This window comes from Prionailurus viverrinus, chromosome D3 (assembly GCF_022837055.1).
Source record: "Prionailurus viverrinus isolate Anna chromosome D3, UM_Priviv_1.0, whole genome shotgun sequence".
In the NCBI taxonomy this organism is placed as follows: domain Eukaryota; kingdom Metazoa; phylum Chordata; class Mammalia; order Carnivora; family Felidae; genus Prionailurus; species Prionailurus viverrinus.
The window spans coordinates 32,932,424-33,217,600 of record NC_062572.1 but is presented as its reverse complement, the minus strand read 5'-3'; the positions used below and the strand labels follow the sequence as shown (position 1 = coordinate 33,217,600).

Below are 285,177 nucleotides of genomic sequence, written 5' to 3'. Positions count from 1 at the left end.
CGACTCAAACCAATAAGCCTTTTTTGGCTAGACCAAGGATGCAAGAGGCACCACAAAAGACATAACCCTCACAAGATCTAGAAAATTCACTCCCAGACTTAGACTGAGAAAGCAAAGGACTTAATTGCACAGGTAGTAAGGATAGTGTAGTGAAAACAGTGTCTCCAGTTTTCCACAAGAATGTAAGACACCTCCAGTCACCCTGCCAATTTGTGACACCAGGCAGGTACTACTGGAATGGCACTAATGAGATAATGAAGGTTGAGACAGAAAAAAGACCACCTTACATGCTGGGACCCTTTATATCAATGTCCCCTAAGAGCTGGCATAGTCAAAGAGAGCATAGCTTGTGACTTCATGTCTGGGAAACCCAGTCTATTCAACTGGCCACCAAGATGTGGTACCCTTGTAAATGCACCTTCCAGCTGACAGAGACCAGAGAGAATATTCTCACTGGTCAAAAAGTCAAGCTCTTAGGACATAGAATAAGACAACAAGAAAAACCTCATCTGGTTTTTACTTAGGGGACCCACAGTAAAGTTTGTCTAGTATAGTGAGAACCATGAACTCACCAGTCTATGAGTCTGACTTGAACAGCAGGTTTATAGGGCATATGCCTGTGGTCTGCCCTATGGTTTTTCCTCCCTAAGACAAACAACACAATGGACAGAGACAAAGGAAAACAGCAACCATCTTTGGGTGGGAAAGGATCAGTAAAACCAGGAGTACTCATAGCAAATCTTTAGCAGGGTTGCTATACCCAAGGAAATAGTTCCACAAATATTTTCTCTTGCTAATCTAAATTTAGAAAAATAAAAAAGATTCTCACCACTCTCACTTCCACCTGACCCTGAAGGTAGAGATCCAGGAGACTAATGTGGTAGGAATTTTTATCCTCTCTGGCACTTGTCAGAGGCCCCAGGATCTCTCTGCTGTGGCAGTGAGCAGTGTCCAGCCAGCAAAATATCCTGCCAGCTGTACCAACTGTCGGGGAGGGAAAAAATTTTATTATGCCCTTATAGGTTCTTTGGCTGGTCTAATAATCAAGTTAACATGAAACAGATTGACAGGAGAAAACCAAATTTGATTACATACTTTTGGGAGATCCACAATATGACACTCACAGACCAGCCTGGCAATTGAGGTTTATATGCCATCTTGAGCTAAAGAATGGGATAGGGGTCTGGGCTTCAAAGGGGAGGAGGTGATTCACAGGATGGTAAAAAGAGCAGACGTTTGGTAATTCAATGTTTGTCCTGCCAGACAGATAAAAAAGTTATCTCTTGGGGATAGTTTTCTTTCTGGACCATGCCTCCTACCCAAATTATTTTAGGGAGTTTAAGGGAGAGGTAAAAGTTTTTCTTGAGTCTGCTGGGTCTTGAGTGCCTTCAGCTGAAAATAGTCCATAGCCAAAGTGGTACATTTTGGGGAGGCTTGTTCTGAACCTCTTCAGCATTAACCAGCTCATCAGGTTGCTTTCCAATCTGAAAATATATGCTGTTCTATAAGGAAAGGAAACACATTTGCCCACTTAAATCAACTCATTTTCTTCAAGGTTGGCAATATTGGGGTATTTCTACAAAAGGAAGAGCATCTTGATCTAAAAGCAACAATTCTGTCACCAGATTTTTACCACCCTTTTGGAACTCACTTGTCAACCTCCCTAGTTGGGGAAGTAGTGCTTGCCCCTCTGACAGTCAGCCCATGTTGCTGAGAGCAGCTAACGTTCTAAGGCAGTAGATCTCACCAGCATTATCAACTGTGAGCTTGTTAGAAGTGCAAATTTCAAGCACCAGCCCAGCCTACTGAATCAAAATATCTGGTGATGGAGTCCAGGAAGTTGTTTTAACAAGCTCTCCAGGAGACTCTTACACATGTTGAAGTTTGAAAACTATTGCTCTAGAAGAATAGGTGTACAAGGCTTTCCTAAAGCTCAGAGATGAAAAGAAAACAAGAGAGTAACTTGTTTCTAGATATTCTGTGTACAGAGTATGGCTTGTTCTCTGGCATATAATGCCCAAGTCAACCAGGTCTTACCTTGCCAATTCCAGGACTGCACCTAGATCTTTGCCCAGCCTAAAGTTGAGATCAGAAGTTTTCAAGATTTGGGGTACCTGGATGGCTCAGTCAGTTGAGCATCTGACTCTTGATTTTGGCTCAGGTCAAGATCTCAGGATCCTGAGATTGAGCCCCAAGTCACACTCAGCTCAGAGTACAGAGCCTGCTTGATATTCTTTTTCTCTCCCTCCCCCTCGGCCCCTCCCAGCTGTTGTGCAGGTACTCTCTCTCAAAATAAATAAAGAAAGGGGCGCCTGGGTGGCGCAGTCGGTTAAGCGTCCGACTTCAGCCAGGTCACGATCTCGCGGTCCGTGAGTTCGAGCCCCGCGTCGGGCTCTGGGCTGATGGCTCAGAGCCTGGAGCCTGTTTCCGATTCTGTGTCTCCCTCTCTGCCCCTCCCCCGTTCATGCTCTGTCTCTCTCTATCCCAAAAATAAATAAACGTTGAAAAAAAAATTAAAAAAAAATAAAGAAAGAAAATGTTTTAAAAATGCCATTCTTTAAGAAAAAAAGAAGTTTCCAAGATTTTAAAGTTAACTAAGTATCCTTAGCTTCTAAATTGTTGAAGTCTCCTTGACAGTAGCTATACTTTTATGTACATAGTTTTATGTATTTAAGAAAATACACAGTGAACAAAATCTGTTAATTTAAAAATTCTTTTTAAAATAAATTTCAATTGGGATACCTGGGTGGCTCAGTCGGTTGAGCGTCCAACTTTCACTCAGGTCATGATCTTGCAATTCATGAGTTCAAGCCCAGTGTCAGGCTGTGGGCTGACAGCTCAGAGCCTGGAGCCTGCTTCAGAGTCTGTGTCTCCCTCTCTCTCTTCCCCTCCCCTGCTCGCACTCTGTCTGTCTCTCTCTCAAAAATAAATAAACATTAAAAATTTTTTAAATAAATTTAAATTTAAAAAAGCAGCCATGTGTATTTTCAGATCTATCAATCTATTTATTCATTTTACAGATAATGTTTGATGGAGTGTACACTTGAACCCATAGTAATGTCTTGCCCCCTTCAGCTTCTGCTGCCACAGATTGGGAACCACTGGCCTAGACCAAAGAAATGAAGCATAACAAGAATTTAGAGTCCCTTCTTTTACTGGACTAAGGCCTACCTTCTGAATTTCAGTTTCCTCTCTAAGAAGTTCCTCTTCCTCCAATTAACATAAGAAATTTATACCCCCTTCAGGGCAAATGTACCTACTACCTTTAGTAGGGACAAACATATCAAAATATAACTCAAAAATTTATTGTCTGTACAGAAGATATACATTTACAGAACTGGGCAGACATTTGTTGTGTTGCATAGTTTCCAGTGAGAATGGAACTTCAATTTAGTGTGTGTATATATTCGTATATTTTTAAATGTTTAGTTATTTTTGAGAGATAAAAAGAGCGCAAGTGGGGGAGGTGCAGAGAGACAGGGGACAGAAGATCCAAAGTGGGCTCTGCACTGACAGCAGAGAGTCCAATGTGGGGCTCGAACTCACAAACTTTGAGATGAAGACCTGAGCTGAAGTCAGACACTTAACCAACTGAGCCACACAGATGCCCCCTACATACATATTTTTACAATAAAACATTTATCAGAAAAATTTAAGTCCAAAATGGAGTCACTTGTGCTAGGCTCTATGTCAGTAGACCAAGACCTCACACCTGACCTACTTACAGTTTCAGCTTCTCGCAGGAATGTAACCTCTAACCAACCAATCTGGAATCACCTGGTCAGCATTAGTGAGGTAACTCACTTGGTAGGCCCCTTCCCCAATAGGAAGGTGAGCTTGTCTGAAACAATCTACTCTGTTAGAATAACTTCCTTGCCATGTCTTCTTCTGCCTATAAAAGTCTAACATTCTGTACAGCTCCTCGGAGCTCCTTTCTTCTTGCTAGATGGGATACTGCCCAATTCATGGGTTGTTGAATATAGCCAATTTGATCTTCAAATTTACTCAGTTGAATTTCATCTTTTAACAATATATATATATGGGAATAGACACAAGTCATAAATGTGTAACTTGTGAGATTTTTCACAGTGAACACAGCTGTTACCGACACTCAGGTTAGGAGCAGGAACTCTAGCTGTCCTCCAGAAACTCCCTCTCACCCCGTCCTAGATACCGCATTCACCCTGGGTAACCAGCACACTGCCCTTTAACACCGCTGATTAGTTTTACTCTTTTTGTACTTTATTATACAGAGAATACTTTTTGGTGTCTAATTTCTTTGGCTCAACATGTTTGTGAGATTTTTCCATATTGTTGCATGTAGAAATAGTTCACTCATTCCCATTGCTAAAAAGTATTCAATTGTTTGATTATTCCACAATGTATTTATTTATTCTAAATTTGGTTGTTTTCAGTTTGGGGTTATCATGAAGAATACTGTTATGAATATTCTTGTACTTATCTTTCGGTGGATATATACACTCATTTCTCTTGGGCATATATCTAGGAGTAGGGTGATGGATCATAGTGTATGTGCGTGTTCAAGTTTACTATATATTGTAGAACAGATTTCTGAGTGGTTTTGCTCCCCTCCAATTGGACATGGGACAATGGTGCCCACTATTATCACTTATGTTCAATGTTTTATAGCCATAACAACAACAGAGAAAAATTAAGAAATGGTACAATGAATGCAAAATATGGAACAAAGTTAATATTACTACAGCCAATATATTATACAAACAGAAAATCCGAACTATATATATTATATAAACAGAAAATCCGAACTACAACCAAACTATTAGATTAATAAGTGAATTTAGCAATGTCACTGAATACAAAGTCAATATTTACAAAAATCAGATTGTAATTTTATCTAATAACAAATGGAAAATAAAAATTTTTATAATATAAATCATTTGGGAGAATATTTAACAGAATAGCAAAACTTCTAGGCCGAAAACCACAAACTACTACTGAGAGAAACAAAAGAACTACATAAATGGAAGGATATATGATGCTCATGCCTTGAAAACTTTAGTGTTATAAAGTTACCAATGCTTCCCAAAGTGAGTATGGATTCAGTTTAATCTTAGTTAAAATTCTGCCAGATCTTATTTGGTGGTGTTAAAAGAAAACTTTCTACAGATGATTTACTGATCTAGTAGGCTTTTTTTTCAGCAATTCATGACATGGGTAGTACCCACTCTAGAACATAGAGAGGTGCTCTGAAGAGCCATACAAGGTGAAAGATTTGTATAGACAAAAGTGAGCAAAAGACTTTTTTTTTTTACACTTATTATTTTTTTTAATCTGGTGCAAAAGGAAATTATACTGGGCATTTGCTGATTGGTTAAAGTGGAGTTATTTTCCTTGTATAAAGGAAAGAGAAAGAGAAGTCTTGGCTGTGGATCAGACAACTTGCGCTGAGTGGGCAAGTACTAACTGCTTGACCTAGGCCTTCCTATTCTGGGAGAGCCAAGGCGAGAAACTTGGGTGAGTTCTGTGGAGCTCAGCAGGAGCAAGTCCATTTTAGGACTAGGCTGGACACTTCCATAGCATAAATTGACTAGCTGAATCTAACATTTATGTAAAAATGCCAGGGGCCAAAAATAGCCAAAATAATCTTAAGGAAGAGGAAACTAGAGGTTTTTCTCTGCCAGATATTAATACATACTCTAAAACTACAATAATTAAAACAGAGCAAAGATAGACAAATAGAATGAAACAGAATAGAATCCAGAAACAAACTGTAGGTTCCAAGAGTAGACAAGAAGAAGAATGGATCTGGAGAACTTCATCCCCCCAGATATCAATATCTATTATAAAGACAGTGTGATATTAATGCAAAGGTTGACAAGCTGACCAGTAGAACTAAATACAAAGTCCAAAAACGGGCTCACGCGTACACAGTTGTGTGTGTGTGTGTGCGCGCCTCATAGAGGCAGACACTGGTACAATGGGGGAAATGATGGTGTCTTCAAATGGTGCTGGTTCCAAAAAAGTATATACTATATGTTTCCATTTATATGAAGTTCAAACATAGGCAGCAGACATTTAAATAAAGATGATATAAAGTTTGAGAAGAGACAACAGAATAGTGTTTACCAATGGGGCAACAATGGTGTGATGGGGATGTTGATTGTGAAGGAGCATGAGAGTACTTTCTGGGATCTGGAAATATTCTATATATTAATCTGGATTATACATAATATACACATATTTGTGTATCTGTGTATAAAAATTTATTGAACCTTACATTTAAGATTTTTGTACTTTATTGTATGTATGCTAACCTTAATAAAAATTTAAAATTTTAAATAAATAAAAGTAAGTGATGCTTTCATTTTCTTTGGGTAAATACCCGGTAGTGGAATTATTGGTTCATATGGTATTTCTATTTTTAACTTTTTGAGGAACTTCCTTACTGTTTTCCACAGTGGCTGTACTGATTTATTTACATACCCCCCAACAGTACATGAGGGTTCCTTTTTCTCCACATCCTCACCAGCACATGTCATTCTTGTTTTCTGTTTGTGTGTGTGTGTTTTGAGATGATATATACACCTCTCTGTTTATTGCAGCATTACTTACAATAGCCAAGTTATGGAAGCAGCCAAGTGTCCCTTGATAGATGAATGGATAAAGAAAATGTAAGATATATATGTAATGAAATATTACTCAGCCATAAAAAGGATGTGATCTTGGGGTGCCTGGGTGGCTCAGTTGGTTGGGCATCTGACTTTGGCTCAGGTCATGATCTCACGGTTTGTAAGTTTGAGCCCCACATTGGGCTCTTGCTGACAGCTCAGAGCCTGGATCCTGCTTTAGATTCTGTGTCTCCCTCTCTCTCTCTGCCTTTCCCCTGCTCACACACACTCTCTCTCTCTCAAAACTAAATAAACATTTTTTTAAATTTTTTTTTCAACGTTTATTTATTTTGGGGACAGCGAGAGACAGAGCATGAACGGGGGAGGGGCAGAGAGAGAGGGAGACACAGAATCGGAAACAGGCTCCAGGCTCTGAGCCATCAGCCCAGAGCCTGACGCGGGGCTCGAACTCCCGGACCGCGAGATCGTGACCTGGCTGAAGTCGGACGCTTAACCGACTGCGCCACTCAGGCGCCCCAATAAACATTTTTAAAAATTTAAAAAAAAAAAGGATGTAATCTTGCCACTTGTGACAACATGGATGGACCTAGAAGGTTTTATGCTAAATGCAGTAAGTCAGACAGAGAAAGACAAATACCATTTGATTTCACTTATGTGTGTAATCTAATCAAACAAAACAAATGAATAAACACATAGCAGAATCAGACCTATATATACAGGGAACAAACTGATGGTTGCCAGAGGGGAGCAGGGTCAAGGAATGGGAAAAATGGGTGCAGTGGAATGGGAGATACAGGCGTTCAGTTATGGAATGAACAAGTCAGGGGAAGAAAAGGCACGGCATAGGAAATATAGTGAATGGTATTATAATACCATTGTATGGTGATAGGTGGTAACTATGCTTGTGGTAAACACGGCATAATTTATAGAGTTGTTGAATCACTATGTTGTATATTGAAACTGATGTAACATAGTATATCGACTATACTCAAATTTTTAAAAAAGTAAATGGTGCAGTTATTTAGAAATAAAAATAGCACACAGGATCTCACATGATATTTAACAGGCTTATGACATCCAGTGAATATAGCAAGAGACTATACACAGTTCCAAAGCCACACAATGCACCTAGATTTTCTCAAATTGCCAGTATCAATAAGGTATAGATATGAAGATCAAGGGATTGAGATGAGAATTCACCCATTCCATATTCTGGAGCCATAAACTATACCTGCTGCCTGAGTTTGTACCAAATACAATCAATATATCTAACAAAAATGCTAATACTTACTCAGCTTTATGTACCACCTCCAAAATGGCTTTGGTACAAGCCCAAATAAGTTATAGCTTCAAAGAAACAACAGGTGTTGGCAAGGATGTGGAGAAAGGGGAGCCCTCTTGCACTGTTGGTGGGAATGCAAACTGGTGCAGCCACTTTGGAAAACAGTAGGGAGGATCCTCAAGAAGTTAAAAATGGAACTACCCTACGTCCCAGCAATTGCACTACTAGATATTTACCCAAAGTATACAAAAATACTAACTCAAAGGATGAGTGCACCCCAATGTTTATTGCAGCATTATTTGCAATAGTTAAATTATTGAAACAGCCCAAGTGTCTGTCGATAGATGAATGGATAAAGATGTGGCATCTATATACAATGGAATATTAGTCAGCCATAAAAAGAATGAAATCTTGCCATTTGCAATGATGTGGATGGAGCTAGAGAGTATCATGCTAAGTGAAGTAAGTCAGAGAAAGACAAATACCATGTTTCACTCATATGTGGAATTTAAGAAACCAAACAAACAGCAAAGGGGAAAAAAGGGAGAGGCAAACCAAGAAACAGACTCTTGCCATCTAGCTGCCATCTTGTGTCCCCATGTGTATGCAACTAATCTCAGCTGGTCCACCTGAGCCCCCTTGAGCACCAACCCTAGTCCTCTGCATGGTCTCATTTCCACTCCAACAAAATGAAAGAAACTGTCATGAACCAGGAGAAACTTGCCAAACTGCAAGCACCAGTGCATATTGGTGGGAAAGGAACTGCTGGCCGAAAGAAGGTGGTTCATAGAATGGCTACACAGATGATAAAAAAAACTTTCAGTTCTCCTTAAAGAATCTGTGGACGGAAAAGCACCACTCCTCAGGGGTGCCTGGGTGGCTCAGTCAGTTGAGCATCTGAGTCCAGCTCAGATCATGATCTTCTGGCCCGTGAGTTCCAGATCCACGTCGGGCTCTGTGCTGACAGCTCAGAGCCTGGAGCCTGCTTCAGATTCTGTCTCTCTGTCTCTCTGTCTCTCTGTCTCTCTCTCTCTCTCAAAAATAAATAAAAACAGTTTTTTAAAAAAAAGAAAAAAGCACCACTTGAGAGAGAATGATGATGATGAAGTTCCAGATCTTGTGGAGAATTTTGATGAAGCTTCCAAGAATGAAGCAAACTGAACTGAATCAACTTCTGAAGAAGATAAAACTTGGAGAGTTACTGGGAGCTGCTATTTTATATTATGATTGCTTTTAAAAATTTTGTTCATGGATCTGATACAATCTAGATCTCTAATATTTTTAAGCCCTAGCTCCTTGGACACTGTAACTCTTTCTGTTTTTGCTTATTCACAATTCTTCTTTGCAGCTAATTAACCTGAAAAGCCTGGGGATACAGTTTAAAACAAGGTTAATGAAGTTCTTTGCCTACAGGGAAGGGAAGGGAAGGGAAGGGAAGGGAAGGGAAGGGAAGGGAAGGGAAGGGAAGGGAAGGGAAGGGAAGGGAAGGGAAGGGAAGGGAAGGGAAGGGAAGGGAAGGGAAGGGAAGGGAAGGGAAGGGAAGGGAAGGGAAGGGAAGGGAAGGGAAGGGAAGGGAAGGGAAGGGAAGGGAAGGGAAGGGAAGGGAAGGGAAGGGAAGGGAAGGGAAGGGAAGGGAAGGGAAGGGAAGGGAAGGGAAGGGAAGGGAAGGGAAGGGAAGGGAAGGGAAGGGAAGGGAAGGGAAGGGAAGGGAAGGGAAGGGAAGGGAAGGGAAGGGAAGGGAAGGGAGGAGAAAACAGACTCTTAATTATAGAGAACTGATGGTTACCAGAGGGGAGGGAGGCAGGGGGAGGATTAAATAGGTGATGAAGATTGAGTGCACTTGTGATGAGCACCAGGTGTTGTATGGAAGTGTTGAATCACTATACTGTACACCTGAAACTAATATTACACTGTATGTTCACTAGCTGGAACTTAAATAAAAACTTTAAAAATTTTTCAAAACTAACTACATAGCTCAGCTACACGGCATAAGTGGTAGACTTCCAAATGAACTTTCATGATATTTGAGTATGCTGGTTATCAATTTACTGCCTTTAAGCTCCAAAGTCTCCATTCTGGTCTTCTCTGTGAAAATAGATCTGGGCTCTTTAAACATTTTCCCTCTGCCAGCTGACACAATGTTAAATTTTATTGAGATCAGTGAAGAGACATTGCAAGAGAAAAGGATTTGCTTCCTGGCTCCTGTGTGCTTGCTCAGCAGTCTTCTACAGCTCAGGAGGCTTCTCCAGCACTAAGCCTGCAGCATCCTGTTCCTTGGGTGGTTTTGTAGCAGAGTGCCTTCCATGAGACATCTCACATGAACAGCTTTCCTGTGCATCCTAGACAGCTATTTCCAGCAGTGAAAGCAGTGTAGTGGGTTGAATGGTGGCCTTCCGAAAATATGTCTCCTCCAAACCTGTGAGTGTGGCCCTGTGCAGAAAAAGGATCTTTGTGGATATATGAGTCTCGCAACGAGGTCCTTCCAGATTACCTGGATAGGGCCTAAATCCAATGACAAGTGTCCTTACAAGGGACTTGATGGGGCGCCTGGGTGGCCCAGTTGGTTAAGTGTCCGACTCTTGATTTCAGCTCAGGTCATGATCTCATGGTGCCTGAGATCAAGCCCCATATAGGGTTCCATGCTGACAATGTGGAGCCTGCTTGGGATTCTCTGCATCCCTCTCTCTCTGCCCCTCCCCTGCTCACTCTCTCTCTCTCTCAAAATAAATAAATAAGACATTTTTTGAAAAGCAGGACAGAGAGATATTGAGACAGGAAGCAGCAATGTGAAGGTGGAGATGGAGATTGGAGTGATGGAACCACAGGAACACCTGCAGCCACCAGAAGCTGGCAGAGGCAAGGTAAGAGTCCCTCCTGGTGCCTTCAGAGGGAGCACAGCCCAGCAGAAACCTTGATTTCTGACTTCTGGCCTCCAGAACTGGAAAAGAATGAATTGCTGTTGTCTTAAGCCACCGAGGTTGTGGTGATTTATTATGGCAGCTGGGTTGTGCAGGATTTCCAGCAAGTTCCCCTGCTGCAGTGCAGCACCATAGGGACTTCTCTGCCATTCAGTATATCAGGGGCATGACTCCTCAAGGAGGTCTGGCTCTCAGCCCCAAAAGGGTGTCTGTGGTAGGAGGTGAATAGAAGCAGGGGGTGCTTTTTCTTGGACACTATCTCAGCTAGAAGAGGAGATGGCTGTTTCTTATACCTACTACTCTTATATTTAGAGTTCCATGTACTTTTTCTAGTAAATCCCTTGTTTCTGCAACATCCTGTTATAGTTAATAAATCTTTACATTAAATTTTCTTTGTTCAAATTATTGTGTGATTTCTCTCTTCTGATTAGACCCAGACTGATACTCTGAGAAATAAGAAGACTCAAAAAATTATGTTTCTAAATTTAACTTCTTAAATGAAGAAAAAGGTACACTTTCTTCTTGATAGTTGGATATAACATTTAATTTCTTAATGAATGAATGAATGAATGAATGAATGAAGAATGATACACATATCTATGGAATTCACCTACCCTGCCTTATGTGCTGCCTACCCTAATGAATAATCATGTCAAAAAGGAGGGGAAAAAAACATAAAATAAATGAGGCTAGGTCATTGAATAAGCATACAGAAAAATTAATCTTGACCTACTGCAGACCATTCACAATGAGCAATTCTGATAGACTAGAGACCTAAACATGGAAGATAAAATAATAAAGCCTTCAGGAAAAAAAGACCTATAAAAAGACACAGAAAGCGCTAAATGTAACAAAGACAAAAATATAAATTGAGCTACTTTAGATTAAGAACTTCTGTTCAGCAAAAGACAGCATTAAGAAAGGGAAATGGTGAGCCACAGACTGGAGAAGTGTCGCAATGGATAGATCTAACAGATGACTCAGGTCCAGAATGCATAAAGAATGGCTACAGATCGGTATGTAAAAGACAACTCAATATGAAAATGGGCAAGAGATATGAATAGGCATTTTGTGAAAAGGATATTCAGATGGTCAATAAACATTTGAAAAGGTCACTAGAGAATGCAATGTCAATCTGCAGACAAAATTCCTCATCCCCACCAGAATGGCGAGAGCAGGAGTGACCACAGTCCTTCCACCTGCTGAATAAGTACATTTGGACTGGGAGGAAGTAAGGTTCTAGCAAGTCGAGCCACACTGAACCATTCCAGAGGACAAAAGGTGGCATGAAAATCTGTTAAAAGAGAAGTTGCCTGAGGGGAATAAATATGTAACTTGCCACATCATTTTGTCTTGAGCAATCTTGGAAGGAAGTATAAATAATGGGTAAGGAAGGCAAAAACTAGGTAATGGTGACCAGGATTCTAAAATGATTCACTTTTAATACTTTATTACAACCATATTCTCTTGTGTCAGATGGTTCTTTTTTCTTTTTTAAGTTTGTTTGTTTGTTTGTTTATTTATTTATTTTGAGAGAGAGCATGCATGCAAGTGGGGAAGGGGCAGGGAGAGAGAGAGAGGGAGAGAGAAAAACCCAAGCCGGCTCCACACCACCAGTGCAGAACCTGATGCAGGGCTCACGAACAGCAAGATATGACTTGAGCTGAAGTTGGACACTTAACCCACTGAGCCACCCAGGCACTCCTGTGCCAGATGGTTCTTAAATCTCCTCAATTCTTGGAATTTAGGACGTATCCATTGATATCCTAGGAAGAAATAGTTGGTACACTCAAAAGGGTAATTAAAGAGTGTTGAAGAACAAGACAATTCACAAAGTTGTGACCAATATTAAAGGAAATCAGTAAAGCAGGGTGACACACTTTAGGTTAGCAATAGTGGAGAAATCTTAGCATGTATGGGTCTGAAGGTACAAAGGAAGGGAGCAGTTACCAAACCCAGACAGTGGCCAGGAGAGGGCTGCCAGATGGGCACAGTGACCTTCTTTAGAAGAACACAGCCACCACAATCCAATGACTTCAGCAGGAAGACACACCGTATTAGTCTCCTATTGCTGCTGTAACAAGTTACCACAAACTTTGCGGATTAAAACAAATTTATTTATATTAAAGTTTTACCAGTATAAATTCAAGGTATTGGTGGAGGCTCAAGGAGAAAAATCTGCTCCTTGGCTCTTCCAGCTTCTAAAGGCTTCCCACATCATTCCAGCAATGGCAACACTCTAACCTCAGCACACATTGTCACATTGGCTCTTGTATTCTGCCGTTTCACTAACCTCTTTCATCTTTCAAGGCTCCTTGTGTTTTCATGGGACACACCCAGGTCATCTCCCCATCTTGAGATCTTTAACTTAACCACATCTGCAAAGTCCTTTTTGCCTGGTGTTAGAGATTAGGACATGGACATTTGCAGGGGACCATCATTCTCTCTGCTACACATACCCTTTCTCTCTCCTGCCCCTGATATCCTGCTGGTGTCTCTAACTGCTGAGAAACAGGTAGCCAGAGGCAAGGAAGCCACTGATGTGTATAGAAGTCAACCTCTGGGGCACACAAGAAGGAGAGAAGGGTGGAGTACAGATCTGTAGTTGCAAATGCCAACTATCAGGCACAAAGGCAATTAAGGATTTTATACATACTGGGGGCACCTGGGTGGCTCTGTCGGTTAAACATTCAGCTTCAGCTCGGGTCATGATCTCACTGTTCCTAGTTTCAAGCCCCACATGAGGCTCTGCTCTCAGAGCAGAGCCTGCTTTGGATCCTCTAACTCCCTCTCCCTTTGCCCCTTCCCCACTCAAGCTCTCTCTCTCTCTGTCTCAAAAATAAAAATAAACATTAAAAAAAGGATTTATACATACTGACAAGTAACCTCTTTGTTCTGATTAAGAAAGTAGGGGCACCTGGGTGACTCTGTAGGTTAAGCATCCAACTTTGGTCATGATCAAGTTCAAGCCCCTCGTGGGGCTCTGCGCTGATAGCTTGGAGCCTAGAGTCTGCTTCAGATTCTGTGTCTCCCTCTCTCTCTTTGCCCCTCCCCCACTAGTGCATGTTTGCACTCTCTCTCTCTCATTCTCTCAAATAAATAAACAAACATTTAAAAAAAGAAACTAATATATGTGCAGCTGATCGGACCAGAGATAGATGCCAAACTCCAGCTGATCCAATTAGAACCTCTCCCAAAAATTTAGCACTGAGCCTATCAGTTTGTCTCAGTAGGTTAATGGAATGAAAATACTACACCATTATTTCACCATTAAGGCCAAAGAAGCAGAGGAAGCATGTATCTATGAAGAATGAGGGGCTCCTGGGTAGCTGAGTGGGTTAAGCATCCGACTTTCGGTTTCTCCTCAGGTCATGATCTCATGAGCTCTTGAGTTCAAGCTTGGGATTCTCTCTCTCCCTCTCTCTCTGCTCCTGCACACTGTCTCTGTCTCTCTCAAAATAAATAAATAATGGGCATTGAAGAGGGCATCTTTTGGGATGAGCACTGGGTGTTGTATGGAAACTAATTTGACAATAAATTTCTTATAATAAAAAAAATTGCAAATAAATAAATAAATAAACTTAAAAAAAAAAAAACAAATGGCATACCCTTGTAGAAGGGAGCAGAGATTTTGGAACTCTCAATCAGTGTTTGAGTTAGAATGTATTTTCAGACATGCCAAAATATATGCATATATGTTATATATAAAAATTAAAAATGATCCAATTATCTACAGAAAAATATTAATGTCAGAAAAAGGAAATAGCTTCTTTTCCTGCATTCTCTATCCCAGTTAATGGCTCATTCAAGCCACATAACCGGAAGTTATCTCCAATATCTCACTGTCCTTTATCTTCTGTTTTTAATGGGTCACTTGGTTCGGTTGATTCTTGCTTTCTAAGAAATCTCCCAAATCTATCTATACTCTACTCTCTACCTTATTCTGTTACTATCTTTGTCAGGTTTCATCATTTTCCTGTTTGTCTCCTGTCCTATCCAATTATATGACATTTCATTTGGATATCCTGAGTGCCAGCCTAGTTCCTGGAATATAATAGATGCAGAATATATGTGGTTGAGAGAATGACTGAATGTATCTTTGTTGGACATTTAGATTGTTTCTAATTTTCCTATCATATAAAAATATTGTAGTATCTGTTTTGGATCTAACTAGTTCCTCTTTTTATAAGGACTATTTATCTTAGATAAACACCAAGAATGAGAATTATTGGCAAAAAAAAAAAAAAGTATTGCTACTATCTGCATTTAGATTTTCCCAGAAGCAAGCCCTGCAGTGGAGATTTGAGTATAAGACTGCCATGTGGGAGGGGATGCCAGGAAACACTGGCAAGAGAATGTGGAAGGGAGGCAAGGCAAGGATGGAAGCTAATAAAGGGTTTGCTAACAACCAGTTACCACCATAGGCAACTGGATCTCAATCCCACTGGGGAACTCCGAGAGGAAGTATGGAGCATACTGTTGAATTATTCAAACTGAAGGGCAAGGAAGCTGGGGTATTATCCACTACCAACTCCCCAATTTGAAGAATGCTTCTAGAGGTTATTAGGCCTCTGGCACTTCTAGTTTGATCTGTGTGAGCTAAGTATGTTCCTGCTATAGACTGAATGTGTCCCCACTAAATTCATATGTTGAAATCTTAACCCCCAAGGTGATGGTATTAGGAGATGGCAACTTTGGGAGTGATTAGGCCATGATGTGGATCCCTCAAGAATGGGATTAGTGCCCTCATAAAAGAGACCGCAGAAAGCCCTCTTGCTCCTTTTCCACCATGTGAGGACACAACGAGAAGACAGAAGATAGCCATCTATGAACCAGAAAGCTGTCTCCTCCCAGACATTAAAGCTGCTGGCACCATGATCTTGGACTTCCCAGCCTCCAGAACTGTGAGAAATAAACGTTGTTTAAACCATTCAGACTATGATATTTTTGTTAAAGCAGCCTAAATAGACTAAGACAGTGCCCATGGCTAGAATATCTTTAAGCAGAAAATAGCCTCTGAGAGTGGAGGTGAATGTTGAGAGGTTATGGGCAGGGCACCTAGAGCATCTACTAAGGTGTTTTTACAGCTTTTGAAATGCATTGCTAGGGTACCTGGGTGGCTCAGTCATTAAGTATCTGACTCTGGCTCAGGTCATGATCTCATGAGTTTGGGTTCTACATTGGGTGAACTCAAGCCCCACTTCAGGTGAGTATGAGCCTTGCTTTGGGTGAGCCCCACTTCTCTCTCTCTCTCTCTCTCTCTCTCTCCCTCTCCCCCCCCATTTGTCTCTCTTGTGGGATTCTCTCTCTCTCTCTCTCTCTCTGCCCCTCACTCACTTGCACCCTCTCTTTCTCACTCAACAAAAAAAAAAAAAAAAAGAAGAAGAAGAAGAAGAGAAGAAAAAAAAAAGAAACACACTGCTAAATTGCTTTATGAAAGAATAGAACCAACATATACTACAGGTAGAAATCTAAAATCATACAAGTTTACCCACATCCTTACTAACATTAGTAATCATAATTCCTTTTAGCAAACTTAGATATTTGAGTGCATTATGTTGTTTTCCTTTTGCCTTCTTTTTATCTATAATTCTCCCACTTCCTACTATTTTATGCTTGTGTGTAAATTGGGCTGCTTCTTTTTTTTTTTTAAATATATGAAGTTTATTGTCAAATTGGTTTCCATACAACACCCAGTGCTCATCCCAACAGGTGGCCTCCTCCATACCCATCACCCACCCTACCCTCCCTCCCATCCCCCATCAGCCCTCAGTTTGTTCTCAGTTTTTAAGAGTCTCTTATGCTTTGGCTCTCTCTAAATTGGGCTGCTTCTAAAGGGAGTTACAACTAGGGGCACCTGAGTGGCTCAGTCAGTTGCCTGTCCAACTCCTGGTTTCAGCTCAAGTCATGATCTCATGTTCTGTGATTTCAAGCCCCACATTGGGCTCCGTGCTGACAGTGCAAAGCCTGCTTGGGATTCTCACTCCCCTCTTACTCTCTGCCCTCCCCCACTCATGCTCTCTCTCACTCTCTCAAAAAAGTAAATAAGCTTAAAAAAAATAAGGTGAGTTACAACTAAATTAATATAAAATCACAAAGAATTAGTGCTTGTTGCAAAAACACTTTTACTCCTAAGTGGGACAGAAACTCTAGACAGTTTTAATGAATATTTTTATTAGAAAAATTCAAGTGAAATATATTCTTGCTACCAGATATACATTCAAATGCCCGAATCTTAGTCAGTTGCACTCAGCATCATAGCAGTGTGAATTCTATCTCTGAACACGTTTTACTTCCTGATGCTGTAGCATGGCAGACCCTAAAGAACCCACTATTCATCCAAACATGCATAACTCAGAATTGCAGGGAAGTTAGCACCAGTGGGACCACCCTTGACGAATGATGATCTCTTCTTTCATCCTTCAGGCACACAATTCTGAATATATTTCTTAAGGTTTCTTATGAGATGCAGGTAGGAATGGGCACCATCTGTCCCTAGAGATGGCCAATATGATAGGGCGTTTTCCTCCTACTAGCTCTTTCTCCTTACCTGTTCCACTCCCCCATTCTACACCATTGCTCTTTAGAAGCACTTTTGCGGGTAATGCACCTGCACATAAGCCCTTGTCTCAGACTCTGCTTTCAGGGTATTCAGACTAACTCAGAAGTTGCTGTAGATAGCAGACTCTCTGGATGGGATTTTGGAGCTGTGTTACACAGTAAGAAGGAACCCATTGCTGGAGGTAAGTGCATGCAGTAACATCACAATTGCTAAGGATCTGACCTGTGGTGGCTTGGGCTGAGGTGCAAGTGGAAGGTGAAACAGTGGATATGTGGTAGTCCTAGCATCTAAATGGTATTGAGGCAAGGGTTAATTTTAAAGATTTTGGCCTTTTCAAATGCTTTGGAAGCCTTGAACAAAGTAAAAGACAGGTTTTGGTCACCGTCTATCAAGTTGAGTCAGGTTATAGAAGCAAGGGGGCTTGATGGCAGTGTTCAAGGTGACAGCTTCTTAGTCACAGATTGTGTTGAATGAAAATCAGGCACAAAACCTTGTTATGAGGAAAACAGAGGGGCGCCTGGGTGGCTCAGTCGGTTAAGCCTCCGACTTCAGCTCAGGTCATGATCTCACAGTTCGTGGGCTCGAGCCCCATGTCGGGCTCTGGGCTGACAGCTCAGAGCCTGGAGCCTGCTTCCAATTCTGTGTCTCCCACTCTGTCCCTCCCCTGCTCATGCTCTGTCTCTCAAAAATAAATAAATGTTAAAAATTAAAAAAAAAGGAAAACAGAGATGCAAAGGAGATTAAATGCATATCCATAAAAGATCTCTTCACCAAAATCAAACCATTAGGACCATTGGATGGATAAGCCTGGGAATTTTGCAACTCTAGTGTCTTTTGGACCCTGCAGGCACCAGATGTACACCCTCATTCTTGCTAGCCTTATTAAAGACCTCACCTGAAGAGGTGTCCAAAATGACGCTTCTATGTCTCAAGATTTACCCTTGCCACCACTCATTACCTCTTGACTGATAATCAGGGTGCACTCTCAGCACAGCTTGAGTGGGGGAAAACAATTCATTCTACAAGAAGAAAGTATATACAATCAAAAGAATTTTAAGACCTGGCCAATATGGACAAATAGGAAGAAGAAGAAAATGGGCAACTGTGAAGATGTTGCATGAAGGAGAAGGCAAATATAAAGATGTGTAGAAAAGGATTTATTGATATAGGAACACACTCCAATGATTTGGAAGCCCTAGTGAAAGCACCTGAATCCACTCTGATTCACTGCTGAGATAGCTTCTTGAAACATGGACAGGATCATGACCTACAATGAATGAGGTGAAGATGTTTGAATTTCCTGGGCAGAGTTCTAGAAAAATTCAAGGAGGTTGGATGTTAGAATGGATTCACTACGTGAAAGCCAAGAGCTCAGCATCCTGACCATGTTCCTTAGGAGAACTCAGAAGAGACACTCTTCACAAAGCACAAAGACAACACTGGTGAGGGAGGTACGGGCATCTTTGAGAAGCATGGTAGGGCGTGAGCTGACCTGGGGGAGATACTGCCAATGGGCTGCCAAGCATCAGTGTGCATGGTGGGATTCTGAACTAGTAGAGGGGAGGCACAGCACAAGGAGGATGAAATTACTGTAATGGGCAGCAAGGCCAGAATGGCAATTGGAGTGCAGAGATCAGTAGTGATGACTAATAAATCATGGAGCTCTGTCCCAATAGGTGAGCTAGAATGAATATGCCAGCCAACTAAGGTGTATTTTGACATGGATAATTTTAAAAAAGAAAACATGGAGTATTAGAAAGATGAAGTTTGAAATTAACCACAGTAATGGAAAATCACAATCCCTTACTCAATTTCCAAAGCTAAATCAATCCACAGACGTAAAAGCACATTGATTGAAGGGAAGGCTGCCAATTCTCCTTGATTAAGGACTCTGCAACACTGCTAAAAGCAGAAATGATAAATATTACCCCAATAATTCCCCCCAAGGAAATCTAGAGCCATATAATAGCACAATGGTGCCTAAGGAAATGGGTAGAAAATTTGGGTTGACACAGATACCACAGGACCTGAAATACCATTATGTCCCTCCAGTTTGAGTTGGGGCTTATGAAGGGCAGATGATACATGCAGCTTGATTCAAGTACACCCTACAATGGATCCACTGGGTCCATCGACCAGCCTGGTGGTTGCTTTCCCAGTTCCTACATGTGTAATAGGAATACTTAGTAATTTGCAGAACGCTTTCAATGATTTCTTGACATGTAGAATAAGAGACATAGAGAAAAGTCACTGAAACTGCCCCAAACCAGCCAAAGTAAAAAATAGAAGCAATCCTAGGAAGAATTACAGAATTAGCACCACTATTAGCACCTCGAGAGACTTCGAGGATGTAGTGTGGTGGTCCCCATCAATTTACCTGACTGGCTTTTACAAAACTCAGGTGGATCATGGTAGACAAGAGTGGACGACTTCAAACTTAACAGTGTAGTAGCCCCAATTACAGGTGCTATACTCCATGTAGTATGAACTGAACAATCAACACAGTTTCCAGAACTTGTTATGTGGCTATTGAGCTGTTAGTGTTCTTCTTCTCAATATCCATTACAGAAAATAATCAAAAGTAATTAGCTTTTACTTGGAATGAACAACAATACACATTCACTATTGCCCTGGGACTCTACTTTCTGCTACAATGTAGTCCGCTGGGATCTTGGTCTGTTTGGCATCTGTGGAATATCAGACTGGCTCACTATTTCAGCTGTTCATTCCAAGTAAAAACTAACTCATTTTTTAAAGGTTTTTATTTATTTATTTATTCATTTATTTATTGAGAGAGACAGAGAGACAGAGAGAGAGAGAGAGAGAGAGAGAGAGAGAGCATATGCACACAGGCAGAGAGAGAGGAACAGAGAGAAAGAATCCCAAGCAGGCTCTGCACTGTGCAGAGCCCAACGCAGGGCTTTAACTCACGAACCTTAAGATTATGATCTGAGCTAAAGTCAGACACTTAACCAACTGAGCCACCTAAGCACCCCAAAAGCTAGCTACTTTTGATCCTTTTTACTGATGGCCTCTTTGTTTACATAGGTGGTCTTTGGAACATGAGAATCATTCGTGTATGTTTTCTTGGGGCCCCATTTGAAATTAGGACATCAGTTTAATTTTGTAATTGGTAATATTTAATTCTTAAAATTTATATTAAATAAAATATGACACAATGTTAATATTTGTTCATTCCAGGTGGTAGCTATAGGGGTATCTGACTTTTTTTTCCCTTTTGGTATTTATTTTTTTTCTATTATAGTAAAATACACAAAATTGAAAAAAATTAAACTAAAAAAACTAAATTTTAAAAAACTAGAAGCTTAAAAAAACACAAAAATTACCGCTTCAATGTGTACAATTCAGAGATGTAATTCTCAATGTTATACAACCAATACCACTATTTCCAGAATTTTTCATTGCCATGGCTGAAAAACCCATACCTTAGATTATATTTAAATATTTTTTAAATTATAGGGGTGCTTCAGTAGTTCAGTCAGTTAAGCATCTGACTCTTGACTTTGGCTTAATTCATGATCTCACAGTTCATGAGATTGAGCCCTGTGTTGGGCTCTGCACTGACAGTGCAGAGCCTGCTTGGGTTTCTCTATTTCCCTCTTTCTCTACCTCTTTCCTATCCATTCTCTCTCTCTCTCTCTCTCTCTCTCTCTCAATAAATAAATAAATAAATAAATAAATAACATTTTAAAAATTTAAAAACAATTTTAAAAACTAAAACCAGAACAGAATTTTTCTTCAGGGGTGTTAACAGGGTGGCAATCATGATCATGCAATGCTCAGCAGAGAAGTGCAGTGGGCAAGGACACCACAGTGTGGACCTGCATGATCTTCACCATGCAGTCACTACAATGACTACCTGTAATCTGAGCCCTTGAATGAATTCCCTCTTCTTCCCATCCCATGGCTACTCCATCCATCCATTGTTTCCTCTGGGAATTCTTTCCTGTTCCTTAAGACTAAACTGTATTTCCTCCTTTGTTGAGAACAGTGCAGGTGTTATCTCGTAGCATCTATCACTCTATCATAAATTCCTGTTCATTCATCTCATCTCCTAGATTGTCAGCTTCTTAAGGACAGAGACTATGTGGAATCCATCTTTACGGCTCCCACCCAGCACAGTTCCCAGCCCTGAGGACATGCTTCATTCATTTCTGCTGCATCCCATAGATTCTTGGACAAGACAGTGTGCTGGAAAGGGAATCTATGCTGCCAGAAGGCATAATGGAGATGCCAGTAGGAAATATTCAACACAACCACCTACTGGAAATTGTATTGCTTTATGCTGATTCTCAGGAAAGGAAAGTAAACTCACTTCTTTTTTTTTTTTTTTTTTTTTTTTTGTGTAGATTTCATGCCCAGCATGTAGCCCAACTCAGGGCTTGAACTCATGACTCTGAGATCAAGACCTGAGCTGAGATCAAGAGTCAGACGCTTAACTGACTAAGCCACCCAGGCGCCCCAAACTCAATTTTAATTAAAAATGTAACAGTTGATCTTCAGGTGTCATTTTCATTTTAACAGTTCCATTTAAATGTCTCACTACAATTGATTTAATCAATCCTCTATTGTTGGACATTTAGATTGTTCCAACTTTTCACTATTATAAATAAGATTAAAATAAAAAGCATTTTGACGCATGTTGCCAAATTTCCCTCTAGAGAAGCTATACTAATTCGCTTCCCGTCAGAAGTGTGCTCTGTGTGACTGAGGCACATTAGCCTGGAAATATGAATATATTTCCTCCAACTGTGTCTTTTCTAGATCCTTTCAGGTTGTAATAACTGTACTCCTAGAATGTGATCTCTTTCAATGATTACCCACTGTGCTTGCCATGCCTAACACCAGGTGGGATGAGGGCCCAACCAGAGGTGCCCATGGACTGACTGAGCAGCTCATCCTGAAGGACTTAAGACTGACCAGATAAAATAAGACATCATAACATTGATTGGGTACAAGAGAGAACATCAACTTGAAGGTCTTATTGGGGTCTGATAGCAAAGGCCACACAAGCCCTCAGAAGAGCTGACATATGGACTGGTGTCTGCAGAGGGGCCAAAGTTACAACTTTGTGTACTGGAAGGGGTGCATATGGTAAAGATACCTACTGCCAGCCCTGCTTCCCTCAGGTGCTGTTGATTGACTGCAGTCAGAATCCAATCTAGATGGGCCATGTGGGTTCACACACACAGACTAGTAGCAACTCAGAGCCCTGAACTTGCCATGTGCCAAAGGTGATTGAGAGTTACCAAAACCAATGTGTTAGCACCACGGTGGTGACCCAATCTCTCAGATTCTGTGAAAGAAACACTATACCAGTAAAAGGTTGTGATCTACTCATGATCCTTCAGGAACTTCCTTGGCCATAAGGCCTGAAACTACCCCATCAAAAGAGAGTCCTCAGTTTCACTCCCTACCTTCCACTCCTGGCTAGATCATTTTCAGGGGGAACAGAGAGTCAGGATGCACCCTAAAGGAGAGAAATGGGTTCCAAGCTTCTGAGGTATCTGGTCTGGGACCAGAGTGGCCACCCAGAGAGCCTAGCCTCAGAGGGAAACAGAAAATATTGAGAAAGGCAGTACACAATGGACTTCTGGCCCTAAATTCCAAGAACATCACCCACAGCAATGACTGAACGATTGCTTTTGAAGTATATTCACAGAGAGTGAAGATTATTTTTGTTGTCACTGTGGGTGGTAAGTGTAATATCAGTATCAAGCAAATGTGGAAAGTCTTATGCCCTCCAGCCAGGGGCACCCCAGTGCTCGTTAGCCAGATTGTTGGCAAATGTACAGGACTGGTTTATAGAATAGAGGAGGGAAAGTATGGGAACACATAGTTCTCATCAACTAAAAATAACTTTTCATGCTTATTTATTTATTTTTTTTAGTAATACTCTTTCAGCTATAAATGTGCTTTGTAGGCTATTGGATCCTCTACTCTCCTTAGCTAAGCTCAGAGACTAACTTTTGTTAAAGTGTTATTGCAAGGCAGGCTAATGTTTTCATAGAGCTTGCCAAAATAGATAGGAATGACTTTTTAAAAAAAACAGTTCCAGGAAATATGTAATGACTTTTTTTAAACAAAGAACTCAGATTCTGGTTTTGTGTAAAACTCTGTATTGATGCCCCTATAACATTTTTGGGATCTTTAAAAGCAGAAATAATAGTTTAATTAACAAAAATGTGTGTTTTGAAGGACTGTTTGTGGAGTTGTTGAAATTTTTTAAAATGAATTTTTGGCCTTTTATAGGCTGGTAAGGTCTTTTCTATGTATTATGAGAGTGAATAATAATTGTTTCTTCATTGTACAGACCTTAAACATAATAAAAATTTTAGTCTTTAACCATCCTGTATTCTTTTTTTTTAATGTTTATTTATTAATTTTGAGAGAGAGAGGTAGGGGCTGAGAGAGAGGGAGAGAGAGAATCCCAAGTAGGCTCCATCCTGACAGCACAGAATCCAACGTGGGGCTTGATCCCATGAACAGTGAGATCATAACCTGAGCTGAAATCAAGAGTCAGATGCCTCACTGACTGAGCCCCCTGGGGGGCCCCTACCATATTGTGTTCTTTAGGCTCTAGCCTCAGCTTTCCCATGAAAACTTAACATAAGCAGTTCTGCCCTTTTGATTTTCTTCCATGGAAAATAGAAGAGAAGAAGGAAAAGGAAGGAGGGAGGAAAGAAAGAAGGGGGAGGGGCACCTGGGTGGGTCAGTCGGTTGAGCATCCGACTTCAGCTCAGGTCTTGATCTCGCAGCTCGTGAGTTCGAGCCCCGCGTCGGGCTCTGTGCTGACAGCTCAGAGCCTGGAGCTTGTTTCAGATTCTGTGTCTCCCTCTCCCTCTCTCTCTGTCCCAACCCACTCGCATTCTGTCTCTGTCTCTCTCTAAAAAGAAAATAAACATTAAAAAAAATTTTAAATAAAAAAAAAGAAAGAAAGAAGGGGGAGAGAGAGAGAGAGAAGGAGAGAGAGAGAAGGAGGTACAGAGGGGGGAGGGAGGGAGGAAGGAAAGAAAGAGAGAGGCAAAATAGAACATTCTGGATTCACAGTTAATGAACCATCAATCTAATGACACCCATGTTATGGTTGTGTTTGAAGGCCATTACCAGCAGATGTCCCTTCAACCTGAATTCTCAGCAATGCCCCCTTAATAAGACTGCTTGTTGTATTTCTCTCTGGTCCACATGACTAGGTTGTTTGGGGGAAGGCAGGAATTGATGAGAATTATTTTGGAAAACTGACTTCTCTCAATCAGACATAGCTTTTCCGGAGCAGAGTATTTTCAGAGCATTTACTGGCAGCATAACATAGATGATATCACAGAAGTAATTCCCGCACTGCTGAGCTGCCTAATTCCCCAGTTAAACACTGCTCTGATGTCAACAGCCTCACGGCCAAGAAGACTGCCAAAGTCATGTTGCTTTTAAAAAGACTTCTTACCACCCCAGGGATGCCACTTTCCACTAATATTAATTTCAAATAATAAGTTATTCTTTTTCCTAATCAATATTTGATTTATTTTAGATATACAGATTTAGACATACTTTAGTTGGTTGTAGAGATGTGAAATTTTTAAACAAAATGTAAAAATTTCAAATGATTGAGCCTGATCCTATCACTACACCAACAACATGCAGAGTGAGGGATATGAAAAAACATGAATTTGTAGATTTGCATGTTTGCTACACCTTTGTCCCAGGTAATACATTATGTAAAAATATGGAAGAATCAAGGATATTGGCATTTTGAGACACCTGGGTGTCTCAGTCAGTTAAGCATCTGACTTTGGCTCAGGTCATGATCTCACGGTCTGTGGGTTTGAGCCCCAAGTTGGGCTCTGTGCTGACTGCTTGGAACCTGGAGCCTGCTTCGGATTCTGTGTCTCCCTCTCTCTCTGCCCCTCCCCTGCTCGTGCTCTGTCTCTCTCTTGCTCTCTCAAAAATGAATAAACATTTAAAAAAAAAAGAATATTGGCATTTTGTAGGAATGCAGATTCCCTGACAACAGAAAGACATCTAACAAGATATCTAATCCCCTTAAATGTCTAGCCCCAAGTTTCAACATCTGTAAGATATAAAATGACATTTTTGTAGATAACCTCTGTGGTCCTTATTATTCTAAGAATCCATAGTTTCATCCCTTGCTTGAGCAAAGGAGATAATTTAGTGGCCAAGATAGACCTTCACTACTAATAACCGTCTTGTTCACATTATGTTGTAACTCAACCCGGAGATGGGTGAGTATCTTGTCTGAGAAGGTACTCTGCTATTACAAGGTTGAAGGGTACCAGTTCAGTTTCAGCTAATCAAATTCCAGAAAGGATCATATACATGTCTTCATCAATCATAGAACAGAAGGCATCCATGGCTGGAATTTTAAGGAGGAGTTAATGTGGGGACTATTTTCAGAGCTGTGGGCAGGGTTCAGGGCACCCACAAGGGATATTGAGGTACCCAGGGCTAGTAATAGCAGAAGATTGTGTTACAGGAACCCTGTGAGACTTGGCCCCATCCATGGCACAGCCCACAAGGCTGGGACTGACACTTTTCACCCAGGGAGAACCAATACACCAGCTCAGCTAAAGCCAGTCAGGTATTCTTAAGAAATTGAACTCAGTAGCCAGAGATCAAGCCAGTCATATGACATAAGACCCTCCAGCTCTAAGCTCCAGTGGAACTGCAGGCAGTCAGTAAAAGCCATGTGAAAGCAGAAATTAAGAGCATCACAGAGGAGTCTGGTCTGAAGAGAGAAGGGGATAGATACAGAAGATGTAGGAATTAAAGCCCAGGTAGCCCCAGAAACATAGACAGAGAGATGGCCTCTCTAATATCTTTAAATCCCCAGTGCAGCCCAGCTAAGTTCATTTCAGTCCTTAGTCATCAATGACTCACAGCACTTAACACCATTTGGTTACCCTGGCCTGGAGCAACTCAAATTTTCCTGAGACACCATTAAGTATTCAACTAGTTTGTAACCACTGTAGCATAGTCCACTTCATGAAATAAACAAACCATAGTTTATTTATAAATCTCCCCATTTCCAACATTTTGCATTATAAACATCCTTGTAATCTGAATACATATATCATTTTTTTTCTAGAGATAAATTCCAAGAAATAGAATTGCTGGGCTATCTCGATAGTTTGATGTATATTGTTTATTGCCTTTGGTTGGGCTAATTTATACTTGGCAAACAGTGCATGGCAACGCCTATTTCAACCTATTATCTAAATACTGTCATTTTATCTTTTCACATATGCCAATATGTTAGGTTGAAAACAAGTATTTCATTGCTAATTTTTATTTTATTGATTGAACTTTTTCTCAAATATTGATGGGCACTTATATTTGTGTGTGTGTGTGTGTGTGTGTGTGTGTATGTGTGTGTGTATCTTGAGTTTACGACCTTTGCTTTCTATCCACCGCTGTAGTCAATTTTTCTTATTGATTTGTAAGAGACTTGAATTAACCACCCATTATCTGTTACCATGCTTAAATATTTTTCTGGTTTATTGTTTGATTTTAAAATTCTGTTTGTGGTTTTTGAACACATAGAAATCTTACAAATTTTCTCCTGAAGAGATGGTCCCTCTTCCTCTATAGGCATTGTCATGTCTGGATTTAGTGCCTAGAAATGTAGCCATGTTGTGATTTTGAGAACATCTGAGGACAGGGCACCTGGGTGGCTCAGCCAGTTGAGCATCTGACTTTGGCTCATGTCATGATCTCGCAGTTCATGAGCCCGAGACCCTCACTGGGCTCTGTGCTGACAGCTCAAAGCCTGGAGCCTGCTTCAGATTCTGTGTCTCCCTCTCTCTCTGCCCCTTCCCCACCTGTGCTTTTTTTCTCTCTCTCTCTCTCTCAAGAATAAATAAACCAACAACAACAAAAAAGAATAAATAAACCAATTTGACAATAAATTTAATATTAAAAAAGAATAAATAAACATTAAAAAAATTAACAGAACATCTGAAGCCATATGCTTGTCCTTTAAGGCAGACAGCATGGAAAGAAACCTCAGGACTGGCTAACATTGCTAAGTAGCTCGATCAATCAAGGTAAAATCCGGTTACCTCTTGAGTTTTTGTAATGTGAAATAAAACATTTCATTTAATCTAAAACACCACTGGTTATAAGATACAACATTATTTTATGTGCCACTAAGAAAAGAAAATGCTGCCAATTAAACCACAACAGCCATCAGTGAGAAGAATTGTCCTGATTTCAGAGATTTTAAAATGTAAAAGCCTGGATTTTAGAGTTGATTACACATGATCACACATTTCTTCAAGTCAAATGAGTCAAGATATTTCTGTTACTTGCAGTTGTAAGTATCATATCTAATACATCCAAAAACTTCTCTACTTCTCACAGGTGTACTAGCGTATGTACATGAAGACATATGACAAGAAAATTCACAAAACATTATTTGTAGAAGAAAAATACTGACAAAAATTAAATGTAAATCATTGGGAACAGATTACATAAATTACGGAAAAACACGTAATGAATACTGAGCATACATTTAAAAAATAAAGAAGAGGGGCGCCTGGGTGGCTCAGTGGGTTAAGCGTCCGACTTTCAGCTCAGGTCATGACCTCACAGTTTGTGAGTTTGAACCCCGTGTCAGGCTCTGTGCTGACAGCTCAGAGCCTGGAGCCTGCTTCAGATTCTGTGTCTCCCTCTCTCTCTGACCCTCTCCCACTCACACTCTGTCTCTGTCTGTCTCTCAGAATAAATAAACATTAAAAAAATTAAAAAATAAATAAAAAATGAAGAAGAAAAGCCAAATGTTGTGGAGAACAACTTTCTAAGATTTATTATGAAGTGAAAATATAAGCATGCTTTATGTGTTTGGAGAAGTGTGTATGGTATGCTACTATATTTTTGATATATATTTGAATATATGTGTATACTTAATACACACACATATACAGACACACATATATTTGTTAATCATATCTTTGCTTCAAATGGTACTGAAGAACTAGTAAACATAGTTGCTTCTTAGGGAAAAAACCCAGGAGCTGGGAGATTAGGAAGGGAGAACTTTTTCTTATACACACCTTTCTGCTATTTGATTTTCAAAATATAAGCATGTGTTTTTATACAAAATTACATATATTAATGAGAGAAGCTCTTCCTCATGCCAGGAATATATAATATTTTTATTTTGTGATATTATACGTTCCTGGTTTTCTTCCAGTTTCAATACTATTCTTTTTCAATCTATAAATCCCCTCAAGGCCAGTTTGGAGCCCTGTTTTCATCTCTGTCTATACTTAACCCCTTAGTGATTTCATTTAAATGCATGTCTGTAAATATTATTTATACTACTAAAATACTATTTTAAAGAGATTTAATCATTTTTCTTTTTCTTTTTATTTATATTCAAATTAGTTAACATACAGTGTACTCTTGGCTTCAGGAGTAGAACCCCGTGATTCATCTCTTACATATGACACCCAGTGCTCATCCCAAAAAGTGCCCCCCTTAAAGCCCATCACCCACTAACCCATCCTTCTACCCACTCACCACCTACAGCAACCCTCAGTTTGTTCTCTGTATTTAAGAGTCTCTTACGGTTTGCCTCGCTCTGTGTTTTTATCTTATTTTTCCTTCCCTTCCCCTATGTTCATCTGTTGAGTTTCTCAAATTCCACAAATGAGTGAAATCATATATCTGCTTTTCTCTAACTGACTTATTTCACGTAGCATGATACCCTCCAGTTCCATGCACACTATTGCAAAGGGCAAGATTTCATTCTTTTTCATCACTGAGTAGTATTGCATTGTGTGTATATATATATATATATATATATATATATATACCACATCTTCTTTATCCATTCATCAGTTGATGAACATTTGGGCTCTTTTCATAATTTGGCTATTGTTGATAGCACTGCTATAAACATCGGGGTGCGTGTGCCCCTTCAAATCAACATTTTATTATCCTTTGGATAAATTCCATAGTGCAATTGCTGGGTCATGGGGTAGTTCTATTTTTAATTTTTTGAGGAATCTCCATACTGTTTTCCAGAGTGGCTGCACCAGTTTGCATTCCCACAAAGAGTGGAAAAGGGTTCCCCTTTCTCCATATCCTCACCAATATCTGTTGTTTCCCAAGTTGTTAATTTTAGTCATTCCGACCAGTGTGAGGTGGTATCTCATTGTTGTTTTGATTTGTATTTCCCTAATGATTAATGATGTTGAGCATCTTCTCATGTGTCTGTTTGCCATCTGGATGTCTTTTTTGGAAAAGTGTCTGTTCATGTCTCCTTCCCATTTCTTCACTGGATTATTTGTTTTTCGGGTGTTGAGTGTGGTGAGTTCTTTATAGATTTTGGATACTAACTCTTTATCTGACATGTCATTTGCAAATATCTTCTCTCATTTCATTGGTTGCCTTTTAGTTTTGTTGATTGTTTCCTTGGCTGTGCAGAAGCTTTTTATTTTGATAAGGTCCCAATAGTTCATTTTTGCTTTTATTTCCCTTGCCTCCAGAGACACGTCAAGTAAGAAGTTGCTGTGGCCAAGGTCAAAGAGGTTGCTGCCTGTTTTCTTCTCTAGGGTTTTGAGGTTTCCTGCCTCACATTTAGGTCTTTCATACATTTTGAATTTATTTTTGTGTATGGTGTAAGCAGTCCACTTTCATTCGTCTGCATGTTGCTGTCCAGTTCTCCCAGCACCATTTGCTAAAGAGACTGTCTTTTCCATTGGATACTCCTTCCTGCTTTGTTGAAGATTAGTTGGTCATATATTTGTAGGTCCATTTCTGGTTTCTCTATTCTATTCCATTGATCTATGTGTCTATTTTCGTGCCAATACCATACTGTCTTGATGATTACAGCTTTGTAATACAGGTTAAAGTCTGGGATTGTGATGCCTCCAGCTTTGGTTTTCTTTTTCTTTTTAATTTTTTTTAATGTTTATTTATTTTTGGGAGAGAAACAGAGGGTGAGCAGGGGAGGAGCAGAGAGAGAGGGAGACACAAAATCTGAAGCAAGCTCCAGGCTCTGAGCTGTCAGCACAGAGCCTGATGCGGGGTTGGAACTCACAGACCGCGAGATCATGACCTGAGCTGTAGTTGGACACTCAACCAACTGAGCCACCCAGGTGCCCCTGGTTTTCTTTTTTGACATTACTTTGGCTGTTCGTGGTCTTTTGTGGTTCCACACAAATTTTAAGATTGTTTGTTCTAGCTCTATGAAGAATGCTGGTGTTATTTTGATAGGGATTGCCTTGAATGTGTAGATTGCTTTGTGTAGAATTGACATTTTAACAATACTTGTTCTTCCAATCCATAAGCATGGAATGTTTTTCCATTTCTTTGTGTCTTTTTCAATTTCTTTCATAAGCTTCCTATAGTTTTCAGCGTGCAGATCTTTTATCTCTTTGGTTAAGTTTATTCCTAGGTGTTTTATGGTTTTTGCTGCAATTGTAAATGGTATCAATTTCTTGATATCTTTTTCTGTTGCTTCATTATTGGTGTATGGAAATGCAGCTGATTTCTGTACATTGATTTTATATCCTGCAACTTTGCTGAATTCATGTATCAGCTCTAGCAGTTTTTTGGTGGTGTCTTTCCGTTTTTCTGTGTAGAGTAACAGGTCATCTGCGAAGAGTGAAAGTTTGACTTCTTTGCCAATTTGGATGCCTTTTTTGTTTTGTCATCTGATTGCTGAAGCTGGTATTTCCAACACTATGTTGAACAACAGTGGTAAAAGTGGACATCCCTGTCGTGTTCTTGATCTCAGGGGGAAGGCTCTCAGTTTTTCCCCATTGAAGCTGATATTAGCTGTGGGCCTTTCATATATGGATTTTATGATGTTAAGGTATGTTCCTTCTATCCTGACTTTCTTGAGGGTTTTTATTAAGAAAGGATGCCGTATTTTGTCAAATGCTTTTTCTGCATCTATTGACAGCATCATATGGCTCTTATCCTTCCTTCTCTTAATGTGGTGTATCACATTGATTGATTTGTGAATATTGAACCATCCCTGCATCCATGTTCATCAGGGATTTTGGCCTGTAATTTTCCTTTTTAGTGGGGTCTTTGTCTGGTTTTGGAATCAAGGTAATGCTGGCTTTATAGAATGAGTCTGGAAGCTTTTCTTCCATTTCTATTTTTTTAGAACAGTTTGAGAAGAATAAGTATTAGCTCTGCTTTAAGTATCTGGTAGAATTTCCTAGGGAAGCCTTCTGTCCCAGGACTCTTATTTGTTGGAAGGTTTTTGATAACCGATTCAATTTCTTTGTTGGTTATGGATCTGTTCAAATTTTCTATTTCTTCATGTTTGAGTTTTGGTAGTGTGTGAGTGTCCAGGAATTTGTCCATTTCTTCCAGGTTTTCCAGTTTGTTGGCATATAATTTTTCGTAGCATTCTTTTATAATTGTTTGTATTTCTGTGGTATTGGTTGTGATCTCTCCTCTTTTACTCATGATTTTATCTATTTAGGTCCTCTCTTTTCTCTTTTTTAGAAGTCTGGATAGAGATTTATCAATTTTCTTTATTCTTTCAAAAAACCAGCTCTTAGTTTCATTGATCTGGTCTACTGGGTTTTTTTTGGATTCTTTATTGTTTGTTTCTGCTCTAATCTGTATTATTTCCCTTCTGCTACTGGCTTTGGGCTTATTTTCTGCTCTTTTTTCCTTTAAAAAATTTTTAACATTTTATTTATTTTTGAGAGACAGAGACAGAGTGCAAGTGAGGGAGGGGCAGAGAACAAGGGAGACACAGAATCTAAAGCAGGTTCCAGGCTCTGAGCTGTCAGCACAGAGCCTGACATAGGGCTTGAACTCATGAACTGTGAGATCATGGCCTGAGCCAAAAACCAGATGCTTAACTGACTGATCCACCCAGGCACCCCTTTCTGCTCCTTTTCTAGCTCCTTTAGATGTAAGGTTAGGTTGTGTATTTGGGACCTTTCTTGCTTCTTCAGATAGGCTTGAATTGCAATGTATTTTCCTCTTAGCACTGCCTTTACTGCATCCCAAAGGAATTGGATTGTTGTGTTTTCATTTTCATTTGCTTCCATGTACTTTTTAACTTCTCCTTAATTTCTTTGTTAACCCATTCATTCTTTAGTAGGATGTTCTTTAACCTCCATGTATTTGGGGACTTTCCAAATTTTTTCTTGTGGTTGATTTCAATTTTCATAGCATTGTGATCTGAAAATATGCATGGTATGCTATCAATCTTTTTGTACCTGTTGAGGGCTGTTTTGTGACCTATTTTATGTTATGTGATCTATTTTAGAGAATGTTCCATGTGCCCTCAAGAAGAATGTATATTCTGCCGCTTTAGGATAAAATGTTCTTAATATATGTTAACCCCATCTGGGCTAATGTGTCATTCAGAGCCATTGTTTCCTTGTTGATTTTCTGCCTACATTACCTGTCCATAGCTGTAAGTGTAGCATTAAAGTCTCCTACAATTATGGTATTATTATCCAAAAGTTTGCTTATGTTTGTGATTAATTGATTTATATATTTGGTGTCCATGTTCAGGCCATAAATAATTACAATTGTTAGCTCTTCTTGGTGGATAGACCCCTTAATCATGATATAATGCCCTCCTTCATCTCTTGTTACAGTTTTTGTTTTAAAATCTATTTTGTCTGATATAAGTATGGCAACTCCAGCTTTCTTTTGACGTCATTAGCATGATAGTTGGTTCTCCATTTGTTCACTTTCAATTTGCAGGTGTCCTTGGATCCAAAATGAGTCTCTTATAGGCAACATGTAGATGGATCTTGTTTTTCTATCCATTCTGATACCCTATGTCTTTTGATTGGGGCATTTAGTCCATTTACATTCAAAGTGATTATTGAAAGATGGATTTAGTACCATTGTGTTATCTGTAAATTTCATGTTTATTGTGGTGTTCTCTCATCCTTTGTAGTCTTTGCTTTAAGTCTTTCCACTCACAGAGTCTCCCTTAGGATCTCTTGCAGGGCTGGTTTAGTGGTCACAAACTCCTTTAGTTTTTGTTTGTCTGGGAGTCTTTATCTCTTCTTCTATTCTGAATGACAGCCTTGCTGGATAAAGGATTCTTGGCTGCATATTTTTCTTATTGAGCACTTTGAATATTTCCTGCCACTCTCTTTTGGCCTGCCAAATTTCAGTGCACAGGTCTGCTACTAAGCTTATGTGTCTACCCTTGTAGGTTAAGGACCTTTTTTCCATGGCTGCTTTCAGAATTCTCTCTTTGTATTTTGCCAGTTTCACCATGATATTTCATGATGTTGACCTGTTTTTGTTGATTTTGAAGGGAGTTCTCTTTGCCTCTTGGACTTGGATTCCTATTTCCTTCCCCAGATTAGGGAAGTTCTCAGCTATAATTTGGTCAAATAAACTTTCTGCCTCTCTCTCACTCTGTTCTTCTGAGACTTCTATAATATGGATATTGTTTCATTTCATGGAATCATTTAATTCTCTAATTCTCCCCTTGTGATCTAGTAATTTCCTTTGCCTCTTTTTTTCAGCTTCATTATTTTCCATAATTTTATCTTCTATTTTTCCTCTGCTTCTTCCATCTTCACTGTCACTGTATCTAGTTTATTTTGCATCCCAGTTATAGCATTTTTAAATCCATCATGACTAGTTCTTAGGTCTTTGATCTCTGCAGCAAGAGTTTCTGTGCTTTTTTCAAGCCCAGTTATTAGTCTTATGACAGTTATTATAGTATTTATTTTTTTAATGTTTATTTTTTATTGAGACAGAGACAGAGCACAAGTGGGGGAGGGACAGAGAGAGAGAGGGAGACACAGAATCCAAAGCAGGCTTCAGGCTCTGAGCTGTCAGCACAGAGCCCAACGTGGGGCTAAAACCCACAAACCATGAGATCATGACCTAAGCCAAAGTTGGACACCCAATTGACTGAGCCACCCAGGCACCCCATTACTGTCATTCTAAATTATTGCTCAGATATATTGTTTATATCTGTTTTGAGCAATTCTCTGGTTGTAGTTTTTTCTTACCTTTCTTTTGGGGAGAATTTCTCCATTTTGTCATTTTGGCTAAGTTTCTGTCTTTTTCATGTTTTAAAAGCTTGTTACGTGTCCTGCACCTGAGAGTACTACTATATAAAAAAGGGGTCATACACTGTCCAGGACCTGGCACTCTAGGAAGTATTTTTGGTGCATGTTGCATTTTGGCTGTTCTATCCCACTGGTTAGTCTTATGCAGAGCTTCTCCTTGCTTGTAGTGGTGGAGTGTTTGGACCTTCAACCAGGTGTGCTTTGATTTGTTTGTTAAAGTAACTTTGGGAAAAAAAAAAAAAGAAAGGTGGAGAAAGCCTGATCCCATAAAAAAAAGAAAAATGAAATTGGTGAAAAGAAAACTAAAGAGAGAATCAAAAAACTATAAGTCTAATTCCAGAGAAAGAGAAAGGAAAATAAAGAAGAAGAAAGAGAAAAGATGGAAAAAGAATAGAATGAAATGCCTGATTACAAATATATATATATGTATATATAAAACATATCATAATTATATATTATACAATTATACAAATAATATGTGTATATATAAATATATATAAATAAATATATTATATAATAATATATAATATATATAAAATAAGAATGATCAAAAACATATCAGAAACTATGAGCCTGATTCCAAAAGAAAAAAAGAAGAGGGAGGATAGAAAAGAAAAGAGAGGAAAAAAAAGGAAACAATTGTCTCTTGGTGCCTGGGACTCATGACTGTGCTGGTCTGGGGGAGAAGCCAGCTGCCTGGGGTCAGTCAGTCTTGCTCCTGTAGGTGAGCAGTTGCCAGGCATGGAGGAGCAGGGTTTGGTGTAAGCGGGTCTCACCTCCATGGGGGCCGCTGTGCTACTCTCCGAAGTCCCACGTGTTGTTATTGGGGGTAAAATGGCGACATCCCAATCTCTACTTCCTGGACAGGGTATCTCAACCCATGCTGTTCAGGCACCCCTCAAGGAATAGTGAGGGCAGTCAACTTGCCCTGCTCCACAGTTTTCTTGCACATTCTGGGAACTTGGCTGGGATTCAAAACCCTAAGTCTTAAAGGACCCAGCTCGGTGCTGGTCCTTCCCCGTTTTCAGAGTAGAGTCTTTCCACTCTGCTATAAAAGGCCTTTGGCTGGCATCAAAGTCTGTCCTTGGGGAGGGAATAAACCCTATTCTGAATGTACTCTGGCAAAGGGACCGTTCTCTTCCAGTGCACCCCGAGGGTTGCTACACTGCGCTGTGTACTCTGGGGCCAGCTCCCTCTAACCCAGGAATGCGCGCCTTGTCTCCCAGCTCCTCTCCAGAGAAAGTCACGCACTCCCGAGACCTCGAGTTTCAGCTCCAAAGCCTGTTTGTAAAAAAGAAACTGGAACTCTCGGTATTTCTTGTTCCCCAGTCCATGGACCAAAAGGATTTCCTCTTGTGCGATGTCAATGCCACACTTTAACAGCCCACTCTCCTTCTTTCCCATTGTCTCTCCATAGAAAGTGTTCCCTCTCCTCTGTGCCTATGTCATTCTCTCTCCCCCAATTCAAATACACCCACCTTGATCCTGCCAAGCTGTCTCCCTTCAACTGTAGAAATCATTCTGCCACTCTGCAGATCAATTTCCTGCATTTTCCAAGTGATCTGGCCTCAATACAACTGTGTTTGAGAGGCAAGGAAAATCCTGGTCCCCCAAATTCTCCACCATCTTAATCCTATTTTTTTTTTTAATTTTATTTATATACTTTGAAAGGGAGAGAGAGAAAGCATGAGTAGGGGAGGGGCAGAGAGAGAGGAGAGAGCAAGAATTGGGCAGCACAGAGCCCAATGCAGGTCTCGAACTCACAAACCAGTAAGATCAGGATCTGAGCCAAAGTCAGACACTTAACCAGCTGAGCCACCCAGGTGCCCCTACTAAAATACTGTTTATCACTTAAATAATATCTATACTATGCACTCAAGTTTCTATCTCCTACAACTACCCTCTCTTTTGGACTTCAGACTCAAATATCCAACTGTCTCATTGACATTTCCATCCAGTTATCCAAAAGACATCTCAAACTTAACATGTCTGAATCAAATGGAATGCTTTGAGCTCCGTGTAATATAACTTGGATTCCAGGATTTGTTGGAAAAGTCCTGTGGTAGATTGTAGACCAGCAGTTTTTCAATGAACAGCATGACTTCACTCTTAGCACTGCCCTCCTGTGAGGCTTCATCCTCAAGCTGGATTCAAGATGATTGCCACAGTACCAGCCTCACTTCTACCTACTATGGCATCCAGAGGAAGAATAGACATTATTTTTTTGGTGGATGGCTCTTTAAAAAGAATAATCTTTGTTCTCATAAAGCCCCATGAAACCCCTCACTTGAACCCATTCCTAAACCTTCCCTCTGGCCAATGGAATGCCTTACAATGATTGGCTTAGGCCAACTCCTTAATTAGTCAATAACCAGGAGAGATAAAATTACCTTTAGACCAAATAGGCCAACTCTGGAGAAGAAGGTGAAGCCAGCTTTTCCTAAATCTCTTGGGTATATGAAAAACTGGTAAGTAAAATGGTGCTGGGAGAACTGGACAGCAACATGCAGAAGATTGAAACTAGACCACTTTCTCACACCGTTCACAAAAATAAACTCAAAATGGGGGCGCCTGGGTGGCGCAGTCGGTTAAGCGTCCGACTTCAGCCAGGTCACGATCTCGTGGTCCGCGAGTTCGAGCCCCGCGTCAGGCTCTGGGCTGATGGCTCGGAGCCTGGAGCCTGTTTCCGATTCTGTGTCTCCCTCTCTCTCTGCCCCTCCCCCGTTCATGCTCTGTCTCTCTCTGTCCCAAAAATAAATAAACGTTGAAAAAAAAAATTAAAAAAAAAAAATAAACTCAAAATGGATAAAGGACCTGAATGTGAGACAGGAAACCATCAAAACCCTAGAGGAGAAAGCAGGAAAAGACCTCTCTGACCTTAGCCGTAGCAATCTCTTACTTGACACATCCCCAAAGGCAAGGGAATTAAAAGCAAAAATGAACTACTGGGACCTTATGAAGATAAAAAGCTTCTGCACAGCAAAGGAAACAACCAACAAAACTAAAAGGCAACCAACAGAATGGGAAAAGATATTTGCAAATGACATATCAGACAAAGGGCTAGTATCCAAAATCTATAAAGAGCTCACCAAACTCCACACCCGAAAACAAATAACCCAGTGGAGAAATGGGCAGAAAACATGAATAGACACTTCTCTAAAGAAGACATCCGGATGGCCAACAGGCACATGAAAAGATGCTCAACGTCACTCCTCATCAGGGAAATACAAATCAAAACCACACTCAGATATCACCTCACGCCAGTCAGAGTGGCCAAAATGAACAAATCAGGAGACTATAGATGCTGGAGAGGATGTGGAGAAACGGGAACCCTCTTGCACTATTGGTGGGAATGCAAATTGGTGCAGCCACTCTGGAAAACAGTGTGGAGGTTCCTCAAAAAATTAAAAATAGACCTACCCTATGACCCAGCAATAGCACTCCTAGGAATTTACCCAAGGGATACAGGAGTACTGATGCATAGGGGGCACTTGTACCCCAATGTTTATAGCAGCACTCTCAACAATAGCCAAATTATGGAAAGAGCCTAAATGTCCATCAGCTGAAGAATGGATAAAGAAATTGTGGTTTATATACTCAATGGAGTACTATGTGGCAATGAGAAAGAATGAAATATGGCCCTTTGTAGCAACGTGGATGGAACTGGAGAGTGTGATGCTAAGTGAAATAAGTCATACAGAGAAAGACAGATACCATATGTTTTCACTCTTAGGTGGATTCTGAGAAACTTAACAGAAACCCATGGGGGAAGGGGAAGGAAAAAAAAAAAGAGGTTAGAGTGGAAGGGAGCCAAAGCATAAGAGACTCTTAAAAACTGAGAACAGAGGCACCTGGGTGGCTCAGTCAGTTAAGCGGCCGACTTCTGCTCAGGTCATGATCTCACGGTCCGTGAGTTCGAGCCCTGCGTCGGGCTCTGTGCTGACAGCTCAGAGCCTGGAGCTCGTTTCAGATTCTGTGTCTCCCTCTCTCTCTGACCCTCCCCTGCTCATGCTCTGTCTCTCTCTGTCTCAAAACTAAATAAACGTAAAAAAAAAAATTAAAAAAAAAACTGAGAACAAACTGAGGGTTGATGGGGGGTGGGAGGGAGGGGAGAGTGGATGATGGGTATAGAGGAGGGCACCTTTTGGGATGAGCACTGGGTGTTGTATGGAAACCAATTTGACAATAAATTTCATATATTGAAAAAAAAGCTGGTAAGTACATGAAAGAAAATCAGAATATTATTAGGCAGGGTGAAATGGACACTGACCAGAAAAGTCAACCATGTCCAAATGAGATTTTTTTTTTAATTCCCCCCCCCAATCAATTTCTTCTTAGTTCTCCCAACCTTAGTAAATGGCACTGCCATAATCACAACTATCTAGGACAAAACTCTAGGAGTCATATTTCATTCTTCCAGTTATCCACCTATTACTGACATACATTTTATTTCTATTTTATCTCATAAAAGCCATGATATATTGTTATTATTTTTCCTTAAGCAGTAAATTGATTTTTGAATAAATTAAGGAAAGAGAAAAATATATTTTATGTTTTACACATTTCTTTACTATTTTCTAGCACTCTTCATGTCTTTGTATAGATCTGGGTTTCCATCTGATATAATTTCCCTTCAGCTTTTGCTTAATTGAAAATATCTTTATTGTACCTAGGTTTTTTGAAGGATATTCTTAACTGCATATGGAATTCTAAGTTGACAGGCTTTTTTTTTTTCTTTCTGTACTTTAAGAATGTCATCTGAAGGAGCCTCGGTGGCTCAGTTGCTCAGGTGTCTGACTCTTGATTTAGGCTCAGGTTCATGGGTTCAAGCCCTGCGTCTGGCTCTGTGCACTGACAGTGCAGAGTCTGCTTGGGATTCTCTCTCTCCCTCTCTCTCTCTACCCCTCCTGTGCATGTTCTCTCTCTCTCTCAAAATAAATAAACCTAAAAAATAAAAATGTCATCTCATTGTCTTTATCTTACCTTATTTCCAATGAGAACTCAGCTATCATTTTTGTCATTGTTCTCATGTAATCTGTCTTTTTTTCTCTGGCCACTCTTAAGATTTTCTCTTTATCTTTGGCTTTCAGCAATTAGACTATGATGTGTCTAGGTGTGGTTTTATTTATATTTTTTTCTGCTGGGGTTGTTTGTGTTTTTGAATCTATGCTTAATGTTTATTACCAAAATTGAGAGATTTATAACCATTATTTATTCAAAATATTTTCTGGCCCATTCTTTTTTTTCTCCCTTTCTGGAACACCAATTACATGTATGTTGGACTGATCCATATTGTCCCAGAGGTCACTGATGATCTTTTTATTTACTTATTTTTTTCAATTATATTCTCTCTCTTGCTTCAGCCTGAATAATTTCTAATGAATTCAAGTTCACTGAATCTTTCTTCTGTTGTATCAACCTGATGTTAAATGTACCCAATGAATTTTAAATTTATGTATACATATCTATATCTATATCTATATCTATATAGATAGATATACATAGAATAAAATTTAAATAGAATTTCCATTTGGTTTTTTAAAGGTTTCTATTTCCCTTTTGAAACACACATCTCTTCATATATATAACATATATATATTATTTATGTGTGTCTATCTTTTAACATATTTATCATAGTTTTTTTTTTAAGTTCTTGTTTGCTAATTCCAATAATGAGTTATCTGTGGATCTGCTTCTATTGACTATCCTTTCTATTGATTATGGGTCATATTTTCTTTTTTCTTCATGTGCATCATTTTTGTTTGTTTTATTCTTTACATAGTGCAAAAAAGAACAGTGGAGACTAAAGTATAGATTTTGTGTTTGTATTTAGTTTATTTCCAAAAAAAAAAAAAATACAAGTAATTTCCTTTGTCTGGTACTTAAGGTGGAGAACTGATCATTTATAATTCTCATAGAGCTAGATTGAGTTGGTGTTGGGCCACAACTTCAATTAGACCCTGCAACTTTAGGGTTTTTTTTTTAAATGTTTATTTATTTTTGAGAGAGAGAGAGACAGAGAGAGACAAAGCTCCAGTTGGGGAAGGGCAGAGAGAGAGGCAAACAGAATCTGAAGCAGGCTGCAGGCTCTGAGCTGTCAGCACAGACCCCAAGGCAGGGCTCAATCTCACAAACCGTGAGATCATGACCTGAGCTGAAGTTGGACACTTAACCGACTGAGCCACCCAGGTGCAACTTTAGGTACTTTTGATTCACCTTTGGATTAAATTCCATCAGGATACCAGAATCCAAAAGCTCTGAGGAATGCATGGGACTATTTGATTATTCTCTGCTTACCAGCTCCTCTTCCACTACCCCTTTTCAAAATGTGGAGGCAAGATGGGGGATTATTCAGCCAAGTGTTTTTGCACGGGCATTTGCTTTGTACTTCTGGATTCTAATCAATCCTGCTAATCCTCACTTTCATCTAAGGCTTAGCCAGTCCCTCCTCTTTAAGTCTTAATTGATTGCAGGCTTGTTACTCCTGCCCATTCGTGCTTGCCTCCAGATATGAAAGCTGGTGCAACTCTATTCACCTGTAAAGGTCTCCTGTGGGAAATAGATTTAAGAATTCTCTAGCTTACACCAACGGGTTAAGATTTAGGGCAGAAAAGTACGGCAGGGTGAAGACACCCAAGTCTAGTCGTTAAGTAAAATAAATTATAGGGCAGAAAGCTGCCACAAGGCTGGGCAGAAAGCCGCCATAGGGCAGGGTGAAAGACTCTAAGGTTAGCTAGCAAGAGTGACTATAGGTTGTTATCCTTAAAGCTGCATGCTCCATCAAAAACTTTAGAGATGCAAAAAAACATTACCATCTGGCACCAGTATATCATTGTGCTTTGTTCACAACTTCAGACCCCACTTTCCCCCCACACTCTTTCCTTCTTACACAAACAAGTTAATGGCTACTATCTGATTGTTTTCTTCTGCAAGTTCATCAAATATGTAAGATCTTGAGAGCTCAATAAATATGGAGAGAAACCCCTGTTCGGGGCTCTTAGCCTCTCTCATTTTCATTTTTGCGTCCTCTCTCTTGCTGGACAAGAGAGAAATCCAAACTCAAAGTGCGACAGTTTCCTTTCTCTTTAAATTCATTTTATTGAAGCTTATTTCCCCAACTATTTATTAGGTCTATAGAAATGTATGATTATTATTTTATTCAGGTTTTTCTTGTTATTATGAGAGGGAAGAATTTTCATTCTCACATCCTAACTGGAATCAGACTTTAGGATATCTTAAATTTCCTTGATTTCTTTTCTTTTCTTTACTCCTCATATCCAACTTCTCTGCAAATTCTGACAGCTACATCAGCAATACACATTCTGAATCCATCCACTATGCTGTCTCCAGTGATTCTACTGAAGTTAGCATCACTCATGTGCGTTACTGGAGTAGCCTACTAACTCATCTCCATGCTGTATTCTTTAAAATTTTTTTTTTCAACATTTTTTATTTATTTTTGGGACAGAGAGAGACAGAGCATGAACGGGGGAGGGGCAGAGAGAGAGGGAGACACAGAATCGGAAACAGGCTCCAGGCTCCGAGCCATCAGCCCAGAGCCCGACGCGGGGCTCGAACTCACGGACCGCGAGATCGTGACCTGGCTGAAGTCGGACGCTTAACCGACTGCGCCACCCAGGCGCCCCATCTCCATGCTGTATTCTTGATAACCTCTATATTCCATTCTCCAAAGAGAAACCAGAATGCTCATTTAAATGAAAAATCAGATTCTCTTTCTCAAAATCAATCAGTTGTTTTTATTTTATCTGGACTAAAATCCAAATTCCTTATCACCACCCACAGTGCTCTACAACATGTGAATATTGCTTACTTCTTTACTTGCATCTCATACCACACTTTTTCTTACTGACCAAACATCCACCCACACTGATTTCCTTACTTTCCTATCACACCCCAAGATCTGTTTTTCTTTTTGCTTCCCACTTACTAGCCTTTGCATTGCTATTACTTGCCAGGAAAGTTCTCACAACTTTTGGCTGTCAGATATGTTCTTCACTGATCCTGTCTGCATTGCATGGTACCCAAATCTGCAAACACATTTCCTGAGATCCCCTTGCCTACTAGGTTTTGGCTAGGTTCCACCAGAGAAAGGCACTACCAGAGGTTAAACAGTAGCAGGAGGGGAGTGATTATGGTATTCCCCTCACCTATCTGTGAAGAAATATCTTCAGTAGTGATTGCATCTTCTCTGTGGTTCCAGCTCTGGCCTGGCAGCTCCTGCCATGGTTATGGTAACACTACCTCCTTTGTATTACTTCCATAGTACTAGGAGTGGATTCCCTTCCTGCTCATCTCTGGGTTGTCTTACCACATCCTTTTTTTTTTTTTTTTTTAAGTTTATTTATTCATTTTGAGAGAGAGAGAGAGAGAGAGAGAGAGAGCACAAGCAGGGGAAGAGCAGAGAAAGAAGGAGCGGGAGGGTCCCAAGCAGGCCTGTCAGCACAGAGCCTGACTCAGCAGCAGGGCTTAATCCCAGAACTGTGAGATCATGACTTGAGCTGAAACAGTGGGATGCTTAACTGACCAAGCCACTCAGATGCCCCACCACACCTTGTAGACTTAACAAGTCTTCCAACACCCATATTAAGTGACTTGTATTTAGCTACCTGTTGTAATTGTTTTGTTTTGGTTTTATTTCTGATATAATTTGGCTGATGTGTTTAGCTATATGTTATCACTCAATTCTGAGCTCACATAATATCTCTTCAAAAAACTATTCCCTGACAATCCTATGTATAATAGTATCCTAGTAACTCTCATAATATCACCCTTTTTACTTCATTGCCCATCTTCTCCCGATAGCACACAGACTTTAAGAGAGTACAGGCCTCATTAGTCTTACTTAGTTCTGTCTCCCTGTGTCTAGAATGGTGTCTAAAACACAGTAGCACCTCAATAAATATTTGTGGAATAAATGAAAAACAATTTCTAGTACCTTTACAATTTTAAACTTCATGTTTACATTTTAATTCATCTTAAATTTATTTTTGTATATGATGTATAGATATAATTTTTGTGTTATATAGCCATTAGCATAAACCCATTTATTAAAAAAGTATTCCTTTGGGGTGCCTGGGTGGCTCAGTTGATTAAGCACCCAACTCTTGATGTCAGCTCAGGTCTTGATCTCAGGGTCCTGATCTCAGGGTTGTGAGTTCAAGCCCTGCATTGGACTCCATGCTGAGTGTGGAGCCTACTTTAAAAAAAAAAAAAAAAAAGCCCCATATTGAAAAACTATACCTTCTGCGCTGTTTCATACTGTATTACCCTTTATATACTGTATCTTTATATATATTGAGCTTATATGTGTTACTAGACTTTCTAATCTGTTTCATTGTTCAACCCCTGAAAGCAATACAATATTTAATATATTGTAATACATTGTAGTAACTGGTGGGCCAAAATCTCCCCTCTTTCTAAAAAAATTGTAGCAAAAATATATCATTTTTATTGATCTGGATGTACTTGAGAATAAAATTTAGAGGCCTACAAACATCTTACTCGTGTTTGTTGAAACTGTTTTAAATATATGGATTATTCTGAGGGAAAAATGACTTTATAGTATTGACTCTTCCCATATAGAAAAACAGTATTTCTTGACATTTTTTTTCAAATCACTTATGTATAGTACAGCACTTTAGTAAAATTTTACAATTCTTCTTGTATAAATCCTGCATAATTTTTCTTCTTAATATTAACAGCAAATATTTATTGAGCTCTGACTATGTGTCAGGAACTGTTTTAACTACTTTAAATGTATTAATATAATTTAATGTGCATAATCATATAGATATTTACATCTACTACCATTATTCCTAAATAATTTATATTTTTGTTTTTATGTTGAATGGAATGATTTTCTTTTGCATTTTCTAACACTTTATCTCTGTCTGTCTGTCTCTCTCTCCCTATATATATATATATATATATATATATATATATATATGAAAGCTATTGATTTTTATAAATATATTTTGTAACTGGGGCATGTCTGGTTTTTTAAAAAAAGAGTTAAAGAAATTACCAGTTTAACATGCACTTGAGAATGCTGCTCTATGATAGATAACATATGATTATGCACGTCCACATTCACATAAAAATTTTATTATACTTTATTTAAATATTTGTCATTAATTATATTTAACAATTAGAATTACTACTATCTAAGAAGATCCCATTCTGTGACAAACACTATGCTTGACACTTTATATATATGATCTCTTTGAATCCTTGGCACAACATTCTATAGTAGGAATTATTATACCCATTTTACAGATGAGAAAACTGAGGCTCAGAGAAAATAAATAGTTTCCCCAAGTTCACATATTTTTATTTTTATTTTTTTAATTTTTTTTCAATATATGAAATTTATTGTCAAATTGGTTTCCATACAACACTCAGTGCTCATCCCAAAAGGTGCCCTCCTCAATACCCATCACCCACCCTCCCCTCCCTCCCACCCCCCATCAACCCTCAGTTTGTTCTCAGTTTTTAAGAGTCTCTTATGCTTTGGCTCTCTCCCACTCTAACCTCTTTTTTTTTTTTTTTTCCTTCCCCTCCTCCACAGGTTTCTGTTAAGTTTCTCAGGATCCACCTAAGAGTGAAAACATATGGTATCTGTCTTTCTCTGTATGGCTTATTTCACTTAGCATCACACTCTCCTGTTCCATCCACATTGCTACAAAGGGCCATATTTTGTTCTTTCTCATTGCCATGTAGTACTCCATTGTGTATATAAACCACAATTTCTTTATCCATTCATCACTTGATGGACATTTAGGCTCTTTCCATAATTTGGCTATTGTTAAGGGTGCTGCTATAAACATTGGGGTACAAGTGCCCCTATGCATCAGTACTCCTGTATCCCTTGGGTTTGCTGCTTTAAATAAATAAACAGTTGTTATAACAACTGTTTTCATTTTTATTTTTTATTTTTATTTACATGTTTATTTTTTAAATATTATTTTATTTTCGAGAAAGAAAGAAAGAGTGTGAGTGGAGGAGAGGGGCAGAGGAAGAGAGAGAGAGAGATAAAAAGAGAGAGAGAGAGAGAGAGAAAGAAAGAATCCTAAACAGGCTCCACATTCAACGAGGAGCTTGGCAGTGGGGCTCAATCCATGACCTTGGAATCATGACCTGAGCAGAAATCAAGAGTTGGACGCCCAACCAACTGAGCCACTCAGGCATCCTTGTTTACATTTTTAAAAGTGAATTATATAAAAGTATAATTAGATTTTGTAGTAAAAGATGAAAATAAATGAGAAGAGTAAAAAATGGTATAAATTTCAGTAGCACTGCACTCTTTAATTTTTTATTTTGGAGTGAGGGTCTTTATCCCTTTGTGTAATTTTACTATAGTTTGAGGCATGGAGGTGTGATGTTGTCTGATTCTATACCCCTATGAATGTTTTGTTTGATTCTCAAAAAGCTTTAATTTCTCAGCGTAGTGAGAAAAAAAATTTCAAAAGAAAATTATGTATAATAAAGATACCTAGAAGTACTGAACCAAAGAGGGGAAAGACCTGTACTCTGAAACTATAAAACATTGATGAAAGAAATTGAAAATGACACAAAGAAATGGAAATATATTCCATACTCATGGATTGGAAGAACAAATATTATTAAAATGTCCATATTAGCAAGGCAATCTGCAGATTTAATACATCCCTATCAAAATACCAACCTCATTTTTCACAGAACTAGAACAAAACATCCTGATATTTATATGGAGCCACAAAAGACCCCAAATAGCCAAAGCAACTATGAAAAAGAAAAACAAAGCTGGAAGTATCACAATTCCAGACTTCAAGTTTTACTAGAAAGCTGTAGTAAACAAAGCAGTATGGTGCTGGCACAAAAATAGATAATAGATCAATAGAACCAAATAGGGAGCCCAGAAATAAACCCTCAATTATATGCAATTAATCTTCTACAAAGGAGGAAAGAATATCCAATGGGAAAAAGACAAGCAAATGGTGTTGGGAAAACTAGTCAGCTGCATGCAAAAGAATGAAACTGGACCAGTTTCTTACACCATACACAAAAATATACTCAAAATAGGTTAAAGACCAGGGTACCTGGGTGGCTCAGTTGGTTCAGCCATGGACTCTTGATTTCGGTTTAGGTCATGATCTCACGGTTTGTGAGTTCAAGCCTGCCATTAGGCTCTTTGCTGTTAGCATGGAAGCTGCTTGGGATTCTCTCTCCCTCCCTCTCTCTCTGTCCCTCCCCCATGCACGCATGCTCTCTTCCTCTCTCTCTCTAAATAAATAAATGTTATCTAACTAACTAAATAAATAGGTAGAGACCTAAAACCATAAAAATCAGGAAGAGAGCACAGGCAATAATTTATCTTATATGGGCCATAGAAACATTTTTCTAGATACGTCTCCTGAGGCAAGGGAAATAGAAGCAAAAATAAATTATTGAGCCCACATCAAAATAAGAAGCTTCTGTACAGTGAAGGAATCAACAAAACTGAAAGGAATCCGGAATGGGAGAAGATATTTTCAAATGACATATCTGATAAAGGGTTAGTATCTAAAATATATAAAGAACTTTTAAAACTCAAGATCCAAAAAAACCAAATAATCTAATTTAAAAGTGGGCAGAAGACATGAACAGACATTTCTCCAAAAGAGACCTAAAGATGGCCAATAGACACATGAAAAGATGTTCGACATCAGGGAAATGCAAATCAAAACCATGAGATATCACCTCACACCTGTTAGAATGGCTAAAATTTAAAAAAGACAAGAAACAACAAATGTTAGTGAGGCTATTGAGGAAAAGGAACCCTCTTGTACTGTTGGTGGAATTATGAACTGATGCAGCCTCTGTGGAAAACAGTATGAAGATTCTTCAAAAAGTTAAAAATAGAACTACCCTACAATCCAGTAATCACACTACTGGGTATTTACTCAAAAAATACAAAAACACTGATTCAAAAAGATATATGCACCTCTACATTTATAGCAACATTACTTACAATAGCCAAATTATGAAAGCAGCCCAAGTGTTCATTGACAGATGCACAAAGAAGATGTGTTATACATCTATAACAGAATATTACTTCAACCATAAAAAAGACTGAAATCCTGCCATTTGCAACAACATGGATGGAACTACAGAGTATTATGCTAAGTGAAATAAGTCAAAGGAAGACAAATACCATATGATTTCATTCATATGTGGAATTTAAGAAAAAAACAAATGAGCAAAGGGTTAAAAGAGAGAGGCAAAAAGGGTTAAAAGAGAGAGAGAGAGGCAAATCAAGAAACCCAGACTCTTAACTATAGAGAACAAACTAATGGTTACCAGAGGGGAAGTGGGGCGGGGGGGTGGGGGGGAGGGTGTTAAATAGATGATGGGGATTAAAGGGTGCACTTGTGATGAGCACCAAGTGATGTATGGAAGTGTTGAATCACTATATTTTACACCTGATACTAATATAACACTGTATGTTAACTATACTGGAATTTAAAATTAAATTTAGCTTTAAACAAGAAAGAAAATTATGTGGATCACTCCCCAGCCCCCAAAGTATTTGCCCTTACTTTTAAGGTCTACTTTAAGTTGTACAAAGGCTTTACTTCAAGCTATCTCATACACTTTACCTTTCTCCTTAATTTATTTTGCTCAATTTGAATTAACTCACTAAAACCATTATCAATGCCACCATTAAGTTCTTCTACTCTCTTGAACCTGCCAACACTCAGACTGAAATTATGACAATGCTGTGAGGTTATTCTGTTTCTGGTACACATTGCTTGGTGTTTCTCTTTCTCCATCTAATCCAACACTTGTAGAAATTTTCATTTCTTTCTTGCTTATAATGGAATATCTAACTCCCATTTTTCATTGCATGCCAGGCATGTAACTAAAAAAATGTCTTTTTCCTTCTGCTTGGAAATTATAATCTCTTATGATTTACATACCTTTATGATAGTCTCAACTCAAAATTGCCCTTATATTAGAAAGAAGCCTAACACTACTAATCGCCAAGGAAATGCAGATCATAACTATAATGAGACATCATCTCAAGCCATTAGGGTGGTTACTATATTAAAAAACAGAAAACAAGTATTAGCAAGGATGTGGAGAAATTGGAACCCTTTTGTACTGTTGGTGGCAATGTAATATGGTATAGCTATTATGGGAAACAGTATGGAGGTTTCTCCTCAAAAAATTAAAAATAATATTACCATATGACCCAGAAATTCCACTTCTGGGTATATACTTACAAGAATCAAAAGCAGGGTCTTGAATAGATATTTGTGCACCCATATTCATAGCAGCATTATCCCCAACACTAAAACATGGAAGCAACCCAAGTGCCCGTCAACCAATGAATGGATTATCAAAATGTGGCAAACTCACACAAGTAATATTATTCAGTCTTAAGGAAGGAAATTCTGCAATATGCTATAATATGGATGAATCTGGAGGACATAACACTGAGTGAAATAAGCCAGTCACAAAGACTCAAATACTGTATGATTCCACTTGCATGAAATACTTAAGCAGTCAAAATAAAAAAGACAGAAGGTGTAATTGTGGTTGCCAGGGTCTGGGGAGGAGGGGAGAATGGGCAGTTGTTGTTTAATGGGTATAGAGTTTCAGATTTACAAGATGAAAAGAGTATGGGGTTGGACCGTGGTGATAGCTGCAGAAGAATATGAATGTATTTAAAACCACTGAATTGTTACCTTAAAAATGGTTAAGATAAGCAAGCAGAGTGTGGCAGTCGAAGCACACTGGGCCCATAACCTAGAGGTTGATGGATCGAAAAATAGTTAAGATGGTAAATGTTGTTATGTATATTTTAAAACAATAGAAATTTAAAAAAAAAGAATTAGAGTCCATCAGTATATGACTGAGTTAAAAGTTAAAGTTATTTGACTTTATGTAGATACATAGCAAAGGTTGATTTTACTGAATTCAAGCAGGCCATTTGGTATGGATAGAAAACCTGAGTCTAGTCAATGATATTTCCAATATACCTTTGTTGATGTGAGAAATAGTCCATCAATCCAATCAAAAGAGGGATGCAGAGACTCTGAGCACAGTGAAGTGAGACTTTAATCAATGTTCTTGCAAGAGTGGGTGTCTGATGGACAGGCACACTTGAGGGCAGTTACAGTGGACAATTTATCTCCTAGTGTGCAAGTCCCTCTCCTGGTTCCTCATTGGCTGAGTAGTACAGATGTTACAGCCTTACCTGGATGTCGCCGATGCCCATGTAAGGCCAAAAAGTAGTCTGATCGGAACAAATTACATTCCCTGAGGTGATGCAGAGAATTTCAGTCCCTCCTCCCTTTGTTCTTTGGCACAGGCTCATTAGAAATCTTGTGAAAATAAGCCTGCAAAATGGAGAGAGAAAGAAGAACCAGGAAGTGAAGTGTCTAAAGGTTTGGAACTCTATTGTTGGGGCGGGGGGGGGGGGGGATCATATGTATTTCCAATAGGTTGTAAACCTACTGTTAACTAGACAGCACAGCTTTTATTTGGTTGGTATTTCTGAAAATGCATCCTCTCCTTTACTTCTCACAGTTGAGAAAGAGTTAATAGCCTTCAGCATGATAAATGCTTGTAAAATTTATTAGTTTCAGATAAATAACTTTTAACTCCTTGGTTTTGGAAATTCACACACACATTATTAATAGAGAGAAAGGACAATGCCTATGGTTTTGTAAAATGTTACATTAATGAATCTTTATTAGAAAAAAGAATCATTATTTTATTAATTTACTGGCTTTTCATAAAAGCTCCTGAGATCACTCAGACTCCTTCATAATGAAAGAGGTGTTGTGTCCCTCATTCCCACTTGAAAGCGTTGTGCCAAACTAAATGTTAAGAAGAACCGTAAAGAAAAGTTTCACTGCCAAACCACAAACTGCGCTCTGAAAGTGCAAAACAGCAAAGAAGTAAAAAGTCAAACAAAAACAAACAAGCCTGGGGCTCTATGAAGCCAGAATAAACCACAAACCAAAGAAAAACACTTTCCTTTCCATGGCCTCAGTATCACCATAGTGGAAGAGTGTCGTGAGCAGGGATGTTTGGGTGGAGGCAGCTGCCATCCTGGGGCCTCAACCCCATCATTTCCCCTCTCAGTGGATGCTAAATGAGGACAGAATATATGCATGGTTTTGAGTGGTCTCTGTTGCCTCTCCTCTCCACATTGGCACCCAGAGAGTCTTCCTGTTGGCTGCAGCGATCTGTGTATTGTCGAGAAAGATCATCCAAAGTAACTAACTCCTCAAGCAACTTTGCCAAATCACATTCATGAGGCACTTGATGCATAACAAGCTTATTATTTTCCAAGTGGGTAGCATTGATTAGGAAAGGAGGAAGAGACTCCATTTGTACCATCAACTTGCCCCTTTTAGACTAATCTCTTAAACATTTAAACAGCAAAATAGGCAGGTATTTACCAAAAAGCTCCTGTAAGCATGTGAAATTCCAAATTTTAGCTGCTTAAGAAAAAGATATTTAACCACGGGACACTTCCATGAAAATATAAATATTTTGTTTTAATGACTAGTTTGCATCATGGAAAGGAATGAAGTTTGGCATTAAACAGCTTGGGATCATATTCAAAGATCTATAATAAATTTTCCTCTAATGAGAAACAGTTTGTCAACAGCTTAGTAAAGAAGCATTCATTGAAAAAAACACACATCTAGAAAACAAATTTTAAAAAATTCGGATTCATTATTCAGGAAATATAAACTGTTCTTTTAGCTACAGTAGGGTCTGAGTAACTCAAAAAGTAATAGGGACCTAAAATGAAATCTCAAGAAACATCACACTGTCTAGAAAACAGGTGGGATATTTCAACTGTAGTTGAGAACAAACTTCCAGGTGTTTGGTGAAATATTTATCAACTATTTAAAACATTTATCAAATTTTCAATCAAATGTTTACCAAATATTTCATACATTCATATCAAATATTTATAAAATATTTTAAACATATTTATCAAACATTTGGCATGCCTACTTGGATTAAAGCACCTTACTCAATCAAATTTATTGTTTTACTGCCCTAATGGTCCAATGTCCATACTCATATCTTCACTCATCCCTCAAAAGTGATAGATGAGGTCATGGTGGGGCCGGGTCAATGCAAACCCATGTCCAAGCGCAGAGAAATAACAGAAGTCGTTCCCACTGTTCAGACAAGTGGTCCATTCAATCACATTTGCATATGCACAGCAACATTGTTATTGAAAACTGCTAAATTGCTAGTATTCTATTCTCTTTTGTGGAAAGGAGAGAAATAAAAGCCTTGTCTTTCTCTTAAATTGCGGATGGTCTGGCATCAAGTAAATCAAACACATATGAAACAACATGAGGAGAAACTACAAATCAATGTAGAAACAACTGGTAAATACTAGAATGGAAATTCAGGAGGATCATAAATCTTTAGAATGAGAAAATAGATGGTCCAGTTGCTTTATTTTGCAGGAAAGCCAACTGAGACCCAGAAAGGGCCAACATGTAACAGCCAGATCTCAAACTCATAGAGATACATAAATGGATGCAACAAGGTGGAAGAACAAGTTATTTAAAAAAAATTTTTTTTCGGGGCGCCTGGGTGGCTCAGTTGGCTGAGCATCTGACTTTGGCTCAGGTCATGATCTCAGTTTGTGAGTTGGAGCCCTGTGTCAGGCTATGTGCCGTTAGCTCAGAGCCTGGAGCCTGCTTCATATTCTGTGTCTTCCTCCCTCTCTCTGCTCCTCCCCCACTCGTGCCATGTCTCTGTCTCTCAAAAATAAATAAACATTAAAAAATTAAAAAAAAAATTTTTTTAATGTTTATTTATTTTTTAGAGAGAGAAAGAGTGTGAGCAAAGGAGGGGCGCAGTGAGAGGGAAACACATAATCTGAAGCCAGCCTTGGGCTCAGAGCCCGACATGGGGCTTGATCTCGCAACTGTGAGATCATGACCTCAGCTGAGGTTGGATGCTTAACTGACTGATCCACCCAGGCGCCCCACAGAGTAACAAGTTATTTTAACAGATAGTGTCACCAGCTAGACCCCAAGACCAGCCCTTTACTGCCTGGCTGCTTATACCCACTGACCTTTGTCCCACATTTTTCCTTAAGCTCTTTTTCTAGTTTATCTCTTAACTCAGGCAAAAGACCCAAAGGGCATAACTTCCGGTGGTGGAAACTGAAACTACTCCTCAAACAATAACAACTGCCCATATGAAGAGCTCTGGTGGCCCAGACCACCTAGACCAATTTGATTTCAACCCCCGACTCATGCCTGTGTAGATGGACCATGGACTGACCAATTTATAATATTAAATTCTTCACCCAAGGAGGAACCTCAGCCTCAGTTACATAATATACTGTGTATGTATAGGCATATTTCCTTCAGGTGAATGCGTGATCTATGCCCACCCTTACATACAGTGACAAGGTTTCCCTATCTAAATATTCATCCTAATTCTAAATAAAAGGAACCCATTCACTCTCTCTGAGGGAGTCAGAGCTTTGGAAATCATTCCCTTTGATCTCCTTATTTGCTGCAAATAAAGTTTTCTTTGTGGGACAGCTCAACTTAGTGTAATTTCTATCTGTGACTCACCAACAAGCAAACTTTTGTTAGTTTGGTTCAAGAAGTCTTTGGGTAACAGTGAGACCTAAACACATGGTCTACAGGAGGGAGGAGAACAAAGTAGTTAGATGGTCTCTCTAAGAAGTGAACAGGAATTTCAAAAACAAAACTTTAATTTTAGAATAGTTTTAGATTTGCAAAATAATTGGAAGGATAGTGCAAAAAGTTCCCACGTACCACATACCCAGCTTTTCCTCTATTATCAATATCCTACATTTGTATTGTGCATTTGTCACAACTAATGAGCCAATATTGACCCATTATTATTAGGGTCCATACTTTACTCAGATTTCTTCAGTTTCATTAAAAAACAAATTCAACTGAGTGAACTCTGAAAATCCTATTGGCTTTATTCAGTGATTTACGAATCAGGCACTGTCCCACCTCGAAGACAGAAAGGAGCTCAGAAGAGCTGAACAAAATGGAGACTACTATAGACAGAAGGGGGCAGGGGCAAGGAAGGAGATTACCTCATCTTTCTTTGGGGGTCAAAAATGGTCTGTCAGATGGGTTACCTCACTAGTACTGATCAAGTGATTCCAGATTGACTGCTTACAGGTTACATTCCTGGGAAAGGTTGAAACTGTAATTAGGTCAGATATTAAGTCTTGGTTTGCTGATGTGGGGTTTAGCACAAGCGATTCCATTTTGGGCCTATTGTATCTTTTTTAATTTTTTTAATTTTTTTTTTTTTTTAATTTTTTTTTTCAACGTTTATTTATTTTTGGGACAGAGAGAGACAGAGCATGAACGGGGGAGGGGCAGAGAGAGAGGGAGACACAGAATTGGAAACAGGCTCCAGGCTCTGAGCCATCAGCCCAGAGCCCGACGCGGGGCTCGAACTCCCGGACTGTGAGATCGTGACCTGGCTGAAGTCGGACGCTTAACCGACTGCGCCACCCAGGCGCCCCTATTGTATCTTTTTTTAAATAACAACTTTTATCTATTATCATTTTTCCTATCCAGGAAACTACATTCCATTTGGTCCTCATGTCTCCTTAGGTACCTTGGCTGTGAAAATTTCTCAGAGTTTATGTGCTTGTGATGATCTTAACAGTTTTGAGGGATACTTATCAGGTATTCTGTAGAATATCCCTCTGGAGGTTTATCTGACATATTTCTCATGAGTAGACTGGGGTTACGTGTTGGGTGGGGAGGGAAGACCACAGAGACCGTCTCATCACATCATAACAAGGCAACATGCTGTCAACATGACTTATCATTGTTGATGTTGACTTTGATCACCTGGCTGAGGTCCTGTTTGTCAGGGTTTTCTGCTATTTAATTACTCTTTTTCCTCCTGGATATATGTACTCTTTAAAGAAGTCACCATGTACAGCCCACAATTAAGGATTAGAAAGTGATGCTCCACCTTCACCTACATAAATTATGTGGAATTCTGCATGGGAGGGCTGTCTATTCTTTCTCATTTATTTTTCAATTGTTTATTTTTGTTTGTTTGTTTTGAGAGAAAGTGAGAGAGTGAGCATGAGTGGGGGAGGGGCAGAGGGAGAGAGAATCTCTAGCAGGTTCCACACCCAGGGCCGAGCCCAACATGGGGCTCAATCTCATGACCATGGGATCATAATCTGAGCCATAATCAAGAGTCAGATGCTTGGGGCACGTGGGTGGCTCTGTTGGTTAAGCATCTGACTTCCGCTCAGGTCGTGATCTCACAGTTTGTGAGTTCAAGCCCCACATCGGCTCTCTGCTGTCAGCACAGAGCCTGCTTAGGATCCTCTGTTCCCTTCTCTCTCTGCCCTTACCCTGCTTGGTGCTCTCTCTCTCAATCTCTCTCAAAAACAAATAACCATTAAAAAAGAAATGCTTAACTGACTGAGCCACCCAGGTGCCCCCAATTGTTTATTAATATTGGTTTAGATGCATGGATTTTATACTTTGGGTTATAATCTAATACTACTTTATTTGCTTAGTTGCTCAAATTGTTCCAGTGTTGGCCATGGGAGTTCTTTCACTTAGCTATTGTGTCCTTTAAACTGATACCAGAAACCAAGATGTGTGTACTATATGTGCTTATTGCTACTGGGCAGTTGTTGCCCCCACATGACAGAACAAGGAAATATATGTGTGTTTGCTAATATCTAGAAATATTTCTATGTGTAACCATTTGTACCTATATTAAACTAACAAGGAGTTCATACTGGTATCTCCAACTCTACTTCATTATCATATGGATCATTGTAGCTTTTCTCTTTTTCTTATCTGTGACCTCCTATGTCAATGGTGAGAAACCTGTTTACCCCATATATCATCCATTTACTAAATTGTTCAATATAAGTGTAGCAGTTTCAGAATTGTTAACCCCTACCCCTTGAAAGGAATTAAAAAAAAATTTTTTTAACATTTATTCATTTTTGAGAGACAGAGAGAGACAGAGCATGAGTGGGGAAGGGGCAGGGAGAAGGAGACGCAGAATCTGAAACAGGCTCCAGGCTCTGAGGTGTCAGAACAGAGCCTGATGTGGGTCTCGAACTCACAAACTGCGAGATCCTGACCTGAGTCAAAGTCAGACACTCAACTGACTGCTCTACTCAGGTGCCCCGAAGGAATTTTGAAGTAGAGTAGAGCAACTAGAGAAAGGAGAGAAGGTTGGGGAAGACCCAAAGAGGCCATCAGTATGGTGGAAGTTGTAAGTGGGCAGTAAGGAACCAGAAAAAAATTTCTGGTGACAGAATGCCAGATTTATAAGAGAAAAGAGTTCTTTAACACATGTGGAGAGTTGTACAATCTCACTTACAAATAGAGATATGTAGAGTTAAGCAATAAGGCCATTGTTATTTATCACATGGGGAAAAATAAAAAACTTGATAATATCCCAGTATTGTCTGGTGACATGAGGATGCTGTTGGGGAAGTTGTGAACTGATAATCTGTCAGTGCTATCACTTACGGTTTACATGCTCTTTGACCCAGCAATTTCATAGTAATCTACTTTGCTGCCCTGTGTGTAATAGCAACAAACTGGAACTAAATGTCCATCAATAGGAGACTGGTTAAAAAGCCTGTCACATAGTAAATGCTCACTAAATGTTTATTGAATGAATGCATGCATATGCAAATTTATAAAATGAAACCTATATAGCAGCCTATTTTATATATATATATATATATATATATATATACATACACACACACACACACACACACATGCACACCTATATACATGTATATAAAGAGGGCCAAGATAAAATGATGAGTGAAAAAAGCAAATCACAAAATAATCTTATTTATAATAGGAGCCAATTTTTGGAAATAATGTTTGTATATGCATAACAAATTTCTGGGAGGATACATAAAAAACAATTCTGGCTATTTCTGGAGAGTAGAAATGGTAGAGGAGAAAGTGCTAAAGAACTATTTACCTTTGCCTTCATTGTTTGAATTTTTAAATGAGGAGTGTTTATTACATTTACAACAAAAAGAACAAATGATCTCATTTCTAGGTCACTTCCTTTGTGTTTATATGGCAATTTCTGTTGCTATTTAAACTGTTCATGTGAAGGTTCGACAAAGAACAGGTCCTCTATTCAATTTTAAGTGGTATTTCTATGATGTAAATGTCCTCCATAACTCCAAACCTTCGTTAAACTTTGCCACTCATTTAAATGCTTTGTGTGTATTTATTTTAGGGAAATCAAGGAAAAAGGGTTATGATTTAATCAACATAGCAAAAGGAACACACCAAAGGAAGTGGGTGTAAGAGAGGTTGAGAATCCAATGGAGCGAGAAACTTGGAAATAAGGTGACTAGAAGAAATGTTTGCTTCTGGGGAACACTGAGACACATCGGAAGCTTCCAGGTTAGATGTATCAGCCATCCTAAAAGGGGTCTTTGTTGGAGCTATATTTTATTTACATCTGAAAGAAAGAATGAGCCCAGTTGAGACTTAGGTTGCAAATTAAAAACCACATGCTGTTCTTTGGGCCACAGTAGAGATATGCACCAAGGCTTCTGGGAGCACCCAGGAGTGTGTGGCTGGCACCTCTGTCCATATAGCTAGGAAAACTTCACAAAGGACAAGTCGTCAAGACTGAATCATATAAAGGGAATAAGGAAGTTTGGTAGAAGAAGGGGTGTTAGGGGAACACTTCAGGAATAGGAAAAATCACGTGGTGGTAGACATTAATAGTGCCCACTGACTTCTGGTGACTGTACTTCCTGGCAACCTTGTAGTTAACCAGAGGACCAGTTCTGTCCAATGAGCCATGAAAGAAAGTGATGTGCGTCAGTTGCAGACTGAAGCAGTGAAAAGTCCCCGTAGAGCCCTCCAGCTTTCTCTTGTCTTGCTGAGGTTGCCTGGAAGCCGTGTATTGATGTGACAGAGCCATGGGATGTAAGTGGACGGAATTCCTGAGTCCCTACATGGGAAAGAGCTGTCCTGGAGAGGCGAGGAAGACTGAATAAGCAAAAAATATATACTGCAGTATTCATCCACAGATATTGCAGATTTAAAGTGTGACTGCAGCATAACCCTGATTAATAGACACGTGCTATCTTTCCAGGCTTTGCCTCCTCATTGTATGATACACAGCCAAAGCTGCTTTGTGTGGATCAGACCACTCCTATGGTGTGATCTTTGCTACAGTTTCTGTTGCCTCCAAAATTCCGTAGGTTCCCACCTATTTTCTAAGTCATATCCTCCAGCCTCCTGTTCATTCTGTGAGCCCCAGTAACTCTCCAATAAATCTTCCCCATGTTTGAGATCGCAACCAAGAAATCTGATGGATATGTATATTAAATGTGGTAAAAACAAATTCACTGTATACCAGATTTCATTTACAGCAAGCAGTACTATTTTTCATTTCCAGTGTAATAATAAAGGTATCGCTTTTGAATTAGTTTGGTCATTTGCTGGTATACCAAATCTCACTTCATCCCATAAGTAGTTTGGAAATAAAATGAAATCTCCTCACTTCATATGGATGTCAGAATGGAGCTCAGTAATTAGGAAGGCTTCTGGAAGATCAGAGGCTTCAACGAAGAGAGAGGTCCCAAATATTTTACAACATGAATATATGTACACCAATGACAGTAAGTACAATGCACGAGGTTGCTGGTAGACCTATTGATTTAGTTGTAGTGGAGCAGCCAAGTAGGACAACAAACAAAGAAAGTTGCAGAGACACAGAGGTCAAAGGCAAGTGGAGGAGAATTCTTTTCCATGTGGCTTAGGACATAAATAAGTACTAGGAAACCCAACAGATAGTGCTATTCAAAATCGGGCCTGAAGAAGAGAAATGGCAGGGGAAATAATTACATGCAATAGCGTTACACTCCCCAAAATACTGTCATCTAAGTTGTCTGTATTTAATCTTCAAAGTAACCTTATGAGGTATGCATTTATCACACCATTTTGAAAATGGGGAAGCAAGCCTCAATCAAGGGAATGTATTCCTTTTTGTCTGGAAGGTCCAAAAAATAGACCCTAGGGCAAAGGCTAAGTCCTTTCTTTTATTAAGGACTGCACTTCTGACGAATAGTAGTACAGGCCCAGAGGAACCAAACAGGAGGAAGAGGAGTCAATCTGAGATCATGGTTTTTGAGGTGGCACTGCTGAGTGCAGGCATGGTCTGTGGGACAGTCCTGGGAGCTGCTGTACAGCTGACTGTAGGAACAGCCAGGGGAAGCAAATATTCACCAGTTCCTGTATCCTGTTGGATGGAACTTTACCTCACAGGGAGTTAACGCCCCATGCTTCCAACGCCCCATGCACTTCTGTGCATGTGTGAGCACTCTTGCCACGCCTCCTTATCAACTGAGGGCCCTGGGCAAGATGCAAGAGGGACAGACAAAGGCAAAGTGCTATAAGGGTGCATCTGCAGGAGCTCAGTTGGAACCATGTGCAGCTGATCCCTGCAGAGGCACCTGGAACCAGAGACAAGCATGTGGAGAAGACCAGAGGTGTCTGGCAGCTATTGAACTGGAGCCGAAGTTTGTTCCCGGTCTTCTGTAATGTGCAGAGAATGGGTGAGTATGAAAAAGTAAAGGAGGTGGCAGCTCAGTTAAATCCTAGGCCATAGATAGCTCAAGATCCTAGAAAGCTTGTTTAGCTCATGAGAATCCCAGGATTAGCTTTGGTATGATGCAGGACTTTCCATTAGTCTTAAAGTCACTGTCCTACAGTCAGAAACTGTATAAATTGTTTACATATATGAGTGCAAAAAAAAATTTAGCATGAAATAATATACAAAGTTGACTTTCATTCATTTATGATTTGAACAAATACACTTGCCAAATGTACTAATCATACCTTCTAGTCAGACAAAACTACAATGTAGGTACTATGAGTAATGAAAAACTTCAGCAGAAATTGCCTTCATGTTTCCCAGGGATGGGAAAATTGTTTCTAGGTGGGAGTTCCTGATTCCAAACCTCTTATCTGGAAGTAAACTGCCATGGAGGAGAAAAGTATTCCTTCTCACACCTATCTTCTACCCATAGTATAAATAGGGCTCCCACATTAAAAAACACTCTTGATGTAATGTGAGAAGTGGAATCAATATGCCAATGGATGAATCACAAAAATACATGTAGACTGAGGTTTATTTTTGAATTGAATTTCATTGCTATTGCAGATTATTCAATGGATATTGAGTTATTATTAGCAAGTTCTATCAGTTGCCTGGAAAACATCCATCACCAGGCAGAACAGCCACTAACCGGCAGAAATAGATGCTGTGCAGAAGAATCCATTACGTTCTCCCACATCACTGGAGAAAAATGACTATATGGTAATTCATTGCAAAGGCCTGCACTCTACAAGGACTTTATAAATAACAATGTCAGCATATCCATTCATCACATATAGTGGCCAATACGTATTTTTCATGCAATTTTCTAAGAATTAGAATTTACTCAGAAAAATATCTGTCATTTATTTTGGTTGGCATTCTAGTTCATAAGCATGAAAACCAATGACTTAATTTGAATTTACTTGCCCCTCTTACCATCACCTAAAGCATTATTAAATGAAACTAAATGATATGCTCCTCTTCATCTCTAAGTGGAACTTCACATTCAATTTATTTTAAAACATTTAGCAAAGCAACATCACTTTCGGAAAACACTTAATAATTGCCTGGCAAGTTATTCTCTGATGGCCCAGTACTATTCTTGTCGTAGTCAGGAGCATCTTGACGCAGGAAAACCTCAGGGGACTGAATAAGCAACGGCCTCCCTGCTGTAAGGTTGGGCCTGAGGGAAAGAAGCCCAGATTCCTAACTCTCTCCACAAACTGAGACATTAAATTAGCTCAGTCTAGCCATCCTGGCTCTCCATCTGCTCCCGTCTCTCTGCTGCACACAGAGCCTGTCCCTGCAGCATAGATACAGGCACAGGCAGGCAGGTGGAGAGCAGGGCACCAGCTGCAGGTGCATCCTGGGTTTCAGTATTGCCTGCAAACCTGTGCTCAGTGCGACATCCCTGGTTCTACACAGAGGCTGCTTGCACTTCTGCATCCCCAGCCTAGGGGAGATATTAAAAACATGGAAGGGCCAGGACAGCAAGGGCACTGACAAACAGAACAGATGTGCATCACCAGGCTGAACTGGGGCTTCCCAGCTAATGGTCAACCCTGCTCGAACCTGCAACATGCCTCCTTAGCCCTCCATTCGCCTGGCCCCCAGACGACGTTTCTAGGTACAACAGAGTACCAGAACACTTCAGAGGACATAGCCTTGGGAAAGAAATGTGAGAGCAGTATTCTAATTTGGACAAATAACAAGGTTGGAAGAGCCTCAAGGAAGATGGCAGGAGAAAAAAGAAAGGACAGAGAAAGGAGACAAAAAAGAGACAAGGGGGCATCTGGATGGCTCAGTCGGTTGAGGGGCTGACTCTTGATTTCGACTCAGGTCATGATCCCAGAGCCCGATGCAAGGCTCCACACTGGGCATGGAGCCTGCTCTCTCTCTCTCTCTCTCTCTCTCTCTCCCTCTCACTTTCTCCCCATCTGCCCCTCTCCTCTGCTCATGCTCTCTCTCTCTCTCAAATAAAATAAAATAAAATAAAATAAAATAAAATAAAATAGGGGCACCTGGGTGGCGCAGTCGGTTAAGCGTCCGACTTCAGCCAGGTCGCGATCTCGCGGTTGGTGAGTTCGAGCCCCACGTCGGGCTCTGGGCTGATGGCTCAGAGCCTGGAGCCTGTTTCCGATTCTGTGTCTCCCTCTCTCTCTGCCCCTCCCCCGTTCATGCTCTGTCTCTCTCTGTCCCAAAAATAAAACGTTGAAAAAAAAAATTTTTTTTTAAATAATAAAATAAAATAAAATAAAATAAAATAAAATAAAATAAAAAGACAAGGACACACACACACACAGCCCACTGACACACACTGGTGGGACAGGCCCTCAGGGGGTCCCAGGACCTGGTCGAGGTCCTGCCAGGTAGCTGGGAGTTGGTCTCTGCCTCCCCTGGCCAGCAGTGAACAGGCAGGAAGAGCTGGATTCTTCTGCACATCTGCAGCTGGCAGGCACAGTCTCTGGGAGTGGTCAGGAGGGGTGAAGAGGGGGTAAGACCCCCTCAGAGCATCCAGGGTGTCCTTCCCATGCCTGACAACATTGTCTTCTGCGAGGGGGTTTTAGCTGGCAATAGCATGTCCCCAGGAGGATTCTGAGGAGAACCGTCACATCCAGCTGGGAGGACACCACATTATTTCTTCCTCTGTGTAGTCCTTTCAGTGTGGAAACGTTTCTGTGTCCTTTGCTTTTAGAGAAACCTAATGCTTTTTTACTTTGCATCTTTTTGTCAATTTTGTGTGTTGTGACACCAATACACATGTTTACACATTTGAAGGTAGATTCCAGAATAATGTAATCTACAGGCCATGACAGTACCCTACTCCATGCCAGAAAACACATTTTCTCCATCATTTCTTATTTCCTCCAGTTAGGAATCAGGCCTACTCACTGCCAGAGCTCTTGACAAAGGTTAGGATAAGATGTTTTCTGGCACTACAACCTTCTTATCACCTGCAGTTTATTCTGCTGTTTTCCCCTACTTGATCCTGGGAAAGGAGGAGCAGTCTACAGAAAACTAATTGGTTTGGCTGATTAGTGAGGCTTACCCTTGGAGTGTGTACCTGGCAGAAAGCCAACTTCTACATGATTTTTGTTCAGAGGTCAGCAGTGCATGATGATGACTACTGAAAATGGAGCCCTGTGGCTAGTTGATTCACTAAAACAGTGTAGCCCTTGGCCATTCAGAGTGTGGCCCATGGGTCAGTATCAGTATCACCTGGATGGTCATCCATCGAAAATATAAAAACTTGGCCCCCACCAGACCTACTGAGTCAAAATCTGCATTTTAACAGATCCTCCAGGGTATGTAGATTCAAGTTTGACAAGCTCCTGTGTAGGTGTAAGGCCCTGGGCTTGGACTTGGAAATTTTTTTAAATTTTTTTTTTAATGTTTTATTTTTGAGAGAGAGAGACAGACAGACAGACAGACAGAGCTTGAGTGGGAAGGTGCAGAGAGAGAGGGAGACACAGAATCTGAAGCAGGCTCCGGGCTCTGAGCTGTCAGCACAGAGCCTGACCAGGGGCCCGAACCCATGAACCGCAAGATCATGACCTGAGCTGAAGTCGGATACTTAACCAACTGAGCCACCCAGTGCCCCTAGACTTGGAAAATTTGACTTCTTGTGACAGGCCTAAGTTTTTCCAACTGTGTGGCCTCTGAGGCTAAGCTTCTTTATCCACAAACTGGGGATGATTGTCCTTTCCACTCCTTCCTCACAAGACTGTGATAAGTTTATCTAACATAAATATGTAAAAGCACTTGTAAACCGTACATCACTCTGACCAAAGCACCATGATAATAAGGCCATGCTGCTTTTAATGTGGATTCAATGTTAACTAAACTTATTGGGACCATTTCACAACATATATACCAAATCATTATGTTGTATACCTCAAACTTGTACAATGTTATATGTCAATTATATCTCAATAAAACTGGGGGAAATTAAATTGAATTTTAATTTTAAAAAATTCATAATAAAATAACATAAAAATGAGTTACGTCAAACATGGATTAAATTCCTGTGTTGATCTATTAGCTAGATCTGTGTGTTGTCACAGGCTTAAACAGTTGCCATGCAGACACGAGCCTCAATACCCCCAAAAAACAGGTATGAGAGTGAGCTGGTTTAGTACTACTGAATAGTTGACATACCCAGTGCCAATCTCAGTCCTGAAACTGCATTTGGAAAACCTGCAATGCTAGACTCTGTGTTACTGCCAGCCAACACTGCCCTCCCTACATCTCCTTCCTCCTATTCCCTTCCCTTATTAACCGGGGACAATCTGAAGGACAAGGAGTTAACAAAACAAATACATAGTGGAGATATTATTTTTGAGGTGTTCCTTATATATGTAGAGTATTATAGCCATCCCCTCCTCCCACACTGGTCTTTTATACAGGGCACAGTATTTACTGGTGACTTGAAAAACTTGCCTAAAATAGAATATCGACTATAAGTATGAGAAATTTTATTTCAATTTTTTTAAAGATTTTTTTTTAAGTAATCTCTACAACCAGGGTGGGGCTTGAACTCACAACCCCCAGATCAGAAGTCGCAAGCTCTTCTGAGCCAGCCAGGCACCCCCTGAGTATGAGAAATTTTAAAAGGAAAGCCTGATAGTGTCCTGAAGGTGCCATAATCCATGCATGCGGTGTCAGTTACCAGATTAACGGTTCTGCATTTGATCTCCTTTAGTTATTGTACTCTTCATGGTTCTATGAATAATTCTACTTTAGAGGTAAGAAAATGAGGTACACAAGCTATGAAGTGACTGGTAAAGTGATTAAACAAAGAGGCCATTAGACTGGGGTAACTCTAACGCCTTGGCAGCCCAAATAAAGAAACCAAAACCAAAGCCTGTGTCAATGCACTCTGATCCGAGAGAATGAAACTTCAGAAAAACCAATCACAGACAGACAACTGGCTTTCTCAAATAGGGCCACCTCTTAAGCTTCAGCCAATCAAATCGTTTCCTTGCTTTGCTTCAGTGTCTTCTCTGTAAAAACCTTTCCCTTGGCTCCTCCTTTGGAGCACTCATACCCCATTGGCTTGGTGCTGCCACATTTAGATTCATGTACAAACTGCTGAAAATTTTAATGTGCCTCATTTTCTCTTTTAACATGACTCACCAAAGTTCATGTGGCAGGCAACTGTTTAAGCCACGTCAACACCAGGCAGTGCTGATTCCAAACCCTGCATGGTGAACCTGATTTTGTCCTCCAAAGAAAAAAAGGAAATAAGTACTAGTCAGTGGTCTCAACCTTGGTTGCATCTTGGAATCACACTAAGGTCACATAGACTAGGAAAAACTGTTCATGGTTTATTTATCTGACAAAAGCATTGTATCCAGAATATACAAAGAATTCTCACACATGAATAATAAAAAGACAAACAATCTAGTGTCTAAAAATAGTCAAAAGACTTGAACAGATGCTTTACAAAAGTAGACACATGAATGGCCAAAAAGCACATGGAAAGGTGTTCAACATCATTAGTAACAAAAGGATTGAAAATAAGATGACCATGAGATGCCCTTTCACACCCACCAGAGTGGCTACCATCAAAAAGAAAAAAACCAAATGTTGGCAAATATGTAGAGCAACTGAAACTCTCATGTGTAGCTGTTCATTGGGTGTGTAAACTAATACGACCACATTGAAGAGCTTTGGCAAAATGTGGAAATAAAGTAAAAAACACATTTACTCTTCAACCTAGCAATTCTATCTGACATAATGACAGAAATGGACAGAAATGAATGGTTTCCCAAAAAAGACTTCTCCAAGAGTGCTCATTGTAGCATCATTCCAGTTATCCAGTATGACTAAAAAACCACCCCAAAGTTAATGGCATACAACCAACCATTTTTCATACTCAGAATCTACGGTCAGGAACTGAGGAAGGACACAGTAGAGAAGCTTCTTTCTGCCCCACCATGGCCATTCCCAGATGGCTTGTTCACTCATATCTAACCTCTGGCTGGGATGGTTGAAGTCTGGACTTAGCTGGGACTTTCAGCAACAGTGTCTACAATAGCCTTTTAGCATGGTGAGCTCAGGGTAGTCAGACTTCTTCCACGGCAGCTCAGGGCTCTAAGGCAGGTATTTCCAGAGAACTTCCCAGCTTTGGGGAGTTGCATGGCCTTTTATATTATAGCCTCAGAAATAATGTAAAGTTTATATTAGTCTGCTAGGGTTGCCATAACCCTAGCATTGCCAAATACCACAGGCTTAAACAAGAGACATTTATTTTCTCATAGTTCTGGAGGCTGGAAAGTCTAAGATTAAGGGTTGGTGTTTGGTTAGGCCTCTCTTCCTGGCTTGCAGATGGCCACCTTCTCACTGTGTCCTCACATGGCCTTTCTTCTGTGTGTATGCAGGGAGAGAGAACCCTGGCCTCTTTTCCTTTTTTTTATTTTTTTTTTATTTTTTAAATTGTTTATTTATATTTGAGAGAGAGGCAGAGACAGAGAGAGGCAGAGACAGAGTGAGCAGGGGAGGGGCAGAAAGAGAGGGAGACACAGAATCTGAAGCAGGTTCCAGGCTCTGAGCTGTCAGCACAGAGCCTGATGCAGGGCTCAAACTCACGTACCTGTGTGAGAACCATGTGAGATCATGACCTGAGCCACAGTGAGACACTTCACCAACTGAGCTACCCAGGTGCCTCCTGTTTTCCTGTTTTTATAGGGACACAAGCCCTATCAGGTTAGGGCCTTTGTCTTTTGACCTTATTTAACCTTAATTGCTCCCTACAGGCCCCATCTCCAAATTTAGTCATACTGGGGTGTTAGGGTTCAACATAGGACTTTTAGGGCCACAATTCAGTCCAGAACAGTGTCTTTTACACTATCCCTACTAGTTGAAGCAGTCACAAGCCTACACAGCTTTAGCAGCAAGAGGTAAGAAGACCATTTTCGATGAAGGAGTGGCAAAAATTTTGTTGCCATGTTTTAAAATCAGTACGTAGCCTTACTCATAACAACCCACAACTGTAAACAACAGTAAAATCCAACAACCTCCAAATGGATAAATTACAATATATTCATATAACCAAATACTAATCAGCAATAAAAAGTAATATACAAGCACATGGATGAATATCAAAAACATTATTTTGAAGAAGCCAGACCCAGGCAAGGTCTGGCAAAAGTCACCTATAGTAATAGAAGTCACAAAGTGGTTCCCTATTGGAGGTGGAGGGTGGTCAGAATTCACTGCAAAGGGGCATGTAACTTTCTCTTGCAGTAGAAATGTCTTGTATATTATTTTGGGCAGTGGTTACATAGGTATATACAACTATGGAAACTCTTTGAACTGAACACCTAAGATATGGACATTTATTGTCATGTGGACTATTTCTCTATTAATAATAATAATAATAATAATAATAATAATGCTGTCTGGGTGCTACTCCCAGAGATTGTGATTCAATTATTCTGGGGTGTATCCTGGGTAAAAGGAGCTTCAAAAGGTTGCCACACGGGGCATCTGGGTGGCCCAGTTGGTTAAGCGTCCAACTTTGGCTCAGGTCATTATCTCACAGTTCATGAATTCAAGCCCCACATTGGGCTCTGTGCTGAGCGCTCAGAGCCTGGAGTCTGCTTTGGATTTTGTCTCCCTCTCTCTCTGCATCTCCCCCACTCACACTCTATCTCTCTCAAAAATAAGTAAACATTAAAAAAAAAAGTTTTGCCATGTGATTCCAATATGAAGCATAGGTTGAGGCCCTCTGCACCAGGCCAAATTCCTTGGTGAGGGAAGAAGCCTATGTGATAATCAAGAACCCAGTGCTTGCTGTGTATATGTGTTCCAACTGCCCCTATAACAAATGACAACAAATTTAGTAGTTTAAAACAACCCGAGTTTACATCTCTTGCTGTTCTTGAGGTCAGTAGGCTCAAAATGAGCCTTAAGAGGCTAAAATCTGGGCTATGCTCCTCCTGGAAGCTCCAGAAGGGACATGTCCCTTGCCCCTTGCAGCCTCTAGAGACTGTCCGCATTCTTTGGCTTGAATCCCTGTTTCCCATCACATCACCTTTTCCTGTGACTCTGGTCCTCCTGCATCCCACCCACGTAATCCAGGGTCATCTCTGTCTCCTGACCCTTAACTTAATCACATATGCCCAGTTTCTTTACCATGTGAAGTAACCTATTCATGGGTCCGGGGATTAGGATGTGGGCATATCTGGGGGGCACTGTTCAAAATGCGATTATTTAGGGTCATTTGGCTGGTTCAGCATGCAGTTCTTGATCTCGGGGTCATGAGTTTGAGTCCCACACTGGGGATAGAGATTACTTAAAAAAAAATTTTTTTTCTTGGAGCACCTGGGTTGCTCAGTCAGTTAAGTGTCCAACTCTTAGTTTCAGCTCAGGTCATGGATCTCAGGGTTTCGTGGGTTTGAGCCCCACATCAGGCGCTTCCATGATGACAGTTCAGAGCCTGCTTGGGATTCTCTGTCTCCCTCTCTCTTGCCCCTCTGACACTCACGCTGTCTCTCTCAAAATAAATGAATAGGGGCACCTGGGTGGCTCAGTCGGTTGAGCATCCGACTTCGACTCAGGTCATGATCTCATGGTCTGTGGGTTCGAGCCCTGCGACCGGCTCTGTGCTGACTGCTCAGAGCCTAGAGCCTGCTTCCGACCCTGTGTCTCCCTCTCTCTCTGCCTCTCCCCCATTCTCACTTTGTCTCACTCTGTCTCTCAAAAATAAATAAATGTAAAAATTTTTTTTCTTTAAATGCAGTTTTTTCAGATGTCAGAGCGAGAACTGACTCCTCACCTAGAATGTTGGAACCCAAAGGGCTGAGGAACGTCCCACAGCCATCTCAAACTACTTTTTCAAAGTGACCTGCAAAAATTTTCCTTTATCTCTCTTTGACTATATAGCATTGCATGGCAGCTGTCCCAGATAAGCAGGCCCTGGGGTAGTGATCTCATTAGCAGAAAACTCAATTTCCTTTCTCAGGTCCCAAGACAACAAGCCCCATTAAGATGTGAGAATGGGAACAAAAGAAGAGTAACTGCCCTCTATTGTGAAGCAAGAAGAAGTGCAAACATGAGTCAAAGTGCAGTGAGGAATATTTGTAGAGGCATATACTCCCACCTATACTGTGATGGTAGGTTTGTAGAAAGCTGATTTTGAGAACCATGTATGATAGTAGAACCAATTGTGAGACATTGTCTCTCTCTCTCTCTCTCTCTCTCTCTCTCTTTGTCTTTCTCTCTCTGTTTCCTCACAAATATTTTTGAGGGCTTGCCATGTGCCAGGTGACAAATGTTCCAAAAGAAGCTGTTCTTCCTTGCCCGCTTTCATTCTTCCAGTTTCCTCTGGAGGCATGAGCATTCCTAAGACACCACTCTTCTCTGCTGGTGGAGCACTCATAGCTCAATTCCTGCCTAGAGGATGAAGACCGGGGTCTCTGTCTGGCACTTGGGGGCACTTGTCCTGCCTATGCAACATTCTCCCCAGCACTCACAAAATGAACTTTGCACTCCAGCAGAACCAATCTAAATAGAGATACTTAACTCTTTTTTTATTTTGTCACTCAAAGTCTTGACACAAAACATCATAAAGGATTCTTCCTGCATGTTTCAGTTGAGGATACTAAGGCTGCTGGATTCTGCCACTGTACCCTGTGGCCGTTTCCAGACACCCACAGTGCATGGTGCCTAATTCTTCATCCTGCTCAAGGCCACTACCTCCCACCTGGTCACCCCAGCCATACCAGGCACACCAGACCAATCTCTCCTTGCCCAAACTCCTGAGACCTGTCTATTCTATTTGATCCCCGGTCAAAAGACAAACATCCAGGGGGTCAAACGTGTCATACTAGGAGAGGGTTGGACCACTGAAACCTATATATAAAGGTTTGACGAGTCCTAGGAGCTCAGTCAAGAAACTCTTAGAGGGGCACCTGGTGGCTCAGTCCGTTGAGCTTTTGACTCTTGATTTCAGCTCAGGGTATGATCCCAGGGTCGTGGGATCGAGGGTCCTGTACTTTTACTCCTAATTTTACTCGTGTCTTTTTAATATATGATATTAACTATGGTAGGAAGTACAGATCCCAGGGAAGTGACCATGGAAAATTTGTGCTTCCATTATACCTACGATCACAGGCATCCTTGCCCTGAAACACAGACCTTTGCTGGCAGTTCAATCCAACTGCCCTGTGAACCCTTTGAAGGAAAGAGATTGAATCCTTCATCCCAGCCTCAAAAGCTATTGCTTGTACACTGGGAGATAGAGGCTAGAATAGCAAGGGTTTCTCTCTAAAACCTAACCAGTGTTCCAGAAACAGTCTCTATTCTCACGAAGCCTTTGTTGGACCTACATAGGAAGGTGGCCCTCCTGGGCTCTTACCATCTTCCTCTGCCTTTCTTAGTGTGGCTTCTGCCTCTACTGGAGCTGCAAATGCATCGCCTTTTCTCTCTTCTTCTGCCCAAATCAGAAAGGAAAATGTGTCCCTCGGCTCTCTGCATCTGGTTTAGATCAGCTCCCCATTCCAAATGTCAGGAGCAAAGCACCAAAGATCTCTTCTCCATAACCCATTGGAAGGAGATAAGAGGGAGAATGCCACCTTCTCCAGTCCTCAGGAGGGGAACACCACGGAAGGCCACATACCCAGGCTGGTCTCCTTCCCTTCCAAGATCACAGTCTTTTACCCCTGAGGACCGACAACAGTGCTCAGAACCATCTTCTCATTTCTAGAGGTGCACCTCTTTCTCCATCAAATCTTCCAGTGGAAGAGGACCTCCCTCACCCTCTGCAATCCTCCTTTCACAAGATGATTCTCCATGGGTCTCTCATTTTCTGCATGTCCTTCAAGCAAGGCACTGGCTTCTCTGCCCTGGATTATCTTTTCAAGAAAGTTTGTATGGCACACCTGGGTGGTTCAGTCAGTTAAACATCTGAGTCTTGGTTTCAGCTCAGGTCATGATCTCATGGGTTGTGAGTTCAAGCCCCAAGTTGGACTCTGCAGCTGGCAGAGTGGAGCCTGCTAGGGATTCTCTCTCTCTCCCTCTTTCTCTGCTCCTACCCCACTAGCGCCATCGGTCTCTCTCAAAGTAAATAAATAAACTTAAAAAAAAAAAAAAAGAACATTTGTATAGTGAACAGACCTTCTCCAGAGCAAAGGCCAGTTTGCTTACACCAGGAGTAGCTAGAGTGTCTTCCTCAGGAACAAAAGGGTAGGTGGGTTTGCTGCCCATTACCACATATTCAGAGTCCTTACACTCAGAGGTCCTTCTGAATTGCAATCACTTGAGTGTGCTGGTATCATCTGGGTTGGTCATGTTGGAGCTCAGGAAAATGATGCAAGAAAATGTGTGCTGGGGTATTTCTTTTGTCATGAGTAGTCCTGTCAGCCTCCACGAGACTGGGACAGCCTCACTTGTTTGCTTGCAAGTAGGGTGAAATCTCAGACCCGTTCCAGGTGTGGACACTTCCTAGTGTTGGATTCAGGGCAAATTGCCCCTCCCACCCCAAACCCAGGCCTCTAGCCTATTCTGTCAAGGCCTTTGAGTCCTCAGCACTTCACATTGATTGAGTCAATTAGCACTGAATTTAAGAATGTAAAGATTTCATTTCTAATTTTATGATATGTTGTCTTCTCTGTTATAGATGCTGGAAAATTTTGGACATTGCAGTTACAAGGCATTCCTAAATTCTATCTACGTAAGATGTTCTAGTGCCACCTACAGGCCACTGTCTAATGAGGAATTCTAGATCACACAAGTGGCCCAATTCTGCAGTCTGTCCACAATGCCGACAATGGAGGGACTTATGCAAAGCAGAAATGAATCGCACAAATATAATGTGGAGCAAAAGAAGCTAGATAGAAGAAGGATGTATTGTGCCATTTATAGCAAGTGCAAAACCAAGTGAAACTAAGTGTGTCACAGTTTTCCAGAGAAACAGAACAAATAGAATATATATTACTTAAATTCCTACAATCTCCCTTATACAAAATAATATATAATAATTTATATAAATTAAATCCATATATGTTCAGGGAGATAAGAGGGAGAATGCCAACATTTATATTTAGGGATTTATTTTGAGGAATTGGCTCATGTGATTGTGAGGGCTGGCAAGTCTGAAATCTGTAGGTCATGCTGGCAGGCTGGAAACTCAGGCAGGATTTCTGTGTTACAGTCTTAAGGCAGATTTTTTTCTTTTCCCCTGTGAAATCTCAGTCTTTGATGGTAAGCTTTTCAGCTGAATAGATGAGACCCATCTCTATCATCAAGGGTAATTTTTACTTAAAGTCAAGTGATTATAGACATTAATCACATCTACAAAGTACCTTTATGGCAACATCTAGACTGGTATTTGACTGTACAACTAGGTACTATAGTCTGGCCACATAAAATTAACCACTGAAGTCAATGCCTTGTCAACTTGGTACCTATAATCATTTCCTTAAGCCATAACTATTTTCCAAATAAACACAATAACAAGGTCATAATTCTATCTAGCATGATACAACTATCCTTCAGGCAACTGAAAAGTGCACCAATCCTTTCCCTAGGAGAGGATGCCAAGTCCTTGAGTGACATTTACTTTTCTCCTTAAATATTGTGATATAAAAGTCTAAATACTATAATGTAAAGTTAATACATCTTATGTTACATAATAAGGGAATAAGAAGGGAAGAAGACAAAGATATTTTACCGCGCACACACACGCACATACACACACACACACATTTGTAACAAAATAAGAAAAAAATATTTATTATAATCACCATCCCCATTTCTGTAACTGATCATGTGGTCATAGTTTTTATTTATAACTACCTTCTTCCACTGCTTATTCTGTATTTCCTTTGCCTTTAGCAAGCGTCTCAGTTGGTCATTATTCTTTACCTGGTGTGGTAACCCAAACCTTCATTCCTGCCATTAGTAGTCCTGCCTGAATTGGGTTGTTGAAATTTTCCATTGATCTAATGGATCTAATGTGATAATACTAAGAGACACCCAAAGGGATCTCCAGTATTCCAGACATGTTCTTCCTTACCTCCACTATAGAAGAGTAGCAGCCCAATTTCCCCTTACTAGTCATGACCAATCACCCCAGTCAGCATAGTAACCCCTTCTCTGCTGAGTCAGAGACAAGAGGAGCCTACAGTGGCCAGATAATAGTTTTAATTTCCAATTCAATGGAGTCATTTTTGTGTCTCTGTGTGGAAGCACTCCTCCCTTTAAAACTAAAATTTCTAGATTAGAAGGAAATAAGCATTTTGCTAATGGGTCACTAGGGGCAAAAGCCAGTGGTACCCCTCTCATTCCCACTTCTGGATTCCTGGTTATGGGAAAAACAGCACCATATATTAGATACTGATTCAGAGCAATACAGCCTCTTAGACAACATTGCCTCAGCCCTGCAAGGTATTGCTGTCTAGCTCACCACCTAGTCATTCACTGTAACTGAGTCTTCAAAGGCCATTCTACCATTCTATCATGACTACTGCTTCTGGATATTGGATATAGTAACATCAGCTAATCCCATGAGCATAGGCTTATTACCACTCTTCATTCACTATTAAGTGAATTCCTTGATCAGAAGCAATGCTGTGTGAAGTATCATTATGATGAAGAAGACATTCTGTAAGTTCACAGATGGTAGTTTGGGCAGAAGCACTGCATGCAGGGAAGGCAAATCCATATCCAGAGTGTCTCTTCCAGTGAGAATGAAACACTGACTCTTCCATGATGGAAGTGGTCCATTGTAATCAGTTTATCACTAGATAGTTGGCTGATCACCCAGGGGAATGGTGCCAAACTGGGGGCTCAATGTTGGCTTCAGCTGCTGGCAGATTGGGCATTCAGCAGTGGCTATAGTCAGGTCAACCTTGGTGAGTGGAAATCCACATTGATGAGCCCCTACATAACCTCCATCCCAGCCACCATAGCCATATTCATGAGTCTACTGGGCAATAACAGGTTGGTTGAGACAGAGGCTAACTGGTGTCCACAGAACATGCCATCCTATCCATTAGAATATTAAAATCCTTCTCTGCTGAGGTCACCCTTTGGTGAACATTCATATGGGACACAAATATCTTCATGATTTATTTTCCCACTCAGAAAGATCTATCTACACATCTCTTCCTTAAGTTTCCTTGTCACCAATTTTCCAATCATGTTCCTTCCAAATCCCTGACCATCAAGTCACAGATTATGAATTGTTATACAATTTTATTTCTGGCCATTTCTCTTATCAAGCAAAATGAACAACCAGGTGTACTGCTGAAATTTCTGCATACTGGGAGGATTTCCCTTCATCACTGCCCTTCAAGGATGTCCCAGAAAAGGGTGGTAGTGCTGTGGCAGTCTGCTTTTGGTTAGTGCCTGCATAATAGGCAAAACCTCTGTGTACATGATCCCAAGTTTTGTCTTCCTCAGTCAACTGGTTATAGGCAACTCTCTATGAGTCCATAGGTGGTAGCTGCAACAGAGAAGGTAGTATAGCAAGAGTGGGAGCCAAGGGCCCTACTCAAATGTAGTAACTTTTTGGGTCACTCAGTAAACAGGCCAGAATGGCACACCCAGATAAAGAATACATTGCCTCCAAAGTCCAAAAAGGCCCATTGCATGTTGTATCTCTTTTTTGGTTGTAGGAGGACATAGATGCAACAATGTATCCTTCACCTTATAAGAGAAAACTGCATATGTCTGAGGCCCTGGACCCTATAAATTTCTCTAAGGTGCAAGTCCCCTGAATTTTTGTCATATTTATTTCCTATCCTCTGACACAAAATATCTTACCAATAAATCTAGAGTAGTTGCTGCTTCTCACGCACTAGGTCCAATCAACATGTCATCAATGTAATAGACGAATGTAGTATCTTATGGGAGAGAGAAGCAATCAAGATCCCTTGTGAACTCAAATTTTCCAAGATAAACATGTTTCCAACATCAGGAATCCTTCCTATGTAAATTTTGGCAAGATAGTTGAAACATAGTGCATACAGGAAATGTAGTTTGGTTAGGAAAATCTCAAAATAAGATATTTGGTTAGCTTTACTGCATTTTAATTGTTATAGCCAATAACTACAGATTATAATGAAGTTACTTTATTTAATTTTTTAATGTTTATTTATTTTTGAGAGAAAGAGATAGAGGGAGAGAGAGAGTGAACAGAGGAGGGGCAGAGAGAGAGGGAGACAAAGAATCTGAAACAGGCTCCAGGCTCTGAGCTGTCAGCACAGAACCTGACATGGGGCTTGAACTCACTAAATGCGAGATTATGACCTGAGTGGAAGTTGGAGGCTTAACCGACTGAACCACCCAGGTGTCCCATAAAGTTACTTTACTTAAAAAAATCCCTGTGGGGGCGCCTAGCTGGCTCAGTTTGTTAAGCCTCGGATTTCCGTTCAGGTAATGATCTCACAGTTTGTAGGTTCGAGCCCTGCCACCTTGATGGTGGCACTATTCTCTGCGATCCCAGGAATATAATATTGCTTTTGGTGTACTATTTCCCTACGTAGAGGCAGTTCTAGTGGCTTCCACTTGTACTCCCTCTACTGGTCAGAAAACCTAGGTGAAGATTCTGCCAGTTGCTGAGTATGTCTATCCCAATTATGTATTCCAGAACTGAGGAAATAACCACAGGATGGGTTGGGGGACCCCACTGGACCCAATGTGAGATGAACTTTAGCTAAAACTCCTCTGGTCTACCTGATCTTCATAAGCCCCTACTCTAAATGGTAGACCACAGTGATATTTTGGGTCTCCTGGAATTGGTGTCAGTTCAGAGCTAGTGTTTAGTAATTCCTGAAAAGTCTAATTATTTCCTTTGCCCAACACATAAACACTATGGTCAAAGGCTGTAGGTCCCTGAGCAAGGCTGAGAGAAATAATAACTGTACATATTTTTGACAGTCTAGCATAGTCCTTCCTCAAGTGGATTTGGCCTCCCCTTTAATTCAAGGGTTTTTGGGTCTGTAAACTGGGTCAAGTCAGGAATTCATTGAAAGATTGTGCCTCTTGGTTTTATGACACAAGTTAGGATTTTTTTGTGCGTGACCTAGGACTCTTCCATTTTTAGAGAACAAGTAAGAATTTGATAGACTGCCTATCTATTTTCTTCCAGAGACACCATGATCAACTAGCCAATGCCATAGGTCTCTGTCAATAAAACTATTCTGATTACTGCTTTGAATCTGTTGTCTGTTGTGGCAACTAATTCCACTTTGTCTTTGGCAATTATTCTGATATCCTGGGATTCAATTATTACCATTGCATTTAAGGATCCCAGTTTAGAGGCAGCAGTTCCTAATCTTCCTTCCTTCCTCTCTCCCTCCCTCCCTCCCTCCCTCCCTCCCTTCCTTTCTTCCTTCCTTCTTTCCTTCCTTCCTTCCTTCCTTCCTTCCTTCCTTCCTTCCTTCCTCTCTTTCTTTATTTTTTGTTTGAATTCCAGTTAGTTAATATACGTGTTATATTAGTTTCAAGTGTACGATACACTTCCATACACTTCCATACACTTCCATACACTTCCATACACCACCCGGTGCTCATCACAAGTCACTCCTTAATACCCATCACCTATTTAACCCAACCCTCTGCTCTCCTCCCCTCTGGTAACCATCAGGTTGTTCTCAACAGTTAGGAGTGTGTGTTTCTTGGTTTGCCTCTCTCTTTTTTCCCTTATGATCATTTGTTTTGTTTTTTAATTTCCACATAAAAGTAAAGTCTTATGGTATTTGTCTTTCTCTGACTGACTTATTTTGCTTAGCATAATGCTCTCTAACCTCATCCATGTCATTGCAAATGGCAAGATTTCATTCATTTTGAGCTCTTCCCTTAAGTTGGCTATAGTTGATAATGCTGTTATAAATGCCAGGGTGCATGTATCCCTTTGAATTAGTATTTTTGTATCCTCTGGATAAATACCTAGTAGTGCAATTGCTGGATCCTGGGGTAGTTCTATTTTTAACCTTTTGAGGAACCTCCATACTGTTTTCCAGAGTGGCTGCACCAGTTTGCATTCCTACCAGCAGTGCAAAAGAGATCCTCTTTCTCTGCATCCTCACCAACATCTGTTGTTGCCTGAGTTGTTAATTTTAGCCATTCTGACTAGTTTGAGGTGGTATCTCATTGTGGTTTTAACTTGATGAGTGATGTTGAGCATTTTTTTTTCATGTAACTGTTAGCCATCTGGATGTCTTCATTGAAGAAGTGTCTATTCATGTCTTTTGCCTATTTCTTCACTGGATTATTTTTTTGGGTGTTGAGTTTGATAAGTTCTTTACAGATTTTGGATACTAATCCTTTATCTGATATGTCGTTTGCAAATATCTTCTCCCATTATGTCGGTTGCCTTTTAGTTTTGCTGATTGTTTCCTTCGCTGTGCAGAAGCTTTTTTATTTTGATGAGGTCACAATAGTCCGTTTTTGCTTTTGTTTCCCTTGCCTCTGGAGATGTGTTGAGTAAGAAATTGCTGCAGCCCAGGTCAAAGAGGTTTTTGCCTGCTTTCTCCTCTAGGATTTTGATGGCTTCCTGTCTTACATTGAGGTCTTTCATCCATTTTGAGTTTATTTTTGTGTATGGTGTAAGAAAGTGGTCCAGGTTCATTTTTCTGCATGTCGCTGTCCAATTTTTCCAGCACCATTTGCTGAAGGGACTGTCTTTATTCCATTGGATATTCTTTTTTTATTTTTATTTTTGAGACAGAGAGAGACAGAGCATGAACGGGGGAGGGGCAGAGAGAGAGGGAGACACAGAATCGGAAGCAGGCTCCAGGCTCTGAGCCATCAGTCCAGAGCCCGACGCGGGGCTCGAACTCACAGACCGCGACTTCGTGACCTGAGCTGAAGTCAGCCGCTTAACCGACTGAGCCACCCAGGTGCCCCTCCATTAGATATTCTTTCCTGCTTTGTCAAAGATTAGTTGGCCATATGTTTGTGGGCCCATTTCTGGGTTTTCTATTCTGTTCCATTGATCTGAGTGTCTGTTCTTGTGCCGGTACCATATTGTCTTGATGATTACAGCTTTGTAATACATCTTGAAGTCTGGGATTGTGATGCCTCCAGCCTTGGTTTTCTTTTTCAGGATTGCTTTGGCTATTCAGGGTCATTTCTGGCTCCATACAAATTTTAGGATTGTTTGTTCTAGCTCTGTGAAGAATGCTGGTGTTATTTTGATAGGGATTGCATTGAATATGTAGATTGATTTGGATAGTATCAACATTTTAACAATATATATTCTTCCAATCCAAGAGCATGGAATATTTTTCCTTTTTTTGTGTGTATCTTCTTCAATTTCTTTCATAAGCTTTCTATAGTTTTCAGTGTATAGATTTTTCACTTCTTTGGTTAGGTTTATTCCTAGGTATTTTATGGTTTTTGGTGCAGAGGGTAATTTCTTTTACTTTAATTCAAGTGATTACAGATGTTAATCACACCTACAAAATACCTTCACAGCAACATCCAGTGTTTGAACAAACAACTGGGCACCATAACTTAGGCAAGTTGACATATAATAAAGTTACCCATCACACTAACTTATGCCATTAGAAATGAGGATAGTGGTTACCATTGGGTCAGGGACATAATGCCCAGAAGGGTGCATAAGGAGGGCTTCTGCTGGTCTTGTACTGTTTCTTGATCCAATTATGGTTGCATGGATGTGTTCACTTTGGAAAATTCAGCAAGCTGTTCACTTACAATTATGTGTACATTTTGGAATGTATGTTTTACTTCATTAAAAAAGAGTAAAATGTTAAGAAAAAAAAGAAATAAGATAAAAACAATGGAAACAAGAAAAAAAGCATTACATCAATTATGGAGCTTTTTTAATTATAAGAAATTACCAGATGTGGGACACCTGGGTGGCTCAGTCAGTCAAGTGTTGGATTCTTAATTTCGGCTCAGGCCATGATCTCCAGGTCATGAGATCAACCTCCATGTTGGGCTCCATGTGGAGCATGGAGCCTACTTAAGATTCTTTCCCTCTCCCCTTCTACCAATCATGCTCTGTCTCTCTAAGGAAAATAAAATAAAAACTTAAAAACTTAAAAAAATTTTTTAATTTAAAAAATTAAGAAATTACCAGATGTAATAAATATCTCAGTGAAATGATTGATTTTTAAAGGAAACTAATGATCAAAATTGACTTGGAAAGGTGAAAAATCTAAAGACACCAATAGTTTTTTAAAAATTTAAGGTAATTAAAATCAACAGCTCCCTCACTACCAAAGGTATCAGGCCTGTACAATTTTGTGAGTGTCATCTACAAAACCTTTGTATAATAGTAATTCCTATGTTACTTTTTAAAAGTTTATTTATTTATATATTTTGAGAGGGGGGAGGCGTGAGCAGGGAGGGGAGGGGCAGAGAGAGAGAATTTCAAGCAGGTTCTGCACTGTCAGCATGGAGCCCAATGCGGGGCTTGAACTCATGAACTGCAAGATCATGACCTGAGCGAAACTAAGAGTCACATGCTTAACTGACTGAACCACCTAGGGATCCCAGTTCCTATGTTATTTAAACTAGTCCAGAGCAGAAAAATATGAAAGCTTCCTGACTTATTGTTGGTTAATACAATTTAGAGACCATAAAAGGACAAGAACACCATGCATGTGTGCATGCAAAGTACACACAAACTATCTGCCTATATTCCTTTTAAATACAGAGTCAAAAATCCTAAATTAAATATTAGTGAATTACCAGCCACGCATTAGAAACATAATGGTTCGGCATTAGGAAATGTATCAATGTACTAATCAGAAAAGATGATAAAACACTAATTCCTAATGAAGATTCCTCAGAAGCTTGAAATAGAAATTCATTCTTTAAAGAAATTCTACCACATTAAGAACAGTTTCATTTACATTAGAAACAAGATATGTATGACCATAGCTCTTATTCAACAGTATGTTAGAATTAGCACTGGATTTATTATCCTATCCTTCTTTCTTTCCATAATACAGGAAACTGAAACCTCTGTTAGTTTCCCCAGACTCTTCACCAACTCTCCCTAGTCAGGTTCTTCCTACTAGAGACACTGGTAGGAGATTGGAATGCGAGAGAAAGGAGGAAGGCTTTTTTCCTTTTCTGTGGAGGCATCTCAGATGCTTGCAGCAAAGGTATAAGATGGTGGCAAAGGGCAAGGGTGACTTCCTGCTTACGAGTGGGATTTTAACGGAAATAGTAGGAGCAGCACCCTGCTCTGGCTCCTGCAGTTGGGGCAGCGGCTCCAGGAACCTCTGCTGTGCAGGGCTTGTGGCCTTCGTTCCTTTGGCTGTGGCTACTGTTGGACACCTGCAGAGTCATCTGGAGAGTTAGCTCCAGGCTTCCTGCCTGTTGTTGATGTTCCAACATCAGCAGCCTGAGGGGCAGTGATGTCAGGCTCTATTTTCTCTTTCACTCTTCCTGCCCTATGGGTGGGATTAGTTTCCTGCAGTTATTAATCTCTAGGTAACCACACGTTTTTCCTTTTTTGCTCTTAATTTATGCTTCCAATATATTTATAACTAGTTTTCTGTGTTGAATTCTCTGTTTCAAATAATTTGAATGGATACTGTTTTTGTGATTAAATACTTACTGACACAAAGTACCTATAACTCATTATTTATAGCTGGTGTGATTTTTTTTTAACCTATATACCCAAGAGATTCAATGTAGAAGCTAAATGAGCTAAGAATGCAATAAGGGATCAAATACAAAATAAACACACAAAATTTAATAGCTCTCTTATAAACAATATAGAAAAAGAGTCTGTCCCCCCAAAGAGCCCATTCACAACAGTATAAGAAATTGTTAAAAGATTTAATAAACCTAACAAGAAATGTGTACAATTATATGAAGAAAATCTTTAGAACTATAGTGCAGCACATATAATTAAACTTATATGAATGAAGAAATAAAGCATGCCTATGGTGATCTTCACATGTTGGTACATTAGCAGGGGGATGGCTAAATAAACCACAATTCATCCATATTTTGGAATGCATAGGTTACAAGACTGAAGGAATGAACTGGGCCCATGTAGAAAGATATCCAAGACATATTGGATATTTTTTAAAAAGCAAAAATCGGTATAGTATTTGTAAATTTATTTTCAAAAACCCAAACAAACTTTCTGATGCTTGGTACACATATATGTTTTATGTTCTGTAAATCCATAGAAAATGGGTAACACAGTAATAATCATATTCTTTGGGCAGGGAGATTAGACTGTGGGGTGAAAGGAAACTTTAACTTTTTATTCTATATATTCTTGTATTTTCAAACATTTCTTACAGCAAATAGTCTTGATAATTATGTAACGTTAAGAAATGGCGAAGAGTAAGAAGATAAGTCACAAAATGGGAGAAAATATTTGCAAAAGACACATCTGATAAAGGATTGTTATCCAAACATACAAAGAACTTTAAAACTCAGAAATAAAACAAAAACCTGGTAAAAAAGAAGAGGGCAAAAGACTTGAGCAGACACCTCATCAAAGAGGATATCAAATGAACATAAGAAAAGATGCTCCATATCATATGCCATCAGGGAAATGGAAATTAAAAGAATAATGAGATACCACTACACACCTATTAAAATGATGAAAATCCAAAACGCAACACCAAATACCGGTGACGATGTGGAGTAATAGCAACTCTCACTCATTGCTCGTAGGAACGCAAAATAGTACAGCCAGTCTGGAAGACAGTTTGGTGGTTTCTTACAAAACTAAACATACTCTTACCATATGATACCTAAATCACAGTCTTTGGTGTATATATACCCAAAGAGTTGAAAATTTATGTCCACACAAAACCTGCACATGGATATTTATAGCAGCTTTATTCATAATTGCCAAAACTTGAAAGCAACCAAGATGTCCTTCAATAGGTGAATGGATTGATAAACTGTGGTACATCCAGACAACGGAATATTATTCAGCACTTCAACTATACTTCCAAAAGAAAAAAGTCATCTATACATCAATTAAAAAACATTATTCAGTGCTAAAAAAAAAAAAAAGAGCTATCAAGCCCTGAAAAGACATGGAAGAATCTTAAATGTACATTACTAAGTGAAAAAAGCTGATCTGAAAAAGCTATATACTTAATGATTTCAACTTTATGATGTTCTGGAAAAGGCAAAAATTTGGTGACAGTTGAAAGATCAGTAGATGTCAGGGATTGTGGAGAGGGTGGGATGAATTTGCAGATCACAGAGAATCTGTAAAACAGTGAAACTCTTCTGTACAATACTATAATGGTGGGCATATGTCACTATCCATTTGTCAAAACCCATAGAATGTGTAACACCCAGAGTGAACCCCAAGGTAAACTATGGACTTTGGTTGATAGTGATGGTGGTGAGTCAACATAGGCTCATCAATTCTAATAATTGTACCACTGGGGGAGGTGGTGGGGGAGACTGTGTGTGGGGAGAGGAGGCATGTATATGAGAACTCTATGTATTTTCTGCTCAATTTTACCATGAACCTAAAACTGGTCTAATAAAAGTCCTGAAAATGAAAATCCCCTGTACTTCACTTATGCAACTCTCCACCTGGATAATCTTGGCAAATATTGATCTGTTTAAAATGTTTTTTATTTATTTTCAACTTTTATTTATTTTTATTTTTTAATGTTTATTTTTGAGAGGATGCATGTGCACATGTGCAAGTGGGGGAGGGGCAAGAGAGAGGGGGACAGAGGATCTGAGGTGGGGCAGCAGAAAACTCAATGTGGGGCTTGAACCCATATAATCTGAGATCATGACCTGAACCAAAGTCGGATGCTTAACTGAGTCACCCAGGCACCCCTGTTTGAAATTTTTTAATTTTAAAAATATTGTTAAAAAGTTTTAGAGCTATAGGTGGCACCTGGCTTAGTTGGAAAAGCATACAACTCTTGATCTCAGGGCTGTGAGTTGGAGCCCCATGTTTGGTGTAGAGATTACTTAAACCTTAAGAAAAAAGTTTTAGAGTTTTATAAATTGATTGGACTTTTATAGATAGTAGGTAATTTTGTTAAGAAATGAGTGTCTTCGACCTTAAAGCAGTTACATTTGTTATTAGTAATCATACCTGCAACTCACAGATGTGGAACCTATTAAAGTACCAGTAACATCTCAGTTTGTAGTGGGGGAAAAAAAGGCAAGTGAAGAAAAATCCAGAAAGGCTAAGTCATTTCTCCACTTGCCTCTGCATGTTTCTGTGCAATCCATCAGGGGACAGCTGGGATTAATTATTTTGAAAACTTTCTAGCTTTCTAATCACACCATGCCCTACATTCTTGTCAATTCTGGCCAGAATCAAAAATATAAACCCTTTCTTGCAGGCTCATTTAAAAACATTTTTTTTTCTCTTTTCATTCCCCCAACCTAATATTCTGGTTTCCCATCCTAACTTTACCACTAAGCCCTCTGGAATGCCTGATAAACAAAATACCCTAAATCAGTAAACTGAATACAGGTATCCTTTGCTTTTTGAAAGTTGATGTTACACCACTTTGCTTTTACGCAAGACCTACATTAGTACCTGTTTTTGCTAACAGAAAAAAAAAATCTAAAGCGGTTTTTCACTTTTCAGAAAGCGGTGAAGAGCAAAACTATCAGTGTTTATTTTGCAGCTGGCTGTTTTAGAAGTGGCACTAAAGGTGAGCATCAGTGGCGCTGCTGAGCTCCTTCCCTAGGAATTACACAGCATCTGAGCATCAAGCAGCCAGACCTGTGAACTGTGCCTGTGAGCATTTGTGCCTTATGCTGACTTGTGTATCCATTAACAAGATGTGTGGTAAGGTATCAGAAAAGCCTATATCACTTAGTGAGTCTGGGAACTCTCAAAAAAACCTTCCATGTACATTTATGGTAATTGGTTCTTCCCTTCATGCCATTTCAGCTTAGGTTTCATTGGAATGCACTATTTTCAGCTAGGAAAGGGAAATTTGCATCTCTCTACTTCCTGGGTTTGACAGAATCTTTGATTTGAGGGCTCTTCTTCACTGGCCTCTTCTCAGGTTTTTTTTTTTTTTTTTCTCTTGTTTGACTTATTTCTTTATTGGGAACTCTGGCTGCAGGTTCCCCAGTCTTTCAGTTCATTTCGGATCCTGCCATTCATTTTCCTAGATGACTTCAACTTTCTAGTTTCTTCATGAATATACATTCACGATTTTTTTTTTTTTTTTTTTTTTTTGAGAGAGAGAGAGAGAGGCAGAGAAAGAGACAGAATCCTAAGCAAGCTCCAAGTCCAGCCGGAACCCAATGGCCCAACTGTGGGGATCCATCCCACAACCCTGAGATCAGGACCTGAGCCAAAAGCAAGAGTCCAATGCTTACTCTACTGAGCCACCCAGGCTCCCCTCTTTATGAAGAACTTTCTAATTTCTATTATCTCACTGCCCACATCTTGATTCTTGACACTACCAAGCCTGTTCTACCTGTGAAATCTTTAAACATTTTGACTTCGGATCCTTCCCTTTTCTGTCCCTCACACCTGCTCTTCCACCTCCATAACCCCCCAGTTTTTCCCTGTCAATCCTATTCCCCCGGTCTTTACTTTTCGGCTGAGCCTGTACTCCTCTGGTGACTCTCCACCCTTCATTGCTCCTTAGTTGTCCCAGCAAAGTTCCTTTACTTCTCCACTTCTTCCGAGCATTCAGCCCGTGTTTGAGGGCGGTGGGGAATGACGCTGACCAATACTGACTCAGGGCCCAGGACTGTAGATGGTGTTTCTAATTTTCTTAGTTTTCCCAATTATCATACTTCAACAATGAATTCCTTTAATTTTCATTACAGCTCAGGAAAGGCCACTCTCTCCTAAGCCCTTGCCGCGGTTAGACTCTTTCAGGAAACGCAGGCGCAGTCGTCCTCGCCCTGGCCTCGCGGGGCATGACGGGCAAAGGGGTGGGGCACGGCGCGGGGTCGCGGGTGGCTCGCGCTGTGCGCGCCCCGGCGGCGGCGTGGTCCTGGTGGGCTGCGGTCCGCGCGCTGCCGCGGCCGCCCTCTTCGGAGGTGGGAGGGGCAGACGGAGCAGGCGCGGGCCCGGCGGAAGCCATGTTTGTGGCGCGCAGTATCGCGGCGGACCATAAGGATCTCATCCATGATGTCTCTTTCGACTTCCACGGGCGACGGATGGCTACCTGCTCCAGTGACCAGAGCGTCAAGGTGCGCGCGGAGCTTTTGGGTGGGGCCGAGCCCAGAAGGAGGGGGAGTGGGGACTTGCATGACCCGATGTTAGAGGGGAGGGAACGGCGCGTGGAAAGGGGACTACCTCGGATTTTGAGGCACGCCGTTGGACACGAGGTCTGGAACCCAAGGAGTGTGGGCGGCTGGGCTGCTCCGCCGTGCTTGCCCCAGTATTGTGGGGTCACAGCCGCTCCCCCGCTCTCACTCTGCTCTGCGCTTGCGCGGAGGGGGAGGGCGGGCAGGCGTCTTAGCCACGTGCGCGCTCCCGCCAGTGGGGCCTTGGGCAGCACGCGGGTTCTACCTCCTGCAGGTTTGGGTTATTGTGGGCGAGAGCTAGAGATTCGGCTTAGTCTGCGAGAAGGATTTGTCAGACTGCGCGGGTGGGGGAGTACTTGTCCTGTTACCACACTGGTTCAGCCAGAGGCTTTTGCCTCGCCACCTGTAATGCAGTCGGTTCAACGTGTTGTCTCAAGTGCTGTGATGAGCTTGTTGCTCATCTTGAGATTGTTCTCTCCTTGCGTTCATATAGGAAACAAATCCGTTTATATCCAATGAAGTTCTCTACTTGCTATTAAAGAAATGGAGTGCTTGTTTCATAAAGTTCATGTAAATGTCTGCACTACTTTGACCAGAATTTTCTGTGGTAAGAGGATGGTCTTTAGGATTTAAGAACTTTAGAGATTATTATAGCGTTACCGACAATAGACTTGCAGATGAAAGCTGGAGTTCGGATTATTTGCATTTCGACAACTCCAAAATAACTGAAAATCTGAAGGATAGTTTTTATTACTTGCCTTTCACAAGAGTCAAGTTTGACACCAGTGATCCCTCAATGATGAATTACAGCTGGTGTTCCCTTTCGAAAAAGTGGTGTCACCAAATACATGGAATAACTATAGCGTTCTAATTCCTAAAAGGTTTAAAATCACTTAATTTTTTTTTTTTTTTTATTGTGGTAAGCTAACCATTTTTAGATCTACATTACAGTTCAGTGGCCTTAAGCATAACATTCATGTTGTGCAGCCGTCACCACTATACATCTCTGGAACTTTTTCATCATTCTAAAGTAAAACTCTACTCAATAACTCCTTTTTCTACCCTGCCCCAGTCCCTGGTCACTTCTAATACTCTTCCTTTTTTTTTTTTTTTTTTTTTTTTTTTTTAACGTTTACTTATTTATTTTGAGAGAGAGAACAAGTGGGAGAGGAGCAGAGAGAGAGGGAGAATCCCAAGCAGGCTCCATGCTCAGCGTAGAACTGGACATGGGGATCGATCTCATGACCCCTGAGAGCATGATTTGAGCTGAAATTAAGAGTCAGGAGCCCAACTGACTGAGCCACCCAGGTGCCCCTCTAATACTCTTTCTTTATAAATTTGACTCTGCTGGGTATCTCGTATAAATGTAACCATATAGTATTTGCCCTTTTGTGTTTGGTTCATTTCACTTACCATGATGTTTTCAAGGTTCATCCATATTTGTAGTATGTATTGTAATTTCATTAAGATTGAATGATAATTTTGTTGTATGTGTACACATTTTCTTTAGACATTCATCTATCCACCTGTTTTTGAATATTGCAGTAATTAATGTCTGTTAACTGAATAGGTCATAGATTTTTTTTCCTCATCCACTTATTACTGAATCTCTAAATCTTTCCGTTTGTAGGTTTTGTTTGTTGGAAGTAGTATTGCAATGGAAATCTTCATTACTTTAAGCTTTTTGTGTTTTGAATGATTTCCTTAGCCTAATTCAAGTAGAGAAATTAGTGAATATTGTAAAAGCTTTTGTGAATAATTGGCAGATTGTCTTTTTGAAGGTTATACAATTTTACAGTTAAAGTACTGATTTGATAGGATAATTGTCCATGTCAGGAATTACTAACATTTTTTCTCTAATTTTTAAAATTGTGGTAAGATACACGTAAAATTTACTGTCATAACCATATTTAAGTGTTTATAGTTCAGTGGTATTAAGTACATTCATATCTGTGCAATCATCACCACCATCTATCTACAGAACTTTTTCATTTTGCAAAATTGAAACTTTGTACCCATTAAATTATAACTTCCCATTCTCCCTGTCATCACACCCTAGCTACTACACCCATTGTACTTTCTGTCTATGGATTTGACTAGGTACCTCATATAAGTGGAGTCCTACAGTATTTGTCCTTTTTGTGACTGGATTATTTCACTTAGCATAGTGCCTTTGAAGTTTGCACATGTTGGAGCGTGTGCTGGAATTTTCTTCCTTTTTAAGGTTGAATATTACATTATATGTATTGTAAATAACACATTTTGCTTAACATTTATCTGTCCGTGGACTTGGGTTGCTCCTATGTTTTTTGCTGTTGTGGATAATTCTGCTATACATATGGGTATGCACATATCTCTTGGAGAACCTGCTTTCAACTCTTTTGGGTATATACCCAGAAATGGAATTGCTGGATCATGTGGTAATTCTATTTTTAGTTTTTTGAGGAGTTTATCATTTCATTTTTTAAGAGGTTAAAATGTTGTCTTGTTATAATCTATAGTTTTTGTTGATAGTAAGATTAAGTATTTTGCTTTTGTTTGTTACATAAACAGTTGGTCCTCATTATTAGCCAGTTGTGTATTTGTGAGTTCACTTACTCTTTACAATTTATTTGTGACCCCAAAATCAATATTCTCAGTTATTTGCTTGACATGAGCAGAGTAGCAAAAAATTGGAGTTGCCCGGTGTGCATGTTCCCAACTGAGGTTAAACAGGGTGACACTGCTTTCTATTTTATTTTGTTTTATTTTATTTACTTATTTTAAATTTATATCCAAGTTAGCATGTAGTGTAATAATGAATAATGATTTCAGGAGTAGATTCCAGTGATTCATCACCTATGTATAACACCCAGTGCTCATCCCAACAAGTGTCTTCCTTAATGCCCCTTACCCATTTAGCCCATCCCCCCTCCCACAATCCCTCCAGCAACCGTGTTTGTTCTCTATATTTAAGAGTCTCCTATGTTTTGATCCCCTCCCTGTTTTTATGTTATTTTTGCTTACCTTCCCTTCTGTTCATCTTAAATACCTCATATGTGTGAAGTCATATGATAGTTGTCTTTCTCTAATTTCACTTAGCATAATACCCTCTAGTTCCATCCACATAGTTGCAAATGGCAAGACTTCATTCTTTTTGATTGCCGTGTGGTACTCCATCGTATATATATATAATATATATATTATATATATTATATATATATTATATACATATAATATATAAATATATATTATATATATATACCACATCTTCTTTATCCATTCATCCATCGATGGACATATGGGCTCTCTCCATACTTTGGCTATTGCTGATAGCACTGGTGTAAACATTGGGGTGCATGTGCCTCTTTGAAACAGCATACCTGTATCCCTTGGATAAATACCTAGTAGTGTTATTGCTGGGTTGTAGGGTAGTTCCATTTTTTATTTTTGAGTAACCTCCATACTATTTTCCAGAGTGGCTGCACCAGTTTGCATTCCCACCAGCAGTGCAAAAGAGATCCTCTTTCTTTGCATCCTTGCCGACATCTGATGTTGCCAGAGTTGTTCATTTTAGTTATTCTGACTGGTGTGAGGTGGTATCTCATTGTGGTTTTAATTTGTATTTCCCTGATGATGAGCGATATTGAGCAGTTTTTCATGTGTCTGTTAGTCATCTGGATGTCTTCTTTGAAGAAGTGTCTGTTCATGTCTTTTACCCATTTGTTCACTGGATTATTTGTTTTTTGGGTGTTGAGTTTGAGAAGTTCTTTATAAATTTTGGATATTAACCCTTTATCTGATATGTTGTTTGCAAATATCTTCTCCCATTCCGTCGGTTGCCTTTTAGTTTTGCTGCTGTTTCCTTTGCTGTGCAGAAGTTTTTATTTTGATGAGGTCCCAATAGTTCATTTTTGCTTTGGTTTCCCTTGCCTCTGGAGACGTGTTGAATAAGAAGTTGCTGCAGTGACACTTTTCTTATTTGGACTCTCATACTGTAAACAAGTCTTTTGTTTTTTTGAAAGAGAGAGAGGGAGAGAGAGAATCCCAAGCAGGCTCTCCACTGTCAGCGCAGGGCCTGATGTAGCACTTGAGCTTGTGAACTATGAGATCATAACCTGAGCCAAAATCCAGAGTTAGGCGCTTAACTGACTGAGCCACCCAGGGGCCCCACAAGTGTCCTTATCATTGTCTATTTTGTGCCACATTTTTGTTTTTTTGTTGGCGATTTCACTGTCTAAAATTGTCCCCAAGTATATATAGTGCTGAAGGGGTGCCTAGTGATCTTAGGTGCAAGAAGGCTGTAATATGCCCTGCAGAGAAAATATGTGTGTTAGGAAAGTTTCACTCTGGCATGAGTTGCTGCTGGCTCTGATTTCAGTGTTACTGAATCAATAATATCCACTAAAGAAGTGTCTTTAAATAGATACATACATGAAACGAGATTATGTATTGATTAGTTGACAAATATTTCCCCTGAGAGCAGTGGTTTGGTATTTGCTGGTTCAGTGTTCACAGCAACATTGTAGAACACAACTACTACGATAACAAGACTTGATTGTAACTGTAGTTGTCTCTGTTACCTGTGAGAGCACAGATTCCTTGACCCCCTCCTGCTCAGCCTGGTGCCTGGCACTCCGCAGGTCCTTTTATTTTAATGTTTGTTTATTTAGAGAGAGAAAAAGAGAGAGAGAGAGCATGAGCAGGGGAGGAACAGAGAGAGGAGAGACAGAATCCCAAGCAGGCTCTGCACAGTCAGCGAAGAGCCAGATGTGGGGCTTGATCTGATTAACTGTGAGATCATGACCTGAGCCAAAATCAAGAGTTGGATGCTTAACCGACCGAGCCTCCCAGGCGCCGCCCCCCCCTCCACTCAGGTTCTTAATAAACATCTGAATGAATGAATGAATGTTTAATTACTGGTTGTATTATTTTGTGAATTTATGTTCATTTCTTTTGCCTTAATACTGATTCACTCTTTATGTTTGTCATGTTATAGGAATATTTTGCATAAAATATGTCTTATTTTCTTACAGGTCTGGGATAAAAGTGAAAATGGGGATTGGCATTGTACTGCTAGCTGGAAGGTTAGTATTTTTAGTGATTTTTTAAAAAAAATTGAGATGGTTACTATTTATTTGGTAGTGTCAGTGACTTGCTATTCTTCTTGAGAGAATTATAAAATGTATACTTTTCCTAAAATATTTTGATTTTAACTGCTAAAGTATCAAAAATATACTTCAGAAAATTTGAGAGTAGGGAAACGTACAATTTCATAGCATTCTAACATAACTCTTTTTAGTGTTTTAGTATTTATTACTTATCTGTTCTTTTGCATATTTTTAATAGTTGTGATATTTTGTACAATTTTTATTTTCAGCTTTATTCAGGTAGAATTTTACATACCATTAGAGTCATCAGTTTTAAATGTGTAGTTCAACGAATTTTAGTAAATTTCTATGTACACTTGCATGGCCCTGAAACTTCCCTTGTGACTGTTTGGGGTCAATTCCCATTCTGTACCCAGGCCCTAGGCAACCACTGAAGTGTTTTCTGTCTCTGTAGTTTTACTTTTCCTAGACATTTCATATAAATGGAATTCTACGATATGTAGTTATTTGTGTCTAGCTACTTTCCCTTTTCCTTGAGGTTCACTCATGTTGTGAATTCAGTAGTTTGATCCTTCATACACAATACAATGGCGTTTACTACATTCACAATGCTACCGCCTTTACCCATTTCCAAAACTATCGCTCTAAAAAAGAAACCTCCATTTCTTGCCTTTTAATTTAACAACATATTTCATAAATATTTTGGCATGTTTTTAAAGCTTGTTTAAAAACATAAATGTAGCAGTAAAACATGAATATACCAATAAATATACCCTGTTTTTGTTCAACTTGTGATAGCTGGTATAAGTTGTTTCCTTTTTATTGTGATGAACATCTCTTTGTAATCTTTAGTTTTTAGGTAGGTTGTGCTTTACTGGCAATCTAATATTTAACAGAGTCTCACTGGTCTAGTGCATTCTTTAACTAGTAGCTTGTATAAATAATAATTAAAAGTGAAACAAAAAAGACCAGATCAAAAAAAGGATAAAAAATAAGAGTGCAAAGTTTACCTTTGAATGACATATTTACCATGTGGAAATTACACGATTATGAAAGTGTTCTGAGATTATTAAGTGTGAAAGTATTAGATACACAGAAGCATGAAACAAATTTTATAAACATAATTGGTGGACTGATGCTTGTTGTTAAACTGTATTTTTACTGGAAAGAACAAACGAAATTCTGTCCATGTGAAATTCTTTCTTTCTTTCTTTCTTTCTTTCTTTCTTTCTTTCTTTCCTTCTTTCAGAGAGAGAAAGAAAGAAGTGGGGTTCACCTGGGCTCGTGTTTTACCTGAAGTGGGGCTCAAGCTCACCTGATGTGGGACTTGAACTCATGAACCATGAGATCATGACCTGAGCCAAACAAAGTCAGATGCTTAATGACTGAGCCACACAGGCCATAGGTTTTTTTTGTTTTTTTGTTTTTTTAAAGTTTATTTATTTATTTATTTTGAGAGAGAGAAGAGAGGAGAGGAGAGAGTGGGGGAGTGGGTAGAGAGAGAATCTCAGGCAGGCTCCACGCTGTCCTCCCAGCTCGATGTGGGCTTGATCTCATGAACCTCAAGATCCAGACCTGAGCTGAAATTAAGAGTTGGACACTTAAGAGACTGAGCCACCCAGGTGCCCCGATGTGAAATGCTTTGAGACCTTTCTGTTTTTTTCCTTTTGTCAACACGAGAGTTTAAGAATAGTAATTTGACATTTTTCAAATAATAAAGGTAATGCTACTGAGCTTTAAATTATTTTTTCAGAATACAAGGATTTGGGCTTCTCTGTATTTTATCACTCATTGCCTCACTTCCTAGAATAGTCGACTGTCTAGCCAGGTATCAGAGTCATTTAAGCATTTTACTGCTGTGGTTTCTATATAGTGTTCAGCTTTTGAAGCAAACAGTTTTGGTTAGTCTTATTTATTTAATTAGATGGCTGTTTCCTGTAGAGAGAATTTGCAAGTAAAAAAAAACGGTGGACTGATAGATCTTTTTTTTAAAGCTTGATAAGGCTAAACTCTGAAGCAGGTCTCTGTTAATACTGGAAGAGGTCAACTTTATCCAGCTGGATTTTTCTTTATTAGTAAAATGTTAGGGGGTGCCTGGGTGGCTCAGTCGGTTGAGTGTCTGACTTTGGCTCAGGTCATGATCTTGCGGTCTGTGAGTTCGAGCCCCTTGTCGGACTCTGTGCTGACAGCTCAGAGCCTGCAGCCTGTTTCAGATTCTGTGTCTCTCTCTCTCTGACCCTCCCCCATTCATGCTCTGTCTGTCTCTGTCTCAAAAATAAATAAACGTTAAAAAAAAAAAAAATTAAAAAAAAAAATGTTAGAAGGACTTGACTCCAAAAGGGCCATAATCCTAAGTAGAGACTATCTTCTAAAAGTTAAAAATTTCCAGAACTTAATTGTTTATTTAAATGTAAAATTGAATAGCATTCTGCTCTTATTGAAGACATCTGTGTTGTTTCCTCAAGTAAAACTTTGTGTGAAATATGAGTAAATTTTTGTTTTTTTTTTAAATAATTCCTCAGACACATAGTGGATCGGTGTGGCGTGTGACATGGGCCCATCCTGAATTTGGACAGGTTTTGGCTTCTTGTTCTTTTGACCGAACAGCTGCTGTGTGGGAAGAAATAGTAGGAGAATCAAATGATAAACTGCGAGGACAGAGTCATTGGGTGAGACATTTGTTGGTTTTGGGGGTTTTGGGGAGGAGGGTGCATGATCGCCAAGGAACATCAGTCTTTCCAAGAACACTTCAGGCACTTGATAAGATGTTATCACTCTTCTCTGTGTTTACCAGTTCTATTTTTCCTCTTCTGTGTTTTTCTCCTACTTGTTTATTTAATTTTTTCTTGGGCCTGAAGTGGTACTCAGGAACACTCATGGCATTGTTTGATGATAACTTTCATGATAAATCTGCAGTATTTGCATTGTCCTAGAGTGAGTGCACTCTAAAAATCCATTAAAATATTGTTTTTTTTCCTTTGTGGTTACCTTTGCTTTCTTATAAAATATACTCTTTATCTGGTTCTGCTATTCTCTGCTCTTCCTGATTGGATGTTTGATTTTAAGAGTCTCATGCTCTACCGACTGAGCTAGCCGGGCATGGATGTTTGATTTTAAATAAGAGTATAATGTGTGTACTAGTCAAGTTTCATGTCTATAAAGTGAGGGAATTGAAGTAGATTACCTTTAAGACCCATTCCAATGTTTTTTCTTTTTTTGTTTATTTCTTTAATAGATAATTAGACACAAGGTATAAATGAATGTATACAGTGACAATTTCGTCCCCTTTAGTGACACAGTTGGCTCCCTAGAGTCAACCACTATTATAAGTTTTTTGTGTATTTTTCTGGATATATTCTCTGCCTTTATAAGGACATAAATAACAGTGTTTCCTTCTCTATTTACCAGTCCTATCCACCTTCCTCTCAACACTAATGCTTGCATGTTATCAATACTACTCTTTTTTTCTGCTGTATATTATAAATTGTGGTAGGATATACGTAACATAGTATTTATCATGGTAACTTAAGTGTACAATTCAGTGGCATTAATTGCATTCACAGTGCTGTGTACACATCACCAATATCTGTATATAAACTTAATTTTTCCCAACATAAGTCAGTACCGTTGAATAGTACCTCCTCTTTCCATTCCCCCAACCCCTGGTAACCTCTGTTCTACTTTCTGTCTCTAGGAATTTGACTGCTCTAGGTACCTCATATAAATGGAATCATAGAATATTTGTCCTTCGGTATCTGGCTTGATTCACTAAGCAAAAGGTCCATCCATATTGTTGCAAAGATCAATTTCATTCCTGTTACGGCTGAATAACATTCCATTGTGTGTATATGACACATTTTGTGTATCCATTTATCTGTAGATTGATAGTTGGGTTGTTCCTACCTCTTAGCTATTGTAAAAAATGCTGTAACCAAACTCAAGGGATTTGCCACTTGGGGTGCATCAAATTCAACACAACCCAAGAAAGTGTTGAAAGCAAAAACCTGTTTATTATTTGTTACAAGGAGACAAAGAGCTCCCAAAGCAGTGTCTCCTTGTGGAGTTAGGAAGGTTTTATCCAGTGTATTGGGGACAGGGGCAGGGAGCTTGCATAAACACTTGGGTTGCTCATGCCTAGGATGTCAACATGCTAGTGTGTACATCAGTGTTCAAAAAATGGTGGAAAACTCCGCCCATAGGAGATATTAATATAAGGAGCTAAAAGTAGCTTCAGGATAACTTGGGGGCTTCTCTGCTTGTCCTCAGGTCTAGTCCAGCTCACACTGGATCACGTAAGGGGCTATCAGTATCAGGTAAGACACCTAGTTGGGTGTCTCCTTGGTTAGAACTATTGGTTCCCCAAAACAAAATATATTCCCTGCTTTTGCCCCTTTCCCTATTCCCTTCTGCTGATAGCTTTGAGCCTTCTTACTTGATTAACTTCTTGTTGCATCCTAGCTAGTATTGCTACTATGAAATTTGTTATGTAGATATTTGTCTGAAGTCTTGCCTTTAATATTTTTGAGTATGTGCCTAGGAGTAGAGTTGCTGGCTCATATGGTAGTTCTGTGTTTTAACTTTTGGAAACTGCTAAATTATTTTCAGAATGACTGTACCATTTTTCACTCCTACCAACAATGCAAGAGTGTTCCAGTTTTTCCACATCCTTGCCAATGTTTGCTATCTTTTTTATTTTTCCATTATAGCTATCCTAGTGGGTGTGAAACGGCATCTCCTTTTTTTTTTTTTTTTTTTAAATTTTATTTAATTCCAAGTTAGTTAAGATGTAGTCGAATAATGGTTTCAGTAGAATTTAGTAATTCATCACTTACATGTAGCACCCACTCCTCATCCCAACAAGTGCTCTCCTTAATGCCCATCTCCCATTTAGCCCATCCCCTCATCTACCTCTCCTCCAGCAGCCCTCAGTTTGTTCTATGTATTTAAGAGTCTCTTACATTTGCTTCCTCTGTTTTTATCTTATTTTTCTTCCCTTTCCCTATGTTCATCTGTTTTGTTTATTAAATTCCATTTTTTTTTGCATTTCCCTAATGGTTAATGATGTTGAACACATTTTTATGTGTTAATTGGTTATTTGTATATCTTCTTGCAATGTCTTCATTTATAAGAAATTTATTTTTCATGTATATTTGGTTTTACTAACTCAGTTCCTGAGTTACAACTCCCAGAACCCTTGGAATTTCCTAAGTGTACAGAGTGATAAAGGTATCTTTTATTATGTTAATGAGGTGACTTTGGGAAAGTGCCTAAGGTTGGGGGCTGGTTGCCAGTGAAGCCAACCTTGTGATTAGAGGGCTAGAACTTTCTGTGTCATCCCCAGCCTCTGGGGAGGTAAGAGAGGCTGGAAGTTGAATCGCTTGCCATTGGCTAATGTGTTAATCAGTCATGTCCTTGTAATGAATGAAATCTCCATAAAAACCCCAGAGAACATGGTTCAGAGAGTTTTGGGGTTGGTGAACTTGTGAAATGTGGGGAGAGTGGTTAGCCTGGAGAGGGCATAGAAGCTTCTTACCCTTTCCCCATACCTTGCTCTATGCATCTCTCCCATCAGGCCGTTCCTGAGTTCTATCCTTTGATAATAAATTGGTAATCTATTAAGGGAAATGTCTGAGGTTTGAGAGCTGCTTAGGTGTCCGAAGTGGGGGCAGTCTTGCACGATTGAGCTCTTAATCTGTGGAATCTGATGCTGTTTCTGGGTACATGGAGTCAGAATTGAGTTGAATTCTTGGACAGCTTTACTGCTATCTGAGAATTGTGTGTGTGTGTTGGGGGGGGGGGCGGGTTCTCCCCCAACCCCCGAACTGGAATTGTTACCAGAATTCTTTACTTCTTTAGGGAAATGTCTTTTCAAGTCCTTTGACCATTTAAAACAATTTTTTTTTTCCTGTTGAGTGGTAGTTTTTTATATTCTGGATATTAATCCCTTTTCAGGTATATGATTTGCAAATATTTTCTCCCATTCTGTGAGTTGCCTTCTCTCTCTCGACAGTCACCTTTGATGTACAAAATGAAGTCCAGTTAATTTTTTTCTTTTGTTTGCTGTGTTTTTGTTTCTTGTGTCATATTCAAGAAATCATTGTCAAGTCCAATGCCATAAAGACTTTCCCCAAAGTTTTATATTAAGAGAATTATAATTTTTAGCTCTTACATAGGTCTTTTGTTCATTTTTACTTAAGTTTTGTATATGGTGTAAGGTAAGGGTACAACTTCATTCATTCTCTACCCCCCCCCCACCCTTCTTTTTTAAAGTAATCTCTACCCCCAACGTGGGGCTCAAACTTATGACCCTGAGATCAAGAGTCACATGCTATACCAACTGAGCTTTCCAGGCTCCCCCAACTTCATTCTTTTATATGTTAATATCCAGTTTTCCAAGTATCTTTTATTGGAATGACTGCCCCATTGCCCTTTGTAGTGGCCTCTTTTAGACAACAGGCTTACGCAATGGAATGTAAAAAGCAAGGCAGAAGGGCCCACAGTAACCCCCTGGGTGAATCTAAACAGGCCCATTAGGCAGCCTACCTCAAAGTGTTCATAGGCCCTAACTAACCAATGGGCCACTTACAACCAGGCACAGTTACCAAAAAAGGGAAAGTTCCATATGTCCCCATAACTCCTTTACTTTCCTCCTTTAAATGCAGCCCCCACCTGCTGCCTTATAGCAGACAGCCTGTGCTTTGCTCTCCTCTCCCTAACTCCCTTGTGTTCTATTCGATAAACTTCTATCTCCTTTGTTCTGCCTCAGGTGAATCCTTTCACTGCCCTTGCCTCCAGCTTCCACCCTTTAGGGTTGCCCCACATTTAGGGGCCCCCATCTGATCAGGAGAGACACCACACCCTTTCCCATTTGAGTGGTCTTGGCATCCTTATTGAAACTCAATTGACCATATATAGAGGGTTTATTTCTGGACTCTATTCTGTTCCATTGCTGTATGGGTTTCCTTAATGGCAATACCATAGTATTCTAGTTACTCTAGATTTGTAGCTTGCATGCTATACATTTTTTAAAAACATTTATTTAAGTAATTTCTATACCTAATATGGCGCTTGAACTCATGACCCCAAGATTAAGAGTCACATACTCTACCAACTGAGCCAGCCAGGTGCCCCTACAGGTTTTTTTTCATTAAAAAAATTTTTTTTTAATGTTTTATTTATTTTTGAGAGAGAGAGAGAGAGAGAGAGAGAGAGAGAGCATGAGCAGGGAAGGGCAGAAAGAGAGAGAGACACAGAATCTGAAGTAGGCTCCAGGCACTGAGCTGTAAGCACAGAGCCCCATGTGGGGCTCTAAACCCATAAACTCTGAGATCATGACCTGAACTGAAGTCAGACACAAAACTGACTGAGACACTCAGGTGTTCTGTTTTAAAATTTGTTTTGAAGTTTATTTTGAGAGACAGAGAGTGGGAGTGAGGGAGGGGGAGAGGGGAGAGAGAGTAAGAGAGAGAATCCCAAGCAGCATCCTCACTGTCAGCATGTAGCCGGATGTAGGGCTTGAACTCATGAACCGTGAGATCATGACTTGAGCTGAGAGTCTGATGCTTAACCAACTGAGCCACCCAGGCGCCCCACCCCTACAATTTTTTTTTTTAATGTTAGGAGGGGCTGGTCTTATGTTTGGCCTACGCCCTCCCTAAGGCAAACAACTGTTTAAGGGGAGGAGAGAAGAGAAATTTATACTAGGGATTTTTCTAGCAGTCAGTCTGAGATGGGTCAGTATCTGTGGTGGGTTGGCTTGAGGAGTAAGTAGTAACATAGGGTTTTTACTTGAACTTAGTTAAAGATATAGGTTTCCCCTGTTATATGAAAGTAGAGCATTCTTAAGAGAACTTTTCTAAGCTGAAATGGCATAAAGTGGAGAAGCAGTTACCGCTAACTTACATGGAAAAAATTTTGAACATTCCCAGAACCAAAAAATTACTTCTCTTAGGCTTTTCTTTAAAAAAATTTTTTTTTCAACGTTTTTTATTTATTTTTGGGACAGAGCGAGACAGAGCATGAACGGGGGAGGGGCAGAGAGAGAGGGAGACACAGAATCGGAAACAGGCTCCAGGCTCTGAGCCATCAGCCCAGAGCCTGACGCGGGGCTCGAACTCACGGACTGCGAGATCGTGACCTGGCTGAAGTCGGATGCTTAACCGACTGCGCCACCCAGGCACCACTTCTTAGGCTTTTCTGATACCTTAGGATACACTTTGCTAATGGATGCATATCATAAATTGAGATAAAGCACAGATGCTCAAAGACAGTTCAAAGCTATGTCAGTTTGATGGTGAGATACTGTGTAGTTCCCAAGGAAGGAGCTGGTGGTGCTATTGTTGAAGCTGAGGGTGCTTCAAGTAGTGGCTTGCAAAACCAATGTTGAAAGCTGTTTTCACTTTTTGCAAAAGCAAAAATGCTCTTCAGATTTCTTTTGGTTTGTGAGAAAAGGTACTAATTAGGTCTTTTGCAAAAGCAAAGTGGCATAACACAAACCTTTGAAGAGCAGGGGATATCTGTATACTCATTTGTATTTAGTTAAACAAATTGTAATACAAGTGTAAATTGTATTTAGTCATTGATCATTCACTATTTCAGCGGTTGTATTAGTATTGGTTATTCAGTGGTGTTTGTAGACAAGAGTTTGCAAAGATACAATCTTTGGGGTTTATGTGATATTCTTTTAATATTGAGACTCCTTAAGATGTATTTTAGTAACCATAGACACTAAAGTGCTGATTTCTCCATTTTGTTGATATTGTCTGTCAGAAATCTAGATGTTAGAAAGTAGCTTGTACATACCATATTGGAATTCTGTAATTACCACAATGCCAGCTTTGTACCATTCCCTTGGTCTCTAGTAAATGCCTTCTCTTAAAAGTGGATAGTGGTGATCCACACAGGGCTAACTGGCATTTATGCTTGAAAGATGGAAGTTGCAGGTCTTCCATCTTACTGTTAAAAAATCTTAATTCAGGGGCGCCTGGGTGGCGCAGTCGGTTAAGCGTCCGACTTCAGCCAGGTCACGATCTCGCGGTCCGTGAGTTCGAGCCCCGCGTCAGGCTCTGGGCTGATGGCTCTGAGCCTGGAGCCTGTTTCCGATTCTGTGTCTCCCTCTCTCTCTGCCCCTCCCCCGTTCATGCTCTGTCTCCCTCTGTCCCAAAAATAAATAAACGTTGAAAAAAAAAATTAAAAAAAAAAAAATCTTAATTCATTTAATTTACTGCTTGCAGCATACTTGGTGAGACAAAGCTACCTATGTGAAAATTTGAACATTTTCTGGTTCAGTGACTGGTCTGCTTAAGGGAGAGTACCTACTTTTAATAAAGTTAGACTTTCTAAGGTCAACTTTTTTCTACCTTAAAGGGAATAATTAAATTCTTTTTATACATTAAAAAAATTTTGTTTTAATTTTTTTTTTTTTAATGTTTATTTTTGAGAGACAGAGAGAGAGAGTGTGAGTGGGGAAGGGGCAGAGAGAGAGGGAGACACAGCATCCAAGGCAGACTCCAGGCCCTGGGCTGTTAAGACAAAGCCCAGGGTAGGTCTTGAACCCATGAACCGTGAGATCATGACCTGAGCTGAAGTCAGACGCTTACTGACTGAGTCACCTAGGCATCCCCCCCACCATTTTTTTTTAATGTTTATTTATTTTTGAGAGAGAGAGAGAGAGAGAGAGAGAGAGTAAATGGGGGAGGGGCAGAAAGAGAGGGAGACACAGAATTTGAAGCAGGCCCCAGGCTTTGAGCTGTCACCACAGAGTCTGATGCGGGGCTCAGACTCACGAACTGTGAAGTCATGACCTGAGTTGAAGTTGGACACTTAACTGGCTGAGCCACACAGGCACCCTGGCAATAATTAATTATAGGTCACTCTTACTGCTGGCTGTGTATGTGGTATTTTGCTGTGGAGGAAATTGAGGCCTAAGTGATTTTTAAATAACTTTTTCAAGGGTTACATACCTAGTAAAATAGTGTGATTTCAGAGTCTATGTTCTTTCCACTGTACGATCCTTTATTTTGTATATAAATAATTTTTTTGTTTTCAGGTTAAGAGGACAACTCTAGTGGATAGCAGAACATCCGTTACCGATGTGAAATTTGCTCCTAAGCATATGGGTCTTATGTTAGCAACCTGTTCGGCAGATGGTATAGTAAGAATATATGAGGCACCAGATGTTATGAATCTCAGCCAGTGGTCTCTGCAGCATGAGATTTCATGTAAGCTAAGCTGTAGTTGTATTTCTTGGAACCCTTCAAGGTAAGCTTACACAGAAAACCTGATAATGTAATCCTAGTAAAACAAATTTCATAATTTTTAAACTAAGCATTTGATGGTTTAATTTCCTTAAAATGTTTTTCTTAAGTAGTTATGTTTATTATTAAAAAAAAATTGTGTAGAATAAAAATTCTCCCTAATCTACCCTGCACCCTTTATGTCTCTTGTCCCCTATTTTTATTCCACAGAAGAAGCCAACCACTGTAAATATTTTGGTGTGTACCTTCTGGCTTTTCCCATGTAAATACAAAGAAATATTTAATGTGTGTATAAACATACAAATATATGCCAGTATGCACGTATCATGTAAAGGTAGATCCAAAACACACAGATACATATAGACATACATTCTGCTTACTTGAAATTTGCCTTTTTCATTTACAAATATATTGTGTCTATTTTCCCATGTATTAGTATAATTAATTCTACCTTATTTATTTATTAATTTTTTAAATGTTTATTCACTTTTTATTTTTGAGAGAGCGAGCTAGAGAAAGACAGAGCATGAATGGGGTAGGAGCAGAGAGAGAGGGAGACACGGAATCAGAAGCACACTCCAGGCTCTGAGCTGTCAGCACAGAGCCTGATGTAGGGCTCGAACTCGTGAATTGTGAGATCATGACCTGAGCCAAAATCTGACACTTAGCAGACTGAGTTGCCCAGGCACCCCAGTCCTACCTTATTTTTTTAATTGCTGTATAGAGCATGACTGTGACTAGATCATAGTTGGTTTTAATTAAACTATTTTTAAAAATTAAAAGAAAAACGAATCACTTGGTAAAGAAAAATTTCAAATAATACAGAGGAGTATAAAATGAAAGGTAAAATGTTCCTCTACCCTCGAAAAATGCTTATAGTTCTGATTTTATTTTTATTTATTTATTTATTTATTTATTTATTTATTTATTTATTAAGTAGGCCCCATGCTCAGCGTGGGGCTTGAACTCCCAACTCTGAGGTCAAGAGTCGGATGCCCTACTGACTGAGCTACGTGCCCCTAATAGTTCTTATTTTAGATTTTAATTCTGATAGTTGCTATTATATTTTTTTTAATTTAAAAATTTTTTTAAGGATTTTGTTTTTAAGTAATCTCTACACTCAGCATGAGGCTCAAACCCCCAATACTGAGATCAAGAGCTGCTTGCTCAACCAACTGAGCCAGCCAGGTGCCCCAGTTGCTATTATATTTTTAAATGATTTACTTATGCCTTTGATTCTGCTATGTTAGCTTTATACAGTATTTATAGTCACTGTATGAAAGATGAATTTATCATTTAGCACATTTATAAAGCTTTCCACTTCGATATCTTTTTTTTTTTTTTTTTTAATGTTTTATTTTTGAGAGAGAGAGAGAGAGTGTGAGCGGGAATGGGGCAGAGAGAGAGGGAGATACAGAATCTGAAGCAGGCTCCAGGCTCTGAGCTGTCAGCAGAGAGCCCTACTCGGGTCTTGAATTCATGAGCTGTGAGATCACGACCTGAGCTGAAGTTGGATGCTTAACTGACTGAGCCACCCAGGTGCCCCTGATACCTTTTTGTTCTTTTAAGATTTTATTTTTCTACAGCTAGTGTGGGGCTCAAACTTAACCCTGAGACCAAGAGTCACATGTTCCACAGACTGAGCCAGCCAGGTGCCCGATAGAGGTCTTATTTGTGGAAATGTTGATGGTTTTTTAATTATGTTTGTAATTATCATAATTTCAAATGATATATATCCATTTTTCTACTGAGCGATTTATCAATTTTTAGATTGTATATGGACTCACATTTTTTTAAAAAGGAAATTAGCTTATTTTGTTTCTACCTTCCATTCACCTTTCTGTTTTGTTACGTTGCTTATAAAACTGGTAAAATGTACAACATTTATATTTACATTCTGTAAAAATTTAATACATATACAAATATTTAAAAAAAAATTTTTTTTTCAACGTTTGTTTATTTTTGGGACAGAGAGAGACAGAGCATGAACAGGGGAGGGGCAGAGAGAGAGGGAGACACAGAATCGGAAACAGGCTCAGGCTCTGAGCCATCAGCCCAGAGCCTGACGCGGGGCTCGAACTCACGGACCACGAGATCGTGACCTGGCTGAAGTCGGACGCTTAACCGACTGCGCCACCCAGGCGCCCCTAAAAAAAAATTTTTTTTTAATGTTTATTTATTTTTGAGAGAGAGCGTGAAGGGTGGGTGGGGGGGCATGGGGTGCAGAGACTGAGGGAGAGAACACAGAAGTGGGCTCCAGGCTCTATGCTGTTGGCACAGAGCCCTACTCAGGGCTTGAACTCATGAACTGTTGAGATCATGACCTGAGCCGAAGTCGGACGCTTAACTGACAGAGCCACCCAGGCACCCCAATATAAGTATTTGTCTTTCCCCACAAGTTGATTCTAAAAGTTAATAGCCAAATTTACATTATTAGACTGTAAATATTCGTTATAGATGCAAATCTAATCTTTTTCTTGAAAATTATTGTTCATGCAGAATATCTGGTGTTAACTTTTGTTTTTTTTTTCTGATTTTACTTTTTATTTTTAAAAATTTACATCCAAATTAGCATATAGTGCAACAGTGATTTCAGGAGTAGATTCCTTAAGTGCCCCTTACCCATTTAGCCCATCCCCCCTTCCACAAACCCTCCAGTAACCCTCAGTTTGTTCTCCATATTTATGAGTCTTTCCTGTTTTGTCCCCCTCCCTGTTTTTATATTATTTTTGTTTCCCTTTCCTTATGTTCATTTGTTTTGTCTCTTAAAGTCCTCATATGAGTGAAGTCATATGATTTTTGTCTTTCTCTGACTAATTTCACTTAGCATAATACCCTCCAGTTCCATCCACGTAGTTGCAAATGGTAAGATTTCATTCGTTTTGATTGCCGAGTAATACTCCATTGTATATATATCCCACATCTTCTTTTTCCATTCATCCATTGATGGACATTTGGGCTCTTTCCATACTTTGGCTATTGTTGATAGTGCTGCTATAAACATGGGGGTGCATATGTCCCTTCGAAACAGCTCCCCTGTGTCCTGTGGATAAATGCCTAGTAGTGCAATTGCTGGGTTGTAGGGTAGTTCTATTTTTAGTTTTTTGAGGAACCTCCATACTGTTTTCCTGAGTGGCTGCAGCAGCTTGTGGTGTTAACTTCTGATGGATGCTCTGTTTTCTTTCTTGAGTCTTCTGGGTTATACTTGGCTGTCACAATTTTCATATCACATGTTGTCTTTAGATTTTTTTTTTTTTTTAATTTTGGTGACTGACACACCTCTTAAAGTATATTTTTTTTCATACGGATGGATGGCAAACTTCTTTGAATTCTGACATACCAGAAAACGTCTTAATTTTACCCCATGGTTAATTGTAGTTTGGCTAGTTTTAGAGTTCTAAGTTCATAATGTAAGAATTTTGAAGATAGTGTCCTTGAGAATCTTTTTAATTTAAGTGTTAATGAGAAGTCTGAGGTCAGTCTAATGCTGGTTCTTTTGTAGGTAGCCTGTTCTTTCTGGAAGTTTTCAGGATTTTTGTCTTAACTACTTTGAGCTCTGTTGCATGTGTATTCTCCTAGTTTGTGGTTTGTCATTTTGACACTGTGATGACTTTTGACGGTAGGAAGTTCTGAATTTTATTTCATTATAAATAATAATAAATTTAGGGTTCTCAAATGGAACAGGTTCAGCCACTGGCTGCTAGTAAATCCGGAGGCAGAGAAATGAGTGGTGATGGAACAACAGAGTAATTTATATTAGTGAGGCCCACATCGGGAAGACAGTGGACTAGTGTCACAAAGGCTGTCTCCAAAATGCTGAAAATACTTCAGGTTTATATAAAGAAAATATGGGATAAAGGTCATTGGGTATGTTTAGCTGTGCAGTAAAGGTCAGGTTAGTCACTGTGTTGAGGTCATTCACTTTGGTCTTGCTGCAGCAGGGCAGCTGTTACTGCCTGAGGGGATAGTTTTGGTTCTCATTAGACGATGCTTTTTCAGGCTGGGTCTTTTGCCTGAGTTAAGAGATAAGTTGGAAAAAAAAAAAAATCAGAAAGTACAGACTGAGGTCCAAATGGAGGCAGTTAAGGGGACAAGTGTGTCTTTCACTCCTTTGAGAGATATAGGATTGGTTTCCCATGAGCCTTTGATCACATTTTTGTCAAGTGATAAATACTTAACCTTGTTTTATGAGTGTTTGTGTTTAAAGATACCTTTTTTTTAAAAAAAATTTTTTTTTTTTTTAACGTGTATTTATTTTTGAGACAGAGAGAGACAGAGCATGAATGCGGGAGGGTCAGAGAGAGAGGGAGACACAGAATCTGAAACAGGCTCCAGGTTCCGAGCTGTCAGCATAGAGCCCGATGCGGGGCTTGAACTCACGGACGTGAGATCATGACCTGGGCCGAAGTCAGACGCTCAACCGACTGAGCCACCCAGGCGCCCCTAAAGATACCTTTTTAAGCATATATTGCTGGTTCGTTAACATTGAAGTCCGCCAACAGCATTAAAACTCAGGCCTTAACAAAGCTTATCTAACACAGTATTTTCTCCATGAGGCACATTGTATAGTCTTCTTGCTAAGCATAGAAACTAGACTGCACTTCAGTACTACCCATGGGGGCCATTTTAAGTAGTGAAATCACCAACACAAAGCACAAAAATATGAAAAGCATGGTGGTGAATAGAAGGCAACACTTGTTTTCAGCATGAGAGCTGAAATAAGAAAGCAGAACCTTATCTTGTTCGATCTCATTATGGACTGCGTGGGTCAAATGACTCAAATTTTTTGCAGAGCTGCTGCAGGCATGTTCATGGGTGACCACGAAAGTCCCAAATATTGAATTTGGGGGGGGGGAGGGTTACAAACAAATTTTAGTAAGTAGGCCAGTTTATAAATAAAGAACCTGCAAATAATGAGGATCAGCTATATGTACTTTCTCAAAGATCCGTTTGTATATCTTGGTCTTTATTTTCATGCTTTTTGTTTTCCTTGTGTGTTAGTCTTATCTATTTGTAGTTATGAACAAAAGACTATTATGCCTAGTAGAGAAAACAGGTATTGGTATTTTTCTTCTGCTAGGTGCTCTGTTTTCTTAGTAGCTCACTCTCTTACCTAGGGGTTGGCTGAGTTTCATCTTAGGTGGAGTGTGTTGGCAGGATTTCCTTGTAGGGAGTATAGACCAAGGGAACTGAGAAAAACAGGCTGGGGTACCCCAAATTGCCAAAGTCAGGAGGACTTGACTTTTGGGATGGGGCACCTTAATGTGTTTTGTTCCTTCTGTTCCTCTCCCTGCCAGTTTTGGAGTGCTGTTTTATTTCAGGGTCTCTTTCCTGTTAAGTTTTGATCATCTCACTTATCCTTCCTCAGACTCTGTTTAGCTAGAGCCTAGTTAGCTGCCAGCTAAGGGGTCTTCTGATTGCAGTTCTTTAAATGAATCATTTCATGATTGCCCCCTTACTCATTCCTGTTCTTTGCATGTATTGAGGAGGCTGGAGTTTGTGGAATTTCTTCCTTACTGATACTAATAGAGCTCTTTGCTTGTCCCCCTTGCATGTCTTCTTTCTGCTTCCTGTCTTCCTGGAATTCCTTTAAATTTCTTGATTTCTGATGGCACATTGATATCTAGGACTATTATGATGGTGTTATTCTTTCATCATTTCCATGGAATCTTAGGAGGAAGGGGAAGGAGATGTAGGTGATCAATCTACTTTTTTTTTAATTGCCACATTCTGTTTTCACCTTTATGAAGTTGGCAGATGACAGTGTCAAGGTCAGATGTTAAACAAGGGGTAATGTTGACAGAGATATTACTTAATTTGGGTGAGGGAGGCAAAGGAAATCAATATTGAGGTAATTAGGTATAGAAATGAAGAAAATAATGTAACCTAGAGTTTATTTCAGTAGAGTTCATTATCTTATTACTTCTCTTGGCTTTTTAAAAATGAATCTAGAGAAGAGAATGACATGTGGGTAGCATGCTTTCTTGAGGTGTGGTCTTTTTCTACTTTTTCTCCTTTTATCAGGATTTCTTATTTATTTATTTATTTATTTATTTATTTATTTATTTATTTATTTATTTTTAAGTTTATTTGTTTTGAGAGAAAGGGCCCGTGCGGGGCTCTATCCTACAAACCTTGAGGTCATGACTTGAGCCTACTGAGCCATCTAGGAGTCCCCAGGGTTTCTTCTTTTTGTACAAAGCACTTAAAATCTTTTTGTCATGAATTGGTCACTGTAGGGTTGCTTTTTATTCCATAGTGAATGACCAAATCTTTCAGGAAGAAAAATTCTAAGACCTCTTGGCTGTCGCCTTTTTTTAAAAAATTTTTTGTTTGTTTTTTTGGCTTTTTTTTTTTTTTTTTTTTTAAATCTACTGAATGCTTGAAACCTTTTCTTTTGGGAAAAGAGCTACTTTTCTGTCAGCAAGAGGGGCAAGAGGATGGTATTATCCGTCCCCACCTTGAGCATTCTCAAGGACACACCCTCCCAAGGTGTGACTGTGTCAGATACATGGTGGGGATCTAGTCACAGTAGTGGCATACTTACATGTGGGTTGTAGAGCTACTTGATGCCAGGTTTTTCTAATTCTTTGAATTAGATGTATATTAACTTATGTAAAATAGTTTTTACTCTTCATTTCTAGCTCTCGTGCTCATTCCCCCATGATAGCTGTAGGAAGTGATGACAGTAGTCCAAATGCAATGGCCAAGGTTCAGATTTTTGAATATAATGAAAACACCAGGTTAGTACTGTTTGGTCTTAATTATTGTTCTTAATTGCATTTGATTTTTTAAAATGTTATTTCTTCATTCACTGAATTATGCATCATTCATTACATATTTACTAATTTCCTAGGCTATGTCAAGTTCTGTGCCAGGCTACCATAATATAAAATTGAATGGTATAGAGGAAAAGGTGACTGATTTCATAATATGTACCATCTTGCAGAGAAAACAAACAAAAATAGTAAAAAATGGTGATGAATTTTATCAACTGGGAGAATCAAGATGTTAAGGGCTTACTACACCTTGGGAGAGGGGGCCAGGAAGGTTCACTCCAGACAAGACTTACAGGATGAGTGAAAAGTAAAGTGTTAAAGAGGGGAAAACATTCCAAATGGAGAAAACTACATGTGATAAGGTACATGAACAAGATAAAACCAGTATGTTTTTATTGTAGTTGAAATGTAATAGGCAAAAGGGAGTATGTGAGAAATATGCAAGGCTTATATCTGCCCGACCTAGTGTTTTGTGTTTAGATTTTATGGGTGATATGAAGCCATTGAAAGAGTTTTAAGTTGGGGAATAATAGGGTTGGATGGTAGTTAAACTCTTCCATAGGTGTGAAAAGTATTTTAGAGGGCAACATGAGTGGATTCAGTGATTGGGTGCTGTTATAACAGTCCAGGTGGGAGATTATAGTGGCTTTGGCATAGAGTAGTGACAAATGGGGATGGAGAGAAGTGGACAGTGAGAATAAGAAATGGTATCAATAGAATCTGATGACTAGATTTAGAAGGTGAAGAAAGGGGGATCTGTTGAGATGATTTTCAAGGTTCTGGCTTAATAATTCAATGGGTGGTATGTGATTTCTTAAAATAAGGACATCTGGAAGCAGGACACATTTGGGTAGAGTATAGCAGCATGTGAAGTAAAGTCTATTTTGGGTCATGTTGAGATACCTGCAGTACTTCTGAGAGCTGTAAGCTGTGTGTCAGAGGTGTTCTCAGATCTTGTAGGAGAAAAGAGCACCCATCAGTTGATCAGGTAGGCTTCACATGTGCTAGGTAACAAGCACATGGGTCTAGGAGTCAGATGCTGGGTAGGGCCAGAAGTGGAGGAGAAGAAAGAACTACAGTTGTCCCCCTTATCCATAGGGGATACGTTCTAAGACCCCTAGTAGCTGCCTAAAACCTCTAATAGTACCAAATTCTGTGTCATCTGTGTTTTTTTTCTATACATACATACTTACGATAAAGTTTATAAGTTAGAGTATTAGATTAACAATAGCTAGTGATAAAATAGAAGAATTATAACAATACACTGTAATAAAAGTTATGTGATTGCAGCCTCTCTCTTAAATCTTTTTGTGCTGTATTCACTTCCTGTGACCATGAGAGACGATAAAATGCGTATGTGATGAGATGAGATAAAATGCCTACGTGAGTGATGTAGGCATGCTGACCTGACGGTAAATCCGGGGCATCATCTTCTGGATGTAAATTTGATTGTGGGTAACAAACCGTGGAAAGCGAGACTGTGGCTAGTAGTGGGACCAGTATATTTTAATTCCTGTGGACTCTGCATTTCAGAATGTTACTAGGAGTTTTGAGGGGTTCTTACTCCAGCCCTCTACTTCCCAGATTCTTGATTTCTTCAGAGAGACTGTTTACAATAGTGCTGTCCAGTAGAACTTGCTGCACTGATGCAAATGCCCCGTACTTGTGCTAGCTAATGCAGTGGTCACCAGCCACATGCCACTGTTGAAGCTTGAATGTGGCTACTATAGCTGAAGAACTGCATTTGTTCATTTTTATTAATTTAAATTTAAATAGGCACATGTGGCTACTGACTGGAGTATTGGCCAGCACAGTTCTAGAATATAGGAACCTTCCTTTAGAACTTTTTGAGGCTTTCATAGCCTTTTAAGCTATTAAAGCTATGAACCACATCACTAGCACTTCTTAAAGAGGCTTTATGAAGAGTTAATACTGTTAAAGTGATTTCTTTCAACCTTAGCTGAACAGAATGAATTTGGAGGCATAAATCTAAAACTTTGAATGTGGGACCATTTCTAAAACGTAGGAGAATGAAACTACTTCATAAATAATATTTGAGTAAAGGGATAAATAACTTGCAAGTTAATTCTGAAAGAATATACAGGGCAGATAGAAAGTACCTAAAACTTAAAAGAATTCAGTGATAAAGATAATCCAAAGTTGTGTATAAGTCTCTTAGCAGAATAAATCTAGATTAGGGGCTGGATTCCCTGTATTTGCTCCTGTAACAAGGAGCCTGGCAGTGGAACAGTTCTGGGGTTAAGTGGCTCACTTGGTGCAGTGATGACATCAGAGTTTTTGGTATTTTCCTTAGTCATCCTTAGTGTGTTGGTGACAGCTCCCTCTTAGGATCACAAGAGCATTTCCAGGTTTCACATGCAGATACAAAGAAGGGCATTGGCTTTTATGTATCTTTTTGTATGAGGGAGAGAAGAAAAAGTTTTCTCGAAGCACCTTAGCAGCTTTTTCATTGGGTCCCACTGACCAGAATTGGGTCACTTACTGTGCTTTAGCTGCAAGGGAGTAGACAGCAAGTGCCAGGCATTTTCTGCATCTAGAATGGCCAGGAAGTGGCACTGGGAAGGTAACTGTGTCTGTGTGTGAGTGTATGTGGGATTGACTTAGGAAGTTACCAGACCTTTTAAGATCAGCCATTTTGGGGATGGTCCTTGTCTGTTTCTTTGAAGTAAGAGTTGTTCAAAGTTGTTATACAGATTGAACATGTTACGTGGAGGCTATGTGATAGTGGAGTATGTAGCATCCAATTATGAATACCTAACTGAGCTTTCTGTAAGTAATAGTAATAGTAGTAACAAATAGAAAACATTTGTCGAATTTACCAGTATTGGATATATTTATTTCTATTGGTGAACGAAAATATTAAGACAGACCTAGTCTAGATAATAGTACAAGTGCCTATATTTATACAGGTTATATGGAATTTTCACATACATTATGAAATTTGAATTCTAACAATCACCTTATGAGGAGGGTAGGTAGCTTTTATATTATCACCATTTTATGAATGAAGAAACAGATCAACAAAGTAAAATGACTTGTCTAGGATCCAACACAGGAGTTATGACCAGACAGTAGAAGCAGCAAGGGTGTGGATTAGATTACTCAGGATGATCATGTAGGGGAAGACGAGGTCAAGGAGCCTTGAGGCATGTGCTAGCTTGGAGACATTTGGGGAAAATGTTGGCATGAAAAGAAGGCCAAGCATAGATTTGTTGGGAACACCAGTATATTAGAGGAGGGTAGTGACAAGGTAAGAGAGGTACCTCTCTCTAACTCCCTCTGTTACATACAGGGTTATGTGCTTCATTTCTGTCCCTGATATTGAACTTACAATGGAGAAAAACATAATAGAAAATTCTTATCTGTTGTCTCCTTCATTATCTTCTCCGTTTGCACATGTAGAAATAGAATTGTAAGGATAAACAGATTTCAGTATAGTGCCCTTTATTACCACTAGAAGAACTCAGTTCCTCCTGTTATCAAATTCATTTTCCAATTTATACTCAAGTACTTAGGAAATTCAATTACCCTTTTCTTGAAAATAGATATTAATGGCTAATAAATCAGCATCTCATCCTTTTTTTTTTTTTTTTAAGTTTATTTATTTTGAGAGAGAACGTGGGCAAGCAGGGGAGGGGCAGAGAGAGAGGAGAAATAATCCTAAGCAGGCTTCTTATTATCCGTGCAGAGCCCAGTGTGGGGCTCAGTCTCACGAACTGCGAGATCATGACCTGAGCTGAGATTAAGAGTTAGCAACTTAACTGACTGAGCCACCCAGGTGCCCCAGCATCTCATTCTAATTAGTTTTGTTAAACTGTTCTAAGCTAAACTTACAAAATCAAAGAACAAAACCTGGGGGCTTTATATTAATTTTCCAGGGCTGCCATAATAAATCACTACAAACAAAACAATTTGTTCTCACAGTTCTCGAGGCCAGAAATCTAAAGTCAAAGTGTGGTCAGCACCATGCTGCTTCCACAATTCTTCCTTGTCTCTTAAGGCTTCTAGTGGCTTCGGGAGGTCCTTGGTGTCTGGCTGCATAATTCCAATCTCTCCCTGTTTTCACATGGCTTTCTTCTCTGTATCTCCTTTTCTGTCTTTTATAAGGATGGTCCAGGATGATCTTGTCCTGAGATCCTTAGTTGTATACACAAAGACCCTTTTTCTAAATTAGGTCACATTCAGTTTCTGGGGGTTAGGCCTTGGTCATACTATATATATATACTGCAGAGGTAAACACTGTTTCATTGTGAACAATGTAAAAAATGTGTGGATTTTTAAAAATTTTAATTCCTGAAAATTTTAACATAAATTGTTTTTTTATTAGGAAATATGCAAAAGCTGAAACCCTCATGACAGTCACAGATCCTGTCCATGATATTGCCTTTGCTCCAAACTTGGGAAGGTCTTTCCACATTCTAGCCATAGCAACCAAAGATGTGAGAATTTTTACATTAAAGCCTGTGAGGTGAGGTTTTGAAGCAATTACTAATTTAAAAATGCTCTTAACTCATGATTATTTTCATTTGTGGAAGAGAATGAAGAGGCAACTGTGATCTGAAGAATGGATTCTTCAATGAACATTTTATCTATAAATATATGAGTTTTGGGGATGGGGAATTGAATAAAGATAGGAGATTTATGTTTTCTTAATTGCATTTTATTTAGGCTACTACGATGAATTGGATCCTCTGAATATAATTGGTACTGTGTAAATGTTTGAACAAATGCGAGGTGTCAGGTAACTTAGGGACAATTAAATTAGCTCAGACATTCTTGTGAATGTCTTTATTCAGGCTTTAATTTTGGAATTGTGAATTTCAGTTCCTTTTTTTCTTCCTTCCCCCCTTCTATTCTTCCCTTCCTACTGCTTTCCTTTTAAAATTAATTGTTATGTATTTTATTCCTCAACTGTGTTTGGGTGAATAAAGCCTCTTTTGTTGTTCCTTTCTTCCATGACATAATCACTGAATAATTTTTATGTGGTAGGATCATGCCAGGTTCTGGAGAATCAAATGAAAGTGACATGGCCCAGCTCTCAATGAGTTAAGGTGGGGGAGTATGGGAGGGAACGTGGTAGTTTTAGAAATGAACATAATTATAAAATAATATGGTAAGTGTATGTATTTTTTTTATTTAGAACCATGTGTGTAAAATCTTTTCTCAGCATTTCTCAGGAAAATCTTTTTATTAATAGGAAAGAACTTACCTCCTCTGGTGGACCAACAAAATTTGAAATCCATATAGTGGCTCAGTTTGATAATCATAATTCCCAGGTCTGGCGAGTGAGTTGGAATATAACAGGAACAGTGTTAGCATCTTCAGGAGATGATGGCTGTGTAAGATTATGGAAAGGTAAGGTTTTAATGAAAGGATTGTTGCTCTATGTTGCTACTTAAGAACTTTCATTTAGAAATGTAAACTCGGAAATATTTTGGAAAAAATGATCTTTCTACACTTATTTTCAAATTAATGTCTTATATTTGTGTTATTTTGAACCTCCATCAGTTTACCTAGTTCATGGCAGTTAATGACACTTGAATTGTTTTTTAAGTTTCCATGTGGATCTCCTTTTAAAACTAAAAGTAATTGTAACAGAATATGCAGTATCTCCAAAAGGTACCGTTTGCTATGTGTGTAACTTGTGTGACTGCTCTACAAACACAGGATAGGGGTATAGACATCTCTTATTAAATAATTGCTCTAGCTAACCAGTCCTTAATAGGAGAAAATCCAGTATCATCTCCACTTCTTCTCTGCAACTCTCGAAAGTTCAAGAATCTTCTGGCCACTGATTCTGAAAGTTTCTTGTAAATGGCATGCTGAGTGAGAATTCGGTCTAGTAACTCGATGCTAGCTGTGGTTGCTGTAGCATGGTCTACATTTTTCCATGGACGTTTATCTACTGGGTGGAGGTGTCCTTGGTCCTTGTCCCACTCTAGTCAGTGGCATCCCATATAACCTATAGCTTAGCTCATGTACCTGGAGTAGTTACTGTTTCTCAAAATGCAGTTTGGCTGAGTCTCCCATGGTCAGTTTTAGGCTGTGGCAGAACCGGCCCAGACCTCCCTTTCCTCAGTATCATTTGCTGTCAAGGGCTTTGCTTCTCTTTCTTGCCCCTGGTCTTTAGTCAGGACCACCCAGCTTCACTCCAGCAGGCTCCCTAACTTGGGTTTCCTGGGCTAAGGGTCTCCAGTGACCTATTTTGTATTAGAAGAATTAGGCCATGTTGGGTTAGCCACTCAAACCCCAAAGGGGTCTGTCTCTGAGGACATTAAGTACCCACATGACTTACACTTGCATAACCAAGAAGACAGCTCCATAACCCTACATATACAAGTAATCGAAATTCATTATCATGAAATGAAGAATTTATTTTGATATTAAAGTTAATGTGGTAGCTTAGAGAATTGTCTCTGTTAATATTTGTCTTGTAAGGAAAGGAAATGGTAGAAACTTTGTTTTTTAAATTAGTAATTTTTCTAAAACTTTAAAAAATAATTGGTAAAATTGAGATACGTATTTCATTTAAAAAATGTCTTGAACATTTATCTTGAGAGATATGTAGTCCTGTTTTGTTTTTTTCATTGTAGTTTAAGAATTTGAACACAGATTTGTGTCCTTGAACAAAGCTATTAGCCATGTTAATGTATTTGACCATTTTCCTTTCAGCTAATTATATGGACAATTGGAAGTGTACTGGTATTTTGAAAGGTAATGGGAGCCCTGTCACTGGGAATTCTCAGCAGGGAAACTCAAATCCTTCCCTAGGTTCAAATATCCCAAATCTTCAAAATTCATTAAATGGATCTTCTTCTGGCAGGTAGGCTGTTTTTGTGGGAAAACTAGAAATTATCTCCTTTTTAAAATCATTCTGATAGCCAGACTAAAGGTGTGTAATTTCATGGATTTTAAGATTGAATAAAGAAATTCATACACAATTATAATACTAGAAAAAATTCACTTTGTTAGCTCTGTATTTAGCTTACATAGTCATAATATTTATTAGATAGATTGTTAAGCCATTAAACAAACTAAATTATATTCTGAAATTTAGTGGTCCATCAGAAATGTTTATAACTTAAAGATTTTACTTTGCTTCTCAAGTAAGATGAAGAGCAAATCTGGGATAATGCTGAGGATTTTAGTCCTAGATGAGCATTGGTATGTTAGTGGTAGTAGTGTAGCCTTTGAATTAGGTCAAGCTGAAATTTTCAATAAAATACATTAAGCCTTTGTAGATGAGAGTGAGTTAAATGTGTTTTGTGGGTGTTGGGTGTGTGTGTGGGTGTGTTTAAACCTTTAATGGAGATTGTAAGAGAAAATGGTAAATTGTGATTTCTTGATTTTTAGAATTTTTAATATATTTTAGATTCTTGTTTATCTTGACAAACAATGTGATCTGAAGAGTCATCCTTTGTTTTCATATTCAGATTTCAAATATGTGAATTTTTAAGATCAGCTTATTTTAATATGCCTTTGTGAATAATTTGGAATACGATTCAGGAAACTTCAAAGCATGGTCCTTATTAACAAACTGTCCTGTGGTTATTCTGTTGTCATCTTAGAATTCTATTTAAAATTTCTTCAACTATTTTTATAATGTTAAATTTTTATTTAAAAAGTCCTGTTTGATTTTGAGATTTAAGTATTTGCATGTAAACAATTTCAGGTTACCACATAAGAGATCAGATTATAAAAATGATTTCATGAAACAAAGGATACTACTGTTAATTAAAAAAAAAAAAATCTGATTTTTGGTTGCTGCCTGTACTGTGTATATTCTTTTGTAAAGAGCTTTGAAGTTTTGATCTGTATTCTTATTGTGCCAATAACCATGTGTGTTAGATCTGTGATGCATTTTCCCTTCTCCATTTGTATTATGTCCTTTAACAGAAAGCACAGCTGAGTACCAGCTAACTGGAGTAACTTTGCTGTTTTGCTGCTTGTTGCATGCACACAGGAATGGAAAGCGAGCTCCTTTTCCCCTTCCCCAGCGCCGTTTGACCTCTCCCAAGATACACCAGCAGCCTGCTTACTACTAAACGCAATCCAAAAGGCCTTTAAAAATACCGTGTATATCATTTTTTTTTTTTGTACTAGCCAGTTTATTGACACTATTTGAAACTTTTGAAATATAAATGGAGAGGCTTTTTGTTGAGACATTGTCACCAAAACAATTTTTTGAAATGTTCCCGAAACTAACATGGGTTTAAAATTAAAAGGATTGTTACTATCCTTGTAAGTAGTTGGGAGGAGGGAAAATACCACTTTATTCCATTTGGAGAATATAGGCTTATTTCTTTTGTTTTCTAAAACAGCGAAAATGATGAATTTTTATAATTTTAATTTGAAGATTGAATAAATATTTTTCATAAAGATTGTTTTGAGTGCTAATCTGTTTATTACCTTTTGTAGAATTGGCTTATACATGATATTATTTAATACAACTCTGTCATTTCTTTGTAATATTTAAAAAATATTAGTAAAGGAGTGAGAGAAGTAGTAGTGAAATGAAAGTAATTTGACTGTACAGTTTGTGGCCAAATTAAACATATGGTATTGCTTCATTTATAATATGGTAGTAAAATGAAAACATCTTTGTAAGTTTTCAATTCATATTCACTAAAGAGCTAAATGTTTCTAATATGTGCTTGTATATTTTTTATGGTGTAATTCCATGGCTTAAGTTTTCCTTCAAGTCAAAATTTGGAAACATACTTAAGAGGAGCAGTTAAAAATTTGCTGAAATTGTGCATGCACATTAACCTCCACATTCCAAGCCTCAGGATTTTAATTTAGTTGGCTGCTTCATTTAGTTCATATTCTTTAGAACTTTGACCTTGATGACAAAGCTATAAGTCTTTGTTTGCTAATGTGCTTAAGTATTACGGGTAAGTTATAAAATGGCAGAAGAATAACAATAGGACATATTCTTTGAGCTCTTTTACTTATCAAAATTTTGTACTATTTAAAGTTTTTGCAGAAAAGCAGCTAAGTGTTTTCAAAGATTGTATTTCTTCAGAAGTATATTGCAATAGCTGGCCATACTTTGTGAAAGTATATTTGGATTGGTTCTCAGTGTCCTGTATGCACTACAAAACATGTGCCTGCTGCTACTACAAACGAAGCATTGCTTAAAATAAAAAGCTTATTAGATTTGTAAATTTCCAGGATCGCATCAAATATGTTTCTGAAAGATTAGAAAATGTTTTAAATTATAAAATGTCTTTTTTTGTAACATTCATACTGATAATTTTTTTTAACATTTTAAGTTTAACAGATTGTATTTCTTTCTTTCAAGTTTCTATACTTGCTTAAGCAAGCTTGATTTGAGTAAGGGTCTTGATTTTTGCGATTATGTTCTGTTAGTTTTGGCATGAATATACTAAAGCTTTTTTTTTCCAGCATGTGTTTTCTCCTCTTTGGTTCTCTTTGTATTTACTACTTTTCTCTTTTTCTTCTGTTTTTTTTTTTCTTTTTTTTTTTCTGTTGTTTTTGTTTTGTTTTGGTGTTTTGTTCCTGTCTTCATTGTTTCAGGTATTTCTTTCCCCCTCTGGATTCCCCACGGGCTGGATCGAGATGGTCCAGTTATGCCCAGCTCCTTCCTCCTCCTCCTCCTCCTCTGGTAGAGCACTCTTGCGATGCTGACACTGCCAACCTCCAGTATCCTCACCCTCGCAGACGATCTCTCTCTCGGCCTCTTAATCCCTTACCTGAGAATGAAGGGGTTTAAAACACTGATTTAACACTTAAAGGCCTTATTCAAGTGCTTGTAAATGCTTTCATTCCTGGCTGCTTTTTGTTTTTCTTCATTTTCTTTCAGAAGATTTTTCTAAGTTAGGGTCCGTCTTGCATGTATTACAACCAGAACACAGTGTTTGGAACCTAAATGTGTTTGTGCTTCTGCATCAAAGGAACATTTGCCTCACTGGTTGATAACCTTTGATGAAATGCGATAAGTACAAGTAACGTGAACTATGAGATTTACAGTAGCCGATTTCACTTTCAAAGTGCCTATTCGTTTTATCTTGAACTGTTATGGTGTTAATTTTCTTATGGTTTGTCATTCTGGTTAATGTGAAAGCATATCATAGAGTTCACTTTGCCTTTGAGACATATTAAGAAATGTTTTAAAATTTACAGGCTAATGTTGGATCTGACTAGTTTGTAAAATAAATCATTCCTGTGTATAAAGCAGCAAAACATAATAATGGACTCTGGTTTTTTTTTTTTTTTTTGAAAGGAAATTGCCTTTTACTACTTGGAATTACTGTTTAAAGCTTTTGTAATTATTTTCCAAGTAGATTATTTAATAAAATATATTTTAAAAGATATGAATCTGTTGCCTTATGAAAACAGAATGAACAGCTGGCCCTTGAACAACATGGGTTTGAACTGCACTCATCCACTTATACATAGATTTTTTTCAGTAAATGCAGCATGGTACTGTAAATGTAGTTTCTCTTCCTTATGATTTTCTTAATAGCATTTTTTTTCTCTAGCTTACTTTACATGTATAACATACAAAATAGGTGGTAATTGACTGCTTATGTTACTGGTAAAGCTTCTAGTCAACAGTAGGCTATTAAGTAGTCCAAGGTTAGAGTCAGATTTTTGATTGTGGGCACATTGGCACCATCTAACCCCTGCGTTGTTTAAGGGTCAACTATATTCTCTTTGTTAGACGGTAAAGCTTATATCTCCTTATACAATGTTGAAAAAAAAATCCAAACAATCAAAAAATTGGAGGTAAGCATGACATTTATTTAAAAAGGTAGGAAGTTAGTATGTAGACTAACACCTACAACTGACAGATGTTGACTTCCAATCTAATTGCACATTATTTTATTTTATTTTTTTTATTATTTTTTTCAATATATGAAATTTATTGTCAAATTGGTTTCCATACAACACCCAGTGCTCATCCCAAAAGGTGCCCTCTTCAATACCCATCACCCACCCTCCCCTCCTTCCCACCCCCCATCAACCCTCAGTTTGTTCTGTTTTTAAGAGTCTCTTATGCTTTGGCTCTCTCCCACTCTAACCTCCTTTTTTTTTTTTCCCCTTCCCCTCCCCCATGGGTTTCTGTTAAGTTTCTCAGGATCCACATAAGAGTGAAAACATACGGTATCTGTCTTTCTCTGTATGGCTTATTTCACTTAGCATCACACTCTCCAGTTCCGTCCACGTTGCTACAAAGGGCCATATTTCATTCTTTCTCATTGCCATGTAGTACTCCATTGTGTATATAAACCACAATTTCTTTATCCATTCATCAGTTGATGGACATTTAGGCTCTTTCCATAATTTGGCTATTGTTGAGAGTGCTGCTATAAACGTTGGGATATAAGTGCCCCTATGCATCAGTACTCCTGTATCCCTTGGGTAAATTCCTAGCAGTGCTATTGCTGGGTCATAGGGTAGGTCTATTTTTAATTTTCTGAGGAATCTCCACACTGTTTTCCAGAGTGGCTGCACCAATTTGCATTCCCACCAACAGTGCAAGAGGGTTCCCATTTCTCCACATCCTCTCCAGCATCTATAGTCTCCTGATTTGTTCATTTTGGCCACTCTGACTGGCGTGAGGTGATATCTGAGTGTGGGTTTTGATTTGTATTTCCCTGATGAGGAGCGACGTTGAGCACCTTTTCATGTGCCTGTTGGCCATCCAGATGTCTTCTTTAGAGAAGTGTCTATTCATGTTTTCTGCCCATTTCTTCACTGGGTTATTTGTTTTTCGGGTGTGGAGTTTGGTGAGCTCTTTATAGATTTTGGATACTAGTCCTTTGTCCAATATGTCATTTGCACATATCTTTTCCCATTCTGTTGGTTGCCTTTTAGTTTTGTTGGTTGTTTCCTTTGCTGTAATTGCACGTTATTTTAATGCTACTTTTAAAATTTGAAATCAGAAAGTACTTGACAATAATTATGGTAAAATGATTAAAACTATAGAACTAGTAATGTTTGTTTTGGTTCAGTTTTCTCAAGAATTACCAAGTATTTAAGTCTCTTTAGGACTTGAAGAATGTAATTTGAAAAGTATTTCATATGTGTCTCAATCACATATATAATTGTTAAAATCATATAATTTATAACCTAATTTTCAAAGGCATCTTTCCTATGAGTAGCCTCATACATTTGATGCTTCTTAACCTGCAAAGGATAAAGAACTGATAAGAGATTAATTTTAACTTAAGGAACATTTGAACTTTCTTGTGACTAATCATTAAAATCTTTTGTCTGTCAAGTTAGCATTTTAGCATTCCAATGTATGAAGAAGTCTTTTCTAAATCTCAGAGGTCTTCTGTTAAAGGACTTGTTTTAGACTTGTTGGTTTGTTTAGGTTCAAAGCAAGGGGTCTCACTTAAGACCGAATCTAGCTCAGAATTAATAATCGACACCTTTAAGATTTTAATCATTGTAGAGGTGCTTAGGGTTAGAATGGGATAATGAAGTGAGATTATCCAATTTAGTGAATATTGAACATCTTCTGTGTGCAAGATACTGTGCTATAAAACACTGGGGTATGTAAAAAATAGAGAAGGTATTTACAGAATTTACAGAAGGTAGGATTCAGTTTCATTATAAATGTTGAAACACAAAGTGATTTATTTGAGCTGGCCAGGTTTGGAAGCAATGTGGGATTTCAACAGATGGGGTAGTTGAAGCAGAGGAGGGTAGGATTTCCAAGGTGATAGCCCAGAGATGAAAGATGACAGGGCTGTGTTCGGGCAACCGGATATTAGTTTGATGTAAGGTTTATTTGGGGGAGCTGGTGGGAGATTAATCTAGAATCAAACTTTGTGGTAACATTGTAGGCGGCTTCGGATATCCGTGGCTGAGGTTTGCCACTTAAAGCAGTTGGTAAAGGGGATCTATGGGAGATGACTGCCTTTTCTTAACTGGGTAGATGTCACGTCTCATTCCCTGGGAGGCATTCATCTCTAGCCCGGGACTTCTGCAAGCTCTACCCAATGTCTAAGAAGATTTGAAATTTACTGGGAGTTTTATGCCTCCTTTTCAGTTGGCAAGTAAGGTTGGATAACACTAATGTTTTTTGAGTACTTACATGTGCCAGTGCTCTTCCAGATACTTGTATATGTGAATTTATTAATCCTTAGAACAAACCTCTGAGGGAAGTGCTCTAATTATCCCCATTTTACAGGTGAAGAAATAGGCAGATTAGAGCTATTTGCCCAAGGCTGCACAGCTAGGAAGTGAGAGCCAGGATTGAGATTTAGGTTATCTGGCATAAGTCTGTGTTCTCGCTCTTGCTTGCAGATACTTTGGATTACAGATCCTTGTCACTAGAGTCCCACTAGGTTGCTGGGTGTTGGGAGAGCTTGATCGCTTGATTTTTATGGAGGAAAAGGACATTTATGGAGTTGGGTACAAGGGGTGTAGGGTAAATGAATAGACATACATTCCAATAGTTCACCTCCCGTTATGTGATCATGGTGTAGACAGTTCAGCTACTTTGTGAAACAAGGATGGCTCATTACACACCCAAGTAGCATCCTTTCAGCTCTAAAGCTAATAGGTTTATTTTTCAGGATTCAGAAAATTTCCTCCACTTATCTTTGTTCATTGAGTGTGGACAAGGGTAGAATAGGGGTAATTACAGTTTGGAAATGCCAAGGCTTGAAGGTTTCAAGAAAAATGCCAGGAGAATTGCAGAGACATCAATTGAGTTTGACAGGAGGCTAGTTCTGATAAAATAAGTATGGGCTAAATGACATTAAGGTGTGAAAGTGGAGGCAGTTTAAAGGTGGGAGAGACAGAATGGTCTTAAGGTGATAAAACACAATCCAGCAACAGGTGAGTTGGTTTTGGTTTTGGTTTTGGGTGGAGAGGGGCAGCATTTCTAAAGGTAGAAAGGAACCGGTAGAGAAGGTATACGGGAATGTTAGTTGAGCAGTATTTTAGAGGACATAGAAAAGTAAAGTGATCAAAGAAACGTGTCATTCCCCAACAGGCTAAAATTAGGAGAAAGGATTGTTAAACTCAATTTTGTGTTTTTCATTCTCTACTCCCAAGTGTACCGGTGCATCTTAAACATTCAGTAACTGTTGCATGAATGAAGTTAAAGAGTTAGCTTTGGAAAAGCAGGACTCTTTGACTATGGAAGAAATTTTGAGGTAAAGGAAAGTGAAAGGCATGAAATTGAATTACCTCTATGGGTTCAGTAAAGTGGTAGTTAAAGCATTGGGCTAAGCAGAAGTCAGTGTGGCCCTAAGGAGAACAGGAAAACGGGAATTAGGGAGGAATTTTATCTCACCTCTTTCCACCCCGGACCATCCTTACTCCGTCACAAAGAGGCGATTAGATGTAGCGAACTATCGTGAAGCTTGGATCCCGAGACATGATTTCGTAATGAAGCTTTATTGCAGTGTATAACATAAGGCAAATCACGACACATTTCAGCGTCTGCCAAGCAGTGATAGAAAAGATCTGCATCTGATCTTGTAAAGACCAAAAATGACAACAGTACTGAACTCAAGGTAGTATTAGCTAATTTGTTCACCAGAAATACTGCTTTGAGTGTAAGGTGAGTGATGGTGTTTTGGGGTCCCAGACTCCATACGGTAAGCTTCCCCCCCCCCAAGTTGGCCAAGGCTTTCATCGCGTTGCTTTCGCTTCAGCTATAGCGGGAAGGACTTTCGCGGGGCGGTGAGCCTTTCGCAACACTCCACTCCTCCGGACCTGTGGCGCGCGGCATCCTCGCTTCAAATTCAGGGACTAGTTGTACTCGCCCAATCACCGGCCTCTTGCTCGCCCCGTCCCTTCTCGCCGTCCAATCCTAGGCCGGCTCTGAGTCCCCTCCCCGTGGCTCGTGCCGCGAACGGACGTAAACCTGAGGGCGCGCTGTACGGCCAGTCCGGGCGGCCTCGGGTGCGGGGGATATGCGCAGGCGCATTTGCAGTGCCACCGGGACGTCCCCTCCCTCTGGACCTTTCCGGCCAACTCTCGGCTCCCGACCCTGGAGTCGCGGGCTTGGTGAGGAGGGGTCCACTGTGTCTTGACTGGTTTGGCAGGGGGCAGGTGAATCCACCTTCGGCAGGCATTTTGGTTGCCGAGCTGATAGGGCAGTGTCGGTTGGGCCAGGGTAGGGTGCGGGGCTCAGGCTCCGGGCCCGGGACTACGGGGCGCTGGCTGGAGCCCGGCGGTCCTGTTCCGTCGGCCCCTTTGCATTCAACCCCGCCGCCACGCTGAATTCTGCTCAGTGAGTTTAATTGGGCGCCTCTGAGAGATTTGCCTTGAAAGAAACGGGTTTTGATTTTGGGGATCACATCTTTGTGTTCCCCACCTTCCACATGGTGACTTCCAGGGACCAATGCGCTTTGCTCTGGAGTTTCTTGTTGGAAAGTGCCTTGACTGGAGTGTTTGCTTCGTGTGTGTAGTGACCGGCGACTCTGTTTCTCCTTTTCATCCAAGACTGACCCACGAAGTAACGTTGTTAAGTAAATGTAGAGGTGTCCGCCAGTGTCACCCGATTTTTCACATTTTGTTTTGGTTTCTGCTAGGCCACGTTCACATTTACTCCCAGTACCTTTCCTACATTCCTTGATCTGATTTCTGTATGAAGAAAAAAAAACATGAAAGGAGACAATGTTTAATATCCCTATACTTTTGATGTCTCTTAATTTCAGAGTCTGTTTAGTAAAACATGAGGTCCTTTTCAAGGCAGTCGTTTGGAGGACAGCTGTTTTTATGAAAGTATCTCCGTTTGCTGTTGCCATTTTGAGGTCATTCGACTGGAGTTTTTACTGTTCCAAAAATCAAAATTTTTCACCGAATTTCAGTTTTGTGATCAAAGTTTACGGTAAGCTTTGAAAAGTAATATATTAAATGCATACCTGATTACAGATTGTTTCTTAGAACACCAAGAAAAAATGATGAATGTTAGGGAAGCTTGACAGCATATGGTTTTGAATGTTTAAATTATACGTGTAGACTTCCAATTAATGATTTACGTAAATGAATTTTTATGTACCCAGAAATGTAATTAAAGCAATTAAATATTAGTAAACTGAAATGTGAAACTCAAATGTGAAATTCCTGCTTTAAGGAAATAGCAAGAGAAATCCCAAAGATAGCTACCATAGTTAAGATATAGTAAAAAGAAAGGTAATGTTATGTTGTGTTCACTTTTAGGTGATGGAAGAGGGGTGGGTAATGCAATATAGAGGGAATTTAGGGAATTTTTCCTTCTGGGAAAATTTAGGCGTGTAGTATGTCCATGGATGTTTAGAACAGGTGTAATCCTTTCTGGAAACGAGAGACTAGATATTAGATTACATCTCAAGGAATCTTCCCCTGGCTTGTATTACCACTGGTCCCATAGCAAAGCTGTATCCCAGCACTTAACACTGTCATAATTAATAAGGATCATAGTTGATCATAATTGATAGGAACTGTCAGCTCCCTGAGGGGAGCAGCTTCATTTTTGCATTCCCAGTGATAAGTAGAGTGTGTTTCATTGTTTGCATTTGATAATGATTGTTGCATGAATGATCTTTGCTTAATATCTGAATTTTGTTGGATTTGACTCTAAATAAGGATAAATCCTCAAAGAATTTGGTATGTATTTTAATGTGGTTTACATATGTGTAAATGAATGAATAGCTTAGTGATTACAAGGTTGAATGTGGGGAGGCTACTTGGAAGACATGTGCAATAGTTTAGATTAAAAGGTGATAGGTGGCAGATGTTGGGAATATAGAAGTGGATCTTAGCTCCAGAGATCTATTTGGAGTTAGAAATCTATTTGGAGTTAGAAGCATTGGAGTTTTATAACTAATTGAGAGAACAAGAATAGGGATAACATAGGTAAAATTAAAGATAATAGGAAGAGTGGGTGGAGGAAAGGTAATGAGTTTGGTTTTATATTTGTTAACTTTGCAGCACTTAAGAGCCAGTTAGGAGTAAAGTAGATGTCAAAGAGCTATTTGGAAATAGGAGTTTAGAGCTCAGGATAGAGAGGTATGGGCTGAAGGTGATTTCAAAATGAGGAAGATGGCATTAGTGCAGAGGAAAAGATTACTCTGGGGCAGACTTGCCTGGCTGTGAATCCTCTGATCCTACTTGTGCTTTGTGGCCTGGAAAATTCTCATAATTCCCTTTCTTGGCTTCAGTTTTTTCAGTAGTAGGAATAATGACTATGTTGCAGATTTGATGCAGGGATTAGAGAAATGTATATAAAGTAGTTGGTGCATTATCTGGTAATAGAGTAGACACTGTATGTCAGCTAGGTAGCTAGGGGGTATAGATTATTTCTTTCAACTCATTTTTTGTTCCAGTTCATATTCCTAACTCTGTATAAGTTACTGAGTATATATGGGTGAATGAGATTGACGTGTCCCTAAGAAACTGATATCCTAAAATCAAAGATGTTATCAGTCATTCATTCATTTCATAAATATGTGCTAGGCATTATTATAGGTGTTAGGTAAGAGTGATGGACAGATAGGCAAGGTTCATGTCTCAGGGAAAAATATTTTTAGTGGGGGAAGAAAAATACAAAAATAGTGATGAGTGCTGGAAGAAGTTAAAACAATTGTGAGAGACTGTGGGGCTACACTTGTTTAATGATGAGGGATCACTTCTCTTACAGTGGGACATTTAAATTAAGGTGAATGTTAGGAAGGAGCTAGCTTGTGCAAAGATCTAGCAGAGTATTCTAGGCCCCAAGGCAGGGATGAGCTTGGGTGTTACAGCAACAGAGACACCAGTATGTGGTGAATGAGCCTCAGGACTGGAGGGTGGGGTGGCTCCCTGAAAATTTCGATAGGGGTGTGGTACCTGGTTTGTATTTAATGGTCCCTTTGGTTGCCGTGTGGAGACTTAGCTGTAGGGTGGCAAGAATAGAAGTGTGGAGACTGGTTGGGAGCCTTTTCAGTAGAGGAGAGTGTTGATAGCAGACACAGAAACATGTAGAAAGATATAGACCTGTTTTGCCCTCAGGAATGGGCTCCACCAGTGGATGTATTTTATTTGGCAGCGGTGTTTCTTACCGAATTGAAATGTGTTCAAGTGGGGTCTGTAACTTCTAGTTGACCTCCACTTGGAGTCCTATTGTCTGATAGTATTTGTGCCTAAAAGCATTTGAGTTTGAGTTCCCTACCTAAGAGTGTAAGATGTACATTGCATAACCTAAGCTCTGAGATTGGAATCCTGGGTATTCCTACCATGTAAGAAACAGAGAAAGATGTCAAGTGACATACAGAAGTTGTAATTTGGATTCTTCTAAGACACTTGGCTGTGAAGAGGAGGTGAGAAGGTGGTGGCAGGAAGTACTAACATGGGATGGTTTTGCACATGTGTATAGAAATCAAGAAAAGAAAATAGAAATACTGAAGAAAGGAAAATACTGGGGCATGATCTGTGAGAATGGTGCTTATATAATAGTGGGTGATAAATTTGCTATGAATTGACATAGTATGAAGACATTCGTTCATTCAACAACTTTATTCAGGATCTACTGTAGGCAAGGCACTGCTTTAGATAAAATTCAGTGGTAAAGTAGGCCAAGTCCTTGCCCTCATGGAGCTTACATTCTAATACAGAGAAAAAACAGTTAAACAGGTAAATTATATAGCATGCTGGATGGTGGTCAGCACCACAGAAAAAAGAAAGGAGGGCAAGACAGTTGGCATTGATGAGGAAGATTGGTGAGGAAGACCAGGTAGGGTAAGTGGACTTTCACCCAAAGACTCGAAAGAAGTAAAGGAGCAAAATGTGAGGCCATCTAGGGTTTCATTGTGCTGGGTGGAGGTTAGAGCCAGGGCACAGGCCCTGAGGCTGGAGCCCTGGTGAGTTGTTGGGACAGCAGGAAGGTTAGGGTGGTGAGGATGGAGTGAGCAAGGGAGAAGAGTGGTAGGAGATGAGATAAGATTATTCAGCCCCTTGTTAGCCATTATAAATATTGATTTTTAGTCTGAATGAGATGGGAAACCAGTGGAGGGTTTGAGTTAAGGAGTAACAGAATTTGACTTATTTTATATGGATAATTTTAGTGTGTGGGGAATAGACTAGGGGAGGAAGAGTGGAGGTGTGGAGATAGTTGGAAGGCTTTTGTATTATCTGGGCAGGAGGTGGTGGTGGCCTGACCAAGGTGGTAGCAGTGGAAGTATGAGAAATGATAGGTTCTGGTTAGGGATTTTTGCTTAGGGATTGCATTTAGGGTGGTGTGTGTGTGTGTGTGTGTGTGTGTGTGTGTGTGTGTGTGTGTTGGGGGCAGTGGTTAGTAATCCCTAAGATTTCTGATTTGAGCAACAGGAGAATGGAGTTGTAATTTTCTGTCTGGGGAAGCCTCAGAGCAGGCCTTCTTGAGGGGGCTGCAATGAGATGGAATCAAGATTCAGATTTAGGTGCCTTTAAGATATGTAAGTGAAAACTACTAGACAGTAGGTAGTTGCCTATCTGCGGTTCAGGGGAGAGGCCCGGCTGGAGATATAAATTTCATATTGTATTTAAAACTTTGAAACTGAGGGCAATCACCCAGAGAGGTTGGGTAGGTGGAAGATATCTAGGAGCAAGCCCTGGAGACTTCACCGTGTGGAAGTCCGGGAGATAAGGAGGAATCAGCCAAGGAGAAGGAAAAGCATCAGCTGGTTAGGTTGGAGAGCCCAGACAGCTGTGTCTTGGAAGCCAGTGAAGAAAGTATTTCTATGAGGAAGGAGTACAATCCCATATTGGTAGGTCAAAGAAGACGGGACTGAAAATTGACCATGGGATTATTGGAGCTCGGTGGTAATGTTGACAAGCGTTTTGATGGGGTGAGCCAGTTTGCAGCGGGTTTAGGAAATGGCAAGGGTGAAATCGGATGCCAGTAATGATTCCTTTTGGAGGAGTATGTGGTAAAGGGAGTGCAGATGCAAGTGGTGGCAGCTGCAGGGGGACGATCAGGTATGAGGTAGGGGAAAGCTTTTTTAAAAGATGGGGAACTAACAACATGCTGGTGGGAACTGACAGAGAATATTTGATGATGTTTAGGAGGAGCTTTTTTAAAACATGGGGATCTAACAGCATGCTGGTGGGAATCAACAGAATATTTGATGATGTTTAGGAGGCGGGCCAGTTGCTGGAGTGGTTGTCACTGCATTGGTGATAGGGGTGGGATCAAGTGCAGGTGGTGGAGAGGTGAGCTTCCAACAGGAGCATGGATATTTCACAGATAAATTTTATACCTCTCTAATGAGTTATGAATGTTTTCTACTTTATAGAGTAGTTAAATTAGCCCATATCACCTAAAAGCTGTACTTTAATGTGTTTGTCATTGGCCCCAACACAGTCCATCATTATCTTCTATCTCACCAGTTGTGGTAGCTCTTTGAATATCCTTCCAGGCATTAAGCCCTCTGTCTTCCTCTGATATAGGCTGCCAGGATCAGTCCTTCCCTGGGCTGCAGAATACATACCATACTTCCTAATACACCATTTAAGGCTTTCAGAGTCTGACTCCATGGTTTCATTCACCATGTTCTTTTGTACACCCATTCCCAAAACACATTGGAGCACTTGGCTATTGCCAACATACACTTAGAGTGGAATTTGGAGTCAGACCTGGGTTTGAATTTTACTAATTGTGCAACCTTGGGTAAATTTAGCTAATTTAGACTCATTGTGTTTTCTTCATTCATAAAATGGGATAAATGAATTAAGGTAGTAGGTATGCAATAAATCTTAATTCTCTTTACCCATTGCTATTGTTTGTCATCTTTAAAAGCCCCCTCATCTCATACTTTGCCTATAAAAGTTCTGCTAATTCTTCAAGGTATAGGGCTAGTACTCTCGTTTATTGAGGCTTTCCTGATTTAATTTTTTACTGAATTCCTACACCCCTTACATGATAAATACTCTGAACCATTTTTGAGATTAAATCTCCTGAGTACTGTGATCAGGGTCAAGTAGAACCAGTGGCCAATGTTGGTTGAAGGCTCTCAGTAGTACAGATTCTGTGCTAGTGTTTTCGAGTTAGTTCTTTGTAGACCACTTTCACCATTTTTGCCTTGTCCATGTGCGAGGTATACTTTATTTAACATATTTTTATTTGAATGGACTCCCTTTTTAAACTAACATTTCCTCATCCTTGATAATAATCTCTGAAATCAGGGGCTAGATTTTGCTGGTTCAATTTTTTTCTGTTCCATTTTAGAATCAATACTTAACCAGTAGACATGTAAGTACTCCTGAAATCATCTGTATATTCCTGCAGGGTGTGTCTTCTTTGCTTCTTTACTAAATAAGTGTGGCAATTGATACTCCTTGTTATAGCAAATATGAGTAAATTAAGCTGTGTTATATTTTGTTACTATGTTAATTATAAAAAGATAGTTTGACATTTATAGTCTCAGCTAGGAAGTAGCAAAGTACTCTGAGAATTACTTTACCTCCAAATGCTTGCTGATCATATCTCTCCGTGGTATTCCAAAAAACTGATTTTTTTCCCTTAAGATTTATCAGTTTTCTAAGATTTATGAGACTTTTAGTCATTTCAAAAAGTTTTATAGGAGTATTTGATTTATAAAAATCTTTTATTATTGCAGTGAGATGGAAGATTTTCGAGGTATAGCTGAAGAGTCCTTTCCAAGCTTTTTAACCAATTCATTACTTGGTAATAGTGAGATTTTGGAAAATGTCACTCTTTCTTCAAATCTTGGCTTACCTGTCGCTGTTTCAACACTTGCTAGAAATAGATCCATGACTGATAACAGGTAAGAATTGTTTGAAAAGACGATTTTTTGTTAAGGTCTTAAACGCCTGTAATACATTGATACTTCTGTAAAAATGTCTCAGTCATGCTTGAGCTTTTGCTTTATGTATACTATATATACATAAATATATCACGTGTTTATATCTATTATATATATTCATATATATATAATTGTTACAAAAAATTTATTGTATGTTTCCCTAGACCATTGTGTTCATCACTAGTGGATGGGTGGATTTGGAACTGAGCACCAGGGACCTTTTGGTCTACTAATCCATTTTTCTGTTCATAATGTTTTGGGTTTATATTAGTTCAGCCTTACTGGTAGCTGGTAATTTGAGTTGTATCTCCCTATGTGCTGTGTACAGTTCATCCATCTTGTATGATGTGTAAAGTTTGCCCATACTTAAATATCTTAACTACTTCCCTTAAACGTTTGGAAAGAAGCATTATCTTTACCTTTGGAATGAAGGGGTTGAGTTAACTCTCTAAAAACTTTAAGCTTTAAGATTTCGGTGACTCTTTTGTTTAGTACAGACCTCATTGTTGATGCACAGATATTCAGAGCTTTTTATATGAGATGATGATTTTGAACACCAGAGGTCCTATTTGTTTTCATCCCCCCTCAGTTGGTTATAGTCATATAGCCCTATGTCATGGTGAATTTTAAATGTGCATAATTTAATTATTAACAAAACCTTTTGTGTGCATATAGGTATTCTGATATCCAGGCATCTTATTTAGCAGAAAGGAGGTTTTCAGTTCCATCGGAGTCATCTCCCAGTAGCCAGAGTGAAGCTGAATCAAGAGAGAAGTTACACCTTAGCTTCCAGGATGATGAGTAAGTTCATACCTTCATTTTGTTTTTTCCGTCCTAAAAGCAGGTCTCATCCTGTGTAAAATGAAAGTGTGACTCTGTCTCTGAGTAAGTCTAAGAATCTTTAAGAGTTTTCTTTGTATAATTTTAATCACAAACATTTTTAGTCTTTCCAAAGAACTTTTCTCATTCCAAAAGTAATATATGCTCATTAAAAAAAGTAGAAAATACAGAGAATTATAAGGAAGACAATAAGTCTATAATCTTACTAACTAGACTGTTTTCTGTGCACCTATACATATGTATATTAAATTGCTTCACACATACAGGATTAAACTGTACATACTATTTTTAACTTTTAAAAATTAATATGCTCTTGTTTCAATTATAATTAATGTGTATATGTGTCCTGTTAATGGCTGTACCATGTGAGGCATTTAGATTATTGAGATTTTGCTATTACAAATTTACTGAATTTTATTTATACATTTGCACATCTAGTAGGTTATTTTATTCAGATAAATTCCTAGGATTGAAATTGCTGAGTTAATATTTAATTTAAAGACCGTTACAAATCACCACATTGCTCTTTAGAAGATTTGTACCACTTTAAACTCCCACTAAAAGATGTACATGAGAATGCCTACTTCTCTGAGCCCTCTCCAACATTTGGTGGTATTATTTTTAATCCTTGATTTTAGAAGTAAAAAAATTTGTACACATGCATAAATGCATAGAAGAAAATCTGGAAGGCTATAAACCAAAATGTAAATGGTAGTTATCTCTTGATGGTGGTATTACAGGCATTCTTAAAGTTTTCTGTGTTTGAATTCATAATGGAGTATTTATGGAATTGAACATACTTTAATGTTTATTCATTACTTATATTTTTGTTGTGAATTGCCTCTTGGTAACATTTGGATATAAGTGCTTTCTATATATTAAAGATGTTAACTCTTTGTATACTCATTCATTCCATGTGTATTTTTGACCAAGTGCCTACTGTGTGTCAGGTACTTCTCTAAGTACTTAGGAAATACCAGTGAACAAAACTGACATTAAACAAAAAGACATTAAAATATACAGTTTTATAGTATATTTGAAGGGAAAAGTGCTAGAAAAAAGTAGAACATGATCAGTGGTGGTCTCATTGAGGAGGTGTAAGATATGAGTAGAGACTTGAAGGGGGTAATTGGTCATGTAGACATCAGGAGGAAGAGGATTTCAGGTGGAGGCTGCATCAGTGTAAAGGCCCTAAGCTAGGAGCATACCTAGGTTCAGTCAGCAGGAAGGAAGCAGCTGTGGGGTGAGCAAGGGTTTTGAGAGATGGAAACCTTTAGAGGGTTTTGTTTTAAAAGGTTCACTCTGGCTACTGTGGGGTGAATACACTGTTTGGACGCAAGTCTGGAAGCAGGAAGACCACTTAAGAGGTTGGATTATCAAGGGGGTGAGGTAGATGAAGAGAGGAGCACCAGGGCCTCATGTTGGGGCACTTCAACGTTAAGGTGGAGAGAGGAGGAATAGACATGAAGACTAATAATTACTGGCCTGAGGTAGGAAGAAAGCAGTATCTCAGAAGTCACATAAAGAGCATATGTGAAAGAAGCGAGAGGGGTCCAATTGTGTCCAAAAAACTGAGGACTAGGAAATGACCATTGGAATTAGCATAGGTTAGGTCGTAGGTAGCCCTGTCAGGTGGCTTCGGTGGAAGCAGGAGGAGGCACACTAGTGTCAGAGGTTAGTATTGGAGATGGTATGTTTTGCTGCAAAAGTCAGCCAAAATGCAGGGCTGTGATAGCTGGTGAGTATAGTAGGTCAAGAGAAGTTATTTCTCTTTTCTTTTTTATGGTGGGAGAAGTTATTGCAAGTTTACATGGAGATAGGAATGATCTGGAAAAGGAAAGTCTGATTATATAAAAAGAAAAGAGAATTGCCAGAGCAATGCCTTTACATAAATAAGAGTGGACGGGATCTAACATGCCATGGAGGAAATGACGAGAGAGGTAGGACTGTGGATAGTTCCTCTGTATTACAGGTGGGAAGGCAGTATGTGTGGGTACATGTGGTGGTAGGAATTTGAATGTTGTCTTTTCGGTGCTTGGGGTCTCTTAGTGCAAGAGGAGGCATGGTCATCAACATAGGGTGGAGGAGGAGGAGTAGAGAGATGTAAACAGTCACGGGAGTGTGGGAGTGTGAACAGAGAGGGAAATAGTGGGATTGTCAGACAGCATCAGGAGTCCCACCAGGGTCATGGTAATGAATTTAATGTGATTGTGGTGTTTTCCCCAACCACATTCAGCTGCAGGGATGCTGGCAAGGTGTGAGGGGAGAGTTGGGTTAACTAGGCTTGTAGTTTGATGAAAGCAGTGAAGGATAAGGAAGTTGAGGATGTGTGATGATTGGTTATGAGATTTAGGTTAAGGAAGAGGAAAGGATAGCAGAAGGGTGAGGGAGTGTGAGATGTGGTGGTATGAATGAATTGGGGGCTTGGGTTGTGTCAGAACATTATAGAGTTGAGGTCCTAAGGCAGATGACATGAGGGGTTGTAGGACTCCAGGCCTAGAGACTTCAGCAAAGGTGATCTGGAAGTTGTACCGAGAGGACATGTTGATGGAGACACACATTCCATCTCTACACCCACTGATTCCAAGGCTGTGGGAGAGATGACAGTTCTCATTTGCCAGTGTTTAGGGCAGGCAGTGTCCTCATAGGACATCCAGGTTTTCCCTAAAGCGTGAGGTGAAAGGGGTGTTCACAGGAGGAGTTCAGGAATAACAAGATTTGGCTGATCCAGCACTGTACCTTGAAGGTACAGTAGAAGGGTTTGTTGGGGAGGATTCGTGGGGGAGAATGTGCTTGTGGATCTTTGAATGAAGTTAGCCCCACTGAACTGATGTTGGTGATGAGACAGTGGATATGAGGAGAAGGGAGGAGAGTATCAGTAGTAGCCTCTTGATTCTTTGATGTGGGCCAGGAGATCTGGGAAGTGGTCTTGTAGATCCCTGTTAATGGAAGATAGGAGACCTGGTGAGGTGGAGTCCTAGGTACAGTGTACTGGCCTCATTCTAGACTTTCGATGGGTGGAGGTGAGTGCTTTGGGGCTATTCCTTGCCTCCATTGAGTAGTCTGAAAATCTGGGTTGTTGTCTGAGAGCCAGACTTCTATGTCTGCTGTGATGGTGCTCCACAGGCTGCAGAGCCATGTGCTCCACAGGCTGCAGAGCCACCCATGTGAAGGATGGCTTCTGTGCCTCCTTCTGGGGGAGGGTGGAATTTATGTCTTAAAAATATCCTTATTCTAACTTCGGAATTAATAAATATTTTAGCTGAGGATAAGATTTAAAGATGAAAATAACTTTTCACAATATTTTGAAGGCATAGCTACATAGTATGAGAAGCCTGATGTCATTTTGATCCTTGACCTTTGGTGTCTGAACTTTTTTCTTTCTGGAAACTCCTAGAATCCTCTCTCAGTCTGTGGTGGGTGATTTTTGTACTCATCCCCACCCCCCCCCTCCCCCCACCAAATTCTAATTGGCATCGTCCAGAAATCTGTGTGCTTTAGTTCTAGATAATTATTACTTTGGTAATTTTCTATGTTTCTTTCTTTTTTACTGTTTGGATTGCCTGGGTTGATCTATTTCCATTATTTTTTCCTTTGTTTGTTTTTGTTTGTTTGTCTCAGTGCAAACAATGTTCTAGATAAGTTCCCAGTTTTTTTCCAACCCTTCAATTAAATCATTTGGCAGTCATAATTTTGAGAGCTCGTTTTTCTGGTCTCCCCCCCCCCCCCCCCCTTAAGTTTTTAAATTTATTTTGTGAGAGAGAGAGAGCAGGAGAGGGGCAGAGAGAGATTCCCTAGCAGACCTCGTGCTGCCAGTGAAGAGTCCAACATGGGGCTTGAACCAACAAGCCATGAGATCATGACCTGAGTGGAAATCCAGAGTCAGACGCTTTGCCCACTGACCCACCCAGGTGCCCTAGTCTTCCATTTTTTATAACTCCTTTTTGTGGATGTAATGGCTACTTGAACATTTTCTGAGAATACTAATTGGGATTTTTCAAAGTTCTATAAATTATTCCTTGTCTCTGGGGTTGTTTAGTTTGTTCATCTTTATTTTTATCTCTCAAGCTGCTCCTTCTCCTGAATCTGATTTATGGCTGCCTTCTTGATTGCTAGTATGGGCTAGTGGGTATCCAGGTCTCATTTCTGTTAGGTCTTTGTGCAAGCTAGGTAGTGCTCCTGGCTGGCTTCACTTTGAGGTGAGCAGGCTGGGGAGTCTTCCGTTCATGCCAGGTGTTTAACACTGCTGTCACCACTATAGTTTCATTCTGCACAGGCGTTTCATATGCCTTGTGTGGAGAAGTGCCATCCTAGGTGTGTGGTGTCATGTTGACACTGTTGTTTTGTTTGGTTGGGGAGCAGGAGTGGGAAACTGCCCAGCACAGGCATCTGGTAGACTTTCAGTCAACCCCTACCTCCAGACTCCCTCCTGCCCTCCTTCCTCCTGTAGTCAGGAAACATTTCTGGAGCTCTTCCTGGCAGATTTGCTTTCTGCTTCTGGGCCCTTTTGTTCTTGTTCTGGACCACAGCTTTCTTTCTCCTGCATACCCCATCTGCTTTTCAGATTCAAGAATCTGACGTAAGCTTGGGCTAAGACTGGTGGCTCTCATTCAGATTGCTTTACTTTTATAGATGTTCTTACTGTCGTTTTCATGCACTCCTAGAAGTTACTCTTGCCACTTTTACTTGAAACTTATTTGACTTAATTTGAAGAATTTTAATGGGCAAGTGATAGCCCATTAGTTTTGAGGAAGTAGATTTGGGGGGAGGTGGTTAACTGGCTCTGTTATAAAGTTCTAACGGTCACACTACAGTTGACCCTTGAACTGCATGGGTCTACTTATATGCAGATTATTTTTTATAAATATAGTACTATATGTGTATTTTCTCTTCCTTATAATTTTCTAAATAACATTTTTTTCTCTAGCTTTATTATAAGAATACAATGTATAATACATATACAAAGTATGTGTATGTTTTTTCTACATCAACAGTAGTAAGTAGTTAAGTTTTGGGGGAGGCAAAAGTTAGACACAGATTTTCAACTGTGCAGGAAGTTGGTGCCCCTAACCCTTATCTTGTTTAAGGGCCAAGTGTGTATGCTCTTCTTAGAGTGGGGGCCTTTAAAATATGAAATGAACCTGAATGTCAAGACTTCTTTTTTATTTATTTCATGTAACCAACTTGCCTTCCCTACCACCTTCTATTTTTTATTTTTTTTTTAATTCTTGGGAAAATGAGAGCGTGAGCGAGGGAGGGGAAGAGAGAGAGGGGGACAGAAGATCTGAAGTGGGCTCTATGCTGACAGCAGAGAGCCTGATGTGGGGCGTGAACTCACCAACTGTGAGATCATGACCTGAGCCGAGGTCAGATGCTTAACCGACTGAGCCTCCCAGGTCCCCCCCACCTTTTTTTATTTTTAAAAAGTCACATAGAGATCTTTATTGTCTTTTTTCTCTTTCATATGCTCATTTTATTTATTTGAAATATAATTGACACATAACATTATATTAGGTGTACAATGTAATGATTAGATGTTTGTATGTGTTGTGAAATGATTACCACAATAAGTCTAGTTAATATCTATCACCTTACATAGTTACAGAAAATTTTTTTCTTGTGATGAGGACTTTTAAGATTTACTCTCTTAACAATTCCAGATATGCAATATAGTATTATTACTGATAATCACCATGCTGTATGTTATATCTCCGTGACTTATTTTATATCTGGAAGTTTATACCTTTTGACTCCCTTCACCCATTTCTCCTACCCCCAGTCCCCACCTCTGGGATACATTAATCTGTTCTCTGTATCTGTGAGCTTAGTTTTCTGTTTTCATTTTTATTTTCTGCATATAAATGAGATTATGTGGTATTTGTCTTTCTCTGTCTTAATAACCATAACACCGTTAAAGTCCATCCATGTTGTTACAAATGGCAAGATTTCCTTTTTTATGGCTGAACAATATTCCATTATGTATATATTATCACTTTTTCTTTGTTCACTCATGTGTTGATGTACACTTAGGTTGTTTCCATCTTGGCTGTTGTATATAATGCTGCATTGAACATGGGGATGCCATATATCTTTTTGAGTTAGTGTTTTAGTTTTCTTTGGATAAATACCCTGCAGTGGGATTGCTGAATCATACGGTAGATCTATTTGTAATTTTTGAAGAACCTCTGTACTGTTTTCCATAGTGGGTGCACCAACTTACATTCCCAGTTTACATTCCTACTAGCACTGTACATCTGCACCAATGCCTGTTATTTCTTGTTGTTGTTGTTTTTTTTTTTTTTAATAATAGTTACTATAACAAGTGTTAGGTGATATCTCATTGTGGTTCTGATTCGCATTTCCCTAATGATTAGTTGATGTTAAACATCTTTTCATGTACCTGTTGGTCATCTGTGTGTCTTCTTTGGAAAATACTTTTTCAGATATGACCATCTTCTAATTGTATTGTTTGGGTTTTTGTTTTTTGTGTTTTGTGGGTTTTTTTCTGTTGTTTGTTTTTTGTTACTGAGTTGTATGAGTTCTTTATACATTTTGGATATTAACCACTTATCAGATATGATTTGCAGATATTTTCTTCCATTCAGTAGATTGCCTTTTCATTCTGTTGGATTCCTTTGCTCTGCACCCCCACCTCTTTTTCTCTCTTCTATATCTTACAACTTTGTATCCATTTATAGTCTTTTCACCTACCCCTACCCTCTCTTTTACTCAGCTCCTGTTTGGGGTAAAACTTTCCTTTATCTACTTATGAATGCACTTTTGGATTGAACTAATGGTAATGGCTTTCTGTGTATTACAGCCTCAATAAAGAGATGGAAAACCTGGGAGGTGAATTAGAGTTGGGAGTTGCCTCAGGCACAGGGGGTTAGCACTTGGAATAGAGAAAGACTATCTTCATTTCATCCATCCTGGCCAGATTATAGCCTGACCCTAAGATATCAGTTTGTCAGATGATGAATTTATTGCATTTAGAGGCCTTTTTCTAAAAAGTTCATTGCTACCCTTCCTCTTGCTGGTGGAAGGCTGTGGTGAATTGCATCGGACCCAAGAAGTTTTGTAGGAGATTGGGAGGAAAAAATTGCCTTTAAGGAAAAATACTGTCATCCATATATAAAACAATAGAAATACAAAGATGGGGACAAGGCCAGTAGCAGAGGCTAAAAGTAATATAAAGCATTTAGTAATTCAGAGAATCAGCTTTTTGGCAAATATATCAGTATTGTTTAAGTCTGTCTTGTTTTTAGAAAGCTGAGTTTTTCTGTAGATGTGATAGATTCAGAGATATTTGAGAAAGAAAACACCCCCATTTTATAACGTGCAAGGCAGAATAGCAATAAGATGCTATATTTGATTTTGGTAGATTGTGTATCTCTGGACCCCAAATGGTGGTGCAGTCCCCAGGACACCTACAAGTGGAACCAGTAATGGTTTCTGGCTGGTCCTAGAAATTTTTCTTTTCACTGTATCCATTTTTTCTTTTTGGGAGATTAAATACATAACTGATTAATGACTATTTTATTGATTTACCCAAGATAACTAACATTTCATCATCATTCTGTTCCCTAATGAAAAAGTTGTATCTCTAAGAAAAAGAACCATATAGAAAGTCAGCATTTGTCAGATGCTGTTCTTGAAGAGTCTGATTTGCAAAGAAATATAGCAAGAACAGAAGAGGAGCAAGCTAAAACTGCAGAATCCTTTCAGAGCCAAAATCATTTTGATAGGATTTCACCACTGGAACAAGTGCAAGGTACTGAACATTTAGAAATTACTTCTTAACGTATGTATTTCAATTTCCTTTCTCATTTGTCTTTGGTATTTATCTTAAGCTGTGATATGGAAACTGAAAACACTTATGGCTTGGCGTTTACCTATTAATATTTTTATAGGAAAAGGTCTTTTAATCTCTTAATTATTGTTGCTGATTAAGCTGAAAACTCCTTTCCTTAGGAAATCATGCTGTCAGATGGTTGCAGCACCCTTTATGCAAGACACACTTTTCACATTTCCTGCTCCAATTAATTAAAAAAAATTTTTTTTAACATTTATTTATTATTGAGAGACAGAGAGAGACAGACTGTGAGCAGGGGAGGGGCAGAGAGAGAGGGACACAGAATCTGAAGCAGGCTCTAGGCTCTGAGCTGTCAGCACAGAGCCCGACGTGGGGCTCGAACTCACGAACCGCGAGATCATGACCTGAGCCAAAGTTGGACGCTTAACCGACTGAGCTACCCAGGCGCCCCTGCTCCAATTAATTTATATTTTTACCAGTAGTCATTTTTGTTCCTAAACTTATTTTTATATACTTTGGTGAATTATAAATTCTAAAAGATTATTATTTCTTTTTTTTTTTTTAATTTTTTTTTAATGTTTTTATTTATTTTTGAGACAGAGGCAGAGCATGAGCAGGGAAGGGGCAGAGAGAGAGGGAGACACAGAATCTGAAGCAGGGTCCAGGCTCTGCGCTGTCAGCACAGAGCCCGATGCGGGCCTCGAACTCACGGACTGTGTGATCATGACCTGAGGCGAAGCCGGACGCTTAACTGACTGAGCCACCCAGGCGCCCCGAAAAGATTATTATTTCTAAGAAAACCAAGTTTAACACTTTGGAGTCATTTGAACAATTGTTTTCAAATTGAATCTGGGAAAGAAACTACAAAAATGTGGGGAAGATTGTAAAATAAATAATTTACAGACTGCTGCTTTCAGATTGCTTTTAAGTACTCTTTGTTCTCTTTCATCAGAGAAATTAAAGCTAGATATTTTAAACCATGTATTGTAGGCTTATGTAGTTAAGATAGCATGTAACTCCAAATGGTTTAGTACTTCAAAGGCCTTGCTTGAGCCTATATTTTACAATTGATGAATGAATGCACATTTTTACGTTTGTGTTAAATTCTTTTTTTTTTAATGTTTATTTTGTTATTTTTGAGAGGGTAGGGAAGAGGGGCAAAGAGAGGAAGACAGAGGATCCAAAGTGGGCTCTATGCTGGCATCAGAGAGCCTGGTACAGGGCTTGAACTCATGAACCATGAGATCATGACCTGAGTCGAAGTCAGATGTTTAACCAGTTGAGCCTCCCAGATGCCCCTGTTTATGTTAAAAATCTTGAGATGCTTGTATTTCCCTTGATGAAAAGTGTCAAATATTTATGAATGTAGTGAGAATGATATTAACTCCTCATACTCACAAGCAATAAAAGAGAAAATTAATAAATTGGACTTCATTGAAATTGAAACCTTTTGTGTCTCAAAAGACTTATTAAGACTGTGAAAACGCAACACGAGGATGGAAGACAATGTTTGCAAATCATATATATGATAAGGGATATATAAATAAGTCTTACAACTCAATAAAAAAAAAAAAAACCCATACTGTAAAATGGGCAAAGGATTTCAATAGACATTTGTCTAAAGAAGTTGTACAAATGGCCAATAAACAAATGAAAAGATGCATAACATCTTAGTCATCAGGTAAATGCAAATCAAAACCACAAGATAATCACTATGCACCTACTAGAATAGCTATAATCAAAAAGTTGGAAACAGCAAGTGTTGGTGAGGATATGGAGAAATCGAAACTCTCTTCCTTTGCTGGTAGGTATGTAAAATGGTGCAGTTGCTGTGAAAGTAGTTTGACAGTTCTTTAAAACATTAAACATAGCACTACCGTATAAGCCAGCAGTTCCAGTCCTAGGTGTATACCTGAGAGAAATGAAAACATGTCCACGCAAAAGCTTGTACATGAATGTTCATAGCAGCATTAATGACAGTAGCCAAAAAGTAGAAACAACTCAAATCTCCATCAACTGCTGAATGGATAGACAAAATGTAGTGTGTCCAGATGGTGAAGGGTTATTGAGCCATAAAAAGCAGTGAAGTATTGATATGTACTGTAACATGGATGAACTTTGAAAACATTAGGCTAAGTGAAGGAAGACAGATACAAAAGGCCACATGTTATAAGAGATTCTGTCCATCCACAGGTACATCTGTAGACACCAAATAGACAAATCGATAGAGACAGAAAGTTGATTAGTGGTTGCCAGGGCCAGGGAAGGGGAGAATGGGGAGTGAGTGCTACTGGCACAGTATTTGTTTCTGGAATGGTAAAAATATTATGGCATTAGAGAGTGCTAATGGTTGCACAGCCTTGTGAATATACTAAAAACTGCTGAATTGTACACTTTAGAAAGGTGATTTCATGGTATGCAAATTTTATTTCTGTTAAAAAAATCTCCTATACTTATCCCACAATCTAGTATAAGATTTATTCATACTTGCTTTATTTCTTCTGTTTTTTTATTACCTTTTTTCCTGATATTTTAACATTCCAAATGTCATTTTTTTCCTACATATTTTAGTGTGCATCTCTCAAAATACAGGTACTTTCTTATATAACCACAATGCTATTAACACTGCTAACAGACTTGACAGTTCTTTTATTACATAGTACTCTAGTCTATATTCATTTGCTAATTATCCAGGTTGGTTTGCTTGAATTGGTGTCCAAGGAAGATTACCTTATGTTGTGGTATATTTGTTGTTGTGTCTCTTTAGTCAGTGCCTGTTGACTAGGTCAGTCACCCTGTAGATTTTCCATATGCTTAGTCATGCTGTCATTTTTCTTGTTTCTCTGTTCCTGTATCCTCTGTAAAGCAAAAGTTTGCTTAAAAGGCTTGATTAGATTCATGCTCAAGTTTTTTTTTGGCATATGTATAATTTTTTATACTTCCCCACCCTGACAGTGTTTTAATTTAACTGATCAAATGATAAGTTCCTATACCATCATTTAAAAGTGCTCTATTCTCCTTAAAGGGAAAAAATGTTTAGTTCATTAATTTGCTATGTTTAGGAATTGTTGGGTATTTAGTTGATAAAATAATTTGGTCTCAGTTATTTTTGTTTTCTCCAACAGACTCGCCTATTGATTTTTGTTTACAATCATGGACGAATAATAAGGAGAACAAGGTAATCGTTTACATGTTAATCAATTTTTGGAGTGTTACTGGGAGAGTAAAAGTTCCTATCTCACATGTGTAAGTGCTAAATAGTAGTGATATTAGAGGTCTCTTACTTGTAAGTAGTAGAAAGCCATGTTACTCCTTCAAGTAACTAGGAACTGAGTAGTGCTGGTCCAGAGCCTCATGTGTTATCAGGATTTCACCTCTGCTGTACTTCACTCCTTGCTGGCTCTCTCTGCAATGATGGCTCTGGGAAGGTAAGGGTTTCTCTCTCTCTCTCTCTCTCTCTCTCTCTCTCTCTCTCAAGTTTATTCATTTAAATTTTGTTTTATTTTTGAGGCAGGAGGGTGGGAGGGACGGACAGAGAGAGGGGGACAGAGGATCCGAAGCGGGTTCCACACTGCCAGCAGTGAGTCCAATGTGGGGCTCAAACTCAAGAAGCATGAGATTATGACCTGAGCTGAAGTTGGACAGTCAACCAACTGAGCCACCCAGGCACCCCTCACTTTTTTTTAAATGAGCAAGAGCACAGGAGGGGCAGAGAGAGACAGGGACAGAGGATCCAAAGTGGGCTCTGCACTGATAGCAGCAAGTCTAGTGCGGGGCTCAAACTCATGAACCACGAGATCATGACCTGAGCTGAAGTTGGATGCTCAACCAACTGAGCCACACAGGCGCCCCAAGTTTATTTTTGAGAGACAGAGAGAGAGAGAGAGAGAGAGAGAGAGAGAGAGAGGGCAAGCGTGCACATGCACAAGCAGGGGAGAGACAGAGAGAGGGAGAGAGAATCCCAAGCAGGCTCTGCACTGTCAGCACAGAGCCCGATGTAGGGCTCAAACTCATGAACTGTGAGATCTTGACTTGAGCTGAAATCAAGAGTTGGACGCTTAGGATCTGTAACTGACTGAGCCACCCAGATTCCACCCCCCCACCCCCCTGCTTCATTCTTAACATTTATGATCAAAAAAGAAGACCATGATCTTTCTTTAAGGATGAATTAAAAAAGAAAAAGATGACAGTTCTAATGAGATCACTTGGGTCATGTGTTCTCCTTTTTGTAAATCACTGTGCCAAGGGGTTAGATTGGAATAAAGCACTCTGTTGAGCCTGGACTTATGTCCACTTCTGTGTGTGTGTGTGTGTATGTGTGTGTGTGTGTGTGTGTGTGTGCATGCACACACACATATGTATGTACATATGCCTCAGTGTCTATATATATGCACAGAGTGGAGTGTGGCTGACTACCCCACCAGGTCCATGTGATGTAGAAAGAGATGCGCTCCTCAAAGGAAGGGGCACTAAGCAGAGAAACAGTTCCAAGTCCAACATAAATGGTTAGCAGGGATTTTGGGTTTGGAGTCTCATATTTATGAGTTTTTTTTTTTTAATATATAATATAAACAAAAAGTTCTAAAGAGTTATTTCTCTGTGCTATGTACGGGTTGGCAATCTGTGGCTTATTGTCCAAATCCAATCTGCCTGTTTCTGTAGTTTGTTGGAACACAGCCATGCCCATTTGTTTCTGTATTATTTAGGGCTGCTTTGTGCTACAACAGCTGAGTTGAGAAGTTGTGATAGAGACTGTAAGGCTGATAAAACCTGAAATACTTTGCTAGCTGACTCTTTACAGAAAATGTTTGTCAACCCCTGTTCTATATATTTGCTCCTTATGTATAAATAACTACTAATAACTTTCAAATTTGAGAGATGCTTTTTTGAGGAAGTTCAGGTGTAGTCAAATTGAAATTAAGTCAGAAAGCATGATTTCCTGAACATTTAGAAGACATGGTTTCTAAAGGGAGAGACCATAACTTTTCTTTTCTTTCTTTCTTTTTTTTTTTTTTTTTTTAATGTTTCGTTCTTTATTTTTTGAGAGAGAGAGATCGAGAGACACAGAATCTGAAGCAGGCTCCAGGCTCTGGGCTGTCTCAGCACAGAGCCTGACATGGGGCTTGAACTCATGAACTGTGAGATCATGACCTGAGCCAAAATTGGACACTTAACTGACTGAGCCACTCAGGTGCCCCTATAACTTTTCTTTATGATAGGAAATTTATTATTTTTAGGATTGTTGAAGAATTGACTTTCTAAAAGTATTAGAAATCATTGATGGTAAGAGAGGGACCATAAAACTGGAAAGCAGCAAAACAAGTATAGAAATATAAGATACTTGCTAAAAAGGAGATGATGAAGTGAGAGCAGGAGGAAAATAAATATATTAGAAAATGTAGACCAGAGGGAACTACTAATACATTTGATTTGTGTGTGCGGGGGAGGGAGTGGTGAGAATAAGCTCCTTTTTATTTTTAATTGAAGTGTGGTTGATATACAGTGTTATATTAGTTTCAGGTATACAGTGTAGCAGTTCAACAATTCTGTGCTTATAAATGCTCCCCACCAGAAGTGTAGTTATCCTCTGTCACCATCCAAAGTTATAACAATATTATTGACTGTATTCTCTATGTGGTACTCGTCATCTCTGTGACTTATTTGTTTTATAACTGGAAGTTTGGACTGCTTACTCAACTGTTTCACTCATCCTTCTACTCTCTCCCCTCCAGGAACCACCAGTTTGTTCCTGTGTTTGAGTCTGTTTTTTTGTTTGTTCATTTGTGTTTTTTTTAGATTCCACATCATTAGATTTTTATGAGCATAATTCAGCACTGTTCTCTGCAAGTATGCAATTGCACAGAGAGACCAAGTTTTTGTCTTAAAAATTGCTATGCATTTTGCAATCTAATTTTAAAGATGGTATTGTCTGATACATAATTAATATGATTGTGAAATAAAATTGATACTTAGAAGGCAACATCAACTTTTATTCTGGACTTTGAATGCCCTTAGCAAACTGCTGTGTGCCCTTAGGGTTATGTGGTTCTTGGGTTGAGGAACAGAAAAATCTGTGATTCCAATGTAAGCTGTGGAATCCAAAGCAAGCCTTGTGTTCAAATTCATCTGGGTATTTGTATACTGACTAGAATATTAGGTCCTCGAGCATCGTTCACACAATTTAAGACGTTAAATTTTAACAGTGTCTCATTGGGTGGGCCAGGGAAGGAAGGTGGCACGGGGGCAGGAAGAAAGTTATTGATTCATAATAAAACAGCTAGCCCTTATTACCTAAATTGTGAATTACACAGAGTGAGCACATTGGCGGTCTTTTTTGTAACCTTGTGCTGTGGTCTTCAAAGAAATGAGTTTGCTTCTCTTACTTGCATTTTATTTCTTACAGATTGTTGTTCCTCATGCTGGAAAGAAATTTGAAGACAAGAATCCAAACAATGACTTAAGCCACACTAGTTTATTAGAAAATGAGAAACTTATGTCACTGACAAGCTTGGACGATTCTTCTGGTACTGTAAAGTGACTTGTGTTTTCCTAGTCCTTACCTTGCTGCTCCATGTCTTTCTGCTTCTTTGTTTCAGTAATCATTGCCAGCTTTTTGTTTCTTTGCCTTCTTCTTCATCTCCTCCATACCTATACTCAAATGGTCACTTCTGTTGAGTGATGGGATTTTTCAAAACTTATTTATTATGAATCCTGGTATGATTTACCTCATTCCTCAGTTTACTATCATTAGAGACCAGAGTATAAAGCACTATGTTAAGAAACTGGGGGAACAATGAAATATTTAGCCTCTGCTCTCTGAAAGTTTTGCCAAGTGAGAACAGAGATCCACAGCCAACCTTCTGACTACATCAGATGTGTGTCAGCAGTACAAATTGTACAGGAATTGTAGGAGGGTAACAAATGAGTTCTGATATTGAGGAAGGTAGCTGTGAAGCCTTATTAAAAGGGGATGTAGGTGGGCCGCCTGGGTGGCTTAGTCGGTTGAGCATCTGACTTTGGCTTAGGTCATGATCTCACAGTTCGTGAGTTTGAGCCCTGCTTTGGGCTCTGTGCTCACAGTGCTGAGCCTGGAGCCTGCTTTGGATTCTTTCTCCCTCTCTCTCTGCCGCACCCCTGTTCACACTCACTCTCTGTTTGTCCCTCTCAAAAATAAATAAATATTAAAAAATTTAAAAAAAGAAAAGAAAAGGATGCAGGGCGCTTGGGTGGCTCAGTCAGTTGAACGTCTGACTTGCACAGAGCCTGCATTGGATTTTCTGTCTCCCTCTCTTGCTGTCCCTTCCTTGTGCATGTGCATGCATACTCATTCTCTGTCTCAAAATAAAGAAACATTAAAAAATTTCTTTTTAAAAAGGGTGATGCATTTTTTCCTCTTTCTTGAAAAGACCTGTGATAGGCCTAACATGGATCTGGGAAGAGAAGTATATTTCAGGAAGCTGGAATAGCTTCTTGTAAAGGCCCTAAGGTAGGGGCATTTTAGACCATGTTTGGAGACTAGCCAAACTCTTGTGATTTTGTGTGGCAGGTTTACAGCACTTGTAGGAGGCTAAATTGGGGAACAAACTCAGACAGGTAGGAAGGGACCAAATTATTCATGGCTTTGAAGGTCAGGCTGATGAACTGATTGGGATAAATACAAATTATAAATTAAGGACAGGTTTTGCTGCCACAATTTTTAGATATTTTGGATTATGGAATTGTGAATAAGGAATCATAGATTGAGTTTATATAGATCTTTGTTTTAGTAGGCTAGATTTTTATGTATGTATTTATTTTTGATTTTTTCTTTTTTTTTCTGTCTCAAGTTTTTATTTAAATTCTAGTTAGTTATCCTATAGTGTAATATTGGTTTCAGGAGTAGAATTTAGTGGTTCATCACTAACACCCAGTGCTCATCCCAACAAGTACCCTCCTTAATGCCCATCACCTAGCCCCTCTCCTCTCCCTCCATCAACGTTTAGTTCTCTATGGTTAAGAGTCTCTTATGGTTTGCCCCCCACTCTTTTTTCCCCCCTCTTCCCCTATGTTCATCTGTTCTGTTTTTTAAATTCCACATATGAATGAAATCATTTAGTATTTGTCTTTCTCTGACAGACTTGTTTCACTTAATATAATAGACTCTAGTTCCATCCACATCATTGTGAATGGCAAGATTTCATTCTTCTTAATGGCTGTGTAATATTCCTGTGTGTGTGAACTGCATCTTCTTTATCCATTCACCTATCCGTAGACACTTTGGCTGCTTCCATAATTTGGCTGTTGCAAATAATGAGGCAATAAACAGGGATGCATGTCTCCCTTTGGATTAGTGTTTTTGTATTTTTTGGGTAAATACCCAGTAGTGTGATTATTGGATCAGAGGGTAGTTCTGTTTTTAATTTTTTGAGGAACCTGCATACTGTTTTCCACAGTGGCTGCAGTGCAGTTTGCACTGGGTTCTTTTCTCTCTATATCCTTGCCAACACTTGTTGTCTTTGTGTGTTTGATTTTAGCCATTCTGACAAGTATGAGGTCATATATCTCATTGTGGTTTTGATTTGCATTTACCTGATGATGAGTGATGTTGAGTATCTTTTCATGTGTATGTTGACCATCTGTATGTCTTCTTTATAGAAATGTGTGTTCATGTCTTCTGCCCATTTTTAAAAATTGGATTGTTTTTTTGGTTGTGTATTAGTTCTATATATATTTTGGATACCACCCCTTTTTCAGATATTTTGTTGATTGTTTCCTTTGCTGTTGAGAAGCCTTTTATGCTGATGTAGTCTCAATAGTTTATTTTTTATTTTATTTTCCTTGCCTGAGGAGACCATATCTAATAAGTTGTTATGGTCAGTGTCAGAGACATAACCCACCGTGCTCTCTTCTAGGATTTTTATGGTTTCAGGTCTCACATTTAGGACCCTGGTGTAAGAAATTGGTCCAGTTTCGTTGTTTTGCATGTTGCTGTCTAGTTTTCTTAACACCATTTATTGAAGAGACTTGTCTTTTTCCCATTACATATTCTTGCTGCCTTTGTCGAAGATTAATTGACCATATAATTGTGGGTTTACTTCTGGGCTGTCTGTTCTTTTTTTTTGTTTGTTTTTTAAGTTCATTTATTTTGAGAGAGAGAGAGAGAGAGAACATGAGCAGGGGAGAGGCAGAGAGAGAGAGAGAGAGAGGGAGAGAGAGAATCCTAAGCAGGCTCCATGCTGTCAGCACAGAGCCCTACATGCTCTAACCCATGAACTGTGAGATCATGACGAGTCGAAATCAAGAGTTGGACACTTAACTGAGCCACCCAGGTGCCCTCTGCACTTTCTATTCTGTTCTCTTGATCTATGTGTTTGTTTTTGTGCCAGTACCATACTGTTTTGATTACTATAGCTTTGTTGTGAATCTTGAAACCTGGGATTGTGATACATCCAGTTTTATTATATTTTTTAAGTAGGCTCCACACCCACTGTGGGCCTTGAACTTATTAGGACTCTGAGATAAAGAGTCATATGTTCTACCAACTAAGACAACCAGGTGCCCCCAGTTTTGTTATTCTTTTTCAAGATTGCTTTTGCTATTGAGGGGCTTTTGTGGTTCCATACAAATTTTAGGACTATTTGTTCTCATTCTGTGAACAATAACTATTGGTATTTTAATAGGGATTACATTAAATCTGTAGATTGCTTTTGGTAGTATGCACATAGTATTTGTTCTTCTAGTCCATGAGTTTAGAAGATCTTTCCATTTGTGTCTTTAGTTTCTTTCATCAGTGTTTTACAGTTTTGAGAGTGCAAATCTTTCACCTCTTTGGCTAAGTTTATTCCCAGGTATTTTATTATTTTTGGTGCAGTTGTAAATGGGGTTATTAATTTCTCTTTTTGCTACTTCTTTATTAGCGTATAGAAATGCAATTGATTTCTGTATATCAGTTTTGTATTCTGTAGCCTTACTAAATTCATTTATCAGTTCTGATAGTTTTTTGGTGGAGTCTTTAGGGTATTCTACATATGATGTCATGTCATCTGCAAATAGTGAAAATTTTACTTCTTCCTTACCAATTTGGATTCCTTTTATTTCTTTTTGTTGTCTGATTGGTGTGGTTAGGACATCCAGTCATGTGTTGAATAAAAGTGGTGAGAGTGGACATTTTGTCTTGTTCCTGACCGTAGAAGCTTTGATTAGTTTTCCCCCACTGAGTATGATGGTTGCTATGAGCTTCTCATATATGGCCTTCATTATGTTGAGGTATGTTCCCTGTAAACCTACATTGTAGAGGGTTTTTATCATAAATGGATACTGTACTTTATCAAATGCTTTTTCTGAATCTACTGAAATGATCATATGGTTTTTATCCTTTCTTGTTAGTGTGATATATCATGTTGATTGATTTATGAATATCAAACATCCTTGCATTCCAGGAATAAATTCCACTTGATTGTGGTGAAATATTGTTCTAAATATATTATTGGACCCAGTTTGCTAATATGAGGATTTTTGTGTCTCTGTTCATCAGAGATATTGCCCTGTAGTTCTCTTTTTTTTTTTTTTATAGTGTCTTTATCTGATTTTGGTATCAGGGTAATGATAGAATGAATTTGGAAGCTTTCTTTTTTCTTTTATTTTTTGGAGTAATTTGAGAAGAATAGATACTAACTATTCTTTAAATGTTTGATAGAATTCATAGCTGTCTGGTCCTAGACTTTGGTTGGGAGTTTTTTGATTACTGATTCAATTTCATTGCTGGTAATTGGTATGTTCGGTATTTTTATTTTTTCCTCATTTACTTTTTGGAGGTTATATGTTTCTATGAGTTTATCCATTTCATCTAGGTTGTCCAGTTTGTTGGCATATGACTTTTCATAATACTCTTTTATAATCCCTTGTATTTCTGTGGTGTTGGTTGTTATTTCTCCTCTTTCATTCCTGATTTGAGTCCATTCTCTCTTTTTTTATGAGTCCTGCTAAAGATTTATCAATTTTGTTGATCTTTTCAAAGAACCAGCTCCTGGTTTCATCCATCTGTTCTATTTTTTTAGTTTCTCTTTTATTTATTCCTGCTTTAATCTTTATTACTTCCTTCCTTTTACTGGTTTTTGGGTTTTGCTCTTCTTTTTCTAGCTCCTTCATTTGTAAGGTTAAGTTGTTTATTTGAGATTTTTCATGCTTCTTCAGATAGGTCTGTATTGTTATAAACTTCCTTCTTAGAACAGCTTTTGCTGGATCCCAAAGATTTTGGAGTGTTGTATTCCCATTTTCATTTGTTAGTGTATTTTTGGATTTCTTCTTTGATATCTTTATTGAACCACTCATGGCTTAGTAACATGTTATTTAACCTCCATGTATTTTTGTTCTTTCCAGATATTTTATTATGTTTGATTTCTAGTTTCATAGCATGTGGTTAGAAAAGATGCATGGTATAACTTCAGTCTTTTTGAATTTGTTGAGACTTGTTTTGTGGTCTAATCTGTAATCTATTCTGGAGAATGTGTGCTTGCAAAGAATGTGTATTCTGCTGTTTTAGGGTGGAATGTTCCGAATATATCTATTAGATCATCTGGTCCAATGTATCTTTTAGAGTCACTGTTGGTGATTTTCTGTTGGATGATGTGCCCATTGCTGTAAGTGGTGTGTTAAAGTCCCCTACTATTATTGTGTTACTGTTGATTGCTTCCTGTATGTTTATTTTCAGCTGCTTAATGTATTTGGGTCCTCCCATGGTAGATGCATATATATTTCTAATTGTTATATCTTCTTGTTGGGTTGTCCCCTTTATGTTTATGTAGTGTCCTTCTTTTTCTCTTTTTACAGTCTTTGTTTTGTCCCAGTAAGTATTGCCACCCTGGCTTTCTTTTCACTTCCATTTGTTTAAGAAATGCTTCTTCCCTTCACTTTCAATCTGCATGTTTCTTTAAGTCTGAAATGAGTCTCTTAAAGGCAGCATGTAGATGGGTCTTACATTGTTTATCTACTCCATCACTTTTTGTGTCTTTTGGAATGTTTAGTCCATCTACATTCAAAGTAATTATTGATAGGTATGTACTTATTGCCATTTTGTTACTTGTTTTATGTCTGTTTATGTAGTTCTTCTCTGTTCTTTCTCTTGCTGTCTCCTCTCATGGTTTGCTGGCTTTCTTTAGTGATGTATTTGGATTCCTTTCTTTTCATTATTTCAATATATATTATTGATTTTTGATTTGTGGTTGCTATTAGGTTTGTATATAATATTTTCTGCATATAGCAATCTATTATTTTAATAGCCACTTAAGTTTTAACCCATTCTTTACTCCTTTTCCCTCCACATTTTAGGTATATGGTGTCATGCTTTGCATCCTTTTATTTTGTGAGTCACTTGACTAATTCTTATAGATACACTTATTTTTACTGATTTTGTGCTATGTGCTTTTCTTACTCCTATATATAAGTCTTTCTACTCAGAGTTACCTTTAACATTTCTTGTAGGGCTGGTTTACTGGTCTTGAGTTCCTTTAAGTTTTGTTTGGGAAACTGTATCTCTCTCTCTCTATTCTAAATGATAGCCTTGTTGGATAGAGTATTCTCGGCTGCATGTGTTTTCCTTTCAGCACACTGAATATATCATGCCAGTCCCTCTGGCCTGCAAAATCCTGCTGAAAAATCTGCTGATAGTTTTATAGGGTTTCTCTTGTATGGAACTGTATGGAACTTGTATGGAACTGTTTTCTTATCTCCTGCTGCTTTTAGAATTGTCTCTTTATCACTGCTTCTTGCCATTTTAATTGCTGTGTGTCTTGGTGTGGACTTTCTTGAGTTGATTTTGTTGGGGGCTCTCTGTGCCTTCTGGATTTGGATTTCTGTTTTCTTCCCCAGATTCAGGATGTGTTGAGCCATTATGTCTTCAAATAAATTTTCTTCCCCCCTTTCTCTCTCTTTTCCTTCTCTCTCTTCTTTCTCTTCTCCTTCCCTATAATGCAAATGTCATTATGTTTGATGGTGTTGCTGAGTTCTATAAGTCTATTTTCACTTTATTATTATTATTTTTTCTCTCTTAACGTTCAGCTTGTTTTCCATCCCTTTGCCTTCCAGGTTGCTAATTTGTTCCTCTGCTTCACCTAGTCTATTTATTCCATCTGGTGTATTTTAAATTTTAGTTATTGAGTTGTTCATCTCTGAATGGTTCTTTTTTATGTTTTCTGTTTCCTTGTTAAGTGTCTCACTGATGTCCTCCACTCTTTTCCCTAGTCCTTTGTGTATCTTCTTTTTTTAAAGTTTCATTTATTTATTTTGCGAGAGAACAAGAGAAAACACGAGTGTGGGAGGGGCAGAGAGAGAGAATCCCAAGCAGGCTCCATGCTGTTAGTGCAGAGCCTGATGCAGGGCTCAAGCTCACAAACTGTGAGATATATGACCTGAGCTGAAATCAAGAGTCAGTCATTAAACCAGCTGAGCCACCCAGATGCCCCCAGTGCATATATTTATGACCATTACTTTAAATTCTCAGTGGGAATATTACTTATCTCCCTTTTGCTTGGGTCTTTGCTGTGATTTCGTCCTGCTCTTTCACTTAGGACATATTACTCTGTCTTCTCATTTCATTTAACTCTCTGTGTCTGTTTCTATGTGGTTCAACAGTCAGCTACATCTCTTGCTCTTGAAAGTAGTGGCTTATGAAGAAGAGGTCATTAGTGTGTTACAGTGCAGTGTCCCCTGTTCACCAGAACCTGCCACTTAGGGGCATCTCCTGTGTGTGTTGTGTGTATCCTGCTGTTGTGGTCAAGCCACTTTTGCCTTCAGTGCAGTCATCTGCAGAGTTTCTCTTTGTCTGTTTTGGGCGGGGTTTACTCCCCATGTTGTAATGGGCCACTCTGCACTGCCTTGGGCTTGAGTTGAGTCAGAATAGGCATTTGCCAGAGCTGTGGTAACATCAAACTGCAAGGTGCTTTCCCTGTATTGTCCTCTGAGAAGCTTTCGTTGGTGGGTAGGTCTGCAGTCAGATCAGCTGTCTGCCCTCAGCCCACTGTCAGGACCACAATCTGACCGGTGTGTGTGGTTTTCTTTCTCCTTTCCTGGGGCAGGAGTCACTTTGGAGTGGTGCTGGCCCCTATCAGGGCTGCTTGCATACTGCCAGACTTGTGGCACTACTTTGGGTGAGCTCTGGCAAAAGTGTATTGGAAGAGGTGTGTCCACAGGAGAATGCGGAGCGCACTGTTAGCATCTTCACCCCACTGGTCCCCACAGGTATTTGTGTATTTAAGCTGCGGAGCAGGGAAGGGAAATGGCACCTGTCAGCTCCTTTTTTTTCTGGAGAAGTGTCCCAGTGATCCCTGCCTGCCTAGCAAATGCATCAGAATTAGTTCCCACATCTCCCTCCACATACCGTTTCAAACTGCTGCTTCTGTGTTGTGTCTCTGCAGGGCTGTTTGTTGTGCTGTCACTTAAAAGGCAGGGACTCCGTTTCCTCTTGCCCTCCTGGCTCTGCTAGAGCAGAGCCTGCTGATTTTTAAAGTTCCAGGTGTTATGCCCTAGTGATTGTTAAGAACCTGTGAAATCCCTCTGCACCCTTGGAGTCCCTCCCTTTTGCAGACTATCCCATGGGTTCATTTAGCTCCTGACCATGTCTCTGCCCTTCCTACCCTCTTTGATGTGGCTTCTTCTCCACATTTAGCTGTGGAGTGTTTGTTGTGCCAGTCTTCGGATCCTTTTCTGGGTTATTCACACTGATGTGGGTGTTATCTAGTTGTATCCATGTAACTAGTTGAACTTAGGGTCCTCCTACTCTGTCTTCTTCCTCAGAAGTCTTTATCAACCTTTTTGATTAAATATTATTTATAGTTCAGTCAGTACCTTAAAAAATTTCCTATTTTTTTCCCATTTTACCGATAGATGATGATATTGATGATGAAGAGTTTTATGATGAACATTTGGAGGCTTATTTTGAGCAACTGGCTATTCCAGGAATGTTATATGAAGACCTAGAAGGACAAGAACGCCCAGAAAAAGATTTTAAATTACCTGCAAATGATCCATTTCAGGTATGTTCCAGTCTTATGGTTTTTCAGAAATTTGACTTTAGAAAACTGTTACGGGTCCCTTTATATATTACCATAAAACACAAAATTTGGTTTTCTTTGGTTTCTGTTTTTCTGGATAGAAAGTTATGAGAAATACCTTGCCCATCCTTTCCTGCTTCTTACTTTTTCTTCATCTACAGAAAAATGGAAGAATATTACAATGAACATGTATGTGTATTCCCCTTATCCAGATCAACCAGTTGTTAACATTTGGCCATCTTTACATTTTCTTTATCCCTCCATGAATACTTTTTTCCTGTATCATTTGAGAGGCATGTACAGATATTTTGACATGGCATCCCAATACTTTGACATTTATCTCCTGCAAATAAAGATATTTTCCTGCATAATCTCAATTCTGTTATCTAATTTTGATACAGTAATATAAATGGATATATCGTCCGTATTCATTTACATTTACCCAGTTGCCTCTAAAATGCCCTTTACTTTTATTGTTTTTGAATCAGGATTTAATCAACGATTACAGTTGCTTTTGGTTGTCATGTTTCTTTAGTATTTTGATTTGTAGTTCTTCCATGTCATTAAAGTTATGTAAAATCTAGGCCTTTTTTGTAAAATGACTCGTAAACTAGGTATGTCTGATTGCTTTTCCTCCTACTGATTAGATTAAACATTTTGACAATTCAAATTAAGCATGTTCATTGTCAACAGGTTAAGATTAAACATAAGGATATTGTGTGCTTCTCCTTGTATTACATCAGGAGACATGGGAGTCTCTTTGTCCAACTCTTAGTGATGTTGTGTTTGATAATCTTGGTTAATGTGGTGTTGGCTAGCTGTCTCTTTGTGTAAGTGTCTTTCTTTGCTCCTTTGTTATCAAGAAATAATCTGGGGATGACACATTGAGGCCCTGTGAGCTTTCTATTCCCCAAGAACCTTTTGCCAACTGGATTTAGTATTATTGCTGAGGCCTCCTAGAAACAATTATTCCTGTGGTGGTTATACTGGTGATGTTTCCAGTTCCTTCTATGTTATTAATTACCTGGCATCCTTTTGTCAAGAAGTCATTCTCTGCTTCTCATCATTTTCCCCTAAAAAAGTTTTTATTTTAATTAAAAAAATAATACAACTAAGTTATTTTTTAAACAGGCAAATGAAAATGGTAGTTTAAACTATAAATCTCAATCAGAAAATAACAGCTCTCTGACTTCCCATGGCTCACACTCTTCAGGAAATTCTGAAACAATCCACAAAGAGTCTGAAGAAGGCCATGTTGTTTGTGTGCCTGGGATCAGTAAGTATTAAAATACAATTCCATTGTTCTTAAATTGTGTTTGACTTTGCCTTTTTTCCAAAGAAAAATCATTTATCATATGATTTCTAAAATTTTTTTTTTCAACATTTATTTATTTTTGGGACAGAGAGAGACAGAGCATGAATGGGGGAGGGGCAGAGAGAGAGGGAGACACAGAATCAGAAACAGGCTCCAGGCTCTGAGCCATCAGCCCAGAGCCTGATGCGGGGCTCGAACTCACGGACTGCGAGATTGTGACCTGGCTGAAGTCGGACGCTTAACCGACTGCGCCACCCAGGCGCCCCTTATCATATGATTTCTAAGTCCTATGATTTGTCATATGGTTGCTAAGTGTCATTTCTTTGGTATAATGTAACCTGTATTAATCATTGCATTCCTTCAGATTTTTAAACAGTCTAAAACTTTCAAAAGAGTTTTTAATAATACCTAAGTACATTAGTATTATTAGGAATACTGCAATATGAATTATGGAAAGAGCCTAAATTTCCATCAACTGATGAATGGATAAAGAAGACGTGATTTATATATTCAATGGAATACTACTTAGCAATGAGAAAGAATGAAATCCTGCCATTTGCAGCAATGTGGATAGAACTAGAGAGTATTATGCTAAGTGAAATAAGTCAGTCAGAGAAAGATATCATATGTTTTCACTCATATGTGGAACTTGAGAAACTTAACAGAACACCATGGGGGAAGGGAAGGGGTAAAAATAGTTACAAACAGAGAGGGAGGGAGGAAAACCATAAGAGACTCCTAATACAGAGAACAAACTGAGGCGGGGGGGGGGGGACCAGAGGTGGGGGACAGGGGAAAATGAGTGATGGGCATTGAGGAGGGCACTTGTTGGGGTGAGCACTGGGGGGTGAGCACTGGGTGTTGTATGTGAGCAATGAATCATGGGAATCTATCCCCAAAACCGAGAGCTATATACACTGTATACACTGAATGCTAGCTAACTTGACAATAAATTATATTTAAAAAAAAAAAAAAAGGAAATACTACAGTATGAAGGGCACCTGGGTGGCTCAGTTGGTTAAGTCTCTGACTCTTAATCTTGGCTCAGGTCATGATCTCATGGTTTGTGAGTTCGAGCCCCGTGTGAGACTCCATGCTGTTCGCGTGGAGCCTGCTTGGGATTCTCTCTCTCTCCCTCTCTCACTGCCCTTCCCCACTTGCATTCACACACGCTCCCTCACTCTCTCAAAATAAATAAATTTAAAAAGATACTGTAGTGTGTATTGCTTGCATTGGTTCCTACAAATGAGTGTGTTTTATTCAAACATTTGAGAATTAGAAATGAATTCTCTGTGTGGTAGCAGTTTGTCAGTTACTGTTGCCTTCTACTGATGGTTACCTTCTCTTATATGCAAATTGCTATATTTATCATATGATTTCTAAGTCCTATGATTTGTCATATGGTTGCTAAGTGTTAGGTTTACATGAAATAATTTAAATAGCAAGAAGCAGTTATTATATTAGATTACTGAAACTTTGACCTTGCTCCATTAATTTCTTTTCTTGTTTTTCAGGTAAATTTATAGATACTGGAGATAGTAGAAGGCATGTAGATGGTGTGTTATCATTTTCTTCTAGTACTCAGAGAACTGAGCAAGAGAAAGAAAGGGCAGACAGTTTGAAGGGTATTATGTCACATCATGGCAGAGTAAGTTTATATGCATTTTCTTTAAGTTTTCTATGAAAGGGTTAAAAAATCTTTTGTATGGTATCAATTTTTTTCAAAGCAACAACTGTTGACTTCTGGAAAATGTAGAAAGAAGTATTAAAAAATTTCCCTGCTTGGGGCACCTGGGTGGCTCAGTTGGTTAAACGTCTGACTTTGGCTCAGATCATCATCTTGTAGTATGTGGGTTTGAGCCCTGCGTCGGGCTCTGTGCTGACAGCTCAGAGCCTGGAACCTGCTTTCCGATTCTGTGTCTCCCTTTCTCTCTGCCCCTTCCCTGCTAATGCGCTCTCTCTCTCTCGCTCTCTCTCTCTCTCTCTCTCTCTCTCTCAAAAGTAAACATTAAAGAAATTTAAAAAAATTTCCCTACTGATAATGTTTCTGTGTGTGTGTTTGTATGTATCTTTGAGATCACTAAGATTATGTTAAATGTACAATTACATACATTTTCTTAAATTTAAGTATTCATTGACTTGCATTTAGATCACTCATTTGAAAAGTTCTTTAGCTTGGTGTCAAAACAAAAAAGTGAACCATTCATCTTGCTCAAACATGTTTGTTTTTCATTTTATTGTTTTCTGTTTGTTAATGGTAACCCATTACTCCTACACTTGAAATTTGGTAGTCATTTCTGGCTCTTAGCAATTCTTTGTCCCCTTTTTAATGTATGCCTCAGGATTTGTTTGATGATTTTTAATTTGGAGGGAGTGTGTGTATTGACATATGTAGAGACAGTTATTTATCCTCATAGTAATCCTTTGACTGATTAAGGCGGTAAGTGATAATGGGATTGTTGTTTTTAAAGCTCAGAAAACCTAATTTCTGTCAGTGTGTTCTAAGGACTGTGTCTTAAGTTTATTGTTTCTTATTTATTCTCTTTACCACTATTCAAGATGCTTACTACCTCATGTCTGATTTATTGTGCCATCTATAGTATTTTTACTTTCTTTTATTAAATTAAAAAAATGTTCTTTTATGTTTATTTTGAGAGAGCGAGTGAGTGCACAAGTGGGGGAGGGGCAGAGAATGGGGGAAGAGAGAGAATCCTAAGCAGGCTCTGTGCTGTCAGTGCAGTGCCTGAAGTGGGGCTTGATCTCATGACTGTGAGATCGTGACCTGAACTGAAATCAAGAGTTGGATGCTTAACCAATTAAGCCACCCAGGCGCAGGCGCCCTGCCATCTACAGTATTTTTCCCATTCCGTTACATTTGTCAATACCAGGTTAATCTTGTTACAAAGGTTTTTAATGTGTATGATTGTATGCATGTGTACATATGTACATATATATGTATATATACTACATAAAATATTCTTTGTGTCTCGGTGTTTCAAATTAATAATCCTTAAAATGCTTTATAATCTGGCCCCATGTTAATCTGCTTTTCTCACGTATGTTTCTTCTATACATCTGTTCCTATTTTGTTTTCTCCCTTTCTTCCCTAATCCAGATAACGATCATCTTTCCAGTCTTTTAAATTTTATTTTTTAAATATTTTTTTAATGTTTGGGAGAGAGAGAGCATGCGTGAGCGAGAGGTCTTTTTTTTGTATTTTTTTTTTTAAGTTTATTTATTTTTGACAGAGACAGAGTGCCAGCATGAGCTGGGGAGGGGCAGAGAGAGAGGGAGACACAGAATCCGAAGCAGGTTCCAGGCTCCAAGCTGTCAGCACAGAGCCTGAGGCAGAGCTTGAACTCATGAACCGTGAGATCATGACCTGGGCCAAAGTCGGACGCTTAACCAACTGAGCCACCCAGGTGCCCCAAAACTCTGGTAGTCTATTTTTTAATGAGCTAGTTAATCCTTTAACACTTACTGTAATTATTGATACTCTTCATTTTATTCTTACATTTACTTCATTTAATATTTATTTTATCATTTTCAAAAATTTTATTACATTATTTATCCCTGCTCTCCCCTTCACTTCTTCCCATCTTTCCTCTTTATACATTTGGCCTTTCTTTGCATTTTCATTGATTCTCAGATCCACATTTTTCATATTTTAACACTTCTGAAATCACTGTTTCTTACAGTTACTAGTATGTCATAGCTTAGTATTCTCTTTCTTAGTGGCACATACAGTAATGGTAAATCTTTAAATCAATGGTTAGATTCTATGAGGGATGCTGTTTTTCCCTTATTTGGAGGGCATTCATATATTTTTCAGCCATTATTTCAGATGATATCAGCACCAGAGTGCTTTGTTGCCTGTTTGTTTCCCCTAGATGCCAATAAGGTAGGACTTTGAAATACTTTAATTACCTCCTTTCAAAACCCCACCTCCTAAGAGAACTTTGGATTGCTTTTACTTTTTCTTTTCTTGTCACATTTCCTAACTCTTAAGTTTTGCTGAGAGAGTTACGCTGTCAAAATATTAACAAAAACCAATTTTGTATTTAGGTTTGAAAACTGTCGAAGCAGCTGCATTTGTGCTTGTATTGTTTATTATCAGATCACAGCAAGGGAGCTGTTCTGCATAGGGAACTCTGACTTGGAAACAAGTCATTATGAAATAATGTAGTACCAGGTTTCCCCCAGCAGTGCATGTATGTGAGTTGACAGGGTGGCTGTCTGAGACCCCATGCCGCTGCCCTATTGAGCCCAGGCAGGATTCTGACATAGAGGCTGCCAGTCCAAATCCCACAGCCCTGGCCCCTACCTGGTCCCTGGCCCCGACCCCGTACTTTGGTCAGACTGCCTGTCTCCCCATCCAACCCTCTCTCCCCCCCACCCCAACCTCTCCTCAGAGCCCCACACCCTAGGTGAGTCCTAGGTCCCTTCTCACTTCACACACAATGCCTAGCTGCCACCTTTGCCCTGTTGGCTCCTCAGCCAAGCACAAAAGGGTTCAGGTGCATTTCATCAGATGGTGCAGTGATTCTGGAGACTATCATTTGGCTGCGTTCCTACTTCAAGACTGTTTTAAGTAGCTTTCCTGAGGGGATAGGTAGTTTCCAACATTCTGGCATTTCTTTTTTTTTCTTTTTTTAAAATTGAAGTAGAAATACAAGATTATATTGATTTCAGGTGTACAACATAGTGATTTGACAATTATATGTGTCCTGAAATGCTCACCTTGTAAGTGTAGTTACCATCTGTCACCATACAAAGTTTTTACAATATTATTGACTGTATTTCCTATGTAGTACTTTTATCCCTGTGACTTACTTAATTACTGGAAGTCTGTATCTCTTATTTAAAAAAAAAATTTTTTTTTTCTTAACGTTTTATTTATTTTTGAGACAGGGAGAGACAGAGCATGAACAGGGGAGGGTCAGAGAGAGGGAGACACAGAATCTGAAACAGGCTCCAGGCTCTGAGCTGTCAGCACAGAGCCCGATGCGGGGCTCGAACTTACGCACCGCGAGATCATGACCTGAGCCGAAGTCGGCCACTCAACCGACTGAGCCACCCAGGCGCCCCAAGGAAGTCTGTATCTCTTAAACCCCTTCATCTTTTTTACCCATCATCCCTCTACCCCTCTGGCAATTACCTGTTTTTTTTCTCTGTATTTATGAGTCTGTCTCTGTTTTGTTTATTCATTTGTTTTGTTTTTTAGACTCCACAAAGAAGTGAAATCATACAGTATTTGTTTTTTTCTGACTTATTTTACTTAGCATAGTGCTCTCTAGGTCCATTCATGTTGTCACAAATGGCAAAATCTTTTCTATAGCTGAGTGATATTCCTCTGTGTGTGTGTGTGTGTGTGTGTGTGTGTGTGTGTGTGTACTACATGTTCATTATCCATTCATCTATTGATGCACACCTAAGTTGCTTCTGTATCTTGGCTATTGTAAATAATGCTGCAGTAAACATGGAGGGTGCATATATCTTTTCGAATTAGTATTTTCATTTTCTTTGAATAAATGCCCAACAGTGGGATTACCAGATCATATGGTATTTCTATTTTTAATTTTTTGAGGAACTTCCATACTATTTTCCATAGGGGCTATACCAATTTACATTCGCACCAACAGTGCACAACATCCACATCCTTGCCAACACTTGCTTCTTGTGTTTTATATTTTAGCCATTCTGACAGCTTTGAGGTGATATCTCCTCATGGTTTTGATCTGCATTTCCCTGATAATGAGTCATGTTAGGCATCTTTTCATGTGTCTGTGGGCCATCTGTATGTCTTCCTTGTAGAAATATCTGTTCATGTCTTCTTCCCATTTTTCCATTGGATTGTTTGAGATTTTTTGAGTGTTGAGTTTTAGGAGTTCTTATAAATTTTGGATATTAACCCCTAATTGGATATATGACTTATTATATCTTCACCCATTCAGTAGGTTCCCTTTTCATTTTGTTGATTGTTTCCTTCGCTGTGCAAAAGCTGTTTAGTGTCATGTAGTTCTAATTGCTTACTTTTCTTTTGATTCCTTTGCCTGAGGAAGCAGATCCAGAAGAATATTGTGAAGGCTGATATCTAAGAGATTATTGCTTATGTTTTCCTCTAGAAATTTTATGGTTTCAGGTACATTTAGGTCTTCAATTCATTTTGAGTTTACTTTTGTATATAGTGAAAGACAGTGGTACAGTTTCATTCTTGTGCATGTAGCTGTCCAGTTTTTTCAACACTGTTTATTGAAGAGATTGCTATTCTCCAATGTATATTCTTTCCTCTTTTGTCCTAGATTAATTGACCATATAAGCATGGGCTTATTTGTAGACTCTGTTCTGTTCCACTGATCTCTGTGTCTGTTTTTGTGCCTGTACCATAACTTTTTTTTTTTTTAGAGAGCGTGTGCATGTGAGCATGAGCAGGGAGGGAGGGGCAGAGGGAGAGAGAGAATCTTAAGCAAGCTCCACGCCCAGCACAGAGCCCAAAATGGGGTCAGTCGCACGACTGTGAGATCATGACATGAGCCAAAATCAAGCATCAGATGCTTAACTGACTGAGCTGCCCAGGTGCCCCTTGTAACTATTTTTTTTTTTTTTTTTTAGCATTAACTGTTTTGATTACTATAGCTTTGTAGTATAGTTTGAAATATGGGATGGTGATACCTCCAGCTTTGTTCTTCTGTCTCAACATTGCTTTGGTTATTTGGGGACTTTTATGTTCCATACAAATTTTAGGATTATTTTTTCTAGTTCTGTAAAAAATATTATTGGTATTTTGATAGGTATTGCATTAAATGTGTAAATTGCTTTGAGTAGTATGGACATTTTAACAATATTCTTCCAGTCCATGAATATAGTTTACCTTCCGTTTATTTATTTGGGTCATCTTTCTTTTCTTTCTTTTTCCTTTTTTTTTTTTTATTTTAGAGAGAAAGTGTGAGTGGGGGAGAAGGGCAGAGGGAAAGAGAGAGAGAGAGAGAGAGCAAGAGAGAGAGAGAGAGGGAGGGAGAAAATCTTAAGCAGGCTTCATGCCGAGCATGGAGCCTGATTCAGGACTTGATCCCATGACTCTGGGATCATGACCCGAACCAAAATCAAGAATTGGACATTCAGCTTACTGAGCTACCTGGCACCTGGCACCCCTCTTTCATTGGTATCTTGTAAGTTTTCAAAGTATAGATCTTTCACTTCCTTGCTTAAATTTATTCCTAGATACTTTATTCTTTCTGATGATATTGTAAATAGGATTTTAAAAACTTTCTCTTTCTGCTACTTATCATTATTAGTACTGAAACAGAACCAATTTCTGTATATTAATTTTGTATCCTGCAACTTCACTAAATTTATTAGTTTTAATAGTTTTTGGTGGAATCCTTAGAGCTTTCTATCTATAGTATTATGTCATATGAAAATAGTGACAGTTTTGTTTCCTTTTCAATCTGGATGCCTTTTATTCCATTTCTTGTCTGATTACTGGGCTAGGACTTCTAATACTGTGTTGAATAAAAGTGGTAAGAGTGGACATCCTTGTCTTGTTCCTGATCTTTGAGGAAAAGCTTTAAGCTTTTCACTACTGAGTATGATTTAGTTGGGGGTTTATTATATATTATATTTGAGTATGTTCCCTCTAAACCCACTTTGTTGAGAGTTTTTATCATGAGTAGATATTGAATTATGTCAAATACTTTTTCTGCATCTGTTGAGATAATTGTATGATTTTTATCCTTCATTCTGTTAATGTGGTGTATCATGTTGATTGATTTATGAATATTCAGCCATCCTTGCATACCTGGAATAAATTACATCTGATTGTAATAAATGTGTTGTTGAATTTGGCTTGCTAATATTTTGTTAAGGATTTTTGTATCTATGTTTATCAGGGATATGAGTCTACAGTTTTGGTGTCAGGTTAATGCTGGTTTTGTGGAATGAACTTGGAAGCATTCCTTCTTCTATTTTTTGAAAGAGTATGGGAAGAATGGGTGTTAACTCTTCTTTAAGAGAATTTATCAGTGAAGCTATCTAGTCCTAGATATTTGCTTGTGGGGAATTTTTTGATTACTGATTAATTTGTTGCTAGTAATCAGTCTGTTTAGATTTTCTATTTCTTCCTGATTCAGTTGGAAGATGTTTCTAGAAATTAATTCATTTCTTCCAGGTTGTCCAGTTTGTTGGATTATAATTTTTCATAGTATTCTCTTATAATCCTTTGTATTTCTGTGGTGTCAGTTGTAACTGCTTTCATTTCTGATTTTATTTATTTGAGTTCTTTCTCTTTTATCTTGATAAGCCTGGCTAAAGGTTTATCAGTTTTCTTTATCTTTTGAGAACCAACTCAGTTTCATTGATACTATCTATTGTTTTTTTTTTTAATTTCTGTTTCATTCTGGTTCTTTTTTACTCTTTGCTAGTATTCTATATGAAAAATAGTTATGTCTTTAACTGGCATTTCTTTGTCTCCTTGTCTTTTTTTCTGTTGTAATATTCATATTTTAAGTATTGTTTTTATAAGCTTTCTATGTTAAAGAGATATTTTGATCCTTATGCATTTTATGTATTTATTTACTCATTTGCCAAACAATAGAAATTTATTTTCTCACACTTCTAGAGAATTCAGAGATTAAGGTTTTAGTAGGGTTGGTTTCTCCTTGTGCTTCTCTCCTTGCCTTATAGATGGACTTTTTCTCCCTGTGTCTTCAAGATGGTCTTCCCTCTCCCAGTCCTTATGCATTTTTAGACTTTTATGTTTGTATTAGTTTCCTAGGGCTGCTGGAACCTTAGCCTGCAACAAGAGAAATGTAGTCTCACATTCTAGAGGCCCAAAATTGGAAATCAGGGTATTGGAAGGGATAAGCTCCCTCCAAAGGCTCCTCTTCTTGCCTCTTCCAGCAGCTAATGGCTCCTGGTTTTCTTTGCTTGTGGCAGCATCACTTGAATATTTGCCTTCCTCTTTACATGGGCTTTCTCTCAGTGTCTCTGTATCCTGCTAAAATCTTTTTTCTCTTATAAGGACACCGCTCACTGGGTTAAAGGCCCATTCTAACTCCAGGATGGTCTTATTTCAAGATCCTTAATTTAACTTAATCTGCAAAGACCCAGATTCCAAATAAGGTTACAGTTTACAGGACCTGGGGTTAAGGCTGGGAAATTTTTAACCCAGGAGAGTGTTATACTTAGATGTTATCCACTAAAGACTTTAAAACTATTCATCTCTATTTTCTCCTAGCACTTTTGCATCTAAATGTTTAAGCCGTGTGGAATTTATTTTGATATAAGGTAGGATGTAAGTTTATTTTTTGTAAGACATTTTTGGAAGATCACCCAGTTAGTAAGTGCTGGCAGTAGGATTTAAACCTATGACTTTATTTCAAAGTCAGCATCTTTTCTTTTATGTAGAACTACCTGCTTTTAGTATTTTAACTTCAAAAAACTTGTGAGGCTGTTTTTGTCATCATACATCTCATGACAGAAAAGACTGCTCTTACAGGATTTATTGGCACTTGAAATTACAGTGGTAGCTGGATTTCTAAAAGTATTGTAGGCACTTGGGCTCTTTTTCAGCAGTTGTTATTCTAGGAAAGAATAAGAAATGCCATTTGGGAAAGTATGTCAGAGAGCATGGTTTTGAGGCACTGGCTTAATTTGCCTTGTCTGATGCAGTTGTTATTTGGCACCTCATGGGCATCTGTAGTATATGCTATTTTACTCCTGTTAAAAGATATTAGTACACCTGTTCTCAAAGGATGTTACTCATATTAATTTTATGAGTCTGGTCACATTAATGGGCTTGCCATGCTTTTAGAGAGTTTTAGTGGTAATTATAAGAGTTGAAACTGATATTTCTAATGTCCTGTATGTAATATAATGAACATGTTGAGCTCACCTTTGGTATCTGAATCTGTTGATAGATGTTTGCAATGACCATGGCATGAATTTTGGTTTTGGTATATTGCTTAAAATTGGTTCTTATGTAGTCTAATAGAGTACAGTGAACACTATATAGTCTGATGCTTTAAATAATAACCATTTACATCTACTACGTAATTTTTTCCCATAAAGTTTGGAATGAGTCATGAAAAACAAAACTTATGGCTACTTTGTTATTCATTTTTAAAGGAGAGGGCAAGAGAAGAAGTTCCTGTGAAGACTATCAGGGCTACTAATGCGAAATTTAACCCTGTTTATTTTCATGACACAAATGCCAGTGAAGGTGATTTTGATGTAATGGACCCTTTAAAGCTGGAGGCCAGGTCTCTTCATCAAAATAAGCACTTGGCATCTGGTTCAAAAACAGTTTTACCTGTGGATAGATGTTTAGACACGGAGACTCCTAAAGTGTCCATTCAAAAATATATGGACAGAGCATCTTTGAAGCCTGTTAGTGACAATGAAATTAATTCCACTGATACTCTTCAGTCACCAACAAGTGAAAGAAGGACATGTGAATGTTACAAGTCCACTGAAAAGAGTAAAGAGCGTAAGTAGGTTTTATTTTTCTTCAAATTTTTATTTAAATTCTAGTTAGTTAACCTATAGTGTAGTAAGAAGGCTTAAAAAAATAAAGATGTATAAAATGTTTATACAATAGAGTATATTTTCAAGGGTAACTTGCCTAATCTTTCATATTAAAATATTTAAGTGTTTTATGGATTAAAAATTATATCTTACAGATCTGGTAGACATATACTATTTTAAGTCTTAGTTTTCTTTTTCTTTTTCCCTCATTCTCCATTATAGATTTCTCCTGGGGTTAAGGTCAGCTTTTCCACCATTGGAGGACTTTTGTGGGAATGGATTCTTTTTTTAAACTAGTTTTGGGTAGATTTCAATACTGTTGATATCTAAGATAGGTCAACTAAGTAAAATTATTTCAGAATATTGTATCATTTTGTTTCATATGTCATTGTATATTTTTGGATTTTTTAGAAATAGATCTGCCACAGAGTGTGGTCTATCAAAATGAAGAGGGCAGATGGGTCACTGACCTTGCATATTATACATCTTTTAATAAGGAACAAGTTTTAAATATGGCTCTAACTGATGAGATAAATGAAGACTTCAGATCTGGTTGTAAGTGTATTGATAACCACCTTATTATCCCATTTTCATTGTTTTTAATGGTGTTCTGAGATTACTCTGTATATATTGGTTCACCACATCAAATCATTTTTGGACTATACATTTGAACCCTGAACAATGTGAGGAATAAGGGGTGCCAGCTCCTTGCATCTGTGTATAACTTTTGACTTTCCAAAATCTTAACTACCAACAGCCTACTGGTTACCAAAAGCCTTAAGTGATAACATTGTCTATTAACATATATTTTGTGTGTTACATGTATTATATACTGTATTCTTATAATAAGATAAGCTAGAGAAAAGAAAATGTTAATAAGAAAATCATAAGAGGGACCTGGGTGGCTCAGTCAGTTGAGTGTCCGACTTCCACTCAGGTCACAATCTCACGGTTCATGAGTTCGAGCCCCACAGTGGGCTAGCTGCTGTTAGCCTGTTAGCGTATAGCCCACTTTGGATCCTCCTTTCCCCTCTCTCCGTCCCTCCCCCACTTGCATGCTCTCAAAAATAAATAAACATTTTCAAAAGATATTTTAAAAAAAGAAAAAAAATCATAAGGAAAACACATTTATAGCACTGTACTTTCTATATTGAAAAAAAAAAATCTGTGTGTCAGTGGACCTGTGCAGTTCAAACCTACGTTGTGCAATGGTCAACTGTAATACTGAGCTTTTCAGCTGTTTTTATAGGAACAAAGGCTTGAGTTAGTGCTAACCATTGCAGAATGAGCTGAGCCTTTTCTTTAAGCAAGGACAGTGAGTCAGACTGTCATTCTTTTACATCAGTTTAGAACCTTCATATGACAGAGTTGGAAGGGACCTTAGGGTTACATTCTCACTTTTTTTTTTTCCTTAAAGATTTTATTTTTAAGTAATCTCTACACTCAACATGGGGCTTGAACTTTTAACTCCCAGATCAAGAGTCATATGGTCTACCAAGTGAGTCAGCTGGGTGCCCCAGTTTACATTCTCACTTTTTTTATTTTTATTTTTAACGTTATTTGAGAGAGGGAGGGAGGGAGAGAGAGGCAGAAAGAGAGAGAGAGAAAGAGAGAATCCCAAGCAGGCTCCATGCTGTCAGCACAGAGCTTGACTTGGGGTTTGAATTTATAAACCATGAGATCATGACCTAAACTGAAATTGAGAGTCAGATGCTTAACTGACTGAGCCACCCAGGCACCCCTACATTCTCACTTTTAAAATCCTGTCTTGAACAAAAGAAATATTTTGATAAGTGAACAGTTGCAAAATCCATTTTAGAGTAAAACGTAAGAAATGTAGAAATGATGGGAGAAAGGTGACAGAAAAGATAAATCTCAAAGGATGAGAGCATTAGGAATATCAGCTAGGTTTCTTGATTAGCAGAATCTCTGACCATGCAAGGAAAAACCGAGTTAGGTCTGCAGTACATATGACACATGGCATTTTGAGCCTTAGGTTATGGAGATGCTCTGCCACTGAGGCCTCCAGTGCCTGAGCACCTCTAAACCTGCCATGAGGAAAGGCATTCAGTGGCCTGTCAAGCCTGTTCTTATATATTTATTTATCTATCTATCCATCCATCCATCCATCCATCCATACATACATCTATACATACATAATACATACTTTAGAGTGTGCATGCATGAGCCCGGGAGAGAGGCAGAGGGAGAGTGAGAGAGAATCCCAAGCAGGCTCCACGCTCAGCACAGAGCCTGACGTAGTGACTTGATCCATGACCCGGGGATCGTGACCTGAGCCAAAATCAAGAGTTAGATGCTCAACCAAATGAGTCACCTAGGCTCCCCAAGCCTAGTCTTATTTTTCATAGCCTCAGAACATGCCACAGGAAGAAGTTATTCTAACTGCTGCTTGTACTAAGCTCCTCTTAAACTTCTAATGATGGGAATGGTGGAGATAAATAAGGCATTTTTCCAGCCTTTAAGCAATTGTTCATCAGTCAAGAGGGATAAGACAAGAGTGTAAAACAACAGTCAGTATCATAAGAAACACAAACTAAATGGTTTTGGAGTTTAGAGCAGAAAAAACTTTTTTGTGTGAGTGGGTGACAGGGATTTCATATAGGAGGTGGCTTTTGAGGTAAGAGTTTGAAGAGGTAGATGTTTGAGGGCATGAGATATTCCAAATGGATAGAAAACCTAACGAAAGACAATGAAATGAGAAAGTCTGGGTATATTTTGAGACTGGCAGATAGTCTAATGTAGCTAGCATTTATGTCAAGCTTTGGAAAGGGAGAGTAATAAAAGGTGAAGAGGTGAAGCTAGAAAGGTATAAAGTATAAAGGGCCAGGGAGTGGGTTGAGCTTTGACTACCATGTTGGAGTTGAGGCTTGTTGGCAAGCAGTAGGTAGCCACTGAAGACTTGATTGTCCAACTACCTTTGTGAGTCATCTTCTGGTACTGATGGACAGTTGAGTGGGAGATTCCTTAGGATGTTGTGGAAATCTAGGTGTCACAGAATGAAAAGCAAACAGCTGGTGAAAGACCTGGCAATAAAATGGTTAGGATTTGGTGACTGGATTTCAGGAGATAGTAGGAAGGCAAGAAAAGATTGAAGTTTGTGGTCTGAGTTATTTGGGAAAATGGCAATACCATGAACTGAGATGGGAAAATCAGAAGAGATTGTAGAATTTTGGATAATTGTGGTTTGTGGTGGAGATATTCGGTAGTTGGAAGTATAAGCCAGGAATTGGAAGTTAAGTTACAGTTAAAGCTTGCTCAATGACATCTTGATTTAGGAAGAACAAGGGGGTACAGACTGGATAGTGGATAGTTGTACAGCATGGAGCCCAGTGCGGGGCTAGAACTCACGAACTATGAGATCATGACCTGAGCCGAAATCAAGAGTTGGAGGCTTCACTGACTGAGCCACCCAGGCACCCCTAAAATAAATTCTTTAATTCTAAGACATAGAAAAGCATATAAAATATTCTGACGTTTGTATCACTTAGAAAGTGAGTGGTCATGGAATTCTCATGTGCAACTGGTGGGAATGTAAAGTGATAGAACCATTTCGGAAACTTGTCTAGCAGGAGCTTTTGGAGGTGAACTTTATTAACTTCATACTTGAGGACCCAGTAATTCTGCACCAGAGTTATATATCCAGTGTACAGGCATATGGTTAACAAAAAGATCTACACTGAAATATTCATAGCAGCATTATATGTTTATCTCCAAATTAGAAACTCCCTAATTCTCATTAATGATAGAATGGATTGTGTTTATTCATACATTGGAGTGCTATGTAGCAATGGGAATAAGTGATGTGTAGCTACTTGCAGCAACATGCATGAATTTCATAAGTATGTAGGATGAAATAAAGCAGAGTAAGGATACCTGCTATGTAGATCTATTTGTATATATTTTAAATGTACCCTGCTCTGTGGAGTAAGGATAGTAGTTACCCTTGGATGGGCATGTAGTGATGAGAAGGAAGCTCGAGGGGCCTTTTGGGGTGCTAGTAGAGTTCTCTTTCTTCGTCTGGGGTACTGATCTGGCTACACGGTTGTGTTTATTGAGTTGTACACTTATATATACTTTTCATATGTATATTGTGCTTTGGTGAATAGTTTTTAAAAATTAGTGATCAAACTGAGAAAAAATATTTGCTATTCATGTTACAGATTAAGGCCCATTTTCCTAGTAGTAAATAGTTCTAACAAACAATAAGAAAAAGACTAGCTACTCAATGTAGAATTGGGCAAAGGTATAAACAAAATTTATGGAAAATGAAATGAAAATGGTTGTTAAATATTCCAAAAAAGTTCATGGAACTTACTCATGGAAAGAAATGCATAGTAAAACCACTCCATGATACTATTTTTCAGTTATTTCATTGACAGTGATCTAAAAATTTGGTACTATAACTATGTTGGCAACAGTGTGAAGAAAACAGGTATTATAGTACTTTAATAGGCACAGCATGTAGGTAGAGCAGTATTACAGCATCTAACAAAGTTACAAATGTACATACCAAACAGTTCTTTTGGGAACTTATTCTTCAATTATACTTGCAGAAATGGCATGTGATGTATGTGCAAGGTTATTACTTATACATTGTTTATAATCACAAAAGGTTGGAAGCAATGTGGATGTACAAAACAGGACTAACTAAATAAGGTACATCCATATAAGGAAATACATTGTGGTCATTAAAAAAATGGAAAAGGGCTCTTTAGGTGCTAGTATGGAGTAATCACTAAAATTCTTTTTTTTTTTTTTAAGTTTATTTATTTTTGAGGGAGCGAGCACGCACGGGGGTACAGAGACAGATGGGGAGATGGAATCCCAAGCAGGCTTTATCTACACTGTCAGCACGGAGACCAGTGCGGGGCTAGAACTCTTGAACTATGAGATCATGACCTGAGCCGAAATCAAGAGTTAGTGCTTAGCTGACTGGTGCCCCTAAAATAAATTCTTTAATTCCCAGACATAGAAAAGCACATAAAATATTCTGAAATTTGTGTAAAAAGGTGGAAGAAGGGAGGACACACATATTTGTAAATACATAAAATGGAAAAATTTTTTAAAAAGAAAGAAAGAAATGGATTGCAAGAATCCCTAGCTACTTGAACCCAAAAGGAAATAGAGGGGCGTCTGGGTGGCTCAGTCGGTTAAGCGTCTGACTTTGGCTCAGGTCATGATCTCACAGTTCGTGAGTTCGAGCCCCGTGTCGGGCTCTGTGCTGACAGCTCAGAGCCTGGAGCCTGTTTTGGATTCTGTGTCTCCCTCTGTTTCTGCCCCTCCCCGGTTAATGCTCTGTCTCTCTCTGTCTCAAAAATAAATAACGTTAAAAAAAAAAAAACCAAATAGATTCAAATCAGGATTTCAGGAGCATTTTATCTATTGATTGCTTCTGGAGGTGTGGGATGTGGGGTCAGGGATGAGGGGGAGACTTTTCAGTGTTGAATTCCCTTTTATGTCTTTGGTTAACTTCTGAAAACTCTTGTACATATGTGTACCTTTGCATTTTGAACTGTGTGGGTACGTTACTATTAAAGGAAAACTAAAATAAAAGAGATGTTTAACGAAGCCATCCTTGTGGTTCGGGAATAAACAATAATGAGCAGGTTGGAAAGGACGAGTAGCATGGATGGTAAAGAAATGGAGAAAATGATTATGGAAAACTATGGAAAAAAGTTTGATGGAAGGGAAGAAAGGATGAACTGGGTCAGGAAATCAGGGTCAGGGGAGCTGAATGCAGTGGAAGCATTTTTATAGGAAAGAGGAAGGGAATTTTGAAAATGTAAGAGGAGATATAATTCAGAAGAGGAAGGTGGGACCAAGGCGTAATTTCATAATGTCAGAATCATTGGAAACGAAAATTTATCTACTTAACAAACTTTATTCAGGAAGTTTACTTAAGAGATACGACTCCCTCTGCCCCATTTCTGTCTTACCCCTCTCTGACAGCTCCATGCATCTGAATCACTACATCACTTCAGCTTATGGCCTAGGATTTAAACATGGCCTGAGGCCTGTGGTATATGTGCTGCTTCAAATTTTAGCAACTAACGTATTCAGGAGATGTTTGAAAGGACTGTTTGAGATTTGGCAAAGAATTGGGCATAGAGTCTTATAAAAAATGAAGTTTTTTCATAATTGCTGACTGATTTGTGATGAGCATTCAAGGTAATGGTACTGTAGATTTTTCTTTAATTGAAGAATCTCTTAAAGTACAGGGAAAAAGTACTTAGGGATATGATAAACAGCTTTTGGAACTGTTTACTTAATGATTTAAAGAACATTCAGTATTTACCTCATTGAAGTAAATTGTTTTTCTGGGTTATCTTCATTAGGCCTGATTTCCTACTTTCCCTTCTTTGGCTGTTACATTTGGTTGATTGATACTTTTATGTTTTAAGGCAATGGTTTTTAACTTACTTGGAGTCATGGGCCCTACAGAGAATCTTCATAGAAACATTTTTATGTGAAAGATTATATTTTTCATGTGATTTTGAGAATTGCATGGTTGTCTTCATACCCATTCATAGACTGCTAAGTTAAGGATGTGTTTGTATAAGAAATGATGGGCTCACAAGGTAAAGGATGAACACTGTCCTAACAAGTAAGAATCTGAGCTATCTCTCATGTTCTGCTTTTCCTGATTGGAAATATTCTCCTGTTTCAATTTTCATTTGGTCTCTCAGGGTATTAATGTTGAACTGTCGGGTTTCCAAAAGGGCAGTTTGGATCTGATTAGCCCCTGATGGATAATGAGAGAGGGGGACATCTCCCTTGTTTGGGCCATGGTGGACACTTCTGGATTGCATGCACCCTTCCCATTTCAGCCATTCTCCTGAAGTACCAGGCAGAGGCCCAGCCTGGGCAGCAGGCAGGCAGAGAGCTTTGAGGGCAGATGTTGGGTGACCACTTGTTTCCATCTGTTCAGGCTGTGGGGTTTGCTGGGATGCGGAACTTTCCAGTCTAACACTGAGACAGTCCTGGGCAAACAGGTGGTTGGGCACCCCAGCCCACCTCTTCACAATAAATTTAGAGAGTGGCTTGACGTCGTGATGGTTCAGGTAAAATTTCACAGGTATTCATGGGCAGGTACCTTAAATCAGGTGTGCCAAAATCTTCAAAGGCTAAAGGTAATGTGAATCTTCTACAAATAAAAAGCTTACATTGTAAAGCCCCTTTGGTTAATTAAGTTAGGGCAAGTTAGTAACTGATAAAAACACTAACAGTAGAATGTTCATTACCAAAACTTTGAGAATCACAGACTTACATACTTAATACAGATGCATCAGTTGCATGATGAAAGCTTTCATATACTTTTTTCAAGTTTATTTCTTTATTTCATCTTCCTAACTAGATAAGTTTTACTTATCTGTTGGTATTTAATTAGGCATTAGTATAATTTAATTATATAAACTGATTCTCTTTTAAGCTGAAGCATTGGATTTGATTGCACAAGATGAAGAGGAATTTAATAAAGAGCATCAATTTATGCAGGTTTGTATTTTATTGGCATTAACCAAAGTTTAAAATATACCTGTATTCTTTCTGGATAGGTACATAGTTTTATAGAATTATGTCTTATTTTCTCATGTTTAGACAATTTCTGCTCTTTCCTTCATACCCTCAATTATTAATTGAAAAAGAACTGACATACTAAATGTTTAATTTGCTTAAAATCACCCTAATAGGCTTCAAAGATCTCTCTATAGTTTTTAACCATGTTTTTTTTTAAAACATTTTTTTTACATTTGTTTATTTTTGAGAGACAGAGAGAGACAGAACACAAGTGGGGGAGGGGCAGAGATAGAAGGAGACACAGAATCCAAAGCAGGCTCCAGGCTCTGAGCTGTCAGCACAGAGCACGATGTGGGGCTCGAACTCATGAACTGTGAGATCATGACCTGAGCTGAAGCTGGATGCTCAACCAACTGAGCCACCCAGGTGCCCCTTAACCATGTTTCAAAATGAAGTAATGCTATGTAAAGAAATTAAGCTGCTTTATTAGCTGCTTGAGCTTGAGGTTTGTCCAAATTTTTAAAAAATTAAAATGCTTACATTTTCTTAGTTAAATTTTTTATTTTTGCATGTTAGAAAAACAGAAGCCTTGCTGGAGAAATAAAATGAAACAATAACTTTCTCCCTAGGAAGAAAATATAGATGCCCAAAACACTTCAGCTGCACTAGGGGATACGTCTTGGGGAACTTCAATTAATTACAGTTTGTTGAGGAAATCACTTAGCACATCAGATTTGGACAAAGATGATGCCAGTTATTTACGCCTGTCTTTAGGAGAGTTCTTTGCTCAAAGATCTGAAGCTCTTGGTTGCCTTGGTGGTGGTTACAATGTGAAAAGAGTAAGTATGATACGTGCTACAAGTGGTTGAATTCACCAGACCTTATATTTGGAATGGTATGATGGTATTAGCTACAGCATAGTATCTTTACAGCAGGGATAGAATAGGGACATGTTAGAACTGTGGTAGATAGGTTAGGTTTTATAGTCGGTCAGACCCTGACTCCGGTCCTAGTTCTACCTTTTAACTAATTCTGTGACACGGAACAATTTATTTAACTCCTCTATGTCTTAATTTTCTAGTTTTTAAAATCCAGCGCTATTTAATAGGGTTTCATAAGAATTAAGTGTGATGGGACACACAAAGCAGTTAGCACCAAGATTAACTTGGAGTAAGTATTCAATACCTGGTAGTTGATGCTGCTATTGTTACATCATTAGTTGATGGGAAGAAATCGAGGATTGATTTTTTTCTTTAACCTCTTATCTGAAAACATGTTTTGAAATATAGGAATGTTTTTGTTTAATAAGTGGCAATACATGTAAAAATTTGAAAATGCAACAGTGGTAATTTCTATGAAGCATGCTAAGGAGAAGGAGTTGCTATAGCTGTGGTGGTCAGGGGTGGCCCCTGAGGAGATGTTACTGAGCTGGGACCTAAATGATGGGAAGGAGGCAGCTGCCAAAAGATATGGAGGCAGAGTGTTCCAAGCAAGGGGAGACCCTCTATGTGAAGGCTTGGAAGTAGGAACTAGAAGTGGCCTGTGGAGGATCAGAAAGCAGAACAGCGGAGCTAATGTGAATGGGGGAGAGGGGTAGGGTGATTTAATGGTAGAAGATTGGGCCAGATCCTGTGGGATCCTTGTAGGACTTGGGTGCATCTGAAATGAACTGGGAAGAAGTGCTTAGAAGCAGAGAGCAACTTTGTCATGGTGCCAGCCTCATCTCCATGTGTGAAATGATGCTATTATATATGGAGCCTGGGTGGAGAGGGTCAGTGAACCAAAAAGGAGGAATAGAAGCAGGCAGAGGCTTAGCACGTGGGAAGAGATACAGTGAAGGCCGGGGTCAGAATGATAGTAGGGACACAAAAAAATCAAGGATTCAAGATTTCTTTTGGAGGTAGAGTCAAAAGGCTTGATAAATTCCATATAGGGAGTTGGGTTATTGGAGGGAGTGGTTATTAAAACTGGATTTCACTAACAGTATAATTTGAAATAATAGCCATGGTATTAGAACTCAAAGTTGAATTACAGAACTCAAATTTGAAACTGAACTGTGGGTCCTGTCTGTGTAGTGAATTAAAAAATGAAATAAATGCTTTAGAGAGACAGGATTAACATCCTGCCTGGATCGATTTTTTACATTAGGGGAGAAGTTGAAGAGTTAATGAATTCCTTCTTTCTAAATAAAGCACCAGGTCATGGAAAAATAGATCTATCATTTGGAGTTTCTGTTTTCGTTTTAGTTATGAAATGTTACTTGCATTCAGGTTGTTGGATCAAGGGAAGAAATTCCCAGGTAAAGATCAGTGGAAAATTGAGTGCATTTAATGAATTTACATTTCAGGTCTATCATGTGGAAGTTCTATAATAAAGACAAGTGGGAATTCCCGGCTCATTAACTGCTAAGAACATACCTAATCTTAACAAAGATTTTCAAGGACGTAGTGTATAAAATAAATATCCTTATACTGTAAATTCCAGGAAGGCAGGAAATTTTGTCTTTTTTTCTCATTGACATGTCACCCTATGATTAATAGTGCTTGACACAGTAGGTGCTCAATAATAATTACTGAAGGAACGAAATGTCATTTCTAGGTTGTTTGAAGTTGGATTTCTTAATAAGAGTGACTTATTTGACATATTAGTTTTGATGGTTGAAGATGGCACTAAGGAAATAAAACTAGACTTTTAATTTTATCTCTAGTAATTTAAGTTTAAATGAAAAGAACAGAATTATTTTGTTGAATTCATTTAGTTAGGTTACCCATAGTAAAATAAAATAGTCTAGAATTTCTCAAAGTAGTTGAAATTAAGGAAATAATTCACATGTTTATTTTGTAGCCATCATTTGGTTATTTTATTAGATCACCAGAGAAGAGAGAACCTGTTGCTCTCTTAAGAAAATCTGATGTATCAAGAAGTAATTTGGAAAAAGAAACGGCTCATGTTAACCATGATGTATTTTCAGGTAATGGATTAAATGAAAGTTTTTAGTAACCTTTTTTTTTTAACCTATAAATTAGTGGTTGTGTGATCATATTCTTTATGAGTGAAAATGTATACATCACCTTGGATATTGTCACTATTAGTCACAGATTTTATCCTTCTATCACCCCACATTGCCTTTTTTATTTATTTTATTTATTTTGTTTAATGTGTGTTTATTTTTGAGAGACAGAGGCTGGAGAAGAGTAGAGTGAGGGAGACAGAGGATCTGAAGCAGGCTCTGCATTGACAGCAGAGAGCCTGATGCGGGACTCGAACCTACGAACTGCAAGATCATGACCTGAGCCGACGTCAGACTCTCGATTGACTAAGCCACCCAGGTGCCCCCCTGCCACATTGCCTTTTTAATCAAAAGTGGAAACAAGTCAGCCAAAACCCACCTAAACCCTTTTGTAAAAAACCCAAAGTAAATAAAATATAATCTGTTCAAATGGGCTAGTTAAATTGGCCTATTAAACTACTGAGTTAAAAAAAAATTGAACTACTTAGTTAGTGAACTGTAGCTATTATATTCAAGTAGACTTTTGGTTAAAAAGCTGTTTGAGATTTGGGGGTGCTTGGATGGCTCGGTCAGTTAAGTGTCTGACTTCAGCTCAGGTCATGATCTCACGGTTCCTGGGTTCTGGCCACATGTCGGGCTCTGTGCCAACAGCTCAGAGCTTGGAGCCTGCTTTGGATTCTGTGTCTTCCTCTCTGCCCCTACCCCACTCACACTCTGTCTCTATCTCCCTCTCTCTCTCTCAAAAATAAATAAATAAACATTAAAAAAATTTTTTTTAAAAGCTATTTGAGATTTGGACTACGATAGTCTCTAAGTATGATTAATATCCATGATATATATTTAAAATCAGACTTTCTTGCTTAACATACAATTATCGAACAGCTACTTTTTGCTAGTGTGGTGCCTGGTGCTAACATATCGTATAAAATTGTACAAAATACGCTCCAGTCCTTAAAGAGCCTGTCTTCCAATAGAGGAGTTGGGATAAAGAGGCTGTATATATAATTAGTTGATTTTCTGTTATTGTAAGGAATACTCATTTTTAAATTCAGCTTATTATATATTTGTGAAATGTTTAATTAATTGAAATATTAATTGAGTTTGTCAGTATTTGCAAAGGAGAGATTGAAATCCACAATCTTCAAAGTTTAAACTTGGCAGAAGCAAATTAACAATGCCCTGGTCCTTTGTCTTAGCGACTATACATTTAAACAGTTTTTGTGAAGATGACTGATGTTGAGGTACAAAGACTTCTTCCTTGGCGGTTAATCATGTTGAGTGGTCCTTATCCCACAGATTATTTTTGTGAGATAGTATATAGATGTAAGTTGAATTACTGTGTATTTTCTACAGGAGACCTAAAAGCACAGCTAAGTGAAGAATCAGTTACACTTCAGGCTGAAGAACTGGAGAGTATTTCACAAGTGGATGAAAGTGATGTGACATTAACGGCCAGTAACAGCAAAATAGAGGTATCTTAAGCCTTCCATGGAGGAAAACTAAAACCACATTGCATTAGTTCTTGTATAAGATCAACATAAGGTCACATGAGAAAAACACATGCAGTATAACATGGTTGGGGTTTTTTGGATTCAGTTTTATTATAAATGTCCTTTGATGTTTAATAGCATTTTAATCAATGTATAATAAATATACCTGCTACATACCTACTAAACGTAATAAACATACATAAATTTGTTTATAAAGCAAACTGAGAGTCAATGAGTTATCACAGTTTACACACCTTTGTACATTCCAGATCAAAAAAGAGAACATTGCTAGTAGCCCAGAAACCATTTTTATGCCCCTTCTGAATGCTACTCCTCTTATCTTGACTCTAACACTGTATTAATTTTGCCTGTTTTTGAACTTTATGTACAAGAAATCATATAGCATGTATTCTTTTTCTTTGATTTTTTTTCACTTGTGTTTGCTAGATGCAACTATGTTGTTAAGTATTAATAGAAGCTTATTTTCATTACTATATAGTATTCAGTTGCTATGTTCATTAGATATGTCAGACATTTGGGGTCTATCTTATGTCAATATGATACTGTTAAAATACTGTGGCTTTATAAGTTTTGGATAAGTCCTCTTCTCTTATTTTCTTTTAAAAGTATTTTGGTTGTTGGCCCTTTGCATTTTCATATATATTTTAAAATCAGATTGTCACCTTCAGTAGACCAACCAACCAGCAACACTATTGGACTTTTAATTATGGTTGTGTTTTATCTTAGAACAGTCCAGTTTACATCTTTATAATACTAAATCTTCTAATTCATGAAAATATATATATTGTTCCACTTAGGTTTTAATTTTTCTCTGTATTTTATGATTTGTATGTGTGTGTGTGTGCGCAGAGATTTTTGCACATCTTTTGTTAAATTTCTTGCTAACTTATTGAAATAATATTTTTTTGAAACAAACAATATTTTAATATTATCTTTCTTAACTCCATTCTTCCTTTTTGTAGCTAAACAGAAATACATGTTATGTATATATATATAATTTTTTTTCTACGTATGCAGTTTTATCATCTAAGAATAACAACAGTTTTGTTCCTTTCTGGTTTTGATACCTTCATTTCTTTGACTAGCTAACCTGACTACACCTCAAAATTGTGTTGAAGAGAAGTGCTGATGTTGGGGTTTCCTGACAGGGTGGGAAAGCTCTTCAGTATTTTATTTGTAAATTGGAAATGTGCTGTAGGGTCTTTTTTTTTTTCTTATCATTGATTTTTAAAATTCCCTTCTAATATTTGTCTCCTAGTTTGTTTTTAACTTGTAAAGAGGTTGAATCTTGTCAAATGCTTTTGTGTATCTATCAAGGTAAACATAAGCTTTTTTTTTTTCTGGTAATGTGGTGAATTACATTAAATAGTTTTTTAATATTATACCGTTCTTCTACACTTGGAATAAACTTTACTTGGGTTATGATCCACTGTCTTTTTTATAGATCACTTGGATTTGGTTGCCTAATGGTCTATTTAGAATTTTGCATCTGTGAGAGAATGCCTTTTTGGTTTTGGTATCAAGGTTTTGATGGTCTCATTTTTTATCTTTTTCCAGAAGAGTGTAAGATTGATGCTATTAGATTTTGTTAGAATACATTGGTGAGATCCTCTGAGTCTGGAGTTTTCTTTAATACTTTTTAATTGCTGATTCAATTTCTTTAATAGTTATAAGACTATTCTGATGTTTAAAACTTGTGTCCGTTTCTGGGTGCATGGGTGGCTCGAGTTGGTTAAACGTCCTATTCTTTGTTTCAGCTCAGGTCATGATCTCACAGTTTGTGGGTTTGAGCCCTGCTTCGGGCTCCACTATGACAGCTGCTTGGGATTTTTCTCTCCCTCTTTCTGCTCCTCCCTGTTCTCATTCTCTCTCTCTCTCAAAATAAATAAACCTAAGAAAATTGTGTCCATTTTAATAAAGTGTAGTTTCCTAGGAATTTTAACCTTTCATCTAAACTTGAGAGGCACCTGGGTGGCTCAGTCAGTTAAGCGTCCGACTGTTGGTTTCAGCTCAGGTCACGATCTCACATTGCCTGAGTTCGAGCCCCACATTGGGCTCCATGCTGATAATGCCAAATCTGCTTGGGATTCTCTCTCTGTCTCTCTCTCTGCCCCTCCCCTGCTGTCTCTCTCTGTGTCTCTCTCAAAATGAATAAATTAAAAAAAAATTTTTAAATTACATAAATAGGGGCGCCTGGGTGGTGCAGTCGGTTAAGCGTCCGACTTCAGCCAGGTCACGATCTCGCGGTCCGTGAGTTCGAGCCCCGCGTCAGGCTCTGGGCTGATGGCTCGGAGCCTGGAGCCTGTTTTGGATTCTGTGTCTCCCTCTCTCTCTGCCCCTCCCCCGTTCATGCTCTGTCTCTCTCTGTCCCAAAAATAAAATAAAAAACGTTGAAAAAAAATTTTTTTAATTAAATAAACTTGAAAATATATCACTCCATAATATCCTCTTGTGATTGTTTAATACGTTAGGTTCTTAAGCGATGTCTTCTTTGTTATATATTGGTTCTTTTGCCTCTCTCTTTTTTCCCTTAGTAATTCTTACCAGATATTTCTTGATTTTATTAATTCATTAATTTTATTCTCTTTCTGTTCATAGTTTTTGGTTTTTGTTTCCTTCCTCATATTCTCTGTGGATTTAATTTGTTGTTTTTTTAACTTCTGGAAATGAATACTTAGCCTAATTTTTCTGCTTTTCCTACATAAACATCTGATGATCTAAATTTCCCTGAAAACTGGGATTTTGTTGCATCCCATTCTATTTTTTTATCACGTTTTGATATGTCATACTGTCTTTATTAGTCCGTTTAATGTATTTTCTAATTTCTCTGGTCCATTGGTTTTTTCAAGTGTATCGCTTAGTTTCCAAACATTTGAGGATTTTCCTAATTTTAAAATATTGATTATAGGCCTGGTTGTACAGTAGTCAGAGAAACTTGGGTTTTAGTCCTTTGAAATTTATTGAGACATGTTCAATTTTTGAAAATACTTTATATGCACATGACAGGAATGCCTGTGCTGTGATCTTTGGTTGCTCTCTTCTGTATATTTTATTTAGGTGAAATTTACAAAACCATGGTGATCAAATGTATCCTTAAAATTATTGTGCTTGTTCTTTCAGTTACTTAGATATTATAAAATCTCACCCTATTATTATGGATTTGTCTGTTATTCATTATGAATCTGGCAGTATTTGCTTGAAAAATTTCGAGGCTATGTTTTTAGGTACGTACAAATTAGAATTGTTTCTGGTGAATCGAACCTTCTGTCATTGTGCATGACTGCCTTTGTCTGTAGTTATGCATTATGCTTTAAGCCTAATCTGATATTAATATAGGTAATACCAGCTTTCTTTCTTCAGTGTTTAATTATTTAGTGTTTGCATGTTATATCTTTTTTATTTTGCTTTTTAACCTTCTATATCTTCATATTTTAGATGTGTCTCTTAAAAGTACATAGAAGTGGATTTTATTTTTTAACCAGTTTCACAGTCATTCTTTCTTTCTTACATTTAATGGAATTACCAATATATAGGCATTTAATTCTGGTCTTTTTATTCACTTTCATCTTTTTTTTGGTATATTCTTGTGGACTTTTTAGAAGTATTTTTTTATATTACTCCAGTTTCCTCCCTTGGTTAATTTGGTGATTGTATATTATTTTCCTGTTATTTTAGTAATTACCTAAGAAATTATAACCTGTTTTCTTTGATTACTAATGTTTAATAAAAATTGAAATTTGTTCTTTTTCTTACCTCTTAGTTGACAGGACCAAAAAACACTGTGTATTCCACTTCAGTCTTACAAGTTACTATTGTTTTATATTTTAATTCTGTATTTAAACCCTATAAGCCATTTGATGAAGGTTGTGGTGACTGCTATTATATACAAAACCAATATGCATCTCTGACTTTCCATCTGAGATTTTATTTTGCTTGAAAAATATCCTTATAATTTCTTTTAATAAGGGTCTACTGGTAATGGATTCTGTTTTTATCTCTAAAAAAATCTTTATTTCACCTTTATTCTTAAAGCATATTTTTATTTAGTATAGACTTCTATGTTAAAAGCAACTTTTAGCAATTTGAATATATTATTTCATATTTCATTTAAAAAGTTTTCTATCAATCTTATTGCTAACTTTATTAAAGATAATATATCTTACTTCTGCCTTCTTTAAACGTTTTTATCTTTGGTTTTTAATCTGTTTTGCTGGGATGTGCTTAGATACCTTTTGTTTTATCCTGTTTGGGGTTTGTAGGCCTTCTTGAATCTTGGGTTGTTGACTTTCATAAGTTTTAGAAAATTTGCAGCCAGTTTATCTTCAAATAAACTTTTTGTTCTATTTCTCTCCTTTTTCTTCTGAGAGTTCAGGTACAGGTATGTTAGACTTTCTCAGAGTATCCCTTTTTCCTGTTCTCTCTGTTCTATTGTGTATTTTCTTTTACTTTCTCTTTTATGGTTCATTCTGAATATTTTTTCAGACTTCTAAGTCTCATTCTTTTTTCACTTGAGTCCAAGTTGTTGTTAAATCTATCCACTGAGTTCTTAATTTGTTATTGTATTTTTAAACTATATAATCTAATGTATATTTAGTTCTTTATAATTTCTAGTCCTCTGTGTTCTCAATATTGTCTTTTATTTCCTTAAGTATAATTTTAGATCTTATGTTTTAGATTTATATGTGTTTTAGATTCTGATAACTCCATTGTCTGTATATCCCCCATGGGTCTGTGTCTCTGGGATTTGGGTCACTTTATCTTGGAACATCATGTGTCATTCATTGATGGAGGGGGTGTATTTTTACAGGAAAAGTTATTGAAATGATTTGAGGCCATGGGAGTTATAATCTTCTAGACAGGGTTTATGTTTGCTTCTGACATGAGTGAGGAATGCTAGCAATCTCAGATCATTTTAGTCTAGTTACTGAGATTGAACTGATTGGAGCCTGGCCCTCAGTCCTTATGAGAACCAGTCTAATTTTGGTTTCCCTTTTCTCTAGGGTGTAGTCATTTGTGGTCTCATACTAAAGCATGGATGTTTTGCAGGGCTACACCCTCCCCCTCGTTATTGGTCGACAGTGAACTCTTTTTATACCCTCACCACCATAAGAACAGCTTTGCTGAGCTGCTTCTTAAAGTCGTGTCCACAGCCTTTTCTTGAAACAGTAGATCCCCATAGGGAAGAGCATCCTCATTACTGGCTTCACCTCTCTGGGATTGTTGCTTCTTTTGGATTCTGACCCCATCATTTTTGTTTCTTTTTTAGCTCTCCAGTGCCTTCTAAGAGAAGCTTCTGGATATGCTCTCCAGTTCTAATTGTTCTCAGCCAGAGTTGGTTTCCATCATTTAGTCTGCTATTACTGGAGATAGAAGTCTTAACTTGCATTTTTGTATTAAATACATCTGTGTTTTTTGCTGTTAGTTCCATTTCCATTGTTTGCCCATGGTTCTTATTTGTGTCTTCTTAATAAGTAATTCCAACGGTTGAATGAAATTGCCAAGAATTATGCTTGGAATCACAATGGCTCAGTGATTTCGCAATCTCAGTATCTTAATTTTTTGTTTTAAATTACTGTCTGGTTCAGTTTTAACATCTTTTTAGCATCTCTTTAACTCCTGAAGTTTTTTTTTTTTTTTTTTTTTTTTTTTTGGACAATTGATAATCTAATTTTGTGGGTAAACCAGGACTCTGTAAGTAAAGTTGATAGTAGCTGTCTTTTTAAGTTACAGTATTAATTGGTATTACCATTAATTTCTTGTTGCTATTAAATCTTATGTAATGTCTAAAGATTAAATTAATATGTACATGTTCATGGAAAGGAGGTAAATTTATCTGATGTGAATTTTCTCATTTCTAGGACACTTCCTTCATGAGTAGCAAACCCCAAAGATACAAAAGCAAGCCACTTACTGGTGGTGATTCTGTACTTAGGATAAGCACCATTGCTTCAGCCATTGCAGATGCATCAGTGAGTACTGATCCTTCCCAACTTGCTGCCATGATCAAGGCACTTTCAAATAAAACCAGAGAGAAGACTTTACAGGAAGACGATAAACAAAAGGACTATTCCATTGTGTCTCAGTTTGTGCCTAATGATACAGAAAAAAGTAATGGATCCAGCATGTTTGATATGGAGAAATACCTTAAAAAAACAGAAGTTAGTAGGTGTGAAGGTGGGCTGGAAAACTTTTCAAGAGCTGGTGTGTCTGATATTTGGGATTTATCTTTACCAAAAGAACAGACTACACAAGATATCCATACAGTGGACTTAGATGCTGCTAATATAAGGGAACCAGAAAAAAATACAGCATGTACTTTTTATGGTGGAAATGGAGAGCACAAGAATCAAGAATCATTTAGAGCAAGCTCTCCAAATTCAATTCTTACAAATAGAGAAGAGAGTGAAAGTGCAATAGTTGATGTGAAGACATACCCTATTGGTAACAAATTACCAGATATTGGCCATCACAAAACAGCCACCTCAGTATGCACTCCAATACCTAATAATTATTCATTAGTAAAGAACCCCGGAGTAGCATCCGTTTGGATGTCAGAAGAGTGTGAAGAAATACAAAATAATAGAGAAAATCAGAGCCAAAATGAGTATCTTAGTGAAGGAAGCAACAGTGAAAAACATGTGACTTTTGGAAAACATTCCATAATTGCGCCTAAAAATGTTGGTAAGTGTCGAAGTAATTGGTCACATTTGCAAAATTGCACACAAGTGGTGTATTTTGTTGTTGTTCTCATTGGAAAATAACACCTTTCTGGTAGATTTGAAAAATCACTCTCCTGAGCATGGTGAACACAGCTCAGAGGACGACCAGGAAAGCTTCAGACCTTCCTCCTCTCCACTGAGTCATTCTTCTCCTAGTGAAATATCTGGAACAAGTTTATCAGGGTAGGTGCTTACCTTTTGTTTTCCTTTTTCTTTAATAAAAATATATGTTCAGTATAAGAAAATTAGAAAAAGTGTGAAGAAGAAAAATAATCATTTATAGGTTCATTTCTCAGAGGTAAGTATTGTAAATACTTTGTGAATTTGTTTCAAGCCATTCTGTGTAAATTCTTATTCACTTATTTATGATGATTCTTTGTATATTTAAGAGGAAATTAGTAATGTTACAGTCTGCACAATAATCAGGAATGGATTATTTGATGGTTCTGGTGGATAGTGGTAAATACTACAACATTTTACTGTGTTTTGCCAGTTAATTGTATTGTTTGTTTGCCATTTTAATGATACAGAGATGAACAACTTTGCCCTTAATTTTTTTTTTCTGTGTTTTGACTGATTTCTTAAGGATAGATCTCTAGAAGAGAAATTACCAGGTCAGGAAATTATTAGTGAATTATTTTCTGAATAGGTCTTAAAGACTTGCATTCTCACCATCAGTCATGGTAAGAGTATCCATTTCACTGTTTTCTTATCAGCATTAACAAAAATTTTTTTTAGTGTTTATTCATTTTTTGATAGACAGAGCGTGAGTGGGGGAGGGGCAGAGAGAGAGGGAGACACAGAATCCAAAGCAAGCTCCAGGCTCTGAACTGTCAGCACAGAACCTGAGTGGGGCTTGAACTCACAGACCGTGAGATCATGACCTCAGCTGAAGTCGGACGCGCAACCAACTGAGCCACCCAGGTGCCCCTTCTTATCAGCATTTTAAATAGCTTAAAGTTTTGGATATATATATATTTTTTTATCTTGTAGTGTTAATTTGATTTTTTAATACTAATGAGATTGGCAAATAATTTTTCAAGGGTTAGAAGAAGAATCATAGTATTTCATAGGTTTTAACTCAAGCCAATTTAACCATGTTCTTAAAAACCAAGTTTTAAGAACATTTTAAAATGTAATTTTTTTAAAAAAATTTTTTTTTTTTTTCTCAACGTTTATTTATTATTGGGACAGAGAGAGACAGAGCATGAACGAGGAAGGGGCAGAGAGAGAGGGAGACACAGAATCGGAAACAGGCTCCAGGCTCCGAGCCATCAGCCCAGAGCCCGACGCGGGGCTCGAACTCACGGACCGCGAGATCGTGACCTGGCCGAAGTCGGACGCTCAACCGACTGCGCCACCCAGGCGCCCCTAAAATGTAATTTTTTTAGGGGTGCCTGGGTGGCTCAGTTGGGTAAGCATCCAACTTTGGCTCGGGTCATGATCTCACAATTCATGGGTTCAAGCCCTGCATCTTGGCTCTGTACTGACAGGTCAGAGCCTGGAACCTGCTTCGGATTTTGTGTCTCCCTCTCTCTTTGCCCTCCCCCCTCCTGCCCCCACTTGTGCTCTGTCTCTCTCTCTCTCTCTCTCTCTCTCTCTCTCTCTCTCAAAACAAATAAACATTAAAAAAAATTTTTTTAATAAATAAAATGCAATTTTTTAAAGTGCCATAATTTGCATTATATACATATATAAGTATATGTGTATGTATAATTTTTGAAGAATGTAAATTTACTGCTTTGTGAAATGTATGTATATGTAGTTATGTGTAGATGCACTCGTGCGCCTCTGTATATTTCCCTTCATTACTGTGTTCCTTGTCTGCCTAGTTCCCCAATGCCTTCACCAGGGAGCTGCTGTTATTAGTTTCTTAGGTATCTAGAGTTTCTTTATGCATTCATAACCAAATATGAATATATATTCTTGTTGGCTTCACTTTTTATACTCAATATAGGGTCCTTTACACACTCCTCAATGGTTTGCTATACAAGGTTACTTTTGTTATACAAGCCTCGTCTGTATTATAGTCATTTTGTTCATGTGGAATAGATACATGTGAAATAGATATATGTAGGATACATGCCCATAAATGAGATTATTGAATCAAAGAGTATTTGCATTCGTGTTCATATTTAAATTAGTACAACCACTCCATAGAGATTGTATTGATATAATTTTCCCACCAACAGTTTGAGAGCCTGTTTTCCCACAGCCTCATCAGCAGAATGTTTATAAAACTTTTTGATGGTTGATATTTTGATAGGTGAAAAAAACAGTGTTTCAACATGACTTTAATTCATGTTTTAGGAGTGATGGTGAGCATCTTTTCCTCTATATGTGTGTTTCCATGAATAGATACTTTGTAGATACAAAGTATCTGATAGATACTGTAGATACAAAGTATCTATTCATGTTTGTTGCTCATTTTTCTGATGATTTTTAGTCTTTTTTGTCTCCAATTGTAGGGGCCTTTGATGGTCCCTACAATTACGGGCCCTATATTAGGGAGATGAATAGCCCTTTGTGATATTAGTTATAGTTCCTAGTCTTAAGAAGTTTTTTATTTCAGGGTGCTTGGGTGGCTCAGATGGTTAAGCCTCTGACTCTTGGTTTCGGTTCAGGTCATGATCTCACAGTTCATGGGTTCGAGCCCCACATCAGGCTCTGTGCTGACAGCAAGGAGCCTGCTTGGGATTCTCTCTCTCCCTCTCTGCCCCTCCCACACTCATGCTAAAAAAAAAAAAAATACTTTTTTTTTTTAAAAAAAATTTTTTTTTTTCAAGGTTTATTTATTTTTGGGACAGAGAGAGACAGAGCATGAACGGGGGAGGGGCAGAGAGAGAGGGAGACACAGAATCGGAAACAGGCTCCAGGCTCTGAGCCATCAGCCCAGAGCCCGACGCGGGGCTCGAACTCGCAGACCACGAGATCGTGACCTGGCTGAAGTTGGACGCTTAACCAACTGCGCCACCCAGGCGCCCCAGAAAAAAAATACTTTTTTTAAAAAAGAAGGTTTTTGGGGCGCCTGGGTGGCTCAGTCGGTTAAGTGTCCGACTTCGGCTCAGGTCATGATCTCGCGGTTCGTGAGTTCAAGCCCCGCGTCGGGCTCTGTGCTGACAGCTCAGAGCCTGGAGCCTGTTTCCAATTCTGTGTCTCCCTCTCTCTCTCTGACCCTCCCCTGTTCATGCTCTGTCTCTCTCTGTCTCAAAAATAAATAAACGTTTTTTTGTTTTTTTTTTACTTTGCTTGTATTTTCTGCCATATAGTAAGTTTACTATTAAATTTATACATTTTGCTTTTTATGGCTTTATGAAAGATCTTTTATATGTTTCTCTATTGAAGGATGTTAATAAACAGCAATTGAAAGATGTTAATAAACAGAAAAACTTGCCTAAACAGTAAAATGATAAAAATTTTAAATATTTAAAAAATTTTTTGAGTGTTTATTTACTTTGAGAGAGAGAGAGAGAGAGAGAGCAAGTAGGGCAGGAACAAAGAGAGGGAGACACAGAATCCGAAGCAGGCTCTGAGCAGTCAGCACAGAGACTGACATGGAGCTCGAACTCACGAGCCCTGAGATCATGACCTGAACCAAAGTTGGACACTCAGCTGACTGAGCCTCCCAGGCACCCCAAAAATTTTCAATATTTTGGAACAGGTTGAAATTGTATCTAATTTCAAAGTTAACTATCAAGTGTTTCTCTAACTGCCATTGAAGTTTTGCATACTCATCTGTAACGGTATGGGTAAGCTAGAGCTTAATATCAGTGGAGGGCTTAATAATTTCCAGTTTCAGTTATTCATATATAAGTTCATCTTGCAATACTTTTTCATATACACAGCCACCTCTTATTTAATGGTTCATGTTTACAAAACATTAGAAGTCTCCAGCCCAACCACATTTGAAGGTCATCTGACCCTGACATCAGTGGATGTCATCCACTGATTTTTCTCCTACATCTCCTCCCTGAATTTGTAAATGTAGGGCCCGTAATTGTAGGGACCATCAAAGGCCCCTACAATTGGAGACAAAAAAGACTAAAAATCATCAGAAAAATGAGCAACAAACATGAATAGATACTTTGTATCTACAGTATCTATCAGATACTTTACATTTACAAGTTATCGAGTATTTATCTTTGTATCATTAAATACACTTCTGCTTCTGACACTTGTTTTAAAGGCTTTTAAATGATGTTCTTTGAGTTCCAGCTGTGTTAGTTTCCCATAGCTGCCATAACAGTGTCACCAACTGGGTGGCTTAACACAACAGAAAGGTACTGTCTCATACTCTGTAGGTGGGAAGTTCAGGGCCATGTTGTCTCTGAAGCTTTTGGGGGAGGGGGGTGCTTGGCTGGCTCAGCTGGTATAGCGTACAACTCTTCTTATTTTTAGTTTTATTTAAAAAAAATTTTTTTTTAATGTTTATTGTTGACACAATGCGAGAGACGGGGAGGGGGGTGCTTGGCTGGCTCAGCTGGTGTAGTGTGCAACTCTTTATTTTGTTTTATTAAAAAAATTTTTTTTTAATGTTTATTTTTGAGACCATGTGAGAGAGTGCAAGCAGCAGAGGGGCAGACAGAGGGAGAAACAGAATCTGAAGTGGGTTCCAGGCTCTGAGCTGTCAGCCCAGAGCCTGACGTGGGGCTTGAACTCACAAACCGTGAGATCATGACCTGAGCCGAAGTTGGACGCTTAACCAGCTGAGCCACTCAGGCGCTCCATACAGTGTGCAACTCTTGATCTCGGGCTTGTGAATTCCAGCCCCACATTGGGTGTACAGATTACTTAAAAATAAAAAAGTCCTTAAACTGAGGCTTTTAGGGGAGGATCCTTCCTTACCTCTTCCAGCTTAGGGTAGTCCTGGGTGTCCACTGGCTTGTAGATGAATTACTCTAATCTCTGCCTCTGTATTCACATGGCTGTCTTGTGTCTTTTTGTCCAGAGTTCTCTCTTACAAGGACACCATTCACATTGGATTGAGGGCCCAGCCTACTCCACTATAACCTTATTTTAATTAATTACATCTGTAGTGCCCCCATTTCCAACCAAGGTCACATTCTGAAGTACTGGGTGTTAAGACTTTAACATACATTTTTTGGGGAAACAGCTCAACCCATAATAGTGTTTGTGACCAATGAGACAATTAGAGAATTTATTGTCATGTTCTTTCCCTTTCTACTTTTTTCTTTTAGGTACGTAGTTTCTCTGTTGGCATTTCATTTACATTTTGATTCATCACTGTATCCTACACTTGTTTAGTTTTTATTCTGTATTTAAATATATTCATTTTTAGCCATTAGGTGTTTCCTCTCTTGACTGAAGTATGTTCTGTGGTAATTTGCTCAGAGGACGGAGGGAACAATACTCCCTAGGCTCTTTTATGTTCCATAGTTAAACCTGTGTCTTTTGTAATGGAAGTATGGTGTGGCTCTGTTTAAAATCTTTGGCTTATGCTTTCCTCCCTTAAGATTGTTGTAGGGATTGCTTTACTGTCGCTGTAGAATGTAGGAGGGAAATCTGAGTCATCCCAATTCTTTCTGTCTCAGAATTGACTTGATCTTTTTGTAAGCTTATGCCAAAGATGCCTTATCTTTCAAGTCTAGTTTAATTTTAGTAGGCTCTATCTCTATGTTGACTCTTCGTGGTTACTTTGTGCCATCATACAGTATACCATTCAGTATGCGGATTCAAGCATTTAAGGAAGGGAAAATTTTTTTGAATTACTTGTTAAAGTACGATCCTGCTCCATCACCTTACTGCCCCCAGGGCTCTAGAGATTCCTGTGTGGGATCTATTTTGCTTGACATCTGCATTTATTTTCTCTTTAATCGTTTAAGAACTTACTATTTTGGAAAAATTATAGATCCACAGGAGGTTACAAAGATACTGTAGAAGGATTCCCATGTCCCCTTCACCAAGTTTCCCCTAGTGGTTACATTTCTTATAATTATAGCATGGTGTCACCATCAGTGAATGTATGGGTAGAATTCAGTGTCATTTTATCACAGGTATGAATTCATGTAACAACCACCACCACAATGAAAGATACAGAACTTCACCACCACCACCATGATCTGACTGTTTCTTAATTTCTGTTTCATCTTGTTTGCATTTCACATGTTTGATCTCTGCATTCCTTACAATGTTTTCTGCAATGTCTCTTCCCTCTGTGTACTTTTCCAATTTCATCTTGTTTTCTGTGGTTTTGATATTTTTAATTGTATGTGAAGGTATTTAATGAAAGCTATCAGTATAAAGACTTACATTTTTTCCTTCATAGTACCCTTGGTCAGACACAAAATGCTGGCTGGACCCACCCAATTTTTCTTGTGCTCCTGAAAAAATATACTTCTCTATTATGTGTAGGAAATATACTTAGGGAGATACTAAAGTTTTTCATGAAGTTGGTATATGTTCAGATATTTTGAATGAGGGTATCATGTTTACCTTTCTAAAGTGATCATGGAATTGGTAAGCTTACGCCACATGGGTAAGCTAGCCAGTTACCTGCACCCTCACCTGTTAGCCTGGGACAAAACAACAGGCCTTAATGAGAAAAGGCCAATTTAGAAGTGGGTAAATGTGCTCTGAATTAACATTGCTGGGGAAAATGCAAGGAGAGTGATGGTATGTTGTCGAGTTGCTCAGCATACGTATTTTCCTGCCATCGCCACCAAAGTAAATACTGGTTGAGATCTCTCGATCAGTCTGTGACATGAAATTAATCCATGAATCATTTTGGGTGCGGTTTAGCCTACTAGCAAGCTTATTGTCCAAGTTTTGGCCCACTCCTAACCCAATTTTAGGATTTAACAGTATGCGTTGTTGTATTATATTTTTACTGATGTATAATTAACATGTAGTAAAATACACAGATCATAAAGATTTCGGTCAGTGGATTTCTGACACTTACGTACACTTATTTAAATACCCCCTGCCCGCCGGGGTGTCTGAGTGGCTTAGTCGGTTGAGTGTCCAACTCTTGATTTCTCCTCTGGCCATGATCCCAGCGTTGTGGGATCAAGCCCTGTGTCAGATTCCGCACTGAGCATGGTGCCTGCGTGGGATTCTCTCTCTCTCCCTCTGCCCCTCTCTCTCACTTGTGTGCTTGCTCTAATAAAAATTAAAAAAAAAATAAATACCACCTTCTAAAAGATATAGCACATTTACATCCCCACCCCCCGCCCCCGCCCCATTAACAATCCTTTACCTTTTTCAAGTCAATTCTCCTCCTCCTTCCCTGGCCCCACCCTAGCATTCACTTTCTGTTCCATATCACCATAGTTTAGTTTTGTCTGTTCTTGCATTTTATTTCAGTGGAATCATACATTTTTCTGTGTCTAGCTTCCTCCGCTTAACATGTTTTTGAGATTGATCCTGTGGTTGCCTGTACCAGTAGCTCCTTGTGCTCATGGCTGCATAGCACTCCATCACATTACTATGACCGTGCCGTGTATCTGTTCCCCTGTTGCACAACATGTGTTTTTGTTCCAGCCTTGTTTCTAGCTCTGTTTTAGGTTCCTACTACAGCCTTCTTCTCTCTTTTTTCCCTCCTCAACTTCAAATGCCTATATCAGTCTCAGTTGATTTTCCTGGGTTATGCTAACCTCTGCATACATAATTCTTTCTTTCTTCAAGTTTTATTTTCTGTTACCTTTGATTGTTGGTTGTGTTCCATCTATTCCCCCTTCCTTTTGAGAACCCTGGTTTCCCATTAGTGGACACTGTCTTCTCTGGTCATCTATGACTGTTTTCTTTTTCCTAATTTTCATTTTTTTATACATTCACTCTGTATGATGGTGTAGCTGCTCAAGTGTTTACACTCTGCATCGTTGATTTTCTCTAGTATCAATTATGCTTTTTGTTCCTAGATAGACTAATTTTGTATACATTTACTTTTATTGAAGTCATCCTTTTTTATTATGATAAAATGAGTGTGATTTTTTTTTGAGTGGGATATTTTTATTCTTTTTCTCTACTTTCTGCCATCTTGTATTCCTTTAAGTGTTTTGTTTTTTTTTTTAACTCATGGTTTACTATTGGTCAAAATTTTCATCTGTCCAGTGGCAATATTTTTTTGGTGAGTGTACTTTTTCTGATAAGTTTTGCTGTTCATTAGCATTCCTGTTAGCTGATCTTCCACCTACTTTCCAGCAGGTTCATAGGACTGATTTAGACCTTCTAATTCCAGAACCACCTTTGTGTCTCCATATGGCTAGCTCCTTGGCAGTTTTGGGATTCCTTTGAAGTTTGACATCTCAACTGAAATTTCTCTCTTTATTTCCATGCATTCTTACAGTTCACTTGTCATTACTTGAAGTAATAACCCAAAGTACATTTGTTCCTTTCCTTTTTTTAATGAGTTTTTAAAAATTTATTTATTTTGAGAGAGAGCACACATGAACGAGTGCGCGAGCAGAGGAGAGACAGAGAGAGAGAATCCAAGAAGGCTCCACACTGTCAGCACAGAGCCCCATGCAGGGCTCGAGCTCACAAACCATGGTATCATGACGTGAGCTGAAATAAAGAGTTGGACACTTAACTGACTGAGCCACCCAAGCATCCCTCTAATCTTTTTTTTTTTTTAATGTAATGAACATCTTTCTGAGTCAAAGGATAGTACTCAACAGCATGATTTAAAATGGCTGCATAGTGTTTTATTGTGTGTTTGTGCCATAATTTCTATAGCCTAACTTCTCCTATATGATTAGGATTTCTTGCTTTATTAAAGGATGACATACCCTTTTGACAAAGTCTTTATAAATAGCATTGATTTTTTTCCTTAGGATTAATTCCTAGGTGTAGAATGTCTGAGTCAAAATGATATGCATTGCTTTTTTTTTGACATGCATTGCTTAATTGCTCAGCCAAAGGTTGTTTCACTTCATATTCCGCTCAGCGGTGTATGACTGATACCATTTCTTTGCACTTATATATGTGATTCTTTTTTTCATCTGTACTCTTTGAGGGCAGGAATTTTTGAACACTCTGCTCCTTGCTTTATATCAGGTATTCAATAAATGTTTATCAAATAAATGACTAGCATTGTTCTGTGACTGTATATGAAGTTTATTAATGAAAATGCCACAACCTTTTTCTTAACAATAGTTTACCAAGTACTTTATTCAATAGGGATATGATTTATAATTTTAGATAATTAAGGTAAAAAAAAAAGAATCCATGATTGAGATATTATATATGGCAGCTAGAGCAGAGACTATAGATTAACAAACTTGTAGGCAAGCAGAAATGGCTTTTTGTCAGTCTAGATAATGTTAAATAAGGGAATGGAAAACTCTAATCATGAGATGTTCTCCCTTTTAGGTGTGCTTCAGAGTCTTCTGGTTCAGCAGCTCATCAGAAGCTTCCCTGTGAGAGTGAGTTGTCTCAGTTGGTGTGTCCACAAGCTAGTGTGAGTAGGCTGACTTATGTGTCTGAACAAGAGAGCACCTGTCCCACTCTAGCCTCAGATCATTGCCTTGAGGACTGCAAGGTGGGCAGCATTTCTGTTATTTCTTCATTAAGGCTTATGCTTTAAAGTATTACTGATGTAGGAGTCAGACTGAAATTTAGGCCTATGTAATTTCTGTTGCTGTTTTACCTTTAGGGTGTGTGTGTATATGTGTGTGTGTGTGTGTTTGTGTGTTTTGATCAAAGAGCTACTCATGTCGAGTAGGCACTAGATGTACACAAGTATTTTAGTATCTGCCCTCTAAAAGCTTCTAGTCTGGTGGGGGACACTTACCAGATATACTGTAATGAAGTACACTGTGATCCACCTAGGTATGCTGTGGGATTCAGAAGGAGGTAACTACAAATCTGACTGGACTTGGTGATGGTTCAACAAAGGTTTATGGGAGGGATAAATAATGTATTGAAACCATATTTTGCAGAATTACTTGGCAGGGAGGAAGCAGACGAATGAGGGAAGATATGGAGTTGTACAATAGAAGGCTGCAGTGAGTCATACATGGGGATGGGGAGAGGCCAAACCATGAAGAGTCTTGGATGTAAAATTCGGGAGTTTGAAGGCTCTTAAGCAGGACACCGACATGACCTGTATTAATTTTTTAAAAGCTCATTAGAACCAGGAGGATTTGACACCAGACTGCTGTAGTCAGTCAGGCAAGAGACGCTGTGGGCTTGGATTAAGCTAGTGGCAGTGACGATAGGAGAGAAGCAGGTAGATCTGAGGGATTTATGTGGGAGAAACTAGATTTTATTATCTGTGTGTGTGTGTGTGTGTGTGTGTGTGTGTGTTTTGTGAATATGATAGTATTCAGTTTTTTAATGAGCTGAATGAATATAACTATTGCTTGCAATACAGTCCTCCTCTACTAACCCATTACTAAATATATCCACTAAAGTTACTATATATATGATGTCATGTTGGACAAATCCTTGAAAGCTGTCATTTTGATGGTGCTGTTAAATGTTGGGTCTTTATGTACTTAGTATAATACAGGCTGAATTATGGAGTTAGATGGGCTCTCCTCTGCTACTTTCTGAGATAGACTGTAGCTTCCTCTTTCTTCATCTGTAAGGAGAGACAGTGATGTGAAAACAGGGCTTGGCACCAAGAAGTCACCACTGAATACATACTGGCTGTTATTTATTTTTATTGATTTGATTGGTTGATGATATCTGGCAAATAACCTGGTCTTTGTTTATTAATGTCTCTATCTGTTTGGTATAAGAAAAATTTCCAAACCAAGTGCCAAGAATAGTCAGTGAGGGTTAAGTGCATCTTAACTTGTACGTAAATTCCAGTTGGTTGACCCTGCAGAGCTGTAGATGTCACTCCTATGGTGATGCATTATCATGAAATGAATATATGAACATTGCGGCTGTTACTTCTTATTTAAGAAAACAGAACCACATAATCTTAGACATCAGAAAAGAGTGCTCATAGAAATCAGCATGGAGGCGCCTTGGTGGTTCAGTCTGTTCAGAGTCTGACTCTTGATTTCAGCTCAGGGTGTGATCTTGCAGTTCATGGGATTGAGCCCTGTGTTGGGCTCTGCACTGACAGTGCTGAACTGAATATGCTTGGGGATTCTCTCTTCCTCTCTCTCTGCCTCTCCCCAGCTTGTGCATGCACACGCTCTCTCTCTGTCTTTCTCAATAAATAAAAAAGAGATTAGCATCTTCAAGCATAACAGCAGTATAGACAAACAATGGGGTGGGAGAGCCTGTGAGTTACATTGATTATTTCTGAACTCATGTCGATATCACTTGAAAGCTTGCTCACCCCCAACTCCTGTGTTATTAATTTACTTAGATTTTAATTGTACTTCTTATTGTAGTTCCAGGAAACAATCCCTTAAATTTAACGAAAGTACTTGTCTCTGGTCCTTTATCTGTGTAAATTTGTCAGAGATGTAATTGGTATATATCTCTTTAGTCTCCTCATAATGATTTCTGTGAAACAACTGTACACTTTTCTAACTTTTAATCTTGCATTTCACAGCTGTAAAAAGTTGGCCTTTTTTTTTTCAGAGTTAATGTCATGTAGGTTTTTTTTATTTGAGATTATATCAGCATGGTTTGAATTTGTAACGGTTTGTGGGTTATTTAACATTTTATTTGTCACACACAGAGTGATGTCACCAGTGAATTGAGTACCACAATTATTCAAGCCAGTCCAGTTCCATCAGAGGAACAGGCTGTGGAAAAACTGACAGAAAAAGGTTCATTTCAAAGTAGAAGTAAAGGAGCACTATCGTATATTATCCAAAAAGACTCAGATACAGGCAATGTGGCAGAAACGACTTCTCTGAGTAGCAAACCTGAAGATGCAAAACCTTACTTTAGGTTGAGTGAAGATCTTTCCTCCAAGAGTGGAGATCTATCGGAAGCCAGTGCAGTCGGGTTGACCTCTCACCCCACTGAATTGGACCAGATGGGCCTGGCTCTACTGAGCAAGACAGGTCTCGCCCGCCCAGCCATGTCAGCGATGCCACACCTCCCTGTGTCACGTCAGGCTTCTGTGAATGAAAGTGAAAGAGTATCCTCTGAAGATACGCTAACTGCCAGCAGTGCAGTAAGTAGCCAGATTCCTCATCGGATGGCCCCTGGAAACGAGGGCGCCCCTATTCCCAGCACCATGGCTCGTGGCTCTGCTCCTGAGATGCAGAACGTGCCCACTGCACTTCCTACACTCTTGACTCAACATTCTTTTACCACGGCTCCCTTTGCCCAGCACTATTTAGGAACACTGTCTTCAGCTGGAAATGTTGTTTTGCCTCAGTGCCATGCTGGCAGCGCCACTGTCTGTGGATTTTCGGGAAGCTGTCCTTATTCTGCTGTTGCAGGAGAGCATGTTCAGAACTCTGTGGCCATGGGAATTTGTCTAGGGCAAAATACCAGCTCTGGATTGATGGGTACCTCTTCCCTTTATAACCCATATTCTAATGCCTTAAATCAGAATCTTCTAAGTACAGCAAAACCTTTTCCCGTGCAGTCCATTGGTACAAACTGTGGAATTGAACCATGGGATTCAGGAATGCCGTCAGGATTTGGTAAGATGTTTTTCCTCTGTTACTGCTAATTGTCGCTTGCTGTTATTGAAAAATTGTGTTTTCTCAAACGAGGCCACAAAACTAGTTTGTTTCAGGGAGATACTGGTTGGCCTGAATTTCTCTTAAGTTTTATTCTTTGTTCTCAATTGAAAGCACAGACCATGATATATTTCTGTGCAAGGGTTCCAACATGGCTTTAGAAAAGCATGAACACTTAATGCAGGTGAAACTCGTGATGTCTTTGTCTTCCTGTCTTTCTTGTGCTCTGCACTTGGATTTCTGTAATTGCTTCAACAAGGAACTGTCCAGTTCAGGATTGGCTCTCTGGAGGAGTGAGTCTCCTTCCACTTAAAAAATAATTTTTTAAAATATTTATTTATTTTTGACAGAGAGGGAGACAGAGTGTGAGTGGGGAGGGGCAGAGAGAGAGGGAGACACAGAATCTGAAGAAGGCTTCAGGCTCTGAACTGTCAGCACAGAGCCCCACGTGGGGCTTGAACTCACAAACCACGAGATCATGACCTGAGCCAAAGTCAGACACCCAACTGACTGAGGTACCCAGGTGCCCCTCCTTCCACTTTTTAAAGTCTTTTGGGGGATAACAGTTGTGGTGAGAGACAGTATCCTTCCACTTTTGTCTGCAGTGGCTGAACTGCTCCTGGATTCTTTTGCTAGAGATGGTCACTCTAAGCAGAGTTCGGTGTTGTTCATTCCCTGACATCATACACACGGCCACTGGAGTGCTGTCTTTTCTACCCCCCTGTTCTTCTCAAGGAAATTCCAAAGTTACTGCATAAGGATAGTGAAAAGATTTGGTCTTATTAAAACTGAGCAGATGTATAACTCTTGAAAGTTCGAGCCCTGTGTTGTTTCTTACTAGGTTAGGTAGTGGCTTATATTTGTGGCAGAAAAAAGGAAGAGATTACTAATAGGCAGTACATTGAAGAGTTGATTCGCTGTAAATTGTGGGTTTGATCAGTTGTACTTGTTCTTCCTGAGCTGGATACAGCAAGCAAAAATTGTTGGCCTGGGCTGAGGCTTATACAATGTCAAGGACTCCTAAAGACCCAGTGCACTTCATCCTGTAGCTCTTAGGTGTAAAATAGGTAGTCTTACATAAAAATTTCCATTTAACGAATTGTTCTTTTAATCAGATGTTTGATATCACTTGCATTTACCCTCTATCTTTACCCAGGGAAAGTCAGAGTACCTGAGGAGTTGAAGTTTCCTCATGCTTGCTGTGTTGGCATTGCTTCCCAGACCCACCTTAGTGTACTTAACCCAACTGACCGCTGGCTACAGGTCAGCATTGGGGTTCTCACTGTTAGTGTTAATGGTGAAAAGGTAAGCTTTCGGTGTCTTTCTCCTGTCACTTAGCAATTGCATTTTGATTAATGTTAGATTTCTCCTTTCTCTAGTATTTCCTTTTATACTTGGGAGTCTGTCCTCTCCCCCACCCCCCCCCCCCCCCCCCCCGCCTTGTATGCCTTCACAGAATCATTGAAATGGTATGTGAAAGAATAACATTGTGTCTTTTTCTTAGCACCTCCTTTTCTTGTAGTACTGCATTGAGAAGTGAAATGTGATTGTGGTTCTCCGTTTCTATCAGTTATTTATTTATCATTATATTTCATTGTTATTTATTCATAAAACCATGTAAATATGCTTTAAGTGCTATTTAAACCACCGAAAACTTGGATTTCTGCTATTTGTTGGTTTTGTTAAATGTGATTGAATATAAGTTACTATCATTTATCAAAAAACAAGTTATTCTTGGGACCTATATCTTCATTCAATAAGTGAAATCTTTTTGACTAATTTATCTGATCATGTTTTTACATGATCTTTTGAAATATCTGGAAATACAATTTTAACATTAACTCTTAACAGCAAGGGTCTCTCACATGATCAGTTAGAGGTAGTAAAGTACAATACTCTAAATCTCCTTTCATGATTACAATGACGATGTAGACATGATTGAGCAGGAAAGGTGGGAAATGCGGTCAGCAACTCCTATTTTGGAATGTCCTGGTTTTGCGACTGCCACTTGCAGATGAGCATGGGTGGATGAGTTTACTTTCTCTCTTACCTCCTGGTAAGATTTACCTGGCAAAATAAGATTGTGTCTAGGGGCTCCTGGGTGGCTCAGTCAGTTAAGTGTCTGACTTCGGCTCAGGTCATGATCTCATGATTCGTGGGTCCGAGCCCTGCGTTGGGCTCTGTGCTGACAGCTCAGAGCCTGGAGCCTGCTTCTGATTCTGTGTTTCGCGCTCTCTCTGCCCCTCCTCTGCTCATGTGCGCGCTCTCGCTCTCTCTCTCTCGCTCTCTCTCTCAGAAATAAATACACATTGAAAAAAAAAAAAGGATTGTCTCTAGTCTCCCTCTTCCCTTTTCCTAGCCTTTCCCCTCTGATCCTGAGGTTGGATGGAAAGCATGTGATAGCAGGAAAGTGTTAAGGGTGGGAGGTAAGCTTGGAGACCCTTTTAGGGGCATGTAGGAAGTAGTGTTGCCTCTGGATGCGGGAGTAGAAAAGAATGCCCTCATGTATAGTGAGGAGGGAGGGTTTGGAATGAGTCATAATCATGGACTGAGTAGCCTGATCAGGACCTTGGAAGTCAGTCTAATGTCCCTGATCACACAAAAACCAGTCCTGGGTGATGTGCAGGGCACCAGAGTGCTGCCTTTTCCAGGGGCTCTTTCATTGGAAATGAGGGTATAGATAAGCTGTGTTTGCTTTAAAACAGACTAGGGGACACACAGTCAACTTATCTTCATAAGTCTTCATAATTTTGACTAATTGTATTTTATCGATAATGGGTTATAAGGCTTAGATATTTTGAAAGGTAAATTTCTAGATTTGGTAGTTTGAGAAGAAAAGGATCTTAAACTAGTTGATTTCTGATTCTTGATTTTCAATGTGAAACCATTTCTTAACGAACCGTGTGGCACTTTTTTTTAAAGGTGGATCTTTCAGCATATCCTTGTTTAGTTTTCAAGAATAAAGTCATCATAAGACCTCATGCCACAGAAGAGATAAAAGTACTTTTCATACCATCTGATCCTGGGATTTTCAGATGTATATTCAGTGTTGCTTGTTGGCCATTTTCAGCAGATGCTGAGACCATAGCACAAGCAGAAGCCTTGGCAAGCAGAGTCGTTCTCACAGCTGTTGCTGAGACGCCTGTGATTGAGGTAACTACTTGTAAGCAAGTCTTTGTCATGCCTGGCATTTGAATGAAGCCTGTTTAACCCTTAAGAGGTAATATTTGGGAGAAATGAATATGTGGGTAAATATGCCACAAAGTTACTATCAAGCTACCATTAGTTCTTAATTAGCTTCTTACTTTAGAATTTAAAATTATTTCTGTTGGGGCTCCTGGGTGACTCAGTTGGTTGGGTGTCCAACTTTGGTTCAGGTCATGATCACACAGTTCGTGAGTTCGAGCCCTGTGTTGGGCTCTCTGCTATCAGCATCTGCTTCAGATCCTGTCTCCCTCTCTCTCTGCCCCTCCCCTGCTTTCTTTCCTCTCTCTCTCTCTCATGCTCTCTCTCTCTCTCTCTCTCTCAAAAATAAACATTAATGGAGCATCTGGGTGGCTCAGTCGGTGGAGCGTTTGACTCTTGGTTTCGGCTCAGGTCATGAGTTCATGGCTTCATGGGTTGTAGCCCTGCATCAGGCTCTGCACTGGCAGTGGGGAGCCTGCTTGGGATTCTATCTTCCCATCTCTCTGCCCCTCCCCATTTGTGCTGTCTCTGTCTCTCAATATAAATAAATAACTTAAAAAAAAATAAACATTAAAAAAAATTACTGGGGCACCTGGGTGGCTCAGTCGGTTAAGTGTCCAACTTCTGCTCAGATCATGATCTCACGGTTCACGAGTTTGAGCCCTGCGTCAGGCTCTGTGCTGACAGCTCAGAGCCTGGAGCCTGCTTCAGATTCTGTGTCTCCCTCTCTCTCTGTCCCTCCCCTGCTTACATTCTGTCTCTCTTTCTCAAAAATAAACATTTAAAAAAATTAAAAAAAAATAATTTCTATTGTTTTACGGAAATTCAGCTCTACTTGCTAGATGTGGGTGTTAGTTTGGGATGTTCTGAAAAGTCACCAGACATATTGGGTTGTTTGTTTTAAAAGCAACTAAGAAATGTAATGAGATCAGTGATTTTCCCTGGTGGTATATAAACGTTGGATGTTATATATTAACCTTTTAAATACCACTTTAAGAAAGAATACAGGAAGTGGTTACATAGGGGACATCTTGAATATATGTGTATAGGGAAAATAACTGCCTTATGTTACATGAATGAGTGTTTCAGCTTGGAATAACTTTCAGTAACCACATCACATACAGATTTAAAAAGTGTTTTGATATCAGTTTGGATGCACATGAAGACTAAGCTTCATGGATGCTGGAAGACAGCTTAGACAGTATCTCTAGTGATGAAGAAGCCACCAGTGTTGACGATCTTGCCAGGGTTTGAGTACAGTTGTTTTCTGCCTAGAATACTTCTCCCACACACCGCATACTCTCTCACTGTTGGTGGAATGGCAGTCCCCACCTATTCCCTCATCCCTGCACGCCTACCTCCCTTTGCCCACTTTACTTTTCTGCTTAGCATTTTTAGCATTGTCATACTAAATATTTACCTGTTTATTGTCTGATCCTCTTTGCTCCCACTAGAGTGTAAGCTCTGTGGGGGCCAGGACATGTGTCTCTTTTGTTCACTTCCAAAATAGTGCTTGGCATATAGTAAGGGCTCAAGTAATAGTTGTTTGAACTATCAATTCAAATAGAAAGTGGAAATAGCAATATTTCTAAATATATGTGGTTTCTGAAACATTGTATTACATTCGGGTGGACCAAAACCAATGACTATAGTCAGTTAGCTATTTCATCCATTTCATTAAAGATTTATGTAGTAAGTCTGGCCAAGGAAGACTTTTTGATCTTGGAGAAATTGGATTGTTACGCATTTTAAAGTACATTTATAGTTTCCAAATGTTTTGGGAATGTTCCAGCAGCCTCTCCCCATTGCATGCCCCATGTTGGAGTCAGAATATGGGTTGAGGAGGGGAAGAAGGAAAGAGATTCTGTAGTTTAGCATGAGTTCAATCTATGTTAATGTTTCTTGTGTGCTTGAAAAGAATGACTCTTAGGTGAAAAGAATTTCTCTTAGGTGCAGAATTCTTTTACATGTCCTTTAGCTCTACTTTGTTACTGTCTTCTGTATCATTACTAACATTTCTGTGTGTTTAGTCTTTTTGCCTTTGAGAGAAGTTTTGTGGATTTGTCTGTTTCTCCTTATAATTCTATTGATTTTTGTCTTGGGTATTCTGAGCTCTGTTATGTGTGTTTAGACTCAAGATAATTTTATCTTCTAAGTGAAATTGTTCCTTGTTAAAGTTATAATTCTCTTGCATCTGCATTAGTTTGGAAGTTACACATCTCTGTTCCCTTCTTATTCAAATTGGTTACTGAAGTCTAAAATTAATCAGGAGCCCAAACAACACAAAAAGCTGTAGTCATTTTAATGTTGATCTTTTCCTTCCATCATATCTTTGACTACTATTTTAATCCCAAATGGTTTTAAAACCGTAACATTAAATGTTTTTTAACAGATTGCTCATGCTATTTTACTTTTTTTTTTTTTTTGCTCACCATTATTTCTTGAATCTTTTGTTTTTACCTTTTTCATGGACTCTATTATCTGTATTTAAAGTGTACTTATTTTATAGTTAATTTCAGATTATTTCTAGTTCTTCAGGTGCTAATTTTTCTGCTAGCTTTGCTAGGTCTCCCTGATTACTTTATTCATGAGGTTTCTAATTTTTTTTTAATGTTTATATTTATTTTTGAGACAGAGAGAGACAGAGCATGAGTGGGGGAGGGCAGAGAGAGAGGGAGACAGAATCTGAAGCAGGCTCCAGGCCCTGAGCTGTCAGCACAGAGCCCGATGGAGGGCTCAAACTCATGACTCGGGAGATCATGACCTGACCCAAAGTTGGACGCTCAACTGACTGAGCCACCCAGGCGCCCCAAGGTTTTTAATTTTTTAATTGACTTAAAAAATTTTTTAAATGTGAGCTCACATCATTAAGGCCGCTCTTTGCTGTAGTAATTCCATGTGTCCTGGTTTTTCAGAGTGTCCATAGAGAGCACTTTGTACAACTGCTTGGGGAATGAAGGTTGTACTGATTTTCAGCTTGGAGCTTTCATATCTAGTGTGGCATAGGCCTAGAATTTTACTTTCTTGCAAATGATCTTCTGACACCCACCCATTGCTGGACAAGCTTCCCTGTTATCTCCTCAGACATATAAACAGGTTTTCTAGTTTCCTTTTCATAAAAGGCACTTCTTTCAATTTCTGCACTTGATTGCAGGGAGCTCAGATTCCATTCTAGCCTTGCCCTGCCCACAGCAAGCTCAGGGTCATACTTTCTGTGGTTAGGAGGGTGTTGAAGCTCAACCACCTTGAAAGTAGCTCGATCCCAGACCTTCATGGGCTACCATGGAAGTCAGTTCCCATTTGCCAGTCTGTTTTTGATTTCCCATTATATTTGGCCAGGCTGAAGAAATTTATGTGTGTGTTAAATATTATCCAGCATTTCTACATGTGTGTGTGTGAGAGGTCTGTGTTAAGTTGTTCTTAGGCACACATTTTAAACTTTTGATAATGCCTATTTTGGTATCATTTTAAACATTTTTAGTTTTGGGGCGCCTGGGTGGCGGAGTCGGTTAAGCATCTGACTTCAGCCAGGTCACGATCTCGCGGTCCGTGAGTTCGAGCCCCGCGTCGGGCGCTGGGCTGATGGCTCAGAGCCTGGAGCCTGTTTCCGATTCTGTGTCTCCCTCTCTCTCTGCCCCTCCCCCGTTCATGCTCTGTCTCTCTCTGTCCCAAAAATAAATAAACGTTGAAAAAAAAAAAAACATTTTTAGTTTTGCCCGAAATTTGGACTAAATCTGAAAATTCCAACGTATATTTTGAAGGGAATTGAGAAGTTAAAATTATAATAATAGAGTTCATAGTAACTCATTGAAGAGAGGCTTGTATCTTTTATAAAATTGTCAGTTTGTCTTAAGATCTCACAGTCTTTTCAAAGTAGCAACAGCAAACATATTACTTTATTCTGTAGTACATTTGCATACATAGACTACCTCAGAAAACGAATTTAACATTTATTTTTGTAGAAAATAGCAATTGTAAAATGGCCTGGGGATATTTAGGTAGGCTTACATTTAATGCTGACTATTTGTAACTGGAAAAAGCAGTGATAATGAATGTAAGCTGTGATACTAATATATGACTTTTTATAAATTAGTCTTTTCTTTCATAATTAGGTAGAAACAGAAAAAAAAGATGTTCTTGATTTTGGTGACTTGACTTATGGAGGCTGGAAAGCTTTGCCATTAAAATTGATAAACAAGACTCATGCCACTGTGCCAATCAGACTTGTTATTAATGCTGTAAGTATTAATGTACAGTAAGAAACTTTACAGAACACATTGATTTGGAATTCTAGGTACTGCTAATATCATTCTTGGTTCATTTTTCTTATGGAAGTAAATTTTTTGGTAACGATTCGGTCAACAAATTTAACATCACATGAACATTGCACTGTTGGCTTTACTGAGACTGATTCTTCTATTTCTGAACAGAATGCCATAGCCTGGCGCTGCTTCACATTTTCCAAGGCACCCATCCATGCTTCTTTGAAAGCAGCTCCGTATGCTGACATGATTGCTCAGCTGGCAGCTCCTTCTGTGGTCAACCACATGATGCCTGCCAGTTATGACGGACAGGTAAGCTGGGTGGATTGAAGGAACTGGCTTCAAATTAAAGAGGGAGTTAAGTTTCCAAACTACTTATCTTTCATTAAGATTTACATCTTAATGCTAAATTAAATTTTATTTTATTTTACAGGATCCAGAATTTCTGATAATTTGGGTTCTTTTCCATAGTCCAAAGAAACGGATCACTTCTTCAGGTATTCATGTTTATGTTTTTTGGGGAATTGCTCTTCTCTGTAGCAAAATAAACTACAAAGTTGAGACATGTTTCTTCCATCAGTGAATGTGAATACTTTGAGGAATTTGTGAAATATGTTATGTTGTTTTAAAAATGGGGCAGAGAGTGTGCTGTTTTGGCTCAAATCCATGTAATTGTGGTTAACCCCAGCAAGTACCACTGAAAACCTTTTGGGATCTTTTTTGTACACTGATTTTATCACATCTACCAGTTGGATGTTTTCTTTCTTTTTCTCCGTTCTCCTCCACTAATTTCTATTCCTCTTCAAAGAGGAATTCTTCAAAAAATCATTTTGCTGGGGCTCCTGGGTGGTTCAGTTGGTTAAGCATCTGACTCTTGGTTGCAGCTTAGGTCATGATCTCATGGTTTGTGAGTTTAGGGCCCACATCAGCCTCTGCACTGACTGCTTGGGATTCTCTCTCTCTCTCTCTCTCTCTCTCTCTCTCTCTCTCTCTCTCTCTCAAAATAAATAAACTTAAAAAAAATCATTTTGCTTAGGATTTCTTGGGATCCCTGAGGGCATAGAGTTGGACCACATACAAAATTTAGACTTAAATAACTCTCTGGTGTCTGAACTAAAAGAATGAGCTTTTGTAGAGATTTTAGGCTCAGCAGAAGAGTTCTTGGCAAGAGTCGATATAGAAGTTGATAGCCCAAACCCTACCCCAGTCATTAAAAGTATTGGTCTTCAAGCAAGAACAGGAATAGCTAGGATACATGCTCCAAAAGACTTACAGGTACCCTAAACTCTTTTCTTTGCCATGATTTTATGTTCAGGTTGATTTCATTCTAATTGTGACATTATTTAAAATGTTGGTTTTACTCCATTCTCTAGACTATGCACCTGTTTGCCAGTTTGGCTTCCTCAGCAAAGCAGCACTTACCTTTGAAAAATGCAGGGAATATTGATGTTTACTTAGATATCAAGGTAAGAATTTGTGTAAGAGTGCTATGACATAGTATTTCCTTAGTCTGTGAGACTCTGAGTATCTTCTGACATTGTGAACATGGCTGAGCTGCCCCAGAGATCAGAGTGCTTAAAATCTGAGGATTATACCAGTAGGAAATAGATGATAGGACACTTTAACATCTGATGTTTTATATGTAAGAACCAAGTTCTAGATTAATTCCTGAAAAATGTGTATGTTATCCTGTGGATAGGTGGAATTGGAGGAGAGTGATCATATATGTAGACATTTCTGAGAGGTGTGGATGAGTAAGAGGGTGTTAGTGATAGGAAATAGGAATGGGAGTTTAACTTTTTTGTGGAAAGAGAAAGTGCCCTTTCCAAGAGAATAAGACAAAGTGGGATAGTGACAGACAAGGCAGAAGGGAAAAATAACCTGTCAGAGTAAATGAAAAATGAGAGTAACTGAGTAAAAGCCACATTTGCGTAAGTCAGTATTTAGTTATAATTGTATAAATATTTAGATCCCAGACCAAGGAAGTCACTTTTCAGTGGATCCAGAGAATCTATTCCTTAAACCTGGAGAAGAACATGAAGTTATAGTTACATTTACTCCAAAGGATCCCAAAGCCTGTGAGGAAAGGTAATATAAAATTATTTATAATGACCAGTTTTTACTCTTCTCTGAAAATAGCCACTTATTTAGATGTGCTTCATTCCACAGTCTGAATGATCTAGGACATGTTTCGTCTCATCTGATAGATAGTATAGCTCTGTTTAACTTCTGTTAGCCTCAGATTTTCTTCTTTTTGTGTACTAAAACTCTCCTTTTAAACCAATTGACTAGAAATTAAGAAATGACTATTTTTAAATATATTCTGACAAAAGTAAATAATAAAATGTCAATCTTGATGTTTCTCATTAACTTTCTCTCTCTCTCCAAGGAAACCATCACCAGTTGTTGGTAGTTTAAGATGCTTCCCCCTGCTCCCACACCCCCTCCCCCATTTCTCCAGGCTTATGACTTTTTGGCACCTAAATCATAAGTGAATATTACCTGATAGTGGTCAGAGCATCATTGTCATTAGTATTTGAATTTGCTTGGTAAACAGAGCTTAGAAGCACACACTGCTGAGACACATGTGCCCTGTGCCCTGTCCCCTGCCTGGGTTATGGAATGCCTTAGTGTGCTCAGTCTGCTACTGTGACCTTTCAGAGAAGAGCTGGCCTGCACAAATGTGAACACTTGTGCCTGGAACAGCTGCCCCCAACTTCATTGAGTTACCTCCCCAACTTCATTGAGTTACCTCTTTCATCTGGGAAGCTTTCCTCAACTGTTCTCAAACTCCTCATAAATAGTCGGTAGTATTCCTGTGGCCCCATGAACTTCCTTTGTCCCATTGTGTAGATGGTATTGTGACAGTCTTTCCTTGTCGATATTCCTCTGGAATATAAGCTGTAAGTGTGGGAATGTCATTGTATTCTCAGCACCCAGTTCAGTCTCTTGGACAAAGGAAGCCTGTGGGAAATAGTTGCCAATAGAATTGTGGACATTCAACTTAGATGGTTTTCTTTGTTAGGATCTTGAAAATATTCGTGCAGCCATTTGGACCACAGTATGAGGTGATGTTAAAAGGTGAAGTAGTTTCTTCAGGAAATAAACCTCTAATACCTGGATCTTGCTGCTCAGATGCTCCATCAATTTTGTCCAACAAGCAGTTTCTGGCCTGGGGGGGTGTCCCTCTTGGTAGAATACAGTAAGTATGCATGTAGCAATCCTGAGCACAAAGATTCTGCTGTCATCACCTAGCATTGTTTTCCACTCTGATAATTATGACCATGTTAATATTTTTGAAGTTGAAATAAAGTTGTCCTATGTTCCGTAATCTTCCTATTTTGAATTCCAATGTTTTAATTAAAATTTTCACCTCTGGGGCACCTGGGTGGCTTGGTCAGTTGGGCATCCGACTTCGGCCTTGCGGTTTGTGGGTTTGAACCTCGTGTCGGGCTCTGTGCTAACAGCTCAGAGCCTGGAGCCTGCTTTGGATTCTGTGTCTCCTCCTCTCTCTGCTCATGGTGTGTCTGTCTGTGTCTTTCAATAATAAATAAACGTTAAAAAAAAAAAGTGTTTTTTTTTAAATTTCACCTCTGCAATCCAAAAAAAAAAAAATAGGTTTCAATTTTCTTAAGCTCTTTGGTGGATTCTCTGCTGATTATCAGATTTAGGCACTTAAGAGTTTCTTTGTTCCTTCTCTGGAAAGCCCTATGGAAAGGTAGGAAGAAAAAATAATCAGAGACCTTGCATTCTGCTTCAGGAGTTTACAAAGTAGTAGAATGTGAATGCTTTGTACCATAAAGAGTACAAGGGGTCTCTAATAGAGCAGATCTGTTCTGTCATAGTTTAATGTGAATTATATCTTGAATCTTATTTTTATGTGCACTTTGATTATACATTATGAATATGAACTTTGAGTTAATTGGCATATAATAAATAGTATAGTAATATTTTTCCTTTCATAAGCTTAGCAACATAGCTAAATACTTCTAACTAATAACCTAGGCAATTATTAAAGCTCAGTGTTTCTTCTTCCATATTTTGCATTTTTGTGTTTGACCTAAATGTTTTACCCACACATTTCTATGGTACCTGAGAGATAAGAAACTTCTGGCTGAATCTGTACTATAGGTGTGAAGAATTACTTTTTAAAATTATAGTTTTGTTAGTGCAAAAAAGATCTAATTGAGCTTCCTTACTTTATAGAGTTCATACATCTGCTTAACCATCCATGTAGTCAGTCATATGTACCTTGTCTTGTTGCAAAGGCAGCTTTCAAAAAGATACAGTAAGGTAAAAACTTGAGGGCCGACTGCTGTGGGATGATGAGATATGGTAATCATAAAGGTCGTGCCCGAAGGCTCACCTGCAGAAGGCTCACGCTTTGCACTCACCTTGATGTGGGTCTTATGCTTGGTTCTGACTCTAACCCCATCATCCTGAGATAAGTCACAGTGTTCAGAGGTTAAGAACAAACCAGTTACTGTGTGAGAGAGGATAGCTGTTCCTGCTGTAGACTTTAGACAGATGTTTCTTCCAGGGGTCCTTTCAAAGAGAAATCAATACAGCATGCCAAGTCTCAAAGTAAAACTACTTCATAGTAAATGCTCCCATCAGGATGCTCCCTCTTTGAGGTGCTTCATTCAGGTCTGGATATGTCACACCTGAAGACCCAGCTGAAGATGTTTTCTGGGTGCTGAGGCAGGTGGTGGCTTGAATGAGACAGCTTAGGCACCTAGAGAATGGTGGGCTGCATGTTCTTTAGGGAGCTCTCAGTAAAGATTCTCTCAGCTAGACTTTTGAAAAGTCCTGATTGGCAGGGAGTGTGAGGTATTGTGCCCTTTTCAGTAGCTCCTGTGTTGTTGGTTATGTCATCTGGTTTTTGCAGACAGCTGAGATGGAATACACATTGAAAGGAAGGGCGGAACAAGGGCATGTGCCTGTATGGAAGAATTTTCTGGTTCTATACAGTTGAATTTGGACAGTGTACTGTCCAGTACTGTTCAGCTCAGCCATCAATGTCTAAGGTAAAAGGAAGATCACTTTCCAATATGCCCTAGCAATCATAGTCATTATTACAGTGCAGACTCTGGCAAGCGTCAGCTACTGAGTGTTCCTGTTGATACACTGCTTATTCTATAACTGCTCTTTCCTTTAAGACAAAGGCAGAAGAGAGCTCAGTAAGGGCCATCAGCATCCTTGTGTTGTTCCTGACAGAATTCCCTGTCTTGTGATAAAATTTGCAACAGATGATTAATAGAGTAGAGATGGCTGCTCTTAAAATCTAGCTGTTCCAGATGCCATAACATCTTGAAATCTTAGAGCTCATCTGAAACAAAATTAATGTGTGTTAAACTTTTTTTTTTAATCAGAAATTAGTTAAGTTGAAAATGGGGGCACTATCTTGTGCGTGCTTTTGGACTTTCAGTGGCATTTTTCCCTGGCCCTCGCCTAAGTGAAAGGCATTCAGGCCGTCCTCCTTTATTTCTTGCTTCACTTCTTCATGGAGATTCATGGAGTGCCTTCTGATCCAACAGATCTAAGTGTAAGCCCCATGGCAGTACAGGGAAGTGACCTGAAAACTGTTCTATCCCTGTTTATGGTTGGTTAGATATCTTAACTCAGCCTGGAGGAGCTCGCCACTTCTGTGAGAACGACCTTAGTCTGTGGATGCTGTGACGCATGATGTCTCGAAGTGGACTTGTTGAAAGCAATAGATGTACCATGCTAGTGTATGTACAGTATTTAGCGCAGCGCCTGCCTAGGGAAACGATGGACTTCTGTTTCTGTAGTCCCCTTACTTCCATTGTAGTGTCCTACATAGATGATTTTTCCCACCCCAAATATCTCCTGCTACTCCTTTATAAGGATGTTGCAGCATGGTTAATGATACAGAGGTGTATTGTCTGCTTAGAAAGAGATCGTCCTATTTTCTCTCCCTAAGAAATGTCCTAGGAGGCAGTCAGAGGCTGTGACCCAGTGGGTGCTAGGAGAGGACCCAGAAACAGAGGGCCAAGGGGATGCTGGTGTTCTTTTGATGTGGTACTTGCCTGCTGCCTGCCTTTGTGGAAGAAGGTGCTTGTTGCAAAAGGGAGATTTGAAGTGAGCTCTTCTTCCAGAGGAAAGAGGAAACAATTCATATATAATTTCAGGGAGAGTGTTCTCATTGAGTCATTGATTTTGCCTCAGTTACAGATAGAAATGATAGTTAATAAATTATATTTTCTAAGAGTAAAGTGGTCCAAAGTGGTATTTCATTCCAGATTGATGTTTTTTTAATTTTTGAAGTTCTACATTTTTCCATATATTCATTCATTTATTCTGATTTCTCTCTCATAAGTCTGCACTTGTACTTTGGCTATTTGTTGGTTAGGATTTAGTATTTTTTAATTATTATTTTGTGTGGACTGTATATAATAAAGGTGTTAACCCTTTTTACTTTGTATAGTTCTTTTTTGAAACTAGAAACTGAGCCCCTCTCCCTCTACTTGATTACTACTTGCAAATGATAGCTACATTTCCTTAAAAATAGATAAAAATAAAAGGTTTTAAAGATTTTTTGTTGTTGTTGTTAGGTTTTTCCCAGTGTTCTTTGAATGCTTTCCTCAGGTCTTAGATTTAAATTTTTAAAATATAGTTATTTATTTATTTTGAGAGAGAGAGCGCGTGCACGTGCATGAGCAGGGGAGGGGCAGAAAGAGGGAGAATCCCAAGCAGGCTCCACACTGTCAGCACAGAGCCTGATGCAGAGCTTGAATTCATGAACCGTAACATCATGACCTGAACTGAAATCAGGAGTTGGCTGCTTAACTGCCTGAGCCACCCAGGCATCCCTAAAAATTGTTTTAATGTTTACTTATTTATTTTTAGAGAGATATTGAGCACGCAAGCAGTGGAGGGGCAGAGAGAGAGGGAAAGAGAGAATCCCCCGTAGTACGGGGCTCCATCTCACGAATCATGAGATCATGACCTGAGCCGAAACCAAGGGTCAGATGCTTAACCAACTGAGCCACCCAAGCACCCCTGTAGGTCTTAGATTTTATTCTGAGGTTGAGCTCAGCAGCCTTTTCCCTTCATCCCAAGGTGGACAAGACATAGGCCACAGTTTAAATAATTTAACTGCCAATCTTCAAAATTTGAGTAAAATGGAGATGTACTCATGTTCTCTGTTCTCCAATGAAGAGAAGATTTGTATATTTTCACAGATTAAAGGATTTTTTTTACCACCAGCTAGCTAGTATTCTTAAGTCTATTCTGCTTGCATATTGTAACTTTTTATTTATTTTTATTTTTTTGCATATTGTAACTTTTTAAAAATATGGTTAATTCAATATAGTGTTTAAATAACTAGTTTGTGCAAATGAGGCTCTTAGAGTAAAAAATCCAAGCAATGTGCCTGAGAGTGGTATTGACTTAGAAACTTAATTTGTTATCTGGCTTTTTGTTGTTTTATAAGACAGGTAAGACTTTATATGTATATGCATATGTATATGTATATGTATATGTATATGTATGTATATGTATATGTATATGTATATGTATATATGTATATATATGTATATACATGTATGTATATATACATATGCATATGTATATATACACACACATATACACATACTATGTATATATAGTATATATACTATACACACATATACACATTATATATATATATAGTATAAATAATGAAGTGTATACTATCTATCTATCTATATATATATATATATATATATAGTATAAATAATGAAGTTGGCTAGGGAGCTATAATAGGAGAGCATTTAAACCAAAAACTTGCTCTGACACGGTGAGTCTTGAATGTATGTTTTCAGAAATGGAGGAATGTGTGTTTTCAGGACTGTGGAGACACCTTTGCAGGCTACTAATAAAGTGGTATATGCAATCCAGTCCATCTCTAAACATTGCAGTTAGTTTTAATTGATTTTGTTTTCATGGTTGTAGCAACATCCATGGAGTAAAACCACATTTATAATGTGTTCTTGTTTCTAGGCTTCAGAAGCTAGCTTTAAGAAATAATTGTACATCTACAACCCAGCATCTGCGACTGCTCATTAGAGGACAAGACCAGGACTGCTTTCAGGTTTGTAATGTGCATGATGCTATTTCATGTTCTTTCAAAGCACTTACATGTGCAGACCATTATGTGTGCTTCATCTTTGAAGCTTTGGTTTGGTGGTAGTTTTGTCTTCTTGCTTTTTTGTATGTAATGATTGTTTTTAAATTGTAGCTTCAGCACACTTTTGGTTCAGAAGAGCGACTGACCAGTAACTGTGAGATTAGAATGCGTCCAAAGGAAGACATTTACATCTCTGTGTTATTTGCTCCTACTCGATTATCTTGTATGTTGGCTAAACTAGAAATTAAACAACTGGGAATTCGATCACAACCAGGCATTAAGTTCACGGTAAGATGATTTTATTGCTTTTTGTCCTCCCATGGAGTTTCTGACATGTTGTAAATATTTGTTTAATATTGGTGATTATATATCCTCTGCTTTTTATAAGTCAAAATAGGGGATTGCCTCGCTTTACAAACAAGTTAGGGAGTAATTATGTACTTTGTACAAGTGTCATGTGATAAAAATAGCTTCCATAGTATTCTATAGGAAACATTCTCTTCTCACACCTTTAAGTTTCATTTCAGTTTGAGAATTTTGAAATGTACCCAGTTTTACAGGAACACATTTTTTTGGTAAATCTGGATCAAACTGTTTAAGATACTGACTTTCCAAGTAAATTGTATTCTTTCAATTCAGCAAAATACCTATTGATACCATTTACTAGATTCTGTTCCAGAACTAGGGCTAAAGACAAGAGCTTTTATTTTATTTATTTGTTTAATTTTCAGTTAGTTTACAGTGCAATATTGATTTTAGGAGTAGAATTCAGTGATTCATCACTTACATACAATACCCAGTGCTCGTCACACCCATTTTGCCCATTTCCCACCCACCTCCCTCCATCAACCCGTAGTTTATTCTCTATCATTAAGAGTCTCTCGTGTTTTGTTTCCCTCTCTTCTGACAAGAGCTTTTATAGTTTTGTTTCTTCCCAACGTAATTTTTAAAAAGGATTTCAACTCATTTCTTTAGATATATTTAGAGCAGTAAGAGATAAAGGTCGTAAATCATTGAAAAAAGGAGAGGACAGGGTCGTCAGATGAACCCCAAGCTCCATAAAAGTGCACACCTTAAATCTTCACAGTTTTGGCTGTAATCCCACAGTTTGGGGACTAAAACTTTGGTCCATTTTCTAGAATCAGAGGGAATGTGATGAATTGCAAGATTAAAAATACCTGAACTTTTTTTTTTTTCCCAATGTTTATTTATTTTTGGGACAGAGAGAGACAGAGCATGAACGGGGGAGGGGCAGAGAGAGAGGGAGACACAGAATCGGAAACAGGCTCCAGGCTCTGAGCCATCAGCCCAGAGCCCGACGTGGGGCTCGAACTCACGGACCGCGAGATCGTGACCTGGCTGAAGTCGGACACTTAACCGACTAGGCCACCCAGGCGCCCCCTAAACGTTTTTTTTAAAACAATAGATATTTATGGCAAATCTAGCTTTTTTTTGATGCTGAAACTTGACATATTCTCTGTGGAGCTCTTTACTTGCCCACCACAATTTTGTGGTGGACAAAATTGTTTAAACATGTAAGTGATTGGGCGCCTGGCTGGCTCAGTCAGTAGAGCATGCAACTCCGGATCTCAGGGTTATGAGTTTTAGCCCCATGTTTTCAGGGTAGATTTTATTTAATTTAAAAAAAAAAAAAAAGAGATATAAGTGGTCATCTTTTTTTTTTTTTTTTTAATTTTTTTTTCAACGTTTATTTATTTTTGGGACAGAGAGAGACAGAGCATGAACGGGGAAGGGGCAGAGAGAGAGGGAGACACAGAATCGGAAACAGGCTCCAGGCTCTGAGCCATCAGCCCAGAGCCCGACGCGGGGCTAGAACTCACGGACCGCGAGATCGTGACCTGGCTGAAGTCGGACGCTTAACCGACTGCGCCACCCAGGCGCCCCTAAGTGGTCATCTTTAGGAAAGAACATCCTTATATGTGAGCCCAGGACACAATGCCAAAGTACCACATATCCTGATGATCTGGCTTCAAGTTAGAATCAAATGGTTTGTGGAGAAGACTAAATGGGCTATATCTTTCAGACTATCCTGAACCTATTTTTTTTTTTTTTTGAGAGAGTGTACGCACTTGCGCATGAGTGGGGGAGGGGCAGAATCCCAAGCAGGCTCTGCACTGCCAGTGGGGCTTGAACCCATAAACTGCAAGATCAAGAGTTGGACGCTTAACCAATGAGCCACCCAGGTGTCACCTTTTTAAAAAAAAAAAAAAGTGTTTATTTATTTTGAGATAGATGGGCAGAAAGAGAGGGAGAGAGAATCCAAAGCAGGCTCTGTGATGCCAGAGGAGAGCCTGCCTTGGGGCTCAAACCCACAAACCGTGAGGTCCTGACCTGAGCTGAAATCAAGAGGTGGACACTTAACTGACTAAACCACCCAGGCGCCCCTATCCTGAATATATTTCGATTAGTTTCAGGTTTACTAGCCAAGATGTTAAGGTTATTCTTAAGTAAGAATTTCTGGAGAGCTAGTAATTCCCTAGTGATTTAGGGCAAGACCATTTGATTTGATAGTCACCAGCAGAAGTTCAAGCTGACCTTCTTAAGACAAAGTAGGATCCTAGTGGGAGTCCTGCCTATGTAGATGCCACTTGTCCTCTCAGAGGTGGGCTGAACGGGGACCAGAAGTGCACAGATATGGCCTTTATCTCACAGGAAGACTTTGCCTACTAGCACTGATGTACATTTGTGGAGATAAGGAGCCTGGCACAGTGGTGGAAGAGCACTTAACTCTAGTGATGAGAGACTGGGAACAGCCACTGTTCTTCACACTCACCCTGAATCAGTCTCTACTCAACTTGTGCTTCACTCACTTACTGTCCTGGTTTGGTTCTGAGGAGCAAGTGAAATTATGCTTTGTGTACTATATAGTACGGTGGGACTGCAATAAAATGTATATTTATTGCATTCTGAGTATATGCCAGGCATTACTCTCTCTCTCTTTTTTTTTTTTTAACATTTATTTATTTTTGAAATAGGGGGACATAGCATGAGCAGGGGGAAGGGCAGAGAGAGAGGGAGACACAGAATCCAAAGCAGGCTCCAGGCTCCAAGCCCTCAGCACAAAGCCCAAGGTGGGACTCAAACTCCTGGACCACAAGATCATGACCTGAACTGAAGTCGATCACTTAACAGACTGAGCTACCCAGGTGCCCCTGCCAAGCACTACTCTTAATCATCACCACACGAATTACCATACTTTATCTTCAAAACGACTGTCTGTCATACCATTCTTCATTTTACACATACGGAAACAGACCTAGAGAGATACTTGCCATGGTCATGTTTCTTACATGGCAGTAAATCATCCAGGATGGGTTCAAATTCGGACTACTTGACTACAAGCCTGTTTTTATCTATTGTGCAGGTTCTAGGTGTGCATACTGCCTCTGTTTTCCAGTCCTGTAGAGCAGCAGTTCTCAACCAGAGGCTGTTTTACCCTCCAGGGGACTCTTGGCAATACTAGACACATTTTTGGTTGTCATTACTGGGGGTGGGAAAAGGGTGCTACTGGCATCTAGTGGGTAGAAGCCAGGGATGCAGCTGAACTCCCTGCAAGGCAAAGGACAGCCCCCCACCACAAGGTATGATGTAGCTCAAGACATTGTAGTGCTGAGGTTAAGAAACCCTGCTCTAGAACAGTAGTTTTTCCTCTTGAATCTTTGGATCTGTTAGCATTGGTCAGATATAATTTTATTTCATCATTCTTTTTCTTTACCTTTTACTCAGCAGTTCTTTGTGATTCTTTAGGCTTGGAAAATACAGGAAGAATATTTATATTGAGTGTGTTCAAAAGCTAGCTTTTTCCCTGTTTTCTAGTTTCATATATAAAGTTTACTTGCAAATTTCTGTGGGAAGAGAAATTAGAAACACTTTTGGCTTTTGAAACTACCAAGAGTTCACTCTGAGTGAGGAGGGATTTGTTTTGAAACTACCAGGAGTTTACTCTGAATGAGGAGGAATTTGTAGGAGCTTCACATCTGAAGCACTAATCCAGAGGCACCTGGGTGGCTCAGTCGGTTGAGCATCTGACTTTGGCTCAGGTCTTGATCTCACCATTCATGAGTTTGAGCCCCGCATCAGGCTGTGTGCTGACAGCTCAGAGCCTGGAGCCTGCTTTGGATTCTGTGTCTCCCTCTCTCTCTGCCCCTGCCCCACTCTATCCCTCAAAAAAACACAAAAAACAAAAAACAAAACATTGACAATGCAAGCTGGTGCAGTCACTCTGGAAAACAGTATGGAGGTTCCTCAAAAAGCTAAAAATAGAACTACCCTACGACCCAGCAATTGCACTAGTAGGCATTTATCCATGGGATACAGGTGTGCTGTTTTGAAGGGACACATGCTTCCCCATGTTTATAGCAGCACTGTCAACAATAGCCAAAGTATGGAAACAGCCCAAATGTCCATAGATGGATGAACGGATAAAGATATGGTATATACATACAATGGAGTATTACTTGGCAATCAAAAAGAATGAAATCTTGCCATTTGCAACTACGTGGATGGAACTGGAGGATATTATGCTAAGTGAAATTAGTCAGAGAAAGACAAAAATCATATGATTTCACTCGTATGAGGACTTTAAGAGACAAAACAGATGAACATAAGGGAAGGGAAACAAAAATAATATAAAAACAGGGAGGGGGGACAAAACAGAAGAGACTCATAAATATGGAGAACAAACTGAGGGTTACTGGAGGGGTTGTGGAAGGAGGGATGGGCTAAATGGGTAAGGGGCATTAAGGAATCTACTCCTGAAATCGTTGTTTCACTATATGCTAACTAATTTGGATGTAAATTTTTTAAAAAATTAAAATGTGAGCTAAAAAAACATTAAAAATTAAAAAAATTAAATACTACTAATCTGTACTCATTTTGGCAAGCCAGTACCAATTGATGAGGTCCCTAAATTTAATTTTTCAAAACGTTATTTTAAGTGCATAATACAACTCAAAATAAGCTATTGATGTTTTCAAGTTTGCAAGGTATTCTTTGGAACGTATTTTATTTTATTTTATTATGTTTTTTGAGAGAGAGAGAGAGAGAGAGAGAGAGAGAAGGGCACAACTGAGCAAGGGGCAGAGAGAGAGAGAGAGAGAGAGAGAGAGAGAGAGAGAGAATGAGAATCCCAGGATGGGGTGGGGGCGGAGAGAGAGAGAGAGAGAGAGAGAGAGAGAGAGAGAGAGAGAGAGAGAAAGAGAGAGAAAGAGAAAAGTGGGACTTACCCGAAGCAGGGCTTATGCTTACCCGAAGTGGGACTCGAACTCACAAATTGTGAGATCATGACCTCAGCCGAAGTCAGATGCTTAATGACTGAGCGATCCAGGTGCCCTAGAACTATTTTAATAATTGAAAATGATAGGTCATTTTTAAAGGAGCGCATTTTTAAAAGGTATGGGAATTTTGTTTTCCAGCAGCATACCTGTTTTCCTACATTTTTATTTATAGACTTTATTCTGTGAATCCTTATTTCCTGGTAGTGCTAAGCCCTGTGGAAGCAGCCTGGCTTAGAGACAGCACCAGTTGGCACCTAAAGCCTGCCTCCATTCTGCACCCCAACTACCAGGGGGGTCTGTCCTGTTGAGAATTGTTTGAGTTCTTGGCTTCTGTTTGGTCCCTTTGGCACACTTCTTTCTCACTCTGGTAGACCAAAGGCTAACAGGATTATAGAACAATAGATTTTTTTCACCAACACATTTCATTTTCAAAATTGAGAATTACTGGGAAGTTGGAAGAATTATATGGTGAGCTTTCACCCTACCACTTAGATTCCACAATTAAATGTTTTGCTATATTTATGTTATCACATATCTAACCATCCATCAGTTCATCTCTTTTTGTAATGCATTTCAAAGTAAATTATAAACATTATGTTCCACCCTAAACACTTGTTTTTTGTTTTTTGGTTTCTTTTTGAATGTTACTTTTGACAGAGAGACAGGGTGAGCAAGGGAGGGACAGAGAGAGAGAAAGGGAGACACAGAATCCAAAAAAGGGTCCAGACTGTCAGCACAAAGCCTGACACAGGGCTCTAACGCACAAACTGTGAGATCATAACCTGAGCTGAAGTTGGATGCTTAACCAACTGAGCCACTCAGGTGCTCCCACCCTAAACACTTCTTAAACAAGTTTATTTATACTTATCTTTTATTCCTTTATTATCTAAGCTTGGCTTTTATAACAATGAAATAATTTAGCATATTGGAAGGTAAATAATTTTGCAACTCTTTGTTTTTCTCCTAAGAGAAGTTCTTCAGTATAATGCGGGGCTGGAAGTGGGGTAACTACCAACCAAAGTACACAAAGAGTAATAATTTTTTTTAATGTTTATTTATTTATTTTTGAGAGAGAGCATGATCAGGGGAGGGGCAGAGAGAGAGAGGGAGAGAGAGAATTTTCACACTGTCAGCACAGATCCCAACTCAGGGCTTGAACTCTTGAACTATGAAAAATCAAGAGTTGGACACTTAACCGACTGAGCCACCCAGGTGCCCCAAGAATAATAATTTTAATTGTATTAAATTGGTATGGGTTTTCTTTTCTGGCTTTAATTTAATCTTCTTTTTACTTACATAAAAATAATTTTGGATTTATATATTTTCTCCTTTTAGATACCTTTGTCTGGATATGGAGGAACAAGTAATCTTATTTTGGAAGATGTTAAAAAGTTATCTGACAGTTACATGGTAACAGTGAATGACTTAATACCTGGAAAAGAAAGTAGAATTGTTTTTTCTGTTCATAACACTGGCTGTCGGGCAGCTTTTGTTAAAGCAGTAGGTTTTAAGGATTCTCAGAAAAAAATTTTGCTGGATCCTAAAGTACTAAGGATTTTTCCAGATAAATTTGTGCTCAAGGAAAAAACACAAGAAGTAAGTATGAGTCTGTGCACGAAAAATAGGAATTCATTTTTAGGTTAAGTTAATAATTATTTTATGAATAAAAATTAATAGTTGAAAGTAATAAGGAATGGAAGTACTTACCTTTTCAGAAATGCTATCATATACATCCATGTCTGTTGACTGTTTAGGTTCATATGATAGTTAATTCAGAATGAAATGACTTAAGAAAAATATTTAATATTTACTCCTGATTTGTTTTTCTTGGCATCAGGATGTTACTATAATATATAATCCTTCAGACAGAGAGAACAGTTCTACAACTATAACAGAACTGTCAACTGTATACTTCTTTGGTGGCGATGAAATCTCAAGGCAGCAGTATCGAAGGTAAGTTACTTATATTAGATCATGTTGGGAACTATTCAGTAGAAATAATGAAGGCTTAAAAATGGTTTGGGACTTGAAATTTATAGAACATGCTCAGCTACTTCTTAGTGAACCGGTAGATGAAAAATCTTGGTAAAATTTGTGTGGCTGACAGTCCACCACATTGTGAGGAAAGAAATGCCTGTAGGAAACCCATCTGCTGTGTTTGCAGTGTGCGTTCTTTACTAGGCATACCTATTGTGCCCCTTCTCTTTTATGCAAATAGGCACCTTAGACTTCATAACAGGACGATCTTCCTAATGATGGTACGTCAAGTTTAGAAAAGATTTAAGAACTACTGAAAAAATATAGTATATAAACACACCTGACTTATTTGTAGTATTTCTAGGAATGTTGTGAATTATTGGAAAGGATCAAGTTGTGTTTAGAAGTGTGTAGGATGTTAAAATACATGCTAGCTTAAAACATGTGCTTGTAGAAAATTTGGTACCTCTAAATATAGTTTAATATACAGAAATGTCAAATTTAGACATTTAGATTTAGATGTGATTTAAACATAGGTAACATTCTTGTATGTTGAATTCAGAATTCTTGTGTTATAAAAATCTGCTTCCTAGCCTAGAGGACTGAATATAAAACGAAGCTCACGATATTTCATCTGTCAGTAGGAAATCATTAGCTCTCAGTGGGGGAGGGGTATATGCATATACCAATATTTCCTTCTTCCAACCCTTTGTGCTCTGCTATGTTCTATTTTGGTATGTAATTTAGGAAATTGTTTTATTTTTAATCTGTTGAGGATTATTGGAATGTTAAAAACGAGATTTGAGGGGCTCCTGGGTGGCTCAGTCGGTTGGGCATCCGACTTCGGCTCAGGTCATGATCTTGCAGTCCGTGAGTTAGAGCCCTGCGTCCGGCTCTGTGCTGACAGCTCAGAGCCTGGAGCCTGTTTCGGATTCTGTGTTTCTCTCTCTCTCTCTCTGACCCTTCCCCGTTCATGCTCTGTCTCTCTCTGTCTCAAAAATAAATAAATGTTAAAAAAAAATTAAAAAAAAAAAGAGATTTGAGTGATATGTTGCTACATGATGTTAGAATAGACCCAAGATCTCAACTTTGAACCTGCTTTTGTTTGTCAAGTAAGTATTTTAGATACAGAAACTGACATTTGGAGAAATTAGATTACTGGGTATTGGTTTTTATTTTTCCCTTTTTCTCTACTGGGATATAACAATCAGCATATTGTTTTAGAACCCCTCTTTGCTGCATGTGTACAGCATATAATTTCTTTTGTTTGTGAACATCACAGTGTTACAGAGAAATTTACATTTCAATTCTCTCACCTCAGAGATTCTCTAGAAGAGGCCAGGTAAATATAGTTACATGGTAATTTAAATGTCCCTCTCTCATGTACTTAAATCATGTTCTTGGCCTATTCTTTTGGTTTTTTTCTGAGACAGATTTCTAACTATGATCAAATTCTTACAAATAATGAAAATGTAAGACCTGAAGATAATCTAATTTTACTCTTCTTTCTACTCTTACAGTAGGGAGTTCTCATTTTGATGTTAATATTTAACTGAAATTGATGACTGCACTGCCATGTATAACTTTTAAGGGAACGTCCAAAACAGATTTTCTTTTAAAAATTACTTATATTAGGATTTAAGACATGAGATCTATATACTAATGAATCATTCATGCTGTTGTGAAATTTGCCAAATACACTAATGAAAATTGAATTTATGTAAAATAGTTTTTGAGTAAAAATCTCTGTTGGCAGAGCCCTATTGCACAAACCAGGGATTATAGAACAAATACTTCCAGAACATAGTGTGCTGCAGAACATTGATTTTGCTGAAACATTTCAGGATGAGTTACAAGTAACTGAAGGTAAGAATTTCATCATGACCCAAAAGATTTATCTAGGTCCAGTGATGTAATATAAGGAGAAATAGTATTAGTTTAGATTGTGGAATTAGGCCGAGTTTGAGCCACAATTCTGCTGTATGGCTTTCGATGTTACGTAAATTCAGTTTCCTTATTTGTAAAATGAGAGTAATAATATCTATCTTCTCATGCATACAGAATTGTTGTGAAGATGAAATGAGAGAGCTTTGCTATATAAACGTTAGATGTTATGAATAATCTTATGACACCTACTTTATGGGTAGACTTGTAAAGAGGAGAATGAATGGTCATTATTAAATCCAGAGTAATTACTATTTAAGATTTAATCATTGGAAAAACTTGAACTCATTTTGAGATTTGTGCCGGTTATGCAGTTTATGGAGGATGTGATGGTGGCAAAATCAATCAATCAATCAATCAATCAATCCAAAATAGACAGCGGTGGAATAGCTCCAACCTAGATATTTAGCTCTATTTGAGTTGAACCATTCAAACATCTAATAGTGTTTATTACTGATACAAAAAACATGTCTTGACACATACAAATTATGTGAAAATGGACAGATTTTTACCACAGTGTTGTTTATAATAGCAAGAAGTAACCTAAATGTCCAAGAATAAGGCATCGATTATGTAATAGAAAATGTTGATGCTATTAAAATAATGACGTGATTTTATATTAAAGACATGAGAATGTCTTATTATTTTCTTTTAAAATAACTTAATTATTTTAAAGTTGCATAATAAGGTCTTATTATGGTAAAAATAATTTAATGTGTCTATATACAGCTTCACAGGTAAAATCGCAGGATTTAGACACCAGATATTACCAGTGGTTATGTTCTGGTAGTAGAATTTCAGGTGGTCATGTTTTTTTCCTTCATTTTTGTTTTCTAGGTTTGTTTTTTTTTTTAAGTTTATTTTGAGAGACAGAGAAAGGAAAAGAGAAGGCGGGTGAGGGGCAGAGAGAGGGAGCCCCATATTGAGCCCCAACATGGGTCTCAAACTCACAAACTGTGAGATCATGACCTGAGCCGAAATCAAGAATTGGACACTTAACTGACTGAGCCAACCAGGCACTCCTGTTTTCCAGGGTTTTTTTTAATGGTAAAGTATATATTGCTTCTAAATTATGAAATGGTAAAAGGATATTTATGCCTATGTAGAGGTGATGCAGAATACTCATCTTTTCAGTAGTTAGGAGTCTAAGTCATCTGCTCAAAGGGAAGGTTGGGATGGATAGTTAAAAATAGTGAAAAGAGGGGCGCCTGGATGGCTCAGCCAGTTAAGCACCCAACTTTGGCTCAGGTCATGATCTCATGGTTTGTGAGTTCAATCCCCGCATCGGGCTCTGTGCGGACAGCTCAGGGCCTGGAGCCTGCTTTGGACTCTGTCTCCCTCTCTCTCTGCCTCTCCACCGCTCACACTCTGTCTCTCAAAAATAAATAAACATTAAAAAAAATTTTAAAAATAATGAAAAGATTTGAAATGAATCTTGTCAGCAGTGCGTTAAGGGTGCAGAGTATAGAACGAACCTTGGATTTGGAGGTGAAGCAATTCAAGACCATCTCTACAACTTTATCTCCTCTGAGTTTTACCTTCCTTATCTCTTCATCATAAGAAAGATCCTAATCAGAGAGTTAAACTGAACTGTGCTTTGTAGATGGAAACACTTAGAATGGGGAGGAGTTGATAAGATGGAGAAGATGAGGACCAGAATGGGGAAGGATAGTCCAAGGAGAGGGAGTTGTGTGTACAGAAATTCAAGAAATGTGTTATATTAAGGGTCGTGTTGACAAACCCAACCAAGAGCCCAAGTAATCTGTCAAGACCACTCATCTAAGATGGGGAAGAGGTAGGACTTCAGGTAGGTCTTTGGGACACCAGAATACTGGGTTCCTTGAGGTGGTGTATTTATTGTCCAGAGGAAGGGAGGAAACAATCCCACTTTGTTTTGTGTTGGTTAGTTTTAGTAGATCACCTATGGGAGTGTTGCAGTTGAACTTTTTATGTGGTTATTTTGAATAACGTTTGTTTGAGTATATTACTATTATAGGTATTTATAATCTTGTTTTGTAAAATGTGTGATTTATGGCAAATATTTTCACACTTGATATAAACTTTTGTAGTCCGATATCTTTGGTTATTACAAATTTCAACTTACACTTACTGTGTTCTTTTAAACACTTTTCATTTAAAAAGTGTCATTCTTAATGTCTAATTTAAATGTAGAATCCAGAATACATAATTCCTACTTCAAAGAGTTGCTGTGAAAGCTAACTAGAATAATATGTATGAAGGGATTAAAACGTTACCTGGCCCACAGTCAGCTTGATGCTATATGTAGCTTTAAACACATTCATACTTTAATGCTCACAACAACCCCTGAGATGGATCATAATTTTTTATATTATCCTTGAGGAGACGAAAGCTTGGAGAGGTTAGGTCACCAAATCCAAGGCCAGAGCCTGAGCTGCCTATAATTTCATCCTCATCAATAGTTGTAAACGTCAAATGTCACCCACCCCAACCTGTTGCTGTAAATGTATAAATTTATCTGTTATATTTTTGTGGTGTGATTATGTGAAGATTCATGTATTTCAAATATTATTTTCTATTTCAGTGTATGATCTTCCCCAACGGCCTAATGATATTCAGCTCTTTTATGGAAACATGCGTAAAATTATACTTTCAGTAATTGGAGAATTCAGAGACTCCGTGTCTAGCAGTGAATTCCTTCAGCCTTCTTCCAAAGCTAGCGTAGAATCTAAAAGGTAAAACAGAAACAAAACATCTCTCATCATATTTCAAGAGAAGTTAATTCACAGTAGAGCTGATCTTTCCTCCATACTTTTTTGCCTCAAAATGTTTATTACATCTTTATATTTTGGTTTAAGTTGAAATAATTTTAAATTTACAGAAAAGTTTAAAAATAGTACATATTAAACCTGCAGTGAGATTCCCTGGTTGCTAACATTTTGCCACATTTACCTTATTATTGTTTATGTGTGTATAACTTTTTTCTGTACCTTTTAAGAGTAAATTGCAGGCATGATGACCAGTTCATCCTGTTTTCTAAAAACGCAGACCCTCTCCTATATAGCTGTAGTAAACCCATCCAGATTAGGACCTTAGTGTTGTTACAGTACTAACATCTAGTCCACAGATTTCATGCAGATTCCCCAGTTCCCCAGTAAAGTTCTTTATAGATAAATCAAAGAAATAAGCAAAAACCTCCTCTTTTCGTTTCCTCTTTAGTCCAGAATCTAATCTGAGATCACACATTACATTTAGCCTGTCTCTTTACCTCTTTCAATATAGAATACTTCTTCAGTCTGTCCTTCTCTTTCACGACAGAACGCAGAAGGTTGGATCATCAAATCAGAGCCACAGAATCAAAGATACTACCCAGAACTAAGCTTTAGTAACAATTTTAGATGAAACATGAGGAAATCAGGATTGCTAATTGTGTTTCCTAGGTCCTTCTTGCAACATGAATACTCCACTCTAGTTCACATTTAACATGAGGTCTCTAAGCTGTGCACGTGATACATTACTAACACTAAGGGGTGGCTGTTTCCATCATGAAAGCTCTTTTATTCTTGTGTAATTACATACCTTATGTGATAATTTTTTTCAAACAACTATGTTGAAAAAATTCATAAATTTTTATTTTCTTTACCATAACCAATTCTAGACAGACCAGGAACATTCTTCATAAGTATTCTATAGAAAAGTAAATTAGTATGATTGCTGGGAGATGTCATTAGGAAGATTACAAGGGGATTTGACTGAGTCATCTTTCTTTTTTTTTCCTGGGCTTTTCCTGCCTGGTAAAAAGGGGAAAATGGCACAGGCCAGCTGCTAACCCTTTTCTTACCAGTGAGTGACCTTGATGTTTTTGTAGAGCACAGACTAGTTACTTTGTAAAATGTCCCTCACATCACAGATACGATGCTGTTTGTTTCCTCAGCGCATCTCAGGTGCTAAACAACTGATTTGTCCCATTACTTGAAATATTTTTATAACTTAGTTAAAATGGTGTCTGCCAGGTTTCTTCATGGTAGTTAGTTAATAAATGTCTTAAAGGAAGATCCTTAGAGATGATGAGTTATCTTATTCCTTTTCTTTTTTTTTTTTTTTTTTTTTTTAATTTTTTTTTTCAACGTTTATTTATTTTTGGGACAGAGAGAGACAGAGCATGAACGGGGGAGGGGCAGAGAGAGAGGGAGACACAGAATTGGAAACAGGCTCCAGGCTGTGAGCCATCAGCCCAGAGCCCGACGCGGGACTCGAACCCACGGACCGCGAGATCGTGACCTGGCTGAAGTCGGACGCCCAACCGACTGCGCCACCCAGGCGCCCCTCTTATTCCTTTTCAAACTTGTAGTACCCACTGATGATTATTGCTTGAATCATATTAGTACTGTCTTATTTACCAAATGGTGATTTTCTAATTCTATCTTTTTACATTTACTAGTTGTCTTTCCACTATGAGGAAGAGATTTACTTCACCCTCTTTTGTGTACTTACTTATATTTGGGCAGACTGGTGAATTCAGTATAAATTCTTTACTGTCCTCATTCGGTTGCTTAATCTGACTTTTTATTCACCGGCATGATGGTTATTTTAGGTTTGTCTTATGCATTTCCTGTCCCAGCCCTGGGATAGGGGTCCTGGTTCATTTTAGTAGAAAATGGTATTAGAAACTGGGATATGAGTGTGCTATTGCTTTTCAGGTGTTAGTACTTCTAGGCTCCCTCCATGGACAGAGCTAGGAAATATATGCATTTTATATAAATCCACATGTATCCACATCTATTTATAAATATGTTGAAATCATGAGTTTATACTGATAACTCCAATACTGAGAATTTGCCTTCATTATCCTCAGTATATTTGAATTTTACTCTATCCTCCTATTTTTAACCAATCTTCTCATCTTCTCCTTGGCACATCATTGCCAACTCATATTGGCTGAGGGTTCTCTACAAGTCCCAGCCACCAACTAATAGCTGACTCAGACCCACCCACCTGGAGCCTCCAGCTCATTTAACCTTGCCCTCTTTTCCCATACTTTTTAAAAGTTTTTATTAGAGTATAATTAACATACAGTAATCCTATTCAGGGGCGCCTGGGTGGCGCAGTCGGTTAAGCGTCCGACTTCAGCCAGGTCACGATCTCACAGTCTGTGAGTTCGAGCCCCGCCTCAGGCTCTGGGCTGATGGCTCAGAGCCTGGAGCCTGCTTCCGATTCTGTGTCTCCCTCTCTGTCTGCCCCTCCCCCATTCATGCTCTGTCTCTCTCTGTCCCAAAAATAAATAAACGTTGAAAAAAAAAAAAATTAAAAAAAAATCCTATTCATCTGAGATGTACATCATAGTGATTTGATTTTTTTATGCATTGTGAAATGAAATGATCCCACAATAAGTCTAGTTATCATCTGTCACCAAACTTATAATATTATTGACTATATTTCCTATGCAATATATTCCATCCCCATAATTTATTTTATAAGTGAAAGTTTGTACCTCTTAATCTCCTTCACCTATTTCACTCACCCCTAACCCCTCTCCCTGCCTCCTGTAACCAACAGTTTGTTTCCTGTGTCTAAGAGTCTGGTTTTTTTGGTCTGTTCATTCATTTTGTTTTTTAGATTCTACATATAGGTGAAGTCATTTAGTATTTGTTTTTCTCTGACTTATTTCACTTAGCATAATACCCTCTAGGTTCATGTTGTCACAAGTGGTTAGATTTCATTCTTTTTTAATGACTAATATTCCACTGGGTATATAAACCACATCTTTATCCATTCATCTGTCATGGACACAGGTTGCTTCTGTATCTTGGCTGTTTTAAATAATGATGCACTGAACATAAGGGTGCATATGTCTCTTCCAGTTGGATTTTCATTTTCTTTGGATGAATATTCAGAGTAGAATTGCTAGATCATATGGTAGCTTTATTTTTAATTTTTTGAGGAATCTCCATACTATTTTCCATTAGGGGCCACACCAGTTTACATTCCCACCAGGAGTGCACATGGGATTCCTTTGCTCTCCATCTTCACTAACATTTATTTGTTGTCTTTGATAATAGTCGGTTTGACAGGTGTGAGGTGATTTCTCATTATGGTTTTGGTTTACATTTCCCTGATGCTTAGTGATGTTGAGCATCTTTTCATGTGCCTGTTGGTCATCTGTATGTCTTCTTTCGGAAAATGTCTATTCAGGTCCTCTGCCCATTTTTTTGATCAGGCTAGTTATTTTTTTGATACTGAGTTGTATAAGTTCTTTATGTAATTTGGATTGTAACCTCTTATCAGATAAATGATTTGCAAGTATCCTCTCCCTTTCAGTAGGTTGCCTTTTCATTTTGTTTTGATGACTTCCTGTTCAAAAAGCTAGTATCTATCCTTCTCAAATTATTCCAGAAAGCTGAAGAGGAAGGAAGTCTTCTAAACTCTCTTAATGTGACCAGCATTACCCTGATAATGAAACTAGGCAAAAACACCACAGAAAAAGAAAATTACAGGTCATTTTCCTTGATGAATACAGATGTAAAAATCCTCAACAAAATATTAGCAAACTGAATTCAACAATATATTAAAAGGGTCCCTATACTTTTAATGATAATTTTTTCTAAAATATGTAATCAAATAATTAAAGATAGTAGTTCACATTAAAAATTATTTTGAAATTCACTTAAATTGTGAGAAACAGGTTCTTAGGAAACTAAAAAGCCAAGGATCAGCTTTATAATTTTTAAAAAATTGTTTCTGACTTATTGGCTGGTGCCTCCATTATTTCTCTGGGCAGTCGAGGTCTGATTTCAAAAGGAGCAGGTGAGAGGGCAATGGGTAAGAGGTGAGGAGAGGATTCCCTGTCTGCTGAGTGTCTGCTTAAAATAAAGATGTAGCTCTGCTGTATGGTAGAAGAATTTGGGCACTGCCCCGTTGAACTTCAGGTAAATCATGTGCTACTGTGATTACAAAATTTATTCAAGTTACAATTTTTTGTAATCTAAGGCTTATTAGAAAACACTTTTAACACTTAAAAATCTTAAGCCTCATCAGCATTTCTCACCATAGTATTTTGCCTGGAAGACTGTTTGGTGTTAGCATCATGAAACCAGTTATCACTGTATAGTTATAGATACATTAAGAGTTTTGTTGTTTTGGGGGGCGCCTGGGTGGCTCAGTTGGTTGAGCATTCGACTTCAGCTCAGGTCATGATCTCGCAGTTCGTGGATTTGAGCTCCACGCTGGACTCTGTGCTGACAGCTCAGAGCCTGAAGTCTGCTTTGGATTCTGTGTCTTCCTGTCTCTCTGCCCCTACCCTGCTCACATTCTGTCTCTCTCTCTCTCTCTCTCTCTCTCTCTCTCTCTCTCTCTCTCAAAAATAAACATTAAAAAAAAATTTGATTTTAATGAAAAAAGTTTTATTGTTTTTAAAAAATTCTTAATATTGGGTAGTTTTCTGGTAAACCTTTTAAGAGACTTCAGATGGCATGCTGAGGTCAAGACAGTAAAGAAATCATTGAGTATTCTAATTAAAGATAAGTATAATAATATTAGACCTATACTGTATTTTTTAAACATTAAGAATACACAGTGAAGAATTTTTATTCCATGAAATATACACAATATATTACATAATGCACCTTTAGTTTTATCTAAATGTTTTTACTTTAAAAAAAATTTTTTTTAACATTTAATCATTTTTGAGAGACAGTGTGAGCAGGAGAGGAGCAGAGAGAGAGGGAAACACAGAATCCAAAGCAGGCTCCAGCCTCTGAGCTGTCAGCACAGAACCTGACATGGGGCTTGAATTCACAGACTGCAAGGTCATGACCTGACCTGAAGTCAGACACTTAACTGATTGAACCACCCAGGCACCTCTAAATGTTTTTAGACTTAGGAAGAATTCATATAAAAAGGTGACACAGTCTGGCTTTTTTTCTTTTTTTTTTTTTAAAGCAGAACATTATTAGATTTTTTTTTTTTTGAGAACATTATTATATTTCAATACACAAATTCTATTCAACCAAAAAGTAAAACATCACAGTAAAAATGTTGGTGAGAAAACACGGTATTTCATTTGCAGTGCATGGCAAATGGTTAACATTCTTAGTCATAAGCTTTTATTCATATTTTATTTTTTTCCTCTCCCCCTCTCTGTTTCTTTCTCTCTCTGTAGTGAATCTGACAGTTCTGGGAAACATGGTGGCAATGTTTCTTTGGATGTTTTGCCAGTTAAAGGTCCTCAAGGTTCTCCACTTCTTTCAGAAGCTGTTCGCCCACCTCAAGATAAATCATTCTCGAAGGAAATGTGGGCTGTCCAGCCTGAACACTTGATTTTGATAGCTCCTTCTCCTTGTGAGTATATCAACAACAACACAACAGCAGTGAGCTCTGGAAACCAGGCCTATACTCATTCTGAGTCTGTGGCTCATCTAGTAATGTTCATGGACTGTATGCAAAGGTGACCAGTGGCTTACACAGGTCCTCTTCTACGTAGGTCTCTTTGAGACCTACCTCATGCTCAACCAGCACATTGTCCGGCACAAGGCCATGGTCCTCATTCCAAGCTCCCAATTCCCCATATGGCAGGGCCACTCACCCATGGGCCCTTCATCCTACCACATCCCTTGCCCCAAGGTACTTGGCCTATTTTACTAAGTCTTAACATCGATATAGTTGGTTCAGAGTAGGAAAAAATATGGTACCAATGTATGTGCCCAAGACAAGACCAGGGGGTAACAATTTCCAGATGTCCTTTTTTCTTTGTTCAGGGTGTTGAACTTTGTTCAGTATCTTTATAGTTTCCAAGAGTAAACAAATGGTCTTCTTTTACCAGGGATTTGAAATTCCTGTAAAGCAAAAGATGGTAGACTAATGTATTTAGGATTCATTTTTACTATTTATTAATTTTTTTTTTCACTAATGCTAAATGTAAGTTATATCTTACTTATCTGATATAATAGGTGACCTGGCAAAAACTGCATGTTTCCAGATTTTAAATAATTCCATTAGGTTACTGAAATTTGAGTTGTACTGGCCAGCACATTGCCTTACAGTAACACCACAACATGGATTTATCCCACCAGAGTAAGTATGACTTCCTTTTCCTCCAGATTTTATTCAGGTATTAACATGGTGACTTTTTAAGGATCAAATAATACGCCATTTTAACTTATTCATTAGAATTTTGCCATATGCTCCCCGTACTGAGCTCCATTTGGTTTTGTGGGACCACAGTGAACTTCAGGATTCATGCTCTTTAGCAGAATAGAGACCATGTCCACAGCCAGTTATGGTGTACATAGCCTAAAAGGGTCAAGAGGTATGAGTGAGGTGGGAAGGATTTCCTGGAGTGGAAAACATCAGAATGTGTAGATGTGTTACTCTGCCTACCAAATTACAAAGCAAGGGATGCAGTTGGGCATACGATGAGAGGTGGTAGTCCCTAAAGCCCAGAGGGTTCTATCCTTGGTTATCTTAGGTCTGGCTCAATTTATTCTGCTTGTTTTGTCTAAAGGACATTTTATAGACAAAGCTTCCTGATGTTTAATATGTCTGAGCCATAACCTAGCTTGCAGTTTTGCACAAAGACTAGTCTAAGACAGAAGGAAGTATTTGGGACCAAATGCTGATGAACAGCTGTCCACTGTCTGCAGTTTAGTTACTGATAGGAGGTAAAGCTGCAGTTCTACAGCTTTTCAGGAACGTTGTCTGGGTCAGCACAGAACATTCACGTCTGAAAGTCACTACCTGTTTGGGGATAGCAACTTTGCAGAAGAGCAGCATGAATTTATTAACTTTTGCAAAGTGATGGAGTATGCATTTTAGGAGAGTTTAGTGACTAGTATTGAGGTATGGTTAGGCATACTCCAGAGAAATATTCCTAGGACCAAAGCAATCAATTAAACATTTACTGATTAATGGTTGGAAAGTTAGGGAAATGAATTGTTCATGAATCACTTTTTCTGTCACCCTGTGTATTTAGCCATTGGGAATGGAAAATAATCTTGCTCTGCCATTTTTGATATGTATGCCAATGTATCCTTTGTAACTGGTCGTTTCTTCTAAGTCACAAATCTGATTACATTGTCCACATTTAAAAGTCTTCTTTGACATTCCATAGCTCTTGAAGAGAACAGTGAGCACAAAATTTTAGCAACTGGGTAAATAGCAATATTGTTGGGGCACCTAGATGGCTCAGTCGGTTAAGCGTCCGACTTCGGCTCAGGTCATAATCTCACGGTTCCTGGGTTCAAGCCCCGCATCAGGCCCTGTGCTGACAGCTCAGAGCCTGGAGCCTGCTAAGGATTCTGTGTCTCCCTCTCTCTCTGCCCCCTGCCTCCACTCATGTTCTGTCTCTCTCTCTTTCTTAAAAATAAATAAAACATTTTTTTAAAATTTAAAAAAAAAACAATATTTCATTTATTTCCCATCCCCCCCTTTTTCTTCCAGTTTCTTTCCCAGTTATTTAATTCCCTTTATACTGTGACTGTATCATTCTTTATTATGATAAGTTTTATGATAAAGTGCCTCAGAGCTTCTGTATTTTAGTCTTTTGCTCCAGAAGTTTTAATTTTGAATTGCTTTTTAAATGGTATTTCTATGGCCCCGGTCTCTTTTCACATGAGTTTTCCCCTTCGGTTCATAGGTTTATGTCACTCAACTTTTTGTGAGCCACGGAGGTGGGGCTGATATAAAATCACATGTGGATGGGATCTCACCTCTTCTCAGCTCCTTCTTGAGCAACACGGAAAGAGTTGGTCATTGATGGAACAGTATTGATAACTCTGTGGTTATTGCTATTAAAGTATAGGATGTTCTTGCTTTTCATTATTAAATTCTTTCTTTTTAGGAGTAAGCTACAAATTCTTGTGAGTCCTAATTCCTCCTTATCCACAAAACAGTCAATGTTCCCGTGGAGTGGTTTGATTTATATACACTGTGACAATGGACAGAAGGTACTTTTAGTGTTTTTTAAGCAAATTTTTCCTGTTTTGCAGCTTAAGTGTCAGGAGGCTTATTAGCTCTAACATCTCAGAAATGAAATGAAGGGGGCTATTCTTTCAGCTGAACTAGACTTATTCAGACAGAGCACTTAGCACATAGTTTTTCCATTAGCGATCTGAACAGTTCTGAGTGGGGGCAGGAATGGAGAGTGGGGCCTAGAAACCATTACTAATTTGCAAAATCTACTTTGAAAAAGAAGGGAGTTGGGGAAGAGAGGGAGGAGTCAAAGATTCACTTCGAGATCTGAATAAACTTTCTCATCCATCAGTGTTTTCCATTTGTTTGGCATTACTTTTCTCCACCGTGATTTAAAAATAGGAATTGTTTCTTTAAAATGATAGCTCCATTTGTGTCTTATCTCCTTTATTTGGCTCATTTCAGAAAATTGTGAAAGTTCAAATTCAAGAAGACTTGACCCAAAAAGAACTCCTCACTCGTTTGGCTTCTAGCCCATTTGGAATCCTTTCCCCAGGAACTGAGCCTTCAGTTTGTCATCTGGTAAAACCAATGACAAAACCACCTTCCACAAAAGTTGAGATAAGAAACAAGACTGTTACTTTTCCTGCAACAGAACCTGGTGAAACTTCAGGTGTGGTTCACAAGTTATGTAATTCAAATGGTCACTGATCTGTTGAGTCTAACACTGTTCTTAGTGAGCCATATTGTAATGACAGGGATAAAATTGTCCTCTATTTCAGGAGAGAGGTGGTCACTGGTAGTCATTTCAATGATGGGCAGGATTTGGGGGAGCTTTAAAATCCTAAAATGTTAAATCTAGGTGTTTAAGAACTATTTATATTCTGGGAGTCTCAGATTCTACCTGGTCAGAACCATCCCTTCTCAGTTCTCACTAGGTCTTTTACTAGACTGCTAATAAGCAGCTGAAGAAGAGAGGAAAGTGGGTAAAACCTGGTTCTGTCACTCACTAATGTGACTTTGAGGCGCTACAGAGGTTAAATAGACTCAGTTTCCCCATATGTAAAATGACCATCATAATTGACTCCTCTCACAGAGGGCTTTGAGGAGTAAATGAAATAATATATGTAAAGCACTTGGCACAATGTTTGTCACCTAGTGGACACTTAGTACTGCTAATATTCTTCAAATGTCCTGAGAACACTGCTTTTGCTCTCCCCTCTCCCCTGCCCATGATGGCTCAGTCTCAGTGAATGGGATTACATGTGGGACCTGTTGGAAAGGGTTTGGACCTTCTGTCACATGACCCTCCACTCCTTGCCTCTCTTACTGGCTTTGTTTCCTACTCATGCTCAGATTCTACTGTCCATCAAGACTGTCCCCCTCTGACCATCACCCATTGCTTTGCCCGTCTTCCCCACCCGTGTCCTCTGGGAGTTCCAGCAGCTCTGTGGCTTCATTCAGATGTTCAGGCCACTGGCCCTGCTACCTTCTCACTCTCCACCACCCCAGCCTTGTCCGCTTCTGCTTGAATTCTGTGGTCTGTCACTGCAGTTACTGCCTTAGGAATGTTTTTAACTGCCGTGTGTCCCTCCTTCTGCATTCCTGTCTGGCAAGATCCCAACCCTTGTTAGAGCCAGACTTTTCCCAGCCCTATGTCTCTACTGTACTAGGCAGCACTTCTGGAGAAACCTGGGGCTGTGTCCACGGATTCATGGTCTCAGCTCTCAGATGCTCCTCAGTACCAGGCTTTCCTACCAGCCCTCCTTGGTGTGTGTCCTTTCCCATTTCTGGCCATCGTTTGACAGTTTCATCTCTTCTCAGCATCCATCTGCTGCTCCTGCTCTCACTCTTCCTAGCTCTTGAGTTTGCCTCACTCTTCACTGCCAATATAAAAGCCATTAGACTAAATGCAAGACTTCTGCTTCCATCCCAGATAAACTCTTCTGCTTGGAAGCTAGGCTCTTCTCAAGGCCTTACTCCACCTCTTCTTTCTCCTGTGTCATCAGTTTCTCCCTTTGTTGATGCCTTTCTGTTGGCACACAGGGCACCCTGCCGTCACATGTTTAAGGAATACCTTCCTTGGCCTCGTCTCCTTGCTGCTCTCCCTGCTTCCTCGGCATCCCTCCCTCATGGTGGGATTGTGCTCTCTGCCTTTCTTTTCTTAGTCTGTAGCAGAGCTGGTGCTGCCATCTTGCCCTGACCCCACTGCTATAGAGGTCACTGAAAAGGGAGCATCTCTTCTATGGGTCTTTTTTTTCAATTAGCAGTAATTGCATTTCTGATAAACTTCATTGGCTATGATACTGCCACTGTGCAAAGCTTATGGGTCTTTGTTAATTTGACCTCTCGACACTGGCGACCACTCCTTCCTTCTTGGACTACATACTTCTTGTGCCTCTCCTGGTTTTCCCTGCCTCACTTGCTCCTTCTCAGGTTCCACTGAGGGCTCTTCTTCCTGGGCCTGCCTATGTCCCCTTCTTTCTCTCTGCTCTCCCTGCACCCTGCTCAGCTTCTATGGGTGGGCATCTCACAAACAGAACTCTTAATTTACCCATGAAACCAGCTTCTCCAGCCTTAACCTGTGTCAGTGAGTGGCACCACTGTCTGCCCATTAAGCCAATTCCCTGGAAGTTGATTGCTTTTCCTCTCTCTCTCTCTCCTCATCCAGTCCACTAGCAAGTCCTTTGCAGTCTGTCTTCAGAATGGATCCCCTGTCTGCCCACTGCTTTTCCTCCCACTGCCGTGACTCAGGCCTGATACAGACCACCCCGTGCATCCTCTCTCAACTGCTGCTGTGGCGCCTTACCAGGACTCCTCATCTACTCTGACTCCCTAGCGGTCTCTCTTTCCCACAGCAGCCAGTAATTCTTTACACATGTAAATCATCTTATTGCTCTCTTGCTTAAGCCCTTCATTATACTTTGATTAAAAACCAAAACAAGATAGGGGCACCTGGGTGGCTCAGTTGGTGAAGCATCTGGCTTCGGCTCAGGTCATGATCTCACAGCTCATGGGTTTGAGCCTTGCGTCAGGCTCTGTGCTAACAGCTCAGAGTCTGGAGCCTGCTTCGGATTCTGTGTCTCCTTCTCTCTCTGCCCCTCCCCTGCTCACGCTCTGTCTCTTTCAAAAATAAATAAACATTAAAAAAAAATAAGGTACTTGTAAATCTTGATTTTGTTAGAAAATACTATAAATTCCTGTTGGGTTCCTCTGGGGATCTAATGATTGTATTTTTCCCCCTATGATGAGGTAATTAGTCATTGTTACACATTGTCACAGTAATCTGCTTGTTTACTTACCTCTGCAAGAATTGAGTTGTGATATGTGTGTTCCTTGTAGAAAATTTTCTGGAACTTGAGAATCATGGTAACACAGAAGTGAAGTGGCATCTGTCATCTTTAGCTCCACCTTATGTCAAGGTCAGTAGTAATGGCCTTAAATATATTCATTTTAATGTTTAAACTTTATGCAGGGTGTTTTAAAACTGAGTTATGAGCATAGGTTGAGATTACTGTCTTTTTTAGTTCCACTAATTCACTTACTTGATTTTCTCTATAGATGTCGCTAATATATGCCCCATCTTTTTCACAAGGTGGTTTTGAGAGTCAAATTACAGAATGGAGGGGCGCCTGGGTGGCGCAGTCGGTTAAGCGTCCGACTTCAGCCAGGTCACGATCTCGCGGTCCAGGAGTTCGAGCCCCGCGTCGGGCTCTGGGCTGATGGCTCAGAGCCTGGAGCCTGTTTCCAATTCTGTGTCTCCCTCTCTCTCTGCCCCTCCCCCGTTCATACTCTGTCTCTCTCTGTCCCAAAAATAAATAAACGTTGAAAAAAAAAAAAAATTTAAAAAAAAATTTTTTTAAATTACAGAATGGATGTGAAAATCTGGGCTTGCTCATTTAATGAACTACCTTCTACAGTGCTGATTTTTATCTGAAATAACTATTTTGAAAAATATATAAAAGCGTTATTATGGAACATTGTGTGTATGCGCGTGCACATGTGCATTCATTTTTCTCTCCCTTGTTCTGAGTGCTGTTTTGTTTTTTCAGCGGGTAGGAGCTAGTGCAGGAGACAGAAGTGAATGTTCTGTGTCAGTGCGTGCTAGCTACTGTATACTGCAAATAGTCTCTGCCAGTAGGTTCTGTCTGAATTAAGCATATTGTCATGTGTGTTGTTTACAACACTGTGGCCTTTTTGCCATGTGTTTTGTGTGACAGAAGCAGTTTTGAGCCACAATACCCACAACATACGTGCAAAAGATAGTGCTGGACCTACTGAAAAGAAATAAACAACTAGTTTTGCATAGGTTATTAAAATGCACATTCAACAGGGTCTTCAGGGTTTTCGAGGAGAAGGCAAATCCTTTGATATTATGAGCGTCATCCTAAAGATGACTGTAGCCAGGAAGGAATGGTTGCTGATGGAGGGAGGAGAGGCAGCATGAGGTCTTGTGTGAGCTGAGTTTAGTAGCACTCCTGCTTCTAGGCAGGCTTTGAGCTCTCCTGTGCCCTACAAAACCAGTTTGTGTGTCCTTGGTAACCATAAAGATAACGGTCTCACTCTGAATTGATGAACTGACTTTTATATTTTTTCATTTGATTGCTTAAATGATTGTAGGGAGTCAATGACAGTGGAGATGTCTTTAGAGCTACCTATGCAGCATTCAGATGTTCTCCTATTTCTGGTATACTGGAAAGCCATGGAATTCAAAAGGTGAGTGTTGACATTTTTTTTTTTTTTTTACAGCTTTTGATAAGAACCTGGTGTTGTTTGACCAGGAGTGCTTTTGTTTCCACCCAGAGTAGTTGCTTCATCTAGACTAGCGCTGCTAACAGCCAGGTTGCCATAGGAGAAGAGGTCTGCCTCAGTACAAGTCAGTCGAGTGCTTCCTGCAGCAGAGGTCTTGCTTTCTACATAGCTAAACAAAATGCCATACTTAGTGGTAGGATTGATTTACGGTTTGGTATAAGCACTTCATGTGCCTGCAGGCTGCCAGTACTTAGAACACACTTCGAGTAGCTCTAATCTAGGCAATAGTTTTTTCCATTAGCCCTATGAGAAACATCTGCCACTACTTAAAAACAAGTCAGTGTTCATATCATAGTCAACAATATATCTTCATGGGTAAATGGTGATGGATCGTTTTAGTACCAAGACCCTCTTTTTATTTTTTTAATGTTTGTGTATTTATTTTTTAGAGAGAGCACAAGCAGGTGAGGGGCAGAGAGAATGGGAGAGAGGGAATCCCAAGCAGGCTCTGTGCTGTCAACACACATGGGGCTCAATCCCACAAGCCATGAAAGCATGACCTGAGCCATAATCAAGAGTCAGACGCTCAACTGACTGAGCCACCCAGGCTCCCCATAGTATCATGACCCTCTTAAGTTCTTTTTTTTTTTTCTAAACTTTATTTATTTTTTAGAGAGAGAGAGACAGAGCGCAAGCAGGGGAGGAACAGAGAGAGAAGGAGACCAGAATCCAAAGCAGGCTTCAGACTCTGAGCTGTCAGCACAGAGCCTGACTTGGGGCTTGAAACCATGAACTGCAAGATCATGACCTGAGCTGAAGTCAGACGCTCAACCAACTGAGCCACCCAGGTGCCCTCATGACCCTCTTAAGCTCTAATTTGTTTGTAGACCTGACATAGTTTCTTCAGATATCTTAGTGACGCTAGTCATTCACTTGGCCTCAGTAATACATTTTTTCATGTCAACAGCTGAAACTCAGTTAAACTGTACCATTTATATGACATTGGTCCATTTATTCAGGGATTTAGACTTGTAATCAGTTCTATGCTACAGTTGTAAACTCATTACTGACTATAAAAGAATCTTTGAGCAATGATCATCACAAACTGTGTACTTTAGTAGGTCTGTATAACAGGCTTCTAGAGCCTGGCTTTTTGGGAAGGATCTGCTATTCTACAAGCATAGTTTATTTTACTTCCCAGCCCACGATAGAGGCAAAGCAGCATAATAGGGTACAGACACATTGTTCAACAAAAGTTTAACATTTGGGGCAAAGGTGGTGGGAGGAGGGTTGGAAAGAAAAAAAAAAGCCAGCAGGAAAGGCATCCCATGTTCATGGATCAGAAGATCTAACATTACTAAAATTGCAGTACTTCCTAAATTGATCTATAGATTCATTATAATCCAAATTGAAAATCCCAGTTGTGTTTGGTTTTTTTGTTTGTTTTTTAAAGAAATTGACATGCTGATCCTAAAATTCATATAGACATGCAAGGGAACCAGCATAACCAAAACAATCTTTTTTTTTTAAATATAATTTATTGTCAAATTGACTTCCATACAACACCCAGAACAAAGTTGGAGGATTCACACTTTCTACTTTCAAAACCTACAGTAATCAAAACTGTATTGTTGACATAAGGGTAGACATTTAGAATATGTGGAATAGACTTGAGAGTCCCCAAATATACCCTAATATTTATAGTCAGTTGATTTTTTTCAATAAGGGTACTGAGACAATTCAATAGGGAAAGAGTATTTTCAACAAATGGTACCCAGACAACAGATACCCACATGCAAATTAAGTTTGACCCTTACTTCACACTGTATCCAGAAAGTAACTTGAAGTACACCATAGACCTAAATGTTAAGAGCTAAAACTATAAAATTCTTGGAAGATAACATAGTAAATATCCATGACCTTGAGTTAAGCCTTGGTTTTTTTAGATGTGACACCAATAAAGCACAAGTGATAAAAGAAAAAATAGATGAATTATCAAAATGTAAAACTTGAGTACATCAAAGGATACCATTAAGAAAGTGAAAAGGCAGGGCGCCTGGGTGGCTCAGTTGGTTGGGCAACCGACTTCGGCTCAGTTCTTGATCTCACAGTTTGTGAGTTCAAGCCCCGCGTCAGGCTCTGTGCTGACAGCTCAGAGCCTGGAGCCTGCTTCAGATTCTGTGTCTCCCCCTCTCTCTACCCCTCCCCTGCTCACGCTCTGTGTCTTTCTGTCTCTCAACAATAAGTAAACGTTTGAAAAAATTTTTTAAAAAGCAAAAAGGCATCCCAGATTATGGGAGAAAAATATTTAGAAGTCCTATGTTAACGAAGGGCTTGTATCCAAAATGTATACAACTAGATAATACAAAGACAAATTACCTGTTTAAAAAATGAGTACGAGAGGGGCACCTGGGTGGCTCAGTCGGTTGAGTGTCCGACTTCGGCTCAGGTCATGATCTCACAGTCTGTGAGTTCAAGCCCCACATGGGGCTCTGTGCTGATGGCTCAGAGCCTGGAGCCTGCTTCCGATTCTGTGTCTCCCTCTGTCTCTGCCCCTTCCCTGCTCATGCTCTGTCTCTCTCTCTCTCAAAAATAAATAAAAACATTAAAAAAAATTTTCTTTAAAAAAATGAGTACAAGAACTGAATAGACATTTCTCCAAAAACAGATATGAAAGTGGCCAGTAAATACATGAAAAAATATTTAGAATTACTCTTCATCAGGGAAATGCAAAAACAAAACCACAATGAGATATCACTTCATGCCCCAGGATGACTGATTTCAAAAACCAGACAGTAATAAGTGTTGGCAAAGATACAGAGAAATTAAGACCTTCGTACATTGCTGGTGGGAATGGAAAATGGTACAGCTGCAATGAAAATAGTTTGACGGTTCCTCAGTAAAGTAAATGTAGACTTACCCTATGAGCCAGCAACTCCACTTCTGGACATATATCCCAAAACATTGAAAACCAGCATTCAAACAAAAATTTATACACAAATATTCACAGCCAAAAAGGATAGAGGGTGGCTCAGTCAGTTAAGCATCCAACTTCGACTCAAGTCATGAGTTCAAGCTGAGTTCTCACAGTCTATGAGTTCGAGCTCCGCGTCAGGCTCTGTGCTGACAGCTCAGAGCCTGGAGCCTGGTAAGGATTCTGTGTCTCCCTCTCTCTCTGCCCCTCCCTGCTCACACTCTGTCTCTCAAAAATAAACATTAAAAAAAAAATTAAAAATGAAAAAAAGGATAGAAATAACCCAAATGTCCATCAACTGATAGGTGGATAAACAAAATGTATGTCCATGCAATGAAATATTACTTGGCAATAAAAGGGAATGAAGCACTGATAATGTGCTACCACATGAACCTTGAAAAAACATGCTAAGTGAAACAGTCCAGACACAAAGGCCACATAGTATATGATTCAGTGCGTGTGGAATGTGTAAAATAGGTAAAGCTGTAGAGACAGAAGGTAAATATGTCCTTGCTGGACATGGGAGTGAGAGAGGGGAGTGGGAAATGACTGCTGACGGTATGGGGATTCTTTTTGGATTATTGAAAATATTTTAAAATCAGATTGTGGTGGTGGGTGCCCAGTTCTGAAAATATACTAAAAACCCTGACCACACTTGAAGTGGGTGAACTGTATGGTATATGAATTCTGTCTCAATGAAGCTTTGAGAAAGGAAAAACAAGGATGCAGGACTAGATTGTCTCTTGGGAATTTCTCCTTTCACATAGTACCAGACATAGAAATGAAACCTCCATGAAGTCTTTGTTTTTTGCTTACCATACTGCCAGATCACATTTGTTAACTGAATTCCAGGTCTGGGTACTTAATTTATGTTAGGGGAGATCTTCTAACATCTCCTGCCTAAGTAAGGCACATCATTCTGGGACCATTTAAGGAAATACTACCAAAAAGCACAACTATTGATGTGTATAATTAGTGATCCAAATTAGGGTCACGTAAGAGTTTTAATGTTAAGTTCAGATCCAAAGATACTGATTAGTGATTAACCTAACTAATAGTATTTTTAACACTAAATTCTTTGATAAAAGAAGCACTTAACACTGGTAAACTTTGTAAGATACTACTTTTAAATATTACAGCTTTCTCATCCTGAGCTTTTTATAGGTTGTACTCATACAGTTCATATGTATAACTTTGAAATGTGTGGTCAGGGTAACTGGTTCTGGGCATTAGGCCTTTACTGCATGGCCAGCAGAGGGTTCCATAAGCATTGTAATGAAAGACTGGATTGTGTTTCTGGGATGACCTTCCTCATTTAGGTCTTGTACAATAACAGCTCTAGAATTTTTTGATAATGTAAATAACATTTACATTTTGAGGAATATGTTACATAGAAATCTAAAGAAAAATGTATTTTGGATGTGGTATATAGTAACAAGACCACCAAAAGTAGAATTGTTCAAATTCTTTTTCAGTTAGCAGCAAAACTAGCCAGTGCAAAACCGTATACCAATTACAGGTACATGAGATTTGGGTCTAAATTTCTTCCCTGGATGTGTTGTTTTGTAGGTCTCCATCATGTTTTTGCCCAGAGATAGAGGAGATTATGCTCAGTTTTGGGATGTTGAGTGTCACCCCCTTAAAGAGCCTCACATGAAACATACCTTGAGATTTCAACTCTCTGGACAAGTGAGTGTTACACTGAATTTAAGTAAATTATTATGTGTATATATTAAAAACATTAAGTGAAACTGACATGGAAAACTGTCCTGAAAGTGCAGACTATTTTCCTGGTATTCTAATTTCATTAATTCTGTTGTCTGGCCCTGTAATCTTAATTTTCTCATTTGCCTTGATTGATTGGCATGTTTGAAGTCTGGGTTTGGGTCTATGAAATCTATGTTTGACTTGATTAAGAGCGTGTGTGTGTGTGTGTGTATATGTAAAAGAAACTGAACAGTATAAGGTATAGTGTTTGCAATTTAGGGAATTTAAAAATCTTAAGTTTTCTTTGAAAAATTAAGAAGGAAATAGTAGAATTCAAATGGGTAAATTTCCAGATATTTTCCTAGTATTGATTTCTCATCCCCCACCCTATGATTTTTTTTTTTTTTACACAGAGTGTCAAAATAGAAAATGAGCCTGAAAATTCAGAAATTTCCACAAACTCTCTCATTAAACTAGATAATTTAGTTAAACCCCGGAGACCAGCTGTATCAGAGGCTTCTGCTCTCGTACCTGGGTATGTTGTTTTTGTCATTCTTATGACATATTTTCCAGTACTTTACTGAGATATAATTATATACAGTAAAATGCTCAGTGACCTTACCTATGAGTTTCCATGCATTGCTACCACTCCAGTGAAGACAGAGCATTTCTCTCACCCAGAAAGCTCTTACACATCCCTTTGCAGTCAGCCCTGCCCTCACCCCAATATTTGTTCTGTTCTCATCTTTTGGCATAGGTTGGTTTTGTTGAATTTCATACACATACACACCCCTTGAGTCTGGCTTCTTTCACCACACATAATTTTGGGGGATTCATTTGTGTTGTTGAGTATGTCTGTAGTTTGTCCCTTTTCATTATTGAGTATTGCTTTATGTGAACATATCACAATTTATTCATTTTCCTGATGACACTTGGGTAGCTTCTCATTTGGAGCCATTATAAAGGAAGGTGCTATGAACACTATTGTGTATATTTTTGTGGAGATATTTTTTTAATTTCTTTTGGGTAAAAATACCTGAAAAGTAGAATTGCTGAGTCACATGGTAAGCATGTGTTTAACTTTATATTTTTTAATTTTTTAAATGTTTATTTTTTTATTTTTGAGAGAGAGAAAGAGAGTGTGAGCAGGGCAGGGGAGAGACAGGGGGAGAGAGAGAATACCAAGCAGGCTCTGTGCTGATAGCACAGGGCCTGACATGGGGCTCGAACATGTCTGAGCAGAAATCAGGAGCTGGCCACTTAACTGACTGAGCCACCCAGGCACACTGTTTAAAAGTATGTGTTTAACTTTAAAACAAACTGCCAAATTGTTTTCCTGAAGTGGCCATACCATTTTATGTTCCCAAAAACATTGTACAAAAGCCGATTCTTAAAAACTTTTTAAAATGTGTATTTTATACCAGTAGCTTGCACAGCTGTGATGAAAATATTTAAGTATTTTACCTAATACACATGTTTTTTACAATCCTTAAGTAACTAATATTTAGATCTTTGTTCTGGAGGAAGATGCTTATAAGAAAAATATATGTTGAATACCTACTAAATTTAATATAAATGTGGTCATTTATTTTCTAATAGGAGTAAATAATGTGTTTGTAAGAAATTAGGCTCCTTTAAAGAGTATGTGTTCTTACCACACTCTTTTGATGCTGTTTTACTCATCTGCTCATCTTGTAATTACTGAGCACACACCATGTGCCAGGTAGTGGAAGCAGAACTGCCCTCGTCCTTGCCTCCATGGACTTCACTTCCTGGAGGAGGAGGCAGCACATCAACAAATTATCTCACTAACAGGCTTGATTACAACTCGTGGAAAGGACTGGAAGGAAATAAATGGGAAACATGGGAAACATGGGAAACATGACACAGGGAGCTTGATGTGTGATACCTGGGAAGAGCTTCCCTGAAATGGGACCTTTAAGTTGAGGAGGATGAGTGGAAATGATGGAGGTAAAGAGCATAGGAAAAGTTCCCAGCATTGTGAGGACTGGCTTGTGGGGATCGTTGGCCCCCGAGGAACCAAAGGCAGCACATAGGCCTAGAGCCCAGAGGGAGGGAGAGTATGTGAGGGGAGGCCAGAGGGTGGATGGGCAGAGGCAGACCACACAGAGCCTTGCATGTCAGATGTTAATTTGGGGGTTTATTTGGGAAGCTGTTGGAAACCACTGAGTGACATGATCAGATTTCAGTATTTATAGAAAAATCCTCTGTCTGTGGTACAGGCTGATTAGGAGGAGGCCAGGGTAGATATGGTAAAACAAGTCTGAAGCTATTATTAAGCAGACCAGGATTAAAGTAGTGTCAAGGAAAATGATGAGAAATGAACAGATCTGAGAGGTATAGAGGAAGAAAATTTGAAGGACTCAGTGGATGGGTTGAGTAAGAGGGCTTGAGAGAGAAAGGGGGTCAAAGTTGGCTCTCAGAAAAACAAGTGGAGGGTCAGGTTTGAGGAGAAAGATCCCGGGTTTAGTCTGTATTTATGGTGACATATCATTGTGTGGTGATAGGCATGTTGCCCAGAGGCTCAGATCTGGGAGTCATGGGGTCAGGTCGATGGATCACTGAGATCGGATTGCCTAGGGAGACTGCAGGAAGAACAGTTAGGGATGTTGAGGGCTAGGCCACACGGGACAACAACATTGGCAGTGAGGGAGTGGGCATGAGCCTGCTCAGACTGAGTATGGCATCTAGGTCACTGCCATCAAATGCTGCCAAGAGGCCAGAGCTTGTGTTCCACTCTCAGGGTAGTCTGTCCTGAAGAATGGGGATCATCCCGTGGACTGCACTGGGAGTGGTCCATCTGAAATGGACTAAGGTGAAAGGAACACCTGTGGATGCATTGAGTGGGAGCCGAGTGGGGAGCTAGAGCCCCAGCCCCCTGAGGAGAAAGGGGTACTGTCCTGTCCCACTTTGTGGCTGATCCCACACCTTATCTGAGTGCTCTGGTGGGCATTTTCTCTTCACACAGACTAGTGAAGTTGCTGTTACAGAACTATTTTCTAACTGAGTTGTGAGAGAAAACACAAATCAGCACTTTCAAGATTAATGTATATAGCCTAACTTACTGTGGAATTTAAATGGTTAACTTTTCAACATGTTTCCAAAGCAGGCAGCTTGACTTGACTCACCGTGGGGTTTATGCCCCAGAAGATGTATATCAGTTTCTGCCGACTAGGGTCGGGGAATCAAGGACGCTGAAAGTCAACTTGCGAAATAATTCTTTCATTACGCACTCTGTAAGTTGGAAATAGTACTGTGGGCTTTGGGAAAGTGGATATATTCAACTATTTTATAAATATTTTCCTAATAATTTAGAAGCTTGTTTTATAGATTATACCTAAGTTATAATAATGAGTTAATTTTTTAAATGACTCATACTGCATTTGGAAAGATACTCATGGGAAGAATTGAAAATATGTAGCATTTGTTTTCATATTTTCATTTTTAAAGTTTTCTCTCATTTTCTCTTTCTTCTGTACCATTATACCAACATATTTCTGGATAGCATTTACTCTAGTCAGAACTAGGATAAATTCATATTGAAATTCTTTTAAATTTGTTTTCATGTGCAATTACCTAATTTTGTGACTACACTTAAATTTACTAAATATCTTTAATTAAAGAAATGTTTTGAGTATGCTCAAATATCTAACTTGCATAATTTCATAAAGTGTTTCATATTAAATTCCAGCTGAAGTTTTTAAGTCCCAGAGAGCCTTTCTACGTCAAACATTCAAAATATTCTTTGAGGTGAGTTTATTATAAATCAAAATGTTCTCATCCTAGTGCAGGACTTTGTTTTCAGGACTAAAAAGAGCTGAGGAGCCTGCAGGGAAATCATTTCACGACTGCCCATAAGTGTGCTCTACTGTCTAGCAACCCAAACTTTGTGCAGTGGTTTGGACTTAGCATATGATTCCTGTTATCTGGTATTTTGCCAGCCACATAAATACATAGAAGCTTAATCATCTTGTGATTAACTTTAGAATAATTCCTGCTTTAAATGTTATTTTCACTGTGCTAAGAATCAAGGAGTTAAATTCTCAATAATTGGGACAAAAACCTTCCCAGATTAACTGGGGAAACTTTTATTATGATATTTTCTAGTTGTCATTCTTCAAATACCCTATATTGTTCTTAAATCCGGGCCTCATTTTCTTGTAATCCTTGCTACTTTTCATTTTCCATATGATATACATTTAGATTGATATCTCAAACCGGTTTAATAGTAGGGTTCTATTGGACTTAACACTGAAGAATAATTTTCTCTTCATCTTTGAATCTTTAAGCTACTTAATCATAAGGTATTTCATTTTAGCATTAGATGACTCCGAAAACATGTTGCATGAAAACTTGGACCACTGTGCCTAGGACTAGTCTAGGACTGCCTCTTCCTGAGGTACTAAGGCCAGCAGTGCCATACTCTGGAAAGTTGCACGTATCTCTAGATCCTGAAAAGATAAGACACTGTGCGAGGGAGGCCCTTCTCTCGTCTCCTTCTCTTTCTTTTCCCTCCAAACCTGCTATTCCTGTACTTGAGGTTCTGGCACTCCCTTTGCCTCCCAGGGGACTGACTTAAGGGCACAAACTGCAAATTAAACAATGAATGTATCTAGAAAGTTATCATAGGCTTCATGTCTCTAAGCCTAGGTTTCCTGATTTGTGAAATACAGTGCTCCTGGCAACCTGGGCTCCTTCGGAGGCTGACGTAAGCCATCTGTGGGTGTCAGCACCTGGCCCTATGGGAGATGCTCAGCAGGTGGTGACATCTTCAGCAGTACTGACAATGCCCTAATTTCAGCCAGCCTACTGGGGGTGGGGGGGCGGTCTGTGAAGACCAGCCCCACAGATTTTGATGGAACACCACAGATGCCTGCATGTCCATGCTTTTCCATTAACCCCTTCAACAGCCACATGGAGGAGAAAGACCTAACTTCATTTATTTGGTTTTTTTTTTTTAATGTTTATTTATTTTTGAGAGAGGGAGAGACAGGCCAAACACAAGCAGGGGAGGGGCAGAGAGGGAGACACAGAATCCGAAGCGGGGTCCAGGCTCTGAGCTGTTGGCACAGAGCCCAATGCGGGGCTCAAGCCCACAGACTGTGAGATCATGACCTGAGCAGAAGTCAGACCCTTAACCGACTGAGCCACCCAGGCACCCCAGAAAGGCCTAACTTTAAAAAACAAAAAACAAAAAACACTAACTGAACATTTTCCAGCTTCTCTACTCTTGAGTCCTTGACTCCCAGCAGCCTGTGGACCTCCAGTCAGTGAGCCTTTGCCCTACTGGTTTAAGACAGGTGGTATAGACTGTTACAGTAGATGGACGCTGCTAAATACATGAGTGAGAAGACCAAGTGAAGTACACCCCAGGTCACAGAAAAACTTCTCTCCTGACTCCTCCACAGGCTAAAATTTTACATAAAGTAAAGCAGAAAAGCTGGTTTCTTTATACTTAAGAATGACTTCTTTCAACTTTGCAGAAGCAAAAATTTGCTACAGTAGCTCACTTGAAAATTTTTACACAAAACTGAAATAATGGTGCTTCTTCTTGTAAGTGTTGAGTGCTTTTGTATTTATCCCAAATATTAGGCACTTTGACTTTGAACAGGGGCTCATGAAATACAAGTGCTGGGGGAGAGCAGTGATTAGCTTGCTTTGGCAGGTGGAACAATCTATTCTGAGAATCTGAAAAGCAGTTCCCAGCTTTCTTTTAGTGGCGTTTTTGTTCATTAGATGGTTCTTTGCTCTATGATACCATTAGCTCCACCCTTCCAGAGTAATAATGTGACTTTACTCATCTCTAGGGTACATGAGGTAATCAGTGCCTTACTACAAGTATGCACCTCCCCGGGGCAGTTGTGAGGCATGATGGGGCTGCTTTTACACATGAAAGTGCCCCGAGGCCTTTGGGATATGAACCGCAACATAAATAGGCCAGAAGAGCTTCACCCAGAGGTTCCGGGGGTTTTGTCTAGTGCAGAGGCGGGGAACATGGATGGGTGTTAGGGATATACCCCCCTTTTTTTATTATTTAAAAAAATTTTTTTATGTTTATTTATTTTTGAGACGGGGGGAGACAGAGCGTGAGTGGGGGTGGTGGGCAGAGAGAGAGGGAGACACAGAATCCAAAGCAGGCTCCAGGCTCCGAGCTGTCAGCACAGAGCCCAATGCGGGGCTTGAACCCACGAACCATGAGATACGACCTGAGCTGAAGTCAGACGCTTAACCGACTGAGCCACCCAGGCGCCCCAGGGATATACCCCCTTAAAGCAATAGATTATAAGGAAGGTAATAGGGAGAAGGAAACCCTGATTATCAGTTTTTTTGTAAAGGTCGTTTTGGGGGGTCTAGGTGACTATCATATCTCCATAAAAAGAATTCATCCATGTTCGCACTTAGCCCTGAAAAGCATTCTTCTGTTAACCTATTGTTTTATTCTAGTTTAATCTCTGCTGTGACATTTTAGTGACATGTTTCCCCTCTCCTGTGCCCACGTCTGCATGCACCCAGCGTCCTGGCAGGCTCCTGCTGCTGACCTGCCAGACCCTGCTGTCTCATTCCAGAGGGCTTTCTCACAAAAGTCACAGCCAGGGACAGTGCTGTCATTGAGCTGTTGTTACTTCTCACCAGCACACACAGGAACCAAGCAGTTTGTTACTTTGTGATGGTACCTTGGCTGTGCCAAGAGTATTCCTTTTAAATTAAAAGAAAGAAAAGAAAAATGATGGCTTATAGAATTTTCAGGTTCTGTAGATGGGGGCAGGCAGTGGAGGAGGCAGTTTGAATGCATGTTCACAGCTGCCGTGTCCCTCTCTTAAAGCATCTTTGCTCTTTGTGTGCCTGTGCCGTAACAGTAGCCCTTGCCTGGTACCTGGTAAGAGATTTTGAGCTAGACCTGTCCCCTGGGTTCAGCATACTTTACTGTTACCTTTAACGTTTAAAGTTGTGTGTGTGTGTGTGTGTGTGTGTGTGTGTGTGTGTGTGTGTGTAGAGATTAAAAGCAGTTTTTAATAATAGTACAAGGTACTATGGTAAATATATCCATGTTACTTGAAGTGTTCTAGAACTATGTTAAATTTTATAGTTCTTTCTAAATCGCATTGAAGTTTATTCAGAGTATCTGTAAGTCTAAAACAGATGATATATGTTTATCATAATACATTTTTAAAACACTTTCTCAGTTGAATATAGAACAGTTCTGTGTTCTATATTAAAATTTGTTAATGATGGGATCTGTCAGATTTATTTCAGGATATTTTATTACTTTTAGCAATTCATAAGTTATAAAGCCACTTAAGTTGGCAAATTGTACTACATTATTCTGGGTACTGAAATGCTAACATGAAAGAGAAAATGGTAGTTTGTCAGTGCCGGGCACTAGGTACTGTGTTTTTAAATTTGGACATGGGAAATTAGGGTATAATGCACTAGGGGAAAATAACCCAGACTTAAAAATTTGGTGTGTGTGTGTGTGTACGTATGCATGTATTTTTAAAATTCTGCATTATCAGTTATATCCAGGAAAAGGGCTTTGAAATACTAAAACTGTTTTCTAAATTTTTAGCCCACTGCAGTTATATACCCAAAAGTTAACACTGTACACAGGAAATGTGTTGGAAACAAAAGCATATATCAGTTCCGATTGCTGAACTTTAAGACATGTAGTTTGGAAATGAGACTCAGGGATGAACTACCTTCCCTCTGAGGGAAGTCTGAAAGCTATTAATTTTCACTCAAAACAAGACTCAAAGTCAGTGACATCACATAGGCTTTGATGAACTTTATGTAGTTTCATTCACCATGAGGATAAAGGTGTATTTTAAACTTTTGGGACCTGGTTTTGTGAACAGAAACCTCCCAACATAATACTTTTAAACACAGGGTACTCATTACCTGCCTCTATACAGCTGACCCTTGAACAGAGCAAGGATTAGGGGTGTCAACCCCCATGTGGTAGAAAATCTGTGTATAACTTTTGACTCCCCCCAAAACTAAATTTACAATAGCCCACTGTTGACCAGAAGCCTTACCAATAACATAGTCAATTAACATAACTTTTGTCTATTAAATGTATTATGTACTATATTCTTACAATAAAGTAAGCGAGAGAAAAGAAATTGTTATCAAGAAAATGATAGTACATCAAGCTCTGGCCTCTTGGCAGCATTTGATGGCAGTGACCTAGATGCCATACTCAGTCTGAGCAGGCTCATACCCACTCCCTCACTGCCAATGCTGCTGTCCCGTGTGTACATCAGTTCAAACCCGTGTTGTTCAATGGTCAAACGTAATCTAAAAATAAATTTTCAGGACAGTTTTTTAATAAAAGTTCACACGAATGCTGGTGGAGCAGAACCTGCACAGCCCTGTTAATGACCAGCACGAGTGGCGTGGGTTCATACTCTCCCCAGTTGAGTGTGCTGCTGAAGGAGGGTCGGGGGTCCCCTGTTCCTCTGCCCTTTCTTGGGCAGATGGCTACCTGCCTGCGGACAGAACACTTTCACATGCAATAGAACAGACCTCTTGTTTCCCTTTTCCTATTTTTTTGGATGGCCAGGAATATATATGCAGTACTATTTGAATCAGGTTTTAGATTTTCCCCTTCTCTGTGCCAGTTTCTTGTTAAATAATATCATTAAAGAAATGAGAACCAAATTTAAACCAAACATAACTCCGCTGAGTTCTTCCATCAAAATCCGACCGCACCCTGCCATGCACGGAGCTGGTTACAGTGGTGGGTGATGCACGTGCTGCTGTAGCACCAGGCCGACGACCTTTCCTTTCTCTTTCCAGAGCCCAGCATTATATCAACATGCCTGTGCAGTTCAGACCAAAGTCGGCAGGCAGATTTGAAGCTTTGCTGGTTATTCAAACAGATGAAGGCAAGAGTGTTGCTATTCGACTCATGGGTGAAGCTCTTGAAAAAATTAACTAGCTACATTTTATGCAAAGTAAACTACATAAGTTATATTTTGGTAACTTCATTTTATTTTTACACTGCAATATTCTTTTGTATATATTTTTTAAGATTGTTTTGATAACTAGATTTTTGTTTGTTTTGAGAAGCTAATACTGAATGAAGACCTGACTAAAATATCATGTATGTAGCCCACAGTATTGTACTTAACTTTTTTATAGGGGACAAGAGAGTTCTATTTTTGCATTGATTATGATACTCTGAATAAATATGGTATATATTTTAATGTGGTATAACCAGAAATAAACTTCCATTTCCATTGAACCTGTTTTTTTTATATCATGTAATACAGAAATCAGAATATTGCTTTATTCTAATTATTTTCAAGCTACTGGGTCTGTTTTGTGATTCCCCCCACTCCATTACACAGTTTCCTTTCCTCTAAGAAATTCCTTCTTTGGTCCTTCTTTCTGTTAGCTAATTGCCCAGATTAGAACAGAAGTGTACTTTTAAAGAAATTATTTTTCTCCAGAGTAGCAGAATTCATATTCTGTGCAAATACATTGGAGAGGTTGATGTATTTTAAGATAGCATTTATTGTAATTAAAGCCAGATGGGACAGCTGCTCCAGAACACCGCATAGAAGATATGCTCCACAAGCAGGTGCCTGTGGGAAGGCAGTGAGTTGCTGAGGGGGCAGAACAGTCCTCCCCTTATGTCATCTTGAGCTGTGAGGTAGAAAAGGTGACACAGATACCTGGTTTTACCCAGGAGGAACATGATTATTAATTGCCTCTCAACCATTACTGTTAAGTCCCCGAGCCCTAGCTAATAGCCTTGGTCTTTGGAGCAACAAAATTCCAGATTGTGAGCAATTGTGTAATGGGTTAGGGTGATCACAGTTGGATATTACTGATGGAGTAGAAAGACCGTGGAATGTGTAAGAAGCTGCCTAGATGGCTTAAATCTACAGCAGTTTGGAAGCAGCGATGGTGAGCTGGAGACAGGAAAACATTTCTTCTTTTCTCTTCTACCTGATTTCTCTGGCTTAGAGATTTATAAAAACATTTTTCACAAGTTAAACAGTTGTTGCTGTTACTGATACTGTCCTACTCCAGTTTTAGAGTTCATACATCAAATGTCGGTGACTTCATGCTTGAACATGTATTTTTGACAACATTCAGCCTCAAAAATTTTGAAATGGTGGCACTGCTTTTTAAAAATATTTGCCCTGGTCTTTCAGTTCCTAAGAATTGTTACATTTCTGTGTAACCATCACTTTGCCTTTTACATTCTACTCAGGAGGTTTAAAAAAAAAAAAAAAAAGGTTTAGGCAAACAAAAACTTTAAAAGTGACTCTCCTTCCCAGACCATATGCTTTTATGGGTATGCATTTCTTCCTGTCCCTTCCGTGTGTTGGAAACCTGATGCTTGGAATTTGGGGAACAGTTGGATGTGAACCAGTGGTTGACTGCAGCCAGTCATCACTGTAAAGCAACTCCAGTCACTGGCTCCCTTCACTGTGATCTGCAGTGTGGAAAAGCATCTAATGGGCAAAGTTACCAACCCCTGATTAGGTTTCCATCTAGAAGCTGGTTCCCCTTCTTTCCCATCCCTTCCCAGATTGATATCTTGAGTCTTAAACTCTCCTGTAAGCTTCAGGCTCAGCTGGACATTTCCACCTGGTTATCAAATAGGCATCTCAAACTTGGATTCACTCCCTGCCTTACATATGTTTCTCTCTAGCTTTCCTCATCTCCATAAATTTCCCCACTTTTCATCCAGTTATTTAGCTAAAACCCTAGGTTTGGGTGTTTTACCCTCATCCCCATCGACTCTACCGAACCTTTCTCACAGAAGTCCTTCAGTCTGTGTCCAGAGGTGGCCACTGTGGCCCAGGCCACCATCCTTTCAAGGACCGCTGTCCTTGTCCCCTCCCCACACTGCTGCTGGTGCTCTTGCCTCAGGAAGCCCTTCTACACCAGCAGGCAGAGTTACAGTTTGTAAAAAGGTAGACCAGAGCCAAGGCTCCTCTGCTTATACCATAAAACCTTGGTTTGTGAGCATAATGTGTTTCAGAAACATGCTTGTATTCCAAAGTACTTGTATATCAAAGAGAATTTCCCCATAAGAAAGAATGGAAACTCAGATGATTCATTCCACAACCCAAAAATATTCATATAAAAGTGATTACAATACTGTAATATGATACAAACTAAGAAAATACAAAATGTAAAGAAAAATAAATTAACCTGCATTTACCTTTTTGAAAACCTTTGTGGCTGGTGTGAGGGAGACAAGAGAGGAGGGTTATTGTGTGGGGTGACTTTTACTATCACTAACGGAATCACTGCTATCTATTGGCTCATTGGAATCTTTTTCTTTTCGTGCAACTTTAATAACCTATCCAATGACACTTGCTTTTGTCTCCTTTTGAGGATTTCACAGAAATGTGACATTGCATTGTCATTAAGCAGATTCATTGCTCGCACTGCTACAGCCTTATTTGGGTGGTGCTTTTGTACAAAATTTTGCTCCGTTTCCCACATTTTACACATCTCCTGATCTCATTTGCAGTGAGGGATTCCTCCGCACTTTTCTCCTCCTCTGCAGATGAGATACAGATGTAGACTTCTTGTAAGATCTTGCAATTTTGGCCACTGTGTACTTCTCAATGATTTCCTTCTTTCACCATAATCATCTTCTTATCACTCTTCTTTTCAATATTTTTCTGAATGAGGCCATTGTATACACTTGCATGGATGTTGACTACAGTACAGTATTAATAAACTCATCATACACTGTATTTAATGTAAGTGGCAATAAGGCAGCTGAGGAAAGGGTCTATATCTGCAGGCAGCCTGATTTAGAATGAAGCAAAGCATTCCTAGGTGTACTCTTGTATGGAAAAGCAAAGGACTGTCCATAGGTGCTTTGAAGTGACAAAAAATACACTAGTGCCAGTTATGGGCATCTTCCAACGTTCTGAAAAATCACTGATTTCTGCCAACTGCTGCAGGTTGAGACCGAGCATCTGAGCTTGAAAGATCATCACCCACAATCCCACAGCAAGGGAGAGAGAGAAGGACCATTGACTCAGTTGTGATCATGTGACATTTGGCATCACGTACTACTCGTACTGCAAAACCTCGCTTGTTTTATCAAGTTAAGACTTATTAGAAAGGATTGCTCTTCTTGCAGAACACTTGCAGAACAAGTTACTCGCAATCCAAGGTTTCACTATGTATGATCACATTACGTGCAGTCTGAGCCCACACTCACTCTCCTGTTGGCCTGGGCAGCTGTTGGTCATTTGGCTTCTGCTTTCTTCTGTGGCCTCAACTGCTGCCCCTCCAACCACTTGCACCAGCTCTGTGGCTGTTGTTTTCTGGCTCAATCACTAGGGCCTTCTCAGTTGCTGGGCCCTTGCCATCTCAAGCTCTCCCCCAGATCTTAGTATGGCTGTTTCCTCCCCTCCCTTGGGGAGCCTTTCCTGACCGCTGTGTCCAAAGGAACCCTGACTATCTCACATCACACTGCTTACTTCCCATTACAACCCTCTCTCTACCTGACCCTTTCTTACATAATTATTGACTAGTTAATTATCTCCCTCTAAAATGTAAGCTCTGTGTGACCACACACCTAGCTGCCCTTCTGACCACTGCATCCCCAGACCTGGTCAGCCCATGCATGTATGATGATCACATTCATTGTTCTGGAAGTTTCTCTGCACATCGTCCTGATCCAAAGGCCCAGCCATGCTTCTCACCAACCCCAGTACACAGCATCCCAGGTTTCCCCAAGATTTCTTACCTAGTTTCTCACCAGTCTCCTGTGGACTGTTCCTCACCATAATAGGTAAATGTTTATTGAGTGCTTCCTATGTGGCAGGTAGTGTCTCAGTGCCTTACATGACTGTCACCCTAAATTCATATCAACTTCATAGCAATGGACCCTTTCTTGGCAGGGAGGCCTGGGGGAGAGAGGATCAAAGGCCTCCCTCCTGCTGCAACCTCCAGGTACCTGTGACCATGTCTGGGGACAGACCAGCAGATCAGTAGCAGGCTCTGGGCTCAGGAGGGCAGGATGGCCTGATGTGGATGAGCAGGCCAGGGCTGGGATCTGAACCTTGGTGTTTCTGACTTGGGTACCCAGTTGCAGATAATAGGAACTGTTCTGGAAATAGAGAAAATGTAACATTGGTATATGTCTTCTTTTAAAAATTTGATTCCCTTTGTAAAGTGACCCTGAGATCACAGATGAGTGTGTCCCACCTGGGTCCCACATCTGACACACGATCCTGCTTCTCAGCCAGCCAAGATATTTAGCAGGCAAGACCCAAAGTTCCGTAGAATTCAGGGATGATTAATGTGCATCATTACTGATTTAATTAGTCCAGAAATGAGACTGGGTAAGAGGGCATCTGTTTTTAGTCTCCAATTAAACTCAGGGATGATTTTATACATAGGATACATATATTTTATGGGACACGGATCTCTGGGTAGAATTAAATTGGGCTATGTCTCACAAATATGAACTTGTTCTCTTTGTTTATTGAGTGGCTTTCCTCCCTTTTCGATTCAGTATTCATTTTCTAAAATTTTATATTTAACATGGGGGATTCTTGTTATTCTATAGAGGTTTGATGAAAACCTTGTTCTGAAGTGAAAAGTCTATTTCCCAACATCTTCCACTTAGTGAGAATTAATGCATCATTCTTCTCAAAGACACATCCCCTGGCAGCTGCTCATGCTGGATGCCCAGCCTGGCTCAGATCTATGGGTGTCATGTTGCTGGCCCTCGGATTCCAGCCGCCGGCTCATTGACCAGCGAGTTTGATAAAGTTTACTTTTCAAATTGTGTGCGAGTTGTATCTTTTTAGGTGGCTAACCAGCTCTTATTAAATTTCAAAATGCCATTGTGATTCTCATAACCACACATGTCCAGCGTCCTGCCAGCTCCCCTGTGTGCTGTCATGCTGCCTTACAAACAGTGCTCCTTGTCCCAGACCTTCCTAAATCCTTGAACCCTACAGGACCTTGGTTATGGAAATTATTTGATATTGCTACTTACTCTGTCATTTTAAACAGGCCAATGACATATTAAAGCAGTGAAACTAAACCATTCAAATACTTATTTTAAAGAAATAGCTCACTTGTTTTTGTGTTTTTATACCATTTCCTATAGCTTGGATAAGAGAATGAGCAGATAAAAATGTTCAGAGCTGTAATATTCTAAAAATCGTTTCTTTGTAAATAAGGATGACTTGAGTGATGGGTGTGGTGGGCATTATGGGCAGTTTCTGAGATGGCCCAAAATGATTCCTGTCTCCTTGTGTTCACGGCCTGTGTAATCGTTCCACCTGAGCAATGTGCTTCTAACCTCAGCATTGGTGGACGTGTCATTTCTATGATTAGATTACAAAGAGATATCCGTCTTGCCGAGAGACTCCCGCTGGCTTTAATGGAACAAGATGCCATCTGGGGAGGTCTTTGTGGCAAAGCACTGAGGACAGCTCCCAACCAACAACTGGCTAGGAACTGAGGGGCTCAGTCCAGCAGGTCAAAAGGCAGTGAATACTGTGGACCACCATGTAATTGAGCTTGAAAGTGGGTCCTTCCCCAGTTGAGCCTTCAGACAAAACCCTAGTCTCGTCCAACCCTGGGTTGCCAAGCCAGGCCCCCCACTCCCAACCCATAGAAACTGATATCATACATGCTTATTGTTTAAGCCACTAAGTTCCTGGTAATTTGTTATGCAGCAGAAGATAACAAAGTGATGCTTAATGAAAAACTGCTGCCAGTATAACAAGCTCATATAATCAGCCACATTGGTAAATAATTACATGTAATGAATGGAAACAGTCCAACAACTATTGATCTTTCTGTGATTAGAAAGCTCTTTTTTTTTTTTTTTTGAGTTTATTTATTTTGAGAGTGTGTGTTTGTGAGCGGGCGAGAGGAAGAGAGAGCAGGGGGGAGAGGCAGAGAGAGGAGAGGGAGAGGGAGAAACCCAAGCAAGCTTTGTGCTGTCAGTGCAGAGCCCGATGCAGGGCTCAGTCTGACAAACTGTGAGATCATGACCTGAGCCGAAATTAAGAGTTGGGATGCTTAACTGACTGAACCACCCAGGCGCCCTAGAAAACTCTTTTAGTCTCAAATGGGCACTCCCCTTTATGCCCAAGCAAAGGTCTTGGCATACTGGAACCAAGAATCCTATAAGTTTTCAAATGCACACCAAATGATTACAAGCAGTTAGAGCTTATTGAGCATTTAGGGAAACAGAATGAGAGCCTATGTTAACTTACCTCCAGTTGCCAGAGCGATGGACTTGTTTGGACAGGAAGCCATGTGGGGTGGGTGGCCCTATGCCTAATGGAGCTGAGCAGCACTGGCTTTGAGAGCATGGCATTGAGGTATAGGAGGAGCTAGGCGGATGAAAGCACAATTGGACGTTTGGTCCTCCTTGGCATTGTTATAAATTTTATTCTTACAGCCAGTGCCTAACCTGAAAAATACATATAAGCACATGGAAGCGATTGTATTTAATTCTACAAACAGGGTTGGCATACACAGCCTATGGCAACTTTCTTACTATGACTTCAGGTGGGACAGGACACTGCTTGGTTCAAGCAGATTCTCCTTATGTCGTGGCTGATCCATAAAACTGCCCTTGTGTAGGAATCAGTGTGAGGAAATGCAGTATTTTATGCTTTGCCACATGTGAGGCTTGGGCCCTGAGAAGCTTTGAGGCAGGACCAGAAACACCCTCGTCATCTGAATGGACTCAGCAGGCATCCTCCACATCCGTGCTGTGAGGGGGCAGGACTGCTGGGGAGAGGGGGCAGGCACCAGCGCCACTTGACTGCGGTACAGTTTTGCAGAGGGCACTTCTGTGGACGGAGCACTATGTCCTCAGTCTTGGAAGGTGATGCTCCAGCAGCTTCTTTGGCAACTGTCTTTATTAAAACATCCAGAGAGGCCAGTTTGTTCTGCTGCTGGGGCCAGGTGTACCTAATCCCTCTGGTCCAGCCTGCTTTCCCCTCACTTGCTTTCCACAGGCAAGGCCACTGGGGAGTGGGCCTCCCAACACCTTCTCTTTCACAGGGACACTTTCCCCACAGGGGGACCTTTCTTATCTGCCTTTCAGGTCCTCAGGGAAGATGGCCCATTGACTAATGAGTAACTGTTGAATGGTGCTCTGTTGAGTGTCTATTCTATACATTCAATTGGAAGTGCTATGAGGGCAGGGACCAGGGCTGGTTGGTTTACCTCTGAAGTCTCTGCCTAAAGTAGTGCTGGCTTATGATAGGTTTTTGTATGTTTTGAATGAATGAATGCATCATCACTGAAGTTTCCATGTCTTAATATTTCAAAGGAAATACCAAGAGTATATAAATAATAACATAGGAATGGATGGACCCCTGTTTAATACAATGATGTTTTTTGTTTTGTTTTGTTTTATTTTTTTAAGTGGGCTCCACACCCAACATGGGGCTTGAACTCACAAGCCTGAGATCAGGAGTTGCATGCTTTACCAACTGAGCCAGCGAGGCGCCCCTAATAAAATGATGTATTCCTATCTCAAGCCACAAGCAAATGTTGCTAATGTAAAAGCACTAGAATCAGGAACAGGCAACCCTGTTTACACCATAGCTGTCTCATGGTGTGGTCCTGATGGCCTACCTGCTGGCACCTGTGCAGGTGAACAAGGGGAAGAGATGAGATGGATCAGACAGGTGATTAAATTGTTGATGTGTGTTTCCAAGAGATTCCTTTAAAAATTGTGAACAATAGGGGCGCCTGAGTGGCTCAGTTGGTTAAGCGTCCGACTTCGGCTCAGGTCATGATCTCACAGTTTGTAGGTTCAAGCCCTGCGTCAGGCTCTGTGTTGACAGCTCAGAGCCTGGACCCTGCTTGGGATTCTGTGTCTCCCTCTCTCTCTCTGCCCCTCCCCTGTTCACACTCTGTCTCTCTCTCTCTCTCTCTCTCTCAAAAATAAATAAACATTAAAAAAATTAAAATAAAATAAAAATTATGAACAATAAGCATTCAGTCATGTGACTGGTACAAAATTGATATACAAAAATCCATAGCCTTTCTGTATATAAAAAAATAATAACGGACAGTCAGAATATAATGGAAGGCAAGATGAAACACCTAGGAATAAAAGTATAAAGAAATGTGTAAAATGTACAGGAAGGAGACTTTAAAGTCTCCCTGGAGGACACAGAAGGAAGCTTGAATAGGAGAAGGACATGTGCCCACCGTGCCACTGAGCAGGAAGCTGTACCATGAATCACACAGGCGGGCCTGGTGGTGACCCCCCAAGACTAATGCTTTGCAACCGCTGTTGGTTGGGGGTTTTCCACAGAGACAGTGAAGGGTCTCAACCCTCCAGCTGCGCTTGGAGCTGGGCCTGCAGCTAACTGTCCAGCTGCCACGTCTTTGCTCTTGCCCCCCCCCCCCTTAGCACACCTCCATCAACCTAGCACCTCCTTTCTTTAAAGGGTAAAATCCTACACTTAACATATATCTTTATTAGAATTTTACATGTCCTTTTAATTGCGCTAGAGTTTTGTGAATATTGAACAATTATTACCGCTTTTGTGACAAAGTTGATTTTAAGTAGTCACCCCCAATTTTAGCGTGTGAATGGAGGCAGGTTAGGAATACGTATTTTGCATTACAGCGGAAAGACATTTTGAAGAAAAATTCCAGTAATTAAATCTGTCAGTTCTCCCTAAACTGATCTCATTATTTAATGGCTTTCCAGTAACAATACCTACAAAGTATTTTTTAGGTGGAAGATTGACTCTAACGTTGATATGGAACAATGCCATGCATAAGTCACCAGGACAGTGCTGAGAAAAGGTAATGAGGGAGGCTGGTCCTGCCAGGTGTCAAAGACAAGGCTCCCACTGTTGGCCTCCTGGCACCGTAGAGAGGTGAGGACACCCCAGCCCTCAGAGACATAGCAGAGCAACCTCACCTTCAGCCTCACCCCCAACCCCTGGGCAGGGAAGTCAACTCTGGGCCTTCTCCCCTCCGTACCAGGGCCATGGGCCACTTGTGGTCCGGGCTGCAGTCTTAATTCAGGACAGGAAGTACTAGGAAGCAACATAGCAACATATGAAGCTCATATTTAATCTCCCATCTGTCAGTGGAAACCTGTGGAAAGAAATTGGTGGTGTGATTCATTGGCCACTTCAACTATAACAACCTCAATGAAGATAGCCTGGATGAGACTGGTTTATGAAAAAGTAATGAAACAAAATGGATTCTGGAAAGACCCAAATACATATTTAGTATATGGCAAATGTGGCATTTTAGTGGGGAAAACATGGGTTATCCCAAGATATTTTCCAGATGAGTTGTAGGTTAAAAATGAAATTATAAAAGTCCCAGAAGAACATATAGGACAATTTCAGTTAGTCTCTTTATTTATTTATTTACTTATTTATTTAGAGACAGCAAGCGAGCAAGGGAGGGGCAGAGAGAGAAAATCTCAAGCAGGCCCTCGCTGTCATCGCAAAGCCCGATGGGGGGCTGGATCTCATGAACTGTGAGATCATGACCTGATCCAAAACGAAGAGTCAGATGGTTAACCAACTGAGCCACCCGAGCACCCCTCAGTTAATTTCAAATTACAAAACAAAAACTCCTATAAGAAGTCCTATAAGGAAGACTGATAAATTCAACCACGTACAAATACACACAAATTAAAATTTTCTGGGTGGAAAAAGCATAACCACAGTCAAAAGACAAATGACAAGCTGGGGAGAAATTTACAACACTGTAAAGGGGCTTTAAATGTTAATTAAAAAAAGCAACAATCCATAAGAAAATAGGCAAAAGACATGGGCATACAGTTAATAGAATGGGAAAACAACTAAAAATTTTTTAAATAAGTGCTTTTAAATGACCTCGGTCTCAGTGGTCTAAACTGACGCATTTGTCTTTCTCACTCATGGGGCAGGGAGACCTGTTCAAATTCCACCTTCTTATTTAACTAGTTGTGTGACCTTGGGCAAATATGACCTGTGCTTCATTTTCCTCACTAGTTCAATTACCGTACTAGTATCTATTTCCTAGATTTTTTGTGAAAATGAGTATTTGTACAGTGCTTAGAATGGTGTCTGACACATAATAAATGATATAAAGTTGTTTATTTAATTGTAGTATTATATAATTATATATATAATTTTTATTAAACAAAATTTAAGTTTAGTTATTTATTATGAGAGGGGGATTGGAGAGAGGCAGAGAGAGGGAGAGAAAGAGAATCCCAAGCAGGCTCTGCACTGTCAATGTGGAGCCTAATGCGGGGCTTGAACCCGTGAACTGTGAGATTATGACCTGAGCCAAAACCAAGAGTTGGATGCTTAACCAACTTAGCCACCCAAGCACCCCTAATTATATATATATATATATATATATATATATATGTGTGTGTGTGTGTGTATAATATTTATTTTTGGGAGAGAGACAAAGTATGAGTGGGGGAGGGGCAGAGAGAGAGGAAGACACAGAATCTGAAGCAGCCTCCAGACTCTGAGCTGTCAGCACAGAGTCTGACGCGGGGCTCGAACCCATGAACTGTGAAATCATGACCTGAGCTGAAGTTGGATGTTTAACCAATTGAGCCACCCAGGCACCCCTATATATATAATTTTTGAAACACCAGTGAATATTCTATATTTGCTCTTTTTTTCCCCCATTTTACTTAAAAGTGTACCTTGGAAATCATTCTGTATCAGCACATATAAAACTGCCTCATTCTCATTAATGTCTGCCTAGCATCTTTGTATGGCTGTGCCACTATTTATTTGACAATCTTTATTTGATAGACGTTTTGGCTGTTCTAATATTTTTCTATCATGAACAGTGCTACTAAGACTGTCTACATACAGATGTCATTTCCCATATGTTCAAGGATATCTGTAGGATAAAATACTAGGAGTGGGGAATTGCTGGGTCAAAGGGTATGAGCAGTTTTAATTTGGATAGACAGTGCCAAATTGCTCTCCATGGTGGTTGTACAAGCTTTTACTCCTGCCAGAAATGTATGAAGAGCGCCTGTTTCTCTACATCCTTGCCAAGACAGTGTGTTAGCCAACTTTTAGCTTTCCCACTCTAATAGGTGAAAAATGGTGTCTGGTTTAATGAGCACAATGGCTTTGAACACTGGGAGCAGAGCCCACCATGGCAGGTACTATGGCTGCCCCGCCAGTAGCTATCCCTCACCCACTTCCCACCAGGGCTGACTCCAGCAAAGAAGGCCAAATATGCCAGATTGGCTTGCTCTGTACGCCCTACATCTGAGCTCAAGAGCGAGAACCTTGGGGACAGGACCCCTGTCCTTCCTTTTGGGCTCTAGATGCTGTCACATGTGACCTGGAGCAATGGCAGCCATCTGTGACCGAATATTGACAAATATATGGATAAGAAGACACTTCTGAGAATGGGCAGGGCAGAGGATGATGCCCTGGGCCACCTAGGCCGCTATGGAGCTGCCAGCCCAGACATCCCCTTGTCTTACAACAGTAACAGCCAACACTGAGCTAGGATCCTGCATGGATTACCCTGCTGGTGTGCCGGGAACCCTCCAATGGCAGCAGCCTGTAATAGCAGTTGCCTCCAGGCAGAACCACAGAACCTTTGGATAGATAGGGGGAGGGCTTGCCTTTACCGGACTATTCTAAATTTTCTACCATGTTCAAGTATTAGCAATTTTTGTAATGATTTTTTTAAGGTAAACATAACAAATGAATTGTTTTAGTAAGAGATTTTTTTTTTCCCACCAACATTCAGGAAACTTGACGGAAGGTATCACTTATTAAGGTGATTAATGCCCAATGAATTGGGCAGCCAAATGTTAACTATCTATAGTAGCCCTTTTCAGAAGGCTTTTGAAGTGACACCTCCCAGTAAAATTCCAGATGGATTCTTTCCCTCTGAAGAACCTGCACTCCAGATCCCCACTATTCTCCTGCGGAGGCTGGAGTCCCTCTCTCGCCCACAGGAGGAGCTAGGGAGCCAGACGCTCCACATCGCCTCTGCTTACGAAATGCTTCAGTTTGGTGTTTACGGCGAGACACTGAGGCTTGCAGAGCTGGGTGGCTTGGTTTCCTCTAGTGGTCACCCTGGAGAGCCTTTGGTGACCTAGACTCCAGTCTGAGAGATCTGGAAAGGTTTTCTCAGTCATTCTCAACTGCAGGGCTGCTCCCCGACACCTGCCCTGTCTTAGGGAAGTGAAATTTTAACCATGCCTGATACCTTTGGTGACAGTGATTCTGTGTTGCATTCCAAGTTTGGCTGCCTGGTGTTTTTCTGTTCGTTTTACTTATTTGAGAGAGAGAGAGAGAGAGAATGAACATGCACACAAGCTAGGGAAGGGCAGAGAGGAGAGACAGAATCCCAAGCAGGTTCTGCACCATTAGCACAGCAGCCCGATGTGGGGCTCAAACTGTGAGAGCATAACCTGAGCCGAGATAAGAGTTGGGCACTTAATGACTGTGCCACCCAGGTGCCTCTGTTTGTTTTTTTTTTTTTTTATTGAAGTACAGTTGATAAGGTTTTCTGTTATTTTAGTGTTCATCCTAGATTTAATATCCAGCAGGTTTTACGTGTTTCTGGCTATTTAAATCTTTGGACATGAGGCACACCTCTATTTTCACAGTGCTGAGGGCAAGAGTGACGGGCAGCTCCCCCAGAGGAATGGCTCTGGCCAGGGTGGTCTCTGGCCAGCGAGGTGAGCCTTGATTTTTAGGGTTGCTGACTCCTTCCCAAGCTGAGCTACCCCTAAAACTGATCAAAGATCAGTTACTAAGAATTTCAGTCATGCAAAGATGGCCAAGATAGAATAAAGCTGTAAGATAGTGTGCATAGTGCAATCCTTTTCTAAGACAAATTACTACTGATAGTGTGGACGTTAATAAATGTACAGAGAGCAGGGGTACCTGGGTGGCTCAGTCGGATAAGCTTCCAACTCTTGATCTCAGCTCAGGTCATGATCTCATGGTTTGTGAGTTTGAGCCCCTCGTCAGGCTCTGTGCTGGCAGTGGAGAGCCTGCTTGGGATTCTCTCTGTCCCTTCCCTACTTGCTCTCTCTCTCTCTCTCTCTCTCAAAAATAAACATTAAAAAATATTTTAATAAATATAAAGAGAACATTTTGGAGAGCATGCTCTGCACTCATGGGAAGGTGGATAATGTTTTAATAATAAATATATATATTAGTTCTGTAGTCCAAAAAGGGAAGTGAGGAAAAAAGACCCAAATTCAGAGACTATAACCAACTCAATGCACCCGACACTAGCTAAGCCATCTAAGGGACGAATCCCAGGGTCACTTCCTGCACTAAGGAGTGGAGCTGGGGGGTCAGACTGAGAGCGTTGCAGCTTCTTTGAGGGGGCTCTGCGCCAGTTCAGTTTGGTGTGTCTGCTTCCTTCCGACACAGGATGGCTGCACTGGGGACCCCGCACATGGAGTCCCCGTGAAATGTGCGCAGCTAGGTGCCTGGCTGCAGCGATGTGTGCTGTCCCTCAGCCTGGCGAGGGCCCGACTCTTGACTCTGGAGGCCCCGGGAAGGCGGATTAGGCCCCATCCCCATGGGAGCCTGCCTTCCTCATTATGTGCGAAGGGAGTGGAGAGCCTTGTGTGAGACAATAGACGAATTCTGTAGGTGTGCTCAGGAGTTCTCACTCTTCAGTGCCACCAGGCTATCAAGTTAAAAGCAAGGGACCCCGCGGGTGAGGAAGGGCTTGTGGTGCTCAGTGCCCTCCCTCCCTGTTTGTACCTTCCCGCCTCACATTCCTCAGAGCCTGGCCGTCAGTGGGACTCATCCCACAAAGGGCTGTCCCTCTTTGTGACTGCTCTGTCACCAGCCAGAGCTGTCAGGTACGTCAGTCATGATGCTTTGTGGTCGTGTCACTGGCATAATCGGCAAGATTAGGTGGCCACAAAGAGCCGTGAATGAGGTGGTAATTGTGTTCAAGGGAAAAGAGAGTTAAAGAAAGAGAGACTTTCCTTTCTCACAAGACCCTTGAAAGAAGTGACAGCTGATATTTTAAAGCTGGAACAAGATAATTGCAGTAAGAGATCTTTGTATGTTCTCTGACAAACGCCACGCACTCACAATAAATATTCAAACGCTCAGTGTGTGTTGTGAGCACCAGATAACCATTTGCAGTGAAACCATTTACATTTGCCATTTTGGAAGTTCAGACTCAGCCCTGCAGTGCCTGAATCAGCGGACCACACAGTCTCCAGGACCTGGGATCGGCTGAGCCACACTGCAGGAGCCGCTCTGCAGAGCACACATGTTCCCCCATTCGTATGAGAGGCAGCTGTGCAAATCCAGGTCAAATCCTTTGGTCAAAAAGGAAAACCCAGCCACGTGGGAGTGGATAGGAAAAGGGAAAAGGTAATACAAAAAACAAAACAAAACAAAAAACCCAAACCTGCAGTCAGCCCACCTTGGGGGGGGGGGGGTGGTGGAAGAAAAAAACAAAACAATTAACCTCTTTTCTAGCACAAAATTAGTAAAGTCGGTCACGGAAAGATGCCAAAACTTCCCAATATACAGCTCTTCCTGAAAGCGTTTCATATGGTCTGGAATTGTATATCCTGCCAGGTGACTGGACTATTGCAGGGCAGGGCCAGGAGCTCCTCATGGAGAACAGGAGTGAGGGCAGGACCTCGCATGGCCCCAAGGTCCCCGTGCAGTTGGATTTGTTGTCCAGTTTGGGCCTCAGGCCCAGGAAGAGGCATTTGACACAGATGAATTCCCTTCCCAAAGCTGTTCGGTGTGATGCAGGCAGAAGAAAACCCAACCACAAACAGAGCCACGCTGAAGACCATTCAGGAAACAGTGCTTGCTTGCTTTTTTCGAATGTCCTAAATTGAACCTTTGGACACATTGAAGGCCGACAAATTCCATGTCTCACACATTCATCGCATCCTTTATCAGTCCCTCAAAGTTCCTTTCCTTCTTTCTTTCTCCTTTCATCCTTTCTTCCATCCTTCCTTCCTCCCTCCCTCCCTCTCTCTCTCTCTTTCTTTCTTTGAGTTGGCATCTCTTAAGTTCCTGGTGAGTAGACCCCCATGAGCTCAGAACCACACACAGACTCAGTCCCCCCCCCCCCCCCCCCAGCGGCCCACAGAAACCTCTGTGCTCTCTCTGCAAGCTTTTGTGTCCCACAGGTCTCCCAGACAAAAAGCTACAGGGGTCCCATTTAGACTCTTCTAGCAGCACTCCATTTGGAGGGGGCAGTTTTTCTCACTGAAGTACTCTCTTCTGAGCACATTCAAGCAATCCTGTTTGCTTTCACGTTTGGTGCTAGAAAATGCACAGAGGGACCCAGAGACCAGCCCCCAGGAACCTCTTACCACAGGGGAGGTGGTGCTCCTTTCCATTTAGGGTGCCCTGAATTTCTGTCTTGAAATATCTTGAGTCTTGACTGAGAATTAAGTGATGTTCCTACATCCTCGGCCTATCCATCCTTCTGTGGATTCCAAAACTCATGAGACCATATAAAGGCGTAAAGAAAATGCTGCAGGAGCTCACTTAGCTTTTGGCAAGGACTCGTGCCTCCAGACCCATCCCAAGTCACCATTTCCCAGCCTCAGGAGGCCTGACTCCTGTGGGGAGCCCGTTTTCATGCAGGTTCTCCTGTGCTGATAAAAAAGAATGAATTCGAACACAGCCAGGTGCTTCAGGAACCCTAAAAGCAGAGGGGCAGAAGCACCTTCCTAGGACCACTCCCCAGGAGCAAGGGAGGAAAGGCAAGCTGGAGCTGGAATACTGAATAGGACAACTAAAAGGGGCCAAAACGGCTTCCGCATGTGGAGAGAGATGGGAGATTGCACCTGCAAGCGGAAAGAGCCAGGGAAAACCTGCTTTCACCTCCCAGAATGACACACCGAAGGCAGGCACCTCCCCCCACACGTACATGCGCACCTTGAATTTCGAAAGGAATAAAAGGGTACACATCTAATTTGCTTCCTATTTGAGCCCAAAGCGTAAAATTCAGTCTTACTGCAGTTGTGCAGACTAAAGTGTTAGGATAAAAATGTTTTGCTAGATCCAGGTTCTGGCGAGGTTGGTGGGCCGGCTGGGGTGGTTTCGGGTGCAGTCTATATCCTGGACGTGAGGGAAGGAGCTCGGCCACCTCTCTCTTTCTTGGACTGGTCCGGGGCGGAGGGTTGGCGTGGAGCTCATTCCTGGGCCAAAGAGGGTTGACGCCCTTTCTCTCTGTCCACACCGCCTCCAGCCTCACCGATCTGATACGCCTCTCTCTGGTCTGCTCCCCTCTTCTTCCCTCCCTGTCTCTCACTCTCTGCCGTTTATTCTTTTCTCCTTCTCTCTTCTCAAAATCCGTCTCCAGCCTCAGTTTCTCCAAGTCCCTCCAGGTGGCTAGACTACGCGCTAGCCCACCTGCCCTGGGTGGGGTAGGGGTGCAATGTGACGCAGAGGACAGGAGGGGGCGCTGCAGCAGGCCCCTGGGCTCAAGTACTTGGCGACTAGACCTCGGAGCTTTTCTGCCCTGTGCCTCTTTTCCTCCTCCGCAAAGTAGGGCTTCTAATAGTTCTTCCCCTGCAGGCGGTGAGCATGTAATGGAAGGGCGTAGAACGGAGGGCGGCTGTCGCTGGCTGCCACTCTTCACGAATCTCTTGCTTTTGGACAGCTGTCTCAAGGGGGCAAGTTTTTGGTGACCTCAGCTAGGCTCTGCCCCTTTGGAAGGGTAGTGTTCTGCTTTGGTTTTGCCCATTTGTTTGTTTTGTGGGGTGGCTGGGGGAGGGGCTCCTGGAGAGTCTGCCTAATGTGCACCTGCATGGTCATGCCTGTGATCACTGGTCCGCCCCGCTGTGCGCTGGCTGCAGGTGCACCTGCTGAGGAGTGTCCTTGAGCCTTGCTTTGTGTCAGCCTGTCTGCCGTGCACACACACACACACACACAGTGCCTACTCTTCCAGGGCGAATGAAGTCTTGCCCACTTCTGAGACAGCGTGATTATACTCTGCGCCCAGTGGGGCCACAGGAAACGGTGGCAATTTCTTGCCCAATTCCTGGCTCTATGCAGGTGTCACCTCAGGTGTCCCCTAAAGAAGGTGAAGGGAGGTGTTCAGTGCTCAAGTTTCACAGGTGGAAATGCCAGCACAGGCAGGCGGGCACCACCAACAGCATGGAAGAGTGAACCCACTTCAAAAGCCCAGAACATCAGATGGTAACTAGACTTCTACTGGGGATCATTTCAGAATATACACACATATCAAATCGCTACCGTGTGCATCTGAAACTAACAGGATATTTTATGTCCCTTATACTTCAATTTAAAAAAAAAGTCACAGAGGCAAAGAGAGAGAGAGAGAGAGACCAACCACAGCAGTCCGAGGCACCTTGTTTGGATCTCGATTCAAACAAACCACCTATAAAAAGACACTTGGAGACAAGTGAAATTGGAAAGTGGACAAGGGATTGGATATGAAAATATTGTTAACTTAATTGGGAGTGATGACAATTTTTAAAAATGTCCTTATGTCAGTGGTATATACTGAAACATTTATGGATACAATGATACGCTGTCTTGAATTTTCTTTAGATTCTTTGGCAAAGCAATAGACAAAAGCTGGGAGGGGGAGAAAAATATGAAGGAAAACCTGAAGAATGTTGATAATCATAGAAGGTGGGTAATGGGTTTGTAGGGCTTCATATTCTCTATTCTTTCTACCTTTGTGTTTAAAAATGTCTACAATAAACAATGTAAAGGTTGAAGAGTAAATCACAAAATAATATTTGGATGTAACCATTTTTTTTCTCATATTAAGTAATGCCAGGGTAGTGCTGACAGCCGTTCCCATTCTGGCCTCAGGCCTTGTACCTCTGTTCCCACTACCTGGAATGTTCTCCCACAGACCATCATGGATGACTCTCACCCCCACATCACTCTCTCTGCCAGCTCTTCCCTGCCGTCCCCAAGAAAAATGTCCCTCGCCCCTTGCTTCCTTTCCTCTCCCCCTTTAATTTTTCATGACAGCATCTTTTACCCACTAATATTCTGGGCAACAGAATAAAATACGGAGAGAGCAGGTTCTGTTTGGGATCACGGATGTGCGTGCAATGCTAAGGCGCGTGCGGGGCACATAGAGGCTCACCCCCCATCCCTCACCGAGCGTTGGTCGAGAGATGAATTGTGTTGTGGGTTTCCGGTCAGCTGCGCCTACTTTCCAGGCACTTGAGGTCTCTTTTCTTGAGACCCACCTACCCCCTGGCCTGCCTCCACCTTTCCCTGGACACCCAGGAGAAGCTCTCAGGGGCCGGTGTGCCCTCGAGGGCAGTGGGAAGGGGAGGCGTCACCTCCACCATCCTGACTGCCCTTTGAGCGCTAATGGTTCCACCTGTTCATGCCTTTGACCGATCCCCTCGCACCGGTACTGAGCGAGACTCTTGCTTATTTAATGTTATGGAACTCCATCTTTTCAGGGAAGGAAATGAACCTGTGTAATGTCCTCAGTGGAGCAATTTGACACAGAGAAGCTTTAGAAACATTTTGGAAGCTTTAACCAACTTGGGCAACCGCTCTGTGAGGAAAGCTGAGGCCTCTCTAACCACAAGCACCTCCCGAGGGGGTCCAAGATCAACACCTGTTCTCCTCCACCTGGAGAGGCAGGACTACATCTCTTATCTCCCTCCTTGGCCGGACAAGTTTTCCCTTTTTCCCCACAGACTCAGTAGGTGGAGAAGTTGCACTGGAGCCTGCTTGTGGAAGACCTCTCAGCCAGAGTGGAAGCAGATTGGCTTTCACAGGACTTCTGTGTAGACACCTGCCCAAGTGCACAGGGACACATGCACAGGGGTCTCTGTTGTAGCATAGTAGGTGGTGAGCCAGCATCAGCCTGGATGATGCCGGGGGACCCGCTAAGTCCCCCTCATACAACAGAATGCCATGCAATCAGGAAAGAAAAGGAGGTGGGTCTGTATTTTGATATAAAGGTCTAAACTATAACATTGAGTGAGAAAAAAAGTTGCCTACCAAAAGGTACAGCACATTTCCCTTTAATAAAGGATAGATGGAAGGACATATGTATGTAACAGTTATGTATATGTAAATTCAGGGGAAATCAGAGACTTTCTTGGAGTCTTGGACACTTCTTGTTTGGCACTGGAATTATGGGTGATTTATAATTTCATCCTTTCAAATTTTCTAACATCTAAAAACCATGTAAAGAATATCAGAGCTGATGAGGACAGTGAAACCTGTCAGATTCCACCATGAAGGCTGAGAGAGGATGCCAGCAAAAGGAGGCATCCAGCTAGGTGCCTGGGCATAGGCTCAGGACACTGTGGTGGCATCAGGGTCACACCTGACTCCTCTATCAGACTCTGTAGAATGCTATGTGACTGGCCAGCCTCAGAGTGGCTCCATGACTCCAGAGCTGCTGGAAGGCAGAGTGTGTATCATTGGGACCCAGATCAAGCACAGCCTTGCCTGGGCCCTGTGGTGGAAAGAGCCCCAGGGCCAGCGGGGGCGCTGGATGTGGGTGCTGCCCTCCCAAGGAAGCAAGACCCTGTCTCAAATCACTGGGTTTCTTCTTTTGTAAAACAGCATACTAACCCTGTCCTTATTACCAGATGAGTACTTGGAACACCGCAGGCAAAACAGTAAGGCACTGTTGTTTCCCTGCTCTTTGTCATTGCAATGGGCAGTGCTGAGACCTTACACTGGCAAACAGGCAAACAGATCGCTACTTCTCAGCCCCCAAAACAGCGTGGGTTCAGAATGCTTACTCTTGCTCTCTCTCTCTCTCTCCCTCATAGGTGACTACAATGACATAGTGATGGAATCATGTATATTAATATTTTAAAAAGTAAGTTTGGTTTTCATTCTGTTTTATCACTTACATAAAATTAGTTCTTTTTAGCAGATTATATTTAGGAGTAATTTTTATTTTTATTTTTTTTAAAGTTTACTTGTTTATTTTGAGAGAGACAGAGACAGTGTGAGTGGGGGATGGGGCAGAGAGAGAGGGAGACACAGAATCCCAAGCAGACTCCATGCTGTCAGCCCAGAGCCCCAAAAGGGGCTTGGACTCACAAAACCACAAGATCATGACCTGAGCTGAAACCAAGAGTCAGATGCTTAACCAACTGAGACACCCAGGCACCCCTAGGAGTAACTTTTAAAAATAGGTAAGATAAAAATAATAGCCAACCTGAAATGGAATAGAAGCAGTGTGGTAATTAGTGACTCTTTTCATTCATTATGTTTCTCCAGGGCTGTAGAGTCCACACTGAGCTCATTTGTCACTGCTGAAACTGATCTTCAGAAAAAGATACAGTTCAAAACAACAATAAACCTTCCACTGCTTTTTTATTTTTTATTTTATTTTTTGCAGAAAGCTGAGTGTCCTGACTTATTTTACCTAAAACTGAGCTATATTTGCTGAATTAAAATATTGATTGTAACTTAAATCTGGAGATGACTGTAAGTTTCTCTCCTTCAAAATTCATAAGATTCTTATTTAGGTAATTCTCAAATGTATATCAATCCATAGATTTTTCCAAAATGTATTCTTCAGGGAGATAGTAGCTTTTTAACCTTCTATAAATCACGTGTATGCATTCTCTAAGAATGCATAGGAATGCTTTTTGAAAAAGTTTAGGTAAATGTGCCCTAATTGCTTGCTTGGGTGATTATCAACCAAATGTTTAATTTCTGAAAAAAAAAATTATCAGATTTATTACACAAATAGTAGGCAGTGGTCAGAGTTTCCCTGGAAAGTCATAGTTAACTTATTTCTAAAGGTGAAATTTGCCTAATTAGAAAGCTTTGCAATTCATTATTTTGTGTGAGTAAAAATTAGTAAAATTCCAATTCTTTTGTTAGAGCACTATTTTAAGTTCATGTTTATAACTTGACCCTTTCAAGACTCATTCAAGTCAGCCAGATTACTCCAGCATAAAATAGTACATGTACTTGCTTAGACCTCTTCATCTCAAAGGCAAAGCAAACTTGTTCATTTCATGCATAGCTCTTAATGGAATTTACAATCTGTACTAATTGTTTAAGAGTTTCTTTAAGCAGAGAGGTGGCTTTGTTCTGAATACCCATGGAGACTAAACAACATGACTATGTCTATTTCCAGGGATTCCTCATGATAACTCCTTACAATTCTGTTCACCAAGACACCTGGGCATGCTTAGTCTGATATAGATTATGGTACAGAGATGACTGATTAATGTGTTCATTTATTTAGTTAAAGTTTTCAAAATTAGTTATTGAGATAACATTTCAATGCGGGAGTATTTAGGTTTAAATCTAGAAAAATATGTGCAGGATCTCTATGCAGACAACTACATACTCTTATAAGAGAAATCAGAGACCTAAACAAATCAAAGGATGTACCATGTTCATGGATTGGAAGACTTAAATTGTTAAAATGATGATTCTCCCCAAACTGAGTTTAAGATTTAATGCAATCCTAATCAAAATCCTATCAGAATTTTGTATAGATATTGACAAAAGTAATTCAAAAATTATGTGGAAAAGCAAAAGGAATAGAAGAGCCAAACAATTTTGAAAAAGAAGAACAAAATAGAAGGAATTACACTACCTGATTTCAAGATTTATTATAAAGCTACAAGAACCTAGAGGCAAAATGATAGACATATATAGATCAATGGAACATAATGGGAATCCAAGAAATAGACCCACACAAATATATTCAACTGATTTTAACTGCAAAAGTAATTAATGGAGAAATGACAATCTGTTTAACAAATGGTGCTGGAATAATTGGATGTCCATATGGAAAAAAAAGAACCTAGACATATACCTCACACTTGGTATAAAACTAAATGAAAATGTATCATGGACCTACACATACATAGTCAATTAATTTTTGACAAGGGTGCAAAGGCAATTCAGTGAAGAAAATATAATCTTTTCAACACATTGTGCTGGAACAACAGGACATCCATATGAAAAAAAAAATTAACTTTTAGGAGCTTGGGAAGATGGCAGAGTAGGAGGGCTCTAAACTTACCCTGTCCCACATTTTCAACTAGATACCATTCACATCCATATAAATAAACTGAAGAGTGATCTGAAGACTGGCAGAACAAGCTCCATAACTGAATGCAGAGAAGCAGCAGCATCTGAGAGGTTAGAAAGGGCAAAAATGGTGGTCTGAAGCTGCCCACAAGAGGGAGAGAGCTGCAGCTGTGGTGAGGGGAAAGCACCAGGGAACTCACATAGGGAAGACAAATCCCTATACCACTTAGCTTTGAAAACCAGAGAGGCTGAATTCCCTGAATTTGTATAACCAACAGGACTCAGAGCCTGGAGGTTTAAAAATCAGCTGACTCAGCAATGGGTCAGCCGGGAGGGCCAGAGATAGCTGGGTCCCTGCCCTTAAAGAGACAGCAGCCCATGGAAATGCAACGCTTTGCACAATGCCTGGGTCAAACAGAAGGATCTGTTTATTCTGATTTTGGAGTCTGTTGGGGGACTTCTCTGGAAACAAAGGAGAAGGCAAGCTCCATTTTCCTACCCTATCCCCTGGCATAAATACAGGCCCTGTGGGAGGCGGTCAGCACAGACACTTGCTACCTACCAGCTAGTGGTGCGCCCTACCCATGTGTTCTCCAGAGGACTCGCCCACTCCTAATCTGCTGGCCTGGGCCCTGGACTCAGGACAAATTCTGTTAACTCCTGAGACTGCTACATGCAGATGTTCTATATAAACCAAATGATAACCACAAATAAAAACAGTAATATATATGTAAAAAATAAAGAGTAGAGAATTCAGGTATATCAATAAAGAAAACCAGCAAACTATGACAAAGAGAAAAAGAAGAAAGGATCTGAGAAAAACTACAAAAACAAACACAAAACAAGTAACAAAAGGGCAATAAATACATATCTATCAATAATTAGTGTGAATGTAAATGGACTAAATGCTTTAATAAAAAGACATAGGGTGACAGAGTGGCTTAAAAAAACAAGACTTATATACTGCCTACAAGAGACTCATTTAAGACAAAGACACCTGCAGATTGAAAGTGAGGGGATGGAGAAACATTTATCACACAAATGGATGTCAAAAGAAAGCCGGAGTAGCAATACTTATATCAGACAAACCAGACTTTGAAACAAAGACTGTAAAAAGAGACAAAGAAGGATACTATATAATAATAAAGGGGGCAATCCAACAAGAAGATATAACAATTGTAAATATTTATGCACCCAACATGAAAGCACCCAAATACATGTAACAGTTAATAACAAACATAAAGGAACTAATTGATAGTAACACAATAATAGTAGGGGACTTTAATACCTCACTTACATCGATGGACAGATCATCCAAACAGAAAATCAACAAGGAAACGGTGGCTTTGAATGACACACTGGACCAGATGGATTTAACAGATATATTCAGAATGTTCCATCCTAAAACAGCAGAATACATATTCATTTCAAGTGCACATGGAACATTCTCCAGAATAGATCACATGTTAGGCCACAAAGCAAGCTTCAACAAATTCAAAAAGATCGAAGTCATACCACGCATCTTTTATGACCGCAATAGTATGAAACTAGAAATCAACCACAAGAAAAAAATCTGGAAAGAGTACAAATTCATGGAGGCTAAATGTTACTAAATAATGACTGGGTCAACCAAGAAATCAAAAAAGAAATCAGTAGATACTTGGAAACAAGTGAAAATGAAAACACAATGGTCCAAAACTTTTGGGATGCAGCAAAAGTAGTTCTAAGAGGGAATTTTATAGCAGGAATTTTATAGCAATACAGGTCTACCTCAAGAAGCAAGAAGAATCTCATATAAACCACCTAAACTCACACCCAAAAGATCTAGAAAAAGAACAAATAAAACCCCAAACCAGCAGAAGTAAGGAAATAATAAAGATCAGAGAAGAAATAAATGATATAAATTAAAAAAATAGGGGCGCCTGGGTGGCGCAGTCGGTTAAGCGTCCGACTTCAGCCAGGTCACGATCTCGCGGTCCGTGAGTTCGAGCCCTGTGTCAGGCTCTGGGCTGATGGCTGATGGCTCAGAGCCTGGAGCCTGTTTCCGATTCTGTGTCTCCCTCTCTCTCTGCCCCTCCCCCGTTCATGCTCTGTCTCTCTCTGTCCCAAAAATAAATAAACGTTGAAAAAAAATTTTAATTAAAAAAATAGAACAGATCAATGAAATCAGAAACTGGTTCTTTGAAAAGATCAACAAAATTGATAAACCTCTAGCTAGACTCATCAATTAAAAAAAGAAAGAACTCAAACAAAATCACAAATGAAAGATGAGAAAAAGCAACCAACACTGCATAAATACAAACAATTATAACAGAATATTATAAAAAACTATGTCAGTGAAACGGACAACCTAGAAGAAATAGAACAATTTCTAGAAATATATAAACTGCCAAAACTGAAGCAGGAAGAAGTAGAACATTTGGGAAGACTGATAACCTGCAAAGAAATTGAATCACTAATCAAAAACTCCCAAAAAATAAAGTCCAGGACTAGACGGCTTCACAGGGGAATTCTACCAAACATTTAAAGAAGAGTTAATGCATATTCTTTTCAAACTATTCCAAAAAATAGAAGAAGGAAAATTTCCAAATTCATTCTATGAGGCCAGTATTACCCTGATACCCAAACCAGACACCACACACACACACACACACACACAAACCAACCAACCAAACAACAACAAAAAAAAACAAAACAAAACAAAAAACAAAACACTACAGGCCAATATTTCTGCAATTTTTTCTGTAAACATCCTCAACAAATACTAGCAAACCAAATCCGACAATACATTAAGAAAATCATTCACCACAATCAAGTAGGATTTAGTCCCAGGATGCAGGAGTGGTTCAGTATTTGCAAATCAATGTGATACATCACATCAATAAGAGAAAGGATAAAAACCATATGATCATTTCAATAAATACAGAAAAGGTATTTTACAAAGTACAACATCCATTCATGATAAAAACCCTCAACAAAGTAGGTTTAGAGGGAACATACTTCTAGATAATAAAGGCCATATATGAAAAGCCCACAAGTGAACATCATACTCAGTAGGGAAGAACTGAGAGCTTTCCCCCTAAGGTCAGGAACAAGGCAAGGATGTTCACTCTCACTACTTTTATTCAACACAGTACTGGAAGTGCTAACCACAGTCACAACAACAACAACAACAACATCAAAAATAAAAGGCATCCAAATTGGTAAAGAAGAAATAAAGCTCACTGTTTGCAGATGACATGATACTATACATAGAAAACCCTAAAGACTCCATCAAAAAACTACTAAAACTGATAAGTGAATTTAGTACATTGCAGGATACAAAATTAGTGTGCAGAAATCTGTTGCATTTGAATACACTAATAATGAAGCATCAGAAAGTGAAATAAGAAAACAATCCCATTTACAACTGCACCAGAAATAATAAGATACCTAGGAATAAACCTAACCAAAGAAGTAAAAGACCTATACTCTGAAAACTATAAAACATTGATGAAAGAAATCAAAGAGGACACAATGAGATGGAAAGACATTCCATGCTCATGGATTGGAAGAACTAATATTGTTAAAGTGTCCATACTTCCCAAAGCAGTCTACAGATTTAATTCAATCAGCATTTTTCACAGAGCTAGAACAAATAATCCTAAAATTTATATGGAACCACAAAGGACCTCGAATAGCCAAAGCAATTTTGAAAAAGCAAAGTAAAGCTGGAGGTATCACAATCTCAGACTTCAAGTTATATTGCAAAGCTGTAGTGATCAAAATAGTATGATATTGGCACAAAAATAGACACATAGATCAATGAACAGAATAGAAAGCCCAGAAATAAACCCTCAATTATATGCTCAATTAATCTTTGATAAAACAGGGAAAAATATCCAATGGGAAAAAGACAGTCTCTTTAACAAATGGTGTTGGGAAAACTAGTCAGCTATATGCAAAACAAACAAACAAACAAAAACAAAGAAAAATAAAGATAAATTGGACCACTTTCTTACACCATACACAAAAAGAAATTCAAAATGGATGAAAGACCTAAATGTGAGACCTGGAACCATAATAATCCTAGAACAGAACACAGAGAAATGTCTCTGACATTGGGCTTAGCAACTTCTTACTAGATATGTCTCCTGAGGCAAGGGAAATAAAAGCAAAAATAAACTATTGGGACTATACCAAAATGAAAGTTTTATTTTTTTTTTTAACGTTTATTTATTTTTGAGGCAGAGAGAGACAGAGCATGAACAGGGGGGGGGGCAGAGAGAGAGGTAGACATAGAATCTGAAGCAGGCTCCAGGCTCTGAGCCGTCAGCACAGAGCCTGACGCGGGGCTCGAACTCACGGACTGTGAGATCATGACCTGAGCCGAAGTCGGAACCTTCACCGACCAAGCCACCCAGGCGCCCCCAAAATAAAAGTTTTCTATACAGCAAAGGAAACAGTCAAACTAAAGGCAACCAACAGAATGGGAGAATATGTTTGCAAATAACATATCCAATAAAGGGTTGGTATCCAAGATATATAAAGAACTCATACAAACCCAATACCCCCCAAACAAATAATCCAATTAAAAAAATGACCAGAAGACATGAACAGACTTCTCCAAAGAAGGCATCCAGATGGCCAACAGACACATGAAAAGATGCTCAACATCACTTATCATCAGGGAAATGCAAATCAAAACTAAAATGAGATATTGGAGCACCTGTGTGGCTCAGTCAGTTAAGTGTCTGACTTCCACTCAGGTCATGATCTCACAGTTAGTTCGTGGGTTCGAGCCCTGCATCAGGCTCTGTGCTAACAGCTCAAAACCTGAAGCCTGCTTCAGATTCTGTGTCTCCCTTTCTCTCTGCCCCTCCCCTACTCATGCTCTGTCTCTCAAAAATGAATAAATGTTAAAAAATTTTTTTAAATAAATAAAATGATATATCACCTCACATCTGTCAGAATGGCTAAAATTAAAAAAAAATACACAAGAAATAAGTGTTGGTGAGTATGTGGAGAAAAAGGAAACTTGTGCACCATTGGTAGAAAAACTGATGCAGCCATTCTGGGAAACAGGATGGAATTTCTCAAAAAGTTAAAGAGAATTACCCTATGATCCAGTAATTGCACTACTGGGTATTTACCCCCGAAATAAAAAGCACTAAATCAAATGGATAATTTATAGTAGTATTATTTACAATAGCCAAATTATGGAAGCAGCCCAAGTGTTTATTGATACATGAATGGATAAAGACGATGTGGTATAGATATAGTGAATATTATTCAGCCATAAAAAAGAATGAAATCTTGCCATTTGCAATAACATGGATGGAGCTAGAGAGTATAATGCTCAGCAAAATAAATCAGTCAGAGAAGGACAAATGCCATATGATTTCACTCATATGTAAAATTTAAGAAACAAAACAAACAAGCAAAGGAAAAAAGAGAGACAAACCAAGACTCAGACTCTTAACTATAGAAAACAAACTGATGGTGGGGCGCCTCAGTGGTTCAACTGATAAGCAGCCAACTCTTTATTTTGGCTCAGATCATGATCTCACACTTCCTGAGCTCAAGCCCCACGTCGAGCTGCACACTGACAGTATGGAGACTGCTTGAGATGCTCTCTCTCCCTCTTTATCTGCCCCTCTCCTGCTTGCACGCATACACATGCTCTCTAAATAAGTAAATAAATAAATAAATAAATAAATAAAAACTGATGCTTACCAGAGGGGAAGTGGGTGGGAGGATGGGTGATATAGGTGATGGAGATTAAGGACTGCGCTTGTCACGATGAGCACTGGGTGACGTATGGAATTGTTGAATCACTGTATTGTACATTGGAAACTAATGTTGACTATACTAGAATTAAAATGAAAATTTAATAAAAATTTAACTGAGATGTCAGGTTTATAGATATTTTCCACTTTAATATTCCAAATAATCTGGAGGTTAGCATTTAATGAATACATTTTAAAGCAAATAGGAAAAAAATAAAAAAATTAACTTTAATGTGTCCTTGCATCTTATACCAAAATTTTTATATTAAGAATGGACCTTAGACTTAAATGTAAAATTGAAAATCGTAAAACTTTTAGAAAAAAACACAGGAGAAAATCTTTGGGACATTGAGAAAGGCAAAGAGTTTTTAAATACAATATAAAAATTAAGATGCATAAATGAAGAAGTTGATAAATTGGACTCTATCAAATTTAAAAATCCTGTTCTACAATAGGAGAATGAAATAAGGAGAGAAATGAATAAATAAGAGAATTAAAAAGGAGACACAGACTGGGAGAAAATATTTGATATCACATGCATGACAAGGGACTTGTACTCATCACATGTAAAGAATTCTCAAAACTAAACATAAGAAAAATTTTAAGTGAGCAAAAGATTTGAACAGACTCTTCATTAAAGACGAACAGATGGGGGCGCCTGGGTGGCGCAGTCGGTTAAGCGTCCGACTTCAGCCAGGTCACGATCTCGCGGTCCGTGAGTTTGAGCCCCGCGTCAGGCTCTGGGCTGATGGCTCAGAGCCTGGAGCCTGTTTCCGATTCTGTGTCTCCCTCTCTCTCTGCCCCTCCCCTGTTCATGCTCTGTCTCTCTCTGTCCCAAAAAAAATAAATAAAAACATTGAAAAAAAATTAAAAAAAAAAAAAAGAGGAACAAATGGCAACTAAACCCAGCAAAAGATACTCAATATCATTATTCATTAGAGACACACATATTAAAACCCCAATGAGATACCAGTGTACATCTATTAGAACAGCACAAAAAATTAAAAGAACAGTTGACAATACCAAGTGCTGATGAAGATGTGGAGGAACTGGAATTCTCATTCATTGGTGGGAATGCAGAATGGTATAGTCACTTTGGAGTCAGTTTGGCAATCTCTTATTAAATTAAACATATAGATACCATATAACCAGCAACCCTACTCCTAAGTATTAACTGAAGAGAAATGAAAACGTGTTTATGGGAAAATCCTTACATGAATGTTAATAGCAGTTTTATTCTTAATAGCCAAAAAGCTGGAAACAACCCAAATGTCTTTCAACTGGTGAATGGATAAACACCATAATGAAATACTACTCAGCAATAAAAAGGAATAAACTGCTGATAGGTGCAATAACATGAATAAATGTCAAATGCAGTTTGCTAAGTGAAAAAAAAAGAAAGCCAAACTCACAAGCTGTATACTGTCTGATTCTGTTTATAGGACATTCTGGAAAAAACAAAATTATTGGTACAGAAAACAGATCAGTGTTTTCTAGGAATTACAAGTGGAGTGAGGGGTTGATTACGAAAAGACAGCTTGGGGAAGTTTGGGGGGTGATAAAACTGTTTTGTATCTTGATTGTGATGGTGATACATCACTGTGTGCATTTATTTATGCTTTTAGAACTATACACCAAAAAGAGTAAATTTCCTGCATGTGAAGTTTTAAGATAATAAAATGGAAGTGAAACCACAGCAACAACAAAGGGGATGAAGGAATGTATCTATATCCTTATTTAGGATGAGTTGTAGGAAACATTAAGTGGAAACAGGAAGTTCAGAATGGTGTAAATTATATGCTACCTTTTATCTAAGAAAGGGGAGATAGCTGGCCAGATCCTAAGGTGGTCCCCATGATTACTACCCCCTGCGTACACACCCTGTATGCTCCCCTTGAGTGTGGGTGGCCCTCTAAATAGAATCAGATCACAGCTGGGATTATCTTATGTTACCTGGCAAAAGAGAGAGCATCTGGGGTGGATGGTACCTAATCAGATGAGCCCTTTAAAAGGCAGGTTTTTTCCTGGAGTTGCAGAAGGAGACTAAAGATGAGCTCCTGCTGGCCTGGAAGAAGCAAACAGCTGTGGTATGACCTGCCCAAGAAGCTGAGAGAGGCCTCCAAGAGGTGACAGTGACTAGAAGTCGACAGCCAGCGGCAAACTGAATGCTACCAAAGGAATGAGCTTAGAAGGGGCACTCCAAGCTCCAGATGAGAGCACAGGGCAACCGACACATTGATTTTAGCCTCATGAGATCCTGAGCAGAGAATCCAGCCATGCCGCGCCGGACTTCCAAACTACAGAACTGTGAGCTAGTCAGTGGGTGTTGTGTTAAACCTCTTAAGTTTGTGAGGATTTGTTATGCAGCCACAGAAAACTAGTACAGGGGCCTACAAATACAAATGTGTATTAGTTCATACTTTTTTAAAATGAAAGAATAAATAAAAAGCTAATAAAAATCATTATATTAGTGTGAGGGAGGAAACACAGGGTGAAAGTTACCCTAACTTGAATGTACTTTGCTTTGTAGATTTGACTTTAAAACCATGTAAACACGTTACATAATTATAAATCAATATTAAATTAAAGTTAAAAAATCAATCTGTAAAAATAAAAAATTAAAATAAAACAAGTGAAACTAATTCACACCACACAAAGAGAATTACTTCAAATGACTTTAGATTTCAATAATTTAATTGTGCATCCCTAGTGGAATGTATCCTAAGGCCAAAAAGTATTACAAATGCATCTTCAACTCTATTGTGAAGAATTATATATGAGCAATTAATCATATGATTACTACTAATAATATTATGGGTATTGTTACTCAAAAGCTATGAAGTTTGGTAGGCTGAAGCAAATATTTAATTGTATTATGTCATTAGAAGCCAAAATTTTCAATAGAAGAGAAGAGAAAGAAGTATGAAATTAAACAAATTAAGTAAAAACTCTTTAATACTAAGTTTGAATTGTGAATAGTAGAATAACCTCATGGTATGTTTCTTTTGAAAAAATTTATTTCCTGGCTCGGTCTGTTGAAAAATTCTACAATCAATGTTAACTGAGGAGCAAAGGGCACCCCTGCCTTCCAGGAAAAAGAACCAGACATCCCTGGAGAAACACTGCTTCCAGGCCTGAGGAATAATATGTCCAGAATCCGGAACACCCTGTCTCACCAGAAAGCAAGGAATCCATCACAGACAGCCAGGGTCACATCAAAAAGACTCAGATGCCAACTTGTAGGGGTTTTCTTAGGCCACAAATGTGACCATTTCAACATTAAAAAGGATAGTAACTACAAAGGGTTGAAACACATTTAATACGTCTAAATCCAGGACTTCATACTGAGACAAGTAAAAATCACAACTCATCACTTACCTTTGGAGGATGCTAAGAAACCAATACTTTGTTTCTGAAAACTTGCAAATAAAAGAAAACAATCATGTACTTATCCTGCAGTTGTGTTAAAACTATAACTCACAGTAATCAAATAGTTGATGAGGGGAAATCCTTTTTCTTATAGACAAATTCCAGCTTATTGTCCAGAATAAAGAAGGAAAAATAGAACATTACCATTATGCCACCTTTAATGAAAGAATAGACCAAGGCCTATTCCTGCCATCCAGGGTTGCTCAGACAATCTGGGCACTGCTGATGTGGAATGGGTACATCAGGCTGATGACAGCCACACCCACTGTTTAATCTCAGCCTCACAAAATGAGAGACATTGTACTTCCTCCTTTGGTGCATTGTGAAGTCCACACTATAACATAGTCTTGCCAAAGAAATCAAGCCTGAGTATGTTCATATCTCTAGATTTAACTACAGTTTACAGCAAATACAGGTGTACAAAGAAATTTCAGTGACAATGTGGTAGGCAGAATAATGCCCCCCCTCCCAAAGAAGTGCACTCCCTTGTGATGTCCCCTGACCCTTACTTGCCAAAAAAGGGATTTGCAGATGTGATTAACATTGTGGACTTTGAGTCCTTAGAGCAGAGAACCCTTCCCAGTGTGACCAGAGAGAGATGGCACCATAGGACATGGTCAAAGGCAAGCAACAAAAGGACCTGCTCTGCAGTACAGGCTTTGAGGATGGAGCCACGGACTGTGGGTGGCCTCTAAAAGTGGGGAATGGCCTTCAGCTGACAGCCAGCAGAGAAACAGGGACCTCTGGCAACAACCACAAGGCACTGAATTCTGCCAACCACCAAATCAACAGGGGAATAAGCTTTGAGGAAGACAGGCAGCAAACCAACACCAACTTTAGCTTGGTGAAACCAAAGGGGACTTCTGACTTTCAGAACTACAGAAGAAGACATTTGTTTTGATTAAGGTGCTAAGACTGTGGTGATGTGTTTTCCAGGCAAATAATTTTGTTTAGTGTAAGTAAGTACTTAAAACATTTCTATACAATAATTTCTACAGAAATCCTCCTCTAAAGTTGTTTTGTGACCATGAAAAAATTACAGAACTGCTTTGAATTACAGTTTCTTTTTCCACTAAATGAACAGACTAGACAAGATAATTCAAAATCTTCAAAATAAGATGGCCATTACCACTTTAGAAAGAGAACATCAGAATAATTAAAAGCATTGGATTTAAATTCATGAATTCATTAATTTATTCAGCAAATATTTATTGAACAGCTACTATGTGCCAGCACTGTGTTAGACCTGGAGACAAGGTCTTTATCATCATAGAATTTATCTTCCATTTCTTTTTAATGTGATAAAAAACACAAAACATAAAAGTTACCATCTTAACCATTTTGAAGTGTTGTACAGTATTGTATTAACTATCAACACTTTGTGGTACAATAGATGTTTAGAACTTTTTCATCTTGCAAAACTGCACTGTGGTTTTGTACTATGTTTTGAATTCAGGAAATGTGAGGCCTCCAGCTTTGTTTTTCTTTCTCAGGATTATTTTGCTTATTCATCATTCTCTTAAATTCCATATGAATTTTAGGATGTTTTTCTCTATTTCTAAAAAAATGCCACTGAGATTTTGGTAGGTATTGTGTTGAATCTCTAGGACACTTTGGGTAGTATGGACATTTTAACAATGCTAAGCTTACCAGTCCATAAACATGGTTTCTTTCCATTTGTTCATATATTCTTGAGTTTCAGCATTTTGTAGTTTTCAGTGTGCCAACTGAAAGTCTTTTGCCTGCTTGGTTAAATTTATTCCTAAGTACTTTATTCTTTTTCGTGCTATTGTAAAAAGTTATTTTCTTAATTTCCTTTTCAGACTGTTCATTGTCACTGCATCAAAATACAACAGCTTTTTATGTGTTGATTTTGTATTCTGCAACTTTGTTGAATTCATTTATGACTTCTAATCTCGTGTGTGTGTGTGTGTGTGTGTGTGTGTGTAATCTTTAAGGTTTTCTACATATAGCATCATGTCGTCTGCAAACAGAGATAACTTTACTTCTTCCTTTCTGATGTGGATGCCCTACACTTCTTTTTCTTGCCTAATTTCTCTGGTTAGTACTTTTATTTACTACTATGTTGAACAGAAGTGGCAAGAGTGGACATCCTTGCCTTGTTCCTGATCTTATAGGAAAAGCTTTCCATCTTTCACCATTGAGTGTGATGTCCACTGTGGGCTTTTCATATCTGGCCTCTCTTATGTTGAGGTAGTTTCCCCGTATTCCAAATTTGTTGAGTTTTTTTATCATAAAACAATGCTGAATTTTGTCAAATGAATTTATTGCATCAATTGACAAAGTTATGTGGTTTTTAAAATTTTTTTATGTTTATTTTTGAGAGAGAGACAGAGAATGAGCAGGGGAAGGGCAGTGAGGGATGGAGACACAGAATCAGAAGCAGGTTCCAGGCTCTGAGCTGTCAGCACAGAGCCCAACGTGGGCCTCAAATTCATGTACCTTGAGATCATGACCTGAGCCAAAATTGGATGCTTAACCAACTGAGCCACCCAGGCACCATGAAAGTTATGTGTGTTTTTTGTTCATTCTGTTTATTCTGTTAACATGGTGTATTACATTAATTGATTTTTTTTTCTACATTGAGCCATCCTTTCACTCCAGGAAAAAAATCCCACATGATCATGGTGCATAATCCTTTTAATGTGTTGTTGAATTTGGTGGCTAGCATTTTGTTAAGAATTTTTGCATCATTGTTCATAAGGGATATTGGTCTATAGTTTTCATTTCTTGTACTGTCTTTGTCTGGCAGGTTAATTCTGGATTTTTAGAATGAGTTAGGATGTATTCCTTCCTCTTCCAACTTTTTGAAACATTTGAGAAATATTGGTGTTACTTGTCCTTTAAATGTTTGGAAGAATTCATCAATGAAACCATAGGGTCCAGGGCTTTTCTTTGTTGGGAGATTTTTATTACTGTTTCAATCTCCTTACTAGTTATAGATCTATTCATATTTTCTGCATCTTTGTGATTTTGCCTTGGAAGGTTTTTAGTTCTAGACATGTGTCCATTTCATCTAGGTTATCCCATTTGTTGGTATATGGCTGTTCATAACATTTTCCTATGATCATCTTTATTTCCATCAAATCAGTGGTAATGTGCCCATTTTCATTTCTAATTTTAGTTACTTGAGTCTTTTCTTTCTTTCATAGTCCATCTAGCTAAGGTTTGTCAGTTTGAAAGAATTTTTGGTTTCATTAATTTTTTTATTGTTTTTCTATTTCTGCTCTAATTTTTATTATTCTCTTCCTTCTGCTAGCTTTGAGTTTAGATTGTTCTTCTCTTTCTAGTTCTATAAGTTGTAAAGTTAGGTTGTTGATTTGAGATCTTTCCTGTTTTTATTTTTTAAATTTATTTTTTAAATGTTCATTTATTTATTTTGAGAGGGGGGATGTATATGAGTGAGGCAGAAGCAGAGAGAGAGAGACAGAGGGGGGGTAGGGAGAGAAGCCCAAGCAGGCTCTGTGCTATCAGTGCAGAGCCTGACACAGGACTCGAATCCATGAGCCATGAGATCATGACCTGAGCTGAAATCAAGACTAGGATGCTTAACTGACTGAGTCACCCAGGTGCCCCTCTTTCCTGTTTTTTTTTAATATATGAAATTTATTGTCAAATTGGTTTCCATACAACACCCAGTGCTCATCCCAAAAGATGCCCTTTTCAATACCCATCACCTCCCCTCCCCTCCCTCCCACCCCTCCATCAGCCCTCAGTTTGTTCTCAGTTTTTAAGAGTCTCTTATGCTTTGGCTTTCTTCCACTCTAACCTCTTTTTTTTTTCCTTCCCCTCCCCCACGGGTTTCTGTTAAGTGACTCAAGATCCACATAAGAGTGAAACCATATGGTATCTGTCTTTCTCTGTATGGCTTATTTCACTTAGCATCACACTCTCCAGTTCCATCCATGTTGCTACAAAGGGCCATATTTCCCGTTTTTTTTTTTAAGTTTATTTATTTATTTAGAGAGGAGAAAGGGCAGAGAGAGAGAATCCCAAGCAGGCTCTAGGCCTAATGTGGGGTTCAAACCCATGAACCATGAGATCATGACCTGAGCTGAAATCAAGAGTTGGATGCTTAACCAACTGAGCCACCCAGGCACCCCTCCTCTTTTCTGTTTTTAATGTAAGTGCTTATAGCTATAAACTTCTCACTTAGCACTTCTTTTGCTGAATCCCAAAAGTCTTGGTATGCTGTGTTTTCATTTTTATTCATCTCTAAGTATTTTGCAGTTTCCCTTGTGATTTATTTTTTGATCTGCCAGTTGTTTAATTGTGTATTGTTTAATTTTACAAGTTAATGAATTTTCAAATTTTATGTCTGTTGTTGATTTTTAACCTCATCTCATTGTGGTTAGAAAAGATACTTTGTCAGATACTTTGTTTATATATAACATTATAATATAATATATTATATATATAATTATATATAATACATAATTATATATATAATATATAATATAAGATTATATATATATTATATAATATAAGATTATATATATATATGTGTATATATATACATATATATATATATATATATATATATATATATAAATCTACTGAAACTTAATCTACTTAATCTACTGTGGCCTAATCTATACTGGTCTATACTGGAAAGTGTCTCATGTGCACTTCAGAAGACTGTGCATGCTGTTGTTGTTGAGCAGAATGTTCTGTATATGTCTGTTCTAGTTGGTCTACTGTATTGTTTAAGTCTTCTATTCCCTAACATCTTCCGTCTGGTTGTTCTATCCAAATTGAGAGTAGGATATTGAAGTTTCCAACCATTGTTTTATAACTGT

General features: G+C 39.2%; 2 protein-coding genes across 5 annotated transcripts; both read left to right on the top strand.

Moving 5' to 3' along the window:
• Nucleotides 1–83,948: 83,948 nt before the first annotated feature.
• Nucleotides 83,949–116,644, top strand: SEH1L (SEH1 like nucleoporin). Its single transcript, XM_047826650.1, has 9 exons — nucleotides 83,949–84,230; nucleotides 89,303–89,353; nucleotides 91,900–92,046; nucleotides 99,426–99,637; nucleotides 106,278–106,376; nucleotides 110,761–110,901; nucleotides 111,631–111,788; nucleotides 113,106–113,256; nucleotides 114,330–116,644. The coding sequence occupies exons 1-9, from the start codon at nucleotides 83,955–83,957 to the stop codon at nucleotides 114,340–114,342; spliced, it is 1,248 nt and encodes a 415-aa protein (XP_047682606.1). The 5' UTR covers nucleotides 83,949–83,954; the 3' UTR covers nucleotides 114,343–116,644.
• A 4,424-nt stretch (nucleotides 116,645–121,068) lies between these two features.
• On the top strand, nucleotides 121,069–281,983 carry CEP192 (centrosomal protein 192). Of its 4 annotated transcripts, XM_047826647.1 has the most exons (47): nucleotides 121,069–121,433; nucleotides 122,087–122,259; nucleotides 127,985–128,152; nucleotides 128,867–128,992; nucleotides 136,627–136,802; nucleotides 139,970–140,022; nucleotides 143,248–143,368; nucleotides 151,704–151,852; nucleotides 153,002–153,146; nucleotides 154,700–154,833; nucleotides 163,311–163,671; nucleotides 164,121–164,264; nucleotides 171,160–171,224; nucleotides 171,875–172,084; nucleotides 174,090–174,216; nucleotides 175,609–175,727; nucleotides 181,625–182,447; nucleotides 182,542–182,668; nucleotides 191,816–191,984; nucleotides 194,091–195,012; nucleotides 196,208–196,356; nucleotides 197,974–198,204; nucleotides 202,350–202,475; nucleotides 202,668–202,811; nucleotides 202,933–202,996; nucleotides 203,635–203,774; nucleotides 203,873–203,965; nucleotides 204,469–204,587; nucleotides 205,525–205,701; nucleotides 210,504–210,594; nucleotides 210,742–210,918; nucleotides 217,263–217,523; nucleotides 217,765–217,880; nucleotides 219,661–219,770; nucleotides 222,412–222,562; nucleotides 227,986–228,164; nucleotides 228,773–228,896; nucleotides 230,662–230,767; nucleotides 231,198–231,405; nucleotides 234,075–234,154; nucleotides 235,353–235,448; nucleotides 240,028–240,147; nucleotides 240,579–240,700; nucleotides 243,293–243,422; nucleotides 243,878–243,936; nucleotides 268,925–268,974; nucleotides 278,965–281,983. In XM_047826647.1, the coding sequence occupies exons 3-46, from the start codon at nucleotides 127,989–127,991 to the stop codon at nucleotides 268,926–268,928; spliced, it is 7,512 nt and encodes a 2,503-aa protein (XP_047682603.1). In that variant the 5' UTR covers nucleotides 121,069–121,433; nucleotides 122,087–122,259; nucleotides 127,985–127,988; the 3' UTR covers nucleotides 268,929–268,974; nucleotides 278,965–281,983. The 4 variants fall into 4 exon arrangements, with proteins under 4 accessions (XP_047682603.1, XP_047682602.1, XP_047682601.1 ...); XM_047826646.1 differs by lacking the exons at nucleotides 268,925–268,974; nucleotides 278,965–281,983 and adding an exon at nucleotides 248,983–249,430 and having other exon boundaries at nucleotides 121,071–121,433; nucleotides 243,296–243,422; XM_047826645.1 differs by lacking the exons at nucleotides 268,925–268,974; nucleotides 278,965–281,983 and adding an exon at nucleotides 248,983–249,430 and having other exon boundaries at nucleotides 121,072–121,433.
• Nucleotides 281,984–285,177: the final 3,194 nt, after the last annotated feature.

Excerpts from the sequence above, each read along its gene's own strand:
- SEH1L (XM_047826650.1), top strand. The coding sequence starts at position 83,955 with ATGACGGGCAAAGGGGTGGGGCACGGCGCGGGGTCGCGGGTGGCTCGC. Across the intron at positions 92,047-99,425 it reads TGCGAGGACAGAGTCATTGG|GTTAAGAGGACAACTCTAGT; the intron begins GTGAGACATTTG and ends TTTTGTTTTCAG. Across the intron at positions 106,377-110,760 it reads GAATATAATGAAAACACCAG|GAAATATGCAAAAGCTGAAA; the intron begins GTTAGTACTGTT and ends TTTTTTTATTAG.
- CEP192 (XM_047826645.1), top strand. The coding sequence starts at position 127,989 with ATGGAAGATTTTCGAGGTATAGCTGAAGAGTCCTTTCCAAGCTTTTTA. Across the intron at positions 228,165-228,772 it reads TTTGATAGCTCCTTCTCCTT|GTGACCTGGCAAAAACTGCA; the intron begins GTGAGTATATCA and ends CTGATATAATAG. Across the intron at positions 234,155-235,352 it reads TAGCTCCACCTTATGTCAAG|GGAGTCAATGACAGTGGAGA; the intron begins GTCAGTAGTAAT and ends AAATGATTGTAG.